The following is a 288,358-nucleotide window of genomic DNA, read 5'->3' on the forward strand; positions in this document are numbered from 1 at the left end:
TATTTTTACAGTGACTTAATAATCATGTAAGAGATTTAGAATTTTGAAGTCTCTGCACCAGACGGAGACTCAGCACAGATTGTTTTAATGCACTGCTCTACATTAAAAGAATTCTGTATCTCACATTACAGAGACTTCAATACCAATATTCCTAGCATGGATTCAACCCCATTTGCATACTTGTGAGGCCTGTGTCAACAAGAGGCTCTTTTTGCGGTGGTAGGGAACAGGTTATAGGACACAGGCCCCCTAAGGGTCCAACGCTTATGTACATGAGACCCTAAAATACACAGTAACAGGATTATCGTGTTTCAAGTGGTTTTAAAAAATGCAGGCAGGTGAACTACAGCCCTTTTTTTTTTTAAATAAAGTGCATTCATACTAAAGAAATTAGAAGTAAAAGCTGTGCTCTTCGTAAGAAGTGTGACACAGACACGATCGCAGAGCAGTAATTGAAATCTTCCCCTGACTGTGAATTTATCTCAGTGTTTTTATACAGAACCAAGCTGAAAGCAACAGAGACAGACAGTAGATTGGGCAGATGGGGTAAGTGGAGATATAGATGAGAGCTGTGAAAGATAATCATAACCCCCCCCCCCTCCACCTCCCCTGCATCTCCCAGCTCACTGTGCCCCTGTGATTGACACCGTGTTTGGAGCTTCTCCCTCTCCGTCTCTCAAGAGAAAAAAGCTTAACGGTGCAATCTTTGATAACACTGTCACACACTATCACAAACCTTCATTATGATTTACGCTAAAGAATTGACAAGAACTCCTGAGGGAAGAAATGCAGGGGCCTCTCGCTGCTCCCGCTGTGTTGTAATCTCCACTCTGGCATTTGCACAGAAACAAGGCCACATGTAAGTTGCAAAGGAATCAGCAGGCTTTATCTAAATTGTAATGTTAATCGTATGGAAAAACATGTATGTAAGCGTTGTCTATCGGAGCATGGGAAGCAACAGCTGAAGGAAGGATGGGGGGGGGGGGGATAAAAAGGGAACGAGTGAAAGGCAGTGATCTGACTTGCACAGCATAGGCAGTGACATCCGTGGGTGTATGAGTGAGAGACAGCCTAAGAAGTGTATAAAACAACACATCAGTCATCCACAGGTGGAGACAGGCAGGTGGGGTTCACAGTGGCGAGGCAGCATGGTGCCAGCTCATTTGGCGAGATGCCGCTGCTGCTGTACGAGAGGAGCTGCAGATACACACTGCTGACCTGGAGGCAATTTGAAATTCAACAATGAGGAGTGAAATAGAAAGTCTATGGAAAAAAAAAAAAAAAGAGAACAATGGCGGTCCATTTTTTTCTGAGGCCTGTCGTTCTATTTCATAGCAAGTTCCCATCGGTGCAGAATGTGTGTTTCATATACAAATAAGTCGTGTGCACCTTGTTATAAAATACTTTAAAAGGCTACATGACTATTGTGGAAACGAGTACACAAAAGCATGTGTCTGCTTTGTTGTTGCTGCTTTTAGACTGCATATAAGAAGTTGATGGTTAACATGATGTCATTTGTTTGTGATCTACTTTTTCAACACTACTGATGTCTGGTGCTGTGCCTATATGTGTGCCAAAACAAGCCCATGATGTCCTCATATCTTAGCACATCGTGATCTAGATCTTTATTAAATCATAATAAAGCCTGAATTCAACCGGATGCGTGTGTTCGGTCCCGCTCAGTCACGGCAGCTGATATGGTTCCGCTGCGTCTCAGCTCTGTCTAAGTTCGACAGCAGCAGAGACGCAGGGCATCTATTTCTGCCGGAGCACGGTGCATCAGTTTGCCACAGAAAAAGATCGAGCGGGGCGGGAAGTCAGACACCGATACATGACAACATCCGGTTTATTTTCAGAATAAAACACTCCGTTTTGATGGTTCAGAACAACGACACAGTGAGTGGATCTGTAAAATTACCACGGGAATGCCTTTGCTCTTTTGCACTGAGGACGCAGCCGGTGGGTGTAGGCAGACGAGGGGTGCACAGAGTTGTAACGTGACATGCAATGCACACATATCTGGTGGAAGTTCTGGGTTATGCTTCTTTTTTTTTGACTTATGGCAAGCAAATGATTAGATATGATACACTGTAGCAGAAAAGCTTCTAGATCCTAATCTTGCCCCGGGCCCTAAAGTAGCTCGAGCAGGCCCTGACCATCTGAGTGCAGAACCAGCTTAATCAGAGCCTTCTTTTCCCACTTATCCCCACCATATGTTAAATGGCGGGTCAATTCAGGTTTGAAACAGTCGGTGCATAAAAACACATGGAGATGGGAGTAGCATTTGCTTTCCAAGTTGGCCTTAGGAGGGCAAAAATAGAAAAACTGGTATAGGAGCATCTCATTTGGCTATTTGAGCTGTAAGGTGACGTCACCAATTAGTTTAACATTCTTCATGAAGTGCACCCTGAAGTCATACTCATTACAGCAGTCTGATGGCAACGGGCGGTTTTCCAAATGACCTGGGCAATAACAATAACAGCTGCTGCTGACAAGCCAGAAACACCGAGGCAAACACGTATTACTTGGTGCAGTCGTATTGTTGGTTACTAAAGAATTTAAATAAGATAAACCAGGTGAAAGTCCTGATTCTTTTTATGTAATATTTATTTGGATAGGACAGTGGATAGAGTAGGAAAACAGGGAGAGAGAGAGAGAGAGAGAGTGGGGAATGACATGTGGGGAAGGAGCCACAGGTTGGACTTGAACCAGGGCTGCCCGCTTGGAGGACTACATGACATAATCGCTAGACCATCTGCAAGCCGAAAGTCCTGGTATTAGACAGGATTTGTATGAACCCATAATATGCTCATCAAATTTTGTGCTGAAACTGCTACACGGCCTCCTGCCACTAGTTGGGGCTGTAGCTGTAGACTGGCTGTAGCTCTAAAAGGTAAGGGAAATTGTATAGCTTGTAGCTTATATAGCGCTTTTTTAGTCTGGTCTCTCAAAGCGCTTTTACACCGCAGGTCACACCTACACATTCACACATTGATGTGTGAAGTGTCCATCAGAAGTATCCCGTTCATACACATTCATACACCGCACACATTTGAATAGAAAGTGACTACATAACCTCGTTTTAAAAAGAACATTATGCAGTTTAATGATTTTTAATCCTGTGGTGTTAAAATGGTGATAATTTAGATTGAAGAAACTGTTTGAGCAGAAGCAGCTTAATCTGAGTTGTGGGAACTTAAAACGCCCTTCCTTTTTACATTATTTTTATGAAAACCTTTCCTACCCTGCGTTTCCCCTCTTTCACAAAGACTAGTAGCATTAACCAGAAAGTTTTTGATCTTTTTTTTTACGTCTGTTACATATATTGTGAAATGTTCCATGGCTGTGAGTCCTTAATTCATATATTTTCTTTCTTTTTTTTAAAGTGCAGATGCTTGAATAATTCTTTACATCTTTGAATAATAGATTTACAGGAAAGAGAACCAAAGGGATGACACTGATGTCATGTCCCCTGGGATTTTTATTTTTTTTTCAACATATTTTTATTAAAGCAAGTTCAAAACATATAGTGCAATTGGAATGCAGTCAACATTTTTCTTTTTTCCTCAGAAACATTCAAAAACCCAGTATCCCTTCGCCCTGTAAACAACCCTCCCAGACCCATGGCTGTGAGTCCTGATCTAGGTTTTGCCCTGCATGTCTTCATTTCCTTGTTTTGTTTTGTCTTGATTCTTGTTGTTGTTTACTTTTGTGTTTTTCGTTGTTGTTGATGTGCACTGTGAAAATGAATACAACATTTTATTGTTAAACTATTTTTTAGGTTATGCTGATAGAAGAAAATGCTTAAAGGCACAGTATATAGATTCTGCCACCAGGGGGCTCTCAATCAAGACAATAACAAAAAATGACGTTAAGGCTGGTGGGGAAATGCGAGTTCTCTCTGCTATCCCCCCCCCCCCGCCAATGAAATCGAACTCTGTGTTGACTGTAGTGAAGACGAACGGGCGAAACAGATCGGAGTATACGATTACTGACGATGTATCCAAGTATCATTCACATGACGATAAACATGTGTCTGTCATGGCGGCCTCCGCGACAAGAAACAACCCGTTACAACTTAAAAATCATGGATTTCTATGGCTTTGATAACTGTTTGTCAAATTTGAGGTAATTTAAGTTTTAACATATTGTACAGATTGTACGTTTAAAGTCCCGTTATGTTCTTACCTCTTTTCAGTGAGACCTGTTTTTATTTGGATTTGATCGTGACTTTGCAAAACAACTTTACTGGTGGGACATTGCGTGAACATTTCAGACGAGGGAGATTCAAGCCTTGATTTGAAGAAAATAAAAAAGCTTGTATATTTTCACTGGAGCCTTGACTTAATCACTTCCCTCCATCCATCTGTCTTCTGGCTTCCTCTCTAACTCGATTTCTGTGTTGGAGCTCGATGAACAAATGTACCAGTTTGCTGCTGTAGACGTTTAAAGATGGTGGCTGAGCGGAAAACGCTGCTCGGCCAATCAGAAAAAAGTTTAGCTCTGCAAGCTAAAACCTCCGCAGAATTCCTGTACGTTTGAATGCATCACCCCTGAGCAATACAAAATAATATCCCCGGATATTAGCGTTGACCCTGGTGCCTTTGATGGAAATGCTCCGAGTTCCCTCGAAGGTTAAGTCCCTGGGGCGAGTTCCTGTGGTGGAAACGTGGTTTTACATTAAGAAAGATGCTTTTTCTCCCCCCCCACCCAAAAAAAACAAACTAAGCATACAGTATGAGCTTCTGCTGCAGAAATGTTTGTCTTTCTGCAACAGGAGCCAAAGCACTTTGCTGCCAAATCTGATTTGATCTTCAGCTGCCCAAAAAGCACGACATATGTAAAACAATATACGCTATGTTCATATCCAGATCGTACAGCAGAACCAGATGTGAGTATTGAATCTAGCGAGCAGTCAGGACTGACCCTGTCACAGCTTCAGTTTTAGATGATTATAATGAACACAGGGCTGCAGAGTTAATCAGCATCACAGCGACCAACTCTGAGTGTTCTCCCATCTCCTGTCTCGCATTGTTTTTTTTGTTTTTTTTTTAAGTCCACGTGGGAGATGAAAGTCACAATACGCCTCCGCAGATGCCGTACAATAAGACTCTTGGTAAGTCTGTAATATACACAAAGGCAGTGACTGACTCACCATGAGAAACACATTGACTATTCACTATCACCGTGTCAAAAATATGTTCCAGTCCCCAACAAAGACGGGCACTTTTCACAGTTGTCATAAGCATACGACAATCCCTGTCAGAACTCAAAAGGGGGATTTATAAAGCTGTGTAACTGATAAAGGAGGAAGCAGCGTGGTGCGAGGAACAGCCCGGACCTGTGACTGCGGCAGCTGACCCGTGAACATTGCTACCAACACCGGGGTCAAAAGCTTTTTTAAGAACTGTAGTTATTAGTGCGGCTGCACAACAAGGTCTCCTGGGGGATTAGTCTGCATTCCTGTGAGGCAGGAGATGAGGTTAAAGAAACTGGTTCTTCTTACCCTGCTCACTCACTCGTTCTTGCCACATTTCTTTTCCCTTTTTCTTGATTCAATCAAAAAAAAATTTTTAAATAACCTTTTGTTATTGTTTATCCCAGTGTCAGATGTGAAGCTAAATAAATATTTATCTTGCCACATATGCAGCGCAAAGATGTTTCATCTCTTGGATGTAGTGAGTAAAGAGGATCTAAGCACAAAAACAGAAGGGGGAAGAGGACACTGACATCATTATTAAGTGACTTAGCACTCTGCTTAAAGGAAGAATGTGTGACTTTTAACACATAAATACAGCAGAAGTCAAGTATCTCCTCTGTAAATGTCTCTCTGAGTCATGACTGTCTACAATGAGTGAGAAGTGTGAGTCCCGCCATCTGTATTGTTGTTAGAGCTGTGTTTACAACATGTTCAAATGGACGGGGCGACCTTGTGCATAAAGCTGTTTTAGTCAAAGACTAGAGAAAAGAAGAATAACAGACTACTTGCTGCTTATTAGGAAGAGCTAACCAAAGTGTGCTAACGTTAGCCTGCTAAGAAAACAATGCAGACCACAGGCAATTGCAGCTCGAGCAAAGGACAATTTTTTTCAGCTGCTTGCGCTTAATTATGGTGCGTTCAAATTGATAACGCCTTCGTGTGAACGCGAGGGGTTTGAGGTGTGCCGCTGGGGGAGAGCGGAGGCTTCAGAATAGCGGAGGTGTCCTCAGAGGAAAAGTTGGTCCCTGTAACACAGTTTGAAGATAAAATTATACACGAGAAGTTACTGTATGGTGGGGGGGGGGAGGAGGTTCGGCAACTGTGAAATAGTAACCTGGTAGCTTTTTTTTAGCTCCAAACAGTATCTAGGAACCCACTTTTTCTTCGAGTAAAGTTTGTGTATTCAGTTCAGATAATATAGCATATCATTGTTTCACTTCTCCAACTTTCAAATTTCACTACCAAATCTACAATGTGCACCTTTAAGAAAAAAATCTGATTTGTGCTCCTTTTTTCTCTTTTCTGGATTTCAACTTTTGTTGCCTTGGTAATAAAACAGTTATCTGTATTGTTTATTTTTTTATTAGCGTTGTATCAAAGTTCATAATTGTGGTTTTGTGACCACGTTAGAGTGATCTCTATCAGTGAGAGCCGCCCCCCTGTCTGTATATCTATATACTCTTTATGAAGCTCATCAGTTTCATGCTCTGTATTGAAACGATGTTAAATAGCATTGTCTCTATTAAATAAATACATTCACATTCAGACACTGTCGTGGTTTTTATGTAACACTAACTGTTGATGAGGCACCTGTAGCATATCTGTGAATCCATCCTGTGGCATGTAGTCCCCCCCCCCGCTCTCTCTGTCCCTCTATAGACTGTTCCATCTTTACAAGAAAAAGACAAAAATAAATCAGCCACTAACTGTACAATAAAGTGGCTGGCAGTCATCACCTCATCTGAATGCTGAAGGTCATATTCTACATACCTTTGTGCTGCTTTCTGAAGATTCACAGCAGAAGTTCTTTTTCAGTCTGTTCAGAGTAATTAGTCGAGAACGAGACGCAGCTCTGCATCAAACGCTGAATGAAGAATGAATGCCTTCCACTGATTGGTCACATGAAGTGACAATACTGTGGGTAGTTTGGATGTCACTCTCTGCTCGTTAAGATGAACCTCACGTCTCCATGGTGACACCAAACAATGATGCAACTTCAGATACACACCGACTCAAAACCTTTCTGTTTTGCATGTGGCATTTGAGTAAACCAGCATGTCGGTTATCAGAGACATTTACATGCTTTGCTTTGCTTTACTCACAGATATGTATAAGTGTGTATTTACAAGAAGTTTTCATTGTTTTCTTTGGATCAATTACCTATTATCTTAATCATATTTTTTTACAACTTTTTTTCCTTCTTAGATTTTGTTCATTGTTTTATTTTTATCTTGTGAAATGTTTGAAATGCTTTCCGTGCCTGCGTGAAGCACTTTGAACTACCTGGTGCTTGAAAGGTGCTTCATAAATAAACTTGCCTTGCCCAGCTGCAACCGAGACTTTTAACACAAGACAGACACGTCGACACAGGCGGAGAAAAATTCAGTAAAAAAAGCCTTTTACCTTTTTTTTTTCTGAAGTGACACTCTCCTTAAAACACGAAAAAGTTGTCAATTCATGACAGGAACTTCTTGATTTGAGTTAATCACACAGCTGAAGACTTATGTTACCTTCCACTCAATGCATTTTCACACAGAATAAAAACTGACTTCTTCAGATGAAGTCAAACTTTCAAGGCAGGGTTTTTGTACATTTTGGTTTTTGTCTCAGAGTAAAAATCTAAACCTGCCTCTGACTTTTTTCTAAAATGATGCACAGCACCAACACCGAAAGTTAGACTTATTTCCCCCACATTTTAGATTTACCTCAAAATGATTTTAAAAAAAAACAAATCCCTCCTCCTTTAATCCACATGCCTGCTTCTGATACTCTCCTGTGGATTTTCTGTTTCCTTCCCATTTTAAAAAGACAAAAGAAGACATGGTGCACAGGGCTGACAGTTGCAGTGGTGAGATTGTTTTTATTCTCATAAAGCAATCAATGTAGTGTATATATAAGATTCTTTTCTATAAATATAAAGGTTCTCTTCATAGCAAATGCAACAACAACAAAAAAAAAGAAAAAGGAAATTACTTCAAAGCTGTGACTATTGTAGAGCCGTCAACACAATAAAAAGGATTATTATGAACCGGAAGCACCGTGTGAAGGAGCGTTTGACAAGAACACAAGTCATAATGTGTGTGTGTGTGTGTGTGTGTGAGCCACGCTGCGCTGCACTGACAGCAGCCGCTCTGCATTTCAACACAAGGCTTCCTTTCTCCTGCAGACATGCAAGCTGCTGGCTGCGTTTTCAGTCTCTCAGTGCAGACACGCAGCTATATTCACAAGGATCGAATTACTCCGCAGATCAAGCCCAGAGTCTCCTCTCCTACCTCAACACACACATTCAACATCCACGTCAGGAAAGTATGTTGTTGGGGGGGGGGGGGGGTTGGGTGTGTGTGTGTGTGTGTGTGTGTGTGTGTGTGGGGGAAATGAATCAGAAAACATGTTTTGTTACACACATTCAAATGAAAAACTGCTCCCATAGATATAACCGTAAAGACAGTGCCACGTTGACGTTTGGACACCCCTCAAAGCTGCAGTTCTCTGGAAAAGGAAAACAAAATATGCCAGGAATTGTTAAATACATCCCTCTTCCTGCAGCCCCCCCCCCCCCCGCCCCTGTTTTTTAAGACTGTCCAACCAGACGAGCACACGGCATAATGCAAGAGCCTCAAACGCACATACTGATGATTACATATACCGCTTTCATGGTCCTAACCCAAACCATTTAACACATTTAGATATCACAGGATCCGTGACATTTCAGAGCTAACCTGTCCAGGACAACAACGAAAAAAAAAAAGAGGGAGCGGCACGCTTGGAATCCGCATCTCGGGGAATGCTATGCGGATGTTGTCATGGGTTTTGTCGCGTTTATCCGCCGTAGAATCGAGCTGTCAAGGGACGTGCACGCTCATCCGCAGTAGACAAAAACAGCCAATAACGTACGCTCTCTCTCTCGCTCTCTGGGACGAGCTGTGATTGGCCCGAAGTCTGACGTCAGAAGCTCTGAGAAACAGAAGCAGGAGGAGAGGCGGAAGTGTAGCTTCCTCTCACACAGCTTGAATAACGATACGTTTAAAAGGTTATTGAGGAGCATAGAATATAAAATAAAAAGACAAATTTGCGCTTTTTAACTTTATCTTTCTACTCGGTGTATTTTAATGACTTGACAGGGATTTAAAGTTTTTCCATTTGTTTGCATGAAAACCTTTTTTTTTTTTCTCCCTGTAGGAATTTAGAGTGAATAAAAAAATGCTCTCTGAGAACGCCACGTCCTCTTCTTCTTCTCTCAAAGATAAAGTAAAGGGAGTTATGATGATTCATTTTAGAAAACTGGACTACACCTCGACCCCACAGCTGTCCATTTCACAACATGCTCATGTTTTTCCCGAAACTGAATCAATGATACACCCTAAAACGCTCTCCCACTTATTCTTTTTTTTTTACCGGCAGTAAAAGTCAAAATGATTACAGTTACTGAATCATGTTGAAACCAGCGCTTACAGCTCCAACATCGGGTCTGAAGAAGAAGACGACGTGATGGGGCCCAGTGATCATTTCTCATCAGCACAAACGACCTCTGATCTACACGTTCTTGTCCTTATTATTAATTCATCAGCAGATTATTACTAGTTGTCAGTTTATCGATTGTACTTTGAAAATTAAATCAAATGTCCACAGCCTGAGGTCACTTTTAAAAAAATAAGATTAACAATCAAAAAGTCCCAAAAAAGATTTGCATCCATCAATGACCTTACATTTAAAAGGTTGGCACATAAAGATGTCTGACCTTTTTTAATGCTTCTAAATAATCGAAATAGTAAATCAATTATTATAATTATTATTATGACTATTTTAGTAGTTGGATCTTAAAAAAAATAATGAATTCTCCGTCTGGTGAACTGATCTGTGCAAACACTTTGTCCTTAAGTTGAAATAGAGGCATGAAAAGGAAATTCTTCTGACTTTGGAGGCAGATTATTGGGGAGCAAAATGAACTGTAACAGCTCAGAGGGGTGTCCGATGGTTTAACACAGCAGCACTGTACACAGAAGGAAAAAGAAGCTGGAAACACACTCAGGCTTCTTTTTCATTCATTTCCTCTGTTCACTTAAAACATAGAAAAATTAAATAAAAAGCCTGTTTTAAATGACAGTTGAAAAGGAGCACACGAGTATTTCTGCATGTTTCAGACCTTTGCGTTGCATATTACTTAACAGAGTGACCTTTTCTCTTTTTAGTGTATTCCTTCTTCTAGCAGGCAGCTTCATTTGATCTGAATGGAGATGAAAATAAAACGTGCAGACTCGGGAGTGTGAGGGAAATATTACGACAATTAAGAATTGTGAAAAATCCCTTCCCTATAAAACATTTACACGTACATCTGATACAGACGTGTGTTCATTTCTTTTGCTGAGACTGCATTAAAAGAAATAAAAGGAGAGTTATGATAACAGAGACTGTGACTGATGCTCATCTCACTTTTCTGATTACAAAAAAAAACAACTCTGATTTTATGCAGCTGATTTTTTTTCTATGATGATGCTACTTCCCCCCCTTAAAAAAAAAAATAAACAGAAAAAATGTCAATCCATAGACTGGATTACATTATCACAAAATGTAACCATGTGTTAAACTGAAGCCCCGGTGTTGTGATAAAAAAAAGGAATGAAAACTTAGCTTACGTTTTGGATGGATATTTAAGACACTAAATACTGAATCTTTGAGTTAAATCAGCAAAGTCATGATGGTGAGAGTTTAAGAGTCTGCTGATTTTTTACTCGTAAATTGAAAAAAGGGAAACTGTTGTTAGCTATCAACAGATTTCATGTGTAAAGATCATTTCAGAACAACAAAAAAAAAGCAAAAACCCTGGGGTGCTCCTTTTGTCCTGATATCATTCTGTGTGCTTTATTTGGAGAGGAATGTTTAAAGTGTCGGGCCCGAGCTACAGGCCGCAACCATCTGTCACAATGACTCACATTCACAACCTGTGCAGCGCTTCTTGTCCAACACTGCTGACATTTCCCCTTCAGACAACTGCTGCTCGACTGTATAACAGACACAAACTACAGCTGGTTAATCAAGGATGGGGGGGTGGGGGGGGGGAGCCACGAGGAAGCACTTGGATTTCACGGGACTCTGCTTAGAATAGACCCCGGCGCTCACAAGCGGCTCGCTGATCAAAGACGCCAACACTCCATGAGAAATACTCCCCAGTGGTGTCCACAGTTAAGTCAGGTCATAAGACCTTCCGGATCCTCGACGGTCAGCTGGGCTCTTTGTGATCATTTTAAGTACAATTCCATTATGTCCAAAAAAAAAAAGTATGAAAAAGTGTTGTTTAAAAAAAAAAAAAAAAAAAGTATTTTTTTAAATCTTTAAATACAAATATATACTTACAAAAATCTCACAAATGTATATGTACATTAAAAAAAAACAGACCAAGTGTCTCCTGGAAGTCCGATAAAAAAAAAGAAAAATAATAAAAAGAGGATTATCATTCAGTTTGTCACTCAGCAGTCTGTGTGAGGGGTAAAAAAAACCCACATCACACCGTGGTCTCACCCTGTTTACTGTTGGCCAGTCTCGTGTAAAACCTCCTCCAGGAGTTCAGGGTCTTCCCGGACCAGATCCAGAAGCCGGAGGTGATGCCCACGATGAGCGTCATGAGATACTTGATCATGAAGACGGTGAAGTCGGGACTCATGTTGGGGTGGTTCTGGACGGGGCACGGCACCGCGTACGTCTTGCACGTCTGGCTGATCCACGTCCGCTCCCACTGCTCCCTGAAGGCCTGCTCGTAGAAGTAGCAGGCGATGACGATGGTCGCCGGCACCGTGTACAGCACGCTGAAGATCCCTATCCGCACCATCAGCTTCTCCAGCTTCTCCGTCTTGGTGCCGTCGTGCTTCATGATGGTGCGGATGCGGAACAGGGAGACGAAGCCCGCCAACAGGAACGAGGTCCCGATGAAGAGGTAAACAAACAACGGGGCCAGGACGAAGCCTCGGAGGGCGTCCACGCTGTTGATGCCGACGAAGCAGACCCCGCTCAGCACGTCGCCGTCCACCTGCCCCACGGCCAGGATGGTGATGGTCTTGATGGCCGGGACCGCCCATGCCGCCAGGTGGAAATACTGGGAGTTCGCCTCGATGGCCTCGTGGCCCCATTTCATGCCCGCCGCGAGGAACCAGGTGAGCGCCAGGATGACCCACCAGATGGAGCTGGCCATGCTGAAGAAGTAGAGCATCATGAAGAGGATGGTGCAGCCCTCCTTCTTGGTGCCCTGCACCACAGTCCTGATGTCGTTGTCAAACCGGTCGTTGCAGACCACCTTGTCCTCCAGTAGAAACCCAGCGATGTAGGCGATGGACACCATGGTGTAGCAGCCGGAGAGGAAGACAATGGGCCGCTCCGGGTAGCTAAAGCGCTTCATGTCCACCAAGTAGGTCAGCACAGTGAATAAGGTGGAAGCACAACACAGCACGGACCAGATCCCAATCCATATCCGGGCGAATTTGAGCTCCTCCTCGCTGAAGTACATCATCCCGTGAGATCTCTTCGGCTCGCAGGGGGCTCCGCAGTTCTCCTGCCCGAGGAAGCGGTAGTTCAGGTAAGGGGGCACCCTGAGCGAGGAGGGGCACCTGAACTGCCCGCTCGCAAAGTCCGGCAGTGGGCGCTCGGTGGGGTACGCGCTGGGGGTGTCGGAGTCAGCGCGGTCCGACATGTTCTGCCCGACGCACAGCTCCCCGGCGCCGTGCACCGGGAAGGACTCGCAGGCGAGGCTGTCGGGCCACTGGAACCCGAACTTGTTCATGAGCGCCTCGCACCCCTGCCGCGCCCGCTCGCACAGAGAGCGGCACGGCGGCAGCGCCTGCTCCAGCACCGTGCACACCGGCGCGTACATGGAGCACAGGAAGAACTTTAGATCCGGGGAGCACTGCACTTTGACCAGCGGGTAGAACTGGTGCACCTCCAGCCCGGCGTCCTCCTGGTTGGTGTGGCCGAGCAGGTTCGGCATGATGGTCTCGTTGTACGCGATGTCCGTGCACAGCGGGATGGAAATGGGCTGGCAGAATCCGTGCTCCGGTATAGACATTCCTCGGTCACCGCCGCCGCCGTACTGCCCGTTCACTCGGAAAATCCCCACGTTTAGGAAGAGGACACAAAAAAATAAAGACAAAAGCGCACGGAAGAGTCTGTTGTGCGCCATGGCGAGGTCTCTATCCGCCGCTTTACTTTGGATTTGTTGCTAAACTAACTTACGTTTCCTCGCCAGGCAAGCAGCCTACTTCCTTGAACGCTCTTTGTTGGCGTTTCTTTGAGAGGAAAAAAAAGCAGCTTCTTCCACCGGGATTTCACCGATTCTTTTTTTTTTCTCACAGTGCCGAGCTGATACACCTAATGTGGGGAAAACCCCCAAAATGTTTTATTTTTATTTTTTAAATTTACTCCACTCCGTTCTCCAGTTTGGTTGCAGAAAAACACACAGCGTCCTCCTTCAGGGAGAAGCTGCTCCAGTCTCTTCAGTCTGCCAGTAACAGCGTCAGTCTGCCGTTCAAACCTGTTCTGCTCTCTCTCTCTCTCTGACGCGCTCACACAACAAGGTCAAGTAAAACACCAGGCATGAGCGCTTCCGGCCAAACCTTCCAGAATAAAAGTCCTCCAAGCAGCAATTTAAAAACAGGTGGTAACACGAACACACTGAATGTTATTTTAAACACATACATTCATGCTCATTCATCTTTATGAGCATCAAAAGCAAACAAGACCATCTGTGGACACACTGACATATTATTCATTCATTTATATTCAATGTTTGAAAGGTGTCATAGTTAGTTATTTAATATTTTAATGGAAAATAACAGTAACTTATGTGTTTGACAGTTACAAGGGAGAAAGGTTGAGCTTCTTCATCTGAAACCCACAAACATGAGTAGGACAAGATTAACAAAGATAGTTACCCTTTGTCCACAGGGGGCACCAAAATGAATGCTTTATAGAATACAATAGAATAGAATACAATAGAATTACTTTATTGATCCCAAACTGGGAAATTGTGGCGTTACAGCAGCAGGTTATCCAAACACACAATATGAGCAAATAAACACAATATAATATTAAATACAAAGTAAATAAGCACTAAAAATACCAAAACTAAGAATGGGAATATATACAACCAGGATTTAACTTAGCATTACTAGTCTTAAATATGAAAAGATTAAATGTAAATGTTCAAAAAACAGAGTTGTAAATGGACAGTATTGACATAGGGAGCTGTGGAATCAGTGAAACTATAAGTTAAAGTGCATGAGTGTAGACATCAGCTAATCGTCATTTATCATGACGTGGGACATTATGCAATCTCTCTCTCTCTCTCTGTCTGTCTTGTTTTCATTATTTTTAAATATATTTTATTGTTTCCATGCCGCCCTTTTGACAACTGAGTCCTGTAAGAAAAGAGAAGTTTGCTGTCAGTCGTGAAAAGCAATTAAAAACAGTGTAAAGTTATCAAGACGTTATTTGTGGTGCGTTCAGTTTGTCTGTATTTGTAAAAGTTCTGTGAAGAAAAAGATCAACATTTTTGCTACATACAATCCTTCAGTGAAAAATGAACATCAACAATTAAACTCACATTTTTATATATTTAATACAAGTTAAATAAACACACTCAAATTAAAGAAAGTATTTCAGGCGCATAATACGATGAAAAATACTGGGATTTCTTTGACAAAAACTAAAAATGATCCAAAAATAGAAATGTTTTCAAGCTAAATGAATAAAAAGAACCAACAACGAACAAATATAGATTCAGAAAAATATAGAATAAATTATTTTTTAAATAAGTTAATAATAGTCCTGCCCTAATGTGGCAATAAACATGGAGATAGAACTACTCCAGCTTTGTTTCAAATAGTGCTAACTTGACATGTTGAGAAAAGCTAAAATGCAGCTGCACGGACCTACTTCCTGTTTCATATGCCTCACTGTGACTAGCTTTACATCTCTTTCCCCTCCCTCTCCCTCCCTCTCCCTCTCTCTCTCTCCCTCTCTCTCTCTCTCTCTCTCTGTGTCTCAGATGTAGTTTGGGGGTATGGAGGACCTGGGTTCTCCCTAATGTTTGCCTGTATTGCAGCGGTTCATTTCAGTTCACATCAGCACTGATAGTGTTCTGAATGTAAGAGACTTTTGCTCACATTCTTCTTCTGCAGTTCTCTGTGTTATTGGTGTCCACTAATTTTAGAAAGTGGGTGAATGTCTGGCTGAGATCTAAAGGGTCTGTGATTATGGAGGTGAATCATAGAGTGATTCTACATTTCTTAATTATATTTAAGAAAGGACAGAAGGCGTTTCATTGATTTATAGGTATACCGTAAAACTTCAAATAAAAGCCCATCCCATTTTAAGTCCCAGTCCCTTTTACTAGCCCGGTGTTGCCACACACACGTTTATGCTGACAGTCCCAAAAAATGATCTAAATCCATGGTTCTCAACTGGTGGGTCAGGACTCAAAAGTGGATCGGGACGTGGTTTTCTTGTATGCTGAGGGGGGGGGGAAGTGTATTCCGCACTTTTATTTTAAAGAACATATGTAACAGGGTTTATTCACACTCAGTGGGTGATGGTAGGTGGTGGGGAGGCACTTGAACACAGGTCATCTGCCATTAAACGACAAGAGAAGAAGACCAGGTATAAAGTTTGCTCAGGTGGTCTTACATTGAGGACAAAAAGGAACAACAAAAACCTGAATGTGTGGTGTGCAGTGAAATGCTGCCACATTAAAGCATGGTGCCATCAAACTGAATCAGCACTATAAATGAAACTCTCTGCTCATAAAGACAAACCTGTTGGCTCTTTTCAATGTAGGTGTTTTCTGATGTCGGTAATCTCTGATGTTTTGTTACAGCTCTCCAAACTGATGAAATGTTTCATTAAATACATTTTAATGGTTGCAAATGTTCAGAAATGTTGGTTGCCATTTGTCATTTAGCAGGTGTTGGAAGGTCCTGAGGCTAGAACAGCTGAGAACCACTGATTTAAAACACAACAGTAAAAAAAAATGTTTCATAAAGGGCAGGAATTTGAAAATCACTCCTAAAAAAAATAACAATATATAATAGTGTGTAAGGCTGTAGGTACAAACTATGTTCTTAAAGGAAGAATGTGCAATATTTCACACATAAATAAATCAGAAATCAAGTATATCCTGAGTCATGACTGTCTACAATGAGTGAGAAGTGTGAGTCCTGCCAGCTGTATTGTTGTCAGTGCTGTGTTTACATCATGTTTACATCATGTTTACATCATGTTTACATGGAGGGACGGCCTTGTGTATGAAGCTGTTTCAGTCAAAGACTAGAGAAAAGAAGAATAACATACTCACTGATTATTTGGATGTCTCATAAGTCTTTTTAGATTAAGGATCATTCTGTGTAAATTCATGTTCAATATGAAGGTAAGAGTTAACTAAAGTGTGCTAACATTAGCATGCTAACACAACAATGCAGAACACAGGCAACTGCAGCTCGAGCAGCGGACAATTTTGTCCACTTTGCGCTTAATTGTGCGTTCTTATTCATAACTCCTTTGTGCAAAGGCGAGGGGAGAGGGGTTGGAGGTGTGCCGCTGGAGGAGAGAGGAGGCTTCAGAATAGCGGAGGTGTCACCTAACAGCAGTTTGTTTTGGTTTAGTGCTGATGCTCAAGTGCGACATCTACTGGATCAAAAAGTTGGATATTCTTCCTTTAAAGTTTTACAGCACAGCCTGCGTTTTAGGCAGCTGGTGATCCAGGAAGTCAGCCCTCCCCTCCCCTCCCCTTGCCTCCATGACATCCCAAATAAGAGCAGGAACAGGTGGATAAAAGGACAGCGTAAGATGATACACATTCAGTCACAGAGCAGTCTGAAGCATTAATAAATTTTATTTCAGGTAAAACAACATTAAACAACATTTACAGAAGGACATTACATCTTCCATAATAACATTACATACAGGTTGTAACAAATAATGCAACAGCTATTCTACTGTATAATATATTGTTTCACTTAATGAAGTGGCTGATGACACTTCTGTTTTCCAAACTACTTGTGAGAATGATATATTTTCAGTGCAGCATACAAAAAACGAAAAATAAAAACGTAAGAGAAGCTTTGTTGGAAAAAAAACAACAACACAGATTTGTTATTCAGTACAGAGAGGATGCACCTCGGATCCAACCTATACGTCCTTCTACTGATACCACATCATACAGAATGACAAAAATAGATGCCTTATATTTAATATCATCACATATGTATATTCATATATGATTTCTCTTTGTAGCATTAAGGGGACATCTGCAACCCTGTATACACACATAGTGGAAGCATCACTATTTCACTTCATTGGAGGCGTGTCTCCGCCTCACCACCTTCTCCTCTTTTGATATTCTTCTTTTCTTTACTGTCACAGTGCTACGTGAGCAACTCCACATACCGTAAAACTTCAAATACAAGCCCATCCCAATTTGAGGTCCAGTCCCTTTTACTAGCCTGGTGTTGCCACACAAATAAAGGCCGCTCTCAGTAAGAGGGCTCCTGTGCATTTAGTCTTTATATAACATGCAGGTTGGGTTGGGTGGGCTGTCTTAAGGCCCTGAGACACCAAGCAGACGGCAAAGAACTAGTGACAATGAAGGCCGACTGTGGCGTTCATCTTGGCCAAAGAGTTGCACTTGAACACACCGCAAAGACTAGAGCCGACGGAAAAACCATCATGTACGTTATGCAAATGCGGTAGTCCGTTGTTGTGATACGAGAAGACCATTTTCACACTGCTGTCGCGCACCACTTTGTATCATAAATAGTCTACTAATGGAGAATAATGTCTGATAAAAAGTTGAAAATGGCGCTGGCGTTGTCAGCTCTTGGTCTTTTAGTGGAAAAAGAAAAGAAGAGGCGGAGGCGACAAATAAGGAGAAACCGCACTAATGGGTGAAAGCATGGATACTACAGCGGCATGCTGTAGGGGTTAAATGAACCCTCCGAACAGCCAATCAGAGTGATTCCTCTCACCAACCATGCCAATGCCGACTGACGCCGATTCATTATGTCGAATCCAGGCCAACTGGAGCTGGACACACCGCAAAAACTAAGGTGACGATTGCTCACTGTCGGTCCAACTCGGACTGACAGCCGATGATTTCCTTAGTGTGTCAGGGCCTTTACAAAGCAAGAAATCCTAATTCTTTGCACAGTCAAATCTTATTTTGAAGTTAATTTACAAGTCTTTCCTATTTTTGTTTGAAGATGACTAGAGGTCCGGCTCGTAGTGACGCCCATCCCAACTACAAGGTCATTTTATAGACTGAAGTGAATTAAAGCCTGGGCTGTGACTTAAAGTTTTACGGTAGTTTTCCATCTCTGGACTCTATCCGAAAGATATGAAGAACATTCAAGTTTGAACAGAGTGCCTTCAGGAGCTCTGCCCACACAGAACTCAAAAAAATATATGTTTTCTTTTTTTTTTTGTTTTTTTTGTTTACAAGACTGCAGGCTGCCAAAGCTCCAAAAAAAGTCACAAGTGTTGAGGGGGGGGGGACGGAGCGATGTGTGCCACACCACAAAAAGTGTGCAAAAGAAGAAACATCCCAAAAATAATTATTCAGCTGCTAATACTGCCTGCAATCCCTTAAAGCCACACGAGGCTGGGCAATCTTAGCACAGCTCCATGGTATTAACCCTCTTCTGTCACGCCGCTTTACTGGCATTACCCACCCCCTCTCCTCCCCTTTTCTCCGTCGCACAATCACAGCCTGGGGATGACACTGAAAAGCTGCGAGATAACTTCAAGTACAGCTTCTTTTTTTTTGAAAGCACTCCTCAATCTGCGGTAACGATTGAAAATAAGGGACCATATTTACATTTGTCAGGAGGGCCAGTTTGCTTTTTTGGTTTGTTGGGCAAAGCAAGGTTACGTATAAATATTTATTTATTTGTCATTAAGGGGGAAAGCAAGTGCATAAAAGTGGCCACACAGACTGGAATGTAGGGCAAACTGATTTTCTCTTTAAAGTGCAGTTTTAAAAAAAAAAACGCTATCGGGGAGAGTCGAGCCCGTCATTATTTATTTTGGCTCAGAGCCACGGCTGTCCTTAGTTAAAGAAGCTGGAGCGGTACACAGTCATGGTGAAACGTCAAAGCCTTCTATTTATCACTTTCCCTCTTTGAAGGATAGGTTTAGATGTGTTTGTTTTTCACATTTGTCTGTAAGAGTTAACGGGTGCAACAATCATCTCTCTGTACATGAAGTGACTACACAGTAAAGATGAGTCCTGGGAGGTTAAAGGTCACACACAACCAGAGAGTTAGAAGACTAATCTCTGTTTATCAGTTCATTTAGCCTTGTCAAGCCAACATGCTAACACCTGGTCACCATGACCTGGTGAGCTGCTAAATGCTCGGCCATGAGCGCCATGCAGCCAACATGTTTGTTTGAAATGGAAAGAGATGAAACAAAGAAGTCAACTTTCTCTGAAGTATTGACTGTGTGCTACCTAGAACCTTTTGGTTATTCACTTCAGAGTTGTTTTATTAGAAATGATGCCACCGCTTCCTCAAGGAACTTACTTTTTCTGAGCTGAGTTTGAGGAATACTCAGGTCACTTATTGAACTTCAAAATGAACTAAGCCTCCATTAACTGCTTTTTGAGTTTTCACTAATCAGTAACAAGTGTTTTTACAGTCTTATAAGATGAGCCTTGATAGACTCGTTTTTAGGTTGAAATCAACAACATGTCAAACAACGGCTAAATGAAATCAACATGGACATCCCATTCAAGCTGCCTTAGAAATGCAAGTCCTTTTTTTTTTTTATCTCTCCCTCCTTTTTTTTTTTACCAGTGGTCCTACACTCAGAAATATGCATCTGCCCCTGTAGAGTCAGATCTGCAAATACAGGTCAAGTTATTCATAAGAATTACCGTAAAATCTGTAATACAGGTCACCCCAGTAGATTAGACAAAGTCTATTTTTGTCTCCCAGAGGAAACAGAGATTTAAAGGGTTGTTCTTCAGGGAGTGGACTTTGCATTCAGCAAACTTGTATGGCGTCCATTCTTAAATTGTCAATGTCTTCCAATGTTACAATTGGCCTCACAGAGGAATCAAAACCAGAATCTTTCAGAAATCTCCCGTGTTTTAATGATCCCTCCATGACCATCACATAAATCATCTCTCCACTTTCCTACTACGTCAACTCGTACCTAGCTCCTCATTGGACGAGTTGGGAGTCAGAAGGGGTAGAAAACAAGATGATTTAAGTTCTGGTCATGTGGCTCTTGATGAAATATTTGTCAGCATATCGCTTATCAACGCCCAGATAAAGACAATCAGTGTATGAACCTTCATACTATCCCATGTTGACCTTCAGAAGCGTTGTGGCTCAGAGACATTTCTTACAGTGCAGTCACTTTATGCATCCCTTCATTTCCAGAATTGAGAAGAAGAATTTTTTTTTTCATTTTGTGAGGGTTGTATTAAGTTGAGTCATGAAAAAAAAAAAAAAATCTATCCTTGAATGTGACAGACTACAAGGAATATAGCAGCTGAAGGGGAGCATGGAGGGGCTGCAGGTTTATACTGCACTCTGGCTGACAGGATTTGATACGTGCAAGTTTATCCTTGCAGGCGAGACATCTATATCCTATATGTGAGTGTGTGTATGAGTGAGTATGTTTCAGTATCCACTCAATAACCCCATGGCGTTATTTCTTCAGCTAAATCAACCATACAGGGCCAATAACTTTTCTTTTTTTTTGTTTTGTCGATTTCAAACCGAGATCGAAAAAAAGGAGTAAAATTTGATAGTACTTCACAATTATCACCATACTTCTAAGCTGTAATATTCAAAGATTTCCACACAAAACACCAAAAGAAAGACCCCAAAAAATCTGTATAAACATCTTTGCAGATGACACGTTTTACAGCTGATTTTGATCGTTGTGTTATAAAAAAGTTCTGAAATATTTCTGAACTTGTGGGACGTTGAGGGGCACACGTGTTGGTGGTGATGGGACTGAGCGCAGTTAATTACCACCGACAGTACACATACTGCATGCACACTACACACACTGCAATGCACTCACCCCAAAACTTTATTCGTCAGGCAAGACAACGCTCTGAATCACTTTGAAAACTAAGATTATTGACACAGATCATCTCTTTCTGAAAGAATATTGCAATTGTTTTGATCAAGATGAACTGAAAGGGAGGATTGTCGTGGGCCGGATCCAACAATAGGCCCCACAGCCTATTGCCTATCTGTTTGACTTTTTATACATTAGCTCGTTTGCATGGATGGAAGCACCAATGCTTAGCTATTGCCAATATTTACACTCACACACTATCACTCATACACACACACACACACGCGCGCACACTTCATTTACATCTGTTGTTTTTCGTATTGCGTCTGAAGTGTTTCCTGACACTGCTTGATGGTTTACAAGTTGTCTTATGTGTGCACGGTCAACATCTTCAGCTGAGATCGTCTACGTGTTGGAGAGGATTTGTGACAGCTGCAACAGAAATCTCATATCAAGCAGGATTGGTCGGTTGGAAAAATTAAAGTAGAATCCTTATAACGAGTACTTTTCTTCAACCGCAGTCTTCATTTGTGCAGTTTGGCCATCATTCTTATTTGTTTATTCTCTGAAAACGTTTGGTTTGAACACACCTTTCAGGCAACACATAAAGTGATTGGTGACATTTGTTGGTTTAGTCCATTTTTATATGCCGCCTGTGACAACAACTTCCTTAAAGACATTGCTATGTAACTGTAGGTTGCAGAATCTTAACCCCCAGGGGCAGATTCAGGGGGTGCAGAGGCCCTGAAATCTCATTTGCCATCTCCCATTTCTTAACTTGGGATTGGCTTTGTAGCTTCTTAAGAGGCGAGACTTGTTTTGAAATCAAACATTTGAGCTGTGTTGCAAAAGTCAATTAGTAGTTTTGTGTTTTACTGTAACACATTTCTTTTTGTTAGGACTTTAAACTGAGACTGTGGACATTTTTTTTAGCTTCGAAAACTAAGCTAAGAAGATTGAATTGTTGCCAATTTGTTGTGTTACTTTTTTAGAGTTTAACTTTTAACTAAGATATTTACAATAATGTTATTAGAGTAGATATGATTAGTGCAAAAGGAAGAAATACAAATGCTGTACATTTGTTTTTTGTGTGTATGTGTGCACACAAATACTTCAGCCCCCCCTAGGCCTAAGTTAGTTCCTAAATTTGGCCAGCCCATTTCAAAAAGTTGGGCTTTGCAACTGTTTGACTGAACTGTTGCAGCTCAGGATAGTATGTTTTAACTTTTGAGGCTGATATGTCAATCAGTTGACCGAACAGTCCACAGTAAGATATTCACTGGCTCTACTTTACCAGCCTGGGTCGTTTTCAATAGTCTGATAACTGATGGGAATGATGGTCAAAACTACAAAAACAAAGCCTTGGAAAACAGATTTTCCTTTGATAATATCTGAATGTGCAACCTTAACCCACACAGGCGGCAAAGAAAGGATTATTATGACGTAGCAGTGGTAACCTCTTGATGAAGTTATGTGTCTTGGCGAGAGCAGTATAGTGGTTAGAAGATGAAGCGATATTAAAAGTGTCCATTATATAGTTTCTAGATGAGTATATCATACATACAAATATACATTCTTAAATAGGAGGCTAGTTACAAACACAAAACACAATATGTACCAATAGTAAAGTCCTTTTGCCTACACTGTGACAATGATATATGAGTTATTGGAACCTTATAAAAAGTAAACAAACTCCGCAAATGATAGCCTGAAATCTTAGGTACCGTTCATAATGCACACATGCATTCATGACTATGTTCAATGCTCGCACTCGTCCTCATGCACACGGCACACACTCGCGCACGTATCCACACTCACGCCTATCGTGAAGGTAATAAATTAAGAGAACTGGGGCTCTTTCATTCACATGGATCCTCCGTCTCAGCGTCTTTGTCTTCATTTTTTTTGTTTTTAACAACAGCCACCTGAAAGACAGAGAAAGAGACAGAACACACCTTCAGTTATGACTGTCCAGAAGTCAACACTGTGTGATACAACAGTTATTCAATTATAAGGAAAAAAAAAAACAATGTACACTCTCAAAAGAATGAGAATATCTGAAAAAAAAAATCTAGTAGCTTGTTGAAATGTTTCATATATTTTGTTCATGTTTGTGCACTCAGGAATAGTTTGGATCAATATGTTGAGTGCGTTCATTTTGCAAGGTACATTTGAAATGTGTTGACGGATAGCCACTTGAGATGAATCATCTCGTTTTCGAGGGGGTCCAACACAAAACATACAACACAAGTGACACTTTCAACACATAGAAAGGCTCTTATATACCGACCCACCAGCACATTATTCCCATAATGCCTCTACTCCCACACAATGGAAACAGACATGAGATTTCACATCACATCTTACACCCATAACACTTATAGTATTGACCAAAGTGGAACTAAATGGTAAATGGGCTGGAGCTTGTCTAGCCTTTCTAGTCTTCTGACTACTGAATGAAGATCAACTTCATTAACAAATTAGATTTTGGTCTAATTTGTTAATGAAGTTGACCTTCATACTACTAGAGTTGCTGGAGCTTTTTCACCCTCTAGTCTTTCACTCTTCATGCACCTTGGTAGTTGGTGTAGTTGTGCAAATGCAACTCTGCTTCTACAGGGTGATTAAAGACATGAAACAAGCTAATCTTTTGTTATAGGTTAAGGTGGATGAAAATTCTTGAGATGTTACAAGGAAAAGTAAGTTCTGGCTCATTAAAAAGTGTAGATTTCTTTTTCTATTCAACCTGCTACTTCAGACTGCAGCTGACAGCATATAGAGGAATATCAATGTTATTTATAGAGCATATTTCTTTACATGGAAGTTCAATGGGCTTTACATTGACGGTAAAAACTGGATTACAAGTATTCAAAGTCAAGATATATAAATGTGCTTATGTTGAGTACCTCTTCATTTAGACATGCTTTGTCTGTTTAAAAAATGTTTCGCTTTACGACTGTTTTCTGACCCAGGACCAGCAGAAACTCAGACTGCTTTACAGACTGGTACACATTGTGTGCTGTCTCTTCAGTCGATTTGATGTTCTTCTTATCCATCCACAGACCACTTTGTTGGATGCAAATGTGGGACTTGTAGTTTTTAATAAAAAAAAACTAGAGAAATCAAATCATTGAAGCGTCTAAGTTTTTTTTTTTATCAGTTCAAGTGTATGTGTGTGAAATAGATATACATAAGCATAATAATATTTATCATATAACCAGTGCACCACCCTGATATATGCAGCCTCTGGCAGGCCACAGACAAATGAACAAGGGCTTCATCCGGCCTGCCGTATGCCACGTCATGAACTTCACATGAGGATAGAATACTATTAGAAATACGTTGCCTCTTGGACTACACAGCGTTTTGTGTTACAGTTCTATTACTTGATCGGTGTCTTTCCACATTTGACAGAACCAGGCTAGCTGTTCCCCCTGCTGATAGTCTTCATGCTAACAAGTCTGAGACTGCAGCTCAGCGCTGCACACACTGATAACCTCTCTACTCGACTGGAAGAAATACATTCCCCCCCCGAAGATTCAACTTCTCTGTTAGAAGGCTGGTTCATCTAAAGTGTAAAAAATAATCTTTCATATTCAGCTGACCTTCATTGCGTATTGAGGCAGAGATCTGAAATATACTGAACCCCCCCCCCCCCCCCCCCCCCCACCTCCACACATTATCAGTATGGATGACTCCTCTCTACAAAATTCTACAAAATGAATTTTCATTTAATCTGATCCATCATGTCAACCTTTGGCAGTTCAGTGTCAAACTGAAATCACAGTTACAGTAGAGTAAGGCTGACTGCACCATGCAGCGTCAAAAGAACCATTTGGAAACTTTGGGAAACATTTTAAGGGTCAACCATGAGGGGGGGGGGGGGACACTGAGGAGATGAAAACAAAGACAGAATGGAGGACTGAAGGATGAGGGTGGGGGGGGGATGAAGAGGAGGAAGCGGAAGATGACCAAGAGGGAGTAGAGGATGAAGAGGAGGAGAAGGAGGGAGTAGAAGATGAAAGGAAAGGACTGGAGGATGCTGAGCAAGAGGGAGCATAGGATTGGGGAGGTGGAGAGAGTACAAGACAAGTAGGAGGAGAGGATGAAGAGGAAGAGGGAACAGGGGAGCATGAGGAGGAGAGAGCAGAGAAAGAGGAGGAGGAGTAAAGGATGAAGAAGAGGAGGAGGAGAAGGGGGGGCTGTGGACTGATAAATAATTTATAGCCTCTTTTAGGTCCCTTTCTACCCCGACTTTCCTCCACTGTCTCTCATATTCTCTCAATAATGTTCCCTCTCTCTCTCTCTCTCTCTCACTCACTTTCTGTCGTTCGCCCAGCCTTTGCTAGTCAGCTCCCCGTGGGAACAGCTTCTATACACCAGGAATCTTAAACACTGGATGAGTCTCGTTTATCTGCTGCTGCTGCTGCTGCTGTAGCTTCCTCATACCGCTCGTATACGTGTCCGTGTTTATGCATCTACATGGGATCTGTGGCAGGAAGTGTATGCATGCATATACATGTTAATGACTCTTTTTTATCCCCCTGCAGGTGTGATGAGAAACCTGCACAAGGCCTTTTACTGAGCAGCCTTATGAAACACAGATTTATTTCGAAAAGATGCATCACAATGGTATGATCCATTTTCTGGGTGGTCTTATTTTAGGCCTTTATTTTAGAGACAGGACAGTGGAGAGAGTCGGAAATCCAGGAAAGAGAGAGAGACTATTTAAGACAATCTTCCTCTCCTCTTTTCTTCCTCATGATTGATTTTTTTCTCATCAAACAAACGATGGGTTATTTATAGAATATCGTTCTTTAGTGTTATCACAGAGTTTGTACTGAAGCCCTTAGTGGACATATTTCAGTGCATATTATTACACTCAGTTTCCTCTTGATAATGAGTACAATTCTGACATCTCCACATACTCATCTCGGGGTTAACTAACGCTGGTGTTTACGTAATAACTAGTTCATTTCTCCAGATCTCGAGAAAATGGCTGAAATCATCGTCAGCACGGGAAAGACAGAGTTGAGATCGAGAGAAAACAACAGAAATGTTCTCGTTATAAAGAAAGATAATTAAAAGATATTGATGCATGTGTCCGCTTAGGGCTTCCGTAGATATGGCTCTATAATGTTATATATACATATGAACAGTAATTAAAATGATTCCTTTTGCAGTCGAGTGATACATAATCAAGTGTCAACACTTTCTTAATTGGTACCAGTTTCTATGTGTGGTTGCACATGCAGCAGGCTTCTGGCTTCAGTAGACTGTTGTTTGTGTAATCCCGGTTAATTTATGTTAAAACATACGCCCAAGCATCATTTACAAAGCTTACGTAGAATGTATGTTGTATGGATCTTATTTATAGAACTCATTTGAAGATACTTACATACATTAAACCACGATCAGATTAAACACACGCAGAGCCGACAGCTGAACATTTATCTGACAAGCTCGAGGGTTTGTCCAAGAAGGTCGTCGTTAGAGTGCAGTTTCTTCAAACGTGTGTTTCAGCTATATTTGTTCAAGATGACATAAAAGAAGGTAAATGTTACAGTTTATTTGGAATAGTTTAATTAATACATGAATAAAGATCACCCTTTTCTGCTCTCTTTGTGTCTCTGCCCATTAGTAGTGTCAGTCCCCTCAGACTCTTTGTCTAACTTCAGTATGGTTCAGAAATGCATCCAAAAAAAGCTGTCATACATTTGCATTAAAAGCTTTAAATTGTCAGTGTCTCAGTCAAAGTGTCATCTATAATGTAAGACTTGTCACAAGTAAAAATAAGACTTACGACCTGCGACGACCTTGACTAAAAACTAAAACATATTTAAGACTTTTTTAGGCTCTGCAGGAAATCTGGAATGATTAAGATTTAATTTCTACCACCCCATAGATTCATCAGAGCACAAAGGACAAAGATGAAAACTGCTTCCTCCACTCAGACAAATGCATGGCCGTTGCATGTGCGGGTGAGCACAGCCTTTAAACACAGTTCACATTTGTCTGAAAGCTGCACATCCAGTCCAAAAATCAAGCTGAAGTATGTATTAGTTTGTCCATAACCATAACCACAGAGTGAGACGTGTGTTGGAAATGAGCAGCAAACGGCTCTGTGCAGATGGACAGACTGACTGCAGACTTGTTGTGGAAACAGTTTGCACCAAAGGCTCATCTGTCAAGGTCAGGTGTGTGTGTGTGTGTGTGTGTGTGTGTGTGTGTGTGTGTGTGTGTGTGTGTGTGTGTGTGTGTGTGTTCTTGAAGAGATACACTAACTGAGCAATGAATGAACGTCATCATTTGCCTCTTCACTGTCACACACTCTGTAATCCAACAAGGCATTCATTGTTTTAAAGAGATCTGTTGTACTAAGAACAGATGTAGGCTTCCGGCTTGGGATCAAAGAGCACCAAGTAGGTGTGCGTGTGTGTGCGTGTGTGTGCGTGTGTGTCTGTGTGTGTGTGTGTGTGTTATGGGGTTCCACTTTGGAAGCAGATGGAGCTGGTGGGTGGGTTTTGTAGGGAGGATTTAGCAGGCGTGGCCAGCTGCTGGCTGTCCTTTAATAGCGACTGTTTCACCCTCCCCCCAGAAATGAAATCCTTAAAATACTCTGTTTGGACCAAACAGACACCTAACAATAGCAAGAGGGAGAAATGGAGAGGAGGAGGGAGGAGGGGGACAGAGAGAAACAAGAAGACAAAAAGGTACACCCATTCGCATATTTGAAGCCGACATTAGATGGCGATAGTTTGGATTCACTGAAAATCTTTTTATATATCTGATATTCTCCTGAATATTTGTTTCATGGCATGCTCTCAAAACTAAATGTATACAATCAATGTATTGCCCAGCTGTCGTATTTATGCAACAGTTTTACGGTGTTTTCACACATGCACAAAAGTCCTGAAAATGTGCAGACATTTTTGGAAGCAGCTGTTTTTTTTCTCTCTTCGACATTAAAGGGGATTTTCATCGCCAGCCTTTTACTAATATGTCCCCCATGAGGTTCGGCCTTAGCTGCAACAGGAGAAATTCAAAGTGAACAGCGGGATGACATTTAGGCGATCAGTGTGACTGTCTTAACACGTAATGAAGCAGCTTCGTTTCTGTTCCCCTGTGTTTCCTTCTCCACCGCTTCATTGACACTTTAAATTGAACAAAGCATTGATGTAACAGTAAAAACTGCTTTCATAGCAACAGATAAATTAGCATTTCCCGCCATTTCTGCAGCGTCCTGATCTATATCACGTCCTGCAAAGCTTTAGACACAAATCACTAATTGTATCAACCATGCAACACATCGATCTGGTAATCGGCAGTAAGACGAGAGGGAATGTGATAAAGTAAAGCTCTGAATGTTGATCTGTTGACATAGCATGTTAAGGCGTATAACATGATCCTAAATGGGTCTTGATTAGATAACTGGTTCAAGTGAAATCCTGCTGCATGAATTGGTCCCATCCCAAACGAATGAACTTTGCTTAATGTTCTGACTCTGTTTCTCATCATTCTCCCCCTTCATCTCCTCTGCACTCATGTCTTCTTTCAAACCTCCATTCCCAAGTTTCCAACCAAGCATTCATCCCCCCAAACACATGCCTGACTCCCGATCGATCAAAGCACCCTCACTGTTCGGCGACAGGACTTGTGGAAACACTAATAAGTGCAGCAGACATTTACTTACGTCAGTAATCTGGATACTGTCGGCTCTCTGTAACATTTTAAACAATACGTGACAGTTCAGCCCTTAGCTGTGGGCTCTACATCATTTTTCAACACACTTGGCTGAATTAGACTGACATGCTCACACCCCCTCCCCCCTTCCCCCAAAACACCCCTGCCCCCCTCAGAACCCAGAGGTCACAACATCTGACCCCTCGCGCTGCAGGGAGGTCCTACTACGTCTGATCCTGTTTAATGAACTGAGTCAGCCTGCCCTTAAATGTCGCTGAGTGAACACCCTGAGCTGGGAAGGTGCTGATGGTTTAATGAGCTGCTTTATTATGGCTCAGTATGTGGATGTATATCTGCATATGTGTTTAAGTTTAAGGGTAGGACATGCTTCAGTTGGTATACGCACACAAGGGAGTAAGTACATTTGGATGGATTTTAAACAGATATGTATTTTTTCTGTATTTTTTCCTCACTGTACTCTAAGTTTCCAGTGAATTTCGGAGGAATGCAGTGTTGAGGCCAAGTCTGTGCTGATCTGCCACATTTACAACAAACACTGCACTGTCTCCAGTTGCTCCAGTTGAACATCTCGAATGACTCCGCAGTCTGCTCCACACGCAGTAACACATAAACACATACACAGGACTTTCCGCAGGCTTGTTGGCTGTTTGGTCGCCTCACATGAATCAAAACCAGGCTCAAAGTGTTTGTTCAGTGGAACCTGTTAAAGCCAAGGCTACTTCAGGTTTATTTAACAAGCAGAGGGCCGTGTTTGCTCTGGTTTAACAGGTAATTCGGGCTGTATTAACGTTTTAAAAGCAACATAATGGGATACAGAAAAACCTGAGTCTTAGAGGGATATCCCAGTATTTAAAAAATATATATATTTTGACATGTTTACGTGTGTAAGGGACTTGAAGGTTGCCACTTCTTCAACACAGCTGTAGTGGAGGCAATGTGCAGGCATATGTGCACAATAAAGAACGTCCAATCAGAGTGCTTGTTTCTCCCACTGACACGCTCAAACTGTTCATCCAATGACATTACAGGAAGGATGCCAACAGAGAGTAGCAGAGTTACGGCATACCTTGATTAGGCCGTTTAATTGGACTTCTGTCTTTGTCCCAGTATACAAGCACCTGGGGAGAATTGCTTATTTGACAGAAGCATGTCTGACTCCACTACTGTAGGTGGCTAAGCACCATTTTTACTAGTTACTAATGAAGCTTCTTCGGGTTGAAATATGACATCAAACAATTGACAAAGCAGGTAGCAAACTGGTTCTATGTCGAGCTGTGAAATCATGGACAACTTTAACGCTCTGTTCATATCGTATGCTCTCGCGCTCACACTCACTATGTTGATACCTTCATCTTGTGTTTTTTTTTTTTGCTGGCTTTCTTTTTCACATTTATGATGTTCCTCTTCCGGGTCAAAGCCTGCAAGAGAACTGTGGAGGATGCACAGAAAGCCTCGGAAAGTTTGCAGCCAATTAAAGTGTATGCATGCAAGTATTAAATCGACCCCCTACAGCGGTATCTAGGTGTGTTAGTCCAACTGTGAGAAATAGAAATAGCCTTCAGATTTCAGCAGGTCTAACATGTTTACATGTATGTTAAAAGTCCAGTTTTGTTGGACTAACACAATAAATGAGCTTTATTTTTTACTTTATGTAAAAATACTGAATGTCTCATTGCTCTCTATAGAACAAACAGAGCCCACAGACAAGAACTGGGATTTTACCTCACAGAACACAGGAGTTGCTGGTGTTTTGATGTCTTGATAGGTAACATTGTTTCCAGAATTGTTTGGCTTTTTTTAATTGAAGTGGTCAGTTTTATTGATTTAACATATTGTGTAACAACACACCTAAACAACAGACGTGAAAGGACAAAGAAGAAGAAGAAGAAGAAGAAGAAGAAACTCTTTCTATATAAAGAGAATTTCTATATAAAAGGTCTCTCCATGTAGTGATCCCTACTCTAATGTTATAGGACACATTTAGAATAGCTACCTGAGCCTGTCAGTGGCCAAAATTTTCAACTTGAACAAATGTATTTATTACATTACAGTGTGATAAATCTGCCTCATTACTGTACCAGTGCAGTGGGAATACAAACAGCTCGTAAAGTTTAAGTCCCCAGGAAGGTTGGAGGAGATGATGGTAAACATGAGCACTGCTAATATTATAATGCAACCTTGTGTTGACCTTTCACTCTAATATAACCCTGAGCTAATTTATGCTATTTGGATAACGTTGGGACTACAGCATTATTATTGCAACAAGTTTCATCAGACAACTAGATGGATTTTTTGGGCCCCTTCTCCTGAGATCAGATTTATTCTATTATCTCCTGATAAGAAATGTTAAACATATAATCATTCATTGAATGATTATCATGGGCTATCAACTGTTTTCTTGTAATCATGACTTAATTATGTTGTTTTTTTTTAGATAAGAACATTTTGTATTTCTGCATACACCAATGACAGTATTCAAAGTTCTGCTCCGTTTTCATTTTAATTCTGTGGTGAGCCATTTTCACATCTTCACTTCTGGAAAGTCCAAGACAATTTCAGGCAGGCAGGCTGCCTCTGAAATCTTCCTGAGTTGCTTGTTGACACATGCACCTAACATCGGGAGACCATGCCTGTCTAATAGGAGGCGGGGACAAAAGAACAATGTGTGGCGGGCGAAGCACTAAACTCAACGCTACAATGACAACCTTTTTCCCTTCATGTATATGCTTTGTGTAGGTCGACACATTCACTGTATTAACCAAGGAAACAAGAAGAACATACAAGAGAACAGAGAAAATAAAGATGCGGATTCATTACTTGCATTGAGATCACATCGGTTGCGCACACAGTCTAATGTTGTGTGCTGGTTTCAGGATAAAATCGTCATCACCTCGCTCACAGTGCATTTCTTTAAAAAGCAGGCTGAAGGGAAAATTCCCGGGAAAGATGGATTAACAAATTTGGCTGCTTGCGTTCACATGTGCAGCTCACCACACAAAATGTCAGTTTCCAGGACCGTCTGTGCATGAGTGAAAACAAAGTTTAAAGACATGCAACAATAATTAGCATGCGGTCAAAACAGCTGCAGTTTGATTAAGCTCAGGGACCGGACCCATTCTGCAACGTTAATGACACAGATTCTGTTTTCAGTTTGGATAAATATTACTAATGTATTTAAGATAGTGACTTCTAATGTACATTATGTAAATCAATGGAAGTATATGATAAAACTAAAGAATGTGGTTAGCTATGTTATTTGCATCATGGATATACTGTTTGTTTCAGATGGGCTGCGTTAGTTTGACCTGTTAACGCCCAGACCCAGACCCAGACACAAACCCAGACCCAGACCACGACTCCTGGCTGACTTTTGAGATTGACGCTCGAGGGGTGCATGCAGCGTCTTCGTGTGAAGCTTTGGACTACTGCACTACAAAACAGGATTGTCTGACAAGTAAAAATGTGTGAACAAGTAATCAAACAAACAGATACCATCAATTTATTTGTGAAAACGACAGATAAATGGCAGATTCATGAAGAGTTGTTTTTTTTCTGTTGGGGAGCAGCCGGTGCACCTTGGGGGCCTCTCCCTACATGAACAGCAGATTCCAACAGAGGCTCTGCCCATTGACCTCCACTTTGCTGCCCTAGCTGGGAAAGTTGTTTTAGCTTGATGCTCACGGCTTACATCCCTGACATGCCATCTGTAAATGGCAGCTTTTCTTTAGAAGATGACAGGCTAACATGGGCTGCATCGCTGCATTCAACTCGCCTTTGCGGTATTAATTGAATGAATGGAAGATCTCACCGAGTCCACACTCTACATTTCAAGAGTTAAGCAAACTATGCTACTGCTATGTATTCTTGTCTGTGTGTGTTGCTACTCAGAAATGTTGCCTTGAAATAATAGTGGTCCAGATCCTCTCGGTTGGAAAATGAACACTCATCTCCACAGCCTGCAGACCTGCCAGCTCCCTCTGCTCTAATACAAACACGCTCTTCTTTGTTTTTCTTTCTTTAGTTGTCTGCGCCAGACCCAGTGAGTATGAGTCTTTAGAACATGCATATACACAATCCTAGCCACATACACACACACACACACACACACACACACATTTTGTACCACAGACAGCCCACACTAGGCTGCACATTCATGTGTTTCCTATTAGCCCATGTCCTGGCAGAACACACTTTCTGTTTAGTTTCCCCGGGATCAGCCACTGAACAAAATCAGCACATGCGTAGAAAAAAAAAACATGAACTCCCACTTTCTCAACTAAACACTCAACATACAAACTCTAACTCAGCAGAATTTGTAACTGTAAAACTTACAAACACACTCCTGCTCTCACTCGCCTTCACACATTCTCAACCAACTGAGACCTGGCTCTTCTAGTGCAGGTGCAAGTTATTATGCACACATTCCTGCATGCACGGAGGTCACTGGGTTTATAAAACAGCTCATCTGCAATGATGTATGCCATTCTCTGCATCAGTGACCCCGATAGTTCTCATCAACACAATCATGATCCAACTCCAGCAGCACGCAAAACAAGGTTAGGCTAGGATTAAAGCCATGCAGCTGGAGTTTGGTGGGGTAGAAAGATGCACATTGTAAATAAGAACTTTGATGTTTTTTTTCTTCTTATTGACCATGGTAGGATTGTGTGCCATAAAGACTGATTTCTTGGATATTAATTATAAATCATGATGTGTAATTTGAAAATGCTGGCAGTTTGAGAAAAATCATACTGACAACATGGACCTGCATAAAACAGTCTGTTCTTAAGTTAAACTTAGAATATAGGCTATATATACATGTTCTTATGTTCTTTTTTTTTTTAAATAATTGAAACTCATAGAAAAAACAAAATAAAGCAGTTTAAGGTTCATTTACCACGTCTCTCCAATATCCTTAGTGTGACAAAATGAAGCTTGGAGGGGGGCTGCTAGCTGAGCTGCCATTCACTTCCATTTATATGAACATCTAACCATTAGAGCAATTTTGTCATCTTTGATGGATAAAACAGAATCCTTGGTGTAGCTTTGGTCTAGTGCCCGTTGTTTTCACTGTGAGCTCTACAGTGCTCTGCAGTGGGTAGAGGGTTTTTTTGTAATCTATGTTCAAGAAAAAACAGAAGACTAACTAGTTGTTGTCACAACTTCTACTATGATTAGGTTGTTTGATCCCTCTACATCAAGTTAAAGTGTCCTGTTGATCATCATTATTGACGTAATTTTATTGCAATCCCTAACAAAAACATTTTTATTGCTCAGGTCAAGCCCATAAGAATAAAAAAAGACTGTGCCTGTGGTTTAAAATGACTGACCTGTGTGGACTGTTGACTGAGTACAACCAATAAGTAAGTATAAATATATGTGTTCAACAGATTGGTAGTAGCATTGTATATTTTTTTTGCAAATCTTTCCCTCACTGAAGTCGAAGTATGAAGTGATTTCCACTGCACTGTGTGTTTTTTGTTGCACGAGGAACAAGCTCCAGAAGGGGAAGTGAAGCCTAAACAGGAAATAAAAACTTTTCTTCTTTCCTGCAAACCTGAAACCTTGATCTGGACTGACACTATGACCCATTTTAACAGCTTGGCAAGTGACAATCTCACTTAAAGAGCAGTAAAAGCTAATTCCCCACCATTCCTCAGCCCTGCTCAGCCTCAGTCCTGCTCTTTGGAGCCGTGGTGAGGAGTTATGAGTGTAAACCGAGGGTCAGAGAACGCCCTGGCTTTGGAAACGCCTTCATCCACAAACTCCCAAACACACCCACTCGCTGGAGTACGCCAGGTTCCCATTCCATAAATCCTTGTTTTGGGGGGTATGTTTTTCTTGTCTGGGGCCTGGCTGACTTCCCCCACACTGGGGTTTATGTAAGGTGATGGAAAAACTGAGAGAAGGTTGGAGGACGCAGCGGGGTGCAGGAGAGCATTAGAATCTGACATGGAAAGGAAAGCACAGAAAAAAAAAGCTTGGTAAGTACACTTGCCAAGGAAAAACGTTGGTCCAGGAGAGATTTAGAGAGAGAGGATGAAAAGAAAAGGAGATCAGATACCACTCTGTGTTTAAATGAGGAGCAATGAAGAGGTACAGAAGAGGTTTCACTGTGATTGTGACTCCTGCTGGATCCCACTACAGACACCACCATCAGCCTCCACTAGTGCACTCTGACACTCTTATAAATCCATCAATTGATTAAAGCTGTAACTTGATCCAATGTTTCAATCCCAACTCCCTAGAGCAGTTTACGTTTTTGTCCTAAAGTATTTAAACTTAATGTTAGGTTTGTTTTTTTACTCATTTCGTAAAAGCGAGCTAGCCCAGCTTACCAATGTTGATGCTGGTTTTAATGTCAGTATTGGAGGTACTTTATATCTACACCTGCTTTGTCTACATCAGCTTCTGCAGAGTTTTACTGTAGGTAGGAGTTCAGTGTGCCATGAAGGACTCATCCAAAGAACAAGCTTTGGCATTAACCTACTGGCAGTTAAAGTCAAGTTCATGTTTAATGAACCCTGTTCCAAGATTGGGTGTGTGGCAAATCAACATTTTCAAGTCCCCATGAAACGGGGACACACATTTTCCCGCTTTTAATCCAACGTTTGTGTGTGAAATCTTCATTTATCTGTCAAACACATTTTAATAAAGCATAATGTGAGTATTTCTACCTCTACCAATAAAACATTTCAAATGTCTGATGACTCATTCTGCACTCAGGGGCGATAACTAGTTCTTGGACCGATTACAAAGCTTTGTCAAAGCTAACAATCGAATCAAATTCATCCCAAAGTTATGTCCCGCCTTCTTTCTTGTGATTGGTTCTGTCCGGTTACAGATGTCACGACGCTTCAAGGGTACTTTAACACTTTGTATTCTTTCTAACTCAAAAGATCTCATACATTTCTATTTCACCTCAAAGTCTTAAAGTCTGTATTAAGAGAATTATATTTGGGGCACTGGTATAGTATAGTTGGTAGACCAGGCGGACCATTGCACTGGTTTGAAAGATCGACTCCTGGTCCTGACACTATTTGGTTCATGTCGTTCCCCACTCTCTCTCTCTCTCTCTCACTCTCTCTCTCTCTCTCTCCCAATACTTCCTGCCTCTCTTAACTGTCCAATAAAAGGTATAAGCCCAACACCATAAAAACTTTTAAAAGAGAATGAATCTTGCTTCGAATAAAGCTTAATTAATGAAACACTTTTTTAACAAGTGTGCTAGTACATCTCAATAATTTGTAATCATTAGATGCACATGTAGGTCACATTAGTTATCAAGACACCTCTGTAAGTGACTGGTGTAAAACCCTTAAAGTTATGAGATAAATATGCACAGGATCAGCAGTGTATGGAACTACATAAAAAGTAATCTAAAAGACTCTATACATAATTAACATGAGTCTCTGCAGGAGGCCAGCTTTAATTGTAACTCATGGGATGAATCCATGTAACATGAATCACAATATTCTTCTGCATTATTCTTAAGTCCTGCTGGTTTGAAACATATTCACGACTACACCAGTCCCACATTTCCTTTACTTTGATTTTTTTTCCGACACAAGACTATATAGAATACACAATAGTTTCAGTTTATGGTAAATAATGATAGCACTATGCGTTCCCCCGTGTTACAAGCTATGTTTAATTGCATGCCTTTGGAGTATAAAAAAGCAGTTTGGAAACTTGGCCTGGTTACAAGCGAGGGTGTTTCATTTGAGGGCAGTCAGCTTTGTTGATCCAGCTGAGCATTTGCCAAACGTATGGTGAAAGGCTCTTTTAATTTCCTGATTATATCCACAAAAGCTTCTGTAAATGTTTTAATCTGTTTGCAATCATAGAAGGTAGGTGTGTGTTTCATATAAGAAAGTAAAAAAAAACAATAAGGCCCCGTGACCACCCAGCGGTTTTTCCGGGCTAAAAAGTGTTGGCTATGCGCTCGGAACGTGCTCGCATGAAGCGCTTGTGCATTGAGGCAAAAAGTACTGCACGTCCGTCCTGTCTCTATGACAACCTTCTGTATGGTCGCTGTATGACCCACACTGCTCTATTACTTTTTACTGCATGTTTTACATTTTAGATTCTTTATTTCCAGATCAGCTGCTTTAAGGCCTCACGCTTCAACCCTAAGGTCCAGTTCGTTTGGCCAGTGTGACCGCGCCCTAACACTGTTCAGTTCAACTGGGCCTAGTGTGAGTGCGCCTTAAGATCTAAAAGGGGCTTTTGCCTTTATTTAGATAGGACGGGGGGGGGGGGGGGGGGGGACCTTTTGTTGACAATGTGGAGGTTTGACTTGGTGGTGGTGTCAAATGACAACAAAAGTGATCATGAAGTCTTTTACAGGCAGATAAGGATAATAATTACAGATAAAATAACAGATAAGGAAAGGAAGTGTCTTGGCAACATTGTGCTTTTCAGTTTCACTTACTGTATAGCGCTTTTCAAATCTTCTGACAACACAGAGCACTTAAACAACATATCAGTATTCATCTTTTTACTCATGCATTCATACAGGGATGGAGGAGGTTGCGATATAAGGAGAAAGCTGCCCATCAGGGACTAATGTAATCAATTTCACACGCCAACAGCTGCGTTCATAGGAGCAATTGGGGTTCAGTGCCTTGCCCAAGGACACTTGTATCATGGACTGCAAGAGCGTCCACTGCTACCCCTATCAAGTGATGATTACAATGCTATTTTATCCTCTAAATGACTCCAAACACACTGTTGCATGTAGGTTTGCGCAGAGATCTATCACCAACCTGTACCTATCTCCATCTATCACTACGCACTGATACTGAATATAACTGATGGTTTATTCATCAGCTGAGCAGGGTGGAGGGGGTTTCAGCTATGCCCTACAACCCTGAAACCACATCCCATCTTCATATCCATCACGGGCCTCTGATGAAGCAGTGGGGGGAAGGGCTGATCAATGCCTCTGCTGGCATAGATTTATCTACTCCCACCTCTACATCCATATGGCTTAACATGCAACTCGCTCCCCTCCTCCCTTTAACCTATATCAATCAATCACCAGTCAGTGTACACGGTGTCAGGAGGTTTCACAAAGTCAAAGCTAAGACCTTTTCAAGCTGCAAAGAAGTGGAATTGTGATGAATAACTTGAGAATAAAGGAAGAAAACAGTTAAAAGCTGCTGTTTGTTGACTGGTAACAAGATAACCCACATTGTTAAGATGACTTGCACCAGATGACATTTTTAGTTGGACAGACCGTCAAACAAACATTTTCTACTCTAAGGCAAAGAAAGAAAGTGAGTAGCACGACTTGCATCAGGATTTTTAAATAGACTGTGCCCTGCTCTCCATAAAATATTCTGGGGTAGAATTCAGCGCCTCTCCATGACCAGTTAAAACATTAAAGCCTGAACATTGAAGAAACACTGCACAGTTTGATCTCTTTGACAGGCTATTTATATAGCAAGGCTTAAACCCTCACCCAACTGAGGCTGACTATGAAGACATCAACACACCGCGGCTCGCCTAATCTCTCCCAAGATAAATCTGTCATGAAAATGATAGTACAAAAAAAAAAGGATTTGTATGACTTTAAAAGTCTATTTCCATCCCGCTTTATCTTTTTCAGTGTCACCAACCAGTTCCTGCATATATAGAGATTAAATTATCAGAAGCTCAGTGACAACTGGTCTTAAAACCAACGCACAGGACTCATTGTCATTTATTGAGTTTGGTGAAAATTATATTAGCAGTAATAACACAGACAATCCATAATTGGCGTAAGTGTAATGATCTACATTTCAAGGAAGCATTCATTGATTCCATTTGTTCAGTTGTTGGCATTGGACCTCCTGAAGCCATTGCAAAAACTACAAATGGCGGACGTAACCAAATTGTTTATACGGCATCACATCTGCTGAGCCAAACACAACTGAACCAAATTTAGTTCAATACTTAACGGGGAAGTCTGCAACATTGTGTGTTTACTACAGTGAAGTAAATAAGTGATCTTACAAACTTCAGAAAGTTTAAAGAGAAAGTTTCATACAAAAAGATGGCAGCCATTTATTATGCTGCAAAATAAAATCAATATTTTAAAATATATAAAAAATATATTTAAAACGTGAGTATACATATTTACCTGTAGTATGCAGTTTTATCAAGTCTGATAATGACTGTCATGTGAATTTTTTTTTTAATGTAATTGGTTTCTATTATAATCTTATCCATTGAATGTGTGTGTGTTAGTTACATTGACTTTTCAACCTTATACATACTTTTTTGGTGCTTTTTTTTACAGTAAAAATATAAAAACTTGTATGATTTATTATTAAAGGACAGTACGGCAGCATGTTTATTTATTTCTTCACTTAAGTTCAATACATTTCTGTACTGAATTCCTTATTTCCATTGCTATTTATTTACTTCACAAGTGACCTTATGTTAAGAGGTTATATATCATTATTTAAATGTTTTTAATTGAATCCTTATGTATGTAAAATGTTTCTCAGTCTTTTGGATATTCTGTCTTATTTTTTCTCAATGTCAGATCTCTTTACCTTAAATATTCTTATATTTAATATTTTTTAACTCTTTAAAGCTCTCATACATTCTCTATGTTTATGTCTAAATTAATTTGCCTTGCCCTGCCTGAAGGGAATATTGTTAAAAAGACAAGGCCTTTACTGAACAGGTGTCAGGTCTGAGTGCAAAGAAGAAGTACGTACAGCTGAGCATAGAGGTCTATGTGGGATCAGCTCATTGTTTCAGGAAACCCCAAAGCTTGTGTTCCACTCAAGAAGAGAAAAACTCATTCTGACAAGAGGAAAAACAAACATCATCAAATATTTATATTGAACTGAAGAGTTTACAAATTCAAATTAAGCCTTGTTAATATTTCATGAACCCTGATGAATCTGAATTCAAGAGATTTATGGCTTTTTCACGGATTTGCAGAAGAACCAAGTGGCAAGGAAAACACTGCATATTAAAATAATCATTTCTTCTTGTATACACCAAATACCTGAGTAAAGCAAGTCTTTTGTTTTATAAACATATATTAAATGGAGTTTATTTTACCCAATATGAGGTACAACTAGGTAAACAAACTGGCATGAGTCCATGAACACATTGTTTCTGTTTGCTCAACGGGCCTGTATGGAGCATTGACTGTATAAAACATGGACGTCGTCTCAGTGACGTCACCCATTGGTTTCTGACGCAGACTTTTGAAGTCCAACACTAGTGGTCACACAATTGGAAATTCTGTCTCAAACTACCTATCAGAGAACCTAGCAACAGGCAAAGAGGTGGATGCGAGGCGGGCCTTCAGCCTCCTGGCAAACAGCTACAATGAGCCTGCCTGTCAGTCAGATCAGCCATGCCACTAAGTATGCAAATGAGTAACTCTCAGCCTTAATTTATTCAAACCTGATGAGTTATTGGAACATTCACCCCCCATAGAGTGTAAACTAATAGAGGCATTAGCTATTCAGACCAAATTAATTTTTTTGTACCGGGTTGTAAACATGTTTATTTCTGCTGTCAAAATTAAATAAGTGGGCACTTGAGGAACAGCATGTACCGTATTGGCTTCATTTTTCAACACCAGAGGTAGCTGCTTGGTATGTTCTGTTCTGATTGTGCAGTTTCCGAAACCAAAACACGGTATCTACACTTACATCGATATAGATCAATGGATAAACAAAGAATCTATTTTTGGACAATTTAATGCAATGTAACATGGAAGGGAATATATAAAAACGCCCACTGGAGAATGAAAAAGATAACCACCAACTAAATTAGTCATAGAGTAACAGCATATTCACAGCCCTTGCCACATTGCTAAATGTTGGCAAGGGCTGTGCTAATGGTGGATTGACATTAGGTCTTTGTGAATAACATAAAGATTATGTTCAAGACCTGCAGTGTTATGAATTAGCACTATACTAATAAAGATGTATGTATTCATGTATCTCAAATGAGAAACTGAAATGAAATGTTGAAGACTGAAAAAGTTTGGAAGCATGTGATCGGAAATTTTGAAAAACACAAAATGGCCAATTATTGGAATGGGTGCTCTGTTAACTACTGTAATGAAGAACAATGAACACTGAAGATCTACAAAAAAATCTAACAGTGTGTCATCAGATTAGCAGAGCATAGACATGGACTTCAAATCAGCATTCTTAATGCTCAAGAAGAAAGTCCACCTGGCTATCTCCACCTCCATGATGAAGAAAGGGTATGGGTTCTAAACTAGGGCCCTCGCTCTTCAAGGCAACATGTCCTTATGTTTACACATCTGCACAGGACAAACCCATGACTTCAACATGAAGTCAATGTTTGGATGCGTTTGCACTTTGGTTGGGGTTAGGCAAAGCAACTGTGGTTATGTTTGAGTTCCAAAACTACTTGGTTACTTAGAACAAAATATTGGCTTTCCTTTTTGAATACCCATGCAATATTTACAAAACATGAGTTAAAAATCAGGGTCTGCGAACATAAGTGAGGTTTTTGTAATTATCATGATAACCTGATAAAAAAGAAAGAATTATTGAGTGACACAACTAGGCATAAGTAAATAAAAAAGTGCCTTTCACAGATGGCTGCTACAAATGGATCTCCGTAATATTTTACGATCACCTCTGTGGAGGAGAAGATTTAAGTTTAAGACGATTGCGTTGCTTGGTTTTTGGGTCAAGAAAAGATTAAGGAGACATTATGCACATGTCAGTAGCTAGTGTCAAGTTAAACACATGCTGTAATTATCTCCTCTCTTCGAGGTTTTGTGGCTTTTTTTTAACAGCATCATGCTTGCTGTTCTGGTTGTCAAAACAAAGCTAACATTTCCCTTTAGGTGTCTGAACTAACAAGCAAGGCTGCCATCTTTTTAGGGGAGCTGTTTCAGTTCCATGGTTCAAAAACAAAGCACTATGCACGAGGTGAAAGTAAATACTGGGAGGTTGCACTAAGAGCTCCATAAACCTTTGAAATGACTGTGTGGAGAGCAAACTCCCACTGCAGCCAACTGTTGGGGTTGTAGGGGCCAGGGAAGAGCCAAGAGGCCAGTAGGTTAAATTTAGAGCTCTGTGGTGTCACTGGGAGTCTACTGCAGGCCCTCTGTTTGGGTCTTGCAAGCCTGCTTTGAGCTCCATAATCCGTATACATTTCATACATTGCTTTCGTCTCTTATCCAGGAAAACCTGTAATGAATGGTTGTTTTTTGAGAGCACAACTGTAAGATCAGATAGTTCTGGGGATGTCTGGCAGCTGTGGTGTCGCTTACGGCTTTTGTTGAAAAGACTGGGTGTTGCCCACACTGAAAAAAAGGAAAACAGTATCCTATTGCAGCGATGCATATACATGGAAAGCCACCCTGACTTCCTGAATTGTTTGGCTGGAGATAGTATCGACGAGGCGTGCTCTGCTCAAATGCATTGAGAAAATATAACACCGATGTTTATGTTCTCAGAGTATAGTATTTATGTCAGAGAATATAACATAAACCCCTGCAGCACATATTGTGCTCAACATTCAATCAAGCTTTAAACCAATAAACACTGTGCGACAATGAGAGAGCTACATTTCCCATTATTTTCATTCATGGGACTGTGAGCATGTACCCCATACTAAATGGGCCATCTAAGCATGTTAGTCTTCCTCCATCACAGTGAAGGGGGCTGCTGTTGGTGGCTGTGAAAGCTGCTTTATTGAGGCCTAAACGGCTGCATTTAGTGAGGAAATCAGCTTGAACATACCATTCTATTTCTGTACGTTCTCCTCTCTCTCCCTAATGGGATTATAGGCAAATAGAGACAGAGAGGGCATGGCACACAGCAAATTTAGGTATTTAGGATGGGGGAGAGAATGTGAGTAAGAGCCTACATCTGCAAAAACTCACGTCTATTTCTATTTCTATTTCCCTGTCTATTGCAGCACATATGTTTGTAGTTTAAGATCAAGATACTTGTTACTATGTTAAGACACATTTTGATATTGTATAAAGGTCTATTTAGGCCTACAAGCTTGTTAATTGAACTTATTTATTAGTCATGTTAAATTGGTTTTATAACGTCAACACTTTGTTCCAGAGAAGAATATTTCTGAAAGTACAGACCAGATAACCATCGTTGTTTGGTATGACCTTTTATGGTCATAAGGGGATGGGTTTCTCTCCACTATTGACTTTTTTAGTTTCCCTGTATTCTTCAAATGTGTTTAGTGATAAAATTAGAAGACTTTTCCTTTAAGGTACTTGTTAAAATGTGATAGTTTGGGTTTTACTGTTTTGGTGAATAACACAAGCAGTGTGTATTTGCCCTTCCACATATCACCAAATACTGTCATGTCCATGTAGTTTATTTCACCACCCCAACCAAGAACTGTGACTGGATACACTGCAACTCACAGAGACCTGAAGTTTTATAACATTTTAGCTAGATCAGGCTAGGCTGTGCTAATTCAATGGCAGTGTTTCCCACCATTCAAAGCTTTGATGCATTTCGCTGTCCTGAGCGATCGACCCCTAAACCCACGCCGCTGAAACAGAATGACTCTGTCTTTTTCACACAAAGGGTGAAACACACCCCTAAATGGGGTGCAGAGAAAACAGCTTCTCTGTGAGTTACTGCTTCTTTCACGTTTCCTAATGAGTCATTTCTTAAATCATTTGGGGCAAAATTGGCCTGAACTAATGCAAATGAGCCGCAGTGCGAAATACGTTTTAGTCTCAAACAAACAAAGGTGCTAACAGCAACACAGAGGGAAAAAATGAACTCTGCTAAGAGTTGGCGGTACCTGCACCACAGTATCTATAAGAGACGTCCCGCATTAGCTTTTTAGTTCTCATGGCAACAACTCAAATTGCAACTGACCCTTAAATTGGTTTAGACTATCTGTAAATACAGTCTGAAAACATTACTTTGACATTACTATTACTAATTAGGTGTTAAATTAGTCTGGGGCTGTCAGAGGCTCACTCTGGAATAGACTTTGTCTAAATGTGTGGAGATGATTTTGGGAGTAACGCAGGAAAGAATTGAACTGTTTCTTTTTTTTTAATTAATTCCGGACAAGCTGTAAAACTTGTATCACATCTGGTAAGAGTTGACTACACAATAAACTGGAAAAAGGGTCCCCTCCTCCCCTGGGGCATTGGAAAGGAGCCCGAGGGGCAAAATAGGAGCAAACAGCACAGAGCAGACAACTTTATTAGCACGTTGGTGCTTGAATATTATAATAGTGATACGCTTTGTGATTTGGACTTTGAGATGGAGCAGGTAGTGGGCACAACTGATGTGCAATTTATAGATCTATCAGCAACCGCAATCCACTCTGAGTGAATCCCCCCCAGAGACTGTAGACGGAGAAAATGTAGCACTGAAGACGTTCTGGAGGCTCATGGTTAAACATAACCTTAATAAGGCTTTTTTTTTTCTGCTTACATTTGTCAGTCATATGTAATGTATATTGCATTTCTTATTTAACGGTACATGCTGTACAAACAGTGTGGTTATGAAACTGTATGCTGGAGTGTGTCAAACAGAGCTGGTCTCTTCCAAAGAGCAGCACTCAGTATGGAGACACTGCGGTCTGGTAGCAGACTAAACAATTACAAAAGCAAGCAACAGCTGTTGTTAGGGGGCAGACAAACATGCCCAATTATATAAACACAGAGGGCCAAATGGCCTGTAAGGTAGTATTAACCAATACATATGTGGTCTGGCAATTTAACACCTTTCTCCCAAAGGTGTGTGTAAACATGTCAAAGTGAAAGAGAGTGTCGAAAAAGCCAAAACACACTCAATGAAATCAAACCATTCAGTCATACGTAACCCTTAAGGTTTTCCCTATAGGACAAAAAAGAGCAACATAGGTGGAGGATTTACATTACATTCATACTCAGTCTTCATTAGATCTCCTCGAGCAGAGCTGAGAGTGAGATAGGATAGGGGTAGTCATTATAACTTGCTACGTAATTAGGCAGTTCCAGCCCCTCCTCCCAACCAGCTGTATATCCTATAATCCATATTCAAATGCAGTGCTGACACAGAAACAGCAATGTGAAGACCAAAGAGCACCACTGGCACTGTGCTGCGCTCGGCGGAGGCCTTTGGGATGTGTTGTAGGGCCTTTTTTTTTTTTTTTTGAGGATTCTGGATGGGAAGGATCTGTAATGTGAAGGACTAGTAGTTTTGGATAACGAGCTCTGTGCCCCTCTGTATTGCAGATAGAAATATGAAAACAAGCAAACAAGAGGCTGCAGAGCAGGTCCTGCTCTAAATCTACATTACTACCTCTAACTGTACAAGAAAGGCCATATTGTGACTAAAAAGGAAAGCATTAAGGCATGCGAGTCTTTTATAAGTCCTCCATCTTTTTTTGTCCTTACACAGCTTCTGCAAGAGCGCCTCCGGTTTACAATTCTGTGTGATGAAGATTTAGTTCAGCATCACCCCCTCTGGAGAACACTATTGTCAAGTGTATTAATTAGCCTATTTTGTGTAAGTATAACGATCTGCATAGTTTAGTTAATTTACGGGGCATGCATAAGAATGATGGAGGAGGATTGCAGAGGAGGAAATCTGCTTGGGAAATTTGTTTCATATTTACATAATTATTTAGAAGCTCCTGCTGATGCTGAAACTGAAATTTGGGGCTTTAATTTATTCCAAAAGGCTTGTGTTTGCTCAGGGATTGTGCACAGGGACTCAGCTGGTTAATCAAGCATATGTATAATTCATTTTGCAGGCATGGGGTCTGGCACTGAGGCTGTTAAGATGAGCTTTTCTAAATGTAATATTTTCACTTTCTCCCTCTGAAGTTCAGGCCATATACTCTGAAGACTTGGACTATATCAATAGTGCCCGTCCTAAACATCATGTAATAGGAGGATTTTCTGGGGAGAACAATATGAAGCTGCCTCTACCTCTCCCCCTTCCCCCCTCCTCCTCCTCTCTCCTGCCTCCATCTATACACCCCTGCTGAGACCCCTGAAAGTCAGTCTGAGGCTGCTTACTCTAAAAATTAAAAGATATTTTTGGCTTGCCAGGAAAAAATAAATCATTAAGAAATGGTGCCTTCTGTTGGATGAACCACTTTGTTTCAAGTGTGCTGCACTGACACACACACACACACACACACACACACACACACACACACACACACACACACACACACACACACACAATGAGAGCAGATATTGAAAAGCAGAGAATTCTCTATGAACCTTGCAGTCCACGACAAACCACCAGAGATCCAATTTACACTTGAAAAGACTCATTACCAGGCCGCATTGCAGTGAGCAGGCAGACGTACTGTACTGTACACTGGGCTTTAGCTGATAACGCTTTGCAAAGGCCAACGCTGCCACTGATATTCTGCACCAAAGGTGCTCCTGAACATCTGCTGATCCTTAACCATGTGAACAACAAATGCATAAGCAACAGTAGATTTACTGAGGGTGCATGAAGGCGCACAAAGGAAAGAGAAAAAAACAAATAAAGGAATTTTTCTTTTTTTGCAGTCCATGTTATTTTGTGCATAACAGTTACATCCTAAGGGTTTTGAATTCTGGATTTTGTGCTGCACATGGCTTTTTGTTTAGTGACACATTCATGTCTCCTATAGGTTAATATTTGTATGTTTTGCATTGAAAAGTCTTGACTTTGAAAGTTAATTCTTGATCTGATTATCACAAAATCAAAGTTTCCTACTTCGGTCTGTGCATAGTTTCCTATTGCAACTGAGTTAATTCCATAAGATGCTCTAAAAAGCATTTGAGAAAACCTTTATTGCCAAAACAAATAATAAATCATGCTTTTTTTTTCTCCAAATAAATAAGTTCTGTAATACTGGCTTGATATATTCTGTATAAAAAAACGTCAGCAGGTTATGTGCTGTTAACTCCCGATTGAAAATCTTAAATATCCAACATGGCTGCAAAAACATAAGTACCATATATCACTAACTTGTAAGTTATAATCAGCCTTGTTTGTATCTGTGAACAGTTCAGTTTTTTTTTTTGCAAATATTCAGCAGTCTAGATTCACACAGAAGCTGATGAAGCAGCGTTAACACACAAAGAAAAACATGTTGGTCATGAGATGAAAACCCACGTCACAAACACCTGTGGCCTGTTGCACCAGCTATATGTTAAAGCTCTGTCTGAAGTTTTGATCCAAAGTTAATACTGAAAGTTCAAACTAGTTAGTCTGTAGTTTCAGTTATGTCATTGTTTGGTTGCACTGCCGGGATGCAAGGTGCACCTGAACTCAGGGAGTGTTATCTCCAGACTCCATCAATGACTCGTTTTAAAGAGTCTTATTCGACTGCCAATCTCACACTCCAATACCCACTTATAACACAAGGGTCACTCCATTCCAGCTAAATGGGACAATTCTGAAAATAAGTCGTTCTTCTAATAAACCGCAGGTGGGCCAGTCAGTGTGTGCAGATGTTTGACAAGTTTAGTTGGACTATCCCATTTTCTCTGCATCTCGGCTTAGCCTTTAAATCGTTTTAGTTTCTCTGGCCTCATTTCAGATTTTCTAATTTGATCATCAAGTTGTTTCTGTGTTCAATACAGAATCATTTTAAAATTGTAAATGGGCATTTTTTAAATCGTTATAGGTGGTCACCATGATGCAAACTTAAGGAGTGAGAAAATAACAGAGAATAAATTGTTATTCCAAGTCTAGAAGACAAATATTTTAACTAGGTGCTAAATCTCTTATGTTGCAAATGACAATATGGATCAATTAGTGCTAAAAAAAAGACATTCAACAATCAGTCGAATCAGATTTGACTATGTTTATGTATAGTCGGGGACACCCTCAGTCCAGACAATCCAAAATATTCCCACAGAAATGACGTCTCAACTACATGGGAAAAGCATTCATCTTATTGCAGATGCGCCAAATTGTGTCTGAAAATAACCGCCATAGACTGATGTGAATCGATGAACAACAATGAAAAGGTATGTAAAATATGACAAAGCATGTGATAAATAAAGTCTACGCCCTTAATCTACAGTTATAACAACATTGATCGTCAAAAAAACAACATGAGGTAACCAAACGCTATCTGGATTTTGGGCAGATGTAATTATCGCTGTTTATTGAAAAAACAAAAGCAAGATTACATAAAGAGATATAATCTTTCTTTATGGAGGACTTTCTACTTTCTATAAGCTACAGCAGGTGTTAGATTTCAGTTGTTATGCGTGCCTTAGTTGGAACTATCTGAGCTGGTGCAGCACCTTCATTGTAAGAAGTGCAGAATCTACATCCTAAATGAGAAATGATATTGAAACTTTGCGATGTTGTAACGCATATATGGTTCAACCCTGTGCTCTGCTTTTCATGCCACATCATCCACCTGACTGTGTACACAATGAACACGATCCAGGCTTGTATTACTGTAGCTTCTCTGTTAACAAAGATAATAAGTGATGTCATGTAGCTGTTATTACAGACTGGACCCAAACGCTGCTTTGCACAATCAATCAAACAGTTTCAATCCGGCAGAACAGAAGTAGGTCACACCGACTGGCTCATATGACAAGATTATAAATAATAGTTAAGTATCTCGCATCATGATGAGACGATTTTGTGGTTTTAGAAACGAGAAGCGGGAATATTTTACAGCCTTTAGTTATTCATGTCAGCCAACACGAAGCGTCCTTACATTAGCCGCCGCTGCTGCTGCTGCTTAATGTGGCTGCAGCAAAGCAGCGCAGAGCTGCTAAGCTCTAATCTTTCATTAAAAGAAGCTGAGCTGCTTGGAGGCATAGCATGTGAAATATGCTAACAATTCTCACTTCGGATCAGAAAGTCAGCTAAGCAAATAAACAGAGTAATAACATAACAACATAATCAGATTACCCTAGATGGCAGAAAAAAAAGAGAAGAAGAAAAAAAAAAAAAGAAGTGTGGTTTGTGGGGATAATCAGCTGCTGCTTTTTCCTGAACAGGAGAGAGATGTGATGTCCTGCTGAGAACAGACGTATAGCTGCAACTGGGTAAACACTGCAAAGGGTTAATAAGCTGCCAAACACCCCCTGAGCTGGGCTTCACAGGATTCTGGGCTATGTTGGGACCGGGAGCTGGAGGAGGGGGGGGAGGAGAAGGCTGGACCTCCATGAGTCCCGCTGAGACAAAGTGGGCTCTACCCCACCTTCATCCCCCTCACTACTACTCCTCTCAGACCCAGGGTGTTGGGGCTTTAAGTCCCACAGACCCAGCTGCTGACAGACAGACTCTCACACACACACACACACACACACACACACACACACACACACACACACACACACACACTCTCTCTCTCTTATAATAACAGGCCCTGCAGTGCAGAAAGCGTAGAGCCTTGTTAGCCAACAACCAGGCGTGAAATCACTGCACCGTACTCCCACCACGATGAGTCAATCTATACCTCCTGCTTCTCTTTGTTCATGCCTGTGTGTGTGTGTGTGTGTGTGTGTGTGTGTGTGTGTGTGCAGGGGATGAGTGTGTGTGCTGGTTTTCCTCCAGGCCACGCAGAGTTCTATCTTTGACTGGGATGGCTTGTCTTTTGTTTAGACTCCTCTGCAGCTCGGCTCGAACACACACCTCACGCTGTGCATCCTAAACACAATATCAGAGGATTAAGTTAACTTTCCCGACTTGAAATGAGAAGGTCTTTATTGAGTACATTTCCATGCACCTGTTACTGTGCACATTTTGAATCTGCACATAAATACAGATGAGGGGAAAACGTCTGGAACGTGACAGAAATTCTCCAGCATGCAGAGGAGACTTGAACCAATTGGAACTCCTGAATTTTTACCCCCTGTGCTTTGCAGTTATCCCTGCCTCTCTGCGAAAGACAAACAGATATCTTAAACCTGTGAAAGGCTGTATTTCTCCGCCAGTGGACTGGCCTCTGCAACCTTTATTAATCCTTAAGGGACATGTGCAACGTCATCTTGTAAAGTGTGTGAGGGCATGAGGAGGCGGCACAGCCTTACAAGAAACTGACCTACAGACTACCAAAATAAAATGCTTTTTTACAGCCAATCCTTTTTAAATACTTGTAATCAAACTGTGGTTGAATATCATTCCCAGGCAACAATAATCAAGGTACAATTTGCTTTGTTGTTTTACACATTCACTATTAGTCCTTTTTCTTTTTCCAGTTGAAATTAAGAAAAACTATAACGTCATGACCATATTGCAATGAATTGTGGGTAATTCAATCAGTTCAGCCCAAGCAGAAACCTTTGCTTTTGCAAATGCAGACGTGGAAAATAAAAACAGCAGTTCCTTGAGTGTCCACTTGAGGCTGGCAGCAAAAGCCACAAAGTACCATTCACACCCAAGAACAGATGCTAATTTATAACAGAAATCAACAAGTTAACAGCCTGGTAAAAACATTTTTTGAGAGGAAGCTTAAGGCCCACCTCAGATCTACATCTCCGCTTATTTCTAGGTAAACCGAAAGGGAGTTTGAAACATCATTTCAACACAGTGACCACCATCGTTGGGCTTCAAAAGTCAGCTACAGAACCAATGAGTGACGTCACTCAGACTAAATCCATGTTTTATGCAGTTTTAAGCCTGTGAAGTTCTGCATCTGATTTGCAGGTTTCCTTCTATTAGAGTCGATTAATTTTAGTCAGTCTAGTTTGATGACCGTTTTGCTGCCTACATTTAAGTCATTGCTCTGTCAAATTTCAATTTATAGCCAGATGAAAGACTTTGTTGTTTAGTCAAAAAAACATGTTTTTTCTCCTTGAACCAATAGAACCGTTTTGCATTCTGTTCCTCTCTTATTGATTTCTCTGTTGGGTTGTTGTGATTGTCATTAACAGCCATGTTGTAGAGTAGGTAGTATCAGCCCTGCCTCCACCAGGATAGATTGGATAGACAAAGCCTGTACCTGATGAAAGGGGGCCATTCTGTTTGTGTTACAGCAGCCACTAAGTTGTAAATGGTAAATGAACTTGAGCTTGTTTAGCACTTTTCTAGTCTTCTGACAACTCAAAGTACATTTAACACTGCAGGTCACACCTACACATTCACACACTGATGGCAGAGGCTGCTGTGTAAAGTGTCCATCAGAAGTAACTAATCCCTTTATCTATTCCCACACGCTGGTGATGATCTAGCAAGAACAATTTGGGGTTCAGTGTCTTGCCCATGGACACTTTGGCATCTAACAGGGACTCCAAACCCTGCCCTTGCCTTGGGTATGTGACTTATCAGTAGAGCATATGGGCATAATTGGAATGAGAGGTTACCTATCTGATCCTTTTATTAGAGCAAGAATATTGTACTTCCTAAATTTCCAGTGGTTTAGTGTTTTCCCTTTCAGCCTTGAACGCCTTCTATTAAGAGCCAAATGTTCTCATGCTCTCGTAATCTTCATTGTATAAGAAGCAGAACTGACTAACTTCAAAAACTCATGTTTTCAGTTTGTATCAGAAATTTCCAAACATGTTTTATCTTTAAAAATCTTAGCGAAACATCTTAAATTACACCAATCAGAAAACATTAAATAATGACCCTGATATTATTCAGTGAACATGAAACCTGAATGATGCACCAGCCTTATGCTCTAGGACTTTTTTCAGAACAGAAACCACAAGTTCAGTTCAGCTCTTTGGTCCTTACAAAATATATCTATGTATGTAAAAAAACATCTTCCTGAAAGTAGCATCAATTCTAAATAAAGTAGGAAGCAGCTTTGCAGAATTTTAAGCACTATTTTAAGTCGTCTTTGCAGTGTTCTGACAGACTTCTTTGGAAACAAACATTTTAACACCGTCCATATGAAATCCCTAAAACTTTCATCGCTGGCTTCTCAGCGTCAAGACAGAAACTCTGCATCAACACGGGAACATTTCCCTGCCTTCTTCTCTCTGTTTTGTGCCACTGGAATTCTTTGCAGAGCCTTGTGAGCGCCAGCAGTTGCTGCATTGAAGCACTGTGCCGCTCGTTCTCTCCCACTAATCACAAGGTTTTTTCGGCTGCGGCATTATGCTAACTTACACCGGCAAAGGAGGAGGGGCCAACGGGGCCGCTTTGATAAGTCGAGCATGGCGAACATGAATGAGGCAGCGACAGGCGAGGCAAAACACACATTCATTCCCCTCACAATGCAGAGCAGCACTTTTAATTAAACCTTATCCAACATGATGAATAATGCAACAGCCTTCCTTGCAATCCATCGTCTCTTTTCTGTTGCTCACCACGCTGAGTTAAACCATCTTACCCAGTCACATGCATACATTACGCAAAGGAATGGCAGAGAAGAAAGGGTGCTGCACAACATTATAAATATACAAAATGTTTTATAGTTTTGCCCACAGGGGGAAAAAAAAAACAAGTGGTTGGTGTGTAAATAAGCAGCGGTGGTTTTGGTTTGTCTGATTGAGCGGGGTGCATCAAATGTCTGATAGCTGCTGTGTTGCTGCTTTGTTTCAAATTTGTCAGAACTGACATATCCAGAAGTATGCGGCACAAAGTTTACACATGTTGCCGTTTCAAATGCACTCACACTTGGAACAGAACAAGCAGGTATAACTTTGGATCTGGATTCAGCCTCTATTACGAGGGCAAAGGGCTCAGTGTGAAACTCGGGGGAGACAAAGTCCAACATAAAATGCTCCCCGTGGGAGAGAAATGGCCTCTCTGCATCAGACAAGAGCAGCCGCTGAGAAAAACATCAGCCCCCTTCTTTCAAAACTCATGGACACACTCCTAAAGGGATAGAGAGAGGGGTGGAGGGAAGGGTGAGGGGGGGTTAGAGGGAGGAGGAGGAGGAGGAGGAGGAGGAGGGGGGCTGCCGGTCAGAGAGAAAGGCAGCAAAAGGGATATTCAGAGCATTGAGGAGTGAAAGGATTGTATGGGAGAGTGAACCCATTACAGGGCAGACGGGCTGGGGCATGGGAAGACCCGGAGAGAGAGGCTGCAGGGAGGTACTGGGTTGTATTTAGACTACAGAGGATCAGTGGAGGGAGGCTCTGCCAGGAAACCTCTGGCCCCTACAGACTCCACTGAACCCAGACGGGACGCAGTTTACCAAAGAGGACTGCTGAAGTGAAAGCTGCAATCCAAATACTTTAAAAATCCCAAATCAGGAACTCAAACTTGCACTGACAAGCTTAAATATTTTGGTATTTCTGATATGTGCTCTATTAAACAAATGTCCGAAACATGGAAATCAGTAAATTCAAAGCCCATACTTCCCATAGGAACATGGAAAATGTTCAGTAACACCTCAGCAGCTACAAAGGGCTGAAGCTAAGCGAGTCGCAGTCTCATCCACATATTGGATGTTCCTAATTTTGCATGATACTGTACTCTTTTCCTCTTTTCCTGCTCCACGGCCATTTTTCACAACTTTCCGGACAAGCCAGTAACTGATCCTGCTGTCTGTCCTGATTAGTTAATTGATTTTCTTTCCTGTCAGTTACATTTATGCCCCGCCCCCAAACCAAAGAGACGCACAAAATAGGACACTTGTGAAAATTTGCTTTGATAAAGCAAATGCAGGGATGAAACGTTGACACCAGAAGAAAGGAAAGCCATGATTGAAAACAAGTTTGGACTGGACGTTTTTTAAAGATAGCACTGGTGTTCTTTGTACAGTCCAATCTTTAACTGACAAGAATATTTTGGGGCTTTATTTCATTTTTATAATTCAAGTCCTTTGTGGGAAATAATGAAGACAGTTGCAAGAAATTGTTTTTAATAATGTCAATGCTTGTCTGCAAGAGTGCGCATGTGTTCTTCAATGTTAGGGTCAATGAAAACAAATGAAATCTAGACAACATTCAGCAGTTGGAGCAGTATGGTGCATCATTTTCCAACAATACTCTGAGTTCATGTTTATGGAAGACTCCAGAAAATAGCTCCTGGAAGGATTTTTTGGGAGAACAGAGAGATGTAGGAGGGTGGCGGAGGGATGGAGGGGAGGGAGAGCTCAGGGTGATTTTGGAGAGAAATGAGTTGCTGCAGTGGAGCCAGCCAGCCCCAGACGTGTGTTGTACCAGCCAGTGCCTCAGCCCTGCACGGCTACGATAAAGCTGTGCACTGCCAGTCTGCTTCTGGATCAGATAGTTAGGCGCCATGCTGGGGGTGGCAGGGTGGGGGCAAGTGGGGGGTGGGGGGGGGGGTCTATGGTTCGGTGTGTAAGGACAGGATGTTCTGAAAGGACAAGTGAAGGTCAGTGCTTAATGTTGTAGTATTTCAGATTTTGTTATTTTTGACACCATTTCTGTGGGAACATGAATTAAAAAATTATGAATTCCACAGTTTGAGATGAGCCAATGTACATCCACTAAAAGTGTTTATTAGTCGCCTGAATATGATTTAAAAAAGAAGACAACATCTGGATTCATAGAACAGACTGAGCCATGGAGGCTTTCTGAAATGTGTCAAATTATTTTTGGGGTAAAATTTGAAACACACATAAAGCCGATGGGACGGTTGGCTGACAGGTGCTGTTACAGGTGTTAAAAAAATAGATTTTAATATATTTAGTGGGGGTATGAGTTGCTAAATCGAAGCTCTGCGTTAATATTCCAATGAGGAAAAGATGACTTTGCTAAGTTGTAACTGCAACCAACCATCGACCATCATCCTTCTTGTTCTGTGAGGAACATCTGTTTATGTGACTGCACATGATATGCATACAGTGTAGATGTAAAATGTAAATATGTACAGATTGCAGACGCTGCAGTATGCCAGGCACATTTCTACTAAATATATATTCCTGCTATCAGCAGCACCTCACTTGGAGCTGGTTTAGGCTGCAGCCACACACACGGACCAATAACAGGACAGACGTTAAGGGTCTGTTTGTGGAGCTTAACACATAGCGGGTATAACGCTGTGTTACAAGTTATGAAGAACCTCATCATTACCTGTTAACTGTGTTTGCGTGAAGATTATGTAAAATGTAAAAAAAAAAAAAAAAAAGCCCAAATTTAAAATCAAGCTTGTGAAATGTTGGATATTTGCCGTTAATCTGAGCACATTTTAAAACAGCACTGCTGAGAGTCTGAGGTGAGCTAAGCACATGGCCCCGATGGGAAAAAAATAAACGGTTTTAGTATTAATAAAAAGTGAGAGAGTGAAGGCGGACGTCTCCTGCCAGCAGGGTATGAACACTTATCTCTCTGCGGGGGCAGGTCAACCCAACACGTCTTCAAAAAGGGTTCTTAATAATCATAATATTTCTTTGCACTTTCTCTAAACAGTTGGAATGGCGGGGAAGCTTTCCCCCCTTGCTTCTCTTTTTAACACTCCAGCCTTTCATGCACTGACATTCATTTCTCTCAGCGCTCTTCCCTGCAGTGTGGGCTCATGTATACTGGGCCCAGTGTTTCCAGGCCTCTTCCGTACAGGGCTGCAGTGTGCTGTTAACATGCAGACTCCCCGGCGAGTGTATAATTTGTGAGTCATGTCCAATTCTGATCGAGTCAGTCTCCTGCTGACTTCCTGCCTCGGCATGCTGATGAACGCTGAGAAAACAGATCTGGTGTGGTATACAGTCACGAGACCCCTCATGCTGCAGCCAACAAGCCGAGGGAGACGCTCAAGAATGACTCGGCGCTTTTTCGACTAAAGCTGTGTCATGTCCTACCAAACTGTTCGTCACTTTCTGTGTTTAAGAAATGTGGAAAAAGAACATTTAGACCATTGTTTGAAGGTCTAAAGTCCAAGCTCTGATATAATTTAGTTATACATACATCAGCTCTTTGGAGAAATCTAAGATTGTTATTAAAGTTACAATAAATATATGAACTGAAAACAACTTGAGGACAGAATCTGAGGCTACATCCACAATACTACATATACATCGTTATTACTTCCTGACATCCCAAAATATCGACCCTTAAAGCCCCTTAGAGTTAGACTTCAGGTAACAGCTGACCTTAGTTTGAAACTGTTCTCAGAGGTCAGTTTTGATTTCTTAATGTAGCCTCAATAATAACAACTCATAACTCACTTACTCACATTAAGATGAGGTTGAGAACTAATAATGGAGGGACATCTTGAGCTGTAGTTGTGCAATACCATTTTTCCCCAAAGTCAATAATGAATTGTGAAATCCTCCAGTAAAATAACATGTTATCAGTGACAGTGTAGCTAACAGAAAAACTGACTTTCAGATGCAAAATAGTGATAAGAAATAACTGAAGCTGTGTTCTAGGCGGCATGTTGCTTCAGTTTCTCATGAGAGGATTATTATGATCTGAAAGGGCCGTCTGAGGTTACAATTCCATCAGGTTCAAAGCTTCCTTAAAGTCAAATACTGCACACTGGTTTTGAATATCAGACTTCTTATACAACTTTTTAAAAAACGAGACAAACAGTTGAATCGCTGTTCATTTTTTTTTTTTTTGACCAAAAGAGAGTCTGAGGGGAAATCAGAAAATGAGATGTGGAACTAGTTTGTTCTACAGTAGCTAGTAGCTGCTGCTGCTGCAGAAATCATGTTAGCAGAGACCTGAGTCTGCACTGTCCCCTGCTCCCTCGTCCTTTCCCCATACTTTGCAAAATGACAGATACACTTGGGAACAATGATTTTCTACACAGTGTTGTTTCTGACCTTTTTCACACCAACACAAAGACAAACTTCAGATTTCTGATTCTGTGCAACTTGAGGTCGCCCAACTGCTTTTGAAGTGGGGTCTCATTACACCTCCATCGCTCAGAGTTGCAGTGAGGGTCGATTACGGCCAGATCAGCTGCTTCTGACAAGTCAGATCAGTTTCTGGCATGTTCAAAATTTGAGTTGGCTAACTGCACACAGTGGAAGCAGAGCCACAAGATGATTCCCCAACATCAGGGCGTTTTTGCAACATGAGTCTTTTCCCTCTTACTTTGAAAAATATGAAAAGAGAAAACGTTCCAGCTGCCAGAGAGAGAGAGTATCTGTTATGGTTTAGCTCGCTAGCTTAACCATATCATGCCTGATGGCTGCCTCGATAAATGTGACTGTTAAAAGAAAGCAGGATGAGCTACTTCATCAGGAAACACTACTTTAACATGTATAGGTCAGAATCAGCAAAGAGATATGAAGTACTTTGTCCACATGGGTCACCTCACAGCAGAAGTGGAAAACGAGATTGCTTATACTTAGATTAGCTTCTGTAACAGCTACTGTTCAGTCATTATTTCAACGTCTCTGGGAAGTTTCCAAACAGTTCAGGAGTTCTCCAAAGACAATATGAAGTTTGGTATCAGAGCCTTACAGGGGAAATTCCTTCATACACTGTACCGGGTTTTATATTTTCCTCATGTTAATCTGCTTTTTTTCAAAACCCTGAATCCTAGGCAACAACTTCCTGTGTCGATATTTCTGAGTTAGTTAAGAGCGGTGGAATAGGCTGGAAACACAACACTGACGTATGATGTTCCTCTTGTGCGCGTGTCAGCAAATATCGACGAATCAAAGTTCTGTGAGGTTTTATAACCAGAACAACTTCTTTCCTTGAAGTCTTGGAAGGCTATCTATTGGCAGGAACACTAATTTGAGATCATTTGGCTCAAGCAAAGCTGCCAAGAAAAAAAACAAAAAAAAACACACAAAGTGGGTCACACATATTGGTAAAGCTTTCTCCAGTTCCCAAGATTTTCCCCTTGCAGGTATATACTCCGTGTAAAGTAAAGTTCTGTTCTGACTTCCTCCCTTCTGATTATCATTGCAAATATTTTGGAAAAAAGTAGCCACAGCGCACGTCATGCCGGGGGGGGGTGCGGGGGGGGAGAAGCAACATACAAACAGTACATGCATATCAATTTACAGCGTCTCCGCTCATATTTATCTAAGCTCAACTCATTATCCCGGCAGACTGACAAAGTTAAACTCATTAGCATACTTATTTGACACTAATTCACTCAGCTGAGGCGAGCAAGCTCCAGATCTGCTGCTGGAGAGGAGCTGTTGGCTGCACCACATAAGAAGGAACCGGGTTTTTCTTTTCTTTTTTGGAGGAGCAAAAAAGGAAGGAGGTACATGTGCAATGCTCATTAGGGAGAGCCATATGGTGGAGGGAAAGAGGAGGAGAGAAGAAAGAGAAAGAAAAAGGGAGTCTGATAGATGGGAGTGAAATGAACGTGCAGGACTTTGTCTAGAAAACATCCTCCATTGTTTTAGAGTGGATTATAGCGGTTGAAAATGTGCTTTCTTAACTGCTATGAAGTGATTTTGTTTTGTATCATTTGATCTGATTTTGTTTAAGTGACGTCAGAAGGGTAAATGTTTGTGGAAACCGACAAGATTTTTTATTTCAACCAAGAGCAAAGAGCACAGAGAGGGAATTTTCTAACTGTGTATCAGCCTGTGTATTAATGAATCAAGAAACACCAGCAGGTATATCAGAAATATATCAATAATCTGCTTAATAGTAGCGTGACAAACTTGTTGTGAAGGCGGGAGGATGGAGGGATGAGTGACTCATTGTGAGTCGAGGAGAGCTTATGATAATGGAGTCAGATCCCCTCCTACATGTCAGCCTGATGGCATCTGCTGCCTCCACTGATCAACAAATTATACATGAAATCAATTTGAGCACCTCCTGGAGGATTCCATCCTCCTCCGTGGTTGTGTGCTCCTCCTTTTTTTTTTTAATCTGCGTCTACTTTCTGTTTTGTCTTCATTCCTCCTCCTTTGTCTGGCTTCTCATCCTTTCTCACCACCTCGGGTTTTTTTGTCCTCACAGCTTCCCCCTCTTCGCTTCTTATCCTGGTACTTTAGAACAAGTTGAGAAAAAAAAGTTTGTATACCCGGGGGGGGGGGGGGGGGGGGGGGGGGGGACAGACCATCTGATGGATAACGCTTCATCACATCCAATCCCCTGACCTTTCAATCATCTCGGCGCAGAAGTTAAGTAATACTCTTTATGTAAGACAAATTATTAGCGCTACTTTAAAGATCAATACGATCCAAAAATACCAACGTTATCTCATCTCAGATATCACTTCACCAGATTCACCATCAGTACAGCTTATTGCTTCCTGCTTTGATCTTGCCAACGCCATTAGACGACAGCCTTTACACACAGAACAAGAAGAGGTTGCCATACAAGTTATATCACCATCAAAGCTACCAGGAACTTAAAATCAAAGGAGATACTTTTAAATGAGATCTCTTGCATTCTGCCAGTAAAAAATAAAAGGTGAAGATTTTAAACTGATGCATGAAAAAGAAACGGGTGTTTTTACACAATGTGTCTGAGAGCTTCTACACACACAGCTAATGCATCATTAGCCATATAGTGTATGTAGTGAGGGAAGAGCAATGTTATGACCAAAACACACCACATACTAACTTATTCCATTCACCAACAGGAGAATCCGAACTCTTAAATCTGGAAATCTCACAACATCTTGCGCTGCATAATGAGATTTAAGAGTAAATAAAAATAGTGGAGGGCGGGTCGGAAGTATTGGATAAGAGACTTTTTGGACTTCCTTCTTCCTGACAATTCACTAACAAAAACTAGGGATAAAGCAACAGAGACAGCATGAACATTGCCTGTACATGTAGCGCAGCTTTAGGTGAGTAAGAATTGATTTACTTTTGGTGACAATCCACAGAGTGCATGTCCGACCTCCTACAGGGTTCCACACACTCAACAGGATGTAAATACTGAACACTTCCATGTTTATGATTCTACCAGGTTGATCGGATCGCTTTTAACACACCGTATTTGTTTTTCTTTGGTTCAAGTATGACTGAACATCTGAAGTTTTTTTAAAGCTTGGCTTATTTTAGACACAATTGATTATTAACCAAAACACATGCTTTTAAAAAGTACCCAAGGACTGAACATTTTGACAGCCTGTCATTGGTCAAAAGGCACTCGACATCTGGAGGGTGATAATGCTTGTTGTAATCCATATAGCACTCTGATGTAGAAAAAAATGTCTACTTTAATACAATGAAACCTCAATTATAAATGTTATTTCACTGGTGAATAAATCTAGTCATATCGGTGCTTATCTGCGATAAAATAAGCCGATAGTCACTGGATATGCTGATATTGGTGGATAGTATTGGCTGACAGATAAATCGGTCGGACTCTAGGGTAAGCATAACCAAAACTGGCAGCAGTTCTTTTTGTAAAGGCATATTTTAAATAAATAAAGGCATGAGAAATGGATTACATGTAATGGAAACCCCAGCTGATTGATGTAAATAAAGGAAAATGTTCACAAATCTAAATCCAACGAAATGCTGTAAGATTTATTTGCATGTCGTTCTCAAATAACCCCAGGATCCACAAGACTGCAAGAGTAAAGTTGGTTTTGGCAAATGACAGAGATGGTGAATGATGATTTCAGAAAAGGAGAGAGGAGCAAATGATGAGCTGTGAAGATGAAAAGCAGATCGCTGAAACACGTTTGAATCTAAACTTTGTGCAGTTAAAGAAGAGAATATATATGAAAAGAGGCAGAAGCTGCACAAATATCTCTCCGTATGAAAAATATGACACTGAACTGCTGCTCCTCGTGTATGTACACATTCACATTTAATCACAAGAGGCGGCGGTGCAAACATCATGTCCAAAAAAAAAAAAGCCTGGTGTAAATGTCTGCATGTATTCTAACACGTTCTGTAGTGCCTTCACTCTGCTTCTCCAGGAGGATAAGATGAAATGAAAGCCCACATAACTGGCAGCCACTGAAGCCGTTAAGTTATAAGAGGCAGTGGGAGAGTAAAACTGGCTGATTTGACTGAAGGCTCTCCATTTCTCAAGGCTACGCCTCCGGTTATCCTTCCTTCCCCCCCACCTCCTCCCCCCCCCCTCTGGCTCACAGCGGGGATACACTTTAAATCACTTTGTCCTCTACCTAGAAAAAAACTTTCTGACAGGTCGCTTTTATGGACTGCACAAATCTATTTCTTCCTGCTACAGAGCCCAAAAATATTCTTTTCTGTTGCTGCTGACTTTGTACGTTTTGGACACTGATGGCTTTAGTAGAAAGACATCATGGTGGAAACACACCAGGGGACAAATAGTGCTTTTACTTTCAAGAGAAATGCCTGCACAGCCATGAAGGTTCCCTGCATTTTTATCCCTCCAAAAGTACAGCACGGCCACTAGAATGGTACCGTAGGCGAGTGTGAGTTTGTGTGTGTGTGTGTGTGTGTGTGTGTGTGTGTGTGTGTGTCGGTAGATAAATAGCTGGCATGGCTACATCGCGCATACTACAGTGTAGCTTTGCCTGCAGCTGTTATCTTCAAAGTGACACAGTGATGCTTCAGGGCCAGAGTGTCCCGTCACCGACCTGTGATGGCTGACTGCACAGACACACTGTAGAGAGGCTGCAGCTTTGTGAGAAGCCCGGCCATGAGACCAGCAGCAGCAGCAGCAGCACGGAGAACAGCACCAGAGCACATGACACCAGCTGAGAAGGGCTCTGACTGCACTGTCTCTTCACAAAAAATACATCTGGACTGGTTTGTAAAATAAGGCATAAAGGAAATGTACCGATCGGTGCATTGACTGACTACACAGCTAGTAAACAGAGTGTTTTGGTCACAGACTTTATAATCATACAAGGTTTGAATATGTTGATGAGTCACTATTATTACAAGGCTATAACTGGATTACTGTTGAGTTTATTGTCCGTTGTTTTTTTGTAATGTATTTTGCACATTTTCTTACTTTTTCATCAATATTAATTAAATTACCAGTAAACTTTTTCTTGAGTGTAATGTTACATCAATTTAAACTTGAAATGCAGAAGAAAAAGATGTAGCTTTTGAGGGTTAGCTGCATTTCTGGACACAAAAAGTAGCATTTTTCATTTGTGTTGTTTTTACTCTCTGATAGTTTTGGATAAAAGTGTCTGACAAATGAATTTCAGAATTGTGGTATTTTAAAATTCAATACAAATTGTAGCTTTGGGAGATCGTTGTTTGAATAATCCTTTTTAATCAGTCTTGAAAAACCAATTAGCCAGAGCTTTTACTATTCATGCAGCGGAGAGCAAGGACTTCAATGTTTGTCGTTATCACGTTATGTTTGGGTGAAGACGTCATTGAGTTATATAAGAAGAATAAAACAAAGGTAGCGGGGCAACGCTGAGATCTGCTCATTGTGAGTGTTATCCTGATTAAATTAATCTTAAATAAAAAGAGTAATAGTTTGAGGAAAAGTTCATAAGTTCTTAATTTAGCTTGCAGCATTTGAAGATATTCCAAGAAATGGAATTACATGAAACAAGAAAACCAATGCGAAGACTTGCAGATGATTTTAATTGCAGAATGAGTTGAAACAGTGGCGCACGAGGGAGGACTGAATTATATCTCAGTATAGATCTGTAACACTACTTTAAATGCCTCCAAAGATTTGCTCTCAAAATCAAAACCAACTAAATTCTTGTTTGGATTGAGGCACAGAGCTGTTGATTTATCTCTTTCATGTTGCTTTTTTGCTCCCTGATTGAATCAATGTTTTATGCTTTCTTATGTATTCTGACTGTGAGCATGCTGCGTCCAGTCCTCCACTCGCTCTTGCCTGGAGTACCAGTGAAGTGTGTTGAAAGCTCAGAGACAGGGCAGCTGTCTCCCACTTGTTGTTGGGACTCACAGTTGAACTGTGTGGTCACTGAGTGGATTGATGGGGGGGGGGGGGCATTGCCTCCCCTCTGCACAAGGTTGCATCAGCTAATCTTGTGAATAATGCAGAATCATGAATAAACATAGATCAATGTGGTGCAGTACTGTAAAGGAGACCTGCCTTTTCTCCCTCTCCCCCCCTTTCTTCTCCTTTCCACCCCGACTTCCATTTTTTTTTTCAATCCATCTCTTTCTGGCTCTCTTTTCTCACCACAAAAAAACAATCTTTTTTTTTTTTTCTTCCTTCCCTCCCTACCAAAATCAAACACTCCCACTATCCCCCCCCCCCCCACCCATCCTCTGTCACTCTCTCTCTATCCTTTTCTTTTCCTCTCTGGCCGCAGCAGTGACAGACATTGTAGTGCTGTAGTGTTGCTGTGTCTCAGTGCAGTCGAGTCAGTCCCGGCCTTCACTCTCAGCTCAATAGCTGCCCGGGTTTCCTCAAAGGCAGCCATCCAGCCAGCACAAAGCCTGCCCACTGGGAATAGACCCACAAAAGAGAAAGGGGGCTGCTCGCCTTCTTTGCTGAGCTCCGTCTGAAGCGGCCTGCCTCCACCACCTCCTATAAATAATACAACACTGCCTTGACAAAAAGAAACCCGGCCCCGCTCCCGCAAGCCTCCGCTTCCATCTCTTCTTTACTCCCCCCCCTCCCTCCCTTCTTTCCTCTGCCCTTCTCCTGTTTCCCTCCTCGTCACCTCACCTCCGATTCTACTAAACCACAAAACCAGTGCTTTAGATAAAAATTCATTTGGATACATTTTTAAATGTTAGGCCAGAGATATTCACAGTATGGCTGCCTTTGCGTCTCCTGCGACTGTTTAGACTGTCGGCTCTGCATGTCTAAAAAACCCCAAACACAAGATGCAGTATGCACGTGAACAGGAGGGAAGTGAAGAGGCTGAGGGGATGTGACATCAACAAAGTAGCAGGGACAACGATGGAAGAAAGTTTTGAAGCCAATAGACCAAATCAATTCTGCAATTATTAACATCTGTATGTGTGCTCCCACTGTGTCCTCCCACTGCACAGTGACAGACATGCCTGTCAAAATAGCAAGTTGTGGATAAGTTCCATTTTAGAAGTTAAAGTGAAAACCTGCAAAACTAAATAGAAACAAGTTCAGGACTGAACGAGGAAGCTGTAGGAGAAACAGAGCGGTGTGTGTTCTGTCCTGCAGTCATCAGTGGCCTGAGCTGTTCTGATGTGACTGTTGATTAATATTGTTATAACATAAGTATCCTGCTTGAGTGTTGCCATGTCTGCAGTTTAAATCCCACACATCAGGTTGTTTACAGTGGAGGTGGGGAAAGAAAGATTTTTTTTTTTTGGCTTATCAGTCACTCCTTCCAAGTGCTAATGCTAGCTCTTTAAATCAGAAGAATGCCAAATGGAGCAGCAAGAAATCCAGCCAGTCTCACAGATGACTGGAGTAGATCCTGAAGTAAGGACTCATTCAAAAATAGACTTTGAATCATGAATACAGAATCGTTTTGAATCGAAAATAGATTCTCAATCCCCAAGAATCAAAAAGCTCTCTGGGCTCCTCTCTTGAGGTAACATAGGAGGTGCAAGTATATGAACGATTGTGCCTCCATTTGCAGCTGCTTGTGTACACTGATGTAATGTTAAAAAGCATGTAGTGTATATCCCAGGCCTTATAGGAAACCTGGAGGAAACTTATCTCTGTGTATGCTTGATGGTTTTAGAATAAGGCTTAATAAGTTTCAGGTATGCATGGCATCATTAATAATGGCTGATGTTATTTTTCTAGTTTTGTTTTTCTTGGAAAAGTCATTTGAGTTCTGAAAAATCAAAAAAAAAATTCAGAGAGCCATGGTGACAAAGTTAATTCTGACACTCTAGAGGACCCCTGTAAGAAGGTCCCCAAAAGCACCTGGTGCTGAAGGACGTGGTCCACGGTCTCTGATATCAAGATTCTGCACCGAGGGGAAGGTTCTTACCAACAGTGTTTAAAATACAAAAGCATCGGTTCAACTTCTTTAAAAGGATGTGATACACATGAGGCTGCTATGTAGAAATTCACTGCTATTCATTTTATACTTTCCTCTCTGTTACTACCACACATGATTTCTATTATGTAACTTTAATGAGTTCAAACAAATGCAGCAGGGCATTGCATATACTTTACACTTAGTCGATTTACATTTCCCAACTCATTGAGACTTTAAATACTTGTTTGGAAAACCCCATTCAAATATGTGCACGAGTTATGTTTGTAGGAATGTACGAGTGTCTGTGTGCAAGTGTTGAGTGTAATTTGTCAGTGTATTAATGTGAATGTGTGCACGGGGATTAGGCTGCTATCAGTGCAGCTCTCACAGCCTGTCAGGCTTTAGGACGACGCCGGACAAAGAGGCTAATTTCAATGTAAATGCAGCAGCTGAGAGGACACAGCTCTCTCAGTGGGGTGACTTCCACCCTCCACACACACACACACACTCTCTCTCTCTCTCTCTCTCTCTCACACACACTCACAAAGAAACAAGTCTCCAGGATCAGGATACACACACTTCAACATATTCACTGGCATAGCAAATACACAGTATTCAGCCTTCGTTTAGAGGCATACACATTTTACTTTTTTTTAATTTTCTGCTTAAGATTCTCTCAGAAAGTTGGAGAGTTGATGCGTCTGGTGTCTCTTTGCACCTGTCAGTAATTATAGATCTAATCTGGTCCCCAGCGCTGTTTCGTGGCCCCTGTTTGGGCCCTCACAATCCAGAGTCCATCATTAGTCGGACCATTATCCCCATGCCTGGCCTCTGCACCTCTTATTGCATGCAAATAGAGCAGCTTTATCTGAGGAGTGAATGAGACCCCTCCCCGTCTCAAAAGAATGGAACACCCTCCTCGGGCCACTCAAAGCCATTCCTCCATCTATTACGGCATTCTCTGCTTCAATGCAGACAGAACAGATCTCATGGCGTCAGTGTCAAAAGAAAGACTTTGCTGGTTGGCGGGATGCAGATCAGTGTTAGGCAGAGTCGTCCGGGTGACTGCTTGATCAACTGATCTGACTACGTTGGCTTGTTTTTACAAAATAAAAACTTTCTTCAGAATCACTTTTTATCATATTTCCACTTTTCAATACGTACTCTGCTGATGTTTTTTTTTTTTGGTACATTGAAAGAGACGAAAGCAAACAGCTTTAGGAAGCTTGACTATGAAAAAGAAAGTCAAAGCACTGTTGACTTTAACAAATCATTTAATGAATGACCCATAGGACTGTTTATTGAGATGGACAGAGCAACAGCCTCCTGGGAGTAAAGCCAAAAGACTGAGAGCTCCCCCTGCTGACTGGCTGCAGTATATGTCATAAACCCCGCCTCCTGCATGTCAAAAGATTGGACATTTGTCAAACAGCAAAGTTAAAATACTTGGGATGAACTGATGCATCGGTTCAACATCAGTATTGGCCGATATTGGCGGGGTTGACGGACATCTGGACAACTTTCTATAACTGTAAGTGTTCGATCTGAGGGCTCTCAGTTTAAGTTCAGGGGAAAGGGCATGGCCTAAATTCAGTTGTTCAATGTCAGTGGTCATAGCAGCTGAATGCAGGCTGATCAATAACCTTAAACATCATTTAAGCATGCTGTTAGCCCGCCAAGAATGGGAAACTAGTTTTACTTTTCTTTTGAGGTGACATTATGGATCACTTCAACACAATGCACACATCAGATCTGAAATTTCAAATAAACAAAAGTATTTATAAAACTGTAGATAATGTAGCTACACATTAAAAAAATCAAATTAGACTGAAAAACACTCTTGACTCTATTGAGAGTAAGACATTCATTTTCAAAAAGAAAGCAAAAAAGCATCCTTGTTTTGAGATCTGCGGTAATCATGTTTGAACTTCCAACTGAGATCATTAAACTTCCACCTCACGTTAGCGTCTATATACTTGATTCTATGCTCGTGAGAGCTTCCAGTGTATCCTGCCTCTGCTGATGCTGCAGCAGCAGCGGCAGACTGTTTGTATCTGCTCCCTGCATGGTAATGAGAAACGTACCTGTCAGGCAATCATGTGCAGGATGCTGCCTCAGGTCAGTGTTTGCTGCCAGAGGATGCCTTCCCATGACTGTTCCTTCGTGCACACACCTGTATGCTGTCCCCGCTCTCCGTCTGCAGCTTGACATTTGGTACGGTGAAGATAGAAGACACTGCAGGGGGAGAAGACGCAAGCGGATTAGGAGAACGTAGGCTGACAGGCAGGAGAACATTTCCAAGTAAGTTGTCAAAGATAGAGACGGTTATTTAAACAAGAATATTTGAATATTTATTTGCAGTGCTTTTGGGGTTTACATATTTTTGCTGTTAGGGAAAAATATGTAAAAAAAAAAAAAAAAACATTTAAATTGCTACATTTGACGTGCAAACATTCCTTATGTTTTTCTTTGCATGGAAGTTTTACATTTCAATAAACTAACAAGAAGTTCAGAAGAAAGTACGAATAGTTGATGCAACTTTCAAACCTAATCTTTGTAACGCAATTTCTCAGGTGCCTTAAATTAGGATGTCTAGTACATTCAAATATGTTGATTCACATTTGACCTCATGCATCTGTGTGGTGAGATTTGACCCGATCACTTTGATGCTGATGTACACTATGGATTTGTCCCTCTATGAAGTGAATCGATGTATTGGTTTACATGTCAAACTAAAAGAACTAACGCTCCTCTAAGAAAAACCAGTTAGCAAATGTATGATTCATCTAAAAGAGGAGCAGCTGGTCCCCAACAAGGTGGTGTGGTATTAGAGGGCCACAGACATGGAGATAACACTTGGTGTCTCTGGGGACAGTTGCTAGATTATCCTGGTCAGAGGCCCAAGCCATCGACATATGAAGCTGTAGGTCCCCCCTCATTGTCTCTGGAAATGGACTTCTTGCTTATTGTTTATATGCAATGTTAAAAAAACAGGTGACATTGTATGAAGTCTTGGGACTTTTTATGAAAGTCCACTTGCGGTGGGGGTTTAGGGTTAGGAATTGGTCAGAATGCAGGCCTGCTTGTGGTACCTAAGGTCTCTAAAAGTAGTATTGAGCCTTCAGTCATGAGGTCTCTCTCCTTTAGAGTCATATACAAGTCAGGATAGGGGAGGTGGACACTCAATACTTATAAAGGTAGGCTTAAAACTTTCCTTTTTGATAAATATTATAGTTAGGGCTGGCTCAGGCTTGGACCAGCTCCTAGCTCTGCTGCTATACATTAGATAGACTGTTAGGGGAACTAGCACACTTCATTAAGTGTCAAATATTTCCCAGCAGGTTCATTTTTAACATATCTGAGATGTTGGTGGGCATTAGTTATTATTCCTGATGTAACCGCATAATTATGGAGATCTAGCACGATGTCGCATACTTATAACACCAACTTCACTGTGGAGCCCTGGATGTAAAAAAAAACCCACAAAGGATGCATAGTTTTTCAAATGTTCAGAAAAATAGTTCTGCTGACCAAGCTGATGTATTTTACAAGCTAGGAACGAGAACATGTTGGAAACAGTGTGAATAAAACCAATGGCTCATTATACACAAGAACTTAATTGGCTAAATGTTTCAAATATTCTTGGCAACTAAATCATAATTCAATATCACTCACTAAACAATAATTAGGGAAATTGCATCAACATACTGGCTGGTCCGAACATGAGAAAACGTGAGCGATAGAGGCAGTGAGGTTTGCCAAGAGAGCTGTGGAAATCGAGACAACAAAACCCTCCATGGAAACATTTGCTTTTGTTTCACTTTTCAGAATATTGTAAATCTACTGGAGTCTTTTCCCCCTAAGGTCGCCGCTCCTTTCACTTCTTTCACATCCCACGCCCACACAAATGTTCCCTGAAATCAAATTAGAAAGGTCACAATCCGATCCACACTGTAAGAGCAACCTCAGGAGCTCTATTGTCTCGCTAATTCTGCCATTGTCCCTGCTAATCTGTCTGCGTATTGTCTGGATTAATCCATAATACACATGACAATAGAGAGCACAGCTGGCCATAGAAAACACACTGTTCATCCCTACAGGGATCAAAGAGAGACAATTACTCGAAAAGGTTCATCAGTTTCACAGCCGTCTTGGACAGTTCATCTTGTGTATGATGACGAGTGGCATGCTACAGAGCAGTACAGTATGTTTTTACTGGGCTGTTTCCACTGGCTCCAGTCTTTCTTTAGGGGGAAAACAGGACTGTAGTTGTAGCCTAATACTCAAAACTGAAGTAATTAGGCTGCGTTTTTAATCTGGCATTTATTTCCAATTTGCATAATTTTGACAGATCTCCCCGCTCTTTTTCTTCCACATACACTCATGGCAGATACTTTGTGTTTATCCATTCCTGTCCTCGTTTCAGGACGCTGTTTTAATTCGGTGCCATTCTTCCCTCAGTGGCTCCGCAGCTCTGCCTGTGTGTCACATGTTCATGCAGAAAGACAGAATCAGAGAGAGATAAAGGAGGAATAGAGGGAGAGGGAGAGAGAGAGAGAGAGAGAGAGAGAGAGCATGACAAAAATCTAAATGAGCCATCTCTCTTTTCTCTCTCTTTCTCACTGACCGCCGCTTTCAGTCATGACAACCTGCTGGGTGCTGATAACAGGATTAATAATGCTGAAAAATCTTAATCTGGGGGAATTAAAAAAAAAAAAAAAAGAATTCTCCCATTAATATCAGCACAATGTCAGTGGCGGCACACTCAGGGCTGCTGAGAGCGCTTTTACACATCATTAATGAATAACAGCTTAAGGGATTGTTGATGTATTTATATGTAGCCTGTCACATAATATGGATATGAAGTCGTATCTGACACGGGCCACTTGCATCCAAAAACCAAATTCTGCAGGAATAATTGAAATATAGCCTGTGAAGCTTTGGCTAAAGCCTCTGACTCTTAGAAGGTGTTGGACCAAACTGTCGCCTTCATGTAACTCCTGCATGATTAACATCGGGGCTGGTGAACTGAACTCATCTTCGTGTAACACAGCATGTGAGTATCCAAGTTTGAATAACAAAACGCTGTCTGTTTTCATGAAATCATCTGGATGCGCACACTGGTCTGGTTTCTGGTTCTTCTAGCTCCTTGAGTCTGACTTATGCCCAGGTTCTTTACTAGGAATCGCTGCACTGATTTCTCAGACACCAACTATTGCATTGCTGCAAAACTTGGATATAAAGACTCACAACACTGTGCCTCCCAAAAATATCCCTAATGTTTCTTCACTTGAAAACACACCATTTGGAGCCGTGCCGGGCTCTTCATCAGGTGTTCTCTGGACTTCTTTATGGGTCCATACCCGTCTATTTGACCACGGTGAGTGGCAGGTAACTTTCTGAAGCAAATCAAAAGCTGGCTGAAATATTTCTTACTAGAAGTGCTCACAGATAAAGACGGATTGGAGGGTCAAAAGAACACTGAAAAGAATGTCTGAAGTGTAAACATTTCTTCTATGGTTATGTTTGTCTTGCAGATAAACATAACCATAGAAGCTTTTGGAACCCAGCCCATGCAAATGTCTTACTCAAGCTGTAAATGTGCTTATTTTACGAGATCTGTGTCATCTTCACAGTCACGCATATTTCCATTTGCATGTTGTGGTTGATTTAGTATATAATGGCCCCTGATGTAAAATTCACTTTCGCTTTTGGTATTAAAACATACTGTTGGGTTTCCTGGTGAAAAATGTGTAAAAAGAAAACTGCCTTTACATTGCACGTATTGTGTTGTCAGAGCCGAGTCTCTTATTAAAAGAGTGTCTCAGTCAGCAGAAAACACGTCAGGAAGCAGGAAAATCAAAACTGAGGGTGTTTCTGCGGCCAGCGGAGGTCCGGCTGGGCTTACTGTCCCAAACGGCATCCACATAATAAGAAAGCCTTTTTCTGCATGAACAAAAACAACCCTATAGGTCCCTGCTAGCTCCCATCTATACAGAGGCAGAGAGAGAGAGAAGGGGGGGGGGCTAATGCAAAGACCATTGTAGCTGAGGGAGCTCAAAGAAAATAAGAAAACAAGGAGGGGGGGGGGGTGGTCTTTGCAGCAGAGAGAGTGAGACAAAAGAGATAAAAGAGAAAGAAAGAGGCCATATTTCTGACTATCAAGGTAACTATAATTGTAGAAAAGCAAAAATGCCTAGTGCAAATTTAGAGATATTTTTAACTTGCTGCGATGACATGTTGTGATCACGGTTTTCCCCAAAAATATAATAATAACAATAATCACGACAATTCAACCAGTTAATTCATGTAGTGAAATACAAAGCTACACCACATGCTGTCTTGAGCTGAACTCATTTCCACTAAAGATGTAAGTTAATAAACTAACATGTACAGCTTCATAAAGTATGCCAGTGATGCAGTGGAGAGGACATTGTTTGACTGACCCTGCTTCTCCTCCTACCAACCACACCCACCGCTAAAGACACTGAAGTGAATCCTCCCAACGCATTATCATAACAACATACATATGATAATTAATGATGTAACTATGGATGACATGAGGTACATGAGGTAGATTAGAGTTTTCATGATCTACAGGACATTATTTATATATTGTCTGTGAGGGCCCTACTTTACATTTAGTTTAAAAAGCAAACAAGCTAATCAGGTCTGAATCAAAGAACCAATCAGGGGTGGCTTGCACGCATTGAGCCAATAACAGGGACTCTGTGGAGAGAATGAAGGTTAGCTGTTTGTCACTGTAATGTTCTTGTTGCTCTCTGACTGACACTTTGAAATGACTGTTTAGTCAATGAAGTTTGTTGGCGAAGAAGAAAGTCATGTTTTAAAAATACACCTACCTAAACAAATACGTTTAATTATCAACACGGTTATGTGCAGACAGTTTTTTCGTCGTTCTTAAAGGACATTCTCACTGAAACATTACGGTTGTCATGGCTGCATGGTCAAATCAAGGCAAGTTTATTTAGACAGCATATTTCATACGACAGGCGCAGACTCAATGTGCTTTAAAAAGGTGACAGTGTTGGGCATTTTCATAACTCGTTTTATACTAAGGGCCCATAATTAAAGTTTTTTTTTTTTTTTTAACAGCACCTCTACTGTTTGAGACCGGTAGTGTCAGAGCTACACATCGCTGGTTAAGTTGTGTTACGTACTGTCCTGCAGCTCCCAGAGCCGTGGAGGAAGGTTGCTGAAGTATTCGTGGTTCAGCGCTGCCTGAGCCGACAGCCGGTTCTTTGGGAAGCACTGGAGGAACCTGGAGGCCAACTCCTCGGCATGGTCCACATAGCCCAACCTGACACACACATAAACACACATTACAAGAGTGACCACAGAAACACAGAGGATATACAGGGACAACTTAAACAGGCAGTCAACCACCTCTCTGTTTTCATCCAAATTAATTATGAAGTTTCACATCACACCTTTCATTCATCCCACTGAGAAAGCAACTCAGTTTTTTTTTCTCCAATACACAGAGCTGCTGACAACAAAAAAAAACAAGCCTTTTAATTATGCTGAAGGTTTGCTGACTCCAGAGGAAAAACACTTCTTAGACACACACACACACACACACACACACACACACACACACACACAGATGCAAAGGAGCACACACTCCTGCTCACACCTTTCTCTTTTGAGCTTAGCGCGCACATTGCGAGTGGGTCACTGTGAGAAACAAAAAGAGTTGATTAAAGCAGGAGCTAGGACGGAAGCAGCCTCTATCTGAATCTGTGTGTGTGTGTGTGTGTGTGTGTGTGTGTGTGTGGGGAGTGTTAAAGCATAGCTAAGTGTTCGATAAGGGAGTCACTGAACTCCTGAACTAGTTCTACCTTGCAGAGCTCAGAGGCAGAAGAGATGGAGAATGAACGAACAGTAACACATTCGGCGAGTAATTAGGATCCAGTGCATTAAATAAACATGATGTTATTCATCGCAGCTCGTCCCTCCAACTCAGACTCCCTCTCATGTTCTGCAGACTTTCTCATGGTTGGCTCCCCAGTCAAGCACTCTGACAGCCACTCCCATGGCTCTCGACGGGGCTCTCAACTCGACTTATCGGCGGAGAGACAGAGGGAGGATAAATCTCTGTTCAACTCATCAGCAGCACTCAGAGAGAGGCAGAGAGATAACGATAATGAAGTCCATCAGGAGCTCTTCTTCTGCCTCTACTCGTTCAGCTCTACGGAAAAGTTTAAAGACAAACAAGACTTTTTACTCATTTCATGTTCTGGGGTTTTTAAGGTCACTGCTGACACTGCATGTTTAGCAGTGAGAAGAATGGAGACGCCCTTTTTGGAGGACTATTCACATCACTTACTTAGCTGAGTTAACTTTTATTAAAAGCCATTTTTAGAAACAAAATGCTGATACAACCACATTAGAAAAAAAAGGTGTTGAACCTTTAAACTGTGCAGAAGAAATGGACCAAGAGTGTGACTCCACCAGTGGCAAGATCTATGCCCAGTGTATAAGAGAACTATCTTATTGCTTGACATATTAAAGCCGACCATGGTCATAACTCTTAAAGGGATAGTAACAGTTTTTCCATACATTTTTCTCATAAAAAAGTACCACATTCTTCCTTTAATGTTAATTTAATGAAATCTGTGCAGCCTGTGTTGAAACAAGATAATACAAGTGATGTTTTCCAGTCCAGTGTAGAGAGACACACGCTGCTCATTGCTGTGTGAACTAGCACTACATGTATTTGTTTTTCTAAAACAGTTCTGCTGCTTAAATTCTGATCTGTCATTTAAAAGTCCCTCAACTCAACTTAACAAAATACTAAATCAGCCCTTAAACTTTTGCCACAGTCGAGATGAAATAAGTCCTCCATCACATTATTCCCGTAAAACCCTAAAGCATTATTTTTTTCACTGACAGGATGTGTCCGTACGTGCATTTGGCTTTCCTCAGGCTCGCTTTGTAATTGCTCTTCAGGCGTAGAAACAAGCAGGTAGATATGAAGAGATCACCCGGATATGAGAGCGTTAGCCTTTGAGAAGTGTTGATGTGCAGCGGGCACACATTCCTTCCTGCCATTGCTGTCATCCAGGCAGAGTGAGTGAGTGCACATCTGCAGGAAGATGGATAGTATCTTCCAGCACCATCAAACAGCTGCAGGTGATGACACATTTACAGCAGAGAGAAGCATTCCTGCCTTAGTGGTGCGTGGTGTTTTCTTTGTCACGGCTATCAGAGGACTATATACCAAGGAAGAGGGAGAAGCGTGACGGAGGAAAACACCTGTCAGTGTTCTCCTCCTACCGCAGCACAGAGAGGCAGATGAGTCTATTTGTTTAAGCGGAGCAGCACGAGGAGCTGTTTGGGTAGAATACCTTTGTGTTTTTCATGTCTGAAGACTTCCTGTGAAGAGCTTTCATTGTGTTTGGCTCACCTGAGGAGGAGGGTTACGTGAGGGCAAACAGGCTTTAGCACGCAGCTATCAAAGTTGTTGAGTTCTGTAAAATAGTGACCTTCAACAGACACGAGTAAAATAAAGCTAAAAGCAAACTTGATTTATGTTTACCAAAAAAACATGTTTTCATTGGGCTAGACTCCACGACCTCCAGAGGAACAGATTGTGTCTTACACACAGGACAGCAGCTTAGTCAGTGCCTCTACGCTACATTATATGACACATCAATTAATTAAACAAGTTTAACCTTGAATAAATGTTGAAGTTTGATCATTTTGAGGCTCTAAGTTTACTTTACCTTTTGATATAAGATCCTTATTTGTGTTTTTAATCAATTCTAATGAACACACACCCTGCAAAATATTATATCTTACCAATTGTATTTGTCTCATTTCTTGACAAAAATGTCTCATTACACTAAATACAAGTCCAGATAAACATCTTACAAGCAAAAGAATGAGCAGGAGCCCCGTGTCCACATAGCTTTTTTCCGGGGCAGAAAAGCGCTGACTGTGCACTCGGAAGTGTTTGCATGAAGCGTTTTGTGCGCCGAGAAGAAAAGCACTGCCCGACCGTCCTGTCTCTATGACAACAGTCTGTTGACAACGGACGCTGTATGACCGACACGGCTCTGTTTCTTTTTACTGCATGTTCTATGTTTGAGTTCGTTTATTCCCCCGATCACGACAAAGGAGCAAAGAGGATGTGAGTACAAGACACGATCGGTAGGAGGCTAAAATACAAGGAATATCTTACATTTTTAAAAGAGCGCCCGTGACGTCAACAGCGCCTTTCTGAAAAGTTGAAAGATGTTCAACTTGAGCGCTCGGAGCGGCCGCACAAAAAACGTCAGAGAGCTTGGAAAAAAAGATAGTGGGCTCTGCTCTTTTAATCCAGGTGGTTGCTTTCTGCTGCGAACGCTCTCTACAACAACTAAAACTAAAACATGTGAAAAAAACGCTAGGCGGACACGGGGCTTAAAAATAGCTTCCAGTGCAGCTAGTGAAATAAAGTTCCTTTAAATAAGAAGTACTATCACTCAAATCTCACTAACTACACTTGGTAAGAGTCTAGGTTTTACTAGCATACTCTTAAAAACTCCTCAGCATGTGAATACGAGCTGAGGTATGTAATCTAACCACCATTACCAAGGTTACCTGACTTAAAAAAATTAGCTTTTTGAAAGTCCCAGTTCTTTGTGACCCATCAATCACCCCAGACCTCTTTATACCCCGTGATGTGATGATAATCACACATCAACACAAGAAGCCAGAGAACAGAAGACAGAAATGTACTAGTTGGGTAACTTCAGCTCCTCCTCTGCTGCTGTGTTTGGCATCTTGCATGTGAAAAGCAGACTGCCTATACCGGCTGCCCAGACAGCCAGGAAACAGGACGTTGATGTCTGACAGCTCTGAGGTGTGAATGAATGTAAACTGAATGTTTTGATTAATGACGGTTTGATAAGTGCCAGAGTTGTCATTGAAACTTAATACACTTAAATCAAAAGCTGGAAGGCAAAAAAGTGAACCATCCCGCCCATCCAGTCTGGAGGAAATGATGGACGTCTTTTCAGATCTGACACAACTATCAACAGAATCATAATTTGTCTGTCAAGTTTAAACGGTTTAAGGGCGTTTTCCCCAAGACACGATTGTTTTGTACCATGCTCGAGCACAATTCCCCCCCCCCCTTCTCCCCCGCTGGTCTGCGCTCACTTTAGTAACTTTGTTCAGAGAAGGAGTACAATTGTGTATGTTCATAGTCCGATACAGCAGGGGGCAGTATGCATATAGTTGGTTTGAAAAACCAGCATAAAGCAGAAAAAAGAAGAGGCAACCATGGCAACCAACCCCAGGCTGAGTCCATCCTGCTAACTGTGGATGTTTTAGTTATTTCTGAGACGCCAACAGTGACCCTCTTCCTACTTCCACATCTACTGTGCAGCTCAGAGGATGAAACACGCCCGTGCGACGTGGATACAATGTTTTTAGAAACGACAGGAGCCGTTTAGAAATATGTCACATAGAGATCCACTTCTTTGTCTGAGCATGGTTACGTTCACACCTCCCGCAGACTGTGCTTGAGAACACATGAAACGTGCTCGAGTACGGTACGTTTGTGCTCACACTGATCAAATGAACCAGACTTTGGGGTCAAGCGTATTCGGATCCTGGCCCAGGTCCCTAGAGTGACACTGACCTCAGTCCCTCATGTTTAAGAATCATTCTTTAGTATGATGCACTCGCACTATAGTAATTGCAAAGTTTGATTTCGATACAAAAAAACCTGCGCCGGGGTTTTCGTCCAATATTTGATGTTGGTACATTTCTGACCAACAGTCAACAACGATAATCATTATTTTAATCACCCAAAAACATAGAAAAGCAGCCTCAGTGTGACATGCTGAACAAGAGATGTGACATTTCTCCAGGATGCAACGACCTCCAGCTTCATCTACTCAAGATAAAAGTAGCTGATTAATCTTTCCAATTTATTTCCATTTTAGAATCATTATATTAGTAATGGAAAGCTGAGTCGACCTCATTATTTACTCTGCACACCCGAGCTGAAGGCATGATGTGAACTTAAGCATATTTATTATCTACTTGAAAGCTATGGTGGAAAGCAAACTTGCACTCTACACAGAATTCAAGTAATTAAACTTTTTTATTGCCATTAAAAGAAGTCAATGACAAGGAGTCGATCTGCTCAGTCCTCATTTGTGGAACACTTTTCAGAAATGTTTGGATCATTTGGATTTACTCAAAGTGCAATGAGCTAAACTTTTCAACATGCGACATCTTGCAAAGTAAAAAAAAAAAAAAAGACATTTAATCTTTGCTTCCTGGTCCACGTTTGATCCCAATCATTAAACTTATTGAACATGCTGCTGTTCTTAATCACTCTGTCAGAAACAGAAAAGCAGGAGTGTAAATGTCACCTCCCTACAGAAGTCATAAAGGAGCCTGACGCCGCAGTAAAAGCTGCGTGACTTCACTGTGCATGAGTCTGTCTTTTCTATTGAGTGAACATAAATACAGTGATATTACTATGCATATCAAAGCACATAAAAACTATCGTCCCTGACCGACTTACTGCACATCAATCGTTCATCATTTTTACAGCTGCAGGAAGAAAAACAGAGCGGGGGGGGAAATGTCTGAGTGAGCGCAGAAACAAGAGAGCACAAGAGGGTGAGCCAGCTCTCCGAGCAGAGACAAAGTGAGTGTATAAGTTCATATCAAATTCATCGCTCCCTGGACTACGATAAAAGGCCGCAGAGAGGAAGTGACGGTCATTAACATTCCTCCTCACTTTCTTTCTTCACATTTTGATTTCCTCCTGGACTGGAGCGAGGACAGGGGACTGGGAGGGGACACAAAGAGTCCGCCTCGACTCATATGACTTCGGATTCTCATTTCTCATCAAAATGTAATTCTCTATGTGCGATATTGAATCTTCTCCAAACTTCAAAAATGTTTTGGGTTAGGTTAAATTCATTTAACAGCTGCTTATATAGCAACAGAACAAACCTCACATTTGAGCCGGACAGTGGTTATATTTTTAAAAAAGGAACGAAAAGTGAACCTGGTATTCCTGATGTAGCTGTGTACAAATTATATTCATACCTGTGTTGATATATGTAAAAAAAAAAAAAAAAAAAAGTCCAAGACACCCACTATGAGGTCATTTCTTGTTTTTAGTTACAATGAATTGCACAGGTCCTCTCTCTTTAGTGAAAAATATGACAGAACAGATTTATGTTTTAAGTACTTTTTGAAACTATTAATCATTAGAATTATGGAGATTATATCGTTTTGTTTCAAGAATCATTATCAGGTTTTTTATAAAGTAGGTTAACAAATACAGATCATTTATGAGGGCTGGCACCTTTAACTAGTTAATCCTGATTGAAAGTAGTTCTTTAATTTTTCTGGGTTTTTTTGTCCCTTTAGGTGCACGATGGAGAAACCTCCTCAGTGTCTCCCTGTAGTCACAGTGATGGAAAAGAACGACACTGCTGCGTCTTTGAATGTCTCATTTCATTAAACTTAGACGGCTCAGATGACGAGTCAAAAGTAATATCCTAATGACATCGAGACTTCACTCTTTTAACCTTCACTTTGAGCTGTTTTACGTCACTTAATGTCGGTACCTTCAATCCACCACAAGGTCCTTACTTTATTTCAAAATAAAAGCAGGGCTGAAGTAAAGTACTCTCAGCTTAAAACAGTAAAAGCCTGACCACTTTTATTTTGAAGTGCAAAATAATGGAATTTCAAACATTTGTAAAAAAAATGAACCATCTGAATTCAGTGATTAAACTTTGTCTTCATTGTCTTCAATAAACTCATTATTTATTTAGACAAACGCACCTTTTAAAGCATTACTTGAGTGCTGAGCCAAGAATGATTCCTAGTTTGTGAAACTAAGTGTACCTTAGTTAATGTAACTTAAGAAATCTTTCATTTAAACTGGATCCTTATGTGTTCATTCAAACATCGTCAAACACTTCAGCTCCACCCTCTTCACCCTCCCTGACCTGTGGACGGAATAACTTTCTATCATGAAGAGATGTGGTACATTACGGAGTGGGCATTGCTCACCTTACTGTCAGTAATCTGCAGTGTGACTCAAACTTTTGAGATTAGAGGCACATTTCAGGAACATCCTCCTGAGACACAGACTGTAATCACTCAGCTTCCTGTATGTAATGACTATAGATCACAGTGGGAGCATATATTAGAGGTCCGGTGTGTAGAGGGCTTTAGTAAGCAGGATGCATCTCCGCAGAAGCTGCTCTACTTTGTGATTCCAGCTGATCAGACAGCTGGAGTTTGACATAAATCACTTGCCTGACGCTGCTTTAAAAAATTCCCCTGTGGAAAAGAGACAAAGTCCCCCGTGCCCTCTGTGGTCTCCCCTGCAGATGTGTGCCTGGGGCAAACAGTGGCACACATCTGTGGGGAACCCCGTCGCTGCCACCGTGCCCTTTTCCTGCCATATGTGCTAAATGTCTCAAAGCAGAGTCACACACACACACACACACACACACACACACACACACACACACACACACACGCACACTCATACTGCAGAAAGGGGGAGTCTACACGCTGAGCCACAGCCGCACAAACAGTGACATACACACACATGAAAAACTCTTCATTCAACAGTTTACTTACTTATTCCACGCTTGTCTGAGCTTCTTGGCGCTGTAAACCGTAAAGCGGTCTGTAATGACACAAAAACACAAGTAGATTAGTAGACTGAATAACAGGTCTGTCTGCTTCTTATCATATTTCACAGTTTCAGCATAAACACTTCCTTATAAGCATGTGTTAGCATCATATTAGCTCTTTATTAGCTATTATTATTAATGCCTAATTCTGCATGACGATATTCTACATAATAATCACATTCTGAATTTAAAAGGCTGAGCAAATCATCAAGATTAAAATGAATACACAACTTAATGCTTATATGATCAATAATCAGTAATAAGACGGTTAATGAAGGGAAATCTTATATGGAATATAGCCGTGCAGAGTAAGGCGTAAATATGAGCTTTATAGTTTCTAATAAGGAGCCAACATGCTCCTTATATTTATACAAATAAGCAACATGTTAATGGTCAATCAGTGTCACTTCATATTTTGTAAACTCTTTTGCTGTTGATTGTTTGCTGAACATGCTAACTCAACCTTTCAGATGATTTCAGAATAAAACATTTGCAACTTCTGCTTCCATTTTAGCAAACTCAATTCTAGCTTGACAAGTGTTGCTGCAAAATAAATGTCTGAGAAAAACACAAATGCATTCACACTAAATATATGTAGAGTGCCACCGTAGCCTCCACACGTGGGACGCGCCCACTAACCATTGCGCCTCCAGCGGCCCCAATTCTAGGTTTTAAGACTCGTTCACGACGGCAGTGTGACGAATCAGGGTGTAGCTCTCGAGTATTACCGTGTGAGGTGTGTACATGTGCTTCATTATTTTCAAAAGGGGTTTGGTGAGGGAGCCCTCTCCATATTTCCACTGCTCGGTTTATTATGCTGGGAGTGTGTGAAGCTCTGCGGTGTTGTCTTAATCTCAGCCAAAACTGCCATGTGGACACACAGTCGGGCTGAGCTGCCAACAGACCAGCCACCACACAAGCTAGCCAACCACCCAGAGAGCTAGTCCACCTCCCACACTGCCAGCCTAATCCGACCAGCCAACCACCCAACAGCCTTTCAGTTAAAGCCTTCCAGCCTGCCAGCTTGCCAGCAGAGGGTCCAGTTGCCCAGTTCAGTGCCGGAGCTGGTCTGAACTGGAAAAACAGAGGTCAGGGCTGCCAGCTGACGAACCCAGAAATATATAGAGTGGAGGTGAGAGGAGAAGGACATTATAGGACAGCTGGTCTATTTTGGTCCTTTCTATGATGTCATTATTGAGTAATAGTGAGGATGGGTTGGGGAACACATTGACGTGTGTGTGTGTGTGTAAAAACAATAACTCTGAGCTGGAAAATTTACTGGGAGGGAGAATGTTTAAATCACCTAACCAGCGTGCAACCAGCAGATCTCTGTGCACACACTGAAACAGCTTCATTATGTTTTATGTTCACCAGTATGTACCTCTCCGCTCTTTCAGTGATATCATGAAAACCTTACATTGATATTCAGGCAAAAACTGTCATCATAGCTTTGTACTCTTCATTTTCCCTCCATTTTTGCGTCATTCTTGTTACTTTCCTGCCTTCCCCTCTGCCCCTCCCGTCCAATAGGGATAGGCGGTGAGGTGCACGTGTGAAGGAGTAACTCAGAAAGTGTTTTTTCCTAAATTTTCAAGACATTTTGAGGAGCATATGTGAAAATGCATAAAGATTACTTTTATTTTTCTGCCAATCAAACTATGTGCTTTACAGGTGTCGAATAAGTGGATCGTATACAACATGGTATACCAATCTGTAAGCACTAACTTTATCTCTAAACAGGCTTTTAAAGAGGTAAACAGTCATTATTAAAAACTTGAATGCATTTGAGGGTTTATAGTCCTCAACACCCCTCCAAGCTGACTTTATATGTCGTTCTACAAAAAGTCATATCTGCCTTCACACTTTGTAGACTGCTGGAGAAACGTCTCTGATAGTCCAGTACAGGGAAAGGGCAACTTTGGTCAGTGCAAGGGCCACATTCATTTAATTCTCACCGCCAGGGGGGCAAATTGTAGGATAAAAAAATGATTACAGTCGATTATGTCTCAAATTTAACTCAACATATACCAGTGATCATAAATTCTTATGGACATTTTTCTGGTTTTCATGATTCCATGGCAGATTTTGTCATGCTTTCTTCATGTTTCCAATTAATTGATGCGTGAAAATTGCACTGAGGGCCACGTTGAGGGTTGATGGGGGCCGCATGTGGCCCCCGGGATGCCAGTTGCCCACCCCTGGTCTAGTATCACCAACTAAGGTGATTCTAATACCCAGAATCAGAATCAGAATCAGCTTTATTGGCCAGGTATTCTTAAACACACAAGGAATTTTACTTTGGTGAACTGTGCTCTCTTTGTACAAAGGTATAATATTAAACATCAACAATAAACACAAAAAAGTGTGCACATATGATAATACGGTAATTTAACGGTATTTTACGATAATTTAATATGGTTCACAATGAGGATAGTTTTACACCGTATACTGAGCATTAGAAATATGTGTGCATAAACTCAGAGCTGGCTGAATCACATGAAGTCCTGCAGAATGTGGAAAGTAAAGCACATTGGATTAAACCACTTTTCAAAAAGTCGTATCCAGTAAGCAAAAAAATAAAAAATAAACAAAGAAAACCAAAGTTTGCCGTATGTAGTGTGTGAGTCTACCTTCTGTAAAAGTAATGAAAACAGTAGAGTAAAAAGAGAGAGCTAAATGTCTCAATGTGAGGAAGTATCTCTGGAAGCTTTTCATAGCCACAAAAATGTTTTTAAAAAAATAAAGAAAATGTGCCGTCTCCACTCTGAGGGCAAGCCACACAATCATGTCTTAAATCCAATCTTCATAAAATGTGTGGCCGAAAGATTGGGAAGAAAAAAAATAATAATATGGAAAGTATTCTGCATTCAGAGGATGTAGTGAATGTGAGGAAACATAAGCTGATGAGTGACACAGGCTGTGTTTAGTTGTGTGTGTGTGTGTGACAGTTAGCTCAGGGGAGCTCAGCGATGCTGTGGAAACGTATCTGCCGTCAAAGGAGGTTTTCTACACTGATGCAACACTGCCCTCTGCTGTTAGCTGCAGACTCTGGAATACAGTGATTTGGGGAAGAGATGGTTATTTAAGGAGAGAATTTTTAAACATAAAGAAAGAGATTTCCATCCAGTGAATTCCTCTGAAATATTCTGTTATCCAAAGAGAGTCTGTCTTATTTATAACACTGTTAATGAACCGGGTGAAGAGCCTTTCTTTCCCTGAGCTCACTCATCCATGAGATATAAATGAAAATGTGAGTAAAAACATGTATCACAAATGCATCATGACGTGTGCTGTCAGTCAGGGAACCAACTTTTAAATGTTGTTTTGTTGTAAACCCAGAAGAAGTTATGAAATCTGAGCTTTGCAAAATCCACATTTGAATACTTTAAATGAACATGAAATTAAATGTTGCCATCGTCTGCCCAGGGTCAACAGATGGAAATTAGCTAGTTAGCTAAGTCTGGTAGCATCTTTTCTCTCCTGACATTAACCCTTTTCTGTTCACTGTCCCTGATTTAAATAAACTAATAAACTAAACCAACCTAATGCCTTTGAAGACACTGGGGGCAAAGAAATATGCTGCAGAATGATTTGTAACTTGAGCTTGAATGTATTATGCTGTCCACAAAGGCCCTGTGTTTCATACATCACTCAGTAAATACTAATATTTATTGCATACTTAAGATTGTGCTTGACTTTATTGTGATACTCTTAAGAGAAACACTCTCTAGTTTAGTTGAACCGTAACCTCTCTGGTGACATCTCACTCTTCCAGTGAAGGTGCAGCTATAATAACATCAGATCTGTGAACAGATGCAGCGCTCCGAGGCTGGACTCAGGCAAATCTACCCTGAGTGTGTGTGTGTGTGTGTGTGTGGCTCAGACAGCAGCACAGATGTTCAACACAGTGTGTGTGTGTGTGTGTGTGTGTGTGTGTGTGTGTGAGGCAGACAAGAGCCAACTGTAGCCATGGTCACAGGATGAGAGATTACATTGGTATGAGTTGTGTGTGCATGTGACCATGACAGTCAACCCCAGTAGGTCTCTAATTGGCCACTGGAGATAGGAGGCTGGATCTCGTAGCTTTATGATGCCTCATTGCCCCCCCGCACCATCACTCTAACCCTCTTTATGTCCATCTTCGCCTGTCCCCTCCACTCCACTCCAGCTCCTCTTCCCTCCATAAGCTAACACTAATCTGCAGTCCCTCTATTCATGTTCTCTCTAAAAAGCCCTAATGAGCTCCCAGAGGGCACGGCTGCCCCGGCAGAGCCGCCACCCCCACGCCTGCTGCTACTGCTACTGCTGCTGCTGCATGAATGAAAGTAAATTGAGATCTGCCTCATTTTGGCAATCGTGTTGATTGTTGGATGTTTGAATCAAGCCATTAAGACAACTATCAAAATGCTAGCATGGTAGTCTGTACTGTCCTCATGCATCATCAGTTACTGTGATGGTAGTAACTTTGTGGTGGCTGGAAGCTTAGTGGTCAGTGCACGAGGCCAAAGTATGGAGGCTAAAGTTCTCCAAGTGGGCAGCCTGGGTTTGAATCTGACCTTTGTCTCCTTTCCTCATGTCATTGCCCACCCTGATTTCTGACCCAATCCACTGTCCTATATGTAATAAGGCGTAGAAAAGCCCCCCAAAAAATAAATGATTTATTTTAGAATATATTCTGGAAATAAAAAGGTTCCATCCTTACAGTGGATCATTTAAATGAATGACTTAATGTGCTATTAGGACCTTGATACCATGCTAACTATTTTATGCAATGTGTATTTAAAGTTGGCTCAAACTTCTGTCATCATGAAGAAACTTTGAGTGACAGTGGACACCATGTTCACCATTTAAATTAGGTTGCAATGTTTGTTGGTCATAAAAATAGGCCCCATGCTAACACTTGCTAACACATTTACTATGGTATTGACTTCATGCTTATATTTCATAGATCACATTGCTGAGAGGTAGAGCTCCTCAGTCCACGCCCCCTCTTCATTAACTCGATGAAGTTGAGTGTAGGGTGAAGTTTATACTTTATCAAACACAATTCTGGAAACAATCGTTTCAGTTTCTTAAAGAAATGGCCGTTTAGCCGACACTATGTGACTTATTATGGTCTAAAGATGTTAGTGAGGACTTTGTGTTGCAGTCACAGAGTGATCAATACTTTACAACATGCAGGGTCTCACCTGGTTTGAAGTGAGGCAGAGAGTTAACACTAGGCCAGGTTTCCTCAGACGGTGTACCAATGACCTGAAAGAGAGAACAAGAACACAAAGGAGAAAGTTAAAAAGCCAAGCAATAGAAAATAACACTTTGTTTTGTTGGATAGATATTTTAGTTTTTTCATAGTTACATTTTTGGACTTTGCATGTCTTTATTTTAGAGATAGGACGATGGAGAGAGTCAGAAACTGGAGACAACACTCGCAACATGCAGGAAGGGAGCCACAGATCAGATTTGAACCCGGGTCGCCTGCTTGAAGAACTACAGCGTCCGTACATGGGGTGCACGCACTAACCACTAGGCTACTGGAGCCAAGACTCTCTGGGTTTAGATAACAATCCAAAAAATATCCATCAATGAAAATATGCTGGATTTAGCACAAAAGCTAGATTTCATCCATAGTCCCAAAACAAATATACAATTACAAGAGGCCTCACAGGACAGACACAGGAAAGCACACAAAAGAACACCGACAGATTTACACACAACATGGACAAAGTTTGTGACATAAGAAATATCAGACCCACATACAATGATCTGGTTAAAGAGCAGGATGAACCAGAAGCTTCTGGGAACAGAAACCAGAGGAAGAGACAGATGTTATATGTTGAATAGAGGACTGGTTTGTTTATAACTCATGTTTGAGTTGTCTTTTAAAGGTGAGGTAGTTGTCAGTCTCTGATATGTGCAGGCAATCTGTTCCATGGGTGGGTGTTTCTCTAACAGGCATCATAGATTCAGTTTTACGCCTCGGTGCATTACAGTCTCTGGTTTTCATCCTGGTGTTGGCCTCTTTCTCCATATAATCATTTGATGGTGGGGGGCAAGCCCATTTTAAAACTTTCAAAAACAAGACGAAAAACGATGGAAGTTTGGTAACTCCCACTGCTCTAAATGTTGTTCTTACAATGATTTCTACAGAGCCAATGATGAGGTTCCCTGTCTATAATTTAGCCTAACCTTCATGAAGAGAGACCTGATGGGTTTTAACATGCTCGCAGGTTAAATAATCACATAATCACAAGCAATTCTTTGAACGACTTGAAGGTAACAAAAGGACTTGTAATATCCTTTGTTCTCAAATGTATACCTCTTAGTCTGTAATGAATTATGTCAACACTCACAAAAAACTTGAATCTGAACTGCTCTTATCGGTCATATTCCATAATGATCATAACGGTTTGTCGGATAAGGAACATTAAACACGAGGTATGCTTGATAATATACAGTCGTTTAAATGATTCTTGTGTTGTTGGAGAGAAAGAGAAAGTGTGGAGTCAGAAACTTCCTGAACAAAGGCGTCTCAGTACTTGTGCAATCGTCATGATAAGTGAATCTTTTTATGGAAATACTCGCTGAGTTCGCACGCACGCACGCACGCACGCACGCACGCACGCACGCACGCACGCACGCACGCACGCACGCACGCACGCACGCACGCAGCCTGGGTTTATGATGACAAAACCCAGAGCAAGCGGACATGCCTTCCACATGATCCATCACAGCTAAGCAGCATAATAGTTTCCAGATTGCTCGCTTGTCTCTGGACTGCAGCAGTCTCCTACAGTAGAGCTGCTGCCCAGGGGAACTGTAAGATTTCTACTGTGTGTAAGACTGAAGTGCATTCAAGTGTGTCATGTTATCATTGAGATACATTAGTTTCAGATGGGACTTGATGGCATGGCAGAGAGACAAAGAACAGGGATAAGAGAAGCAAAAGTTAAAGGAGTCCAGGAGTGTGTTTCCATGACAGAGTATCTAGGCTAAACAAATCTCAGATGATGTGCTCAAACTTACAGGATCGAATTAATATTTACAGGAAACCAGTGAAAGGTCAGAAGCTTGTTTGTCTTACGTTGGTCAGACTCAAATGTCAGTCATAGTTGAAGTAATACCAAAGCACAACCACTAGAGGGCAGTAAAGCACCACGAGGCCAAACACTGAAAGACTTCAATAAAACAGAACAAAGAAAGTTGACTTTGCAGACTCAGCTCGATCTTTTTCATTTCAAGTATCCACGTTTTCAGTTTAACTCGTGTTCTGATACAACGTTGACATTTTACTGAATGCTGCTGTGAGGAGTTTTGAGCTGGTCATGAAACATATTGACTCTGAAGCTTAGTACAGGCGCTGGATTTTTGTTTCAAACATGAGGACCTGAGAGAAGATTGATTATGGTACTTCTTTCTTTATATATTTTAATACCAATCACCCCGTCACAGGGTCATTGTCAGACAAGGAAGATTTACAGCATGCTGCAAAAACAGCCTTTTTCAAAAAAGGCAAAAATCCCTTGTATATGCCCTTGTACTGTATATATCCCTTATATTTGGGGGCGGCTGTGGCTCAGTTGGTAGCGTCAGCAGCGTATGAATGCTTTTGAACAGGATTAGTTACTTCTGTTGACTAACTAACAACCTCTGCCATCAGTGTGTGAATGCGTAGGTGTAACCTGCGGCGATGTAAAAGCCCTCGAGACGAGAAAATAGCCATACAAGCTGAAGGCCGTTTACATTTAAATTAAAGAAGTCTTAAATTCTTAGCTAAAATCAGGACTAAAACATGTACAGGACAAGATCAGGCACCAAAATCAACACAACCTTAAAGTTCCACACAGAAGCTTTAATAGCAGGTAAAAGACAAACACACCGGTGTTAAGTGTTTTAGTAATGAAGGTCTTTAAATAATGCATTTTTAATACACCATCTCTGGTTTGGAGTTTACTGGAGCATTGACAAAATTGGTATTATACTTTTCTTTTTTTTCAAATTATAAGTATGAAGGAGGCTGATAAAAAGTTTCCTTTTAAAGTGTCTTCATTTAACTGCAAAAAGTGACATTATTTCCAGCTACACTTAAGACTTGTGCTCCAGAGACTTAATGGTTAATGTTGCTTTGTGCTCATGATGGATTAATGTCAGATCTTAAAAAGAGCAAGGTGTTTTACCTGCTCTTTGTAAAGTGTCTCCAGATAACATTTGTTATGAATTAGCGCTGTACAAATAAAGATTGATTGATTGACCACACATTACAGTATGTAAGATGCAGAGATAACTGGACTTGACATTTGTGAGTAGATTGTGTGCATATGGAACATTTTGAAAAGTAAAACAAGTTGCTTACTGCCTTTGATAAATAGCATAATGGTGCTCGTTTATTTTGGAGAATATAATACCCCCTTGAAAACGAGGCGATACACCTCAAGGGGTTAATCCTGATATAATAAAAAGTCCTATAAAAAATACTTTTGACAATCAAAAATATTGCACACCTTTTTTATTTCTTTAAAACAAAGGCTGCTTCTGCAATTCCCTTCATCTGACGCCTACCCTTCAGCAGAAGTTTCAGACATTACAAATGGTACATAAAAATAATCAATGTTGTCGCCGATGGTCTGATTTTCTTTAGTGGCTCATAAAGAGAAAATGATATCAACCAGATAGAAAAAACTCCTCACAAGGAGGACAGCAACAGCCTGAGTCATTTAAAAAGCTGCAGCCTCACCTAAAGAGAACCAAAGAAGTATCAAGAAAATGTCTGAGTGCATTCTGAATTGCTTCTCTGTGTGGCACCGTGGCTCAGAGGTCATTACTGTCACCTCATGAGGGCCGGCTGCAGCCTCTCTCTCTCTCTCTCTCTCTGTTTGCACACGTTCCCTTTCTTTCTCAGAATACCTGCCTGCACTACCATCAACATGTCCAGACTGTAAAAAAAGGCTCCCTGGATGATTGTCAAGAGCAAATCTGCTTTCACATTGGAAATAACGTAGAAGTGAACCCAGGCAAGTTGGAGAAAGGGAGACTTTGTCACTGATAAGAAGAGTTTGTCCGCCGGTCTGCTGCACTCTTCCAGCACTGAACGAGCAGGATCATGACAGGACAAAGTGAGCCCTCTGCAGACGGATGAGTTATGAATGAGGAGGAAAGGTTTTTGGGAGTGTTACAGGGGTGACATGGGGGGAATGAGGGGAGGGGGCATGCAAGTGGATCTCAATCTGCTCCGAGGAGCTGAAATCTGCCTGCATTATTGATGGGAATGTTCAGCAGCCTTTGAAGTAGAAAGAGGGGGGTGGAGGGGGGTGGAGGGAGGGGTTTGGGGCTGGGTGTGAATGTCAAAGTCTTTATGAGGACATCAGCGGGGGGAAGGCGTACAGCTGGGGGTACAGGAAAAAGAGCTGAGACATCACTGCCTCACTGACAGGAGTCATCAGAGAGGCTCACTACAAGATATTCTTCTGAGGCTCTTGTCGTTGGCCGTTCATACTTACACTTCAGAGAACTCATTATCCATAAAACAAAAGTCATCTCCTCGTCCTCTGTGTTCTCAGACGGAAGCACAAGGATAAGTTGCACAAGGCGTTCTACTATATCTTCAATGTGTCGATCATTTTCATGACATAACCACCAAAGTTGTTTTTTTTTTTACAATGTCTGATGTGAAGATGCAGAAAAAAGTTCCTCGGAGTAACGATTCAAAGAAATGCTTGAAGTCATAGAACGGTTATATGTGGACAAAGGTCACTGACTTGACCTAGTGACTTTAATACTGTTTCTTTTTCTCCTCCCTCTCTGAATCCTACATGGGGAAAACCCCTGAGCTGGCCCTGTGAAACCCAAACTCACAGAGTAATGAACATGTGCAACAGTGTGTTGAAAGGGAGGACTTGGCCATCCATCAGGGAGGGGGGTCTGTCTTCATCTCAACATATGTGAGTGTATGGACTGTGTGTGTGAGTAGAGAGAGAGAGAGAGAGTTGTGTCACGGAGGAATTTGTGCGAGGTTAGCGGTCATGACCCTGAGCTCTGCGTGCATAGTGCTGACCCCACCAGCTCACTTACAGACCACCGGGCCAGCCAGACGCAAACACAACGTCTGACCTTTACACACAATCCCCCCAATTATACACATGTTGTCAGAGAGAATGGAGAGATTAGAGAGATCTGAACTGAGAGCAGGTCAGACAGACTCATCACACAGTGAAGAAGACAGCTGACATCACAGCTAGCTTCACAATATGAGAAAAATATACAATGTGTGATGATTAACAACATACTTCAATGCATAATAATGTATTTAACACTATATCACAGATTCAGAGCACACAACGTACTAAGGCAGTAGCTTAGTGTGAAAGGACTTGGGTTTGGGACCCGCAGGGTTGCTGGTTCTAGATCTGGTATCGACCAAAGTAAAAGAATTGTTATGTTGCTGCAGTAGTGCCAGTTCACCTGATCATTGCCGAGGACCTGTGCGTGTGAATAGCACATCTCCTCTGAGTTATTTAGAGATTAATAAAGAAAATAGTTTTAAAAAACTGAATTAGAATTAATGAATTCTAATCTAATCATTTATTTGGAAAGGCAGTTTTCCAATTGTATCTTTACTGACAACATAATACAAATCTTGCATCAGCCCTTGTTATTGGGAAAGTACCAAAATGTGTGTATTGTCCGTTCCCATAATGCATCTTCCTATAAAGCACCTTCGCCGAGTAAATACAGAAATCTCTCAAACTTCACATTTCAAGTTTGTAACACACATTCAGAGCTGTCGCACAAACAGTCAACTTTTCAAATCATTAGTCGGGGATTTTCCTGAATACAAAAATTGGAGTGGAGTCGTCAATGCCTCATTTAGTACCGCCAATGGCCCTCAGCAAAGTCTGACCAGTGTTTTCACGGATAACACAGAGTCCCATCACCTGGTTAAATACTAATTTGCTCCAAACGCCCTCCAGCAAACTCTAAGGATCAGAGTTCTTCCCTCTCTTCCAGAGTTTAGGAATTTGATCTCTAGCCACCAACTGTTTATAATGGATCAGAGGGGTCACTGATTCTGAGTGTTTGTTGTGTTTTTCTTGTTTTTCTGTTCTTGTAATCTTGACGGCATTGGTAATGAGGGACACCCTCAGTGTTATTTTGAGAATAAAAATAAAAGTTTGAATTGAATTGAATTCCTAACTGCAAGTACGTCTGTACGACAATATGGCCACACAGCGCTTTGGGATGTAATGAGCTGTTTTTCATTTTGTTTGTATGCTCTCCGTCTCTCTTTCTCTCTCACCTCCTCTTTGTCCTTTTTTCAGTCACACATTATTAGAAGTGCTAATGTTGTTTGTTAAAGTGTAAGTATGCACAGTACATGTACATATACAAGGTACTGCAGGAAATGTACGTCCATCGCATCATTTTGAGACAGGACAAAACCTGATTAGCAAAGAATTCATTGAGAAGATGTACTGTACTTTTTTAACTTGCCTAACTAGTACCTGTGCGTTACCTTTTTGTCTGTCAGTGAAAAAAGAGCAATGCAGAAGCAACTGCATGGCATGCTGTTAACTTTGCAAACTGACTCACATAATAAGCCTCCAGAAAACATCGTTCAGATGTTTTTTACAGAGAGCTACAAAAGCACCGAGGTTTTGTGACTCAAAGAAAAACATCAGTGAGTAGGGCAGTTCCTGTTAAACGTCAGTGTTTCCTTGATGCTCTTCTAGAGAGGACGCAGGACGTCAGGCGGGGCTGTAAAATGAGCAGCTGCCACCTTGTTTGTAGAAGCTCATCATATTTTTAACTCGTGTTTTTTCATGGTTCTTTTTTTGGGAGATTTTTACAGAGACGCAAATAATCCTCAGGAGTCAAATCACCAAAACAAACAAATCTTATTTTCCTCGGGACGAGTTTTAGTGAGTCTTCAGAAGGGGGGGACGTGAGCTGCTAAAGCTGCCTCACACGGTTACATGTCATAGTTCTATATAACAGTCAGGAGACTTGAAGTAGAAGGGATTTTTGGGGAGTTAAAATGTGTCTTAAAGAAACATTAGACTCATGTGATGACTGTATATTACAATGTTAAGCACTTCTTAACAGGATTGGACATCACGCCCCTTCCACTGACTGCAGCAGACATTATTTAACTTACCGCTTAAACATCAGCGATCTCTCAGGTCGGTACCGTCCACAGCAGGACAGATTCTTATGTCTGACTGAAGCTAATGACTCTCAGTAATGGAACGCTCATTGACTGTATTTTTAGTTTTCGTCTTTCTCCTTTCTTCATGTAACATGTTCAAAGAATGCAAGATGACATCATTGATGATACAGCCAGCTCTTTTTTTTATACCAAACACCTAATTAAAACGAAAATACGAACAAGATGAACACTTAAGCATAAATCATCATGATAATAACTAACCATCACAACAGAATCTGGATTTGAGAATTCATTATTTGATGTATATTTTAACTTTATGGTTTGATCTGCTGTTGTGTTATTATGGTGGAGGCGGGGTTTATGACCTATACTGCAGCCAGTCAGCAGAGGACGCTCTAAATATCTTGGCTTCACTTCCATCCAGCTCTTACTCTGTCCATCTTTGTATACGGTCTATGAATCTGATTCAGGAGTTTGGTTGCGGCGCGGAAGTAAAAAAAAGAAAATTGTAGAAATTGTGTTTTGAAAAGCAAAATCTGATGCGACAGACAAGCATGCTGAGTAAGGTACAGCCCTACACATATTATTATTAAAAAGGTTTTGATTGTAATTCCTAAATTGGATTACTCTGATGACATCATCTGGGTCATTTTATCAGAGAGAACACATCCTCCTCAGAACACAAAAAAATCATGTTCCCACAGGCTGAATGGAGATATTTAAAATCAGTTATGTCTTTTATGATTGCAGTCAGGATGGTAATGAACGTATGAATGATTGCAAACATTCCTATACCTTTGACAAAGACTTGTTTTAATAGCTTGAAGCTGTTATTAACTGCTTCCAAATGAACCAGAGCACCTTTGTGGAGGCTGAGGTTTGGAAGTGAAATTGTTCCCTCAGAGATCAATCCTTTAATCCAATCTTAAGTACTGATCCAGACCTCGGCCACAGCTTTATCCGACCCCTGCCTCATCCACATTCCTACCTCTACTCTGTGTCTTTGTCCAAACACTGACCCCAGCCCTCAGCTCCTTCTCTGCTTTGGGAATCCCAGTCCCACCCCTTCGCTGTTCTGTCCAAACCCCGCTCACGGCCAAAGCAGATTGGGGTCACCTCCAGGCAGGGGGGGGGGGGGGGGGGGGTCAAACAGATCAGAACCAGAGCCAAGTGGATCAGCTGTCCCCCACTACGACGGAGTGGAATGCGTTCGGTAAGCCCCGTCTATCCTGTCTGCGCTTCGGCAGATGGATGCTCATGTCACTGACACAGCGGCTGTCACTGAAATGGCGTTATTTATCTCCCAGCAGCCTCTCGCTCTCTCCTGAGGGAAGATCGGCTCGCATGTGCGCCGGCTTACTCTTCATGGCAGGAATACACTCTGAATAAACGGGGTCTCTGGAGAGAGAAAATGGGTACTTGTACCATACTGTAGGATCCTGCTGCTGCTGTTATGAACCCTGTCAGAGATGTTCTCTTCAGAGACATGTCCCAATGGATCTACAAAAATGACCTTCTTTTACAAAAACTCCTCAAATCCTTATATTCTTTTAAGAATCACAAGGAGGATACTTCTTTGGTTTTCAATTTCTTCTAAGGAAGCTTCAGCCCTGACATTTTAATGTGGAGGCAGCATCCCATGAATCAGAGTCTCTGCAGCCCGGCAATGAGAATATAAATTAAACGGCCATTTAAGCCGCACTAAAAAAATTTAATACCCTGGCCTAAATAATAACCATAATCAGATTATTAGGAGCACATGTGTCGGTGTGTATATTAAATCTCGTGTTTCAGAAACATAAGCTTTCATATTATTTGCGCCTGGCAGACTTCATCGTATTAAAAAGTTATTTTAGTCACACTAATACAATGAGGCAGCTTGTTGTCTTTCAGAAAACACAAAGACACCCACCTCTGCCTGACAGGCCCATTTCCTGCAGATAGACCTGTCCATATTCATACACGTCTTCCAGTGGACGTAATCTTCTGTGTGGTGACAGCTAGTTAACCAGCGCAGCGCCTGAGCCTGCCCTCACCCACCACTACTTTAATTCACACAGACAGTGCAGAGAGTGTGTGTGTGTGTGTGTGTGTGTGTGTAGGAGAGCGAGTCAGAGATACACACAAAAGCTCTGCTAACACCTACATACAGATAAACATGGGCTAGACTCGCTGCCTGTGGATTAATGCAGCTATCTCGCCGCTTAAGACACCGGCATGCATCTGAGAAAGACACTTTGAATAAATAAAAGCGTGAAAAAAAGAAGTTCATTTTTTTACGCCTTGGTGTGCCAAACAGATCGGAGGGAAGGGGTGATAAGCCCAGGAAGCAGCACAGCCTCTGCACTGTCAGGGAAAGTGACACTGTCGAGGTAGGATATTAGGAGGAAATTGCCACCTTAAAAAATATTTAGTTAACAATCAAGCAGAGAACAGAAAATCCATTTGATGATTTATTTACAATCTATTTGCCACAGGAGCCTGATTCTGTGTTTAATTGTTGATGTCTTCATTAGTGAGGACTAAAGGTTGGGGTAGATTGAGTTTTTTTTTTCCTGATGTATTGTCCTTTTGCACTTTGAAGAAAGGGTGTTGTAAGTTGGGGAAAATGGGTTTGTATCCATCAGGATATTGATTCTCTGACTCTCCTCTTTCTGGGCCCTGACAGATTTCTTTCCTGTATTGTCACCACACTCAGATGTTCAGTCAGCTTTACTGTGCAGCTAACACGCTGAGTCAGCAGTTCTGTCATAAGTAACACATATTGCAACGCTTGTAACTATCTGCTACTACCTAAGATCCAACACATTCTCCCTCCCAACACAAGAGTCCTGCACCGAAACAGCAGCTCATACAAGAGCTCTTCTCTTTCTAGAATCATTTAAATGCTTCCAAACACTGAAAGGTCTGATTCACTAATAATGGATTGCGCATAATTTGCCCCTTCGATCTGCTTGGTCTCAACTCACAAAGCAAACAGCGGTGATGACATTCAGATGCAAACCCAAGGAACTGTCCCGCTCTGTGCAGTTTGCTGTAGTTTTGTGTCTGATATTGGAGAGCTGCTATCTGCACCTATACTCAGCTCGGGGCTGCTGTTAGAGAACTATTTTGTCCACATAAAGATAAGTTAGGAAGGGAGGGGAAACTTATGCAGCGTGATTGTGAGGCCAGTCTCTTAAAAAATGCGATACAAGTTTCACTGATAAAAACAAAGCTTCCGTCCTTGAGGGAGCAAAGACGGGAAAGTCAAAGAAAAATAAAACCTCAGTTCCTCATTATGCATAACGGCTCCATGAAGCCACTGAGCTGCAGACTGTTTAACACATGGTTATAATAATAATAGTAATGTCAGAGTGGCGGTCATTTTTTCCCAACTATGTGTGAGGATTAGTGCCGGTGTTTGGGAATGCCTTTTGCAGTGAAGCTGATTTGCATGGAAAGGGATTCTTTTTTCCCCCGAATGGCTCCATGACGGCTCATTTAAACACGCACAAACAGCACCAGCACACAGAGGCACTTTTGTTCCGCAGCACATAGGGGGTGCATTTAACCCTCTGAGTGTGTTTTGTGAATTAGATGGGTGTCTTTTTGACTCGTTTGCAAAAGGTTTAGCCGGCGCAAAAGCGGTGCAATCCCTTTTGTGAACCCGGCCCTGCATGTTTAGCCAAGCGGAGAAAAACTCCATGCCACCTTGTGACACTCCAGCTCTGCAGATATTGTGTTCAATGTGACGGCTCAAATCCTGCAGGATGCCTCTCAAACAGTGACGGCAGCCGACCTTTCTCTTCCTCTCTTCAAACATCGTGCCCTTTAAGATGCTTCTGACTCCGCATAATTCATTGATGGTGCCCTTCACATGAGCCTCAGACGCTGTGAATCCAAACTCTGACCCGTCTGACAGCCCAACCAGCAGACGCGCAGAGCAAGCAGGATGGATGGAAATGTCAACATCCAGCTCTCTATGACAGGTGGGCAAGTATTGTGATTACACACTGCCTCCGTAAAAGCAGAGAACTTCCATATTTCCATATTCATGTCTCTTCTGCCTCTCGCTGACAGCTGGATACAGACTACCACGAAACAGAGAATGTGGTTTGGATGAAAAATAGCAAAAGCTAAGTTTTGCATGTCAGTATTTCCTTGGCAATGGAATAGATTTAAAGTGTTGTGTTGTAAACAAAGGCACATTTGAATGAAATAACATTGAAGAATAGGAAGGATATCAAAGAAAGTTAATGTTTGTGAAAGTTAACTTCCAGTTCACTTTAGGCCACCGCCTGCAGGGATAGGCAAGCAGGTTGGGCATCATAAGCCAGGTGGCAGGCAAATGCTGGGATCAGGCTATGTTAACCCCTGGCATCGCAGACTGGTCCTAAAGGAACTGGAGCTGGTGCAGGAGTTGGTGCATTACCATTTAGATATGGCACACCTCTGTGCAGAGAACCACTCTCAGGCCAGAATCCTGGAGAGGGGTTGGATTGCCCCCCCCCAATAAATGAATGTGAGATGAATCTAGCAGATTTCATATCATTTAAGGTAAAAGTAGAATTTAGTACACCTGTACACCATGTTCGTGAAGCTCAGGTTGCCTATGCACTTTCCATTTGTCAGCCCAGTGGGCACAAGTTTGACAAATCTACTTCCTCAGACCTGTCACTTTGAATTATTACACACTGCCTCTGAATGGATCTACAGCTGCATTTGTAATCAAGTACTGTCTTCCAGGTCTTCCAGGTTTGTCCACACCGACTGACATGTATGTTGACACTTGCTTTTAATCGGTTCTTCAGTAAACCGCCTTGAAAGCGCCAGAGAGAAACACAAATCCAAACCATTTCTGACCAAACTGGAAAGCGTCTGGTAGGGGATCAGTGTGCAGCTGAGCCTCATTGTCAGTCTGGCCCGTGGCCATCTCACTGTTTGGCCCCTCCATCCTATCCTGGTGTGTCTTTGTGTCTGAGAGGGGGAGATGGGATCACAGGAAGTCCCACTTTCCCCTTCTGGCATAAAAGACAATCAATAAGAAGCATTTTTCTTCATCTACCTCTGCTCCTGGTAGGTTTCACGCTTTGTTTGAGACCCAGTGCCTGCAGGGCTTCTTACACCCATCCTCATCCCTTCATCCCAAATCCATCCATTCTCAGATGTGAATCTTTAGCCTTCAGCCCAGAGGAACGTGCTTTGTCTCTGTACTTGACTTTTCCCTGGCCAAACCCTCTCGCACTCTCATCTCTGCAAATTTCTACATTAATTATTCAAGGCCTTCCAGCCTATGAATATAAATCCATTATGTCTGCCCTGCTACACTCTGCCTCAATTAAGAGATTGGGGATGGAATTATCTGGGGGGGGTGGGGGCCAGATCAGGTGATTAAAGGATTCATGAGATCTCACTCTAAAATACTGATGCCATCCTACATCCAATGCGGCGATACATACATATATGAAATAACTTATAGCTACTTGGCTGTTGTTCAACTGTCAAGTACCAGGTAGAGCTTCCACTAGTGTTTTTACATATTTTCAGCTTTGCATTTATGCAGAACACCTCGTGTTCTATCTCATTTTAAAGCACTCTGCTGATGTGACTGTACTGTTCCTGGAAGCATTGGGAGCTGAAAGGTGCTTAGTGTGATATCCTGGCCACAGAAAGATACACCTGGTCAGCAGTAGTGCTTCACTGATATTACTGGGCTAATACACAGTACTGCTGAGGGTTTATTGTGAACTCCGAAAATCTGCTTTAGGACAATTCAAGGCAACGGAGGGACGGGCCTGATCAAGCTGTAATTTACACATAAGACATGTTGCAGCTTCCAATGACTGCTCTTCACAAGTCTGATTTACTGCCTTGTGGTTCTGTTTTTACCACACATTGACAGTGGCTGGGAGTTACGACAATTGTATACATTAATATATTCATTTTTATTATTATAAAGAATATATTAACCTAAAAATAAAACAATAGCAAAAGTAGTTTTACACTAAACAGGAGATTAGAATAACACCAGAAAACATGTCTGTCTTTTGATGCATATGATTCTTAGCAGGTCAGGAGACCCTCCTCATAATAGGGGAACCAAAAGAAACCAGGGGATACATCTACAGGAGACTGTCCATTAGCTGATGGAAACTAACCAGATATAATCAAGTTACTTCCAAGCGTTGCTAAGATACCAAATTCACAAGAATGGGATGCATGTGCAGTCAGAATGATGTTAACCTTTAACCACCGAATTCTAATCAGGTAATCCTTGAGATTCAGAGGACATCTGTGTTACATTTGAAGATTATCTATTGAGGCTTTCCTTAAATATACGTGACATGAAAGGGGGTGGGAGGAAACCCTGAATACTTGTGCTACCGTGACTCACAATGACCACATAGTTATGGTGTAAATGATCAAATATACACCAATCAGCCATAACAATATAACTACCTGCCTCATATCATGTAGGCGCTAAAACAGCCCTTGATTGACAACACATGGACTCCACTAGACCGCTGAAGGTGTGCTGCAGTTTATGGCACAAAGATGTTAGCAGCAGATCCTTTAAATCCCTTAAGTTGCAAGGTTAGGCCTCTATAGATTGGACTTGGTTGCCCAGCGCATCCCACAGCTGCTCTATTAGATTGAGGTCTGGGAAATATGGAGGCCAATTCAACACCCTCAACTAGTTGTTGTGTTCCACCAGGCCACCTTTTTCAGTGTTCTATGGTCTAGTTTTTTATTCTCTTGCCATCGTTGGCCCGCTTTGCATTGGATAGGGGTTAACATGACCAGCTGCAGCTACGCAGCCTATATGCGACAAACTGCAATGGACTGTGTGTCCTGACACTTTCCTAACAGAACCAGTATTCACTTCTTTTTTTTAGCAACTTGAGGCTGACCAGCGACCTGTTAGATTTCTGAAATGAACACTAAGTACCCGGGGTTCCTTTCTACAGCGACTGTCCATCAATCTCTGATGAGTGGCAGTTTCACTGTATCTAGTGTAATGGAAGTTTCCATTGTAATCTTAACCTGTCCATTTGATCCTTTGTGCTCTTTTAAGTGTCAGACATCAAGTGTCAGATTTACCGTCTGGTTTCACACAATGTGTTTATATAAGAGATGGAACCTTCAAGAAAAGGAACGTAACCTTTAGCACTTTCTTTGTGATGGACATTGGAGTCTAACAATCAAGTGAAACTCGTTCCTTTTTTTGTTCGTCTGTTCTAAAGCTTGGTACACCAGCTTCAAATATTCTCAGTTTTGTTGTTGTGTTTTATTTGAGAGAATGTCGTCACACTAGCAAAATTGTCTGCTGCCGACTTCCTGCAGTAGTATATACCCAAATGAAACCGTTTCGCTGTGATTTCCCTATTGTAACTGTATCAAAGGGGCGCTGAAATATCTATCAAGATGCATTTGTTAAAAGTAAAAGCTAATTATTGGTCCTGAATACACGACCTCTAAGAAACTCATTAAATGATAATATGTTTTTTGAAAACAGTTTGAAGTGATCATTTATCACAGAAAGTTGGGATGTTAGAATCTCATTACTGAAAGGTTTTTGCAGCACAGTGTAATGAAATCAGTCTCGATTGGCTTAAATAAAAACAACTTTTACACTATGCACATTTTCATATTTGCATCATTGGTGTTGAAACACCATCGTAGGCCTTTTTGAATCATTTGCACTTCCCAACACAAATTTGCAATTGTTCGGTTGTTGTCTTTGACTCTGTTTGTTGTGGTACCACACAATCAATTTGCTTTGCTCTGGGTGTAAGCACGCCTGAACAAAACTCAGTCCAATCTCCCCGGTTGAGTCAAGTAGAGAAGCTCCAGCAGCCCCAGTGAAGACCTCGGGCAGAAGGTTAAACCAAACACCGACTCATGCATAAACAGGGACTCTGCAGCATCAGCAACTCACCAGGAATATCCTCTCCAGCTGGTCCTGGATGTCCTTCATCCCAGGAAAGGCAGCCACTCCTTGAATCATCTCAATAAAGATGCAGCCCACTCCCCTAGAAGAGAGAACGACACGAGACAAGGTGTTCACATCATCCCCGATCATAGAAAACAAAGTCATGTGTTCATTTCAAGTTCAAGTGATTCCTTTCATTGGTTAAAATCTAATTAGCAGAATACCCAAAGTATTAGTATCATCATCACAGAATCTGAAAAATGAAATTGAGATTTGAAAATGTGTGACGGTATTTTTTCTACAGACATCAAAGTAATACACTTATTCAAGCATTAACAACCACTTCTCCTATTGAATCTTAATGTAGGTTAAAATCAGTAAACACTGTTAACTAGTGAGATATCAAGTACAGAAAAGGAGTGTGTGTGTGTGTGTGTGTGTGTGTGTGTGTGTGTGTGTGTGTGTGTGTGTGTTGGTTGGTGTGTGTTGCCAGCGCTCATTTGTCAAAGGGTTCTTGTTTCCTGACAGATTCACTTTCTGCCTCGGTGCTCCGAGTCAAAACTGTCTCAATGGAAGGAGAGAGAGTGTGCGGGGAGAAGAGCCTTCCTCAGGATTTCTACATGCCATCCATTTTAACATTCCTGAAGTCTGCTGTGAATGAAATCCTGAATCATCCATCCCCGTGACCCAGCTCTAACCTCAGCACACATATTACTATAGCTCTGTTAGCCGAGGAGTGTGTGAGAGTGTGGAGGAAGGCCAACCTCAAATGACAAACATTTGTCCTCTAAAGGGTTATATCTAGAGATTCAGATTCCTGAGCTTTTCAGAATCTGACCTGACATATGCTCATTTTGACTATCCCGATTTCCTTCTTTAAATAACTATGATTGACTAAATAAAAAAAAATAGTTGAAACCTTTCTTTAACAGAAATGAAATGTTATATTTATAATAAAACATCAACTGTTTAATAGGCTAACTGTTAAAAAAAACTGCACTCATTCAAAAAGTAAAACCTGCTTGGCTCCCCGACTCATTCATGATTTTTCATCAGGCTGTTGCTTGGAGTGTCATACCTGTCTGCCTCTGTCTTTGTTTTTTGTTATCATTTCAGTCACTACATTACTATCACTACAGACATTAAAACACAGCTTATGCCCTGTTAAACAAGATCGATAAGGTTAAAGGAAGACTGCAACTTTTTGATCCAGTAGATGTCGCCCTTGAGCACCAGCATTAAACAAAAACAAACTGCTGTTCGGTGACACCTCCGCTATCCCGAAGCCTCCGCTCTCCTCCAGCGGCACACCTCCAATCCAACCTCTCCAATTGCATTCACATGATGGGGTTATCAATTAGAACGCACCATAATTAAGCTCAAGCGGCAGATAACATTGTCCTCGGCTCGAGCTGCATTTGCCTGTGTCCTGCATTGTTGTGTTAGCAGGCTAATGTTAGCGCTCTTTAGTTAGCGTGTAGCTTCACATTGGATGTAAATTTACACAGAATAACCGTGATCTAAACATGCTTACATGACATCCAAAAAGGCAGTGAGTATGTTCTTCTTCTTTTCTCTAGTCCTTGACTTAAACAGCTTTATACACAAGGCCGTCCCGTCCATGTAAACATGATGTAAACATGATGTAAACATGATGTAAACACAGCACTGACAACAGTACAGCATGCGGGACTCACACTTCTCACTCATTGTAGACAGTCATGACTCAGAGACATTTACAGAGGATATACGATTATATGATTTCTGCTTTATTTATGTGTAAAATGTCTCACACTCTTCCTTGAAGGTATTTTTCAAACTCCAGAAAAAGATTTGCGGTCACATCAATATATTTTAACTCAGAATTTGAGATTTTAATCCATAATGGTTCAGTCATTCATTTATTAAGTAATTATGTTAATTTAATGTGCTGCTCTCTTGTTCTTTTTCTGTTGCTCATTTCCAGGCTCAGACCAAACATCAGGAGGCGTCTGAAGCTATGTGTTCTTTAACACTTGCTGTTGTTCTAATTAGACGGTGTGAGAGCTGCTGGGACTGTAAAGATCTCAGTAAATCAGTCAGTGCCTGGGCAAGCTGCACTCCTGACGGTTTAGCACACAGTAAATTAGCGGCAGTAAATACAGGCTGGTTGGCTCACAGACAGTTATTGAACCCTTATTATGGCTGAGCCGGCTGCCGTCACACAACTTGTGCATTGGTGGAATTAAAATTGCAAAACAAATCAGTCTGAAGCAGAGATGCTGAGCCACATTGATCCTTCAAGACTTCTACTTTATGACTCTGATACCTGTGTGTATCCCTCTGTGATGCACACAGGGGGTTTAAACTGATCCAGAATATTTGGGGCTTTTATTACAGTAAAGAATCCCCCTTTTTCTTTTTAGATATTCAGCTCTCCTCGTGTGCTCTTTTCAAATCTATCCTAAAACTGATGCAGCCAAGTTAAGATGATGATGGTGAAGGACGTGAAGAGACATATAACTTTTGGGTGAGCAGATGTGTCCCTCTGTCTGCAGGTAAAGGCCAACAGTGTACACATGTCTGTAATAACCTGAATGAATACTCTGCAGGTATTAGAGAAAGGAAGAGGGAAAGTGGCTGTGTATGTAGAAGTGACAAGATGACACAACGACACTGTGTGGAGCAGTGAAGGAATCAGTTCCTCAAACTGATCCAGCACAAGAGTTCATACAAAATATCTCCTTTTTTTTAACAACACACCTATAATTCAGACAACCCATGAGGGGGTTGTGAGCCAACTGTTGACAAAATTATATATTTGATATTTAAATGTACTGCAGCATGCACATTCAACATGTTTTAAAGACGGTGTTCAGCTTAAATGTTGAGTGAGTATTTCCTTTAAGTGAAGCAGGTAATATGTGATTTGACACAGTCGAGTAAAACCTTGTGAGAATTGTAGCTGGTGAAGTAATAGCTTCTCAACAAGATATGATCAATGCAGTTTTGGGTACTGTTAAATGTGCTTAAATTACACTCATGGCAGTGATTCCCCAACCGTTCATTAACGAGGGGTGGCCCATCCCATCTTGAACGTGACCTCCCGTCCCTCCAAAAGAAAAGCACAAAATACATTATTCATGGAATATATCATTTCTGTGCACTCCTTTTATTGCAGCAGAGCATAAATGTCTTGTGTCTTGTGGTGTGTCTGGAAATGGGGCATAAATACTCAGGAAAAGACCAGCACATTTGACTTTCATCCTTGTATTTATTTATTTTTTTTAAAGATTTTTTGTTGGTGCTTTCTGTGCCTTCAATGGAGAGATAGGACAGTGGACAGAGCTGGAAACCAGGGAGAGAGATAGTGGAGAATGACATGCGGGAAAGGAGCCACAGGAGGGATTTGAACCTGGGGCCGCCCGCCTGGAAGACCATAGCCTCCATACATGGGGCGTGCACACCAACCAATGCGACACCGGCGCCCCTTCATCTTTGCATTTTGACAATAAGAATAAAGCTGCAGGTATCCGTTGCGGTGCAGCCTATTGTAACTGAACCTGTAGATTTTTTTGAGGTGGATCACACTTGAGTGATTCCTGTGTCGACTGACTGACAGACGTGTGTGAAGGGCTGCAGCTAGGTGACGCGCTAAGGAGAGTAAAAATAGAGCAGTTCCTCGCCTGTCTTCCATCACATCCTCCCTCCTCACAGATGGCAGCCTGTAACCTGTAGGCTGCTCTGATGGATGCTTCTCTTAGCAGGAAGACAGATCTGTTAGACCTTTTGGTCCTGCAAGAGATGCTTTTTCATGGAAGACTGCTCCCTTAGTGACCAGGGGTGAGTGTGTGTGTGTGTGTATCTGCAACTGTGTGTGTGTGTGTGTGTCAGAGAATGATAGTGGTTCTTGGAGGAATGGAGAACCACCCTGTGGATTTGCCCACCTGAAAATACCCTTGAAACAGACACAATATCCCCCTGCCTCACAGACCCCAAAGCCCCCCCCCCCCCCCCCCCCAGCTGCTCTTTAATTGGATTTTGGAGATTGCAGCTGGGGTCCATGGTCCTGGTCTCTGCTGACCGCCTGTCCAGACAGAAGGGTCACCAAGGCTTGACTAAGAGCCCAAAACCAGTTTTGCTGGTAAAAGGTTTGAGAAAAAAAAAGACAGAGAATGTCGAGCCCAGAGAGGGGAACAGATTCATCTTCACTAGGAAACCCTCACTGCTTCATGTCCGTTTCAAGGATTTGCTGCAATTTTGGTGAACTTAATTTGTAATCTATAACATCTAAGTGACGTAAAGACCCTTAGATTAATCTGATACAACTTCCCATATATCAGCATTCCTCAAACAGAGTTAATAGCATAAGAAAACTGCTCAGTAATATTTGTGTTCAGTGCTGTTTCTCTGTCTTCTTGTTGTTTGATTCTCATGTTTTTATTACTATTTTTTGTTGGTCTCAATCTTTGCCAGTTCCATGTGTGCAGGCTTAAAATTGAGTTCACTTTCAACATGATCAGTAAATTAATCATCTTAAATTCATAAAGCAGAAAATACCAATGTGGAAGCAACATCACAAAAAGCTGGTATCAGACCAAACATTACTCACTAGAGAGATCTACTGTCTGTTGGCTAGTACATAAACTCTTCATGCTAAGATCTTTACATTTTCAATAATACAGAGGAAGCAACAATTGACCGTTTTGATAGTGGTAGCGGTAGATAATTGACAGAGAGTGAAGCAGGACTAAAGAAACACTCTGTTTTAACTTGTAAAAGCAAGAATATTTCCATTCGATTATCATGCTGGTTAGCAGTTAGCTTGACCACACCTACAGTATATAATTGAAAGGATTGTCAGTCAGATAAAAAACTACCAATCCACCCCTTGCTCCCTATCTCTCTTCCTGCATCGTTTCCCCCGTTTCCCCCGTTTCCCCCTATCCCATTTTCAAGCCCTGCACAGTTTTAGTCAATGGCTGGCTCATCATGAGCCTGGATTTGTTTTTTCTTGCCACTGTAACTTTTACTAAATGTTGCTAAGCTGCTCATGATGGATTGAACCGGGTCTTTGTGACATAACAATGAGTATGGTATTTTACCTGCTTTTTGTAAAGTGTCTCGAGATAACACTTGTTATGAATTGGCTGATATAATACGATCTATGATGAATGGTCTAAAATGCAAAGCACAATATGTCCAACCGCTTTTTCTTTTCAGGTAATCTGCACATCATTTGGGTGTTAAGAAAAATCTTTGTATTATGTTATTTTTTTTTAGGTATATGACATAATTGTTTGGTTCTCCCCAAAATACAATGCATATGTTGTCATCTCATAGCCAGACCATCATAACATGTCTAGGGTGACAGGTCGTACAGATAAGCTCAAGTAAGTTAAAAACGACTTTCTGATGTGTGCAGGTAAAGGAGAATTCTCCATTTTGGTTTTTATTAGACCTATCAGCTGCCTTTGATCATCGCTCTGATTACTGTAATCGCTTCATTGGCACCACTCACACCTTCATAGCATTCTGAAAATGGTCTGAAATGCAGCAGCTAGATAATACTGGTCGTCAGTCTCATATCACTTTGGTTCCTGCCTCCTTTCATTGGCTTCCAGTAAAGTACAGAATACAGTTTTAAATTATTTTTTTTTATTCACAAGGCCCTGCAAGCCCTGGGACCGGCGTACATAACAGACTTACTGAGCCAATTCCATCAGATCTGGGCTTTTTATCTCTTCCTCACTCACAGTTCAAATCAAGAGGTGATTGTGCTTTTGAAGTGGCAGCTCGTAAACTCTGGAACATCAGGTCTGCTAAAGCTGTAATCGTTTTTAAATGGATGCTAAAAACTCATTGATATTGATCAGTACTCTCCTGCTGACACCATGATGTGATATGTGTAATGCATGTATCTTTTTATAATTATATGTATTTGTGTTTGTGAATTTGAAAGTTTGTCTTTCTGTCTGTACTTTGTGATTTTATTTGTGCACTCTCTCCTGTAAGTAAAGCACTTTGTTATATACAAATGCAGCTGTTCAGTTTCACACAGCCCTGCAAAAGTTCACTTAATTGTTTTTCACACATTTAATTGTGTGCATGTTGTTTCATCTTTAAATGTAGAGGCTCCGTCTGTATCTATAAGAAGTGTGCATGTGTGATATTTGAACCTGTCCAGGCCCACACTGTGAGTGGGAGGAATAATCCAGGAGTTACAGGGTGAGACCAAGGAGAGAAAAGTATATGGAAGAAACTAAGATCCACAGCAGAGATTCAAAGACACAATCTAACACACTGCAGAGAACACACCCTCAGGTCAGGATTTGCTACGGATAAGTGGGTTTTAATGGGTTTTTGTCTTCCTTCTGATTTATTTACCGTTTTCCGCCCCGAAGGAAGAAAAAAAAAAACTGATTCCGATCTTAACTGGACTACCTGAATAAATCAAGCAGAAACTACACCAGGTGTGTGATGTGAATGAGGGGGATCTCAGGGTCAGGGGTGAGGAGTACCCACCACATGTCCAGGCAGGTAGAGTAGTCTGTGGATCCCAGCAGGACATCAGGAGGCCGGTACCACAGGGTCACCACCTCATTGGAGTAGGTATGGCTGGGGACTGACTTGGCCCTGGCCAGGCCTGAGGGAAACAACACAACAACACAGTGTTAGAAATGATTATCATTGACTGACCTTCACCAGGCGTGCAAACAAAGCTGAAGAGTGGAGAGGAGCAGCAACAGTCCCTGTAGGAGGCACTCTGACATCTGGTTAGACACAGAACAACACAAAGAATACAAAACACGTATTAATGAAATGCAGTCATTAAAGCATATAGCTCAGTGTTTCCCCTAGGTTTACAGCGTTGGGGGGGTGGGGACACGCCGACATGCTGACACGGCGACACAAACACTTGAAGGAATCTTGGTGTTCATGTGTTACTTTTAATGACAGCTGTAGTTTTCTATCGGAAAGGTATCCTTAAATGACTTCTTTCCCTGATTTCCGACTCTATCCACTATCCTATCTCTACAATAAAGGCACAAAAAGCCCAAAAATAAATCTTTAAAATACCAATATAATGGTAGGGGAAACACTGTAGCTGGAACAAGACAACAAGAAAATGCTTCTTAATGCAAACAGTAAAACAGCCCAGAATGATCAAATTCAAGTACAACAGGAAAAAGTGAAACACACCTAAATAAAGCAGAAAAACATGTACTATCAACGTTTGGGGTAAACAAAAACATGCACATTAAAACTCGCTTGAAATAATCAATTGATTTTCAAAATAAATCATTGTCATTATTGGATCATTAATTGCACAAATTGAGGATATTTTACCACATTTTTCTATATCTTTTATTTCGCTCAATGTCATATTTCTCTTTTTCTTTCCAACATTATAATTTAGTTTATTTTGTATGTCTTTTTTTTTTGTTTTGCTCAGCATCACATCTTTTACTGGTGTTGATGTTATGAATGTTTTTGTTTCTGACTCTGTAAACACTTTGAATTGCTTCATGCATGAATGGTACTCTATCTATAAATAAATGAATGCCTTGCCGAGCCTAGACAATGTAGTCCAGTCATTGACAAAAATTGGAAAATAAATTCTTATTTTAAAAAGATAACTTCACCTCTCAATGCTCGATTTACCTTAGGACAAAAACTTCCATTTGCGCCCGTAGACTGTAACAAACATGGACGTAGTCTCGGTGACGTAACCTATTGGATTTTGAATAGTCGCCTTGAAGCAAACGATGACAGATGTCATGTTGGAAATGCAATCTCAACCAGACTTCAATTTAACACCAGGCAAAGAGGTAGAGGTAAGGCAGGCCTTCAGCCTCCTGGAAAACCGCTACAAGGTGTCAACATGTCAGTCAACTCAGCCACGCCCCAAAGTATGCATAAAACTCAATGACTTCAAGAATTTAAAATGGTTGAGTTATAAAATAAATCCACCGCTATGCAGTGTGTGCCAACAAAGAACTGATCTATTGGTAGCCAATGTGTGAAACAGGCAGAAACATGTTTTGTTTTTGGTAAAAATTGGAATTTGAATATAGCACCTACGGGGGATTCTTTGAATTTTGGAGCCAGCCTCAAGTGGACATTTGATGAACTGCAGTTTTTTTTGCATTTCAGCACTGGATTCCTTTTTGAACACCAGGGGTTGCTGTCTGTATGTGAAGAAGGATTTTGTTGGTTTTGTCTTTATTTAGTCAAACTGCAACAATCAGCCGTATGTTTTGGCTGTCTTTGTCAATAAAAAGTCCTAAAATAGGCTTGTTGTTGCCAAAACTGATTCTAAATCAGCTTATTATCATGCAAGAAAAACACACAGCACTTAAGTTCAATTGTCTTCTTGGATCCATTCAGGGACATTACATAGGCCTAACGATAAAGAGACCCAGGTCTCCATGTGGTAATGGAATGGGAAGTAATCTGGAGCCAAGTGTTCATAATAAGTTGCTTATAATAAACATGTCTGGCTCCTGGAGTTCTTTAGGGGGGCTTACCCTTCTTAATCACTGCAGTGAAGGTGTAAATTTAACCACTGGAGGGGTTTAAAAGATTTGTTTTTCCCTTGACTATTCAAGTGTGCAGGAAAAAGATTGTGATGCTTTAAACATTTCCTCTCAAAAAAATCTAGGAAGCTTGCAATACTGACGCAACAGTCAGTGCAAACTCCACTTGGCAGAGCCGTCATTGGACTGACTTATGTACATTCAACCGCGACAAGCCTGAGATTGCCTTTTCAAATGGAAATTATGATGGAAGACCTTTGAGGTTTTCGTTGACCTGAATGACGTAAATATCAGACACACAAACCCAGACGACCCCAAAAAAAACAAAAAAAACAAAAAATCAAGTTTCTATCACGTAAATGTGACATCATTGAAGTATGGTTCATCAATACTGACACTACAGCCGGCTACTTTTTAAGCCTTTCATTTTAAACTATTACAAGGCTGAACAAGAACCACAAAAAAAATCTGTAGGATGACAAGAAATCAGATGAGTTGGGTGGCCAGTAACAGTGCTCCCATGCTAATGGTAGAGCAGAGTGCATATGCAACGAGCTTTAATGAGGCTGTTGGCATTATCTCTTGTCTCTTCCCAAGTGGTCTGAGGGCTTAATTAAAGCATTTAGCTTGGTAAAAAAAGGACTTCCTGCCCTGCTGCTAGTCCCCGGAGAGTGGGAGGGAGAAGGGCAAAGAGGAGGATAAATGAGAGGGGGGAGGGGGGTTTTTACCATTTCCTCGCGCTAGAACAGCCACAGGAGAAAGGAGTTTTCAGCTGGCGCTCATCACAGCCGATCACTGTAATTTCCACACAGTGATCTAACATGGAATACAAGGCATCATCACTGAGAGGCTATCATTTTCACGACAGGCGTCCTTATGTGTGTGGTGTGGAGCTGAAGAGAACAAAGCATGTCAGGAGACTCTGGAGGAAGTAAAACTGTTTGTGTGAACACCACTTAGCCTCCTACATTTCCCAGCATGCCTGTTGACATTGCAGGAAAAATAAAACCCTATTGAAACGTACACGAAGACACACAGAAACTAGCAAATATTGTAGATCGAAATATGTTGTTGCATATTATCTTATCTGGCTTTATGACTCTCCTCCTGACCTGCACAATACCAGAAAATATAGCCCTCCTTTTAACACCATTGAATACTGAACCATATCCATGATTTAAAATATGTTAAAATATGCATTTGTACTACAGGGTGCTCCAGATGTAGGATCAATGTACAGTAATGATGTGAAGCGTGTCAGTCACAGTAAGCAAAACACACAAAGCACCATCTTAGTGTAGTGAAGCTTCATCTCATGTAGAGTAACTCATATCTTGGCTCGCTTCATTTTATAAGAAGCTTTCCCAACACTGGAAGTGATGTCATGATTAGTTTATGGATAGGACAGTGTGGACACACAACAGTGTGGTTCCTTAAGTAAGAATCTCATTCATTTTCTCCACAGTGGATTTGATTATTAAATGGTAAATGGACTTGAGCTTATATAGCGCTTTTCTAGTCTTCCAACTACTCAAAGCGCTTTTACACCACATGTCGCACGCTCCTGTAGGAGACACACATTTGTATGATATCAACTTCATTTGAAGAAAAACAAGATTCATTCAAGACATAAGGGCTAAGAACTACACTACCCATGATCAAAGAGTGTCACAGCTACGTCTCTGATCGGTTGAGTTTGCTGTTACCATGGCAATATTTCCCGCCCCTCTGCAAAGTATGCGAAGAGATACTTTCGCTAGCAGGCTAGCTGGTAAATTAGCGAACAAGAAATCAACTAATAACCGTGTCATGTAGCAGTGAATGTAGTTTATATATTCATACAACACAAACTACAAGAGAGTACAACACTTGTATTAACAGTATAAATACTATGACAACAACTAAAGTTACATTTAAGAAGAAACTATATAATTCACAATGGATTGTGGGATGGGTAGTTCCTTGACTCCATACAAAAATTATGTAGTCCTGTCCCTTTTCCTCAGTTTTTCCATGTTGTTTTGTTGCTAAATTAAATGTACTACAGCCATGAGTATTGGGGCATCTGGTCGTCTCGGTTCCAGGCTTGAATCTCTTGATATGAGGATTTTAAGAAATGTCACCGCGGTCACCGTGGAGCTCCATTTGGTTTTTCATGGGATCGAAGTGATTTTTCTTCAATCACTTCATCCTGTAGTCAAAGACATGTTCACCAAGATTTCAGATTTTCACAAAAGATGACAAAACAAACGGTTCTTGGCTAAGTCATTTCAACATCAATCATAAAGGAATAAGCAGAATGAACATTACAACTCTAATTTGGTTCAAACAACAAGCTTGTGCACAGCATGTCCTCCATCATCTGTTTGTCCTCCATCCTCCTCCGGCTTTTACAAACTAAATGAAGTAAAGCCCAGTTCTCCACCCACAGACAGCTTGGAGGCGACTGAAGTGTCTCAGCTCACTGTGTTCGTGGGAAACTTTCAGCTGTTTGCTCATGCTGGCGCGCGTAAGGAAACCGGGTGACGCGATGAGAGCGAGGTGCAAATCAAACGTCGGTAGTTAGACACGGATTGAGATTGTTTTTGTTGGTGGTTTCCGTGTGCTCTGACATTTGGATCACCTTGTGCCGGTTATGAAGGAGCTACGTGATGATGACACGAGGAAGAGACCCAGCCCTGACCTTCACCCTCAAAGCCCCACGAGTCCGTCTGCAGAGAAGGGTACTACTTCAAAGCACTGACCTATGGCACCACACACACACACACACACACACACACACACACACACACACACACACACACACCTGCAGTCACCTTCATCCGCAGACCTGCTATCCGGTGCAGCTAGCAGTGGGAGGAAGGTCACAGGTGAATAATACATCATACACTCACATAGGGACAAGGTGGGATGGAAACAGAGAGAGGGAAAAGTGAAAAAGACTAAAACAGACTCTGCTCCCGAGGGGAAACAACCCACTGCTCATTCTGATTAAAAGCGGTTTGTAGCCTAACTGCTTCTCCTCCTCCTCCTCCTCCTCTCTAACGTGCAGCGAGAGATGAGACGATAGAGAGATGTACACTTTTCTGCCAGAATGATTCAAAAAGCGGCAGGAACTATCACTCCTTTAGGAGAAGCAAAAACTTCCTCTAAACAAGTTGTGAGTGACCAGTTTTTGTTGTATTTCATCAAACCAGGCTCTCTCACAATGAGTAGATTGTGATTCAAAAAAACATGTTTCACTTTGCACCAATGGGGTTGACATCACTTTTCTAGATTAAAGATTGTAAAGTTTGAATTTAATACAATTTAGAGATATACAGATGTGTGCCGTATTTAACCAGGAATAAAAACGTCTCTTCACAGTCGTAGATTTGACAGTTTTACGTGTTTCCTTTTTTTGTCCTCACTAGCACAGCCAGTGAGCTGCACCTGGAGCTCAAATAAAAGTGTTTGGGAACTCCAGTGCCAGCATCCAATGGGAGAGAGGATTTAGGAGTGAGGACTGCACCTTTGCCTTATCAAAGTCTCGTTTTATTTCATCAGATTTTTGATAATACAGATATCTGAAATGGGTACAATGGGTAAATATATAAATATACATGTAAATTAAATGTTGTTTATCATTTTTAAGACAAATTACATCTTAAATCATTTCACTTTTCCTGCTTCATACACCACAATTAAGATAATCAGTGAAATATAACAACAGCACTGCAGACTCGAGTCTCTTTTTACTGTGAAAAAATAAAGACAATAGTCAGCGTCATTAACAGACAGAGCTCTAATATAACACATCTGTCTCACAATGAACCCGCAGGTCACACATCTCCTGATCGAGTCATCCACAGCTTGTGGAGACTTCGTTTTTACGTTATGACTCTTGAAACTTCCACCCCTGAAGACAGAGAACATCGACGCCAGCTGGAAAAAAGAGGCTCCTTCTGTTGCACTAGGTTAGCCGTTCATTGTCTTTAATTCTCAGGGCAGTAAACGTTGGCTAATCGTTGGTACACCTTATTGCTCCAGTTGGGCGTTGAAACAGCTCGGCTTAAATTGTTGCAAAGGGAAATAGAACGGCCTTGACATGAATGTAAGAGGTTATGGGCTGCTCAGCTTATCAGCCTGGCTGGAGCTTTAAAGCTGGGATTACATGCATCATATTTCTTTCCTACCTTCATACATAATGTTTGATTAGGGCTCCTATAATCCAAGATAAGAAATGAAAGTTTAATTCCTATCAGAGGTAAAACATGTTGTAAAGACTTGATTGAGTGGAGTTGAAGCTCTGAACTCCCAGAACATAAAGAACTGGAGGAAGAGTGTCACCATGCACCATGTTTTTAATTTTAACATCTGTCAAGCCGTTAATGTCACCCTACTGAATTCACAGACCAGCAGAATCAATGTCTTTCCATTAAAATGACGATACAGCTTGTAACAGCTTTACAGCAATGGAATTATGTAAAATGAAAACTAATAATGTGTAAAATATCTTAAGTAAGAAAAACATAAAAGTCTGGCCTTAGTTTATGCAACCAAAAGGACTTTTTTTCTCTCTCTTGTATCTGAGGAGAAATCCCAGAGGTGCACAGAAAGCTGAGGCACATCTGACTATGTGAGGCGTCCTCTGAGTGTTTCTGCTGCCGTCGCTCAGCTGAAAATACACACATCTAATATGGATGAGGAAGTGGTGCAGGTAAATATCGTTCTGCTTGGCTGTTCAGTGGATGAAGAACATCCATGTTTTGGAAGACGTTCAAAGCGAAATGTCTGACGGAGCCTGTTAGAGAATCGGCTAAGGTTACGTGGAAAGTGAAGGCACACCACGGCTAGATTGTCACTTATGAGTATCTCTTGGATAAAACCTCCAACACGGGCACGTTCAATACAACCATTTTCATTTTTGTTTTCCCAATTAAACAAATCGTTCAACAGCAGGGCTTGGCATCATGTTGGCTTAATTTGTAAGACGGGGAAAAAAAAGGTTCTTTTATGCATTTTTTTTTTCTAATTCAGCATTTTTCTAATGTCTGTGTGTGTGTGTGTGTGTGTGTGTGTGTGTGTGTGTTCAATACACCACCTGCCATCGTCTCAGCTCATTTCCCAACACAAAGTGGACTGTAATGAGCTCTGCATTATAGTATTCTACATTGAACCAGCGATGTCATCAAGAACACACACACCAGCCCATTATTTCTGCTGCTGGTGTGTGTTTATTTCAGCTTTATCTCAGGTCTGGACTGTTAAACACAAACACACACACACACACACACACACACACACACACACACACACACACACACACACACACTTTGATGCATCAGGCCTCCTGTCCCGGAGCTGTGGCGAGGCGCTGGGTGGAAACGGCACACTGGGGAGAGACAAACAGTGTGCTGCGGGTGCTGCTACATTCCTCCAGCTACATTGTCACATTGCTTCTCTCCTCACACATCATTATATCAAGCAGCTGTTTCTTCACAGCACAGCCACACACACTTCCCAGAAAGGCAAACACACACATCAGCACACATTAGCTAGTTAAAGCTGTGCTCGCTGAAAAACTGTCGCTCCATTTAGTTCAGTCTACTTCTTTGTGCTTCCTGAGCTGCCTAAAAACTCCGACAGCTTAAGAGACATGTTAAATAGACTCCTTCCCTAAACAGACACAAGTATGCTGCTGGTCAAAAACTTTTAACGAGGTATCATAGTGCTGAAAATAGGGTCCTCACAATCAGTGTTTCCCATACACAGATGACACCTGGGCGGGCCGCCCATGTATATTTCTGACCTGTTTCATTTATTAATTATTTATCCATAAAATTGCCGTGCACCCTAGAGAGAGCTCGCACGATGACCTCACAAAGCGCACAGAATTTTAAACTGTGCCTGAGCCCTCTGCGGCTCCGTGCAACACGACAAAACTCCCATTTTGAAATAAATTCCCTCTCGACTACTGCGGAGGGATGAGATGCAGAAAACCAAGACAGCAGAATCACATCAGCAGAGAGAGAGAGAGAGAGAGAGAGAGAGAGAGAGAGAGAGAGAGAGAGAGAGAGAGAGAGAGAGAGAGAGAGAGAGAGAGAGAAGGTCAACTGTCCGTACATCCCTCTCGTAAATGCACAGATTGAGGTGCCGTGCTCATATCAAAAGTGAAGCTTGTCGTGGATTTGGTTTAATAATGTTAATATACAGCTGCTTGCCGCTGATGCTGAACTCCTATAAATAAGGGAATATCGAGTGAAACTTTTCACAAAGCGAGGCGTACTCCTGGTGTTTGTGTCTGTGCTCGTGCACGGATAAGTTGAACAGGTTCAAGTTGTTTGCTGCAAAAACTTTAGTTTCGAGGGGGAAGAACCCCCCGTCTCGAACTCCACCGCACAGGTGCCGTGTCATTCTGTGGGAAACACTGCTAATGCTAATCTTTGCAACACATACATGATGCATTTTGACTTGTGTGTGATCACCTCTGTGATGCTAGTAGGATCATTTTCATTCTTCCAGGCACACAGATTGGAAACAATTAATGGTAATAAATCATGAATTCATTAATTGTTGCGGTGGATTAATTGAATTTAAATTGCTAACTTCATACAGAAATAGGAGAGCATCATTAGTTAATACATTAACTTGGGCTTTGAAGAATTATAACAAGGGTTTGTCAACGATATTTAATATAGCTCGGATAAAATATAGTTTGTATTATTAATGAAAGAAGCCCTAACACACTGAACAAGAAAGCTTGTGTTCTGATTTTGATGTTAAATCTGAATTCCTGTTTGCTTTATGCCTGCAGAGGATTTCATTTTTCCCATTACTTGGCCATCAATCCAATAACTGCCAAGACATCTCAATAGATTAACCTCATGGCGCTACAGGGGGAAATCAGCAGATCACTGAAGTCACTAAGGTACTGTAAATAAGAGCTGAACCAAACATTGCTGCTCCAGTGAATGACTTTTATAGCATGCACGTGTTCTAAAGGAGTACAGGCTTGTTGGGCCTGACATTTGGCATTACGGCGTCTCCTCTTGGGCGACATAAAATGTATGTTCAAGGCTGTGATGTTGCTTTCCAAAGCAAAAGAATGGTCCTGTATTTGTTATATGGCAGTTGATCTTGTCCTTGGTTGGTAGTTTATTTGCAGACACCACTTTGGCTTTCCCATTCAGAATCAGAATCACGATCACAAATACTTGATTTATCCACAGGGGAAATTTGGTTTGCTCTGCTGCCAGGCTATAAATGGAACAATATCGTCCCTCTATTTTGTGTTTCTAACTTTCATACGGAACATCAATGCAGAATGAAGCTTCAACAATCTTGCATTGAGCAAGTCTGCACAATATTTATCACAATCTCTCTCACGGTTAATACATTTGTTCCGTCTGGCCTGAGCAATAATAGACCTCATTGCTATCCCTTGAGCCGTGTTGCTAAGTCCATTTGATCTGTGAGTGAGTACAACTGGCTCCAAATGCCCCTGAAGACGACCTGGAGCTCTGCTACTGCTGCAGAAGTCCCCAACTCTTCAATGAGCCAGGAACATGTCCTCTTTTTACAAACTGTCTGGGACATGTTGGCACAAGGATTGAGTCCAAAACAGCCACACACACACAAACAGATACGGCTTTATCGGGGGGGGGGGGGGGTCATGCTGTTTGTGAATAGAGCTCAGATAAGGTTTCAGGCCCCTGACCGCAGCCTGCGCTCCAGGTTGGCGATGGACACTGACAGCATATGGCAACGCTTCAGTGTTTGAGTGCAAACACAAGCAGCCTTTCAGCACGTTCATCCAAACTACGGACACATTTCCTCTCTCATGGGGCTCAGAAGTATTTGGGCTTTGAGAGATGCTCATCTGCTGTTTCATCCGCTTCTATAATAAGGTATGGTAGCCCTGAAAGACTGATTTAATTCACTCTCTCTCTCTCTTTATGATAAAACAAATAAAAAATCCAGTATATCTTTGTGGCTCCCTTTATTTTAAAAGAGGTGGAAATGTTCAGTTTCTTGACTATCAGGGTGACGGGACCGACTGCATGTGATTGGTTGGCTGAAAACAAAGAACTGTGATAAACCAGCACGGTTCTGAAAAGTTTAAGGATTTTAAATGGGATATTTAAACGATGAAATTTAAAAAGTCAGCTGACTGAGAAAAGAACAACAGTGTGCTGTGCTCCTAAACATGCTTGCTGTTCATTTGGAGTAAATTAAAATAAATGTATTGTTGTTTTCACACATGCACAAAACTCCTTCCTGACATTTTCAGGTAAATATTATTCTGTGAACTAAAACAGCCTAATTTTTCATCCTGACCTCACCCAGAGGTTTACCTGCCAGCCCCCTAATGAAAATGTCTGTGTGAGGTCAGAGTGAGCTGATGAGTAAAGGCAGCAGGAAATATTAGAGATGTGACCAATCCGATCTAATAACGGTACGAGGTCCGATCTTGATGTAATTTACGTATCGGATATCGGACTGATGGCGCTGATCCATGTGACAGATCAAGAAACATCACTGGGCACTTTAAACATTCTCAGCTCGCGCAGTCTCACTCTGAAGACATTCAGACAGAACTGAAAGTGCCCACAAATCGTCTCCATGACGACGCTCAGACGAAATGGAGCAGTGATTATAAAGTACAATTCTTACACTTCAGTTTAAAAGATTTAATTTGACAACCTGTCAGTTGTTGCTGCTAACTGTTTGTATGCGAAGTTAACACAATGCACCAAACAACAATAAAACTATTTATTATCATAAATAAAGTTATCGGAATCAGCAACAGTATGATACGTATGTATCGGGATCTGATCGGAAGTGAAAAAAAGTGGATCTGTGCATCTCTAGAAAATATACTGAAAAAATTACAGCAAGCTAATTTGAGTGGGAGGAGTAATGGAGGGTCAAACACACGGGTTTCACCCTTTTTGTTTGAGACTGCTATGACACGAAAGAGTCAGTGTAGGCTTTAAGTCTTACTGTAAAATCACACATTACATGTATTGTAACACGATAACATAATCAAACTGCTATTGTTTGCCATTGTGAACCATGTGTGAACCATGTGTTCTTCGTTTTAAACAATAAGCTTTAAGGACGTGTGGCTCGGCATCTGTACGGCCGATAATTAAGGAAACGCTGCTGTGAGTCACATGAGAGGGAAGGAACAAATGTTTGGGTTGGAGGACTTGTTCTTTTTTTTTCAATTTGCTAGAACAGCTTGACCTTAGAAAGGCCTGGTAGACTCTATGGATGGTTTACTACTTGTAGGTGTTGAATGTGTTCACACAGGGATTCAGTGATTACAGCTCTACCACACAAACATCAATAATCACCCCCCACACACTGCTTAAGTTGGCCCCAATTAGCTGTGTCCTTGATATGAAACATGTGATAATCAAAGACTCATTTGTGTGTTGGTTGTTTGTGCGGCTCATTAAAAAAGGGAGTAAAACCCACAGAGGAGCAAAGGGGAGCCTGTGGACTGACTCCACAACCAGCAGCAGGAGAACAGACAAGAGAGATCCGTCTTCCACATTAAGTCGGCGTTGCTTTCGTCTAGGATGGATGCAGGCTTCACCAATAAACAACATTTTAAAGCAAGGCCAGCCTCAAGTGGACAGTCACAGCAGAGACTGTCATTTGTCTGCAACAGAAAGTGGACGGTCAAATTGGTTGATCCCAAATTCCACAAGCTGTGTTAAATTTGTTCTATGAGAAAACATTTTATTTATTAACTGCAACATGTTTTTTTTTTTTCCATTAAAGCCGCCTCTTATCTTTTCCTTCTCATGTCCTCCATCCTATCAGCAGACAGCTTCATGCCCTCTCAGTGTTCTGGCTGCACTCATCGTACCTCTCAGCCCCTTCCTTGTTGACACTCCGCCTTCTCCGTCTCCCTCTTAATACCCCACCCAGCACCACAGGCCTCAGCTGTCGGCCGTTAGTATTCCTGCTGCCAACGCCCGGGACTACAGGGAGCCCTGGCGGTCACACAATCACACACACATACACACACACACCCTCGAAACAGCCTTCACCTTCCTCATCTGGCATCCCTCAGGCAAAGACTGATTCTGTGTTTTTTTTTTTTTTTGTGTGCATGTTTGTCGATGAGCATTCAGCTCCAGTGACAGACTAATAGGCCAGGGATTTTTCATTCCTGCTCATTTGGTATTTTTGTCCATTATTTTCCCCCCTTCTCTTCATTTCCCTTGCAGTAATTTGTCTGCACTATTACGAGGTTTGCATTATTGATAAAGCTGCCACATTGCGCCTACCCCCATCTGTCTGGGCAGAGGGATGGAGGGACTAAAAAGATAGATGGTCAAGAGGGAGAAAGGCTGGAAAGATCCAGGGAATGGGTTGGGAAGAGAGAGAGAGAGAGAGAGAGAGAGAGAGAGAGAGAGAGGGGTGTGAGACTAAAGTAACTGGTTTGATAGAAGGATGGATGGATGAAGGGATGGAAGGATGGGTTGTACAGAAGGCTGGATTGTCAGTTTGTGGGCACCCCCCTGAGAGATGCCAGACAGACCATGTAGGCAGTGTTTACAGAGCATGGATCCAAGCCATATGGTGCCACTTCAGGAGGGGTTTTGAACACACACACACACACACACACACACACACACACACACACTCACACAGCCACACTTTTACTACACTTTGCTCACAATAGATTAGGGCTGGGCAATGTATTGACTTTTTAAGATATATCGATATATTTTCAAGCAGTATATAAGGCAATATTGTTAAAGTCCATACAGTTTATGTTGCATTAAAATAACATACACACATTTTATGTTGAGCCGCCAGTTCAACTATTTCTCTTCTCACTGTCTGCCCCTCTTCACCCTGAACAAAACACACAACTGTGTATATTTCGTTTTGCAGAAATGGACCATTTCTGCGATGGAGGCTTGCATAAATACCAGTTTTCACACACAAACTCACGTCTCAAAGTTACTAAAAAAGGAGCGTCAGCGTCGCGTCTACTCACCAAAGTCAGCGAGTTTGAGCTCTCCGGTGTCACTGATGAGCAGGTTTTGCGGTTTCAGATCGCGGTGAAGGATGTACCTCTGGTGGATGTATGACAGGCCTCTCAGCAACTGGAACAGGAAGAGCTGCAAATATAAAGGAATAAATAAATCACTTTGTTTCAGAAGTTAATATGTCATTATGACATCTCTGCTACAAACAATAAGGTAAAGACACATTGGATTGTGAGAACATGAATACCAATCTCAGTTTTCTCTGCCTTAAGAAACAACTTTCTGTTCAAACACATCACGGGACTGATGGCTGTATATACAGTATGTGTGTAAGAGACAAAGACTGTACATAAGACACATCCTCAAGTCAACAAAATGAATTCAATTGCCTGTATAGGCTTCACCTAGTTGCAGTATAAAGTAATTCAGACTGTTGAGAAGTTATACAGAATAGAATAGAATTACTTTATTGATCCCAAACTGGGAAATTGTGGTGTTACAGCAGCAGGTTATCCAAACACACAATATGAGCAAATCTAAACACAATATAATATTAAATACAAAGTACATAAGCACTAAAATTTCAAAACTAAGAATGGGAATATATACAACCAGGATTTAACTTAGCATTACTAGTCTTAAATATGAACGATTAAATGTAAATGTGCAAAAACAAAGTTGTAAATGAACAGTATTGACATGTAGACATATGGAGTGTGGAGTGTAGACATATTATCAGTAGAAAAATATTCAATATAACGGCGAGTAGACAGACAAATGAAGTGAACTTATTGTGAAAAAGACACTAATTCACAGTTTAGTGTTGGTTTATTCCCTCAGTAAACATCGTCTTTATGAGTTCACCGTATCAATCCCTAGTTTAATGTCTTCTTCCACACAGCATGATGTTCATTTAGTAAAGGATGGTCTCATTAAGAGTAAAACAGACGGTAAAGCCCAGTATGATTTAGGATAATGGCTAAACTGAAACTGTTTTGTTCAGCATCAGTTGTACTCTGAGATTTTCTTAGGAGTTGGAAGTTCAATAAGTACATTTAGTTGAAGACTATCTTTTAGTAGCCAAAATTAATATCACAATTAATATAAATGTGTTTTTTTAAAACCGTTGCACCTTGTTTACAATAGTGAGCAGTGAAGCTGGTAATCAGTTTTTGCTATTTAATAGGGTCACGTATGGCTCCAAAAAGACAAAAGAAATTGTTAGTGAAAGCTGAAGAGAGGAAATGTGGGGTTAGAGAGCACAGGATGCAAATGATCCCGGCTGAGACCATCGGGTAGAGGACTGTAGCCTCCATACATGGGGCGCCTGCTCCCTTTACTGAGCTAAAGCAGCGCCATCACTTGAGCTTTTAAAACAGAAGTCAGGTGACCTTTACTGACATCATGGTGACTGCTTTCATCTCCCTGATAAAGTCTATGGTTAGTGACCTATTCAGTAAGGGAGGGCTGTGACTTCATCACAGTAAATCATGAACACAGACAGGAAGCATTCATTTAAAATGAAACACTGTCTCTGATATAAAAGGCACAAACACCAAAAATCAATACAGAGCCACCGGTCACGATCACAGCCATCATTTCTTCTTCTCTTATGATTGAATACATCAGCCAGTACAATTCACATCCGATGAAAAAACAGATAATTTTACTTTAGATATTGTGGCTAGTGTTGTGATATCTTGGCATAGAAAGATGAAAGAAAAGTCACAGGTACGTGGGTTTGACCGTCTTGGAGCTGGGCGTGACTGATGCCTCCTTTTCATTTTCTGTGAAGGGCGGTGAATCGATTGCACAGAGCATGACAGGACTGCTGGCAGCGGGGAGGAGGGAAGGCAGTGTGACAAGACGAGTTTAAATCAGCTAACTTTGACCCAGAGGAGTTGAAGAACGCACAAAATCATCCCTCAAACCAAAAGTCTTTGTTTTCTAGCTGCGGTCAAAGATATCACCACGCATTGAAAGTTGTTTCCCTGAAAAACTTTTACTGGAGGTTGAAAAATCGATGATCTGAGATCAATAGAGATTACACAGCTCCCCAGAGAGAGAGAAAGATGTTTGTTGATATCACAGCTGCTGTAAGCAATACTTTTATACAATTAAACATACGGGGAAATATCTCTGTGGTTTCTATTTCAAAGAATGCTATTCCCTAAAACAGAACAAAAGCACAAGTACGTCTACATTAAACAGGAGTTCCTTTTGTATCACCTTCGCAAAACGGGATGGAGAAATAAAAAGACTGAAAAAGCAAAAACATCTTAAAAACATTGTAAGCCTTGGCCTCTGCAAACAGGCAAGAAAAGAAAGCTCCATTCTTTGAAACAACGGTAGCATTGTTTAGAAAGCTTTGCTTAAGACTGCAGGATTCCACCGACAAATACACTAAGAGCTAATGCATTCATAAAAAACACTCATGAAAATGCATGAATGCACTTTTGCTGACACATCGTATGAATAAAGATGAAATTTCATTTGCAATTTTACAGCCTGTTTTCTTTCTGCTGAAATTAAACACGGCTCGTTCACCTGCCTGCGGAGTTCATAAACCCAGGAAGCATCCACAAAACTAATCTAGCTTTAATGATATGCATACTGCATGAGATGTAGCTAGTGCTAACAGTTAGAGCTTCAAAAAAAAGAATCTCAACAATCTCCTAAAATGTAGACAAAGTCAGAGCCCCATTAAACTTGTTTTGTTTCCCTTTGTTTTCCTTTTATTTCCCAGCCCTTCCTTGCAGACGTGTCAATCAACAAATAATGAGGCTGGCGCATTCTAGCGTTCAATTTTATTCCAATTCCAGTGTTCCTCTTTCATTTCATTTCTCTCACTGATACCATAGTCTCGGCCAATTAAGCTGATTGAAGCACCGTGGAGTCCAATCAGGGGACGGGGGCCCTGTCTGGCATCTGGAGTTACCGGGTCAACCGTTTACTATGCCTTCCACTCGGCGGGTGAGAGATGAACTGCGGTGCACAGAATTAGCATGGGAAATGTGTGTTTACTCATGTATATCAAAACACACTTCTGGAAAGCCCTCGCCGCAAAGTGCAACTGCACGGTAATAAAAAGGAGGGGAAAAAAAACGACTCTTTTATTCTCTTCAGTCAGCTCTTCAATTCAAACATCAAAACCTTCTTAGAAGAAGATTTTTTTTTTTCTTTTTTCTGTAACAGCTCACTTTCATTTGCAATTCCAATATTTGAGGGAAAGTGAAGTGCTGGTAGCAGTTTGTGAAGGCTATTCAGGCAGACTGTTGACAACATCATCAACAACAACAACAACATTGTTTTCTGTATTCAGGATTTCAAGGATTTTAAAGAACTTATGTACAGTAGGTTTGATTAATCCATATACGTCACCACTTCATATTCAAACAGGGTCAGTAGGAAACACTTAGACATCTGCTACAGCTGAACTACTGAAATAAGCAGACAGGAAATGTGAATGTATTAAAATGAGGGTGTGATTTCAACAATAACAACAAGAGGGAGCAGGAAAATAAATGCAAAAAATCGAGATTAATTAATAAATAGAGGTGTGCAATATCCCGACACATGATAACACCGTTTATATTTTGTATATGATTAAAAAAAAAAGAATATCGTGATATTTTTAACGTCCCTACTTCTTGACGTCACATCATCACGCAGCGCACGGCAACAACAAGCATGGCCGAGAGTGAAAGTACCAGAGTGGATGAATTAGTTTGAAAAAGGAGTGACTTCAGTCGTGTGGAATTGGTTTGATTACATCAGATCAGATGTACAACAAACCACGGTAATATAATAAAGAGTGCTGAAGACCGTCACAACAAAGGGGGGGGGGGGCAACACATCAAACCTATTTTTACCACCTCAGACCTGAGCACTGTGCCTCCGATTTATGCTGATGACATTAATAAAACAAAAATTCACATTTTCTATTTATTTTTCAATATTTTGTAATATCCTCAAGAATATCGTTATCGCAAAAATACACAGAAATATCATGATATTTCTTTTAGGGCCATATTGCCCACCCGTATGCAATAATGCAGAATACATCTTTAATTAACTGGTTTTGTAATGTATGTTAATATGAAAGTGATTAAAAAAAGGAAAACTCTGGTTAGACTTTCAAGAAGTTATTTCAATGCCTATAGAAAAAAAACAAACATACTTTTACTTAATTAACATTTGTGTTGTCTGTCCACACGTTTTTTTTTTAAATGTGAAGTCTGATTAAAAGTTGCTAATGAGTTATCACAAATGTGAATTTGCTGATCTATTGTTACTGACTTGAGGGCAAATACCTGCAAGTGCTCAAAAGAAACTACAAGTAATTTATTTTGAAGAGTTTAGTTTGAGCATTCAACAAGTGATGGAATTTCTAGAGTCAGAGCAGAAAACAAAAGAAGTCTGGTGACATCCTCCACAAGCTCATCCCTAACCCCTACCTGCTTTTTACTTTTCTTTTGAAACAGGCTCACTAGCTAAATCCAGGCAGTACCCAAATAAGGTTTAATCACACCGTCATTAAAAGTTCCCCCCTGCTACTTTTTTTCCCACCCAAAGTTTAAGAAACAGTCTTGTGCTTTTGCCTTTTTGTACTCTTTCTTAACAGTGTCTCTGTGCTCTGCAGGGGACATTAACTCCCATCAAATTGTTGGATATACTCCAATAACCTTTTCTCATCTTACATTCTCTGTAGGAGAAAAGAACCTTTCTTATCTGAAGATAAAAACACACATAGCGGTTGTGTTTTTACACCATAATACTGCGGTAAAATGAGCTCATAAAACAGCTCATAAATCAGAATGTAAAGTCATTTCATTAAAGAGAAAAGGTCCTATAGTAGCTCTTGTGCATGTATGTGTGTGTGTAAGAGAGTCTTGGCTTAATCATGCTGCATTATTAGTTCATAACTGCAGGAGAAACAAACCGTGTGATCATAGTTAAATCAGCCATTAACATAATCTATCACCAGAGGAGTGACCCGACTGCAGGAACAAACATCAATCATCAGCACACCAATAAACACACTGCCATTTCTCTAATGATGAAATACTTGTTGCTATAATACCAACGGCAAGCAGAACTCTCCATCAAGATAAGCATTATGAGAAATGTGTGGATTGTATCGCCTCTGTGTTATCTATCAGAAGAATGGGGTGTAATTTGGCTCTTTTGTCTGATATTCAATGTGCGGCAAAGCGTGAGGCGATGTATCAAAGTGACAGCAGGACACTGGGGTTCACACTGCTTCAGTGGCACAGACACAAAGTTAAACAGCAAAGAACACAGGACAAGAGGAAATATACTGTGTTTTAATCTGATGGTAATAAAAAAATCACACTAGACGGCGCTTACAAGTTTCAAGATCATGGGGGCTGGAGAGTGACTGATTGGGGACAAAAGCTAGTCTCAAGTCCCACTGGTGGCAAAACAACAACACTGACAGACAGAACATGCACTCGTCTGCTGTTAGGTTGTTTGCCTTCATCACAGACGTATCCATTACACTACTGTTCCCAAAGTGCATCTTGAAATGGGGAAATGGAGTTTCAAGTACGCTGCTCCAGCAGCCTGGAATCTCCTGCAGGATGATCTGTGATCTGTGTCTGGTTTCTTTAAATCATTTTAAAAGTAGATTGAAGGTGTTGGAGTAAGATGCTTCAGGTTGTAGATGTTTTGATGGATGACTTTCTGCTCTGTGACTCAGGACATGTTAAACTGTGTTTGTAATTACTCGGTGTTTTATGTCTGTAGCTTTTTGTTGTGCTGCTGCCCCTCTTGGCCAGGACGCTCTTGTGAATGAGATTCTTAATCTCAATGAGGTTCTCCTGGTTAAATACATTTTCAATAACAATGAAAGGCGTCTGATCCAACCTTCAGAACAGGGTCCTAAGACGCTGAATAGACTCTTCTCCTCTGTCGCCCCCCGGTGGTGGAATGAACTTCCAAACTCCATTCGATCTGCAGAGTCCCTCTGCACCTTTAAGAAAAAGCTAAAGACCCAGCTCTTTCATGAATACCTACTAACTTAATGATGATGGTCTCCATATTATTGATGATGATGATGGTAATGACGATGGTTTTTGTTTGATAACGACGACTTATAAGATGGTTTCTATACTGATTAGAGCTCTCAAGAACTGCCCTCAATGTTGTGCTTTGCCTCTGGTCACTTCCTGTCAGCACCTGTGTGTCCAATCAGACTCAAAGCTGATCGTTTGCTCTTACTGACATTGTTCCCTTTTTTCTAGATCCTTGCTTGTGTTGTTCTTACTCTCTGATGTACGTCGCTTTGGATAAAAGCGTCTGCTAAGTGAATTGTAGAATTGTAGAATAAAACGACTTTACTACTACATCTTGTGTATAAAAAGTTTCCATTGGGCGGCTGTGGCTCAGTTGGTAGAGTCGGTCTTCTCCTAACTGGAAGGTCAGGGGTTCAATCCCCGTGTCCTTGGGCAAGACACTTAACCCAAATTTACTCCCGCTGCTTCGTCGGCGGCGTGTGAATGTTTATGAATTGGATTAGTTACTTCTTATGGTCACAGCAGCCTCTACCATCAGAGTGTGTATGTGTAGGTGTGAACTGCGATGTAAAAGCTCTTTGAGTAGTCAGAAGACTAGAAAAGTGATTTACCAATCACCATTGTCCTGATGGTGATGTGAAGATCAGGTTTGACTCAGTAATGATAAAAAAAACAAAAAAACAGAAAATGTCTTTATTTGCTCTTGATTAGAACACTAATTTTCTTATGCCTCTTATATAATAGTAAGAAGATAATATGATAAGGCAAGTTCTGCCGTTCAAGTGAAATTTAAAGAGTATTCAAGAGGGCCTTTTTGGTCTCGCCATCTTCAGACATATCACTCTGGAACACCATACGTCTGCACTGCTTGACAGATGTTCAATGACTTGTCTGCAACAATGAGCCGTTACATAAAAATCGACTAAAAAAAGACGATCACAGTGTCTGATGTCCTTCATCAACCCCGGCACAGTAGTTGTGAGTGACTGCTGGCATTAGTGATGAGCGGTATACTCACTTTGATAAATGGCGCACTGCACATATGACCAATACAGTTAAATAATTAGTGAGGACAATAAGTCAAACATTCCCTGCCACACTCCATTGTATGTCCCAATAATTACATAATATGTATTACTTATATACGTATAAGAAGCACAGTTTGAAGTTAATGAAGAAATGTGTCGCTCCACTTGTTCTCTCTTTTGATGCTTCTTAAATCTTAAATTACATCCATGTTTCCTTCACTTGCATCCCTCACTTGGGTCATAGTCCATCCCACCAGAGATGCATGAGATGGAAGAACACAAAGCAGAGGAGAGAGGGAATGAGGAAATATGTCTTAGAGACACATCAGTTTGTAATAATGTCATCAGCTGATCACGGCTGAGCTGTCAGTCACTTTAACGGCTGTTTCTGTTTTCAGCCACGTGCACTTAATGAATTCTAACCAAATACAGACAGAATGCCAATCAGTGTTTAGTCTATGTTAACTGGTAACAGCACATGAAGAAAACGACCTGCAGTCTGTTTATTCTGTGAACAATAACCATATGGAACATTTCTACTGCACTGTACATACAGCATCCAATCAATGAGTGGTATCCAATAAGTGGATGTGTCTTTCAGTAAAAAGACGTCGGTGAAGTCTGCTCTCATGGTTCCTCGCTCATAGCTCCTCACATCTCCCTCCTCTCTCCTCGGTGCCCAAATAAGAGACTTGAGACGTCCTTCAAGATTTTGGGTAAAGACTCACCAACAGACCGGCTGCTATCGTTTTTGGCGAGGTAAGATCTAAATGACATTTTAATTCACATTGCAACTAAAAAACACAAACCTTCAGATCGTTGGCAGATCTGTAAAGCAGTGTTTCGCTGAGAGCAGTGAGGGAGAGCTAAAATGAAGAAGTGTTAAATGGAGTGAAAAGGGTCCACCATCTGCTAGCAGGCATGGAAAGAGCCCTAATCTTTTCCACTAAGCATCTGTACAGCGTTCTCCTTAATGGCCTGAACCAAGAGACAGCATCAAACCTGCACTGTGTGGCAGGGGCCACAGAGGACTGTGAAGTTCCAGAAATGCCTCAAATTGTCTTTGGCTTATGTTTTAATGAGCAGCTGTGTCGCACTGCAGGGCCCCTGTGTGTAAATATAGGAACACTGAAACACCACGACACACACTATAAAACAACACGGACAAACCGTCTCTGATGCCACCCAACCGTCTCTGTAGACATATTCTGAACATGGAATTTGTTTCCTGGCTTGTTGGCACAACGTTCCTCTCTGATGCCCACAAAACTACATGTAGTCAAAGACTTGGCTCGATGAGGCAAGAGTGACAAAGAGTAACCATTAAGACTGACTTTGATAGAACCCAAACCACGGCTAAAAACATTTTACCACTCAGCTCTTTCACTCAAAACATCTTTGGTGCTTCTTTCTTAGGCTGTGTTGGGATTTTCTTTTTTTCCACAGGTTCACTTCAGCTTTAATGATAGTCAGCGCAGGAACACAACTGCATGGACAACTCAACTCAAAAGTCTGGAATTTCTGAGTTAAAAACAAATATTTTGCTCCATCCAACAAACTTCTGAATGACCCTGGTAACCTCAACCATGTTCCATTATAAAAAAGTTGCTGTTGAATGAAGCTTCAAAAATCAATCAGGTCCCACCTGTCTTACAGTCTATGGTCTTAACATGCAGGTTTTTATTTTATTTCTATTGATCTAGATTATTGCAAAGTCTTACTGTCAGGTTGCTTATTACCAAACTTTGAAAAGCAGGACAAGACAGCCAGATTCTTCAAAAAATTACACTTTTTATACTTTTAGGGTGCCTACATGGCATGCATGCCGGCGCTGGTAACGTATTGTTACAGTCCATATGCCAGTTAAATTTGAAAAAGCCTACATAAAACTCAAACTCCATTTTTCTAGATCAAAGAACTGCCAAAAAGCTCAGCACTACAAGATGCCATCTGTCCCCCACTGTGCTGCTTTCCATCCAAGTAGTTAGATCATTATGGCAGAATGGGTATACTCTGAGCATAAGCCCTGGCTAGTGGCGAGCGACTAAGTTACAGTTGAGAGACTACATTTGATCGGCATTGCTGGTCAGAATTAATATCATAATAACTTTAATTATACGTTTAACTGACTTATTATAATGGAGCAAACTTGCATGGGAGCTAATCCCCTTCTTAAAGCTAGGTCATTGTGTTTATTACCATCTGCACCTTAGTATAGATCTATCCATTATAATCTTTCAATTGCTTAAAAATATAACTCCATTGACACAAATTCTTTTGACAGCAAGTAAAAAAAGTGTCACAAAAAAATGGCTAAAACCTAACCCACCAACTATTGATGAGTGGACAGACATAGTATATGAAATATATGTTATGGAAAGGCTGTCATTTTCCCTCAAAATCCAGAAGGATAGATTCTACAGGATATGGACCAAATGGACTAAACATGTCAAACCTATAAGACCTGATTTTATTTGACTTATTGGAGTACATGTGTGTTATGTCCTCATTTTTGTCACTTTCTTTCATCCGTTAACCTGCTCTGTATTTAATTTTCTTTCTCCACCCCTCCAGAGTGAACGCTTCCTGTGTTCTTTTGTAAATAATTTCTATTTAATTAATGTCATGTTACTTGAAAAATCTTTGGAAGAGCTAAATTGTTAAATATACTGCAAGCATCATACCCACCTCTTTCTGCAAAGAAAGTGCTCCAATGTTTGAAAGTTTGAGGGAGGACTCTTGCGTTTATTCTGCTATTATGTGTAATTACTAAGGTGTGAAGAATGCTTTTCCTAAATAAATAAAACATAAATAACTCCATCATATATTATACAATATGAAAATACTGTGGTTACTTTTCAAATGTTGGTTAGTGTTGTTTCTTGTAGTGTACACGTGTTGGATGCTTGCTGTGATGACCTGCTCTTGATATTTACATGACACTGATGACTAATGCAATCAGCAGCTTCCCTCATAATGTAATTGTAAGAGCAAATGTTGGCTGTACTCTGGCTTGTCGACATGCTTTGTTGGTGTCGGTTTCCAATTGATCTGTAGAGATGTCGCTGAGACACAGCCCTTCAGCTGACTGCATATAATCTAATAAGAGGGGCACTTCAGCAGCGGCTGGATGAGGTCATCGTGTGCTCAATTACTGCAGCGCCGCTAACAAACTGCAGTCAAGTACAGTGCAAGGGCCGAGAAAAGTTAATGGTGATGCATAACAGAAGTTTCCAATAGATTTTTACCATCGATCAGCTAGTTCAAGCAGAAACTTCCAACATTTCTAACTTTAGACTGATGAAACACACACACAGATAGACCCCCCCCACACACACACATATGGCTCTTTGGTTCATGACCAATAACTACATTAGCAGAGAGCGTCTGAGTGCATCTCTCTAGATGTTAATTTGATCTAGCACCAGTGGAGTCACTAATAGCTTTTATGTAGCTGATTAGTAAATAGGAGGCTGGTTGAGTGACTGCACTTCCTCATCATCAGTCATAAAAAAAAACACTAATAACAGACATTAACTCCCTTTATGGTACTTGTGTTTGGATCTTAATTGAATCATCGCTAACTTCACATGACCGACACTTGATCATATCCTTAAAATGCTGATCCGAAATCTTGAAATTTAAAAAGCACGGATCAACACCGCCAGTGTTTTGAGCACCTTCTTACATTTTCATATATTACCGGTAATTGGAAAACCACAAAATCTGAAAGGGAATCTGTCGTCAAAGTAAAAATATCAGCTCACTATTTTTCTGTTAATGCAAAACGACAACCTGTAGTCCCACCTTATCAGAAATATACTATGTCAGCTGTTGATGAGGGAAACTGAGCTAGAAAAACAAACTGACAATCATTTATCGTTCTTTAATGCTTCAATGTCACAATATCACTTCAGTCTAGAAGGCAAAATACAAGATGACTCGTTCACCGGAGAAGCAGAGAGCTGCAGGGGGAGGAACACATGTGTCACCGAGTAGTGTTAAATCAAAGTGGCTGGCTGACAGCAAAGTAAAGCGCTGAAGATTTTCAGCGTACTCATACATCGTCATTGGTACAAATGGCCACATCTGCAGCCACGTATAGCCTACAGTAGCTTCAGCGCCAGCACTCAATACTCTCTATTGTTAAGTACCTCATACAACTATCCATTTAAAAACTCACCAACAGTAAAGAAACTAAAACTGTCCATGCATTAAAGGTTTAGAGTCATGCATTTACAGTGGCTTCTTGAAATAATGTATCAGACAGCTGCAGCTTCTGCAAAAACTCATCATCAACACAAAGGAAGTGGAGCACATTATCACCTGTCTTTAAAATAATGGCACCAGCGTCCTATGAGTCGAAGAATAGAAAGGGTTGTAACCCGCAGATAAAACATGTAGTTGACTCGGGATCGAATACATATCCTACTTACTCATATTCTGGGATGGATTAACTCCAGGTGGGAAAAAAACTACCAAAGGGAAGCAGCCTCGAGTGTCTTTGCTTCCTACATGTGACAGACTTCTGCTCTGTAATTCACTCTTATATCAAATCCTCTTTTCAAATAACTTCCTTTTTTTGTTTTTGTTTGTCTTTGTTATTAAAATTCTATATATTTGATTTGCATACATTTTCTGTGCCTCAATAAGGCACTGTGAACCCCTGTGTGTCGTGAAAGGTGCGATAAAAATAAACTTCTTTTTATGAAATCAGAGCACTGAGCTGCTTTTGTGATGAGGTTTCCAGGTGTGAACTGCATGTAGAGCACGTCCGCGCTCTGAGCTGCTGCATGTACTCGTTTTCTCACACACTCCACTCCAACAGATAATTGGCCTCGTCAAGATGACATTACTCTCCGCTGCTCTTCAGTAGACTCAGCATTAATTGATATCCGAGCATATGGGTTGTCTTTTACATTACACGGTACAGTTAACTTCAGTTAAGACGATACAAGCGCTGATAATTAAAAGCTCCGATGTTTAAGGTAACAATATCATTTTCTAAACAACGCCAAAATACTTCATCTGCCTGTCTGCCCACTTTGATGGATTCTTACAACCACTGCACTGGTGCTGGATCATTCCAGCGGGGACTTCATTACATGACCGCACAGGAGCAAAGCCTCATCCAGAGATAAGGAAATCACAACTCGTCTCACCAGTAGGTAAAAAAGTCAGCGTGAGCCAAGCAACACCTCGCTCCGCTTCCCTCAGAATAATCCTAAATTATTCATGTGGATTTCAGCGCGGCTGCTGTCAGCAGGAGAAACACATATTACTTATGTAAATCCTCAGTGGCAAAAGGTACGAGCTGTTACATAACAGATGTAGCCTGAACTGTCACCTTGCTGCATGATGGAACATCCAGACACCCCCATCAACAGCAACAACACACGGCCTCATTCCCTCCATCATCGTTTGTTTATACCTGTTTATTCATATTACCAACACCTTCTAACAGGCGGGAAAAAAAACACCACAGACAAGTCATGTTCCAGCAGAGAGAGAGAGACAGTCGAATATCAACCGGCTTCTCCAGCACAGACTCACACAGCTTTGTGTCCCCGTTAATGTCAGGGACGGACACAACATAAGATTAAACCTGATTATTTATTGTTTCAGCTGTAGATGATATCAATATTATGTACCTAAAACCTTCAAATTAAGGTTTCAGTCAGGCTAAAATAAATTCATATCAGATATTGATAAGTCTTCATGCCTAATCTTATGTCCTACCTGCCAACAAACACAGTTTTCATTCATGGTCTTTTTGCCATTCCAACACATGGTCAGCTTAATTTTCTGTTTGTTTTCCGTACCTCTTTCTAGCATGTCCTTAACCTGAGATGTTCTGTTTGGTTGAAGAGGTACCCTCCCGTGTCGAAAAATGCAGAAGTGCCAAAAACTGCCGTTCCTTTAAGTGCCATGTTAAAAAGTTTACGGCCTCGTACAAAAAAAAAAGGTTTTGGTACCAATAGCTCATTATCTTTATCACACTTGTATGGAGGATGAATCCTTCAATATCTCAGTTTGGATTTCAATAAGCCTCAGAGTTATTCACACATTTGCATAATTGTGGGAGTGGCAGAGTTGACTGACATGTTGAAGATGCAAACGCTGCCTCAGCCCCGTCTCTTCACCTGTTTCTAGATGATTCAAAGTTTAGTTAAGAAAGCATCTCCAATAATACCACTGCCTTTGCAAGTTTAGTAAACTCATAAGAGTAATCATTACGTTTTCAGGACTTCATCCAGGAGACAATAATGTTTGTTTAGTCCTGAGTTTGAACCATTTACGATCTTCATCAGCCACCCAAAACAGACCATTACACTTTCTCTACTATCTGACCTTCTACACTTAGGACAGCAAGAGGCTCAGAGCTTCTTATATTTTGTCTTGGATGGGTCTGAATTTGCTCATAATAAGCTTTATGCATATAAAGGTGCATCACGTTTCACAGGTGTGAAATCATGCTTGGATCGAGAACAGACTGAAATATTATTTAAAAACATGATTGCTTCTATCTTCTATGACCCTGCTTATGTTTTTTCTTTTCTTGTTTTGCTGTCTACTTGACAGCAGCAACATATCCTGTTGTTTTTTATGCAATGCTAAACTTCTGAGAAGACGATGTTCTTAATAAACAAGATGTTTTAGTTTCATAAAGCATACCTTCACATTGTCTGGATGGAGCCCCCCGGGGTGTTTGTCCATGTACTGACACAGGTCTGTGTGCTGAAAAACAAAAGAAAAAGAAACATGAGAATGTTTTTAAAAACTCACTACAAGTTATGGGACAGCCTGAAAATCTAAAAACAGAATAATGATTGTGGTTCAAGGTCATTCATATTAAATGTGACTGAGTGAAGTCCAGAATGGCACATCCTTTAGACCAGACAGTGGAAATTAGATACGTCTGAATGGAAAAAATAGACGTCTTTTTGTTATCGATGTCACATATTTCTGTCATAATAAAGCTTCCCCATCCTGACATCGAGAGAAATCTGTTTTGGGTGCAACATGTGAGATTTGTACAAAAGCTCTCTATCACAAAACCATCACTGACTCATGTGACATGCACGCAGTGTATCGCTGACCCGCCCTTCACCTTTGTTAGCAGATTGAGGGCGGAGGAGGCCGTACGTCTGAAATCACACTGATATTTACAATCTCAACAATCTCCCACTGCGGCCTGAACCAGCAGAACCTCGTCTGCTGAATTATTCAGACGAGTGCTTCAACACGGACATGCCTGTCCGTCTTACTCTCTCTTTGGTAATATATTCGGGGGGGGGGTCCCTGCTTGATTCATGGTCCCCTCTCCCTGTGGTTGTCACCCTGTCCCTGTCAATCATCATTAGCTGTGTGAGGAAATCTATGAACTGATTTTCTGGTTGAAAACCCTTCTGTATGTTAAACAGCTCAGGCTGAAGATGATGGATCAACATGAAGCCAGCTCTCTGACACATTTGCACAGCTTAGATTTTTTAAAAGGAGGGGGGTTCTGATATTTTAATCATGGACACTTCTTTTTCAAACCTAGGGGTGTAAATGAACAACAGGAACAAAGAGTTGTTTTTACTGATCTGTTGGATGTCCTCAGCGTGTGGCAGCACGATAACCTTTGGGTCAAATGATCAGATCTAAGTACGTCGTTGTTTTTACAAAATGACAGGCTGAGAGTGCCCAACAACAAAACACAAATGCCTACAGAAATAGACCTTTTTGTTCAAGAATAAGATCTTTTTTTTTTTTTAACTACAAACTGTTATATTAATATCTTCAAAGGCACCAGACGCTGCTCACAACAGCAGCCACTTCAACCCACAGAACCCTGTACCAAACAGTGAATATCAACTATTACCATCCTACCTGAGATACAGGGTCCCACACTCTAATAGGGTCAGACTGAACAACTTGTAACAACATTTAATATAGATCTTAATCCCAGAACAAAAGTATGTTGAAGGCCTCTGATGAGTTTGTTAGAAATGTGTCTATCTCTGCAGCTTCTCTTTTGTTTTGTAAGCGGAGCTGCAACGATCCAATTCAATTTTCAGGCTTTGTCTGAGAAAGTCTCATCGATCAATCATTCATTTTGATGTACCATGATCTTAACAGGTCAGTCTCTCCAATAAAATACATTAAAAGCCCAAATATAGATTTTGTCAGTGTAGTTATTTGGCCTTGAAGAACATGTTTAGCAACTTTAGCAACTTAAAACAACAAAGTGAGCCGGTCAGAATCAAAATCAAAAACTTTTAGTTAGAGCCGATTTGTGACAGCAGACTGAATCAATACTGTAAAGTTAGTCACCTTTACCTTAGCCACATCTGTGCCTAAATTCCTTATTTATTCTGACCTTTTGAGCTCCACTCGTGTCTCATCGAGTCACTTTTCAAACCTGAACTAGTGTCATATGTAGCGTCTACCAAAAGGGGGCACTGTACTGTTCTCCCTCTCATTAAATGCAGAAGCGACGGAAAGCTGAGTTAGCTTTTCCTGGTTCAGAGATTTGGCCTCGCTCAGCATTTTGAGATTAACATTGAGCTGAATATCAATGAGACTGACAGAAGTGTTAACTGAGGATCTGGACTTTTCTGAACATTTCGGTTCCTGAGTTATAACTTCCACTCATGAGAGCTGAGCGTGAAACTTTCTGTTCATCATTAACCGTGATGAAGATGACGTCAAAGTGAGTATTCAGTCATGATTCAAAGAAATGGCAGCGAGTGGTTTGGAAAGGATTTAAAACCATTAACCATTTTCATTTTTATCACAACAGTGTTTTTTTTAAAGGGGCTATAACTTTTGAGGAAAAGTTCATTATTATTATTTGATTCATGAAATCGGCTTCATCTGCAGCATGTCCCTCCATGCTGAAGTTACATTTGGGTAAGGTAACAGTGCAGTTCCCTTTCTGTCCGTCTGAACATGAGGTGGGGTTGAGGTGACTTCACATGCGGTTATGGCGGTTGCCTGCGTTCACCGTGGTTGGCTTGTTTATACCGCAGAGATTCATTTTTGTGACAGTTATCGAGACAGCCCTATCCAGCATTTATTACTCGTTCACACTGCCTACAGGTGAAGTAATCTACAGGAGCAATAAAAAAAACAACTATTTGAAACTCCTAAATCTCAATCTCTTTTTTTTAAATAAAAGCGTTTTATTAATAACACCATGTCGAATTTCCATTTTTAAAAGTTTTATATTTTAGTTGTTTTTTTTTTATGTCAATGATAGTTCTTAAAGAAAGGACATTTTGAAATCAGCTGAAACTGGCATTTGTTAGTTCAGACCTTGAAGATGGGAATCGGCCAAAGACTCAATCAGTGCATCTTAAACCTTTATTGAAAAAAACTACTAAGATTTAATACCTTGATTATCCCCAGAACTGATTTTAAAGAATGTCAAAATTAAATCTCTACCCTCAGGTTTAATTTAGTTGTTTACTTTTGTAAATTGCAGCCTTTTCCAGCAGGAAGCTTTTTCTATTATTAAAAAGTTGCCTTCTAATAAAACGGCCCGCTCGGCTTCCTGTTCTGGGCACAGAAAGAGCAGCCTCTGGTGCCTCTGGCTGACTGGCACCGAGCATGGAGTGGAAACAGCCAGGGCTGCATTTAAAATTCTCCAAGTGCCCCCCTATAAACCAGAGTATGCCAATCAAAATATCCACAGCTCATGTTTCTGTGGGCTGAGTATTAAAAACTGAAACCCCAGTCAGCAAGGAGACTCTGAGGTCAAATCAATCAGAGCAAAACACACACAGTCGAGAGCTGACCTCTGTGACCCTTTCAAACTGTGGCTTCTCTTCCTTTTGAACACCAAAAACAGAATCCTCAGACTAATTTCAGACCTCCGCCCCTAAAAAAAAGCCTGGCCGTGTGCACACTCACCACATATTCAAAGACCAGAGTCAGGGTTTCCTTGGTGTGGATGATGTCATGGAGCAGCACGATGTTGGAGTGCTTCAGGCCTTTCAGAAGAGATGCTGCAGAGACAGATCAGGACAGAGAGTTAATGGAAAGCACATATTCAGATACCAGAGGAATTGCTGTGATCTATGCCTTCATTAGCAGCATCATTAGAATGTAACACAGAGCCTCTGGAAGCCTCACCACATACATACAGGGGATTAAGAAAAGATTACAGCAGGAGAAGAAAACACAGGGTGGATTTACTGCAGTGAGCTCTCACACTCATTAATCAACACATTTATGATGTAATGGACATGCTTAAGAAGTGTAGCAATGCGATGATGCGTTGGGGAGATGGACAAATTGCCCATTACTCTGCTGCCAAAGCTTCTCTCTCAAAGAGTCTTACTGGTGGAGCTGGGTGTGATCGGCACATTGTGGGACAGACTTGTTAAGACTTTCACAAGCCATCCGCTTCAAACCTTTAGTCCAATCACGGAGGATTATTCAAATATTAATAAGAGATTTGAAAAAAAGCGACGCATTGTGTAAGCTGTAAATAGCAGGGCTTAATTTTCTGTGGGAAAATTCTGCACCCATAAAAAAACGAGGTGCAAATTCAAACGGTAGATCAGGGTCTAATGAGCCTTTTTCTTTTTTTTTTTTTGTTGCTTACTGGATTTTAAAAACGTGCCTCCAATCTTCAGAATCTACTCGCAGAGAAGGTGCCTCTCCAAATGAATGGTAGGGGGGAAACACTGGATAACCTATGACTCTATGAGACCACCCTGAAGTTTTCAGAGGTAAATAAAGCCCATCGCCCTCTGGTAGACGTTTTCACAGGCAAACAAACAGCTGACAGAAAAACTCGTCCACGGCTGTCCTAATGAAAATGTCACCTGTGATTGCTTCAGAGCGTGAGAGGAGCATAATAAGTGCTGTTTTTATTACAATACGTAAATGGGATTTTCACACTGTTGCCAATTTTAAATTTGCAAACCAAAAGTTTCCAAGGGCACGGGGGAGGGGGGGGGGGGGGGGGCTCTGATAGACGGATTCTCAGAGAAGTGCTGAGTGGTGGAGCCTCATGAATACATGCAACTCGTAGTAGAAGGTTGTTAAATAAATAAATTAAAAAATCAGTCGAAGCAGGACTCCTCCAGTGAGCACAAGGTTAGAGCTACAGATACCTCAAAGATCCTGTCACCGTTTGAAGATCCATCTCCCTCCCTTATATACATACACCCCATCTCCGGTAATGGGCAGGAGTGTGTGCAGTTTTAATAATCGCAGATACACACACACACACACACACACACACACACAAACACACACACACACACACTCAACTCTCCTCCTCTCTGAATATATTACTTTATTCAGCAGCAGTCTGTAATGCTGCTCACATATCAGCGCTGGGAGCTTCCTGCGCTGTAATTGCTGAATTAGTTCAATTTCAAAGTGCTTTTCTGATCCGCTCACAGGGAGAGGTGTGACCGTGTGTGACCGTGTGTGTGTGTGTGTGACCGTGGGGGTGTGTGTGTGTGTGTGTGTGCATGGTTCATACCTCTCACTTTCTTAAGGTCTGGATCATTTACAGATCAGACAGAATCATTTTCTAATCTAAATTCAAATGCACATTGTGTGTAGATGAGATAGTTTTCACCGCTCACACACACACACACACACACACACACACACACACACACACACACACACACATACCTGACATGACAAACAGAGCCAGGACAGCCTCTGTGCGGCTTTTATTTCTATGAAAGGACAACAGGGATTTCAGATAGGGGACTGTAATCTCATCAGAACTTTTATTGATCTTTCATCTGTCATGACCTTGACGTGCACTTGTTATTTTTACTTGAGTGTTTAAGTCAAATGTACATTCTTGTTACTTGATGTTTCATATTTACATTTTGAATTACCACATTATTATCAGAATCTGATCTATTTTCCATCTTACATAGATAACACACAACATCTATTAAAACAATAAAACAGCTACTTTAAAATTCGGTATATGAAGAACTTTTCATTTCTACTTTTACGTCTAAAAAAGTCCTGTATACCCGAGCATCCAAATACACCAGTATAAAATAATGAGACGTGTAACGACCGCATGTGCTACCGCCACCATCTCCCACTGCACACAACCTGACACTGGTGAAATTTCACTCCCATTCACTGTGTACTGCAAGCGGTTTTGACTTGCTTTTTTTGCCTGTCAGGTCATAACCATGGATTTAAAGCTCCGGTGGGGCGTTTTTATCAGGTTATGAAACAAACTGAAATGTATATAGATGTGTCTTTAAGAGCTACAAAAAGAGTGCTGGTTTGATTGAAAAGACTCCTAAAACCCAGAAATAATTATTACCTGAGTCATTACCTATGAGTACCTCAAAGCTTTGTCAACACAGGCACAATGAGGCCTACTGAGAAACCAATCTGTGGCATGTCTGAGGAACAACAGAGTCCTACAGTCTGTTCAGTCTGCAGCCGGAGGGACTCTGGATCTGTGTTTGAAAGAAAAACTATGGAAGCCCTACGGGGAAGTTAAAAGAAAAATCTGCAGATAAGTTTTCAGAGTCTGATCTAAATCGTTTTCTTCTCATGTTTACGACTTCAGAACAGCTGAGAAAAGTTTTTCCCGGAGTCATCATCTCTCTTTGTTCCTTATTCTGTTTCGTCCTCACAAATGGAAGAGGAGAAAAAGCTCTTTCTGTTTAAGACATGGGATACTGCTTAGCATCCCATGCTATAGGGTGAATGTCTAGGCCAGCTTCTTTACCAGTTAGTCAGTAGAGAATTCTCTGTAAAATACAAATACTGCAGTCAGAAGAAGACATTTCCTTGAAATTAGGCTGTTACTTATAATATTTCATCACAAGAACACAGCTTCGTATCGACCAATTAAATTCGTTCTGCTTTTGCTAAGAGGAACCATTGGTCTAAAAAGTTACAAGAAGTGAGAAAGCAGCTCCTGACCCACTAATTGGTCCTGCTCACTCAGGGTTACAGTAAAGACCACAAAATGCTAAACTGTGTGATAGCAGTAGATACAGTTGGATGAGTGGGCATGATTTGTGTTTTCTCATTCCCTACATTTTATTTCCCTTTTTTAGTCTGTATACATTTGGGCTCCGTCAGATTTGAAAGCTTTCCAGTTCAACCGAGGTAAGAATGTAAATCACTGATCAGATCGTCTGTCAGTGTGTTATTTGTATCTTCTGCTTTTGTGCGGCCTCTCGAACATCTTCTGTTCGTTTGGCTGTTCTCTGAGTGACTTTGCACCAACTTCACCCTAAATCCTTTTTATGGATCGTGGTTCACGGGGGCGACCGTTTGAAGAGAACATTAAAGAGAGGAACGGATGCTCCTTGCACATTCTTTTTTTTTAACCCATATCTGACCTCTGTTTGATTTCAAAGGATTGCTTTATCCACGTCTGATCTCTGTCTGCACTGGGAACAAGATAAATGTCATGTTATTTTTAGGGATTATTGCTTTTGGCCTTTTCGTCTTCATTTATAGGGTGAGTGGGAGTAAACATTCATGAAAAGGCCGAGGCCAGGGAACAAACCGGTAGCCTCTGTATATTAGACACCTGCTGAACTGACTCAGCCCATCTCTATAAATGTACTTTTACTACTACTACTATATAAAAAACATCTGCAGAGGTGTGACAAAAACCCTCACAGACATGGGACTGGAGTCAAACACGCTGGTCACCGAAACGATAGTCTGGAAAGTAGCTACTTTTCAGATGCATACTGTATCTTTCCACTATTTAGAAGAAAGCCCTGGCCTTTATTCTGCTGCTGCTGAGGAGGTAAGCAGCAAAGAGTAAGAGGGTGTGCGTTCATTAAATCCTCAGGGCATGGCAGGATTTGGGGGATTTTAGGATCGTCCAGGAGCTGCAGCTCTATGACGAGCGCTTCCAAGGTGTACTTCAGGCTGAGTAGTAGGGAACAATTTGACAGCCTGTATGGGGCGAGCTGCACCAAGACTCAAGAGAATTAGGGCAAACTACAGGCAGCCGATCACTCTGACAGAACAGCTGTGATCCGATCTTCATCTTGGTTTGCGTGGAGGTGTCATCACAGAGCATTTCACCTGATTAAAACATTTTTTACCTTCCGCGCAAGCGTGCACAGCGTGCACAGCGAGCCCGACCTTAAGCTCAGTTTAACAGATAAGACAATGAATGCTTTGGACAGCGGCACGCAGCACCCACTGCGTCCTGTCTGATTATCAGGTTTTATCTTTATTTAGCACTTTTATATTGTTAAACATGCACAAGTTCATGATGTCAAGATGGTCAACCTTTACTGAATCAGGTGATGTGATTGTAACCCAAAATGCTGATTTAAGCATACAAACTTCAATTAAACTCAGAGCCTCTTAAATTCCATAAAATAATCTAAAGTGAGTTTTAGGATGTTTTGCTCTTTAATTATCTTTAAAAAAAGAATTTCTTCAATTACTAATTTCAACGAGGATTACACTTTCTTCCTCCATCTCTATCTAACGGGAGTAGAAGTCTTGGCTCGGCATACCTTCTCTTATTGCAGTGAAAGGTGTTCCTTCCTCCTCCTGCAGACGGATCACCTTCAGAGCCACCAGTTTCCCGTTCACCCTGAACACAACACAGAGGACAGACACATTGTTGTAATCACTGGATTTCGTCATGCCTTTTGTGACATGAAAAAAAGAAATCTATTAAAAATGTGTGAAGTTGGAGAACAGCGAGGTTTGTTAAGTGGGTGAAATGTAATTTAGCGGCAGCGGAGTGAGACTCGGGTACAAGGCCACAGGATTACAATTGAACGAAGCTCACCAATCAAGGCTGTTTGTTGTGCAGGATCGACACACACACTGACATCATTACTGAGAAGATTAGACTCTGTACTTTCTATACTGTTACAGTGTGGGAACTTTCCATTTTCTAGAATTTAATTAGCAAAACCAGGAAGCAAATCCCCACACTATAAATACAGGGACAGAACTATTGAGCAGATGAAAAAAAAAAAGTAATGTACAGTCATTAGAAATTACAATGCATGTGTTCAATTTGCAGCTCCACAGAGAGGATAAAAAATATTCAAAGAAACTGTTATTGCTGTTCCATGTAATGAAAACACTCAACAACAACACGGCTCTGGTGTAATTAAATGTAATACTCGAATGGCTCGCACTAACTCAAGACAAGAGGTCTGGTTTTGACATGCATGCACGACTTACTTGCTCTTTCCTTTGTAAACTGTGGCATAGGAACCTTCTCCCAGCTTCTCCAGCTTTTCATAGGAATCTGCCTTTCCAAACTTGGGGCTTGTGGGCTGAAGAAAAAAGACAGAGATATGAAAAGGTATTATTAAAAGGAAGAAATCAGTAACCCAGAAAAGTAAAACTCTCAAGAGGATTTCCAAGAAGACATCGCAAGACAGTGTGAGATATTAAAAAAAAAAAACTCCCTGCTGCATCATCTGGGAGGGTGCAGTGTCAATGAGGAGTAGGAGGAGAGAGGATTTCCAGAAGTCTTCATGTGAGAGCTCTGATTTAATCGCCAGCTCATAACTTTTTTTAATGCTTTTCATCGTCAGCAGTTCGCTCAAAGAGGAGGTACAATTAAAGCTGCGAGACAATGAGGGCCATCGCTGTTTGTAAAAGAAAAGAGGAAACTAGATCGTCTTCAAGACTTCAGCTCATTTGATGCTGTAGAGAAAAGTGACTGCACTGATGTGGTTTGGATTTTTGTTAATGTTTTCGGTATCTGCCATGCCCTATAAAGTCACTTTAAAGGAGCTATAGGGTTTGTTAATGACTGGTGAAAGTAGAAAATCAAACTCCAGGGCAGTCAGATATTTTGGGTGTGAAGGGAAGTAGACAGATAAATCAATGTCCTGATTTTGAACTGTATGGGAACAGATCTTCAGCTGTTTGCATATTCACAAACACTGCATTATCAATCAGTTATATTCTAAAAAAAAAAAACATATTACAATCTAAACCCTACTCTTTGTAAAAGTGGCTGAAAGCTAAATTCAGGTCATTTAACCTGAACGTTCTTTGGCATATATCTAGTAAATGTTAAATGGACTTGAGCTTGTATAGCACTTTTCTGACTACTCAAAGTGCTTTTTCAACACAGGTCACACCTACACATTCACACACACTGATGGCAGAGGCTGCTGGGTAAAGTGACCATCAGTGTTAACTCATCCCATTCATACACGTTCTCATTCAGCCAATGAAGCAACAGGAGCAACTTGAGGATCAGTGTCTTGCCCAAGGACACATCTGACATGTGACCGCAGGAGCTTGGGGATCGAACCCCTGACCATCCAGTGGAGGGATGACCAACTCTACCGCTGAGCCACAGCTGCCCCGCACTCTCACAATGACCCAGAGGTGCAAAAAACTTTTTGGAAGTGCTGCAACGGATCTCTTTTTTAGCTGGCATGCTAAATGGTGATTTGGCATGTTCTTAATGAAAAATCAAGATCTTCCTGAAAAATAAGTTGTCTATTTAGCATTATATGTTGCTCTAAAACGTACACATGCCATGAGCACTAATGCAGCCCCCTTACTGTAACCTTGGCTGCAAACAAACCACAAACACAGAGTTGGGTTTAGCTGCGTATACTTAAACTTTAGTGAGAATGACTTGTGTCATTGCTAACCAGTTCTTCTGCTCAGTATGACTTGAATAATCCAGCCTGCACATGACTTTTTTTACAATTAGAGGATTTGAAATCAGTTAAATAACTTTTCTCTGACATTCAAAATAGAGTCATAAAGGGATTGAAAACACAACGGGTAAAGTAAACACATTTTTTCATAAATTTGCAGCAGCTAAAATACAGTTGTTGTGACAAACCTCATTTGGGACTGCACAGTGCAACCAACTAGCATTGCTAATTTATCCCTAAGCAATTCCCAAGCTCTAATGTTTATAAAAAACCCAAGACAACCTTTAAGAAACCTGGTTTTCTAACATCACACACACACCCCAAGAGAGCCTCAAAAACATGGTTCAGTCTTCTCAGCATCTGCACTGTCCTTGCCTGCATTATTGTTTATCCTGCCATCCTGTGCAGCTGAAATAAGCTCATAGTTTCTGAGAGCTTCTCTAAACAAATTAGACGTCCTCCTGGGATCAAGCAGGAAGTGTAACTCTATCTGTGAAACTACTCAGTTGGACAGTAAGATATTCCCCTCCTGGCGGCCTGTGGAGCCTCTCACACAGAGACTCATGTTCCCTCGCTCTACGTGACGCCGAGATTAGAATACAAAGATTCCTTCTCATACATTTTTCATCCACATGCTCACTACTTGTTCTGTCTAAAACATTCTGCAGGAAACATTTTAAACGCTGGCTTCTATAAAACTATATAATGTGTGCTTGATTCAAAACAAAAACACCTTTATTTATGATGTCCATGGCCTTTCTTTTGATGCCAAGTATGTTAAGAGTTTGAGGTGAAATGACACCATGCAGTTTAAGAAATTATTTACAGCATAGGCCATTTTAGAACATTTCAGGAGTGCCTCAGAACCTCTTCATTTCGTCTCAGCACCTTTAAAATAATTGCAGGGATATGAGCCCGAGCAGATTCTGGAAATTTGCAAATATCTAAATTTTTTGTTTAAAGACACAATACGTAGATTCCGCAGCCAGGGGGCTCTCAATCAAAACTACAATGACAAAAGATGACATCGAGGCAAGCGGAAAATCATGGGAGTTCTCTCTGCTACCAAACATATCCTTTGCCACTATCCTTTTTGCCCCCCCACCTGCTCTCTATCAATGGTTTAATCCAAAGGTCATGATTGAGCCAGCAGGTCTGCACAGACACAGACAGGGAAGCGACAGTGAACATGGCGATTGAACAGGAACTCTACATGTCAAAATTTTGTTCAGGAGCTGAGCACGCTAAAGGTCTGATCGTAAAAATCGTCACCGTTTTTTCTTTTTGTTAAGTTGCCTCTTTGTCTGGTCCTGTTGAACTACATAAAACAAAAGATCTTACCCAGGGAAACTTATGCTGAATGTACATATAGTTAGAGTTTATATTGATCAGTATCAATATGATGACAAATGAATTAAATAACAAAGCTGGTTGGAGGACTATTGTGACAATGACAGAGGTCTGAAGATACCAGATGGTTCATTTATTAACCTGTAGGGATTCTTCAAATGTGCCAACATTGTCACCCAAACACCCAAACTCAGGCTTCGTCCATTAATATTTACAGTGTATAATTGTAACACAATAACAATTAAACCCTGAATTATTGCATTTCTCTTATCAAATATTATATCCATTCTTTAAACCAATCATGAATCAAGTTTTTAACCCATGAGTTAAAGAATATCTAAAGCCTCTGTATACTCACACAGGTGTTTTTAATTACTATAGCTTATTAAAGCAGGGCAGGTAGTAAATATGTGGAGCTATAGTGAGAGTTTATTCTAACCACCAACAAGTATGATAATAGCTCATCAAGTCCTCCTTTCTTCTCTTTTTTTCCCCTAAATGAACAGAGTAGTGGAGCTGTGAGTCAAACCCACACCACACCCACATATTCCTGAGAAGAGGGCCCTTTCCAAATATCCACAGTTCAGTATACAGTACGTACTATTCAGTAGGAGTTTCAGTATACGGAACTTTCGTGGTCATTCAGTATGCATTTTTTGGGTCCACCTCAGTATACTGAACATTTCAGTGTGGATACTAACTTCCTGGTTTTATGCAGTATGGATCAGATGCGTGCTTTCAGGAAATGAATTGTATTTTACCACCCACAAACGAGCTGAAATCACTACTTTCAATTAACAACAGAAAATATAACAAATATCTGCATTATTATAAAACTGTTCTCCCTCTATTTAAATAATGAGTTCACTATTTAAATGTGTCTTTATTGGTTTATTTTATATTCTGTATTTTACTGTCTTTCATTTGTACTTTTCTTTATGTACTGTATGTTATTTAGTTATTTAATCTTTTACTTGATTTACATTGTGATATTGTTTTTTGTTTACCTGACTGTATATGCGCATTACTCTTCTTGAATAAAGCTAAACAAAAAAAAAAAAAAAAAAACGGGTGGATGCGGCCGGTTCGGGTAACGTAAATGACGTCACTTCCTTACTGAATGAATCAGAAGAAGTAGGCACAAATATCTGCCTGAATAGTAGGTACTAACAGTATACAGCACGGATAGTACGTACTGCATACTGCCTACTGCATACTGAAAGATTGAGTATGTACTTGGCAATTCGGATACGGCCGAGGTCTAATCATGGTCTCAATCATCATGGGGCTTAACATCCCATAACCAATCAGGAGTCAGCATTTTACCGATTTAGCCAATTGGAGCAGAATCGGAGGCACAGTAGTCTGATTGACAGTTTTTCTGGTTAAATGCTTGTAAATATAGTAAATAGTGACTTTTAGATTTTAATAAAGGTGTCTCCAATGCCAATCAATGTCTGATGAGGAGGCTGAAGGAAAGCTGCTTTGACATCCTCATAATTGTTGTAATTTAACCATTTTGTCCACTCTCTGCTTATCTTTTTCGAGGACAACCAGATTTGACGTTCACTGCCTTTTTTCAAAACCTTGGGCCAACTTTTTCCTTTTGATTAGAGACATCCAGTTTATACCGTAGCTTACAGTCATGAGCAAAACATTTACATAAAGTGTTGATGCTACCTTGAAACCTTCAGCTCAAATTAAAGGCTATGTCCCTTTGCCAAATAATAACCTTTCCCATTTCTGTAAGAAAGATGTAAGAGTAAGAAACCTGAAAGAGTTGGGCTGCCTAGACAAAAGGACCATGAAATGGGCAATTTACACATTTTGATAATCATTCCTGACACAACTCATTAGCGTCTCGCAGCGATGCTGGCAGGCAATCAGTCAGGCCTCATATCACACTTATTAAATCTTTTTTTTTTGTGTGCACATTCATTAGCCGTTTCAAATTTGGAGCCAAATTAAAAAGGAAGCCAAATATGTATAAAACCTGAAAATCTCATTTACATGATGAAGAAAACCATGTTGTTTGTAAACAGCCTTCAATTAATTGCTGAAAACAGGACGGAAAATGTGTTTCAGACGGAGAACACAATGAAAGAGCTCGTCGGGCCAAAACAAAAACACCTGAGAAATAAAGATGTAATTTGGGACTTTGACAGCGTTTGGAAAAAAAAAATGACCACGTCAAAGCAATGCAAATGCAATCAACAATAACAATAATTGATTTAACCCTTTCTTATACTTACAGTACTGCAAATAGCTTGAATATTAAATACACAATTCCATTAAACATCTGAATTAATTAATGATGGAAACCCACCGACTGGCTTTCTACACCCAGCTCTTAGTTGTAATTATTTGTTAATCACACTTATTATTTTGGGCCTCGGTTAAATGATTCTGATTGGTCAACTAAGCTTTCTAAGGTCTCCTATATCGAAACAGACTGTTTCAGCTCTGATCATAGACTCCAGACAACAACATCCATTTCAACACAATACACTGAAAGAAGCGCCATTCATTAATTCATTAAATAATAAAAGAAGAAAGATGGAATAATAAGATGTCAACAGACTTTACATTTCAAAGGCAGAGAAGCTAACTGAGGTGTGACAGTGATACATGTGGTCTGTTTAACCTTCCTCTTCTTCATCCCCATTGGAAAAGTTCAGTTTAATGTGTAAACTAAAAAGTCTGATTCTAAGGACACTGAATCTACCATGGCTAATGTGAAGCTTAATAAACCACCAATTATTTTAAAGACTTAGAATGTGTTTTTTATTATTGTAATTACATCCCAGTCAATCAATTTTGTCAAATTATTATTTTCTTAGGGAATGTAAGCTGTGTAAAAACCAAGATAACAAATATCCAGCAGGTCATTATTAGGGCCCGACCGATTAATCAGCCACCTAATAAAATCGTCCGATATTAGCTGATCCAGTGAATATCGTAATCAGCTAATTTTATCTCTGATATGCACCGATATTACGAGATTTAATCACCAGTCAAACAGCATTTCATTTAACTTTCATTGTGGTACACTAGCAGTTCTCAGTCACCAGCAAAGTGAGCTAGTGTCCACTTGAGCCAGCCTCAAGTGGACACTCAAGGAACGGCAGCTTTTTTTACTTCCACATTGGCTTCATTTTTCAAAACTGGAGGTTGCCGCTTGCTCTCAAAAGGGACTTTTGCATAGATGGCACCTCATCAGCTACCAGCACACCTCCATGTAAACTGATCCATGATGGACTTGAACTACTTGAGCCCCTACACTGCCCATCAACCAGCACTGTTCTTCAATTCAAAACCTGTCTAATGTGGGATTAAGAGAGTCACCAAATATGACAACCGTCTCATTATTAGCAAAAGAAAACTGCATAACATAACACATCTCTTCTTCCATCTTATCTCAGAAATTCAAGTCTGTGTTTCCATGGCAACACAGGCACGATTGTTAGCTGCTTTCTTACCCACTGTTTATCAACTCAAGCAGAGGTGACTTCCTACCAAGCCTTGTATCACCAGCTCTGTTGATGTAGCGGCCTTTCCCAGCTGTCTCTCTGCTGATCATTATAACTCTCTGTGATTTTAGGAGGTACATACTGAGATTACTTCTTGGAGAAACAACAGCCGGGCACTGCGAGCGTGTGCAGCTTCTAGGAGCCGCAGTGATGCTGTGTCTCAAATAACATACTTTTGTTGTGTCCAAATTCCTGCACTGCACTGCACAGAGTAGTCCTGTCTCAGATTTTATGCAGCAGTTGTGCACTCACTGGAGATGTCAATGTCTTGACCATATCTTGTTCATTCACAGATCGTGGAGCTGGGAATGATGTCACACCCGTGTTCAGTTGCGAGTTGGCAAAAAGTTGTGAAAGCGGCATGGACGCCTCCAGGAGTACCTTTGTATCGTTAGCTAATACCAGGCGATAACAACACACTACGGGATAGTTTGCGCATGAAAATGACTTTAAACATGTCCACTGATAGAACTTGCACAATACTATTTGTGTGATTGATTTAACTGCACAAAAAGAGGACTAAGTTGCTAATAAACGCTATAGTTACAGCTTAAACATTACTGTTAATGTACATAGCAGCAATGTTGGATTCTAACTCGGGCGACTGAAATTCCTCAGTGTCAAAGTCGGAATTCCGACATCAGACAGGCGTTCCCAATGACGTATCAGATTAGCAACTTGGAATTTCCGACTTCATAGAACAAATGGAACGCACCATAAGAAGAGCATGACTGCAAAACTTTTTGTTTGATTGTCCCTAACCAAAATAGCTACAGTCTTCTTTGCTCTATTGGCTTAAATTAAGTTTCATTAAAGTGAATGAAAATTAATCTGCTGTAGTTTTGACTTATTTATTTATCCAAAATTTTTTCACATAACTGAATCACTGCTACCTTCAGTGCTTACATTAAGCACCGCCATTCCACTATGTAACCAAGACGCCAACCAGTGAGAGGGAGAGGTGTTAAGGATTCTGCACCTTTTTTGATATTGTTAATATTCCATCCATTTCTTTTTGGCATATTTGGAAGTTTGAGCGTGCATAAGCACCAAAATAGCGAGTGAAATAAGTCAGAACTTGATTTGAGGCACAGTGAGTGCGTGCCCCGTGTACGGAGCACGAAGGCTATGGTTCCCACTCTTCAATCTTCAAATGTCACTCAGGAAAAAGAAATCTCATAAGATTGAATGATTCCTTCAAAGTCTTCACAGCCAACTTTTTCCAAGTCCGATTTAATCTTACCAAAATTACACTACACCCACTTCAGTTTTCCTCCAGATAAATGAATGATAGCTAACCCCAAGAGGAGAAGAACCCGCTGCATATGCAGACTGCAGACTCCCAATAAATCAGAACCTAACTCAAAGTTGTGCAGAAAGTCCTTCCATTTCAGTAACATGACATTTAACTATTGTCTTTCTGGTACTTTGCTATCCCAGAACCCATCATTGACAATGATTCAGCCTCTTGGGCCAAAAGCTAAAATGACAATTTGGTTGCTTGCGGGGCTTGCCAGCAGATTTCGTGATAACTGATATTGGATATCCTTTTTCTGTCTGATGGTCATTTTTAACAGTCCAACGAGCAACGTCAGCAGCCAGACTGTGGTGGAAAAGCATTATAACCGATGGGTTAAAGGATATCATTTCAGCCAGTGTGCTGAAATGCTGTTTCTCCAATGAAAAATCTTGTTCCTCAAAGAGAGGCTCTTTTTCTGCCTTGGCCATAAAACTGTATAAACCCTCCACTTTCAACAGCAAGGAAAATAACTTTCTTATCATGTGGGGTTCTTTTTGCTGAGGCTATATTATGTTCATCATCATGTGCAATGATTACTTTCCTATTTTTTGAAATACTATCTTACTATACGTGCAGTATTACATTTTTACAATTGGGGTAAACCATGTTTTGAGAGTGCTTGACTTTGTGTAATATTAACTTTCCATATTGGGCTTTACCATGTTCATTACCATATCCAATGTTCCTTTATTATTACTACCATGTGCAATATCACTGTTTTTTATTATCATGTGTGTGGTCAGTACCTGGAGAGATTGCATAAACCAAGACTGGATCTGTGTCTGAACTGTCAATAAGGTCATCACTGTCTTACTCATCTTTACTGATCTTATGGTTATTTGTAACCAGGAAGTTTTCTTTCTACTGTGACACATGACTTTCTCCTCAGTTGATTTAAGATGCCAATAGCAAATGTTTTTTCTTGGGGTCACAAACATGAAGATAAGTATGACAAATTTGAAGGGATAAAGATAAATTCCTCAATGAGTGTATGTGTTGTACTTACAGAACTTGGGCTGGAGTGACGACGCAGTTTCGGGGACTCCTTGCCGGTGGACGAGCTCTTGGCGTTGATGCAGGCATTGTTCTCAGAGTGGACCCTCTTCACCTGGCTGGCGGGCTTCTCAAACGGGTCGAAGCCGCTCTGCGTGCGCTGCACTCTCACCTTCTTGTCTTCAGGGATGGTGTCCAGGGGCTTGATGACCGAGTCTGATCCCTGGCAGCTGCGTGTGGACATCTTTGTGACACATATCTGTCACAAAAAAAGGAAGAAGAGAAGAAGAGAGGGGAGATGAAAGTGAGCATTAAAGAGGAAAATCCATCTGCGATTACCAGTGTTCAGCCAAAAAAACTGACTGTGCCCGCGCCTCGAAGAGCCAGCCTGTATTTCATCTCTCTGTCAGCCTGGGTCTCTTCCCTTCCCGCAGAGCCTTGCCGCTACCTCTCTGCTCGGATGAGAGCCTTTATTTTTTTTATCTCCATCTCTCTTTTCTCTGATCAAAACAGCTCCAGCCTCTGTCTGCTGCACGCACACACACCGTCGGCTGCTGTTTCTGTTCCCATACTGAACATTCACACAATTCTACCTTATCTCTGACACACATCTACACTTCCATACTACAGTGCAGACATGCTCCAGATTGTCTCCTGAAAGCCCGTCGGGCATACACAATGCCCTCCACGCTCCTTCATCCTTTTTCCAACACAAATCGTTCTTACCAGCTGCTCCTTCACTGTAGACTGTGTGTACCGGACACAAAAGACGCAGGCGGCATGACATGTTTTGCCACAGCTCCTTGCAGATTAAATATTTAGGCTTGGGCTCCCCTGCAGGAAGAACTTCTAATTACTCTAATACACAAGGAGGAGTCTTGTTTCAGCTCTCTGTTTGTTCTTCAACGTGGGCCAGGTTTCACTGGACACAGCAGAGCATTTCCCACAACACACTCCCTCCTCTCTGACGCTAATGTGGAAACTTCTTCAATAAAAAAAAAAAATATTATTGATTGTGTGGTTGATGCTTCCATTTTTCTTGTTGAGTAAGACTAAATGGATTTAAGTATCCCAATCATATGCGTTTTTGAAGTACTCTGTGTTTTGGTTTGTTTGGAGTGTAAACATCATATTACCATTTAAACCCTGAAAGCCCACACCTCGATTAAAGACAATATAATAACATTTCCATGAGCACTAGTTCGGTCATGACCTCACAGAAACCAGAACTATGATAACAAAGACCGTTTCACTTCTGGACAACTCTGAACAAAACTAGAACATCTGATACAGCAATGTAGAAACTTTAGAAAAACGTTATATTACTTTGACTGGAACAATCTACCTATAAACATCAGAACAATAAATTCACTACACATTTTTAAGAAATCACTGCTACCTTTTCTCACAAAACTATGTTGCTGCTTCTAATGGTAATGTCTTCATGCCCCTTTAAGATCATATCTTTTTGTTTTCTTGATCGCATATGTCATCATGTGTTTCTACCTCTGATGATTTTGTGTTGGGTGCTGTGGCTTTGCGGGAGGAATACGTGGGCGGATGGGTGTTTGAGAGCCTTTTTTGTTTATGTGTGTATTTTGTGCTTGACTGTCTGTATCACACTGTACTGTTGTGTTTTTGTTTTTGTGTTGGACCCCCCCCCCCCCCCCCCTCGAAAACGAGATGGTTCATCTCAAGGGGCAATCCATCAAATAAACAGAATTTCTCACATTTTTCTATTGTTCATGGCCAGGGCAGATCAATCAAGGTTCAGAGTTTGAGGAATTTCAGACTTACTGTCTGGACATTGTAGCTTTTTCTTGATGCACCAGATATCTGCACATACAGTATAATCAGCAGTAGTAGTAAAGTATCTATTTTGAATTCTTTGTTATGTGGCTTCCGTGTAAATGTATTTTCTCAAAACTATGATAAGCCTCAAATCCGGGCTGCAAGAGTCCATGTAAGCAGACTCGTGTCATTTATAAAAAACATGCATATCCAGCAACATCATCCTATATTCCTACAAACAAGGGATGTTCCTTTCAACTAATATCTTAGCAAGTTAAACAGATATGACTAACCAACTACTCTAAAGGTAAGAAAACACTCAGGAAACAGTTCAAATGGTATCAATTGAACACAATTTAGTTAAAATTGACTGCTGGTTAGCAATGTACATTGGTTTGCCAAGAGTGGCTAAAGTTGTGTCTTAACGTCCACATGCCTGTGCTTAATGTAGATATGCATCGCTCTGGTCGATGCCATTTCAACACATCCTACATACAGTTGTATCTCAACTTTCTCAATCAAAATACTGCTCTTTACAAGCAGTAAGGAGCTACCCATTATGAGCTTGTTTACATCTGGGCAGTGGAGTCAGAAGAGAAGGACCATTAGCTTGAGCTACAGCCGGTCTATGGCAACAGCCCAGCAATAGTGGCAGCTAGCTGGGTTACAGATTATCACAACGTTTGACCAAAACTAAGGGCCAGCATGTGAAAATGTGATCATTTTGTTTAACCGACTAGTTATTCTGGTGTCGCCTTGAGAGAGATAGTCGGCTAGTCTTGCACGTCCCTACCATCCAGAATGCAACATGGGGATTAAAATAAAGTCTCCATTTTAAACTGTAAATGCTACATGCTCAGAGCCGTTTTAGTGATTTGAAAGTCCAAATCAGATTCTAAAAGGCTTAAAATAAAACCACTCCAAACATATTCATTGACATAACATAAAAATGAAACAAAAATGTCCATTTCCTCGAGATTGTAATACAAGCATGCTCAGGTCTGCTATGTTGACAACGATGAGACTGTAAGGCATTTGTGCATCCAAACATTTCATGCAATACAGAAAATCAGAGTATTCTGGCAGAAGGGGAAGCAGAAGAAGCGAATAGGCACATATATTAAGCCAAGAGATACGAGAGAGAAGGATGCAGGAGCCACACAAAAATGTGAGGACTGGCAAACGAGCAGCCAAGCTGTCACCAACACGAGGCTGGTGCTTATCCAGCACGTCCTCAGTGACAGCGTCAGACATCTGGAACAGCACATACACGTACAAAAAAACACATACCAGCATTTAGGACCTATCATACTACAGGGCATCAATACTTGATGAGGGAGTCCGGGAACGATGTGTTCAACAAGGCTTATGTTCCAAGTACTCCACATCAGAGAATCAACCGAGGATAAAGAGAAATGACGGGCGGATGAAAAGGTCACCAAACAACGTGGAGCCGAGAAACTGGCCTTATTTCTTATCTGAGAAGAGTATCACTTAATACTGCTTACTGTGCTGTGAATGGGTCATAATCTTGTGCTGTGATTGGCTCACACTTGTTGCCTTAAAGTCTGACTTTTGGGCTTTCTGTCAGGGGGCTTTTATTACGGGAGAGTTCAGGAGACTGACGTTATTGTAAAAGTCTACTTAACTTTGTGTTCGACCCAAAGGCTAAAGGCTTTCCTACATGTGAAAAATTGAGTATATAATTATAATCTTTGAGTATTTAACTGAGAATACTTTTTTTTTCTTTTTTTTTTAAATGGAAAGATTATACTATACAATGTGGCCTTGTTACATTGTCTTATAAAAATCATTTGAATACTTTTTTCCATCACAGCATGTTAGTCGCATTTCATCACCTTCCTTCACAGATCGACGTGCATGGACTACATTTTGAACCAACAGGAAGCACTCTTCCTGCATTCAGTTTCAATGAAGATTTCCTCATTGAAGTGTTTTCTGTGAATGACGGCGCCAGCTGGCTTTGGTGGTGTGTTGTGAGGTGCGTCTTCATTAGCAGCGTGTTGTGTATTATGTTCAGAATATGATCCCCCTGTTAGCTCCATTCCTGTCTGGAGTTATGAAACTCACCAGTGCACAGGTACAATAAGCAGTTTGCACACCTTTTGAGGACATCTCCCCTACCTACCCTCACTGCATTGCCAAAATGAACCATTTAGACTTTTCTCACTCCCATCTCTACAATGTCAAGTTGCCAAATTTCCAATACTTTGATACTTTTCGACACCATGTGTTATAAAGGATACGATCTCTGTTATTAATATACAATTTATAGTTTTGAAAAGTACCGACATTTAGAATAAACATTTTGGTCTTGAGTCATGTTTTTAACAAAAGATTGTTGCTAGAGAACAAAAACAAATGAGCAATACTTACGTTTTGAAACATAACACATCTGTGCTATTTAGACAGTGTTCAAGGGTTTGCCTCGATTTTTGGGTAAAATTCAAAACAAGAAATTTCCCAATGCAGACGTCAATCCTGTGCAATAATGATATGAGAATCGGCTATACTCTTTGGTTGTTGGCAGCATGTGGATTCCGGCTACATCTGGCTTTCCGGTGTCACCAGGATTAGAACCCCGTCATGACAGGAAAACCCCGCCGAGGATGCAATTACACCAAATCGATTCTGGTTGAGGGACAGCCTCTTTAATCACTTCCACCCCCCTTCAACATCACCAACAGCAGCCTGATACACTAACACACATGCACGCACCAAGACAAACGGTGATAAACCGCATTGTTTTTCTATCTATAATTAATTCTGTACTGCCGCTGTGACCCCATTGCCCCACAGGGATCATTTAAGATTTATCTTATCTCAGAGATGTCATACAGTAATGGAAAAAGGTAGGCAGTGACACAGTGGGCGGGCCAAGGCTAATGCAATATCTCCAGAGGAGTAGTTACTGATGACATTAGTTTGAAGTATGACAAGAACCACACAGGCCATAAAAGACCAATCAGCCATAAAGCCTACTTATGTGCTCTGCTAACTCACGGCTATGAGCCCTGTTAACTTGACCACAGTCCGGGCTCACCCACTGTGTTAACGCATTTCTATTTTACTGAGACAAAGCAGAGCTATCAGCTTGCCTGGCCTCATCATCCCGGGCTCAAGACAACAGTGAGAGATGATACACCAGAGGAGAGACTGGAAAAAAACACCTCATCCTCCTCCCATGCTCGCAAGTCTGGAGCGCGCGAGCCTTTGTTTCTTTGAATGGCATGATGTGTGCATGTGTCTTTGTGTGTGGAGGCGCTAAATATAGCATGAATCCTCCTCAAAAGCAGCAGATTTGGTGTGATGCCTTTGGTCACTGTCTGCTGACAGGGAGAGTTGAGCAGCAGAAATGTGAACAATGAAGGAAGGCTGGACTAATACAATAATAACTCAGAGTAAATCAGGATCTGATTGAGGGGTAAGAGGACATGTCTTAATGGGGGCATTTCAGTAACAGTCATATTCGGTCCATCCCTTGACAGACGGCTAAGGAAAAGGATAAGGGCTGCTAAAGGAATAGTTCATCGTTTTTATGTCCTTATTTATTTTTGACGTCTGGACATGCATAGACGTGATGTGGTGCGTTGAAGTAGTGCTAAAACAAAGTGGCTTCCTGACGGCAAAGTCACGCGAGGAAAAATGTCTCAAAATACAGCGTACTGTCATCTGCAAAGATTTCAATGTCATTTTTTTCCCCTGTCTGTAGCGTATACATTAATGGAACATACTGACAGGGATCTCCTGCAGCTAATACACTTACTATTGGAAAGTAGCCTACCTCTTCAAAAAAATCTGAATAAGCCCTTGAAGTGAGCAGAGTATAGGCTGCCTTTACCTGCCTTCAGAAAACAAGAAATGACTCAATACTGGGAGCCTGAGACGTCAATACTGTGCAATAATGATCAACTATACTCTCTGGTTGTTGGCAGCGTGTGGATTCCTGCTACATCTGGCTTTCCGGTGTCAACAGTATGAAATGGTAAATGGTAAATGCACTTGAGCTTGTACAGCGCTTCTCTAGTCTTCTGACTACTCAAAGCGCTTTTACACTCGCAGGTCACATTTACTACACGTACACACACTGATGACAGAGAGCATTTCAGGGTTAAGTGTTTTAACCCTAACCTTTTGGTTTGAGAGACGACCGACTCCACCAACTGAGCCAAAGCCGCCCCTATCGGAACACCATCATGACATTTTTGAGCCTCTGATTACTCTCCCAACTGTTACCACAGCATCATCTGTGTTTATTTAAGGAGGCATTAAACAAACCAGGAATATTCCCTGAATGGAATTGAACATAACTCTGAGGTGCAGAGTTTAGAACATTTCTTCAGAGCCGTGTCCAGATTTTTTACCACCAGCTACAGTCCATGTGTCGGACTGTGCAGTGCTCAGCTTGTTGACCTGTTTACTTGGATCCTTATCAGAATTTGTCAGATGAAAACAGATTACTACTGTTCTTGTTTCAGTTCTGTAAAAGCCTATCCATCTGCTTCAAGTAACAGTTTCACAGAGAACGCAACGTGCCAGACATCACTTGCTATCTTCTATGAATAAGCAGGTTTTCTCGTGATATAATTGCAAATAATACATTCAAAAGACGCTGAATAATACCTACCGGTACATTGAAATGCAAATCTGTAAACAGTCTGACTTAATGTTTTGTCGGAGTTCTCTGCATGACTGGACACACAAGTAGAGCTCTGCACGATCACTTCTGATGCAACATCAGGACGTCGGAAGAATCTCAACCCTGGCAGCCTTTTTCGTCACTCACTATTTTAAACTCAACGTTTAAATGAACTCAATTTGCATCACAGCGCAAATTTGCATCTAACTGTGTCTTTGTGTGTTGGCTTTAAGATAGTTATCTCGATATTCCTCTCATTGAAAACTATTTCAAATAACATGTAGTGATTGGATCATTTCTTGCTCTTTTAAAACTTTTTTTATTTAATTTGTGGGCTTTTTATGCCTCTTATTTAGGCGGGATAGTGGACAGCGTCAGCACAGGGGAGAGAGAGAGTGATGGGCGGTAAAAAGGAGCCACAGGTCGTCCTCTGGGAGGACTTAAGCCTCTGTAAACGAACAAACCACTAGGATACTGGCGTCCCCTTTTTTTTGTTCTTTAAGCTTCATTTCTGACCCTGAAGTACATAAAACGAACACTAATAGTTTTAAATTATTCCATATGAAAACATATGGAAGGCCTCTTGTCCACACACAGACACAGGGTTAAGTCAGTAAAAATAAACTCTTCAAAGAAGATGTTTAAGGTTTAATTTTTCAAAACTCAGATTTCTCTGAAATGAAAAATAATTAGTGTTTCCTTCAATCATAGAATTCAACTACTGTCAAGTGCTGACAAAAATGAATAAAGTCTAAAGCCTGGCTCACACTGCAGGATAATAAGGCCGATTTGAGCTCCGATTCCTCCTTCCAAACAATCGTGGGGTCGCTCCTGAGTCAAGGCTGCTCGGAACCGATTATCTGCTCAGATTATCTTAGTGTGTGAGGGGTACAAAGATCAAATATTAACCTCCCCGATCTGCTCAGCGATCGTCGTTGACGCATCGATTTATTTCAATTCAAACATGTTTTGATATTTAAAATTTTAAATCTTAACGATTACGTCATGAAAGGGTCTGGCAGAAGTCGTGTGTGTGACTAATGACCTCAAGAGAGACAAGGGAGGACGGTAATAAGTGGACAGTAGTGCCAGGACGGGTGCGCCGGACACATGTATGAATATGACAGTTACAATATGACCTCCAGCTCTCACTGAAGAATATACAACCCATGATGTCCGCGTCTCCCCAGACATTTCTTCACTAAAAACTTGCTTAGTTTTCTTTAAAATTTAAATTAAAATCACATTTAACTGCCAGCTCAGTTGTTTACGTGAGGTCACATGAGGTGGTGCGTTCCTCCGTCGGGCACGATAATCTTTGAGAAATTCTGTAGTACAGTATGTGACATGCCAAGATTTTCATATCTTGTAGTGAGAGCATGTTTGAGATTATGGAGAAGAATATCTGTTAGGATTCTCCTCGTGTGTGTGACGCTGCCTGAATTCAAAATCGGGAAGGATTTTAAAACTCCTGCAGTGTGAGCCAGGATTAAGTTATTCAAAAACAGCCAACAATACTCCTTTAAGAAGAAAATGCAGTCGGAGTGATAGATCCCACAACCAACTGGATTCTGTTGCAGTAAGCACTGTGGAGCTGAGCAGGCAGGCCGTGCCTCACACGCTGTAAAAGTCCATTGATCAGTAAGAAGTGAATGTGTTTTAAATCGACTTCTTGTTGCATTAACAGCTTCACAAACCTACTCCTCTCACACCTTTCCTAATCTGCGAACCAGCATCAAAACTCTCACTTTTTTCTGAACTTCCACTCGAGCTCTCTTTGTCATTTTTCACACACCCACACTCGTCACATTCACCCCTGTGTCAAAGCACGACCGTCTACAAGGAAAGTCTGTCTCAAAGTACATTTGAAATATGACATGCTTTTCAATTCAAGCCATTCTGGACAGATTTAAAACCCTTTCACTTACCGCATGGTCAAGTTTGTGTGTGTACGTTACATTATCTTGTCTTTGCGGGTTGAAAGACAACCATAACCACGACGGATTGTGATGAGAACGACACAGTTATATGAATGTGATTTATTCATCTGTGAGTTTTATATACTTTTAGGGGAAATTCTGCAGTGAAATATTATTTCCCTTTTGGCAGATCCCAACGTAATGTTCCGTATCATTGAGTTGCGTTGGCTTTCTTTCAAAACCAATGTGACTTCCTGCAAGTCACTTTCATTAAGTGCTCCGGCAGAATAAAATATGGAAATGTATTTTTGTTGCTCTGTCGCCGTGGCTATTTATCGTTTCCTGCACCAGCCTTAAGTTATTATGGATGAGAGTTTTTTAATTAACATATGTGGTGGAATAAAATATCCCAAAAATAAAAGCCAGCGGATGGCCCAGATAGTGTGTCTTTGCTCTTCATTACAGAATTGATTTCACACTGTAGAAAACAGAACATGTGCCTGAAAATATGGGTCTGAAATATATTCCTGAATCATTGAAAAAGCTGAGAAAGGGAAGTTTATGTACTGGCTTTTTAAAGAGTCCAATCCCCATAAATGAGAAACAGCAACTGTGTGTAAATGGGATGAATAAATGAGAATATACAGTCCAGTATTTTACTGTAATGGCAGAGGAGATACTGTATCTATCTTTAGAGTAATGTTTTTCTCTTCAATTTCTTTGTTTGTCCAAGGGCTAATAAATCTGATGTGTGCCTCAATGTATCAATGTACAAGTTGCAATCGTTTAAATAAGATTATGAAACTATAACGTGCTATTGCAGAATCTTCAGGCATTTGTTTTTCACAGAAACCAAACACATTTTATCTCAAACGTCACATGTTTCACCCATTGGACTGCTTATTATACACACACAAAACTAACAAATGGTTCCCATGTGTATCTGTGGGAATCCATCCCCAAAAAGGTTTCCCATTATACACTCAGTGCCCAGTGCAGCGGGCCAGCCTCTCCCCCCCCCCCCCCAAGAGTGAAGGAGGATTGTGAAGTCCAGCAGACTTCTCGGAGAAGGAAATGTTCCGGCCACTTAGTGACTCAGCCAGGCCCCTCTCTACATCCTGATTAGTACAGCCGGCCATTGCCTTTGATTGGGATTCTGGAGAATAGAAAGGGCCGACATATAAATGACTAAATTGGCCCGCTTCCCAGCACTTATGACTGCAGGAGAGCACACAGTCACTCAGGAGAATGGCTGTGACGTAGCCAGCTCCTTCCCTCATCCTCCACCCCAATGACTTCTCTCCTCGGAGAGATCTGGCAGCGTCCAACCTCTCCCTTCTTCAGACTTTGTCATAAAGTAGTGAAACCTGAGCCAGGGGTGCAGTATTTTAACACAAAAAGTTCATCACACTTTCCAAGGCCAAACTTTCCACTTTGTTACAATGAAGAAAGGGCCGCAGAAATATAAAAGCTTCAAATTACACCATCCAGTTTAGAAGATAAAAATGAATTCTTATCACTTAGGTATGATTTGATGTTGTGTTTTGTCAGTGTTTTCATTTAAAACATCTCTACTCACAGGACATCATTCCAACATCAATGCTTTATGCTGAAATAAATCACTTTTCGGGTGGTCCATATAATGGAAACCAGTTAACTCGCCATTGGCCATACCATTTATCACCCTTGACATGTTAGTCATTCTTAAGAACACCTGCAACTGTACTATACATTTAACATGTAAACATATTCTAACACTGAACAGCTGTTAAAACAAATGAATGCTGAAAATGTCCAGAGAATCAGGTTGGGAAATGTCCGAGGTCGTCCTTTAACTCGTGATTTTCTGAACACAATTTGGAAGAAGTGTATTAAAAGGAGAGATGCACCGAAAAAAAATCAAGGCCAAGACCAATACTGATGCTCCTTTCATTACTTGTTAGGTGAAATACTTGCACGATGCCAAAATGTTAACATTTTCTCTCATGTTTGGGCATGAAAACAGACCAGAGTTTGTCCTGTACTGTACAGTAATGGCCACATTATTTTCCGATGTGCTGATGTCTGTCAACAGGGCAGATATCAGTCGATATCGATGTCAGACCGATGCATCGGTGCATCCCCAATCAAAAGGTTGTTAGGATATATTTGAGTTTGGACCAAAGTGGTTGACCGACCCAACAGTGTCCGCCACAAAACAATGTCATTTAAAACATATTTCAACTACCTTTAGTCCAAATCACTGCAATTTCACACAACAGTGTTCGGGTGAAATGCATGTAACAATATAGCCTTAACTAGATGTAGATTGCTTAAGTGGCTCTTGTCCTCATGAGTCAACAGTCAATGCCTAATTAGGCCTGAAAACACCTTCATTGTGCAGGTACTTGACATGAATCAACCTGCGGAACCATCGACTATCTCAGGGAAAATGCAGCTGAATGAAACCATTGTGTCCGCTGTCAAAGGGCTGCAGGTCTGCACTCTGTGCTCTCTATCCTGATTGGTTCTTTGAGGAACCAGCACACCAAGCTCTGAAGCTCTGGATTCTTTCAATGCTCAAGTATTTCTGTTAGCACAATGTCAGGGAAAATAGGCTTCACCTCTTTTTATCTAAATAGATCTCCCTTATTTTTGCTATAATTGTATTAATATGATATGGTGTTTGATTTAAAATCATTAGTGTAGGGGCGTAGGTATCCTAGTGGTTAGTGTGTGCGCCCCATGTATGGTGGCTATAGACCCACAAGTGGGGAATTCCGGGTTTGAATCCGACCCATGGCCCCTTCCTGCGTTGTCATTCCTTAATCTGTCCTAGATTTCCAACTCTTTGCCCCCCAAAGTCTAGAAAATCATGATGGTATCATCTTATGAACCCAGACAATATTACGTGGTTCATCGGTGTATCGTTACATTCAGTCAAAACATTATGTAATCATCCTTTTGAAAAGACCTGAGCTGATCCTCCGTACTCCATGAACAAGTATTAAAACTGGCTGTTCTTGAAATGTAAATAACGTGATACTTCAATTCAATAACCCATTTGGTGTATTGAGAAAGACATTGTTGTGAGTTTTTCACAAGAAATTCAATAAGAAATGTCAGAATGTGCCATAACAGTCAAAACAGAGGTATACAGTAATTCTTTGAGATCATCTGGACAGATCAGGGAGGCAGTAGAAGCAGTTTGGAGGAGGCCATGACGTCCAGTGTTTTGGACATGGCGTCCAGTGTTGCCATTCAGGATAAGTTTATGACACTTGTTGTCAGATGTGGTCAGTCAACACTTTGTAGGATCTAGTTAGTTTGGAGCTTACTAAACCCCTGAGGACAGAAACTGTTGCTTATATAATGTAAAGCCTTTACATGAAATGACATCCTGCACAAAGTTAACCTGAGCCTGTCCAGGCCACACACCGACACATATATGGGCAGGCATAGCAGGGCAGATTTGATAGCAATCTGAAGACAATATAACACCAAATTAAACAAGATAAGAGTTCAAACAAAGAGGTAGACAGGCTTTGATTATTGATAACTCGTTTCTTGCAATAACAGAAACCAGCTTTGTTATATAAAGCTCTGCCAAGAAGAGTCTTTGTTGCTTCTTAGTTGAGAAGACACTTTGTCACTGTATCTTGACAGCACTAATCCCCTCTCAAACATGACACCCTGATACTCAACAGCTCCTGTTTCCTTCCTTATTCTATTTATTCAGACTAACAAGTCTGGCCTGCTGTCTTCACGAGGAGGTGCATATGGCCCCGCAGAAAGCCTCGCTGCACGTCTTTGAGACTCTGCCACAGATGGTAAATGGCCCGTCCCTGTTTCTCCTCCTCGTCCTCCCCACAGTGCCCACAGTCCATCCCCCCTTGGGCCGGGGAAGAAAAACACAAGCTTGTAGCAAATTTCCCCCCCGAAGTAGGACGACATGTTGTAGAGTGAGCAGAAAAAATGCTGCAGCAGAGCATCCCGTCCATTAGAGCAGTAAACATCAGCACCCATTTCAACCACCACAACGGAAATGCTACTTATTAGCACTGGGAGGGGGGGGGGGGGGACTGATGGTGGAGGTGGTGGTCGTGGTGGCAGGAGAGGCAGGAGTCTTCTGTCTGTGCAGACGTTGTTCCAGACAGAAGGCTACACTGACACTTTGTTGCAAAAACTGCAGATGAAGCTGAAAAGAACACACACACACACACACACACACACACACACACACACACACACACACACACACACACACACACACACACACACACACACACACACACACACACACACACACTTGCATCTCCCTTTTTCCCGCTACTTCCTTCCTCTCCCCAGAGTCTCTCGTCACATCCTCAGCACTGAGCGGCACAGAGAAGCAGGTGGGCCGTCCACTTTTTCAAGCTGCCGAGCTAGCGCGAGGGGCTCACCATCACCCAACGACACCCTCCAAACAAAATCACAACACACACCTTTCGTACGAACACCATGCATGCAGAAATCGACAATCCATTATCTGCTTTGTGGATGCATGAATGCCAACATGCCTGCACATCTGCACATCGCCTGGTACAGTATTGCGCGCGAGAGTGTGGCATGTCTGGGGAATACTATTCACGGTAAACCCCGCACACACACACACACACACACACACACACACACACACACACACACTGAGAGAAACGACGAATCCAAAACAAGGGGAGAAGGCAGAGGGGATGTAATGACAAGGGATGCAGGACAAAATAAGCACCAATCTCAGTCTCCCTCTTACCTTCCAGCAGGAAACAGCTCACCTGGATGCCTCTGAGGAGCAGACAGAACGCATTCAGGCCAATCTCTCCCTGCAAACCAGCTCAAAACATCTCCCTCCCTCCCTCTCTCGCTCTCTCTCTCTCTCTCTCTCTTTCCTCTCTTCCGCTCCCTCGCAAGCTGGAAATGATGAGATTGTACTATGAGCAGAGGGGGGGAGTGAAATCTGAGGCGGCGCAGGGTATTAGGAGGATGCGTTGTGTGTGGCAGACGGCCCAGAGAGACTGCGATCTCTTGGATCATGAGGGACCGGTTGGAGAAGGAGGGATTTGGGAATGGGTGCGATGCAGCAGATGGGTGAGAAGCAAGTCTGCCTGCGAGGACATCCGGAAACCCTAAAGGACCCCTGCTCAGCTAAGATGGTACGGCCCAGAGGAGTTTAAGGAAGCTAACAGTGTCTGCAGCAGCAGCAGCAGCTAGCAGACGAGGGCTACAGTGATGCAGCTGCAGCATGAATCTGAGCGGAGCTAAGCTAACAAGAGGATGAGCTACTTTTAACCTCGACTTGTTTTCATCAGCCTCTCTGTAGCATCACTGAAGCACCTCAGATGAAATGTGAAACCTACATGTAGCTGTCTGCTCGAGCAAAATAGGATACCATCATCAAAAATTCAGACTGATAACCTCACTTTGTCACACTGCCATGCTTTTTTTTCCAGTAAAAAATCGTTTTTTTCCCCAAAATGTGTTGAGAAACAGGAGTAGGTTCCCTGCAGCACCTCTACAGCAGATTGATTATAACCTAGCAGGATGCACAAGAGAAAAAATACATTATACTGCAAAATCGATTTACAGCACTAACATTCAGGCTTTAAAGGCTTAATATGTGATTTTTCACACCTAAATGTAACAGAAATCAAGAATATCCTCTGAAAATAACTCTGTGAGTCATGACTGTCTACAATGGGTGTAACACCCGAGTTCCACTGTCTGTGATGTTTTCAGAGTTTTCAGAGTCCAAATTTTCAGGTAAATTTACATGCAGTGTGAAGATACGAGCATAATAAAGATCGCTAGCATTAGCATGCTAACACAACAATGCAGCGCGAGTTGTTTTTGTTTCAAGCTGGTGCTCAAGGGCGACATCTGCTGGATCAAAAAATCACATACAAAGCCTTTAAAGACGAGGTTAATACCACAGCGTAGGTTTCACAGTGTCCTTTATCCAAATAGTTGAATCATAAAATTCATTTTTTTCTTTAAAAAATAAGATTCATGATACATTTTCCCGTGAAAGTGTTTAAAGGCTTTATATGCAATTTTTTTATCCAGCAGATGTCGCCCTTGAGCAACAGCATGAAACCAAAACAACTTGCGCTGCATTGTTGTGTTAGCATGCTAATGCTAGTGATCTTTATTATGCTGGTATCTTCACACTGCATGTAAATTTACCTGAAATGAGCGTGATCTAGAAACACAGTTAAGCAGTGAGTACAGTATGTTATTCTTCTTTTCTCTAGTCCCTCAATTAAACAACTTTTATACACGAGGGGAGGAGTCAGCCAGCTGTCCTGGCGATGTAAACAAAGTGAAGATAGGACTCTGAAAACTCTGAAAACATCAGAGACAGTGGGACTCGGGTGTTACACCCATTGTAGACAGAGTTATTTTCAGAGGATATACTTGATTTCTACATTTAAGTGTGAAAAATCACATATAAAGCCTTTAAACTGAAATTATGATTATATATCAAACAAACTAAACGTTTATGCTAACAATGCATTTGAATTAATAATGATATAAATTATATTATCTGTTGGACAACCATTCAAAAACTCTATCACATGTTCTGAAAATCAACTATGATGAGATCAGATTACCAGGATGGAGAAAAGGGGAAGTAAGAGGAACAAACTGTCATAAAGAAATGGATGTAGCCTCTTTGAAAATTGAATCTAGTTCAGAAGTGCTTTAGACCTGTTTTCTTTCTAATGTCAAACAGGCGCAATCCCACTAGATGTGTAGAAGTTGGATTGTATAGAAGTCTTTCAGAGAGTGACCCCACTTGTCATCAGATGTTTTTCTTTATGTGCCTCAGTTGACATTTGAAGTATGTTTGAATAATGTTCATTTTATACGTTTTTCGACTGAAGTAGGTGATAAATCAAGTAGGATTTCAGGACAGTAGTGAAACAGAGCTAACTTCCCTCTTAATTGTGTGAAAAGGTAGGTTGAAGCAATCTTTAAGGCAGACCTCAATTATGGTGATATTATCTATGGACTAGAACCCGACCGATATGAAATTTCTGGGGCCGATACCTATTTATCAGCCGATATATTTCTCATAGATCTTTGAGAGCTGTAGTAATAGATATAAATGTACATGTATTGGGTTGATCCCTCAAATACAGTTATAAAACACTTTGTGAAAAAGATATATAATGAAGACAAGATGGAAAGTAACTGCCCATGTACGTGAATCACCGCTTCACACTCTGTGGAGTAATAAACCATATAGCGCCCTCTGCTGGTGAAAGAGAACTGCTAGCGTAATACAACAATACTAATATGAATTGAATGCTATTTGACTGGTTAAAAAAACTAGTAATATTGGTGAATATCTGCTTTCAAATAGCCGTTACAGATACTCACTGGAAAAGCTAATGTCGGACGATATTATTGGCTAGCCGATAATCAGTCGGGCTCTACTATAGACATGCGTATGCTTCCACTCTTAAAACCCTAGACTCAGTTTAACGCTCTGCTCTTAGATTCATAACCGGAGATATGAAGTTACATCATAGGACCAATGAGACTAGAAAGCAGTTTGATAACTTTGTTTCTGTAGAGGCTTAAATTCAAAACTACTTTCAAAGCACATTTTTTGCCAGGTATATTCAAAAAAAGATGTAACTGAAATAAATATTAGCACATGAGAATATATGCATAAAAATATGTGAATACTGAATCGATGTAGCAAACACACATTGTGCACGTAACATCTCCTTTAAACCCTTTTTTAAACTGAAGCCAGGTTTCTGTTAGCAGGATATCAGCCTGTTTGTGAGCAGTGATGACGTCATTAATAATTAATGTGTTTATGTTAGCGATACACAAATTAAAAACAGAAAGTTACAGAGCGCAGGAAGTAATAAAAACAGGGTCCGACAAAGAAGGCTTGATAAAAATCAGACAGATTTTTCTTAGGGTCCTTTGAGTGCTTACTAGGGATGTAACTCACTCAACTCACAATTCACGATATGATTCTCTCACAATTTATTTTACAAAATTAGACAAATTATGACGGAAAAGATTCCTTAAGGGGCTTGCAAACCCACTTGTTTGGCCTTTTCCATGTTTTATTTCTCTCAACAAGGAGGTGATTGGAGCGTCTCATCGTGGTGTCGATTAAATGCTGCATCATGTTGGTTGTGCTATTTTTGTAGTTCCCCATCTTCTTGTAATATTTGCACACAGTTTTTGTCTCGTCTGTTATCTTTAATTTTCTGTCTTGGGGAAGCCAAAATGCGTCCACACCTTCAATTTATAAGACGGTGGTGCGTCCTCAATGTCTAAATCTTGCTGTGCAATGTTATTGCGATTCATTTTTCAGATTGCCGATGTGAATATTGACTCCTTTGAATCGATTTATCAAGATTTTCTTTACATCCCTAGCGCTACACCAATGATGGAGAACAAAAAAAAAGATGAAATTACTTAAATTATTACAAGAAACGGTAGTTCAGTAGTCGTGGGTGCATCACGACGTGTCTTTCCTAAATGTATCAATATTGTTGTTGAAAACAGAGAAGAAGCTGCCTCCTAAATCATGTCGCGCTCCGTCACACTAAAATACTAATCATCAGAAAGGGAAGAGTTTTCCTTTGTTCACATTCTCACTTAGTGCCCCCCCCCGCCCCCCTCGTATTTCCCTGCACCCTCTTTCTCTGGGCCATGTATGACCTTGACTGACAGGCTTGTTGCTACAGGAACCGCTCCATGTCTATTGTGTTGTAGAGAATCAGGAAGGTGTGAAATTCACAATATGACGGCTCAGATTGGATCTTAACCAGTCGATTTCCAGAGAGACGGGAATCGTTTCAAACCGTAACAAACTGCACCCGAGATTATTTGCATTTTAACAGGATTTAACCCCTTTAACTATCACCTATGCACACACATATGTACACACTGACACACACACACACACACACACACACTGGGTTTAAATGTGTGCAGAACAGAGAGGTGGAAAAAGGCCTGCAGGTCATTCATTATTCAGAGTTGCACACTAAACAACCTCACAACTCTGGTCCAGAAGCACATAAAACATTCACATAAACATTTATAAATACACATACTGTACAGCACCACTGGGGTGACTTGAGGGTCTTTCATGGGGCAAAGGTGAGTCAGAGGAGAGACACAATGAACGGTGGGCCTGGACGTGTGATGAGAATGAGAATAGAAGCCAGACAGAAGGTACAATACAAACAAAGAGGCTCGCACTTACAGAGGAATAAATCTGAAACTAAAAATGTCTTCCTGGTAGAGTTGCAGTAACTTGAAACTGGTCTCGGTCACATTCCCCACTCTCTCTCTCTCTCTCTCTCTCTCTCCCTCATTGCTGACTCTATCCGCTGTCCTATCTCTGTAAAATAAGCATAATACGTCAAAAGAAAATCTTAAAAAAGAGAGAAATGATTTCTGCAATATAAGTAACATACTTAATTGTGTATGTTTATGTAGAAATGTGTTGCTCCCCCTGTTCTCTCTCTCTCCACCTTTCCTCCTCCTACTCGGTGTGTCAGAGGGTTGGACGGTGTGTGATGAAAGGAGGAGCGGGTTTAGATTTGTAATCAGAAAATGACAGGTAGACCCAGATAAGAAAAAAGTATTGAAGTTTAAATTGTTGTACATAAAACGACGCTGCATTTATCTGTTAGAATTGTATTTTTTTCAATAAATTAAACATAATATATAATGCACAAATACAAATTTAGCAATGTCAGTTTCTTTCCCAATTTCGTTCTGCTCTACTAATGACATCTAAGACAACAGTATGTTCACGTTTTTTTTTTTTTTTTATACGTGCATGCCGAAAAGCACTGAAGGCAAAAGTGTATTCTTCTACAGAACATACACTGTAGACTGAAATAGTTGTGTAGTTTGTTTGAGGCGACAGAAGGTGCTCAAGTCTGAAGGCGTGATTGAAGAGGAGGTGTGCAAACAGTTGAAGGTCACAGAGCTTCTCATTATCTAACCGCAGACGTGTTGTTTCATTAAACAGTGGTCAGCAAGGCAGCAGACTCCGAAAGGATTTAATCATCTGAGCTTGATTTCAGGGGGATTTGGGATTTCTGAAGACGATTAGAGGTATGATTGAACAGAGCAGCATGTTCTCAGAATGAGGCTGATTGGCCATGATTCCTACCGAACCAGTATGAAAAAGACAGTTGTCTAAAATTAGTAATAAATAAGTAACTGTTTAACGACTGCAGCAAAGATGTAGTGAATAAACACCTTAAACATTTCAGTTTCATTGTGCAACACTTGCTGTGCTGGTTTCATTTTGCACAAAAAAAAGTCTTTGGGTGGTTTGGTAAAAAATGTGAGCATATTAAATTAAAGTAAACCAGTAACCCTACTCACGTTACTTCAAATCACAGCTACAGTATGTCAGTGAAGTGATTAAGATTGACATCATTAAAAAGAGAGTTTTGGTTTTAAACAGATAAAACGTAGTCTCAGTGAAATCACCAATTGGTTTTCTGAAGTGGACTTTTGAAGACTAATGGTGGCCATAAAGGAAATGCAGTCTCACACTAACTTTTGCTCTACACATAACAGTAAAGAGCTGGAGCTGAGGCGGGTCTTAAGCCTCATGACCAAACAGCAACCCGCCCGCTTGTCACTCACACCCCTTATCCACAAAATCAAAAAGCTCTGGGTTCTAAAGACAGTTCACCCCCCGCACGGTGAGGGCTGATATAGAAACGAGCTGTTCAGACCACAATGTGTTGTTCTTTCTTTTATTTTTCAACTTATTTGGGGGGGGAGTTTGGTGCCTTTACTGGATAGGACAGCTGACGAGAGAGAGGAAATGTTAGGAGGAGAGAGTGAGGGATAACATGCAGCAAGGGGCCGAGGTCTGATCCAAACCCATGGCCGCTGTGATGAGCACCTCCATACACGGGCTATCCAGACCACCTCTGTTTTTCAACATGTTTAATTCTGTTGTTAAATGACCCATTTCTAAAGGGGTGTCAATGGGACTTCTTGGGCTTTATTTGGAGTCAGCCTCAAGTGGACAATTGAGAAACTGCAGTTTTTTGCATTTTTGCACTGTCTTCATTTTTTTACATCAGAGGTTGCCGCTTGGTTTTAAACTGGTGGTGGGTCAATAAGAGCTTTTTGAAGACGTCACTTTGGGCTCTTAGAATAATCATTGTGTTGACTTTTCTCTTCTGATGATTCATTTAAAGTTCAACAGTTTTTGCAGCTTTACTTTAGTTAATCTTAAAATGTGATAGATTATATATATGATATGCAAGTACTGACACTGAGTGATCATATTCTTGTATTTCCCCGACTATTCTGACGGACTGAAATGCATCTGCTTATAGATATCTGTGACTGTTTGAACTCTGATACTGTTCATAGTCATTGTCTATGTTCAACAACAAGAAGATGGATCACTGTGAGTGACAGCCGGTATGCAACAGTACAGTGACCTTTGACTGTCTGGTAAAAACTATTTTCATGTGTAGTCAGAGAAAACCGACCATAATCTTCAAAATCAAATGAATTGACGTCACGCCCCTTCTGCTAACCGAAGCACACATTTAATTTACTCATAAGACATTCAAAACCAGACAGACACTTCTGACAGTTTGGAGCAGACTCTCTCTGTTATGCAAAGTTCAGTGACTGTTTTATCTTGCCGTTCTTCCTCTTCTCTGCTTATCCGGTTAAGAACGCTGCAAGGAGCCAAATTTATCAACAGAGCTGTCAATCAGGATTTCAAATCTGCTCTTTTTTTTTAACATCAAATGACTTAAAATTAACGCTTGAAGACAAATCAGCAAGATAATAATAACTTTCAGGACAGAAACTTTATATGACGTGTATTGTCACTTTCTAATTTGACCCATGTCCCGTCTGTTAACATGGAGGGTTTATGAGCTGTACCGCAGCCAGCCAGCAGGGGGAGCCGTCACGCGGCTGATTCTCCGTCCATCTTAATAGGCTATACAGTTTACGGTTTATAACAAATCACACAGTGTGAGACATAAAGACAAAAAGTCTGGGTGAAATCTGTCTCAGTGTTCATTATCAGATTGTTAATGTATCAGAGTGGACATAAAAATTCAGACTTTTAGGATTTTCATGCACTTGTACGTTTTGCAAGCTTTCTAGGAGAGCCGATTTCAGGAAAAAAAACACGTCTGAATTGTTATCTTTTGCCTGCGATGGTACACAATATCCCACAGAGTAAAGGATCATTTTTTTCTCATTGCTTTTCAAACATGAGTGAAAGCTTTATGTAAAACATGCAGAACAGAGATAATTGGATGCAGTTTTATTACTTGTAAATAAATGATATATTCAAATGATCTGTTAGAAATATTTTTGGAGCACGAGAAGAATAAAATGCTGCTTCGATTTCCCTTTGTTTTTTTTTTAATCATAAACATGCATCTCAGTGTTTTTAACCTCAAAATAAAATTACCATACTAATCTCATTTGCATCTCAGTTTTCTGCAGCAATTTGTATTGAATAAATATCACGCTGACGGCCTCCTGCAGACATCAGCAGCAAACTCTCCTCTGGCTGTAGTGGCCTCCCGTCTGACTCTCATTAAGGCTGCCGCTGTGAATGATGGGGAGCCGCTGAAGTTCACAAACCAGCGACGAGAAACTCTGACGTTTTTCTAAAAGTCATATGAACAGCAGAGATGTGTAGTGCGACGTTTGGCTCCTCCTCCGTCAACTGCTTTGTGCAGCTGCAGCCAGACCTCTATCCGTGTTGTAATAGGATTCACCCTGCTGAGTCACGTAATCACTTGATGACCTCAAATAAATGACGAATTTCTCTGACCTGGATATCCTGATACTGTTCAAGTTTATGACGTCCACCTGTAGGTGCTGCACACACATAGCTTTTAAACAGCATGCCATGAATTTGTTTCTCATTTATCCTACTGTATAACTCTCTGGGGAAAACCAGCAATTACACCCATCAGGTCATTTTATAAACAGGAACTGAAAATAATGGATCACTCAGGTCTGATCGACAGATACCGATACTGATTCCGACATTTTTTAAATCATAATGAATTGTTTCATTGTGGTTTTTTGCATTGTGCTGGCTTCACATACAAACAGGAAGCAGCAGCAACAACTGTCAGCTTTTCAAATTAAATCTTTCAAACTGAAGTGTACATCACATAGAAGAAACTGTTCCATCTCGTCTGAACGTCGTCATGGAGACCATTTGCTGGGCACTTCTTATAGTGCAGTCTGATTGTCTTCAGAGTGAGTGAGAATGTTTAAAGCGTCCAACGATCTTTCTTGATTCGGTGACGTGGATCTGCTCCGTCAGTCCGATATGTAAATTAATCCAATATCAGACCTGATACCGATATTAGATCGGACCTGTCCCATCTCTAGGTGGCACCTAGCCTCTTTCTAAAAAAACACAATAGAGTTTTGACAGTTTTGTAAACTAGTATTTTTTTAAATCTGAAACGTTACATGTGATATTCTACTTAATTGGAGCAGCTTCTGGTGTGCAGACTCAGTACTTTTTTTTCTCTTTGGATGTTTCTTGTCCAGCACCCACTTTAACTTTCTCAGATGTGTGTGCCTTTTCGACATTTCTGTACTTGTATAGTGTCACTGTTTCTGTATTTTTTCTTTTAAGTCTAACAATTCTGTTTTAATCCTAAAAGCCACTTTGTGTTTCACATATGAAGCAATGTTCACTCCACATGTCCCTGTCAAATAAAAAAACCCTAAAAAAAACACAAAAAAGTAACACAGAAATCAGACTGTTTTCTCCAGCTCCTCAAAGCCTCACACTGTGCCCTCAATCCTCCTGTAATTTAAAGTTAGAATCCAGAAGATTTAAAAATGTCATTTACCAAACCTCATGTTTGAAACCGCAATATTTTAGGCTCAAAAATAATGATTGTGATTTAATCTCACAGATAGAAGCGTGCAGTCAAATCGCTTTCTCACGGCATTATGGGACTTTGTGATGTTTTTATATTTATTTTAAACAATGGGACACTAAGCTTATAAAGCATGTTTGGCTGTTCTGTAACCAGATGCATGAGAGATAACCTCTCCTATCCGTACTTTAAATGATCATCAATGTAAAGTGCATTGAGCTTACCTGTAATGAAATGGGCTTCTTCATTAAACTTTCTGTTTCATTCAAATGGCTCACGGTGCTTTGAAAGTCCTCCAGGGTGAGGTAGACATGAGTTTAACAAAAACACACCACCTGTGACTCATTCACGACTTCCAATATAAAAAAGCTTCACTCTTTAGCAAGTAGCAAATTCAGATTTTTGTCTCTAATAAAATCGACATTGATTCTGTTTTTTCTGACATGTGCAGTTTGAGCACTTTGTTAAATATATAATCTTTGTATCTGTAAGAGGTTTAAAGTAAAGCTGTCAAACGATTACATTTTTAAATTGTCATTAATCGCTAAATTTCTATCATTAATCACGTTTTTAAATGCATAAAAATTATTATGCTTTTATTTTGAATTTGTCTACTGTCTTGAGCTGAGGGTACTTTACTTGCTGAATGAATTTAACCCTGCTTTTATTTTGAAATTAAGTAAGGCCCGTCTGGTAGACTGAACGTTACAACAAAAACGTAACCACAGAAAAAGGACCTTATTATGGATGAAAAACTAAATGAAAACAGCTCAAAGAAAGTGTACAAAGGTAAATGTTTGATGTCATAAAGTGGATATTACTTTGGACTTGACAGCTCAGATCTCTGAGAGATTTTTTTAAGTGAAATGAGACATTTAAAGATGCAGCAGTGTCGTTCTTTTCCATCACTGTGACTACAGGGAGACACTGAGGAGACGTATCCACGATGCGCCTAAAGGGATAAAATAGCATGCCAATAATTGCGATCCAAAAAATGTATTGCATTAATTACAGCTCTTACATTAAGCGTGAGTGACAAGTTAATGATGACAGCCTGATTTTAAAGCAGCAGTCATTTGCTGAAGCCAAGGTCCTTTCATTGTTTGTGTTCTGGAGATCTCTGAGGGCTGTGTAGTTTATTTATTTTATTATATGTACCGGTAAGTACTTTTTTTTAAACGCTTCAGTACTTTTCGATAATAAAATGGAGATTTAATCATTTTAAAAACATGTGGAATCGAAAAGTATCGAAGTTTTGATAAAATGCTGACAATCTCAGTGCAGTGCATAACAAGGATGACAGGACGCTCCTCCATTAGTTAGCAGCAACCTTATCACTAGTAAACAAGGTCAGTCAAACAACTGCCAGAGAAGCTGGATATCCTCACACGAGTTGGAAAAGACCAGAGTGAGATCAGAGAGGCGGGGTCCCCCTCAGGTGTCTATTAAAATGAGCCTCGCATGTTCACACACAGCGCTGAGTCCGCCTCCCCGCTGCCTGCCTCGGTATAATTGGCCGAACCCCCAACATGGGCACAGACACACTAAAGTAGTGAAACACAAACACAGAGAAACATGTAGGAGGGACTTTTGGGCTGCTGCTTCACCTTGACTCCTCCTTGACAATAAAACAGACGAACAAACATAACAAAGTGGCACCTACCTCTCGCAGAAAAGAGCTAATCGATTGACAAGGACAAAAGCGAATAATGCCGCAGAAGCACAAGATCCAGTTAACGCCGGCCATGGCGGAGAATGGAATGAATGACCTAGAGAGGATGAAGCGCCCAGCTGCTGCTCTTAGTGCTCCAGCTGTTTATGGGTTTTTCCTGTCTGTGTGTGTTTTTCTGTGCGCATGTGGACAACAGTGATATTCACACCCGGTCCTGGCCTAAATCCCCCCCCCCCCCCCCCTTTAAAACTCAGATTGCACATCTGTGCAGCGTCCTTCCCCTCTCCACTGTCTGTATTAGGATTTAGGATTGTGCTGATGCCTCTGGCCGCTCTCCAGAAGAAAAGAGAGCCACCATGTTTCCCCTCCATCACTCTGTCATTGTTATTCTGCAGTGCGCTTCTCATTGCCTGCCACCTCTGGGCCGCTGTAGATCAATACAAGAGCAAACCAAATCACACACACTCAAACACACACACACACTAAAACTGCTTATTGGAAAACATTTCATCCCCCCCCCCCCCCCCCCCCCGGCTCGGCATTCCAATTAATTTGGGTCTAATTCATAAAACAATAGGTCTGCCTGCGGAGACGAGACGGAGACGTCACACAATTACTTTTTTCATAGTGGTGGTCAATCAGCTCATCAGTCTGCTGTTTACTCGCCGTCGGGGATAAAGTGCAGCTTTGTGCGGCTGATGAGCTTCAGAATGCAAATCAGCAGGATGACACTACACGCGCACATAAAACATACAGAGCTGCTGCAGAATTTTAAAGAAGCGCTCTAATCCCTATTCATGGCTGAGCACACTGCTCCAGGCCCCTCAGATTAGGGCTTACATTTTACTGAAGCGAACCTGCACAAAGTGGCAAAGTCTCAGAGGCGTTCGGTGCTGTAAAAAAAAAGTGTGACTTCTAAAGCTGGATTGACCTTGGCTTGACTCTTTACTTCATGAAGCTTTTAAGACGTAAAGTAAAGAAGACGGGGTTGGCTGCAGGGGCACTAAGACAAAAAAAAAAAAATGTCTCAAACTACCTTGATTGTGAGAATCAGTCAAGCAGATTGTTGTCTGAAGGCGTCACTGTCAGGCTTGTGGATGTGCTGGGATAATGGTGAGAGCCGCTCTCTGGATGAGACGACTGTGAAGCGGTTGGTGTGTGTTTCCTGGCTGCTTGTCAATGCTGTAAATGTGACACATTGACAGAAAGTGCAGACGGGATTAAGGCTCAGCTCGGCCAGCAGATGGCAATGACTCTCCTGCAGGACGGTGAAATGAGCTCCAGAGACTTTGGAAATAATGATGTATTAAGTTCAAGACTGAAATTAAAATTGTGTTTAGTGGAAATCTTTGTGAAACTAATCCCTCGCCCCCAAGACAATCAGTCAGTGACATTAAAACCATTCAGTAGCACTTGTATGCTCAGTCTTCAGAACACACACTGTACTTTGAAAATCACATAGCTCAATTCAAGGTACTTATCTCTAGTCTCAAGTCTGTCGTCTCTCATCCAATAGGTCAGGGGGGTTTGTCCCCAGCTCCTTGCAGGCACATGGCAGAGTGTCCTTGGACAAAACACTGAACCCCAAGTTGCTCCGACTGCTGTAGCGTAAATGTGTATGAATGGGATTAGTTAATACTTTTGAAGCTTTCCCCATTTCACCATTTTTGTGATGAATAAATGTATGATGTATAAATGAATATTATGTTAAATACGTTTTTTTAATTACACCGGAAGATTTTTTCAGCTTGTTTGAAACAGGCTGTGACATAGCCAGGGCGGCTGGGGCTCAGATGGTAGAGTCGGAGGCATCTCAACCGGAAGGTCAAGGGTTCGATCTCCAGCTCCTGCAGCAACATGCTCAATGTGTCCTTGTGCAAGACACTTAACCCCGAATTGTTCCTGCTGCTTTGTTTGCGGAGTATACATGTGTATAAATGGGATTAGTTACTTCTGATGGTCACTTTATATAGCAGCCTCTACCATCAGTGTGTCAATGTGTAGAAGCTCAAGTCCATTCACCATTTACATAATCTATCGACAACCGATCAAACACAACACATCCAACAATGTCCACTCAAAGTTTATGTTTTGGTGCTATCTCCATGCACGTAATGAAACATCATTATCTTTTCTGTTCACCAGTTTTTATTGATACTGGGAATGTGACGAACAACGAGCTCAGGATGATTTCAGGGACAGTCTGCCTGAAATGTTCGAGACATTTTCTGGAGAGCTATATGTGAAAAAAGTTTAACAATCAGTTCAGTAAAGTGCAGCCCGGGACAGATCTGAAGTGCTTGATGTCTCTTCAAGAGGAACAGTGATAACTGATGTAGCAGAAGCAGTGCTAAAGTAGTTGTGGTCACAAGGACCGATAGTACTATTAAAAAGATTACAAAGTAACAGTAGTAGAAGCATTAGTCCTAATAGTGTTAGTAATAGTGCCAGTTAGAAAAGGATGTAAGTCACAATGCAGTACAGTGTTGAGGACACACAGAGCCATTCAGTCCGATATGAGCCTGAATGATAATGTGACTAAGTAGAGTCTCATGATCCTCTAGTATTTTTACAGAACATTTTTGTTCTCTGAGCGTCCGTATTTGGGGGGAGGAGGGGGAAATACATATGAGATGATATCACTCCTGACCCACCCAGAAGCAACAGCTCAGAAACATGTTTCACAAGGACTTTTGATATATTTACAATTTTCCCCATAAAGAACAACTAACTGGAACTCGGACATCATCGTTGGAATAGTTGTTCCCTGGTTCCCCCTCCCCTTGTATTTGAGCAGCATATTTGGTAAAAGTCAGCCCTTCCTGAAGTAAAGTAAATAAGAGATTGTAGCAACTGTTTTGCAATTTCAGTTCCTCACAAATGGCCATTCATTGGTAGATAAAGAAATACATCTCTAAAGCTGCAGATAGAGTAAATTATCTGTCTTGTTCCAAAGCTGAGAAAGTGGGAGTGGGAGGGGGCTTTAATATAAATCTGAGTAGTCCTGGTGTCATCATAAAGACTTTACAAACTGTGACTGCAACTTTTACACTAAAAACACCAGAGTGCATCGTCCTATTATAAACACTGGCATCCTTAACAAGATAGTTTCTTATATTTTTTAGCTTAGATTATTAAGATGGACGTAGAAACAGTCGCCTGGAAGTGAAGCCAGAATTTTTTCGAGCTACAAATGCTTTTTTGCTGCAGTATTAGTCATGAAACCTGCCTCCTCCATGTTAACAGATGGGACGTGGCTCAAACTATGAAACTGTAAAATAGAACTTTGCAGACTGGGATTCTGTAGCGGTAGATATTATCTTGTTGATTTATGACCATGTGTTCATTTTTTGGACTAGTTTTGTTTGCAGCGTTCTTAACCAGATCATTAAAGCAGAGAAGGAAAGGCTGGAGAAATCACAACAAAAACTAACAATACAGTCATTGAACTCGCCATCACTGTGAGTGTGTGCTCCAAACTGAATCAAGAATCTGTTCTGCTGTGAACTTCATCGACCTGATTGATCTTTGACATTATATCAATAAACTGAATGTGTGCTTTGGTAAGAAGAATGGGTGTGGTGACTCCGCAATCACCAGCCTTGTGTATTTCTTGGTTAAAAATTACCTCACCATGAAATAAGTCAATTCCCTTCGCTAGGGTTTTTTGGCTTCAGTTTTGTACAATGGAAGTAAACAGAGACTCCCCGTCCATATAAATTCAAGGTCAATGTTTTAAAGCAAAAACTATGTGATAAAAGTTAACATTTTGAATCAATAATCCTGAAGATCCCTCTGTGACTAACATTTTGTCTGTCAAATATCCTGCACTTTTATTTTATAGTAAGATCTATGATTTTACACAAAGTAATGAAGGAGCAGATTTATAGCAGGTTGTAAACTTTACACACCCAGTCTCCAAAAGAGCCTATAGGGTTTCATCTTTCACAAGGTCTTTATCAGGAACTTATTTCTTCTAGAGTTATCGCCTTCTGTCCATTAACAGACCTGATGAATAAATCCAGTGAAATATGTACATGGAAGAAAGCAGTGTCGCTTTAAATGAAGTGTACTTGTCCTGCGCTTATCTAGTCTTCTGCCTGCTCAAATCATTTTACAGCACTTGTCATATTGACCCATTCACACAGCATTTATTTACTGATGATGCTATGCAAAGTGGCCATCAGTATAAATCAATCCCATGCATAAACATTCACACTCAGAGTCTTGCTTAAAGACTCTTCGATATGTGGACAGCAGGAGATGGGATCAAACCTCCAACCTCCAATCACCGAGCCACAGACACCCCTTTAAAAAGGTTCCTCAGATGTTCTACTATGGGCACAGGAGGGGCTGAGAGCTGAGCTGCTGCTAGCTTGTTCTGAAGTGCTAATGTTGCTTTCAGGTTAAAGTTCCTTTAGAGATATCCTTTGACAAGGTCGTCATAGGTGGCAATAAAACACTAACTGGAGCACTGTCACTTTTAATCTTTTTGATGCTACTTGTAGATAATTTAGAGGGCTGTGAGCTGAGCTGTAACTGACATAAGCGTGTTTCTCTGTTTCCAGATGTTTGATGACTAACAGTATCAGTAACATGACTTTTTTTTTTTAAAGCTTAAAAAGGTGCACAACCAGTAAATTGTTCAGACAGAGATGGTGGGAACACCTTATAAACCACTTGGGACAAACACACGATCCCCTCTCGTATTCAACTGACAGGAGGAGAATCTAAAAATGGCTCAGGTTAAAATTACATTAAATAGGATTGTGCACGGCTAGGCGTTGCTATAAATGTGAAGCGCTGAATCTTAAACAGGTCTTCTTTTGAGAGGAAAGAAGCCTGGATCCTCTGAGGTTGGTGGTGCTAAACTGTTGAATGACAAAGTGCTTTATCTGGAGCTAGATAAGGGAAGGTTGCAGCCTCCTGCAGATAGCGACGCAACCACTGAGGATGAAAGACATCCTTTGTTGCCAGCCCAGATTCAGCAAGGGAGCCTGTCAACAAAGCAGCTTTTGCTGGCTTTCTGTGGCAGGAGGAAGAAAAAAAAAGATTGTCATATGGCCGCCTCACTCTTCTGTGGGCTTATTGTGCTGTTCTGTGACATGAAGAAGTTGATTTCATTGGGCATATGACAAGTATTTACCAGGCAGTGTGAGTTAAGTGTAGTGATACACGCCTGCTCACTGGCTAGACACCAGTGCATCAGTTAATGGGTATTCTCTTTTATTGCTATTACCATGTATGAAACCATAGTAGATATATTTATTAATCTTCTCTTTGTGCTAGCGTTTTAACCGTAATAAAAAGGTTTCTCTAACTTACAGTGATTTTCAATTTAAGTAAAACCTATTCACATTATTTGGCTCATTTTCTACATCTTGCTTTACTTCTAAAACACATATGTTTAAGCTTAATTTATTATATATAAATAGAGGTTTATTACGTCAGTGCAAAAACCAAATTGTTAAGCTCTGTTTGGATCAAAAGTCAAGAGAAATAACCCCCTTCCATCATTTCATTTGATCACATACATTGGTTAACCGACCTTGTTCTTCAATCAACAACACCATAAACCAACAACACTGTTGTTTCTGGATCACCTGGAGTTGCATGTTCAAGGTAAAGGATCATTTTGGCTGATCAACGCTAAGTTTGATGACCTGTTTATTCTGATGCAAACAAACAAATGCCATTCCATTTGAGCCGTAGACGTCTGTCTTTCTGTTTTAACTGTTTCTAGCAAGTACCATGTTTTCTGATTTCAGGTTTACCATCACTAAAGAATTAAAACAAAAAGTTCTGAAATTGAATTGTGCTTAGCTGGTAGAAAGGATGCCAAAATAACCACATCAAGAACAGTGGCAGGGCCAGACTTTTTCACTGGGGTGGCCCAACTGGGGAGCTGACTAATGCAGGGTTGGCCACAAACAAGTGAATGAATAGCATTTCCCTTTATATCTCCACTCAACTTCACTCTCCACTCCATCTTATAACTCCACATCAATTACCTATATACTGACATTTTGGTGTCTTAAAAAATGTTGTATTCCTGAGTTTATCTTTTTACTTTCAAAAGTAACACAAGAGTGACAAAATTAAAAACTTCATAGCTTCATTCATTAATGACTAAAAACAGATGTGTCCAAAGTCAAAGTTTTGAGTCCAAACAAAAAGAAATGTGCCACACCGAAGTCCAAGGAAGACGCCTAGCAACATGCTACACCATTGCCTAAATGGTTGATTTTAACATAAGTCCCGCCCCTATCAACACGATTAGCCTATCATATGTAAAAATGTTGGGGTGGCCAATCAGACTTCAACACCCCAACCCCTGGATATGTGATCAAGTTGCTGTTAGAATTAAAAATAAAAGTATTCTGTGATTTGGGTCACCCAGTGGAAATTTGTGATTTATTGTAATTATTTGCTTGTCTGTATGATCTACCATTTATGGTTAGAATATAGAATAAAACCCCAAGTTACCATTCTTCTCAAGGTTTTTTTGTTGGGCTATTTTTTGGCTGAAAGCAGTTACATCCTTCTCACCTGCCTGATAACTGCATATGGCTAAGAAATAGTCCATAACATCCATAAAAACAAGTTTAATTAGAGTCACTGAAATCTGAAGTGAAACAGTGTGACTTGGTGACACTTGATGGATGAGGCTATTTCTCTCAGTTATGGTCTTCCTATAGTTGTTACAACTGTGTTTAAACTTAATGTGGCAATGATTTATTTAGCTCAACATGATAATGACTGCACCTTTATAATCCACACTGGTATGTCTTCATGCAATCTAAAACACATACATCATGTTGGATGTAACCAACTGCTTAATTAGCCGACCATTCATTCAACGCTCTGCAGTCATGTCGGCATGTGTTGCATTGCTGATTAAATATTCAGACTCTGACATTTTTCTGTTGCATGTCTGGCACATTTCTGGAGTGCAGCGGTCCGGGGCCACCAACACATATCATCCATGTTCATGCTTGTTGCTTTGATTTAAATTAGGTTTGAACGAGGAGTTGGAGTGTGCCATAGCCATCATTCAAGGGTGATTAGAAGCTTTAATATAGGCACCAGCTGCTGCGCACCATTTAATCATCGCTATCAACGTGAGAGAGCTGAGTGCCTCCAGCGCTGTTCAGCTGCCTGCCACCTACAGGAGTCTCCCCGATTTCACCGTTCGCTATTCACACAGGAACATGTGAATAGCGAGCGGTGAAATCGGGGATTTCTGAGCACTGCAGTGTCATTCATGAGCAAAAATCACAAATTCATAGGGTGTGAATGAGTTTGAGAACGTTTTTTTTATAAATATCCTACCAAACCGTGCAGACTTTTCCTTCCAAAAATTCCCTTTTGGGATATACATTAGAGACTTAGAAAAGGTTTGTGTGTGTTTAGAAACTGATCACAAATAAATAAGTAGTACTATAATGACGAACTGGAAAGTAGAACCATTGCATGCCGGCAATGTGTGGAAGGAACATGAACAATTTATTAAGTACTGGCCTTGAGCTAACAAGAATATCTTAACTGTGTAATTTTACAAATTAATATATTTCTAGAGATGACGTTATTTATAACATTTTTTCTTCTGCAACCATTTTATATTTTATATTGAGGAAAATGGAGCCTTGTGTTCATGAGAGAAGTTAACATGTCCTGATTATCATGTCAGGGTTAGTGTTTGGTATTTCTCATTCATTAACCTCAAGGGTCAGTTTGCATTTTGCAACTTTTGCAGCTTTGTTCAACAAAAACATGTCCCTGTTATTTGAAAGGAAATAAAAAGAAACAAATCTAACTCTGAATAACTTTAAAAGATAAGCACACATTTTTTACATTATTTTATGAAATTCCAAAACATTCAATTCCTGGCCATGGAGTCCTCCTTAGACAGATAACATGGCGGTATCTGTTTAGTTACATGTTGATTCAAGTGAAACAGTTTGGTTACTTTCGAGAATCCGATGTGATGAACGTTGTAAATGTGGGATTTTCCTCATTGTTTGAAACACCAATGCCCCCCAAATGACACCACCAGCAAATTTCATTCCCCACTTTACTACTTCACCGGTCAACCCCAAGCAGCAACTTCCATGTTTAAAAAATGAAGTCAGTGTGGATGTTCCAAAAACTGCAGTTCCTCAAGTATCCATTCAAGGCTGGCTGCAAAAGTCCAAGAAGTCCAAATTAAATCTCAAAAGAGCCCGTTTCTACAGTACAAATGATCATGTTTACAGCATCATTTTGATTATAGGAAGGCTAAGAGTTGGGTATAATTAGGAGTGTGGCTGAGACAGCATTTCCAATATGGCAACCACATAATTGGACTTCAAACCTCCACTCATGAAACCAATAGGTGACATCACCAACACTACGCCATATTGGAAAGTAACTTTCGGTCAACCTGGAAACAGTCAGATAGGTGGAGCTGAGGCAGGCCTTGAGCCTCCTGGCAAACAACTACAATGTGCACAACTGCCAGTCAAATCAGCCATGCCCCTAATTATGCATAACTATGAGCCTTAATATAGTCAAAATAAATAAGCAATAAAACAATTCACCCCCCGTGCAGTGAACCAATAAAGACATGTGATTTTCTGAGTTTTTTTCTGCTGTAAAAATGGGCATTTTATTACGGGTGTTAATGGGACTTGGGCTTTAGGAGCCAGCCTCAAGTGGACACTCCAGGAGCTGTGTTTTTTTGTACTTCTTCAATGGCTTCATCTTTCAACACCTGAGGTATCCGCTTGGTCTCACCTTCACCCACAGACTGTAATACACCAACCACCATATATCGCTCCCACGTCCCTTTTTCCATTCCTGGCCTCCTAAAAATGTCAAGCTCTCTCGAAGGACTCCTATATGGATGGGTGTGAAATGCTGGAGCATAAACACATTCACACACACAAGGAAGCTTTCACAAAAACACACACACACACAGGTACACAGACTCTCACAAAACTAGCCTTTATACAAAACCGTGACCAAACCATGACCCCTTTCTCTAATGGATGTGGTGCAAACAGCCGCCAAATTTAGAGGAGAAAAGAACAATATTCTGTCAAAGAGAAGAGCTGGTATTTATTTTTACTCCAAAGGTCAGAAAGCGTGATTTTATTTCTCCTCTCTCCTCCCACACGAAGGCCATTCATTAGAGGAAATATTTACCTTGACATTTGAGGCGGACATCAATTCTTTAGCCTGAATGCAAGAGACAAGCAGTGATGGAAAAACTCAGACAAAGACGATTTCTGCCTCATGTGAAGGTTTATGGAGAGTGATTTATGTCGGTTTATATAGCTATGTTATTCGTTGTACCTTGGGCAGAATAGTGTGTTATAGTATGGTCAATCAGTCAGTCCCATTCTACTAAACCAGGTTATTGTTGGCACTATGTGGACAACATTACAAACATGACCAACCCTTTGAATAGAAGGAAAGCATTTTCAATACCTATTTCAGAGGTGGGGAAGAAACTGGATATAGCATGCTGTCATATGTGGCAATTACAGGGGTTTTGACCAGAATACGCAGATTTTAAGCCATTTTGGCCCCTCCAGTCCTCTCATATGTTTCTAAAATAACTCTACCAGTTTTATTATTTCGATTCATACATTAGCATGTGAGCTGCCCCCTCTCTCTCTTTCTCTGTCTTTCACATTAAGTTCTAATTAATTAATTATCACTAAATAAGCTATTTGAGCCATTTCAGTCTGCTTTTCGGGTAAATCATTCGACAGAAACAGCACTTACAAAAGTGGTGAATGATTTGCTACTATCTTTAGATTCAGACTCAACCAGTGTTTTATTGTTATTGGATCTTAGCGCTGCTTTCGATACGGTGGACCACTGTATTCTACTGGATAGGCTTGAGAACTATTTTGGCATCTCAGGACAAGTTCTGGAGTGGTTAAGATCCTACCTGTCAGAAAACCCAATGTGTTTTATTTAACAACATACTCTCTGAGCCCTGTGCTGTTAGGCACAGGGTTCCACAGGGGTCTGTACTGAGTCCATTGCTGTTCTCACTTCACCTATCCCCACTGGGTCAGATATTGCGTTCTTTGGGATTGCTTTTCATCGTTATGCTGACGATTTGCAGCTGTACATGCTATTAGGTGCAGGAAGTAAGTACGATATAGCTAAACTTGAGGCCTGTCTTGCAGCTGTTAAGAGCTGGTTATCAAAAAAATTCTTGTTGCTTAATTCTGCTAAGACAGAAATTATGTTTATCGGACCAGCGAAACTGGGTCATCTTTTTGATCCTATTACTTTGTCTCTCGATGATTGTATAATCAATCGCAGAGAATCTTGGTGTGCTTTTCGATCAGACACTATTGTTTGAATTACACATAAAGGAGGTGACCAGAGTTGCTTTTTTCCACTTGAGAAACATCTCCAAGATCAGATCAATCTTGTCATTTCAGGATGCTGAGGTCCTCATCCATGCCTTTGTGTCATCTAGGCTAGATTATTGTAATTTCCTTCTGTCAGGTCTGCCAAAGAAAAGTCTGCGAAGTCTGCAGATGGCTCAGAATGCTGCAGCTCGTGTTCTAACCGGAGCCTGCAGATATGAACACATTACCTCGGTGTTGGCCTCTCTTCATTGGCTCTCTATTCATGCCAGAGCAGACTTTAAGGTGCTGCTGCTACCTTTTAAAATATTAAATGGTAGCGCACCATTGTATCTTACTGACCTGGTGAACCCCTATGTGCCTGCCCGAGCCCTGCGTTCTCAGGGGACGGGTCTTCTGAGTGTCTTCTTAGTGGCTTTTTCTTTCCGTGCACCGACACTTTGGAATAGTTTACCTCTGGCCATTAGGCAGGCTTGTTCTGTTGAGGTTTTTAAAGCAAAGTTAAAGACCCATCTGTTTACTGTTGAGTATGAGTCATGATTTATTTTCTTTTTTTCCTGTATTTTAACTGTATTGCTTTGTACAGCACTTTGATTTAAAGCGCTTTATAAATAAATGTATTATTATTATTATTATTATTATTATTGTTAAAGGCAGGGTTGGTCATTTTCTAAGCATGATTTTGAAAGTAGCATTCCCTCAGTGCTCCGTCTGCACCCACCACCTCCCCTCTGCGCTCCCTTAATGATGCCCCTTAATTACATGCACAAGCGCCACTGGTCCAGAAGCAGACCTCAGCTCATGCTTTGAGTGTGGGCTTGTGCATGCAGCGGGTAGAGGATGAGCTGGGAGACAGGGAGGTGTGATTGGTTCATCAGATTGGTACCTCGTGGCAGACATTGGTAGAAATTTCTATAGGCTTAAAACTGCTGCACATGACTGATTTTTTTTGTTCCTTTTTCACAGCACATGAATTATTCATTTCGGTCAGGACCCAAAGACAATTAAACCAAAATCTTAAAAAGTGTATCTGTAGAAAATTACCACACCTGCCTTTAATGTTTCCGTACTTTGCTTTGGTTACATATGGACACTTAAAAGGGAAATATTACAGGCCGATAAGGCATATTGATTTTGAGCCACAAACACATTTCATGGAGGCAGTGAGAAGGACAGAGGCAGACAGGTAAAAGACTGCAAGCAATAGCCTAATAAAACATTCAGCAACTGTAGTTATTTGAAGGGTAACTTGTAATTCCTTCAGGGGTCAGGGAGAGTGCAGCTGAAGACTGAAACAGGCTTTACTGTACATGAGAATGAGCCATGGTCAATGTAACCTGGTGCAGTTTGGTAGTTTTTCTTTATTAGAGTTCATTAACAGTCGATGTTTTATTATGAACACAAAATTGAATTTCGGTCATGTCAAAGTCATGTCATTGTTTACCCGCTGGTATCCCATGTTTAGCTGTGTTGAAGGAAATGTGCTTGATTATAACTGGCTCTAAGTGTTCTTTAACTTTGGACTAGTCGACTAGTCTGAAATTTAGATTTCCATTTAATCAGCAGGGAAATTAGTCGCTAGGAACATCCCTAATTGAAATGCTTGGCAACTTGCAAGTCTCAGGGAAGATAATCATACAATCAAAACTTGAGAAAATTCTAAAGAGTTTATTGGGGATGGGCTCAGGGTTTTGGCCTTGGCACCAAAAGCTGTACAATAACAATACCTGCCACACAATCATCTCTGTTGTCTGTAAGGGACATTACACCTTATTAAGCCCAGCAGGGGTGCAGACTTTCAGGACTACTTTAACAAAAATCTGCAAGGTTATTAAAAAACTCCACATGACTGAATGCCTAACTCACTAAACCCACAACATTACCGTCAGGCTGATTCACAGTTATAACCCATTCCATTGCCCTTCTTATGTCTCATATCCTGGAATCACCTTCCTTTATCACTTCTTCTGGTGCACAGTCAGGACCCATTTCCTGCCCGCACACACCTACAACACAGGATCTGTGAGCATATGGGGGAGCTCTCCAGCCGTCAGCATGATGGATGTGACATCACAATCGACACCATCATCACGGCAGGCTTCACGACGGAGGCCCACCAGGCCAGCTCCTCTTCCAAATTTGCATTTTAATGCCTCAGCAATATTTAATCCATTAGGTTCCTTCAGGGCCGATTAGCAGAGGGTTAATTAAAGATGCGATTAGACCCTTCAAAAATTATAATGAGATGCTATCTGTGCCCCTTCGCTAACACTTGGGGCCTCCTGTTGACCATGATGGCTGATGGAACTCATTTATAAATAAACTTGGTACTACATCTCCCAGAATTACCTCTTCTGTACCCTGAGGCCGGTGTGAATGATGGCGGGAGAAGCCTTGCTAATTTACACAGATAGCGCTAATCCTGGGATGCTGGGGAAGGGGAAAGTTATATGAGTAAAATTAAATTACTCTCCTGTATAGACTTATCCAGAGGGAAGTGAGAGCTGAGTAAGCAAACGGAGGGTTAACAGTCTTTGAGTTCGCTTTCAGCTCAGCCATCATCCTCAATATGGGAGAATTTCTGACCTGAGTGCTCACTAATGCTAACGCTCGCAGATTAGCCAGCAGCTGTCCCAGCGCCCGACTGACAGAGCCAAATAAACATGGCCGGTGGCAACAACTTGAACTGCGACAATCAGTCAGTCAGGATTAGCTGCTACAGTGGGAGTCATATGGAGGCTAACGCATTTCCCAGCACTCCCGAGTTGATGAATTCAATACAGCTAAAGGCTAAAATTGGACTCATGGAACTGGGCAGTAGATCATCACATATGTATACGTTTTAACTTCCATTTAATATGATCACTTACTCATTTATAATCGTACTCTGCTACCACTATGGTATAATTCACCAATGTATGTAACTGGCCTTAACTGTAGGTGTTTTGGAGTAATTTTTCACCACTTCTTACCATTTCTGTTGACTTCTCGACCATTGAAATATAAATAGGGTCAAAGGGAAGTTTGAGTTGAGTTTGGACCAAGTGTCAGCAACCACTACCATTAAATGGAATAATTTCAGTCATGTTAGCATGCCGTTCTAAGTCTGAGGCCATGGAGCTCTGCCAGAAAACGGTGAATTGAGTCTCTGCCTCAAGTGACAGGGTTTAAGCATTTTGTGGTCTTGTGGGCAGTAAGGGGTAAAATGGATTTTAAGACTGACAGATGGGTTGGTGCAGCATCTGCAGAAATGCAAGTGGAGGCTAGGTCTGAAGGCAAAGCTTTTGAACCCTCACCTTAGGTATGAGCTTTGGGTGGTGACCGAAAGAATGAGATTGCAGATACAAGCAGCTGAAAAAAAGTTTCCTCCAAAGGGTTGCTGGGCTTTAGAGATACGGTGAAGAGCTCAGACTTACAGTACAGGGGAGCTTTCAGTCGAGCCACAACTCTGTCACATTGAAAGGAGCCTGTTGAGGTGGTATGGGCATCTGATTAGGATGCCTCCTGGACATCCCTTAGGAGGTTTTCTGGGCACGTCCAACTGAGAGGACACCCTGGGGTAGGCTCAGATCCCGCTCACTGGAGGGATTGTTTTGTCCATCTGGCCTGGGAGTGCCTCAGAGTCCCCCCAGGAAGAGATAGAAAAATGTGCCGGGGAGAAAGATGTCTGGGCTGATTTTCTTAGCCTTCTGCCTATTCACCCGTGGATAAGTAGAAGATGAATGGATGGATGGATGGATGGATGGATCGATGGATGGTTGGATAGCCTATAAGTCCCATGCAGTATTGCCTTTGATCCAACATGTCAAAAAAAAAATCTAATATTTCTTTGTCATGAGATCCAATAATATGGTTTGTCAATGTGTCTGTTTTGATTCTACCACCGAGTACGCCATCTAATTTTAAAAATTGCCCCCAAATAAATTAAAAAGTCCAGACCTACCATGGAATGAACAACTAGTACCACTGTGCTGTGAGTTAGGGTTAGGTTAGGTTAGGTTTAGACACCAACACTACTTATGGTTTTTAACACCAAGTCAACCTTAACTTTAAAATAGAATATAAAAAATCAAGTTCACTTAAAAATACTTTTTAACAGGAACTTCAACAGTTAGTTTCAGCTTCTGACTTTATGTAACGAATAATTCCCCAAACATAACCCAATTTCTATAGCTTATCATAAAGCTAAATAGTTTTTTTATTATGCATATGTTAAGTTAACTCCACATAGATTGGGTGGAAATTCAAGTGCGCAAACACCCGTCAACACACATTCACAAATGCACAAGAATAAATGGGTAATCTTGGCTCTATATTCTTCTCCACCCATGTTTGCTCAGCCACAAAGAGGGATGTGGAGTCATGTACCTTTGGCTGGAAAAAAGATGTGGAGTGCCCTCAAACACACATGCACACGCAAACACGCGCACACACACACACAGCTAGAGGAAGAGAGGGAGAGTCCAAGGGCATCCATCAATATCATCCTCAAGCTCAGGAAAAGGAGAGAAAATGAGAAAAGAAGAGCTCAGAGGTCAAACAGGAAAGGGCAACAAGACAGAGGAGAGGACATCTTAGAGTGAAGATACAAAGATAAAACCAGTGATCTTTACCTGTTGTGGGATTTGTTTAATCTGGTTTCACAGTGTGGTCCTTCTCTGAACCATGTGCACATTTTTCTTCAACATATTGAATCAATACTGCTCTTATAAACTAGATTAAGTATCAGCTATTGGGTCACTGATTCACATCAGAGTTTTCTTATTCTCTTTTGACTTTAAAGTCTCATATCCCTTGCATTAAAGAATTGATACATACGAGCAGAGGTATGTGGTGAAGAATTGGATTCATCCCGTATTTTAACATAATAATATTTAAGATAATCAAAATTGGTATTGTGGTTCAGATTAGCAGCAGACAAAAATATTGATTGCATTGATTTATGCCAATTTTAGAAGTTTTCCTAAAGTCAAAATTATAATGCAATGAAAGCTACTAGCATTTGGTTGTGGGACCTCCCAAAGCGTTGCTTTTAATATAAGTCCCGCCTCTGCTTAGGCACAATAATAGTTGAGGTTTTTGGGGAGGCCACAGGGGTGGCCAGTCAGATTTGAAAGGGGGCCCAGGCCACCCCTGGATCTGCCCCTGTTTCAGATCTTGCCAGGGAAATTCAATAAATGTATTTTCCTCATCTCTCTCTTGTTTCCTGTCATCTCTTTCGGTCAATCAAAAGGCGAAAATCGTCCAAAAAATAACAAAAATCAAGCAAGCAAAAACCTAGAATACCTGAATGTATCTGAGAATGTAACAGCATGGAAACCCCATCAGTCAATGTCAAGCAGCTGTTGCCATATTAAGTAAAGGTTCACATTGTTTTTGATGTTGAGTTGCTTTTAAAATCACATTTGCTGCCACTTCAAACCACTAAGGTTTTTTTGCAGTTTTGATGTTGGACCAGGGTTAAGATGATTGGGGATGCCTTTAACCATCGCTGAGTCATCTAAGAAGTCCTCTCTCATTGTTTCAAAACCCCCCTGTCTGTATGTGCTACTTTTATTCCCGTTTTAAACCATCCAGCAATGCACAAAACTCCTATTTTGTCCCTAACTCACATTATGTTCTGACCATGACTTGAATTTGTACATGTTTCTCCATCAAATGCAATGTGGAAAACACACATTTCCACAACATAAGAGGCAGATTAGATAAACATCCTGGAAATATGATGCGATACTGCATAAAAACAACAAACAACAATTCTACATGTAGCACACACCAAAGAAAACCACATACATTTATTACACAGTTTCTGTTGTCAGGCTTTCTATAATAGGCTGTGTTCTAGGGCCACTGTAGTTGTAAAAGCACACATGTGGTTGCACTGCTAAAGGAGTACTACTAAATAAAAGCACAAAAACGATCCTGGAGAAACAGGAATCAAAATGGCCACATTGAAAATTCTGAAAATAAAGCTGCAGTCTGCAGATGTATAACAAAAACACCACAGCGCATTTGAGACTAACCCTGCTAACACATAGTAACATATGGACGGGCACATAAACAGAGCATGCAACCCACACAGTGACGCTCGCCTGCCTGCTTCAGATACCAGAACCCGTGGGAGCCCCTGCACAGTTTAGTGCAACAACAACATAACAGCGTGTTATAATAAGAACATGTATGTTTGTGCACGTTCACTGCTGCTGCCTCCCACAAGACATGCACAGAAATACTTGGAATTCATTTCAGAGGTGTGAATGTGATGCGTGATCACATATCCTACACATCCTGACTCAAACTCCTCACACACTCAGCACGGAGCTATATTCAGGTGATCACTACCTCTGAACAAGTGAAGGAGTCAGGGGGTGATTGCTGACAGCACAGAGCTCCCCCAGGCCTGCAGGATGATAAATTCTGCTGAACAATAATGCTGCTATACGATCAATCTAACGCTGATTGTCTCTCCATAGGTCTGATGGATCCGAGCCAGGCACCATCTGAGCGCTATAGATGCTGGCTCGGGATCAAGCACGCATCCTAAGCAGTAGTAAACCAACAACAGAGGCGAGCTGGAAAAATCCCTCGTTAAGTGTAACACGCTTCAAAATTAAACACAACATAAAAATGTCCTTCTCTCAACACTCTTCTGACCAAGACAGCACCAATCTCAATCCGACTCAACACTTAAGAATGTCTTTTCTACTACAACCGTCGTTTTTAAAATAAAAGTGACTGATAGCGTGTAAAGAGGCTTATACCAGAAGCACGGTGTGAGGGAATGTGTGAATTCCCGGCTGTGATTACTGCCAGACAATTCAGAGAGCAGTACTCAATATGCTCGTCAGAGTGTGACCTCGCACAATCACACTACCCAGGAGGGAAAAAAAGAAGCAATTGAACAATATCCAACGAATAAGACATCAAGGGCTTTCATCTGAGGCTCGTTCCTTACAGCATATAATGTATGTGCCGTATCTTCTTTAAGTCCTGTGCTAGTTAGCATGCCGACGTCGTGCACACAGGCTGGAAATGTTGTGTCTGAGATATGACAGTGACAATGATTGTTAGACAAAAGCCTTTTTTTGGTATGTATTGTGCCCACAGTCACAGACTGTGCAGAGGCTGCCTGTCCCTCAGAAGATACAAAGTGTGATATTTCTTTTGCCGGTGATGATGGAGGAGGAACACTGCAGTAATGAGTCGCCCCCCCACAAAGTAATCACATCCAACTATACTTTCAAAAAGTGAGCCTGACCCCTTTGCTTTGAGCCATTTAGAGAACAGCCTGTATCTTTTCGCTTTCACTGAAACCATGGACTCAAACGCTTTTCCTTCTTACTGTAATGGGTCTGTTTTCATGGTGTGTAATTAGTGCAGTTTAGGTTGCTGTTTCATTGTGCACAATTATGTGTTCCTTAAAAGCACAAAGAGAGAAACTGTAACAATTACTGAGTGGCATTAGCAGTAACCAGCAAGTCGAAGCATCCAAACACATTCCATTCATTGGATACAAAATAAGTTTACACAGTCCAAGTTTAGATTTAGCCATCAGTTATTTTTATATCATTTCCAGACAATCTTAGGGATGGGATGGGATATCGATACTGCAATATATTGTATATTGTAAACTCCATTCGATCTGCAGAGTCCCTCTGCACCTTTAACCTAAAGACCCAGCTCTTTCATGAATACCTACTAACTTAATGATGATGGTCTCCATATTATTGATGATGATGATGATGGTAATGACGATGGTTTTTGTTTGATAACGACGACTTATAAGATGGTTTCTATACTGATTAGAGCTCTCAAGAACTGCCCTCAATGTTGTGCTTTGCCTCTGGTCACTTCCTGTCAGCACCTGTGTGTCCAATCAGACTCAAAGCTGATCGTTTGCTCTTACTGACATTGTTCCCTTTTTTTCTAGATCCTTGTTTGTGTTGTGCTCACTCTCTGATGTACGTCGCTTTGGATAAAATCGTCTGCTAAGTGAATTGTAGAATTGTAGAATATTGTTGTTCTGAGTGTGTGATACAAATATTGTATCTCTGGGGCCAAATATGGATTTTTTTTTTAAATACGCTGCTCTAAAAAGATTTCCCTGCCATTTTTCTCACCGTCGTGCTCATGACACAAAGGAGCGTAGCGTGAAGGGTAGTTCATTTGCCCAAGAAGAAGATGACAGCGGGATGATTTCAGCAGCGAAAAGTTCAGGGATGAGGCATGATAAGAGGTAAAACTGACACCAAATAGCAGTAAATAAATACATACATTTTTCACTTTTGACTTTTGAGGGACTTTTATATATATTCAGTTACTCAGATGTTGTGATACGGCATTAAGTCAGGAACAGTCTCAGCATAGATTTAACCATTTATTGCAAAATGGAAATACAATTAAACTTAGTTCTGATGGCTTTGCTGTAAAGATGCTCCCTGGGTTAGCTGAGCAGCACGCCACAGCTTCCCAGGGAAGGCAATTCTAAAACCCCAAAAGCTTGATGCTAGATATGGAGGAGGTTGGGGTGAACGAGGCACAGCTTTTCCAGCAGCAGCACAGTGTGAGCAGCACTTGTTTTTACAGGGATCAGTGAGAAGGAAGTCCTTTATAATGGACTGCCTAGTTATGAGTATGGGCTGTGATTGGTTTGAGCCTGATAAGAAACATAATATTATTATAATATTGTTTGGTATGATATGGTATTGTTAGTTGCACTGAGGTTCCTACCCCTATTGTGCAATAATTTTATTGTTAACCATATCAAAACGGCCTTCACTGCCCCTCCAGATGACTGGATAAAGAAAGCTTGCACAAAAATGACAAAGAAAACCACTTTTTTCAGCTTTAATCAGTGCATGATGCCGAGAAAAAAGGTTTCTGAAAGAAACAATACTGACAAGCCAATACAAACCTAAGAACGACCTTAAGTCTGAAGGTCATTCTTAATCCCTCGCCTTGGATTTCTTATCATGATGCTGTTACTGCATCTAAAGTCTTATCATGATTCTGTATAACCTTTGACTCTTAAGTCTTTTCTGAAGGATGTGGCAAAGTGACAAAAAACTGATGGTCTGATAATGTATGGAGTGAAAAACACCACCAACACAAGTGTTAGACGGTATAACCAACACCACCATGGGCTGTTGCTGGTGTAATCGCCCCAAATCCACCTCGACCCATCTCCCTCTTTCATCAGGGGTATTTTATCTCTGTTGATGTACAGGTTGATAGGTTCTAATGTTTTTCGTCCTCCTGCCCGGTCACCTCTCATGTCCTCTGGCCCAACACTTTATAGAGTTCATGTCAAGGTTTACATCAACAACCATGTGAGGACTTAAAAGCCAACAGTTTTTTGTCACAGCGCTAACCAGAGAGTGCTTGAATCAAAAGCCTCTCTTTGTCATTTCAGGGAACGTTATCAACCAGAGCCACATTGATTGGAATTTCAAAGCTGTCAGAATAAGCATTGGTAATTGAACTTCAACCAGAAAAAATCAATTGAGAGAGAGTCCACCTTTGCTGTTTTGCCCTCTATGCATGCTAATTCTCCATTGGGAGCTGCTTCAGTCAACAGGCCGACATGTTTCTGACCTTGTTCTTAGAGGAGCAGTGATGGTGTAAACCAAAAGCACATCACTGACAATATACAAGACGGGAAAAAAAATCCACATAAGCATCCCCCTCGACAGTAAACAGACAGCACAGCCGATGAACCAAGACAGAGCAGACATTGACAGCGTTTCGAAACTCATCGGGGCTTAGCGGTCTGGATGAGATGTTTGCTAATTGGGATCAAAATTGTCAGTCGACCTACGAGGCAGTTTCAGAAGGGATACACATCAACAAGCCTGTCAGCCATTTTGTCTACTCTGATCATCCTTCAGCTGCAATCTCCAGATAAGCTCAGGACAAGAGGGGGAGGTTAGAGATAATTCAATCATCTGTTTGCTTCTACATCCATACAAGTATAACCAACCCCAACCACAGGACCTTTAAAGAGAGACTCATCAAAGTTCTCACACCCAAATTGTCCCATGAATGTTAAAATCCGATTGGTACATGTATGTGAGTTAGCTGGCAGGTAAAGCTGAACTATAGGGCTTAGTCATTAGATCAACAAAAAGATACTTATTGGACGATATCTATTTTTTGAAAAGCCAAAAAAATGACAACCACTAGTACTCCCATTAGGCATTTCTGTAAATGAGTGAATTTAGATTTAAAACAAGCAGCCTGGTAGTTTGATACAGATGACTTGTACAAAGCTGAATTTTGTAAAGGTGTCATTTTTATCACTAACCGTCTTCATGCCAATCCCAAAAATCGCTGAACTTTTAACTTGGTAGATTGGACAGGAATCACAGGGTAACTCACTAGCGATGAGATAAGAATATCACTGCTGATTCTGCTTTGACAGAAATATTGCCAACCAATCATACATTTAACAGACCAGGATATCTTAAGAATTTAAAATGCCCCTGACAAGGTCAAGTGCAAGATTCATGTATTTTATTCTCTACCATTCAGTGTCAGGTTCACCTCTCATCACGCTTCGTTTCATTGCTGTCGAAAATGATCCTACTTTCATCTTTATCTTTCGTCCGGCTGTCCACAATTAATTTCCAACATTCATGTGGTAAGTGCCACTGTGATGAGTCATGAAGTGGTGACACACTGAGTCAAAATGGCAGGGAAATCTGTTGAGCACACCCAAATCATTTGAAAAATTATTATAATATATACACACATATTTACACTAACAAGAAGGAGGAGGAACTTTTCGGATATTTTTAACAACTAATATCAGATAGAAATTTACTGTGCGAAAAATACTTCAATAAATACTTGTTTGTCTAGAAGCAGCTAGGCCTACCTGATAGAGGATAGAATATTAGTCCCAGGCTAACACCAACTCTGTTCCCCTTTTTAAAACTAACGTTCAGTGTTACAATGCTGGATGCCCAAACAAAACGTGGGTAAAGTTTCAGATCATGAGGTATTTTGGAGTAATCCCAGGATTGGTCTGCAGAGGGCGCTAAACGGCCTGATCGGGAAATCACATGATGGTTCCCCAATATGAAACGAAGAGTTTCACTAGGTGATTCAAGCATCTACATAAGCTGTTTGAACCTCTTTCATAGGCTCTCTTCTCTCAGCACCGGAGAGCAGCCCTCCCCTGGCAGCCCTGCAGCGTTCTGCCTGCTGGTCAGCTTCCAGAGAGCAGGCCAATTGAATGTATTCTTTAGAACAGACACTGACAATCTCTACTTCTTTCTTGATGAATCAACCCTTTGGTTTATGACGAGCAAGTCTTTCACATGTGTTAGCTGCATTATTGAAGCTTTGGTCATGTGTTGAACCAACATCAAAAATGTTATTTGTGACAGAAAATAAGCAGACCATTCAGCGGACAGGGCAGAGTAGATGATATTATCTGAAGGGGTGTGAGTTTTTCTGGGATGACAAGACTTTATATGATGTCTCAGTAATACATAAGGCATGTGATACTGTTTAATTAATGGAGCGTTGAGTTCTGTTTGTCTGTCTTGGCAATGCTAATTCATGGTGGCAAAACACACAAAATGGACACGGTTGAATTCAATTGGATCTAACTTAATCTCTCTATGCATGCTGTACTGTAACATTACAATTCCAGGCTCATACGATCAGAAACAGATGAGAGCAGCAAGAATCATGACGCAGAAGAAACATGATGCAAAATTCACAATAATTTACCTTCACTGCAAACCAGTGCCAGTGTTTTGCTTGAATGGATTCTCCAGGGCTTCCAGTAATTAAGCACACATTTGCTGCATTAATTTTTGATCCTCATACCAAACACAAGAAATTATTTCAGCTCCAGTTGGACTGCGAAAAGATAATGACGTTTGGGCGTGACAAAAGACAAAACAAAGACGGAGACAAAGAGAACAAAGATTCAAAGGAGGCTCATGTGAGAATCATTACCACTGTGGCAATCAGCACTTCTGTCCACTAATCAAAAAAAACCTAAAACAAAGCCTGGCAGTCAGCTTTAGGTACACTTTATGGATAAATTCTGTGACAAATTGCTTCACGGCAATAAAATCCCACTCAGAATGCAAATATGCAAAGAGAATCAAATCAGTCATCAAAGCCTACCATGGACTCTTTCTGCTGAGTTCAGCACTTTAAACACAGATTCGAAGAAGCCAGTCTGGTTTCAGTACCTGTTTCCATGAGAGACAGATAGGCAGACGGACAGAAAGAGAGAGAATGTTTTTGCTAAACTTTCATTTAACAAGCTTGCATCGGATTCTTAATTTTCCTTCCTTGGTCAGAGGTTTCGGGGGAAAATGGCACTTTCTCCTGGAAAATAATTCATAAACACTGAAGGCATTTATTGTCCAGATTTTATTCTCTCAAGTTTCCTCTTGTGGCTGTGTGGAAATTATCCACTTCCTGTTAACCAACAGCATATTTTATGTCATAATAATCAAGGTTTATATTATTCAAGTTATAGGCTAATTGTGTAAAGGCAAATAATTCAACTATACTACAGAAAATACAGACATGCTTTTAAATTCTTTTTACTTTTATTTTTGATATTTTGGTTTATTATTTTGAGGCTGGTAAGAGTTTCCATGGCAGCTATGTCTTCATGTCTGCGCTATTTGTTAAATTGCGAAAGCTGAAAACAACCCTGTTTCTCGATGTGGCTGTTTCACAATAAAAGCACTTCAGCAAAATATAAACCGGGAACTTTTACGGTGAGGATTTGTTGGAAATGGAATGTGTTTATCATTGAATTAACAGCGTTTTAGCAGAGCTTATTTCCAATAACGCTGTATTTATAGTCGCTCAATTGACCACGAGTCACCGCCAAATCACGCTTCTTTTAATCATCTTGGACGTAAGGCAGCGAGGCTTTGTTTTAAACACATCTTCAGCAAATAGACCCGTTGTAATGGATATACGAATTCATGCTGCGCTGGGCTCAAGTGACAGAGTCAAGCCAGTTTCAAAACAAAGCCTATCACTGTAAACACCGACACCTGCTCTGACACAAGGAGGCGGAGCGCTGTGGTCAGTGAGCGTGTAGGACCACCTAGCTCTGCTCTAAAAGTTGGACTGGAACAAGCAGACAACTGGGATTCAATTTAAGTTGTATTCTGTCTCTAATCACTCTGCACAAAAACACACGCATTTGGCAGGTGGTGGGTGCTCGTTTCTAACCCTGCTGCAAACTATGTCATGTGAAGATGTCCAACTTCAGATTGACAGGGAACAAGAAGCAAATCTTAGCTGAGGTTGAATCTTTAGGCGTTCCTCTGACCAACCATTCAAATGTCTATACTTTAAATATACATATTCTCACATTGACAAATGTTATATCAGTCAAAACAAACAAGTGGCAAAGAAGCTCTCAATGCTGTCTACATAAGGTACATAATGCCTGCTCGTGTACAATGGATGCAACTCTAGTGTTTGAAGCCAAACTCCCAAACATTCACATACTGTAGCTGCCACTAATCAATCTTCATGTTGTTGTACAGGAAGGACTATTTTTTCCTTCTTAAATTCTTTACATTCTTCCTCAGCAGCAAGGCCCATTTATAGCAAATGGCCCACACTGATTCTCATGGCACCAACTTCTAGATATGGTCCGTTTCAAAACAAAACATGGGCTATATCTTCTTATCCAAATAATCCCAGGAAAATGACAAGCAGTCCTGTTGCCAGATATGTGTGCTGTCTGTGTTATCGGAACACTCATGTATCATTACCCTCAAAAAATAAAGTCTTCTCCCAAAAACAAAAAAGGCCCAGTGGGAAAATCTTACAGTGGAGCATTCCTCAATGCCCCTTCAAACACCACAACACAGCTGAGGCTGCAGAATGAACGCTAATGGTTTCCCCTTGTGTTGGCAAAAAATAGAAAATTATTGGGGGGAAAAAAGAAACTAAAACAATGTTGGACATTATGACTGAAATGAAATATTTGTAATACTAATGACAAAAACAGAAAAATGCAAAACAGAAGTGCATCTGTCAGGTTTCTTGAGGATTACTCATGAAATGACAGCCACTCATTTCAGCCACATTGTGGTCTTCAAATAAACATTTCTTCTTCGTCATTTGTTTTCCAAACTTTTCATGGGTTTATTCACAGGTACCTGCCTTCCTTTTTTATTCCGTCTTAAAACTAGACTTTGCATTTCTTTGTTATCTTTATGAAAAAAAAAAGATGGCTTCTGGTTTATATCCCTGCCATCTTTAACTTTTTTCAGCATCCACATAGATGTTTTTGTGTGCTCACACTTACTCTGGTAGAAAAACACAACTAAAAAGATTAACGGTTTGCAGGTGTATAACTAAAGCCCTATTCAGGTTGTCGTTTCAAGCCCTGATATTTACGTTGACCTCAATCTGAATGTCATAATGGGGGGGACGAAGTGATCCCACTTCGGTACCGTCTTCAGAGGCAGTAACAGGAGGCGTTACAGAGTCGAGACGGTTTCAGCTGAGCCAGCGTGGGAGCGCAGCGCTGTGTGTGTGTGTATGTGGATCTGCTGCTGCACCATGCTTATGCAATGCTGAAACACAATGTGAATTTACAGACTGGGACACCAATATTACTCTGTTGCGGGATCAAAAAGAGTGTAAAAAGATGTGATGACGGCTGAGCTTAGCTATGCCACCTTTGCTCTTTTTCTGCTGATGAAAGAGAACTGCTAGTGTAATACAACCTAAACTTGACTGGAATGCTGTTTGACTGCTGAATAGATCTAGTTATATTGCTGATATCTGCAATAAAATTAGCTGATACCGATAGTATATCGGCCGATATTATCGGTTGGCCAATTAATCGGTCGGGCTCTATTTGACATCACCATTAAAAGGATGGAGAAATGACTTTGAAATGATTTTTTAAACAACATGTATTATGTTTCTGCTGTTCTTGCCCTTAGATCTCTCTTGAACAAAGCATGTCCAGCAACACGTCGTCCACCTCAACACAAAGGATTCTGTTGTCTTATCACTTATTTATTAAGTACCGCCCTGCCTCCTGCAGACAATGCAAAGAAGAATGAAAAGAGAAAATGTTGATTCTTTAAATCGCAGCCTGCTGCAGTACGTGCAGGTTGACCACTGCTGAACGAACACTGTTACTTCAACTCAAAAGAGCAACCGAGCAGGATTTCCCCTCCTGTCAATACAAACATAACATCCCAGTTTCTTTAGACCTATCGACTGCATCATCAACCCCTCCACCTACAACAGCAAAAAAGAAGAGAAAATGTATGCGAGAGGAATCAATATGCTATACGGGGCACTGAGGGCAGGGGGGAAAAAAGTCATGGAGCAATACATTTTATCTACAGGATGTATTCAGCAGAGGATTATGATACGTTAAGTGTGTGAGCTGGACTATTTAATGTTGATAGGGTTTGATTTTTTGCATCGGTGTTGGCTGGGCAGGTCAATCATTTCTGATGTGTTTCAGTTTGTCAGGAAATCTAAGCACCGATTGTCTTTACAGATACAGTGTCAAGCAGATGTGTTGCTCAATTTGAAATGTTCGATATATAATGGATCATTAGCTGCACTTTTATGCAGATTATCTGTTTATCGAGACGAATGGAACATTGACATTACTGCCGATGAGAGCCCGTATGCCATTGGCACGGATTGTGTTCTGCCTTGATTTTTGTGTCTATACAGACTGTTTTTCATGCAAATACTAAAGCCTGCTGATGCATAGATGGTCATTACAGCTCGGACTAAAAAAGGAAACATAAACACTTCCCATGCTGATAATCCCCATGCTGATTCTACATTTGTGTACTGTACACACACACATTCATGGAAATGTTGCCTTTTGTCTTTTAGAGGTTTAACTGGGAACAATTAAAAAAGCCACTTTAGCGTCTGTGGTTCAGTGGTAAAGTCGGTCGTCTCTCAACTAGAAGGTTGGGGGTTCAATCTCCAATTCAGCTGCAGCTACATGTCCAATGTGTGCTTGGGCAAGACACCTAACCCCAAGATGCTCCGGCTGCTTCAGCGGCGTATAAATGTGTATGAATGGATGAGTTCATACTGATGGACACTCCACATAGCCGCCTCTGCCATCAGTGTTTGAATGGGTATGAATGGGCAGGTGTGACCTGCAGTGTCAGAAGTCTAAACAAGCTCAAGTCCACTTACCATTGACGAAACAAACATTGGAGACAAAGGAATCACAGCAGCTTTCAGTTACCTCCAGTTACGTTCTTGCATTGGTGACGTGTTACTACCACAATATGGCAGCTTGTTCTGTAGACCAGCATGCTTTCTAATATGACAATGTAGATATCACTCCATCGGCATGTTTTGAACGTGCAGGGCTCCAGAGTCAAGCTAGCAATGTCCCATTAGACTTGCAAAACAAAGCGATATAAAGTTACTGATAAAGATGATGATGTATCCTGTCATACGTCTCATCAGCATACAGTGGATCCTCTTCCTGGAGAGAGATTGTATCCCATTGGAAACGCATTCATGCAGTGGTTTTTAAATGCTAATTTGCTTTTAATATGCTGTCCACCTGGCACCTTTACACACAAGCATTCATCTTTTTAATTTAAATTTCACACTGAGACAGAGGCAGGAGAGTGGGGATGCGTTTTAGTAATTGTAGGCACATTCCTGCACTTTGTAGTGTAGGAGAGAAACAGGAGGTATCACAACACCAGAACACTTTATCTACTCAAATCCAAACTATCATTTCATTTTTCATGTCATTTCCTGCTGTCTTTGGACGGAAGCTGACCGTGTGCAAAGAGTAAAAACTGTCAACTGAGCTGTGCTCTGACCACATATTTTTAACAGAGCATGTCCAATAAGACAGAGAATCATAACAATGAAGAATTGGGATTTCACACTAGTTGTGAACAGGTCTGCAGCCCTGGCTACACAGGAGTCAGGGACTGGATCTGGTTGGTGCAATTGGTTGCGTAGTGTCTCATTTGGTAGGCCAGTGAGTGACCCTGAGGGATGTCTCTCAGATGAGAGGGAAAACCACCACGCTCCACACATGAATATATTACACACCATATGCACAGAGTTACAGCAGGAATCACACCCTCACCCCATCCCCCCCCAAAAAAAAAAAATCAACTGCAATGCAGTCCCGACAACATCTGGCCAGCGAGACCTTGTTGAATAATTTTTTTAGAGAGGAATACAGCCAACATAGAACAGTGTGGTACAGCCATGAAGCTGCAGGAAAACTGGGCCAGTGATGCCACGAGTTCCCGGAAAATTCACTTTTTTTTTTTCGTTCCTACCTCATCAAAGCCGCTGTCCTCTTTCTTGAAAGCTGCAGAGAGAAGAAAGGAAGAGAGAGTCAGACAGTGGCATCTTTTTCCAAGAATGAACACAATAAAAAAAATAAAAACCTTTCTAATGGTGGAGATGCAGCACAGAACCGAGTCAGTGTGCTGACATTTTTTCAGGAATTCATTTTGAGCTCATTAAAACAGTGCAGGTCTAACGTTGGCTTGAACTGAGCTCACTGATTCTGGTGATGAATCGGTTTGCTTCTCTATATTATGGACTTTTATTAAAGAAGGCAGAACGCAGAATTAGATGGGATGAAAAAAAAGAAAAGAAGGAACACAGTAATCTTTTTATTTTTGCAGATTAGGGTAAAAAAAAAAAATCAACATCTGCTGTTCAGTGTTCCATGACCTGGCTACCAGCATTGATGAAAATGATGCAGGTATTTCAAACTCTGAAAAGAAGCTCTTTGCATCGTTGCAACAATGAAAACATCCAAGCTTTTATATTATGTGGTGCTGTTCACCCTTCCCTTCCCTCATTATCTGCATTCAGAGTTTGGGCAACTTTACAACAGGCATTCAACACTCCCCTGTCTACTGCTGCTTTTATACAGTAAAGGAAGCATGCTTTATACCCAAGAGACACATAAACACAGATATTTTAGACAAAGAGGCTTTATGAGATGCAGCATGAGCTGAACTTCTCTAAAAGGCTAGGTCTTAGAGAAATACTACTGATATAAGAATTAGCGCCACTCTAATGCACAGATAATGACATACTATAACTAATAATATGATCATAATCATAATTTAGGCATAAAATTTTCTCAGATAAGTGAACAGTGATTTACACAAACAAATAAAAGCAACCTATGATTGGACGAAAAAGAGAAGACTTCAGGCTCATTTATACTCCACATCCAATATGCACATGGATGCAGCCTTCTGCCCGTACTCTGTGTTCATTTTGTCCGTGTTCCTGATCGTTTTCTGGAAGCTTACGGGTACAAACCAAACGTTGCAATACCAGCGGAAATCTTGGGGGCAGCGTTGAGCAAGTGTAGCCAACATTTTAAACCAGACCAGAAAAACACACCGAAGAAGAAGACTTTGGAAAATGACTGAAATAATGAGGAAAGGTAGTGCGAGCTGGTTAGGAACCACACACATATATGATGTTACCACGCCCAGGCAAAAAAAAGAAGTGAAGGTCTGTGGGAGACTGCGCCCTCTAGTGGATGCATTCTATAATGTCCATCACAACGTGAAGAATGCGAGGCAGTGCTTGGGTAGTGACTGTAATATCATATAAAATGATGTATCTATTTTCACGTGTAATAGAGGCATAAGAGGAAGAATGTGCGACTTTTCGATCCAGCAGATGTCGCCCTTGAGCACCAGCAAGAAACCAAAACAACTCGCGCTGCATTGTTGTGTTAGCATGCTAATGCTAGCGATCTTTATTATGCTCGTATCTTCACACTGCATGTAAATTTACCTGAAATGAGCGTGATCTAGAAACACAGTTAAGCAGTGAGTACAGTATGTTATTCTTCTTTTCTCTAGTCCCTCAATTAAACAACTTTTATACACGAGGGGAGGAGTCAGCCGGCTGTCCGGGCGATGTAAACAAACTGAAGATAGGACTCTGAAAACTCTGAAAACATCACAGACAGTGGGACTCGGGTGTTACACCCATTGTAGACAGTCATGACTCACAGAGTTATTTTCAGAGGAGATACTTGATTTCTATTACATTTAAGTGTGAAAAATCGCATATTCTTCCTTTAATGAGGCTTAACTCTGCAGGTTATTCTGATTGTTTAATAAATGCACCTGGTCTTGGAACCACGTTTTAAAACTTCACTGCTGATATTAGAAAATAGCGGCTTCTGGGGTGCCGGTAGCTTAGTGGTTAGAAGCTACAGCCCTCCAAGTTGGTGGCCCGGTTTCGAATACGACCTGTGACTTCTTTCCTACTTGCTCTCTCTCTCTCTCTCTCTCTCTCTCTCTCTCTATCTGATTTCTGACTCTATCCACTGATCTAACTAAAGAAAGGCATTCAAAGTCCAAAAATAAGCTTCCTAAGAGGAGACTGCTGTCTTAGTCTGGTGTTATTATTTAGTTCGTAGTTAGTCTCGACTTAATGATAGTGTTTTAGTATAGCGATTAAATATCATCGCCACAGATTCAAGGTGTTTTTTTCTTAATAATTTGAATCAGTTTGTTGGTAGTTTCTCTCCTAATATGGCTGTTTAATGGTGGGCCCTAAAAAACAGCACCAAATTTAAGCTCCTACAAATTGAACCATTTTCAGATTCAACTGGCACAAGAAATATTCAACAACAACATTTTGTTCATACTTTATGCTTTACTTTCGGTTCACATATGATGCACGCTATCCTTCATGCTCTTGGTGATATCTAAAGGCAGGCAACTTGTGACCTCTGCAACACTCCACTTTTATGCTGACTGTGAGAAATTTGTACGATTTCAGTCGCACCATCATGTTTGCGTGCATTTTCAAAGTCCGGTTTTAGTCAGACTTACACAATAAATTGACTTTTTCAAACTGCATGTAAACACACTGATCGACCATGTTCCTCCAGGGGCGATGTAGAGTCACAGATTGCAGTTGATGTCAATATCCTGCAAACTTATAGGATGAAATTAACTGTTTGTGTCTACAGCTGTGACTTCTGAATGATCCTCGATGTTCCAGAAGACCATTATTAATAGACAAATGATGATTTTACAGTTATTAACTCCTCATGATAATGATGTTGTCTGCAGAGAAAGGCGGTGCAGATGGCTCGCAGACAGAGTGCTCCTTGGGGCTGCTCTGTGGTGAAATTACCTTTTTATGTCAGAGCGAGTGTTTGGAAGTGTTGTCAGTGAAGCCACTGAGCCGTTAAACTGCTGCCTCTCTCTCCTCCGAGGGTACACACACACACACACACACACACACACACACACACACACACACACACACACACACACACACACACACACACACACACACACACACACACACACACACACACACACACACACACACACACACACACACACACACACACACACACACACACACACACACACACACATTCCCCAAAGACTTCCCAGACACTCCAGACAGCAGCATCCCAGCCACAAATCCACACTCAATACAATGGATTAGACTGCAGGTAGACAATACAGCTCGTGCACTGCATGGCTGACGTGGAAGATTTAGTGCTCTGTGGGTGGGAGGGGCTTTTTACACGGTCAAGTTCAAGAAGTGTTGGAAAAATAATCTGTACATTGCTAAATATCCACTAAAATAAATATCGAAAAGGGTTTTTGGGAATCAAATTTGTATTAAGATTAATGCCATGTAGTCGCAGCTGAAATTTTCAAGAACTACATTTTATTGCAATTTCTCTGACCATTATTGTAATTATTGTTAATATTTTGTATATCCTCAAGCTTAGATTGTGATCTTTATAGTTCCATGTAGCGTGTTTTCACAAATTGATCTGGTTTCTAACGTGGTGTTGCTGGATCCTAATCTCCAAACGCACAGATTCACAGCCTTTGAGGCACTTTCCCTGTACGTCTCTTAAGTGCTTAGTGCTGTCCCACAGTGAAAAGGCATCAAGTGTGTGAAGACTCTGATGTGGACTAGATCACACGCGTTCCGTGAGTCTGCATTTCTGCAGACTGTCCTCTTAGATTTACCCAGAATTCATAGCACACACACTGGGTGACATGGGGGACTTGATCTTCCAGTGCCCTGCTGAAGGTGAAAAAAAAAAAAAGCAAGCGTGGACGTGATGGGAAAACCTGCAAATCATTTTAAGAGACAATCTCTGGCCTCGTGAATTATTTTTGTGGGGCGACTGTGGCTCAGTGGTAGAGTCGGTCTCCTCTCAACCGGACGGTTTGGGGGTTCGATCCCCAGCTCCTGCAGCAACATGTCCGATGTGTCCTTGGGCAAGACACTCAACCCTGAATTGCTCCTGCTGCATCAAAAGTTATTTTCTGTCTTTTTCTTCCAAATTGATAGTTTGCTAAAATATTTAAAGAAATACAAAATCATCCAAAGATGGGCTTAAATCTTAATTTTATGGGACATCTCGTTTCCAGGCAACATGTGATGTCATGATAGTATGTCCCACTGCAACATATCTGAATCTGAAACTATAAATATGAATATCCCATTCAGGACCATAAAGCTTTCCATCCATCTACAGTATCTATCCTTCTACCATCACAAGCCCTCACTGACTCACACACTGCAGCCCTGACGCCATTCAAGTCCATGCGGGTTCAGTGCTTAGCTTTTAGGCCGGACGTTGGGATTGGGCCAAGATACTTCACAACTATTCTCACTCATAACTCGGACGATGATACAAAATTGCAGGTTTCCTTCAAAGTGCACTATTGGGAGTAGTGGGTGATTTCAGATACAGTCACAATCAGGAATATTTTGAATGTATTTAAAGGATGAGAGGCATGACACCGACTTCATTTCTGTCTTTAAGTATGAATATATGCAATATGCATTTAGCTTAGCTTTGCATACAGAATGGACGCAAGGTTAACTGAGCATTGCTCAAAGTAAGAAAAAAAGAATCCACCATCTGACAATGTTTCACTTTTATTATTTCACATAAATGTTTTAAAACCAAACTGACCTTTACTGGGCTTTCTTATTCGTTTTTAACCCTCTGGTTATAATATATTGCACCTGATTTTATATGCGATTTGAATAAAATAATGTTTTTTAAAACTTGTAATAAGGATCCGATGAAGCCTCCTCATCTGTGCTGAAGGATAGACTCTGAAGGATAGAGCACACAGTATGTGTTTCTGTCAGAACAATCAGATCCTGATGCTGCTGAGATGCTGTCAGAGATTCTTGAAAACAGTTTTCATGCTATATTTATTTTCAGAACACACATAGAAAATAACAGAATCCCCCCCTTTAAAACAGGACAAATTAAATATTGAAGAGTGAAGAGCAGAATCTTTTGTCCAAACTCAGTGCTGAAAAAATCTTTTTCAAAAAAAGACTTCTGCCTTAAACCCATAACACCTCATTACTGCGTCTACAGCTTTTCACGCTGAGTCTCTCACTTGAAGGAATTTGCCTTTTGATCAAAGTTGTGTGGAAACATTAAGAAGCCAAACCTGTCTTTCAAAGTGAGGAGGGGTTTTTCAGAGACGGTGAATTATCAGCAGGGAAGTGTTGTTAAACCCACATAATGTAACTTAACCCACTTTTTATCTACAGAACACAGACTATCTGGATTAAGGTTTATTTATAGCCAATATGGAAGACATGTATTCATCCCATTGGTGAGTTTAATTTACATTTGCATATGAAGGGGAAACATTTCAAGAGCTTTATATTTCTTCTTGTTTATGGGAAGGAGACATCAAAAGGTTTGGAAAACAGTTTGTGTTGGAAGCAACCTATAGCCGTTTTCACATATGCACTCCACAAAATATCTAGATAAATTCAAGAGGACTACTCTGGATATTCCCCATGGCCTGGCTCTTCACATTATGCTCTATCACAGCTGGAGACTTTCACTGTCAGATGGGGGGGGGGGGGGGGTCTCCTGAGGTAAGACGTGGCGGTGCGGAAGGATGGGACGAAGCAACAGAGTCCGCTATACGATGCTATAAAGGGAATATTTGCCTTTATATCAATGTGTTGTTCAACAGAATCACAATGTCAAGACAACATGCAGACACTCTATGCACAGTGCAGCAGTCGCAGTTTATAAAAGTCACTCCCCCTCTCATTTTCTGCAAGTGTGAAAGACCTACATGACTATGCTGTCCTGAGTTTAGTGGAGAACTGTCTTTCTACCACTCTGGCAGGTGCAAAGCCAGGGGGTGGGCGGGTGTGGCCATGGCCCCCCAAGTAATCTGATTGGCCACCCCTAAATCCTTAACAATGATTGGCTATTTGCCTTTTCAGATATGACATGGGTCAAACTACAAAATCAAAATACACTTCACATTTATGTTGAAGTCATCCATTTTTTCTGAGAAGTTTATTTTTTTATTAGCTTTTTTATGCTGTTACAAGGTACACAATGCCATGAGTGACAGCTCAGCACATGTGAAGGTCATATTATCCTTGTTCTGTCATGTTGGTATGGATAAAGATTAGTCCTGACACAGTGCTAAAATGCCCTTTATGGGAACACCGGTTCTGTTTTAAAATGAAAACGTAAAGGTGTGGACTTGATGTGCGTGTGTAGCCTTGAACACACCTTGAAGCCACAGCCACAGAAGGCCACACTCCACACCTCCTCCAGAGTTAATTAACATGCTCAAGTGCACCTCAATGGCAGAAATGCTCGGTTTATTTACTGCATGCCATAACATATCCTGCAGGTTGAGAAATTGAAGCGATCTACAGCTAACACTTGAGGTAAACACGCCGACATGTTTGAATTGGAGGATAATTAACACAAAGCATCAGATGAAAATAAATGTTTGATCTTTATTTCTAATAGAATTATCTGAAAACAGCACTGATATGAAAATTCCCAAAATCAAGATGCACCCTAATCTTTTTTTTCAAGGTTTATTTTTTTAGGCTTTTTGGGACTTTCTTTAAAGATAGGACGAAGGAGAGCGTCAGAAATCAGAGAGACAAAGATTGTGGAATGACATGCACACGGGAAAGGAGCAACAAGACGGATTTGAACCTCGGCCGCACACTTGGTGAACTATATAGCCTCTGTTCCCAACCCTAACCTTTTTAATTATCAGTTTTCCAGTTTCAGGGAGATGCCAAAAACATTTCATTCATATTTGGTAACGTTTTTATACAAATTGCTAAAAGGGGGTTTGACATGTTCTATCATTTCCAAATAGGGACGTACAATACACACAACTAACAATAGGATGCCTACGAACATACAGCGTTCTCCAAACCAATTTAATTATGACTTTCTTAAATTTTCTCAATTTAAAAAAAAAGAAAAAATATAGAATTCAAATTATAAATAAATCTGATTCTTTTATAACCAATTTTTTCATTTTTTTTCATTTTTTTCATTTTGAGGTTGTAATGTTACTTAAAAACAACGATGTATATCTTTTCTTTGCAGAAAGTGACACTGACAATTTCCCTTTACAAACACTTTATGAATTTGCTTGTATATCACTTTTCTAGTCTTCTGAGTACTCAAAGTGCTTTTACACCACATGTCACACCCACACATTCACACACTGATGGTAGAGACTGCTCTGTTAAGTGACTATCAGAAGTAACTAATCCCATTCATACACATTCATATGCAGCCATGCAGCAGTAATTTGGGGTTCAGTGTCTTGCTCAAGGACACATTGGACATGTGGCTGCAGGAGCTGGGGATCGAACCCTCGACTTTCCAGATTTAGAGACGACGACTCTACCAACTGAGCCACTGCCGTCCCAATTTCATTTAAAATACTTTTTTTTTTTTTTTTAAATGAACGCAAAGTAAAAAAAAACAGTTGTAGCACAAATAAGTCAAAATCTCCCTAAACAAACATGTCCATCCTGTGTTCCTGGTGCATTTAAATTTTACTCAACACCTGACTTTGTGTCAATTTAAATTTGTATTCACGTCTTTGAGAAATTTGGCCTTTACAGTTGGCTCTATCATGTAATTCATCACCATAAATCATTAGGAATGCCTGTAGGTACCCTGTGGCTCTTGCACTCCTTTTGATGAGGGCGGTTTTTAATCTCCCCAGCATATGTCATTAATATGTTTTAGGTGTCTTGAGCATCTCAACGTAGCGCTGTGTTCTGCTCTGCATCGTGTTGGTTGTGCTGTTTGTGTGGATAGTCAGTCTCTGATTTTGTCTCATCAGTTATGTGTTAACCTTGCGTCTTCACCCTCGCCTTAAAACAAGACGGTTCTTTCTCCACCGCAAAATCTGCACTCGCTTCCACGATGTCTGTACGCTTCTCTTCTTAAGCTATGACACCTCATAAGAGAAGCCAAAAGCAGATAGCGCCCTCTAGTTGTTAAAAAAAGAGTATAGCAATATATTTTTTTGTCTCATCGATTGAAATTGTCCATAGCTGTTTTGATGTTTAAAGGCTTAATATTTTTCACTCTTAAATATAATATAAATCAAGTATATCCTCTGAAAATAACTCTGTGAGTCATGACTGTCTACAATGGGTGTAACACCCGAGTCCCACTGTCTGTGATGTTTTCAGAGTTTTCAGAGTCCTATCTTCAGTTTGTTTACATCGCCGGGACTGCCAGCTGACTCCTCCCCTTGTGTATAAAAGTTGTTTAATTGAGGGACTAGAGAAAAGAAGAATAACATACTGTACTCACTGCTTAACTGTGTTTCTAGATCACGCTCATTTCAGGTAAATTTACATGCAGTGTGAAGATACGAGCATAATAAAGATCGCTAGCATTAGCATGCTAACACAACAATGCAGCGCGAGTTGTTTTGGTTTCATGCTGGTGTATGGTGGTGCGCATATAAAGCCTTTAATTGCATTGCAAAGCATTTACTATCCTCATAATCCATTCAGGGTTTCTTCATGTTCCTGAAAACACAACCTGCCAGCCTCACGTTCACAATCTGACAGCTCTCTAATGACCCGGCTCTGCAGCAGACCTGAGCTCACAGTTCACAAAGGGTTGACAAAAACCGCCGCATCGGTCCATTAACCACGTTTGAAGCTATTAAAATGAAAACATCCACAATGCATCACGTTACCCGGGACCATAAATTGACGTGCGATACAGCTCCTGCCCACTGGGACCCGTTGGACCAACACTGTTTGAAGGACATAAACAATAAGCCGGCTCTTGACTGTGCTTTGTTAAAGCATCCACAGTGCAGAGAGAGAGAGGCCGATCGATGCTCAGATGTGTTGATTTGGAGGGGAGGAAAGATGGCCAATAGGAGATCAGAGTCAGCACAGCGGAAAAAGTCAATGCCAATCTTTCTTCTCCCGCAACATCGACCCAAACTCACTTCTGCTCATTTCTCATCTTTTCTTACAGGCTGCATCCACCTATTCATTCTGCACGCACGCTGCTTCAAAGGCCACTGAACCCTGTGAAGATGCTGAGGTCCTCTGCATGTGTGCATGTGTGTGTGTGTGTGTGTGTGAATATCTGCTGCAGGATGTGCGTGCGTGCGTGAGTATAAGAGAGAGAAAAAGAGGAAGAGAGACGGACAGAAAAGTTTGCAGGTTGCACCTTGACAACCTGTGATGGGAGTCGATGTTAGTGATGATTTTTGTTCACATATGAGGATACTCCATCAGCAGAGCGATCGATACTGGATTAGAACGTTTTGAAGAAAGGATGATGATGATGAAGATGATGAAGATGAGGCAGGGGTAAACTTCTTACTCTGCACATTTCCTGCACAAACTCATAGCACAGAGTTCCCCGACCTCTCCTGTCTTTTTTACTAATTAGAACAATATTTGATCGAGCTGGACGAATTTACAACTCATGAGACTGGAAGACAAATAAGAGCAGCAAAATCGACAAGAAGATCTATATCGAGGCTCGATATTTTCTTTGCAACTATTCCATGGGTTCCTGCACAATTTCAAAAATCAAATTGAAGACTTTTTAAAATATAATTTTAAGACCCAACTCAAGGGAAATCAATCAGATTTTTGCACCACTTTTAAAAACGTTATGTTGGACGTATGGCTTTGATTCCCATCCTCTTAAGTTTAAAAGCTTTTTTTGTATATTGCAAGTTGCCTCTTAATCGTTTTTTTTTTTTTGCCCCTGCCAACTATTTTCTCCTTCACTCTTCTGTTAGGAGTTTGACGATGCATATATAATTTTTGAATAAGCAGTTCCTCCCCAAAATTACAATTTAACGCTAACTAGACATTTGATGAAGTATTTCGACGTGTCTTGATCAAAGTGCCGTTACAATTTTTACGTAACAACAAGACATTTTTGGAACTTAAATTGTAATAATCTACTCTGAGACTTTTTAAGGAACCCGCAGGAACTCTGGATTTTAAAGAGCCTGTTCAACAAACCACTTTAAGGAAGCACATTTATTAATATCATACTTCTGTAATCTGTTCTAGTGTAGCCTCCTGTCGGCTGTGAAGCCCTGCTACTGGAGACTCTAAATAAAAGACTGTCGCTTTATTGAGAGTCTCTTTTTGTTTTTCTTTTATCTGTTGGTTTCACAAGCTCTCTGTTAAAGACAGAAACAGCCTTACAGGAATTGTTGAAATCTGTTCGGAGATAATCAGCGTGAAACAGAGAGATTTCAACTCTTTTTGTAACCAGCAGATCCTCAGAAAGGCTGAGAGTTATTTTAGCCTCTTCTGGTCACGCACTCTTTAGATAATTTTATCTGCTGCCATCACGTCGACGTTATGTTTTACCCGCCTGTAAAAATAACCGCTACTCAAGATCGTTCATCCCCTCTGCGATCGGTTACTGAATGCTCCTTAACGATTTTATCTTTTATCTTCTCATGTGTTTTCATTTCGTCTTCAGTCTGGCTGACTTTTAATCAGTATGTCCAATATCAGTGTCTCCTTTAGGTCTTATCTATGTTTTAACTCCTTGTGTAGGCTAATCTGTTGCTTGTACGTCAACTTGTCTTTGTTCGTGCTTCTTTCTCATGTGTACGAGCTTCTCCGCACCAATTGCCCCAAGTGGGTTTAATAAAGTTGTTTGAACTGAATCAAATTGAATGTGCTGCAGAAAGTGCTGACAGGATTGTAACCTATGGAGCTGGAGGAGTCTAGAGGACAAACTACATGATGACGCCGTTTCCAAACCAACTCAAACATTGCATTCTGTGTTAAATGTTCAGCAGAAAAAGTTTTCATAATTACATTGGAGACAGGCCCTGGGGTCATCCTATTGACAATATATAAAGATGGACAACATACCAACTCATCCCAAAGTAAAAAAGATGAAGCCAAAATAACTCTGTGACAGTTGCTATGTTGCGATTGGAGCCAGAGTCTGGGTAGTAGTGATCAGCTGGAGGAGCCACATTATGGACGCCATGCCTCTTCTGCTGACTGAAGCACATATTTGACCTGCTGATAAAATGTCAAAGAGCCCTCAGGTCGGTATGAGTCCACCGCAGAACAGATTCTTGTGCCTGTTTGAATCAGACACTCACTGTTATTGAAATTTCACTGACTCCTGTCTTGGTGTTTGTTACGTTTCCTCTCACTGTTTCTCCTCTACTTTGCTAATCCGGTACGCACGGCGCCGCAGGAGACGCATTTATCAACAGAGCTCTCAATCACGGCATCTAATGCTTTTATAGCATCAAATATCTTATTATTGAAACTTGTTAGAAAAATAATCAAATTGAACTGAAATCAAATCTCAAAGTGAGAATGTTATATTTAATGTGTAATTTGATTTTACATTTTAACCTAAGTCCCATCTGTTTTACATGAAGGACGCTGGGTTTATGAGCAGCACAGCCATCAGTCAGTAGGGGGAGCGCTAAATATTTTGGCTTCACTTGAGGTAAGATGTTTCACTGTCCATTCTTTATACAGTTGGATGATTAATGAAGATAAGCTGACATCAAACATAGATGAGGGATGAAACCAAAAGTAAAGGGTCCTTCTGTGGTGGGCCTAAATTAAACACCCCACAAAAATAAGAGCTTAAACCGTTTTTTATTATTCATAAATAATGAATTAACTATTTTTTTCAAGCGGGGATATTTATTTTTTATTCATTTCTGTGTGAAAGCAAAGTGAATTCCTGGGACCATTTGTGAGAGAAACACAGAAACTGACAGATATCTTCATGAGATCTATTTAGTGTGAAGTCCAAATGATTCATCGATTACAACAACCAGCAGAACAATCCATGATAAAAAAAAACAAACATAAAAATAAAGATTTCTTGTAATTATCATTCAGGTTAAATATATACAATTGAGGTTTTAGTCCTCATCGTTTTGAGGTTTTTTTTTTTACATTCTTCCAAAATGAAGTCTATTTTTTCCTAGAAAGTGGTCAGACGCAGCCTGCAGGCAAGGTTGAGAATGAATAAAACAAATACATGTATAGATAATTAATGATTATGATGAAGGTGATGAGTCTGTAATGCTGTTATGATGAGGGTATTTATGAAATAATAAAAAAACACTCTTGCTTCTAGGAATCAGAATAAAGCCATCCTCAAATATGACAGCACATTTCCAGGAAAACATTCCTGCTTGTTCAAAGCCTATTTCATCAGAACTGTAGTTAACTTCACAACAGTTCAGAACTGAGAGTGTCGAAAGACTGAATCAGCAGTCACCGTCATTAAATTGAAGACATAATAGATTTTGTTTAAAGAAATGCGGTCTGACCAAACTGTTACTGTGACCAGCGGCAGCTCGGTAGGAAATCAGCAGCCTGTGGGTTTTCTGCTGCTGGAGACATTTTTGTGTTCACATTTTTTTTTTTTTTTTTGCACAAAGAGCTGGAAAAAAAAGGCTGGAAAAATGGAAAAACTCGTCTTTTGAGTTACTCACCAATGCTCCTGAAACTCTCTGACAAAGTTCTCCTCAACTTTTTCATTTTGCCGATTTTCTCCACGGGCTGGGAGGCTGGCATCAGGTCGCACATTTCTTTCTTTATTCTCCACCGAGTTTGGCAGCGGGACTGGCTGGCAGCGGGACTGGCAGCGGTTTGAAGCGGAGAAGGAGGTCCGGTGTTTCAGGCAGCCCTGCGGGGCTTCTTGAGCCCAGCTGCAGCGCTCTGGCAAAACAGGAAACGGAGCCTCAACGGCTCTTACTCCTCTCATCAACTAGTAAAAACAAATGCCTTCTTGAGATTTTTTTTTTTTTGTTCAAGAATGCAACTACATTTCCAAAGAGGCAGTAAAAAGTCCGCGCAGAAGCAGGAGCATCCACACTGGAGACTGTGCGTAAAATTCGCTGCGCCTTTCTGGTGCGTCTTTTTGGGTTTAGATCCTGAAATGCTGTGACTTCTTTCTTTCTTCTCTCTGCGTCCCAGTCGCTCCCCTGCTCCACCGCAATCGAGATGTCATTTTTGGGATTTCTCTCTCTGGTTTCGACCCGCAGACCCCGCCCTGGATGCGAGGATTGGAGGGATCCCGGGGAGCTCCGTGTTCCTATTTGTCCACGCGTCTGTCCGTCAAAAGAGCCACAGCTCCGCCCTGTAATGTGTTGCAGGAGGAGGAATATTTTTCATGGACCAGATTGTTGTCAGAGCTCCTGCTTGAGACTGCTGCCCTCTGCAAGACCCGGTCATTGTGTGCAGGTCGAGGTACTCCCCCCAAATATCAGCCTCATAAGCAGGACTCTGATTTGGGCTGGAAAAAATAACAGATGATATTTTACATTTAAACGAATTACACGATTAAACCAGGCTCTGTTGTGAACTGTGTTTCATTCATTAATCCCATTTTTACTATGATAAATTACTACGCCTAATTCAAATCCTCCAAAAACATGCATACAGTTTGGTTATGCATACTTACAAGCTGATTAGTAGATTGCTCTTACACTTTCAGCTCAGCATTAGAGCCATGAAATAAAATCATTACTATGACACCTCAGCCAGGGGTGCTGCCAGGATTTCTGCGCCCCATGAAAAGGTATCACATCGGGCCCCCCAACAAAACCTCAGTCCATCATGCGATATTAAAAAAACCACACCTCCATGACACAATAGATCCATTAAAAGCTTTAAATTAAGGTTGTTAACTACAAAAAGTGCCCAGAGCTTATATTTCTGTTGCTGTGGTATCTGAACAGGTATCTATATTGTTAGATTTGTACTTGTATCGTATTGAAACTCAGAATTCTGGTTTATTAAGACTATAACTTCATGTTACACCCTAACAATCGTGATTTCAGTTTTAATTAAACGAAAACGATGACTTGAGTGATTTAATATTTGCATCTATTTGGCATTTCAATCATTTTCAAGCATATAAAAGATTTTTTTCTTTTTTACAGTTAAGAAATAATCAACTTAATTTATTCGGCCAATGACAGTTCTGACTTATAGTTTAGTTTAGTTTAGTTTATTTGCAAATTTTTTGAAAGAAGAGTCAAATAGAAAATTAAAACAAATAAAAATAAAACCCATGAGCGCTTATCTCAAAACCTCACCTTAAGAGATTAAACACAGTTAAAATAAAATACAGTAAAAAATAACAAATTAAGAATATTTACTATCACAAATCAAATTTAACCAATTTGAAAATGACATACAAACATTGAAAACATAAAAATAGAGCAAAACAGGACATACAGTATGTAGGCAATATAACAAAATCAGTGCTTTCACACTTTGCATGAAGTTTTCACGTTGAGCCTCAAATGTGAAAGCAAACAGCCACATTTTTCACTCTGTAGCTGTTTTCACAATCCTCCTGCTCTGGTTGTTCACACATGCATGGCAATGGTTGCGTGCATACAGTCGATGGATGTCCCCCCCCCCCCCCACGTGATTCATCTGAGCTCACATCAAAAAACTTCAGAAGTTTCCAGCGGTTTTGTGCATGTGTGAACAAGGCTTCTGACTTTACCCTGCCAGTGTTGCCTGTGCACAACCATACACTGAATTCTGCTGCTTTATTATGTTTCTTCTACATTCCTTTTGTTAATATTGTGACCATGTCGAACTTTAGGTCCTGTAGCATTGATATAAAGTCAAAAATGTCACTATAATATAAATATACAGTATATATATCAATTTCAGGCCAAATAAGGGCCCCTCCCTCCATCCGGACTCAGTCCCTCTTTCCCCCCCGTGATGATGCCCATGAGCTCAGCTACAGTTATGCTTAAGTCATGATTTTGCAGAAAAAGTCACTTGATGATGATATTCATCAGCCTATTTCTGCCACTAAAAAAAGAATCATTCTTTGACAGTTAACTTTCTTTGGTATATATTAGAGATTAAAGCTAGCTCTGGGATTAAAGCTATCACACTTCTGAAAAGCCAGCATCAATAATCTAAATCCTGCAGCAGTGTGCTCGTGAGCTCTGTTCTGTTTCTGTCATGTGTCTTTATGTTCCGACTGGCATCTCTGATCTGATCATGGCTGTGCTGCAGTCACCACAGCAGCTGCATGAGTAATTCAGAGGCATGAACAGAGAGGCATGGTGTGGGAGAGCGTATACCTTTACATGTGTCTGTGTTGGATCTCGAGAGCGCGGCTCTGGAAACATCTCTGGAATGCAGAGGGCTGAATGTTTTCATACCGCTTGCCTAATTACTTTGACTGGAGCGCGGTCATAATTGAGACAAATGCACAGCGTGATTAGTTTGAATTGGTCCTTCATTACAGAGCACTTCATAACGATGCATGCTCACGTTTTACCTAACCCACCTCTACAATGTGTTAAACAGTGCATCTGTAGGAGGACACATAAAACATAATCTAATGTATGAAAGAGAATTTGACTCTCTTTTTAAAATACTCATGAGAGGTATTTGAAAAAAGCGAGAAGCATTGAAGTCATAAGGGCTCAAAGGCAGGGGTGGAGCAGCGATTTTAAAAGTGCGGGTGTTCTAATGCTGGTATAGTACCACCCTCTAGCAAATCAACACATTCTGTTTCATTTAATGTCCAATAGCTGATGTTAGCTGACACATCATACAAGAAGACAAAGTTACAAAAGATAATTAGACACTAACTTTATGAACATCCATTGTGAGAAACCCAGTTAGCTCTAAAAACGAGATTCAAAACTGCTCTTTGTGATGCTTTTATTTAGCTTTTCTTATTGCCATATGCCTCAGTCTCTTTATTTCCGGTTTGCTTTTATTTTGAAAAACCGCAAAGGGGACTTCCGCTACATGGTAAAGTTACGGGAGTAAATAAATACAGCTAAAACAACAACCAAGAGGAAACAATTTAAAGATCTGTGTGTAAAGTAAATAAAAAGTGTGGGGGATGAAAATACGTTTCAGTGAAAGTGTGGGTGCTGCAACACCCACCAACACCCACGGGTGAGACGCCCCTGCTCAAAGGTGAAAGACCCTGCTTTGGTTAACCCTTTAATTGGACCAAGCGCATCATTTTAATACTTGACTCTCTTATTACTTTCAATATTTAAGGGCTGTCAACATGACTGCGTTACAGCATGTGGATAATTTAGAGACCTTAACGAGTCACTCACCTCAATCATACTCTAAAAACATTACATGCTGACGAGGAACAGTGATGAAGTGAGAAAGATAGACTCTGGTGATAACATACCAAAGTGATGACGTGCTTTAAACTGTGTCTTGATCATGAAGCCTGATGTCCTTCCATAGTTATATGGGTTATATATTAAATATAAGAAATACACCTAAGACTCAAGTCTCTGTACTGTAAAATAAATAGGCAAATTATCAGCGTTGGATACATACATGTAGCTCACTGTTGAGTCATTCACAGCATGGGGACTTGTAGTTTCTTCTTTATTATGGGGCGATTTAACCACAAAATTGTCACTTCTGAAGACAGTGTACATCAGAGGCACCTTCTGTTGTGCTGTCTTTAATTGTCATCCAGTAAGGTAGCTACGCATATGTGCTCAAGTTAGAGTGTTTGGAAACATCTGGCTAAAACTGTGCAAACATAGTTTTTTGACTGGCCCTGAGTTTGCGTTCACAGTGTTGTGTAATTGTCCCCTCTGTGTGTGTGTGTGTGTGTGTGTGTGTGTGTGTGTGTGTGTAGTGTACAGGATGAGCTGGAATGACTCAGGTTATTTTGGCAGTGAGGCAGGAGTGGATCAAGGTGGTGGAGAGGGTAGTCTAGGCCCCGACATGAAATCTGATTAGCAAACAACAAAAAAAAAAACTGTCTTGGCAGTGTTGTAAGTGGCTGCTTGTCGCTTTTCTTTGTTGCCTTTCAATATGGCACAATTTGAGAACTAAAGAATTTTTAAAAGTAAATACTAGTAGCCTATAATAAAATTGTGATTTATCATAATCAATCTAAGCCTTTACTGTGATTCATAAAAAAGTTGAACCAATCACGCCTCCCTGTCTCCTTAGTGTGAGGTTGTCGTTGGTCCTTGTGAGTAGTAAAATTGTCATTTTTTTTTGTATGTATGTATTATGATAATACAGTAGTTTAAAGTTTACTTACCGCTGAATGAGACATGAGACGACGCAGTTTCTACACAATGCAAGCGATGAGCTGGAGCAACAACGCTCGTGCATGTAAGTGAGGGGCGTGGCTTGTGAGGGAGCAAAGAGGGGAGGGGTTTGGTGTAGACACAGCACTGAGGGAATGCCACTTTCAAAATCATGCTAGTTTTCAAAAATGACCAACCGTGCCTTTAATAGGCAGCATTACTATAAATATTAACATAATCTAAATAACAGTTATCCTCATTTGATTGCTGCCAGTAATCTGTAGCAGAGAGACAATATTTGGTCTTAATGTTTAATCATATTTTGACATGCCATGGTTAACTGCAGGTACAAAGTCTGTGCTGCGAGCAGGAAAGGAAGAACCTACTTGCTGTTATTTGATGATTTCACAGTAATTCAGACTCTAAAAACAGACATCTGCATATCATTTCAGCTCACAGAAACACATCTCACACACACTTGTAATCTCATACTCCGACCCTCGCTGCAGTTGCTGAGACGGTGGGTTTGAAACACATTACCAGTCAGAAACGCAGAAGACGAGAGCTGCTACTGTGATGCAAGCTGACAGGCCAAGGCAATACGCCTCAAAACACAACAGGGACTCAAAAAAAAAGAAAAAAGGAAAGCCAGAGTACAGAAGGAGGGAGAAAATGAGAGGAGCAGAGTGGGAGCAAATTCCATGCCAATGAAAAGTGCACAGAAGCTCCCGGCAGGTATGACAGGTGAAGCTGAACGGGGCAGAGGTGAAGAGCTCGGTGGGTTTAGAAAACTTTCATCTCGCTACACCTCTAATCGGTAGATGGTCCGCTTGATCCCTTACGACTGAAGTCCAAGCGTCAAAGTGTCCCTGGGGGAGACACTGAAGCCAAAACTGCTCCAAAAGCCCAGCGATCACATTGTGAGTATGTGAATTACTTACATTAGACTTGATGAGAGGAGAGGCCCTTTGCAGAGCATCCTCTTCCAGTTTATTTATGTATGTATGTAGGGTGAACGCTGCCATGTTAAAGTAACACAGTGTGAGTGGTTAAAGGGCGGAAATGGGCTCCGTAAGTGCAGTCCATTTATCATTTATCATTAGCCCATTCACTGGATTAAAAAGCCTTATATACAATGCCAATATGCTGCGAGGGGAAAGGTGCCCAGTTTGGACGTTTCTGCCCCCTTGTCTATAATAGCTAATGTCTGGCCTGCTGGTGGGCACCAGATGGCTGCAGGGTAACAACATCTGAAGGATTTCCCGGCCAAAGATGTCTTTCAGGTAATGTGAGTGGAGAAAGCTGCTCTTGTTTTTTAAACGCCCCCCCTTGGAGACTGTTCATTCATGTCGGTGAAATCAATGAGCAGAGTGTCTTCATTGGTCAGACATAAAGGCGAGGGGACGTTCTGTTTTTTTAGGAGTTTTTATGCATTTTGTATGCATTGCAACAAGTAAATTCTAGCCAATGCATACCATATTTACTTTTTTTTATTTTATTTTACATACTTTTTTAATCCCTGAGGAAAATTCTGGTTTTACTGTTATTGGGAGACATACTTCTCACACCCATAAACCCAAAATTCATGCGTGCAAAAACAGGACCTGTGGACATGCATTAAGACGTCAGATAGGGGCTGCTACACGCTGCTTTCTGGGGGGTTTGGTGTCTTATTCAAGGGTCTCTGGCACCTCTCCAGCAACCAGACCAACATCCATATTTTTGGTCCACACCGGGACTTGAATCAATCCCAACCCAAAGTCCCTACAGACTGAGCTACTCCCCCTAATTGGTTCTTCTCTCCAGACCACAGGACTCAACTCCCAAACAGGCTGTCACATGGTTCATCAGGGTCCAGGTTTGTTTTTTCCCCCCCATGTCTCAGGGTCTCAGGTATTCTTCAGATTCAGGTTAGGCTGCTCAAGAAAGTATCAAAAGTAGAAGGGGATGTTTTTATCTAACCTCATGTTCTTTACATTGCTGGCAGCCCTTTTGGAGCACTTCAAATCTGCTTTTTGTAAAGTTGAAAAGCTTGTACCGGGATCTACAGCAGCTGATCTAATCCAATCAGCACACATCCCTCGACAGTAAAATATTAGAATTCAATATTTTTTTAAAAATCTGATTCAGAATAGGTATTTGAAAGAGCTTTGCCTCAATGTGCAGAACATAGTCAACACTAGGTTTAAAGGCTTTAATCAGACCCCTTATGTTTGGTGTCATTACCTTTTTAAACCTATTAGATATCCTAACAGTTTGCAGAAACTAAACATTTCTATGTATAATAAAAACTCAGAAGCTCATTGTTAAAAGAGAATATTTAATTCATGTGTCAGAACACATCCGCAGTACAATCATTCTGTTTCATTTGATGTCAGTACAGTATGTGCAAAGTGCAAAGATATGAAACTATGATATTTAAAAAGAACCTACTCGTATAAAGAACGAAGAAAGTTTGCAGGACGTTTAAAAAAAAAAAAAAAGATTGGACATTCATTCAATATACTACACTGCATCCTTATCAGGAATCACGAGGCACGAACAGAACAAAGACAGACTTTCTATCATCAGGTTTGTTAATGTCTGGAAAAGGGTGAAATTGTGATTTTTGTGGATTAATGTGAACAACAGCACTCTGTGTTATGTAGCTCATTGTTTATCTGAGAGACAGGCAGCACTCCAAGCTAAAAGTAAAGAGCAGCTACACATGAAGCCCGTGGATCTCTTCCAGTGCAGCTGCTTTACTCGTTCTCAAACTTGCTGTATGGGTGGTCCGAGTCACCGACCAGACCTGCACGGAGGAGAGAGAGGAGGGCACAGACGGTGGAGACAAAGAGAAAACACAGACGCTCAGGGTTAGGAAGGGGGGGAATGATGTGCTGCTTTCTTCTGCTTAGGTTACTTAACATGTCCATACATTATTCAAGACGGGGTTCTCCAATGACACAGTCCAACAGAAATATTCTAAAATGTTAAAAATCCAAAGAACGTGTCTGAGATGTTTGTGTGTGTGTGTGTGTGTGTGTGTGTGTGTGTGTGTGTGTGTGTGTGTGTGTATTATATTTTTTCCACAATGGCCGAAGATCAAAGCAGGATTTTAATGGATGATTTGGTTTTGCACATGTAATATTTACAATCCCAGTTTTGTTCTCTTTGGTGCCACCTGTGGTGATGAGCCATAATTGCAGGTGTGGTTTTGGACCTAAGACCTAAAGGTTACACCCATCGAGCAAGGTCACAGTGAGTCATGAACATGCGTTTAATTTTTTTTTCTGAAAATGACTAAAGACAAAAGGGATTTTTTTTGTTCTTTTCTGGAAAGACATTGAACTGTACAGGGGGAAAAACTTCCAAATGTAAAAAAAAGACTTAACCAGTTATTACTTCACGACAACTTAAACACATTTGTGAACAGAAAAGCAAACTGAAAATCACATGAGACAGATTTCAAACAAGTTTAAGCAAATTATTCATTCAGCATTGACTTGGAACATTACAGGTTTCATATTTGCATTTTTACTTGAAGAAGATTTATGATACCTTCTTCTACACTTTACCCAAAATGCGACTTGTAAAAATCCACATCTTTAAAATGCTTAATTTTAAAGTTCATAGCCACGTTTGGTTCAAAATGTGTATTTTCCAGCCTAAGCAGGACTTTATCTCACTGAACAAACTTCTCAAGAGAGACCAGAACCATTTTACACCGGCAGACTAACGCTGTGTCTGAAACCACATACTACATAATATAAATACTGCATACTGAGTACCAACCAGACAATCAGTCTGCTGTTAATAACATACTAAATACAGGTCACACAATGTCCTTAGGTCCGAGCGATCTTGGTTTCCTAAATCTAATTCAACAACACGCAAACGTTCATTACTAATACAACTAAGTAGTCATTTTTATATTATTTGGAAATGTGTAACAGCACAGAATTTTTATTATAAGCTGCTAGTTGGCTGACTGGCGAGCTACGTGATTGGACAGTCTGAGAGCCGCAGTGCATTGTGGGGCAGTTTATCATGGGTCAGTATGCTCCTGTGTCATATTTCTGGGTATTTCTCTCTCACACAAAAAGTTTCATACTATGATATTAGATCATACTACACACGCAGATTCGGACACAATCTAAGTGCTTCTCTGCATTAAGACAACTTAATCCTACGTCACCTTCCACCCTTTCGGTAACCATGGCTACCACATCAGGCTGGAGCTCTGTCAACTCCCCCCCCCCCACCATCTGAAGAAAGGAAGTTGCTGTTGGGGGTCCAGTGTTGGAGATATCGACTGAATGTAATCATGACTGACTAACATTAAGAAAACGAATCCTGTTTTGTAGAATCAGTCGATTTCTTTTGACAACTTTCACAAAGCTCCAACTGGAAAACACGTGTGATTACCCCGAGACAATTATAGCCACTTTATTCAATATTTTAGCAACCCACCCACCCCCCCCCCCCCCCCCCCCCCCCCCACCCCACCCTTCCCACATGGACTAAACGTGGAAGATACAGTAGGAAGATATCAATAATTTAAGTACTAAAACATGAATATTTACTCTTTGTTTGCTTCACTGAACAGTAAAAGAAAATGTTTTTTTTGAATGCTTTTCTTGATGTGCAGCATGTGAACAAAAGAAGTACAGGTCAGCATTTGAGCAGCGTGTGTGTGTTTGTGTGTACGAGCTCTGGTTGTGTGTTATTTGTGTTTTCAGCTCATGTCAGTATGGTTGCATGATGATTAAAGAGGTTACTGTAACCCAGGGAAACCTGAAATCATGCTGACAAAACAACAGCTGGGCTGAAGGGCAACCAAAGGCAGCTGAGGGAATTTGAAGATTTCAGAAGGAGAAAACTGCTCATTAGAAACAGGCTTCCTGCAACAGGCCGAACAAATGAGGTCAAGGCCGTGACCAGGAGCTGTTAGAGAAGACATTTTAAACTTATTGAGACTAACTTCTTTTGTGCCTCCAGGTCATTGTTTAGGTTGGTCATATGGGAACATTTTAATCAATATTGTTTAAGGCCACACAGTTGCCCTTGACGTATGAGAGTCTCGAGTGTTTTCAACAAAGTCACTATTACGGATAGTTGTGGTTATATCGTACCATAGTTTTAAGAATGACAAAGTCTGAGCTGTCAATATTTCCAGATGAATAAAAAGTGTTTCTCACATTTCCTCAACGTTTGAGTCTGTCCTGCAGGTTTTAAGAAAAATAGGAAAACATTGTTTCAGATTTTAATGAAGATATGATTTGTAATGGATCAAAAGATTATACTGACATGTGCATATGAACTAAAATGTTACAGCTTCTCTGTCTTTCTGTTGTTGGGATGGTTTAGACACATCACCTTTTGCAATATGTAGTTTCATTTTCCTAACTTGGAAAAAGTGGCAACATGCAAGCACCAACATTTTTCACACTTTCATCCCCCTTCCTTCGTGCCACTTTATCTCACCGTCACCACCAAATTTGCACCATTTGTTTTAAGAGAGTACAGCTGAAAGTTAGCTACGAGTTAATGGTATCAGCCAAATGGTAAAGATGTTTGGTTCTAGTATTGAGGGCTAAATCTGAACATCGTGATGCTGGATAGCCAAGCCGTTACGTCGGACGCCCCACATACAAGGAGGCCTTAAGCCTCCTGGCAAACAGCAACAATGCACTCACCTGTTACTCAACTTAACCATGTCCAAATGTATGCAGGACTCTTAGCCTCATATCAAAAACAGATGAGTTATTTAAAAACAAAAAAACAATCCCGTTCAGTTTTGATGGATAAAAAATGAGCTACTGAGACAAAAGCTGTTTTTGTGCGAGGCTGTGAACGTGTTTCTTCATCCTATACAAATTAGCATTTTATCTTTCTTTCTTTCAAGCAGCCAGCCTCAAGTGGACATTTGATGAACTGCAGTATTATTCATTGTCTTCATTTTATAACAGTGGAGGCGGCTGCTTGGTTTAAATTAGGGACGTGTGGGATTAGCCGACTAAACAGTTAAACTGGTCATCCTCTCTAGTCAGCACCAGAATTTCTTGTAGGTCAATTTATTATTAACACACATAAGCCCTCAATGTTGGTCAAATTTTAAACTCAACCTGTAATGCAGTCACCCACCACTAGCTGGGGATGTAGGAATAAGACTGGCTGTAACCCCGGCTAATGCTTCTTCTCTCCTCACTCTACTGCCAGGATGTAAACAAACACAGTGAACGGCTAGCATCTATTAGGAGCTGATGGATTTGCTTTTTTTTATTTTTTTTATCTTGAAAATGGAGATTCAGAAGTATGTAGACTGTGTGAGGCTCAAATCGCATATCGACCAGAGCAATGCGTAACCACATTATCACAGGCATGGGGACGTTCACGTGCAAAGGAGGAACGGAAGCCGGCAGAGCTAGCACTGCTAACTGTAGCCACACTCGGAAAACTAGATTTACCAACAGACACTGCGAACCTGCTCAATCTGACACGTTCATCTATAACTTCACAAGACAAGCTTTCCTTCACCTTCATTAATCTATGCTCAGTCTGCCTGCTTTCAGAGTGTTTTCTTACCCGTAGACTGATCGGAGACTGACTAGAAAATCCGTAGCTATAGCAACATCTCTAGTTTGAATGAGTGTGTATATTACTAAAGTAGAAAAAAAAAATCTGATCCATTGCACGTAAGGCAGTCTTCATGTATTGATGTAGAATAAATACAGTTTGAAGTGCACCCCCAGTGTAGGTCTTTATGACTTTAGGGAAACCAACTGGTGGGACTGACAGTAAAAGACAGACCCTCATCCAGACTATTGTTAAAGAGGGAGTCATTCACTTTCTACCTCTTATGCAGGAAGAATTCAATAATGTGGGAGGAATTCCATCCTATTGATTGACTCCTGCTGATGTGTGTGTGTGTGTGTGTGTGTGGCTGCATCAGTGCTGTAGGCTGTCAGTGTTCTGTGGGTTTCCTGTACGGACAACATGACAGGGTGATGGATGGCGGTGTGTTCCTCCGGCCTCCTGCTCTCATTTGTTTACCTCCGCTGGGACTGCAGACGAGGCTGCACTCCCTTAATGCTCATTCTGGTTCCTTCTGTAAGAAACACAATCCAGGGGAGCTGCAGTACATCGTCTGGCGGGGCTAAACTCTGAGACGTGTTACTTCCTTAAAGCGCCGGCACTCGTATGAGGATGCAGATCATCGGAGGTGGCTGAGGATTCCCCGAGGGTTTTGCCGGGAGGTTCTTCGGCAATCTCAGAGAACAGCTCTGTTCTGCTGCCACTTGAAATGATCCCAGCGAGGGAATATGAATTATAATTACAGGTATCACTCAAGGCACTTGTATTCCCAGCACGGTGTCATGGCAAGTATAAAGCCAGATATAGGGAGGTAGCTGTAGAGTCAGGAGTGAATCAGATCCCTCAGACTAAAAGGAAGTATTATATAAGGCTGAGACTTCATACAGGAGTGCTCGTTGTTCAGAGACAAACCTGTGCCTGTATCCTCAGTGACCTGTAAAGTCCTGCACACAGCCAGGAGGGCGACTTATGTCCAACACGGCTGCATGTTAAATGATGTTTAAATTGATTTAGGTGTACAGGAGGTAGAGTCACCCTATACATGACCTGAATTACTTTGCTTTAGGAAAGAGTACACACACTGATGAATAATGCATAGCTGGCACAGGTTATGGAAATAACAGTCGATGACATTGTCCTGCAGATTCTAAAAAGCAATTCAACATGTACCTGAGACACAGCTGACATGAGCAGAACAAAGAAGAGAGGGGGGGGGGGGGGGGGGGGGTCTACAGACAGCACTGTGGTAGACTTACTGATGAACTCATGTACAGCAGGTGTATACATTACAGGGAGAGGTGAATCTGTCCGTCTGTCATTACAGATGTTTTACTGATAGAAAGAGGATAAGAGCTCATACATACCATACTTCTTGCGGATCTCATCGTGTCTGGCTCTTCTCTCCCCTTTCCTGTGAAAAAAAAAAAGAAGAAAAGAAGAGGAAGATCAATGTTAAGGTCTTCATACCTGTCGTTGTGTGGGTAACGTCCAAGGACAAGAATTATTGACATGTTTTCAGTTCTTGGGGGCGGCAGAAGCTCAGTCTGTAGGGACTTGGGTTGGGAACCAGAGGGTCGTCGGTTCAAATATTCAAACATATGACCTGATGAAATGTTGGACTTGACTGCTTTTGCTTTTTAAAGATAAACACTATAAAGTATTCTACCTACCTACCTACCACCGCTTCATATTTTTACAAAGGAGGAACTCCATCCAGACAATTATGTTGCAGTAAGTGACTAAAGAAAATAACATAAACACAAAAACTTTAATGATTAATAGTCTCCTAATTTAGCCATTAATAATGTATTGATAAACTGTACAATCCAGCTCTACACAGTCCATTTATCTGCTGCTTTAACATCAACACGATGAACGACAATATGGGGGTTGAAAAACGCAATAAACAGACTTTTTTTTTTTTTTTACCAGCCTTTCTGTGCATCACAGCTGAACATTTATGTAAAAGCATGTAACAGATGAGTTTGAGTTATGTTCTTCTACTTCTACGGGGACATTCTCATTGGAAGCGAAACGCAAACAGAGCAACAGGCCTGCCCGTCAGCCCCTCACTCTGAAGACTCACAAAAGCCTGGGAGGAGGTTTAGTGCTCCGGACCTCCAGGGGCGTCACTTCACTTCATGTCTGCACAAAGAGCTGGTGTAAATCCGTCAGTGTTTTATTGCCAGGTTGTGATCTGTGAGCAATCGGGGTGGCTGAGCGCTGCCTGCCATCTGTCTCCCGCCCTGCTGTCGGCTTGTACGCAACTAATTGATTGACATGTTCACACTCCCTCCACATAAATATGGCTGCTTTCAACAAGTGTGGCCGAAAGCCCGACAGGCAGCAACACAGAATATGAAGTAAAAACTTGTTTAACATCTCTGAGTAAGTGGTGAGGGTGTCTTCAGTGGAGAATACGTGCGTCGATCTATTCTGTGTCATGACTCTTTGAGTCTGGATTTCTGTTCTTGGTTATACAGACTGATAAATCTGCACAATACTGCCAATGCTCAGATTTTTAATCAAACCCTCTTTCCTAAAAAGTTGGGGCGATGTGATGATTTGCAAAACGTTGAAAACCTATATTTGATTCAAAATGTCAAGACGACGACATTGAGCAATGTAATCGTTTAAGTGGAAATTATATGAACGTTTTGAATTTGATACGAGCAACATGTCTCAAAAGAAGTCGGGTCACTTTTTCTTTTTAAAGTTGTAAGCATATAGGAACTAAGTCGACCAGTTTCTGTCATTTTGAGAGTGTGATATATTTCCATTCTTGCTTAATGTACAATGTCAGCTTTTTACAACTATCCAGGGTTTACTTTGTCTCATTTCAAACTTCAAGCTTCAAACATTTTCAATGGATGACAAGTCAGGACTGCAGGAAGGCCGGAGTTTATCACCCAGCAAAATGTGGTATCATCTTCCTGAAATTAGAGCGGCCTTCCCCTGGACAGAGTCTATAGTCCTCCAACAGAGCGGCCCAGGTTCCAATCAGACCTGTGGCTAACTTTACAACACGTCATTCCCCACTCTCTCTCTCTCTCTCTGATTTCCAACTCTATCCACTGTCCTGTCTCTCTGATAAAGGCAGAAAAAGCCTAAAAACAAATCTTTTTTTTTTTTTTTTTAAAGAAAGGCCGTCCCTGGAATATTTGTTGTCTATTTGGCATCAAACTGTATGTTCCTCCAAAACCTGTGTATAAATGGTTCAGCATTAATGGTGCCTTCACAAAGAGATGAGATGTTCCATCAGGTGTTTTCTTTTAGTAATTCACAACATTTCCAGTCTTAGGTTGGCACTGTAGCCAACTTTTTTTGAAAGATGAGGTCGAAATCAAACTCAAAATGGACATCTCATTTTCAAAAAACAACGACATTTCTCAGTTTCAACATGTCTTTGTGTTAAATATGAGGTTCATATGTTATACAAATCATCCCATTAGTTTTTCTTTACAGTTCACAGAAGGTCAAAACTTGGAAACGCTGTTGTATATATGGATCAGATGTGGATCTTCTTCTTATGAGTTCCATTGGAGCATGCAATGAGCTATTTTTGAAGTGTTATTGACAGTAAACATGACACCCACTCGTTGCTTGAGGCACTGCAGGGGTCATGCTAATGATCAATAGATGTAAAAAAAAAAATGGGATCTATAAACAAGCATATGATCTCTGCTCTGACGCCAACAAGATGTAGGTTAGCAAGATTTATACTGGCAGGAGAGTGACAGATGGAGAACAAGTAGGCCGGGTTTTTTTTTTTTTTTTTTTTTAAGTACCGGGAGCAAAAACAGGTAGTGCTCATTACACCATGTCAATCAAACAACACAAGAAAGCCTCCCATGCTCTCAAGTTCACCACCAATATGAAAAGCAGAAGTCTGTGTTAGGCTAAATTTAACATCCAATATTTATTTGTACTGAACAAGCAAAGAATTGTTTCCTTTTCAGCAAACAAACAGACTTGAACTAGTCGATACAGAACCTGTATGACGCTCGTTCAATGACGTACTTTCTTACTTACAGAAGCTAAAAACTGAACTTTGTTATTGTATTGGTTATGCTGGCCACTGAGGGTAAAATCTGTGGGTGACGTTGTAAAGATCTTGGAACAGATCGTTGCAATAATTGAGCACGAGAAAGAAGGATTTAATCTACCATTTGCAGGATGCATAGCAACGTCGTAATGTATTTATTGGTGGCTAAAAAAAAAAAAAAATCGGATAACCTACTGTGATAAAATGATGGTGAAACTTTGTTTTAGCAACACTCGTTGATGCAGTTTGTTTAGATCACAGCCAACATATTCAATTGCTCTTTTGCTTTTTAAGATTCATTTCTGGGATTTTTTTTGGTGTGTTTTTTTTTTTTAGATAGGACAGTGGATAGAGAGAGAGAGAGAGAGAGAGACAGAGAGAGAATGTGTGGAATCACATGCAGGAAAAGAGCCACAGGTCAGACTTGAACCCGGGCCGCACACTAGGAGGACAATAGCCTCCCGCTAAGTTGTTGCTTAGGAGCAAGGCAACCAAAAGGATGGAAGCAGTTGTTTTATAGTTCATCAATGGCCTAAAATCTCAATCTATTTCACTCCAAAAAAAAAAGAAAAAAGCACCACCATCTAGGAGGAAGAGGAACAACTGAGGGTCGGTGTCTGACAGAGGTTGACAATCTGCCCTTCTCTATTAATGTCCACTGAAGCATCTTTTTGCTCTTCAGTCATTCCTTTTCTCCTCATCTCTTTGCAAATCCTGCTGCGTGCATTTATGTGTAGTACTCGACAGAAAAATCTCTGCCTCCCTTTAACTGGTGCATCATGAACTACTCACTCAGTCTCTATGCTGTTTGATGCTTTGTCAGAATCTGACCACTTAAACCACTACATAGAAATACTAAATGTTCTTGGTGATGTCTTGCTTGTCTTTTGCAGACCATGAAGAGGCATCAGGATGAAGCTGACACTGTTTCATAACCAGTTAAGAAACTCCTCAGTAGTAGATTTGAAAAGCCCAACAGGGAACAATGTAATGAGCAATGAAAGTAAAATGTTTTCATTATTTTGGCATCAGTGGTGTCCCAACACTTTAAAACCTTTAAAAGGGCTAAATAAGAATACAGCGTTCTGCCTTTTTTAAAGGAAATGTCATCTTAAAAAGCTGTAAAATCACTCAGCACTCAAAGGGAAGTCTGGGTCAGTCCCTTGTGGGCTGTTAATGATTTCCTCAGACTGCTCTCCAGGCTCTGATGGTGACGCAGACTCTGTGCCGACTCTCTCCAGGGGCCTGGCTGCAGTGTCTAGAGTCTTCTCCATGATGGGTCCGATCTAGTCTGAATGTCCTGTGCACAACATGAACTTCCTCTATGTAGGTCACTGCACTAACTCTGACTTCGGAGATGTGATCATGCTCTCTGCGGGAAATCCCGACTGGATTCTGTGGCACGTGAGAGAAAAGCTCCTAGAGGTTTCTGATAATTCAGCTCACAGAGGCAGGGGCTCCGATGCAGCCAGCTCTGCAAGCGATGATGATAAACCACAGTTACTGATTATCTTTCTGCACGACTGCCCCGCTTACCAACACATCAACCCCGGCCATCCTAAGAGCATGAATGCAGTGGGAGCTCGGGCGCCGAATAGAAAGACGAGGCTGCAACATTTCTGGAGTGAAGGAAGAGGAGGACTTCCACTCACTGCTTCATGACTCTATGACTAACACAGTGTTTCTTTGACAGACGATGGTTGCTCCACAGGATGTAGCTCACTCTATTTATGACCGCATTACCAAAGAGCAGCTGCTCAGCCTTGACAATCCAATTGGTGTTTTGGGATGCGACAGAGAAACACTGAGCTCCTCCTCTGGGACAGACTTGTCGGGGATGCACACACACACACACACAAACACACACACACCAGTTGCTTGAAGCCCGAGCACACAACAGGCCCTTTTGTTGTTCTGTTGAAGGGAATCACATGAAGGTCCTGCTGGCATATCGAGAAGAAGCTCCCCAAATGTTTTTATGGAATGAGATCAGATCTTTAATTTTTTTTGTGCTCTTTAATAGATATGATAATAGAGATGGTTTGAAGTTTCACTATGGAAACCAATGTGTTTTAGTATGAATTTGCTAGTTTTAGTCAACAGTCATTATTTAAAACTCAGCAATTCCTAAGTATCTATTGTTCTAAAACAGGAGCTTATGTATTTGATCTATTTTCCATCCACTAAACACTTAACATGATATCTAAAATAAATATAAGATTGAATGAAATCCATTTAAAGCCAATGGCAAAATGGGCTTTTGAAGCATTTATGCCTTACATAGACCGCAACAGAGGAGACTTGACAGGAAAAGGAGGGACTGAAACATGCATGTGACCAAGATGGAGGAAAACCAGGGACGTAACAGGTCATAGGTCATGTACTGAGTAAACCATGGGGAGGCTTCAGAGGAAAAATGTATTTGTTCAACATCCAACATTTTGTTGAGGATTCACGCTTCACTTCAGAACTTCAGTTTGAGATGTGAAAGGATTCTTGACTGCTTGTCCCAACTTGTTTTACTAGTCTGTTATAGAAACTGCCCATCAGTGATGCATTAAAGTGTCTCAATTTGCAGCATGGGAAGTGTTCTTGTTTCTGTTTGTAGTCCTGTATTGGCTTAGCTCATAGCAGAAGGCGTTGGTGTATGCAGGAAAAAAAGTCTTTACCAAAAGTACGGAATCCAAAAGCAGGCGAACGCAATCCAGCACACTGGCTGCAATCGGTGGCACTCTGATGACGATGTATTTGTCTCTATCGACAGACATCTGGATGAAATTGCAGCTAACAATCTGATCAAACATTTCAACTTGAGCGACAAACATGCTTGGTAATTTCCTGTCGTAAACATCAGGGTTTAGATTCCCCGCCTTCCAGGAATGCATCAGAAATGATCGATCCGACCGACACTCAACAAACATCTCAAGTTGTTTTTGTCTCCTCATAGCGACAGACCTGACAAAGCTTACTTTTTTACTTTTTACAAATCTACATCATGATGTTATTTTTTTTTTGGCAAACTTAAGACCCGTTCATTTCAAGACAAACAAGTTTCTTTTTTTTGGGCTCATACAGCCGGAGTAAACCGGAGTGAAGTCTCTGTGTAACTACAACACACTGTTGAACTGAAACTGATGAATGGGTATTTGAAAGGACCAAGAAATCATTAAATCAAAAGAAGAAATCAAGAAGTGAAACCAAGACATCAAATCAGATTCACTTAGTAACATCGTCTGCGGGGCTAAAAAAACTCAAATGAAATGCTATTTGACTGGTGAAGAAATCTCGTAATATCTGCAATGATGTTAGTCGATACAGATAGTCTCTGGATAAGCAAATATCGGTCTATATCAGATTCATCGGTTGGGCTCTAATAACAACCTATGAGAGTTTTAAAATTGTGTTATATTTTATAAAAATAGAAAACAATTGTGGGTAACAATAATATAAAGATTTTCCAGACTAAAATGCTCAAAACAGGCACTTCATAGTAAATCATCCCTTCTTTTTTTACAGGGTCTTAAATCTTTAAGTCGATTTTAGGTTTCATCAGCATTTAGCTGGAGCTCATTTCACACCCGGAGAGAGAAACTTGATAGTCTGTGCCATTAGGTCGAGAGAAACGTGTGCTTATAATGGAATAAGCAGTTAACCAAAGAAGTAAATGATTGGCATGTCAGACATCGTCATCCCTTAAAAATCTCAGTTTAAAAGCTTTGTCATATTTACAGTCAAATTACCCAATCATACATGTCTTTCAATGCTCAGCTTGTAGTTTCTGTTTCAGCCAGTAGGGGGCTACAAAGCATTAGTCATGAAAACCCAAGCACAGAAAAATGTCTACCCTGAGCATCATCAAGAGTTCATGAATGCAAAGCTGTAATTTAAATGAACACGGTAAGAGTTTTTTTTTTTTTTTTTCTGGAGACATCTTCAAACACACTTCTTCTTAAGCCTGGAGTGAACTTCTTACCTTTCCTCAGCGCGCTGTTTGATCTCCTCTCTCCTCCTGGCAAATCTCTCGTCATCTCTGTCGGGCCTTTAGACATAAGAAGGCAGGAGTTACAGTATAACAAAAACTCACTTTAACATGCACTCGGTGAAATGACATTCAGAGTCACGCTCGCTTGAGGCTTATTCTTTTTCACAAAGTATTACTACTAACAAAGTTAGAGTGATTTAATTTCTCCAGAGCTTGATTTCATATTTGATTCATGAATTGTCTCTGCAGCTCCAGAAACAAAAAGGAAATTGATTTGATAGTAAAGTGAAAGCGTGCGTCACCTTTGATAATGGAATTACCGGATTTAAAAGGAAGCTGAGCAATCAGGAGGTGAGGAAATAAAATTGCCCGTAGGTAAATGTAACCGCAGAGCCTGTTTAATAAACACTTGGTGTGAGTGTTGAGCATGCACTTCATGCTGCTTTTCTTCTGTCAGATGATAGACACGAACGAGACTCCTGCACCCACGGGCCTGTCAGTGTGAGACAGACCGGCCTGCAGATGATTGACTGACATGACATTTTCATTTCAGTGCAGCACAATGAGAATACTCTACACACATAGATGTCGAGTAAAGGAAGCGAAAGTGACGAAGAGGGGATGTAGCCATAATTCATGGGTTGCTAAACTCAACTCCCAGAACAAAACAAATAAGAACTCCTCTTATTTAAATGTAACAGAGATTAAATTATGATGCACCGACGTGTCTGACGTAATGGATTCAGGATCTATTTTTAGTAACAAGCTGAATGTTAGTTTGACTGCTGGGGTTGCAAAAGGCTCACACAGCTTTGCTTTTGAATCCATTTTACAGCTGGTTGATATCTAACCTGTGAGTTTTGGTTAAATTCCAATCTATAGCTTTGCTTTAAAGATAATTCCAGATTTATTTCAACCTTGAACCTAGTATAACAAAATTTGGTTGAGAACTAATGGGTACAAAAAGTTTTGGAATTGATTCAGTAGATTGTCCAGCCACAGATCACAGAAGCCGCAGTGCTTTCATGCAGAGGATCGAACAAAAGCTTGTGTTCACCTCTGACAGGCTCGGATCGCTAGCTTGAAAGACGGATATATTATAATATGTTTAGCCAAGGTTTTTGTTCAATTAAGATGCTTTAATTGTCTCCTCAAACAGCCGAGTTCTCACTCTCTTCTTATTCCCAGACTTCATTGCCAAAAACCAGATGATTCAACTTCCCAAAAAACATGCTCATTGCTGTTCTACCGCCGCCTCAACCGGTTCGTTTGTTTATATTTTTCTGTGACTTGGGTGTTGTAACTTGGATGGAACAAAACACAAAAACAAAAACAGGTTCAGCTTTTTCATGTTAAAAAAGCATCTTACCTGAATATATTAAAAAAAAGCCTATCTCTGCGCGGGGACTCTTTTAATAATGTTGTCTGACGCTAAGAAAAACAAATCGGAGTCTGTCAGCGTCAAAGCTTTTTGGAAGTTTTGATCGACATACCTTGAATTTCGCTTCTTGCAGCAACAGCAGCAGCAGCAACACACGACGATGCTGATGAGGATGGTTCCACCCAGGACGGCCATGGCGATGATCAGGGCTTCAAAGTTCACTGAAGCACAAAGAAAAAAATATTAAGTTGTGAATAAAACTTAAAACTCTGAATTCCCCCCTTTCTCCTACCTCACCACATTATCTCAACTTGTTTGGCAATGGCGCCACCTGCTGACTCAGCGACACAACTACAAGTCTTTAGAACGAGAAACTGCACTGCTATTTTCAGAGAAACAAAACTTAAGGGTTATCAGACGGAGATTTTGGGTCAAGGCCAGAAACCACTCCAGAAAGACGTAGTTATCAGTGTTGGCAGGTCAAACCTTCAATCAATAGCAACAGGCCGGTGATAAAACACCTGAAGAAGCAGTAGTGATCATGTGGAGGGTGGTGGTCAGCTTTTCTCTTAAGAACTTCTGATTTTAAGCCACTGGAAGGTGGCTACGGATATCTTACAGAAAATCTAACATTTATAGCTTTTAAAGCGAGGGATGGGACGACCCTGATGAAGGCAACAAGACGAAGTTGTGCCAGAAAATCCCGCTCATAGCTTTTAAAATGATCAATGAGATCAACTCTGCTCACCATTTCATGATTATTATTTACAAAGTGAACTTGCTAGGGAAGCTTGTAAGGGGGTTTGTGGTCATGTTTAGGAAGTTTCCATAACTTTCCATGGCTATGTCAATGTTTACATCAGTCAGTGTTGTTTTTGTGTGTTCATTTCCAGTAAAACAAAAAAAAAACCCCAGACTTCCCTATAAGACTACTTTAGATTGCCTGACTTAAACTTTCTGCAGTGAACGCCTATTCAAACCCAAACAAGTATATTATTTAATAAAAAGTTAAGTTGCGTAAAGGTATCTGACTTAATGCCCTGCAACCCAAAGCATAATCAGGAAGTAATTCGGCATTTGAATGAATTAAAATGAGAGAATCTTTGAGTTGTTTTTAAGGTGTGGTCACAACTTTTCACACTAGACAAGACAAGACAACGCTCACCGACATTTTCTGAATGTCCTCATGTTTTTGTAATCTTCTTTCCACGCATGAAAGTTGAGGGTAAACCTAATATTTGATTCCATCATTTGTATCCGTTCACACGAGTCGATGTATTGTTGGAAAACTCTGACGTGATGATCGAAGACACAAGGTTCAAAATGTAGGTTGGAATATATTTTTTTCAAAAACATACGCCACCTCGTCAAATTAAATCAGTAACAATGTTGTTGTAACACTTCATGCAAACGCTGCATGAACAGTGAGCCATCTGATTTGCACTGAACTGTTTATTAAACATTCTTGTGATGTAATAATCAGACTGAGACCGTGATTCTGATATTCAGACGGACAATGTAGGACTTATCTTAACACAATCATTTTGTCTCTAGTATCAATCCTCTCTCACTTGCCAGCAGGTGTTGAAATAGCGGCAGATGTTCACAACATCTGGTTCATGTTTTATATGAAAGGAATGGCTCCTTGTGAGTTTTTATTGATATATATATCCTAAAATGTGAGCCTCTGATGTTAAACATGCTCATTCTTTATGAATATGGCTCCAGCATAAACGACCGTAGTCACAACAATCCCTTAAATGTCCGCTCTCCCCTTCTGGAGGTCTACTCCGATATTATTGTAACTTTTTGCCTCCCTCCTCTAATTTCACTTTCCAATCAGAGAAGGGAAGGATTACCCCGACACAGCTGTACATTTACTATAATCTAGAACACAAAAGAGGAAGCAGGTGTAGTGCTTCAGAAGTGTAGGGTTGCCCTCCAAGGCTGCTATATTCAGTGTTACTTACATTTGACCTCATTAGCTTTTTAACGTTTATTGTTTTTTGTCTTTTTAAATGCCTTTCTGATAAACCAATCGCCTTTCAGGGACAAATAAAGTTCAAGTTAAATTAACATCCCCCCCTTTTTGAGACACTGACGCAACATAAAGTGAGAGAAAAAAAAGGGAGCAATGACTGACTGAAAAAAGAAAGTATATTTTCTAATTGCTCACCTCACCTATGTGATCCACTGTTTGTCTAAGAGAACCTCGCAATACTGCACACATCCTGCAGTTATTTGCCACCTTAGCTCACATTTTAATAGAGCTGGAGCATTTAAGGACTTAATGATGGCTGGTTTTTTAAAGTTACAGAAGAGTATGAGAAAGAAAAAAAGAGGAGCATTTAGCATTTTACATTTACAGAGAAAAGAGTCAAAGTTGACAACACTAGTGAAAGAATCTCTTGCAGTCATGTTGAGTCAGAATAAAAGATAAAGCATGTTTAGTCACCAACGCTCAAAACTTACTCCAACACACTCCCCATCGGGCCTGGGACAGCTGGCACACCGACGCCGGGGGAAGCAACCAGCTCACCGGGTATTCTGTGCAGTTGTTGTTGGTGAAGCACCACAGACACTGAGCAGAAGAAACACACAGAGGTTAACAAAGGGACAGTCTGAAATCGATTTATTTCCTAGACAGTTACAAACATTTGAAATTCAGACTTTTCCAACTTGTAAACATGTAAGAAACCCGCTCAGAAGAACAGTCAAAGTTGAGCAGAATGTATTGAACTCTGTCTGCTGGTAAACGATGTACTTTGTTTTGCTAAGCGTGGCTAACGTTAGCCGTGCCAACCATCTTTTGTCCTTGCAGGTTGACGTCCACGTGTCTGCGTTGGCATGTGGTTACGCATCATTCCAATCATTGACAGTTTAACCAAAGAACTGTCAGACTGGCTGGCAGCGATAACAACGTGACAAGGTTGAATTTTGCGCTGAGCGATAAGGCCTAAAAATAGAATCTGTGCTTTTTTTATACAATAACTTGATTTATGATTTTTGGTAGATTTATTCTTCTGAAATTACTAAAAACGTGTTTTTCTTTAATTTATCTTTAACATTCAACGAAAGCAAACAGAATTTCCTGCCATGGACTGATAATAAAGGAACCTGAATTTATCTTTAAGTGTTAAAATGTAAGCTTTAAACATGTTTCTAAAAGTGCACTAAGCAGTTTCAGGGTGCAGCAAAAGTACAGATGAGGCAGAGCAACTTCAGCAAAACACTGAAAGCTGGGTGCACATACCTGGTGTCACACAAACAATCTGTAGAAAGTTTCAAAAAAAAAAAAAAAAAAAAAAAAAAGGGGGGGGGAGAGATGTGAAGCACGGGAGCCCCAAAGGCAGCAGCAGGTAAATTAAAGAGAAAATCTTGATTTTTCAAAAAACCCGATTTATCTACAAAAATGTAAATATCGCCCAGCCCTACTTTACTTGTTTAGTGGGCTAGTCGTGCATATTCATATTCATATTTAACACTCTGGATGGTGTTATCCTACAAGTATAATATTAAACTGAAATGTCAAATATTTTCAGATTCTCATTCTTCAGGATTTGCTGCTTTCTGAACTAATCTAAACACGTTTCAATGTTGGACTGTTGCTCCGGCCCGGATTAATAATCAGAAAGTAAGTCACCAGATAAGTAAGCCATAATGAAATAATCTTTAGTCACAGTGCTATTAGATCAATAGACAGAGGCAAGGCAAGGAACAGCAGCTCCACTTTCATAGCACAGAAAAGCATGGGACGTTAAATCTGTATTCTGGCTTTATTTTACATTCACACCTATTGTTTTTACAACATCCAACAAAGAGTGTGGGGGGGGGGGATTGGCTCTGTTACTGCAAGGTATAGGGAGGGTGGTTCACTTTCACTTTTTCAAGATCCCCCCCCCCCCAAAAAAAAGCTGCTTTAGTATCATCACATGGACCTCTTATTAACATTAACATTTATTTTTAACACTGACCGGAATGATTTCATGGTGATCGGAGTTGGCTGTTAGGTTTGGAAAAAAATAGGTAAATTCAACATCTGTTTTCAGTTCATAAATTGGCAACCACTTAAGTTTCACTCAAACGGAAACAGATCGTTAGGTATGCACCGATTCAAAAACAGGAAGTGGAACTACAGAGGTGACGCTTGAAGTCATTTAAATGATGTCATCACTTAGATTTGGCCACAACACCAGCAGCATGTTATGATACAACTGTCTAAATTGTAAATCAGTACAAAACTCACAATTACAACACCAAATATAAGGCATAAACTATAAAGAAATGTATAAATTAACAGCCAATATATGTATATTAAATTAGTTTTATTGCCATTTGGGCTGTAATACTTAAGTAAAAAGCAAAAGTACATTTTATTGGTTTTGTGACTCACTCTTTTGTGCATTTAGGACTTAAGGTAGCAAGAAAACCTTCACTAAAAGTTGACATCTTGTTGCAGCACCTGGGGGGTCCAGACTGGCTTTGAAGGGAAACCAGATTATTATTTTGTGTGGGAGGTAAAGTAGGCCGCTGAGATTACCAGACAAGCCAGATAGACTATGATAAATTGTAAGGTTTTTTTATGACAGCTTGTTGGAGCAAAAGGTCTGGTGTTATCTATTAGAAAGCACACCCACGTCAGTCCTGACAAACCCACCTTTGCATGTGGTACACAGGTGTCACAGCTCCTGTAGGCAGAGCAGGCTGCAAGAGAAAACACAAATCACGTGACTCCCTCAAAGTAAAACGCACTTTTCAAGCATACCATTTCACGTTTTTGAAGGTGTTTAAACAACTGCTCCAAAAAAAAAAAAAAAACACGACTGTAAATTTCAGGAAAACAACTTTTAAAGTAAAAACTTACGAGTTGGCGGTGGCGGTGTGGTTGTTTGACTCGCCCCGTGGCTAACAAAGCTAACACACAGCACAGCGACGCACACAAACACCCGAGTGGTCAGTGTTCGTCTCTCCATTGTAAAAAGCAGAAGTCGTTAACACTTTACAAGAGCTGGTTGGTCCAAATGGCCTCTTAAAATGCCGTATATGTTACTCGTCGAGAGTGACTCCGCTCCCCACGGTAAACAACACCACTGTTGTGTCTGCTCTGCCTCTCTGATCTGGTGCCTGACACTTCCTGGTCGTCTGGGGTGAGCGCGTTTGGCGTTACCCTGACAGCCCGGGCGGGAGGAGTTAGACTTTTACCGACACGTTTTAAGCTTAATATTAATTTTTTTTTTCCTCACCATATTTAATTTGGTAAAATATAGAAGGCAGTTTATGCTAATGTCATTTATAATAATTGTATTTATCATTTATAATAAATAACAAAAAAAGTATCACGACGTGGGCTCGTTTTTTTTTTTAAAACAATCTTTATTTTTAATTTCGTACGACGGAGGATTAGGGCCACGTTTAATTTTTTTATTTTTTATTTCGAGATTAAAGTCATACATTTACGAGAATAAAGTCGGAAATTTACGAAATTAAAAAAATAAAAAATCGAAAAAATAAAAATAAAATTTAACATGGCCCTAATCCTCCGTCGTAGGTTTCGTATTGAATTGTGTTTGAAAATATATGGTATTATTTTTGAGCTACTTGTGAATTATATTGACATGAAAACTCATTAATCACATAACTTGACGATAATTCTCATTATTCTAAAAAAAATATATATTCCCAATATTTCAAATGTTTTTCGTCATTTTAGGTTAGACACACTTATTCCTTGTTTAGCTACTCATAATTTCAAGAAAGCTACTTTATTATTTTGAGAAACTTTCTCATTATGTTAAGAAAGTTTCCATTATTTTTAGCTACTAACAAATGAATTGGAGATATATATTAGTTTGACTTCTAGGATCTTTATTGTCATCCTATTTGGGGATGGAAACCTTTATGGGATTATTAGGCTACATTAGACAGACCATAACAATTGATTAAATTTAGTAAAATGGTTTCATGTCACAGGATATTTTAAAGGACATCAAGTAGCTAAAATGCAAAAGGCTCCATGAAAGAAAAAATGTTCCCTAGACTGCTACTGCTAATTTCAGGTTGGATAAGATGTTTGTTTGAATTAACAGGAATAAGATGAAGGGCTTTCAATACAGTTAAAATGGTAAATGGACTTGAGCTTGTATAGCACTCTTGATGAATTTGTGATATTATTTTATGTTCCTTAATTGAGAAACAAAAACACAGGACACGCTTGATATTGAATGCTGTGGTCCATGAGGCCACATGTGTGCACGAGCTGATTAAACTCCAGGCAAAAATACATCTGTCTTCTGCTGTGTGCTCACTGAGCTCAACATGTGGCTGCGACCCTGTTAGAGAGAGAGAGTGATCTTACTTTGTGTCATGAGTTTGGTATTTCTTCCCCTGCCACTGGCTGCTTATCTGTTATCACTATATACCACTTTTTTTTTTTCTGCGTCATGCTGAACTGAATCACTCCCAAGGAATTTTAATGAAGACCTTCAAACACCCAGAGTGATCAGAGGGGGGCAGTAAAGTCACACAAGCTCTGTCTTCTCAGCGACGACTACACAGTCTTTTGATGAGCTGTTTGACATGTTTTGCATCCTCAAAGTTCATGTTTATGATGAATAGATTGATTTTAAAAGCACAAGGGTAATATGGTCTGTGTTTCACATCAGCTGATTACTTAATGAAGTCACTCATGGGCCAGTTAATCTGAGCCTAAAGATGGAAATGCTTAATTTGAGCTACTGCAGGTGACTGAGGATGATGTCAAAAATAGGGCTTGCTGTGTTTGTGAAGAGAATATAGCTTCTCACTTGGAAAGTACCTGCAGAAAGATAAAAGCAGGAGACAGTTGCTTGCTTAAATCATCATGAAGAACAAAGGAAACATTCATATCACAAACTGCAGTTCAAAAGTTCAACAAACATGCATGTCTCACAGGAGAGTTTTTCAGTGAAGACCACATCCAAATAACATAGTCAATAATCAATGAAGTAATTTAGGTTAAATATTTGTTCTTGTATTGTCTAGTGACCATTAACTGGCCTGCCAAGTCCAACAAAGGAAATCTCAGTGGCTGTTTAGAAAGCCAACAAAGGTGCAATTTCCTGCACGGACAGATTTAGTGTTGGGTGTTTTTTGGCACTGTGAGGCTGCAGTTATCTCTCTGCTACTCATGTATTTGGACTCATTTGTTAATGGCTCACATCCAGTTAGAGTCCCCAAAAACAACTGCAGCACTTAAAGTGAAAACACCTCACTGTTTACAGAATCAATTTGAGTCAACAATGAGGAGGCAAGAAGTATGTTTACAGCCGCTGTTAAAGCAAGGCATTAAGGAAGGCATGTCGGTTTAGTTTGGTCACGGTAATAAGTTATTGATGTAGTTGTGTTGATCCAGTGCATGGATTGACTGCGAAACAACTGAAGTTAATGTTTAATTCATTGGATACTATAGGTCATAAACCCTGGCGTGGCTGAAACGACAATGCTAAACTTCAACTAACGGCTTCATCCTTCAGAGGGCGCGTTTGATAACCTTCACAGCAGGGGGTTGAAGTCCCATTTCGAAGGCTCCTTTCAGTGCGGCAAGCAAATACGTCATTCTTTCCTCAGCCAACAAAGGATCCATTGGTCACACCCTGGCTCTTTGGGCATGACACACCATTTTAAGGAGTAACAAAAGTAATTTATTGAACAGATGTCAAATGACATCATCAACTAAATACTGTAAGTATAGAGTGTGAATGTCAGAATAATCAGAAGTGTTCAGTTCAGTTCTTTATTGTCCCAGGAAGGGAAATTTGATTTGCAGCAGTGGACACAAAAACACAACAGATAAAACAGACATAGGACAGTGCAACACAACCTGATGAAATACAACCAAGACATATAAAAGATGTCACTGTTCGTTTAGAAGTTTCAAAATGGTATAAATAAATAAATATAAAAGTGCAATAGCTCTGCTTGAAAGTGCAGTCAAGGATTTAAAGAAGATTAAGAGCATTAATTGCACAAGGAACATATGAAAATTTAAATCTGTTTGCCTTAGCCCTGGGCAGCCTGACTTTGCTTTCCTGAACAACTTGTCTGTTCCAGATATCTGACAATGAAAGCTGCTGAGCGCCGATTCTTTTACTGGCTGTATTGACGAATTGCATCGGGTCAAGCAGGCCATGTACCTGACTGGTCAGAACTCTTTTGACCAATTGTTTAAAAGTCTTCATTACTACTGAAGTCAGAGCCACAGACCTCAGGTCATTTAGCTCTTTGGGAGATTTATTCTTAGCCACAGGTACAACAATAGAATCTTTCCACATCTTGGGGACCTTGTGCACAGTAAATGACAAGTTGAAAAGATCTGTAAAAAAAACATCACATAACTGATCTGCACATACTTTAAGAAATTTGCCAGTGATCATATCTGGTCCGGTGCTCTTCCTAATGTTACATCTTTCAAACATGGAGCTGACAGAATGGACACTTGCAGGGTGTGCATGAGGGATAATGTAGCGCGTATGTTGTTAAGTGTACAAAAGCAGGAGCACTGGGCCCAGGTGTTCCCAGTAGACACCAATTACCACCAATTAACACCCTAATGTGTGATCTGGCCTAAACAGACAATACTCAGTGACACCAGGGGTCACCACACCATCCGATGCGTCTTTCTTGGCCCAACATGTCATGCCATTCATTGCCAGCTCTCAAGAGGTCAAGTTGAACACTTTTAAATAATACATTTGATGCATTTCAACTCAATTGAATGGCTGCTACCTATAGGCATGTTAAAAAAGCAGGGGCCGTGATATTTTAAATGATCTATAAAGTAATGAGTTAAGTTGTTACGTTAGTTATGATAGCTAGTTCGGGTGCAGCAGCTGCTATAGGACTCTGAGTCTGCACTGAGGAACAAAAGAGAAAGGGTATCCTGAGCCGTCTACACAGGATACGAAAGCTGGGTCTGCATTCGTCAACAGATCTGTCAATCATTCCTGACCGACTACACACAGTGGACAAACTCAAGACATCACAGTTATACCCTCTTTCGACAGTACCTGTCAAACTTTTCTAACTTCAGAGACACTGGATTGTCAGAGGCTCTGCTCCTATACTCACTTAATACTGTTCTGACCTAAATCATTCTCTGAAATGGGAGGAACAAAATCCCCTCTGCTTTTTGAAGTTTGTGTCGGGAAAGATGACAGGTTGGCCTCAAAGACACATTGTCCTATGTGTTTGTCCCTTAATGGATGTCTGATCTTCGCCTGTTTTCTAATAATATCCTGCTTGTAAGTTGTCTCTTCACACAACGTTTGGCATTCTTTAATTATGAGACAAAGCAGTTTTTTTTTAATCCATAGCAGGAGCAGCAGGATGGTTTAATAGCTGAAAAGCTCCCCATTGATCGTCCCTTCGCTGCTCTCTTGGCTCACTGCGGTATAGTTCCCATGGAAGTGGACATTTGCAGTAAATGATAACAGAAGGAAATTAGCTGCACAGGCCAGGAAAGCATCCTTTACTTTGTTGTGTTTTCCTTAAGTGCGAACTGCTCCTCCCTCACCTGTCAGCTCGGTGATGTTACATTAATGTCACATTGTTTAGCAGATGCATTAGTCCAAAGTGATGACAATCTGACAGTAATAGGTTCATCTTAAGCAACAGTAAGACTGGGCACTGGTGCACTGAGACAACGCAGAGGGTGTATAGACGTAGATTTGTTGTAATTGCCATGCTGTTCAAAGTTAAATGACAGTTCTGGTTGCTGTGAAGAGAGCGATGTAAAAGCTGATCCTGGAATTTAATAAAGTGTCTTGCATGAACAAAAAGGTCTATCTCTGTTTGCTAAATCAGCATCAGTCAGCTTTATTAGGCGATAACAGATCCGCTTCCACAAATTCACTGTGACAGCTTGAGCTTTTTTCCAACAGCTGAGTCATGTTTTAATAGTCCTAATCACCCTGCTTGTCATCTACGCTGCTGGTCCTTTTTCTTTCTATTGCTCATTGGAGAGCTTGACCGGTCGGAGATAATGGGGCCTAATGGTCTGTCTGAATGACTGAGGGAATGGGGGGAACATACAACATAGACACGTCTGCCTGAGTGGATGGTATCAGTTTTCCATAGGGATGAAAATCTGTTGTCTCCTTAAGGATCACTATCGTTTTCGACTATAGATATTATACAAAAACCTTTATCCATAGAAAAGAGGGTAGTATATTTGAGTTTGAAAATAGAAAGTTTGCTCGGGTTACAAAATAATGTGACTGTCCCCTAGTAAGTCTGAAGACAGATATCTATAGTTATACAATATATTTTTCTACCTATTAGGTAGTGGTGGTGGATATGAAGCAACATGTTTCTTATAAGATTGGCAGCCTTTTAAGATTTATTTTTGGGATTGTGTGCCTTACTGGAGAGATAGGACAGTGGATAGAGTAGAAAATCATGGTGAGAGAGAATGGGGAATGACATGCAGGAAAGGACCCACTGGTCAGATCTGAACCTGGGCTGACGGCTTGGAGGACTACAGCCTCTATACATGGGGCGTGCGCACACTAACCACAGAGTCACAAGCGCCCCAGATTGGTGGTCTTAAGCCACAAAAATACTGTATTATAATGTTCAGTTTTAGAGCAGCTTGCTGTTGAGGTGTTTATGTGACGATTCTGTTTGTTGTAGGCTTTATTTGTGTTTGTTCTCTCCCCTTTCTCCTTCTCCCCCTTCCCTTTCTGTATTTTTCTCCTGCAGGTATATGAGGGGGGGGTGGCTGGCTTTTACTCTGAGCAGCAGATGAGGCTCACCTGTCTCCACTCAGCTCATCATTTTGACTATAAAAGCCAGAGGTGGATTCAGATCGTCCCCCTTATCCCCTTTCACTATCCTCCTGAACCTAATCCCGGGGGAAAACGTCATGAGGTTAAGGAGAATTCATAAAGGACTTGGGGAAAGGTGGCCGTGTTGTTTTGACAATCCGACTACATTTCTACTAGGTTACATAAATATGCAACGGCAGAGGTTAATGACTTCCTGTCCACTCACAGATCACCATTAATCCAAAGTAAGTGTGATTGCATGAAATGAATTGTTACATTTCTGCAAGATATAGGCTACGTCATGTTTTTGGCATTCTAATGTACAGCTGCACAAAACATTCTCAAGTGAATTAAGTTGTTGGTTTTCTTGAACAGTCGGATGCGCGACTCGCTTTAAATGTTGCGGCCGCAAGGAATTGTGGGACGGCATATCTCATCTCCTTTGGTCCAGTGTATCCTACGCTAAAGGAGGTTATAAAGGAAGCATTGACGCACCTTTCCTTAGCTTTTAGAGAACTCGAACAGCTCTCATCATGGCCGCCACTTAGATGCTTCCGGGTCATTTCACTCGGTTAGGAACCTTCTTAAGAAAAAAAGACTTATTTGAACGCACCCCTGGTCTTCACTCCACTATACTCTGCCAGATAATTCTGTCTCGTTCGGTTGTGCTCTGCGTTCTGTGTTTTTTTTTTTTTGTGTGTCGTTGAGATGCTTATGTTTGCTGCTCTTGATATTTTTGTACTTATACCTGTGTGTTTTTGGGGCTCATGTATTCCGGTGTGCCTCGCTGTTCACCAGTCTCAGTGTCTGAGTTTTCCTATCGTCTCAAGGAGAACTTTTCTGGCCAGCCAACTTCCTGCCTCCACTGCCTGCTCTTTTTGTTAATATTGTTTTTTTTTTTTTACCTGTGCCAGGCTCTGCTCAGGGGTTTGAATGAAACCAAAACCTAACAATTGAATTCTTAAAGGAGTCTGTTTTTACTGTGTTCATGAAAAAAGGACATTGAAAAAGGATACTGTACAGCAATTACTTTCAATCTAATGAAAGTTCACCAATGTAACACTACTGTCTGTGTTAGAGGAAAAGTGCCTTTAGACCAACCAGCAGCCAACCTGATGTTATCATTAACTCCACTCATCATGGCTTTGTAGACATATTTGGACAGTTATACAGGAAACAGTTTTTTTTCATGTCAGGCTGGTGAAACGCACGCGCCTGTGGGTAAATATGATAAAACTGTTCAGGCTTCTGTAATGCTCTGTCACAGTTGTTGCTCCAGGTGCTGTGAGAAAAACAGCGATGTGATGTTTGTGGGGCTGCTCAGAGCACAAACAGACAGCAGCTGACAGTATGGTTATATTCACTTGATAAGATAAGAATGATGATGTGATATAAATACTGAAGTCCCTTCAGTCCACAAATCTCTCATCAATGTACCAGGTAGACATTTTGTTAAAGGTTTAGGGTCCCTACAGAACCCCTTTCTAATTTTGTTGATGCCCTAGGACCATTGTTGTGAAATGACCTTAAATTGGATGGTTTTCTTGATCAATTAGCACATGTTATTCCTGATGATCAACACTAGATGTTACCAGTCTGTACACCAACATTCCTCATTCCAATGGACTTAAGTCCCTTCAGTTATTCAAATCCTCCTCCAAAAAAAAAAAATTGGAAACGTTATTTCAGTCAAATATTTCACCCCTTTTATAATATTAATTGGTGCTGTATTATATAACGTTGGAAAGCCTGATTTGTCACCTTTAACAAGGTATAACATGTAAGGATCGTGCATTCGTGAAATGAGCAACACAGCTAATTGGTGGGTAGCGCCCCCAGAAAATGTTAGTATACCAATTAGTATTATTAAAGGGGCAAAATAATTGACTGAAATAACGTTTTCAAACTTCTTTTGAGGAGTTTAGATAGCAGAGATGACCTGATACCTCCCGTACAACTCTTAATTGACATGTTAAATCTGATTTTGTCAAATAATGATTTTCCTTTTGAAACTGACGTTTTCTACAAATGCAGGGTGTTGCGATGGGTGCCAAGCCTGCGCCAGATTACACTCATCTATTCATGGGTTGTCTCGAGAACCAACTGTTCGCAGGCTCGCATAGCCTCGCTTTGTGCGCGCACCTGAGGTTTATAAGAAGCCCAAATGAATGGATGAATGACAAAACGATCAAATGAGTCAACGTGAGGGGAACTGGAACCTGTAGGGGTTTAAACAGGGAAAGATTTGCTGCATGGCCTGAAAGGTTACCCTGCAAGAAATGTGTAAAAGTGAACCATCTCAATTTAAAACCTGGATTTCAGTAGTCCATATGTCATCTTTATCTTTGCCCTTGTTTTTGTGTGGGCATTGTTAAAGGCCCCCTCTGCCTCTTTGTGGATCAGGGTAAGGTGTTAACAGGAACGACATGCAGGCCCCCCCCCCCCCCCCCCCCCCCCCCCGCACAATAAGAAAGTTTTAGATTTACTGGGCATGATATTCTATATTAAAGTACATGAGAAATTCCCTACATGTATTAATACTTAAATTGAAACAGTGTGTGCCTAATGAGTTATCTTAGTTAGACCACTTTGAATTAAGATGACATCAACGCCTTTCCCTTTATTAGATTCCATGCAATATACATGTAACTTCAGTGAAAACCCTTTGGTTGAAATCAAATTATCTTGTCTTCTGCAGACCTCCGTGCCAGTGAGGATACTCGGAAGATTCTGGAGTCATACTGGAATCAAACTCAATGTTTGTAATAAGACACCCTCCATCACAGATCATCTGTAAGCACAAAGGATTGAGTCAACTATACATCACACTTTGTTTGGCAGAGCATCCATTTATGATTGCTCAGCATAAGAGTGGCTGATGCGTAATGTAAATTCCAATTCAGAGTTTAAGCCCCTCTGTCTGACAATGTATGGACAGCTTCTCCCAGTACATACCTGGCTATGAAAATATTTCCTGTTGATTTCCATCCTCTCACTCTTTTGCCTGCTCCACTTTCCTGAAAATGTGTGCTCATACACAAACACAGCTCATTTACATATTTAAAGGTACAGACACAGAAACAGCCTGTTCTGAGCTGGGCTAAAATAGAGGGGTTTATAGGCATGATCAAATACAGGATCAGAGTGGATTTAGAACAAGAAACTTCACACACATGTTATAGAGAGCTCTGAGACTTATTTCAACTTGTTGAAAGGGAGGATTATAAAAGAGATTAAGATAAAGCGTAAGTAAGAGGTTGGGTAATTTGTAGAATAGTGAAGTGAATTCTTTTTTTTTTTTAAGAATAATTTCTGAATTTTCCCTTTACAGGCGTAATCATTCTTAAGTAACTTTAATGTTTATGAATGCGGCCAGATATAAATCATTCAGAAAACCTTATCCATATCTTCAGTACTCATTTTATTCTTCATCATTGTGCAGAACTGATTTAAGTCGTCAAACCATCAAATCAACCACTGTGATTGTTGTGGAAGCAAATTCAGAGTAACATTTTCTTTGACATTGCAATACCAACTGTTTATCACAAGGTGGTAGTAGAGACCTGCAGAAGTCAGCCGGTCCTCAGCAGAAATCACACTGAGACATGATTTAATGGGAGGGAAGGAGAGATGTGCAGATCAATGGAAGCATATGTGTTGGGAAAACCTGAGTCTCAGCATGCTCCTGGCTTTGACCAATGCTTTTTACTTTCATTTTGTTAGATCATGGACTAAACCATGTTTGCTTCTCTTCATAACTCCCCATGATGCATCTGTAATTGTATTCCCAGACTGCATGCTGACTAGAGAATATGCAAAGCTGCATTTCATAACCTTTAAAATATGCAATTATCACAGTGCTAATATAACTGTTCATTCTTCTCAGTTTTCCATATTTAACTGTAAATTATCTGTCTCATTGTAGTCGGTTTTGGTGTTTCTGTGGTTGTTTTGTACATTTTTGTTCTCATTCTGCGTCTCCCTGGAGTTTTTCTGTCTTTATACTTGTTTTTTTGGACATGTGGAGTGAAACATTGCTTGATATGTAAAACACAAAGTAGATACAATACATTCAGGTTTCCAGCCGTGGCTATTTGCAACACCTGCTTCTGACTCGGCTTTGAGGATTAAAACAAAAACAAAGAAATACAGACACAGTGATGCTACACAAATAGAGACATTATAAACTCAACAGAAAGAAGAGACTAACTAAGACCAAACAGTGAAGTGAGGAGTCTAAGAGGAAACAGTCAGTGCTCACACACTTGTGCTTCAGTTTCAGCCTCTGTTTCACTTCTTCTGTCTTAAAAACCTTGAACTCTTTCAGTTTGTTAAATTTCAGATGGTAATGTGTTCCAGAGGTGTGTTCCTCTCAGTGAGAAAGATGACTGACCAAATCTAAGTCTGTATTTTGGTGCTCTGAAGTTTCCACCTGATGTAGCCCTTCTGATAACGCTGTTCAGTTTTCTCATGAGCTGACAGATTGTTTCTGGAGCGAGGTCGTTCACACATTTAAAAATCAGATTTGAAAAAGAAAAGTTTACAAAACTGTCAAAACTCAGTATGTTGTGTTTCTTTCGAATGAGCCAAAGGTGCCATTTGACTGATTTCTGATCCATTATGTTCAGTGCCTGTTTATGTAATGACCTGATGGGTGTTAACTGTCGTTTGGTTGGCCTGGCCCCAGAGAGTTATACAGTATGAAAAGTGACTATTGCAGCTCCCTCATCTCTGACCTTTCAAGCTTCTGCATAAACTCCAACTGGTCCAGCTGCCCGGATCATCACCAGAACCTCCTCCATCGAACACATCACTCCAGTCCTTCAACAACTCCACCGGCTCCCTGTCAAATATCACATGGACTTTCAAATTCTCCTTCTCACATTCAAGGCTCTCCATAACCTCTCACCTCCGTACCTTTCTGATCTCCTTCACACCTACACACCCTCTCGGACCCTCCGTTCTGCCTCCTCCATGCTCCTCACCACACCTCCTGCCCGCCTATCATCGATGGGGTCTCAAGCTTTTAGACGTGCAGCCCCCACGTCTCTGGAACTCTCTTTCACAAACCATAGGCATCAACTACCTGCCTTCAAATCACAGCTCAAAACACACCTTTTTAGATTATCTTATTCTGTCTGACCACGCCCTTCTCACTATTGTTGTTTTTGTTTTTTCTGTTTCCATGTAGTTGATTGTGTTCTTGTTTTTCCTGCTGTGTCTAAGGTGACCTTTAGTGACGGGAAAAGCCCCTAAATAAAATGCATTATTTTTATTATTTTATGTTGTCGTGATAAATTACAGAATTATTAAGAAACACATTGAGACAGTTTTATCATAGTTTCCGTTAACTGATGTTTAAAAAATCAAGTCACAGGCTGTGGTTTGAGGGCCCCCTGATACCTTGGGCCCCTCGGACCCTGCCCTGCTTTCATAATCTAGCCACAGTCTTTTCTTCCCAAGTAACTCAAGTATTAGAGATTGGCTACCAGAATTGTTTAAGCAATACAGCTTTTATTTAGCATGTGTCAAACTAAAGGTTAAAACTTTGCTTGCTTTTGTTCCGGCTCCCATCTGGATTTTTTTGCTTCCCACATCACTCCCATGTGTCTCTTTAATGATTCCTCCCTGTTATTTCCCTCAGTAGGGTGTCTATTTTCTTTTAAAAGTTTCTGTTTAACCAATTTCAATAGTGGAGCAGGCTGTGGTTAAAATCCGTAGCACTCAGGAAACAGCAGGCGCTCAGCACAGCAGGGGGGGGAAACACACTGCAGAGACACCACTCTCAGATGCAAAACAAACATCTTCAGAGTACGTGTGGTAGAAGACAAAAAAGTGGATGGGGAAAAAAGTGGGGATTATTCTGGCTCCTGAGCTCTCATGCAGGTGGAGGTGCACAGAATAACTCCTGACTCACAAATCTGTGAGGTTGTGACCCAAACAACATGAGCACACAATCACACAGTTTGCAGATGTCAGCTTCTTCTTACCGTGTCAAGGAAACTACAGGAGATCTTAGGAGAGTTCTGTGATCCCACACCAAACTAAGCCGTCTCTCTGACCTGCAGATATATATATAATTATATGCAGAACGTGGGCAAAGTTTCAGATCATGAGCTGAATTGATGTTGGAGTAATCCCAGGGTTTTTAAGCACTGAGGCCAGGTGCACATTGATGAGTAATTATAGTTTTACATGGGCCAGCTGAACACAGCAGAAGGGAAGAAGGGACAAACAGCACAGGGAAACATGCAGCTGTAACACCCATAAACATGGGACAAGTTTCAGATCATGAGGTAAAAGTGATCCCAGGATAAATCTTCAGAGCAGCCCTGCAGCGTTCTGCCCCACAGAAGGCTTTCAGAGAGCTGGCCCATCAGAAGAAAGTGGGCACACTGGGAGGGGGGCCTTAAAGAGATGGTAGCTAATACAAATTGAATCATGAGGTTAAAATTGGATTTCTACTGACGCCAGTATGAAATAAATAAGATTTTTTTTGAACCTTCATTCAGCAACTGAGGATGGAAAAAAAAGGCCTGTTGAAAAGTTCATATAAATGTAGCCAAGAACAATTCTACACCTGATTTAGAAGGTGATAACTGATGCAGTCAATTACCCGTCCAAACAACAACCTGTCCTGAAAAAACAGAACTTTATATAACGTGGTTCGTTTAACACATCCAGGAGCCAATCTGTTTTTTTAATCTATTTACTGTATTTGAAGTTGTGGTTCCAAACACCCGATGAATGTACGTTATATATTTCGAAAAAGAACAAAAGCAGATCCAAAAAAAAATAATTTACAGTATATGCTGACACTCTTATGGTTTTTACCACTTTTGATCTCTGTCAGCTCCTCAGGGCAGGAGCGAGGGGTCAGGGCCACCCTAGAAATCTAATTGGACACCCCAAGGTCCTAGACTTTGTTTGGCTCTGTACCTTGTCAGAGGCAGGAACAAGGAACAATATTTAATATATCTACTGAATTAAATGATATAATGTCCCCACTTTATCATCAGACATGATGGAAACATGCTTATGCTAAAGTCCTGGCTTCTCTGACAACACTGCAGCAGCCAGTATGTCCTCCGCCTAAACTAACTCTCAATTCCTGTGACTGTATTTGTTTTGAAGAGGTCAAATTGCTCCAGCAACACTTGTAGTGAGAAGATCAACTTTATTAACAATTTAGACTGACGCGTTTTGGCTCGTGGCCTTCATCAGGGTCATCAAGAAGCAGATTAAAAAACATAATTTAAATAGGGTGGATACACAATTGAAGGAAAGGTAAAAAAAAATTAAAAAAGGTAGGGACAACCAATTAAATGCCTCCACATATGTGTGCATCAGCCAATAGGGCACACGCAAGGTGGGCTGGTTTGTTGGCCAGTAACTGTATTTGTTTTGACCAGAGAAGGTGTGTGTGTTTTTTTTTAGCATCCCACACGGCCGTTTTGGACGCCCCTAGGTTTGCCAGGCAAACGGCAAACCGACAGGTGTTGCAGCGATGGAAGCGGGCAAGCAAACTGGTTTAGACATAACTGATTCTACTCGACATAAAAACCTCTTCATGTTTCTAATGAGATGGAGAGATGTTAGAAAGCAGAAAGGTTACAAGACCAATGCAGATCTGGTTAAACACTGAAGCTTCAGTGTCAGTGACACGACAACCTGCGCGCACATCGACAGATCTCTTTTTGACTGCAGTACCCATTTTAAACGCCAGGTGTCAGAGTTACATATTGCTCCTTTAAGTCCTTAAACAGTTAAGCTGAAATGTTACCCCTGTATTAGAGAAGTAAGAGTAGATATTATGAGTGGAAATAGAAAGGTTACATAAGTTATTTTCTTATGTGTGCGTGTGAGCAAACACTTCAGGCCACCCCTGCATCAGTCTGTAGCTCAGTTGGGCCACCCGGATAACAAAGTCTAGCTCTGCCAGCTCCTGAGAGAAACAGCAGTCTCCTTAGCTGCTACATGCTTCACTTTGTTCACCAACTAGTCTCTTAAGTTGTCAGTGTTCTGTTTGATGCCTAGCAGGTGGTGTGTTTTTAAAGCCAACAATTATTGTCTTCCCCTTTCTCCACCAACACAGAATGTTTTCTATAATGGTTCGTTCAATGTTTTATTTTTGTTAAAGCATTTTGACTAATATCTTCATCTTATCCTTGGATAGTTTTTTTATCAGAAAAAAAACATGTATTTTGAATAACAGAACCACATAAATTAAAAAATATCAACTCAATGGGTTCTGTTCACGATCATCGAGCTATATTTCACAGCTCTCAATGAGGGTTAAATTAGTCGGACCGTCGGTGAGCGGTCGTCGCCCGAGTTATTGCGGTGTGTTCGGCTCTGTTGCGACCTGTCGGCCTTTTTTCATGGTTGGTGAGAAGCATCTTCCTGATTGGTTGTTTGGAGGCTTCATCTATCTCCAGCTCTCGACACAGGTTCAGAAAAAACCCCCTTGAGCATGCTGCTGTAGTATCCATGCTTTCACCCATTAGTGCGGTTTCTCAATATTTGTCGCCTCCGCCTCTTCTTTTCTTTTTCCACTAAAAGACCAAGGGCTGACAACGCCAGCGCCATTTTCAACTTTTCATCAGACATTATTCTCGATTAGTAGGCTACCTATAATACGAGTGGTGAGCGACAGCAGTGTGAAAATGGTCTTCTCGTATCATAACAACGGACTACCGCCGCCTGCTGGCATGGAGAGTTATTTCCTCTCACATACGGGTTGGCAAAACATATGTGGCGGTTGGCCGTCGGCTGTAGTCTTTGTGATGTGTTCAAGTGCAACTTTTTGGCTAAGACAAAAGGCGTCTTGAGGCGTCGCCATAGTCGCCCTTTGTTGCCACTAGTTCTTTGCCGTCTGCTTGGTGTGTCAAGAGAGAAATGTAAGTCTGTATTTGTCTTTTTTTGCACAGATTAAGGATTAGCATGCATATGGAGTTGATCTACTTCACAGTGATGGAAACAGGACACATTTCCCCTGTTTACAGGGATTTTTCTCGTCTGAATAAAGGATTGTGTTTGGTGTAAAAATCTGGCAAGTTTGTGCAACAACAATGCTCTCAGATAAATCTCCCTTAGGCTCCTTTCTCGCTCAGCTGGAGTTTTGCATAACCCACAGTAAGCTTTGACCCTTCAACCTCTTGTGACATTTCTTGTACATGTGTCTGTCTTGAAACCGTCTCTCTAATCAAACTACAGTGTCATATGATAAAAAGGTATGTGTGTGTGTGTGTGTGTGTGTGTGTGTGTGTGTGTGTGTGTGTGTGTGGGGAGCGTGCTGCCAGCTTGCAGAGGTCAGTGAAGGGGTGTAATGGAGGAACAGAAGCTTGATAATAGCTCAGCCCGAGACCTCCAGAGTCTGCAGCAGATTCCAAAAATCCACAGTCATCAGCATGCACACCACGTGACACCTCCCTCTCTCTCTCTCTCTCTCTCTCAATCTATCTCCCCCTCTCCTCCTCCTTTCTCCTCCCTCCTCTCCCACTGTGTGTCTCCCTCTCTCTACTTCTCCTCTGGCTCAGTGGTGTGTTTCCAAGAGATAAGACCCTTGCTCATTTCACACATGAGCAGAGTGGAGTTGGGTAAGGCTGTGTGAGTGAGTGAGTGAGTGAGTGAGTGTGTGTGTGTTCATTGTGTGTGTGTATACCTGTGTTTGCGTCTGCATGTGTGTGTGTGCGTTTGAGTTTGCACGCATATGTACGCGTTGAAGGTTAGAGAAAAAGAGAGCAAGCACAGACTCCGACTCCAAGTTTTCTTCACTTGCTGCTTCTTTACTTCGGCTTTTTTGAGGCGCTGGCTCGTCTATCCTCCAGAGCTGTCTGACGGAGGGAGAAAGTATAACGTTAATTTCACTGTTAAAATCTTCACTGTTAAAAAGTTTTACTTCATCTCTGACCAAATCCCAGAACACCATTTTCTAAAACACATAAACACAACTCACCAATTATGACAAAAATTGCTGTGTTGTGCAGGTCTTTAGGCCAACCTGGCCTCAAAAACAGGAGGACATGCCCAGAATAAGTCATGTTCAGCAATCTTTAAATTACCCAAGGTGAGCGACCGGCTCCCTTTCAAAATCAGTGAACTCTTGTGCAACAAACTGAGATAACAATGAGGGTGAAACCTTGAGTTTCCTCAAGATTGAGTCGAAGGAACAAGCGACTCTTTGGTGTTTATTGTGTACATTTACTAGTCAAAGAGAACCCAGGATTTAAGCATTTTGAGTGCTTGCGCCCCACTAGAATGGGTTTTAAAATGGGCAGCTAACAATCAGATCTTAGATACAGTCTGTCTCCAACTCCATTCTGGCTTCTCAAGTTGTGAGTCAGACTGGAAACAATGGCAATGCCTGGAGACGGAAGTCATGGCTGGATGCCTTTTAGCTCTAACTAACTAAACCAGAAGCCAGAACAATGTGTCTGCTGCTCCAAGAGGCTATACTGACGTCAGGCGTTAGCCAGTGGGTTCCAAGTTTGTAGATAGTGTATTATAATTATTGTAATTATTTATTTTGTAGATAATGTTTTTATAGACTGTATGTCAGGATTTAAGTGTCTAAATATGATAGTGTAAATAATATGGAATTGGCCAGGCTGCCTATCACAGGGTCAGTTTGTTTTCTCACCACACACTTGATTAATCACGACTTTGATATGCAGGAAGATTTACCTGAATATGAGCCAGTATGCCTCTATCGTTCCTACAGCCATGTAATATGTTAATTTGGAAGCAAAAGTAAAATATTTTTTTTAAATAATAATAATAATACATTTAATTTGTAACGCACTTTACATTTTTGCAAAAAAAATCTCAAAGTGCTACAGGAAAAAAAAAATTGAAATCAAAACAAATTTCATCAACTAAGCAACTAACGAAACTAAAAGCACAAGCAGAAGGCTTTGTTAAAGAGGTGGGTTTTTAGGGCCCTTTTAAAAGCGTCAGCAGACTGTGGAGCCCTCAGCTGCTCGGGGAGAGCGTTCCACAGACTGGGAGCAGAGGAGCAGAAGGCTCGGTCACCCATGGTGTGGAGTTTAGTCCTGGGGGGATGGAGGAGGTTGGTGTTTCCAGAGTGGAGGCTTCGTGTGGAGGATTGTGGGGTGAGGAGTTCTTTGAGATAGAGGGGGTCATTTCCATGGGTGCACTGGTAGGTGAGAAGGGTGACTTTGTATTGAATCCTGAATGAAATAGAGAGCCAGTGTACAGGGAACTCCGGGCCCCATGAAAAGATATCACATTAGGCCCCTACCACGGTCCAAACTAACCTGGAAAATTTCTATGACTATCACACAAATGACCCATAAAAACTTTGAACTATGCTTTGTTTTACACCCTGAAAATGGAAGATAAATAATCACTGTAATATTTCCTCATAGATTAAAAATTATTTAAACTTTAAGCAGCATTATTTTTTACTTATTTACTTGCTATAGTTAATGTTGTAAAGGCTTTTATTGTCTAAAGTGATCTTATTGGTTAGCTTATTGATTTAAAAATTCTACTGGCATTAATGATAAAATGTAAACATACAATAAATCTGTATTAGATTCTACCATGACTTTAAAAGTAAGCTGTAATATTTCTTCGTAGTTCTGACTTCACTTTAATTCTTCTTACACTGCATTATCATTTGTCTCACCTGACGTTCAGAATATTGTTTTTTGGGTTAAAGCAACTCAGTTTTGCTGCTAGCGCGACAACATTGGTATCATATGAATTGACAGTTTACAAAGAATCTGTTGATATCAAATATGTTACTGTAGCTGTAGGATGGTGTGATCGATGGTGTCAAATGCTGCTGTCAGGTTGAGGAGAACGAGGAGAGATGGAGAACCAGCGTCAGCTGCCATCAGTCTCCTTTAAAGGTCACATATTATGCAAAATACACTTCACCATGTTTTTCTAACACTAACATGTGTCTCTAATCTGTCTACAAACCCCCCAATGATGACAAAAGTCCATCCTCTCTTTTCCTGCTCCACTTTTCAGAAAATGTGTGTTCAAACAGGCCGTTTGGAGATTTTCCATCATGACATCACAAAGGGCACTAACCCCTCCCCCAGGTGAGTGACACTCCCACAACTAGGTGTTTGTTCTGCCTTCTGAGTCTGCCTTCTGACCGTAAACAATAGGGCATGGAACGAGCAAGCCCGAGCCACCCAAGCCTTTCCGGAGAGGGGCGTGGTCAGACACAGCTCATTTGCATTTAAAGCTACAGACACAGAAGCAGTCTGTTCTGAGCAGGGCTGAAGTTGAGGGGTTTATAGGCATGATCAAATTCAGGATCAGAGCGGATTTTTAGCAAGGAATGTTTAAGACATATCATGAGGAGCTCCTAGACTTATTTAAACTTCTTGAAAAGGAAGACAATATGTCACTTTTAAGGTTTGGACAGATGTGTAGATGTTGACATTGTAGAGAGCACCAAACCAGCAGAAGTTTCTTTCCTATTTACTTGTCTGCGCTGTACAGGAAGTCCTCTCTAGTATTACCTGTCTCATAACTTTCTGAGACCATTCGGAGAAATAGCGAAAAACGACTTACCTCACATTTAACTGGTCTCATTAAGGATGAGGAGAGGACACAGAAAGAAAACACCTGAAGAAAATTATCCGTGCAAATACAAACTAATGATGAGTTTTCTCCATCCTCCGAGGAGAACTCTTTGTCTCTGCTGCTCAGGCTTCTCTGAGAGGAGTTTGGCGGTAGGACAGCGCTCACAGCACTGTTCATTTGCCCAGACAGTCGAGTCCCCGGGGAGTGGAGAGGAGGCGTCGCTGCCGAGGAGCTTTCAGACAGATTTGAGTGCTCTGCTTGGCCTGTGGTACAGTTAGCTGTCTCATTCTTGGCTCGCCTGTATTCGGCTGCATCGACCCTCACTGTCAAAGCTGGCAGAGGTGTTTGGAAAATGCCTGTCTGATGTGCTAGCATGTGTAGCTTAATTTATTTCAATGTATTTGGGTCAGACGTGTGTCTTATGTAATACTGTATGTTTTGCATCTATTCTTTAATGTTTTTTGAAATTACATTGGAGTTAACTTTTAAAACGTTGTCTAAAGCTGTAAACTTGTAATCTCTGTGTTTAATAAAGCACCATACAGATTTACAATCTTATAATCAGGCTGGATTACTGATCAAAGTGAGAAACGGCCAATTTGTTTGTTGATATGCTCCTTAAAAGAAATCAAAAAATGGTAAAGGCTTCAAGGATCCAACTCATCTTTTCTGGAGGCTGTGTTTTTAAAGCATTACAGCCAAAACATGCCATATTAAAAAAAATAATCTATATTGATGTACTATGCTTAAGGTCGCCTGGGATAAAGATTTATGTAGCTTATAAGAGAAAACAAACAGAACAAGATGATTAGTTAATTGTTTTAGTTGTTCTTTAACAACAGTTTAATTCAGGTGCACAAATACTTGGAGGGATGTCAGCCACCATGCATTGCCACTGGCTGACAGTCGTCTATCACTGAACCCTCTCACATCTGAATATCAGTGACAAACAGCCCACCTCTATCACAGTTCATTATGAGCCAGATCCACTAAATCTGCGCAAATGAGAGAGATAGACAGCGTGGAATCCACGGAGCATACGCAGATGGTGAAATGTTTCATTTACACCTGGGGAGAGGTTTTGCTATCTGATGAACCTTAATTGTTTTGGAGCAAAATTGGATCAATATCCAGGAAGAAAAAATATTTTTATTTCATTTCAGCTAAAACACTTACAATATTTGCCACCCCTCCAGCAATCTGAAGATGATACCCCTTAAAATGGGTAAGAGTAGAAGCCTCTAAATTACGATACCTATCCAGCTGTCGTATGAATATAATGGCTTAAATTTCACCCAAAGATAAACGTAAACAAACACATTGTAATGCAAATAAAAATAAATGTAAAATGAAAGAATGGCTGTGGTTCAGTTGGTAGAGTCGGTCATCTCTCAACCGGATAAAGTTGAGGGTTCAATCCCCAGCTCCTGCAGTCACACGTCTGATGTGTCCTCGGGCAAGACACTTAACCTCCAGTTTCTCCTGCTGCTTTGTCAGCGGTGTATGAATGCATATGAATGGGATTAGTTACTTCTGATGGTCACTTTACAAAGCAGCCTGTCATCTGTGTGTGAATGTGTAGGTGTGACCTGCGGTGAAAAACTATATGAGTAGTCATGGTTACAGGCTTTATATGCGATTTTTCATACTTAAATATAACAGAAATCAAGTATATCCTCTGAAAATAACTCTGTGAGTCATGACTGTCTACAATGGATGTAACACCCGAGTCCCACTGTCTGTGATGTTTTCAGAGTTTTCAGAGTCCTATCTTCACTTTGTTTACATCGCCCAGACGACCGGCTGACTCCTCCCCTCGTGTATAAAAGTTGTTTAATTGAGGGACTAGAGAAAAGAAGAATAACATACTGTACTCACTGCTTAACTGTGTTTCTAGATCACGCTCATTTCAGGTAAATTTACATGCAGTGTGAAGATACGAGCATAATAAAGATCGCTAGCATTAGCATGCTAACACAACAATGCAGCGCGAGTTGTTTTGGTTTCATGCTGGTGCCCAAGGGCGACATCTGCTGGATCAAAAAATTGCATATAAAGCCTTTAATCAAGTGTGTCAAAAGTTAAAAACTAGAAAACAGCTTTACAAGCTCAAGTCCATTTACCATGATGGTTCACAATCAGAAAAAAAGTAGAAAACACTTATTTACAGATATTTAATACATTTTCAAATGGATTTTTGTTTTCTTGAAGAAGAGTGATAACTTGAACGTGAATGAGTCAACGCACTGGATCCAGGTTATTTTATATTCAAATAATTTGATCGTCAGGGTCTGGTTGTTTCAAATGTTTAAATCTAGGAAGAATGATCCAGATTTGGTGTTGACCTTTTTGAGATACACAAGCTCTAAATCTGTTTACCATTTTTTTTCTTTGGGGATTATTTTCTTTTCTGCTTAACTTATTAATGACCAGTTTATCAATGAAGAGACTGTGAACCTGGTCAGTCCATAATATAACGCATTGTGTAGATACAGTATGCATATTCCTGTTGCCTCACACTGTGTGGAGACCGACCTGGCCCACTCCCACGGTTATGATAGCCTTTCTTAAGACAAAATTGGATTATTCAGTAGAGCAATAAGATATGTATACAGAAACCATACACTGAACCTGATCATAAACAAGTAAGAAGTGAGTATCAGAAAGTATGCAAAATAAAAGCTAAATTTAGCCCAGGAGATGTAAAACCCCCGGGCAGCCTCCGGTCCCAGCCAAACCATGTTAATGCTTCCCGATAATGCAGCGCTGCCCACAGTGTGAACCCTACGCTTAGGTAACACAGAGGCTAGGCTCCGCAAACCCTATCTTCTCAAGCAGACATCCATTTTAAAGCTTATTTGTGTGCAACACCAGTGTGATCACTGAGTGTGAGCGTCATACTCGAGTCTGCCTCCCTCGTTGAAGCAGGTGGAATCATCAGTGGTGGGTGGACATCACGTCTCGCTGAGCGTTTGACACTTTCCTGACAAACATAAACTTCTCCCGCTTGGGACTGAGGCAGAATATAGCAACACAATCTTAAGTTTTATTAAGACGCTCCAACGTACTTATAACAGGAGTTCCACACTGAGGCCTGTCTCCTCTAAGCTTGAGATGAGGAATGTAGTGCTTATCAGTGCAATTGTACGCCCACAGTGAGTTATTTAAAACCTGTGTATTTAGTGTCAAATAGTACTTTTCAGCAGCTCTGTGCCAACTGTTAAAGCTCCCTCCTCTGCTAAGAGAATCTAATATTAGCCCTCCATTTAATAACTATCTCACATGTATAACAATCCCACACTGACTCTTAATGACTTACCGTTATTCCACATATTTCATTGTCCTTATACTTTAAAGTTCTGGACTGTTTTTAAAATGTCATAAGGTCATTTTGAAAAAATGTTTCATCATCAGGAGGTTAAAGTTATTGTAGAATTCTTGTGTCTTGTGCAATACTGTGTCCTAACAGACACCCCACTGGGGGTTCAGTACATTGCTCAAGTGACCTGGCACTTCTAAAGCAACCAGACCAATTTCCATGCTTTGGTCCTTACTGGGACATGAACTGGCGACCCTCTGGTTTCCGTCTGAAGGAACCAGAGGGTCTACTTCCCTGACTCAACCTTTCAACCTCTACATATGACAATAACACTTTGAAAATAAAGTTTTAAGGTCCAATAAAACTCAAGGAAACTCTTCCAAATTGTGAGAAAATGCAGAGGAAATGTTGAGGTTGAAGTCAGACTTTCAGTAGGCTACATGTGACAGGTAAAAGAACAAAATACAGACAAGGGACTTTTCTTTATTTGAAACAACTTTCAAATGCCTGTGTTTAACCTTCAGCTAAAACAGAAAGCTGAAGTCTAGCTTGCTTCAATCACATTATTCAGAGATGTTGTGGTATCTTTTTTAAGTCTTTCTTTGCTTCTGAGCAGAGTCTGATCAATGTGTCCTTCGGCCGATATTATGTGGAAAATATATCTGTCTGTGTACATGTTTAAGATGTGAAACTTTTTCCAGAACACATAATGCCAAAAAAAAAGTTATGTTGATAATAAAGACATGGTGTGTGTTCAGCAGAGCAAGCTTAGACTCCAAGCACTGTCTGCAGCACATTAAGCGCAGCATCAAAACTGACTGTACAATAACTCCCACTTTTCTTCAGGCAAATAGCTTTGCTTTCTGGGTATTTTATCAAAGTGTTATCCGTGCACAGGCAACAGACAAAAAGGGCTTTGACCATTTCAGCATAAAAGATTCCCTTGCAGGTATTCTGGGAGTTTTTTCCTATCTAAAATTGTTATAAGTCTCAAACAACGGCGTCTTTCTGAAAAGTTTTAAAATGTTCAACAGAGAGCAAACAGGCCGGCCGCTTGCTGCTGCCAACGCTCTCTCCTCATTGAAAACAATGAAAATAGCCTGGTGCTCAGAAGAAAAACGCTAGGTGGACACGGGGCCTAAGACAAGTTCATCTGGTCAGCACCTAAAAAAGTTGACTCAAACTGTTCAGTTAATCTGTCGTAACTTGAGAGAAAGTTCACATCGTCCTACAAAAGCACAGCATCTCCACATCATGATCACAATGTGTTTTTGTTACGAGCAACAGAAGAACAGCTGTGGGAACTTTCTTTTATGCAAATGTGGAGGAGGAAAGACAAAAGTCGTTTTAATTGAGCCCTCCAAAGTGCACTATAAATGCTTCAAATTTGCAATTTTCCAATCTTTGCAAATGGGAGGCCTGAGCTCATTACAGTTTCCTCCCAGAGAAGCCGTGCGCTACTTGTAAAAATGTTATGTCTTGAGTTGGCTCTAATTCCAGGTCAGTGAGTGCATACTTTAGCAAGGGAAGAGCATTTTAACATCCAGTTTGTGACGGCTGATCTTTGGCTGTATGTTGAGATTAGGCAATATAACACGAGAAGGAGTAACCCCGAATCCCCATATACTCTCTGCACACCACGGTTCGTCAGCACCTCGGTTTTGCTTCGCCGTTAGAGGAGCACACCCATGAGCAGCTGTACACACAATCACAGAACCACAAGATCACGCGGGAATTCAGAAAAAAAACGTGCAAACATGTTGGTTTGTCTTTCTGAAGATGATTTGTTTGGCGCCTTTTTTCTTTTAAAGTTGATAAAGTGATGAAAATCATGATCGTGGGTCCGGATACTGTGTTTCATTTTGAAATTGGCTGGATGCGCTGTGTGTTTTCATTGACTTCCTGTCCGGGATGTCACATGCTGTCCAGCTTGACGCGAACCTGCAGCGTACTCCGTCGAAAATAGACTTGCAATTGTTCCCTCGAAAAGACGACTGTTTGATGATGAAGCTGATATCACATTTGATTGGTCAGTGAGGGAGAAGTGACACTGATGAGCTTGGCACTGTTCTCAAATTGAGTTTTTCAGCTGAGAGCGCAGCAACTAAAAACAGCACCGAGGACGTTTTAGCGCTGAAAACAAATTATTAGTAAAGGCATTTTTGCTTTTCTAGGCCGTTTTATCTTAAAAGAAATGAATTCATCATGAAATCAGTAAAGTTAGAGCACCGTGTGATTCTGAGGTATGAAGTTGATGAATAAAGAAAAACACTGTCACCTGTAAATGTCAATTAAAAGTCTTCAGAGCTCCTGACTGAGGCGGAGTGATACATATTGTGAAAAGTCTCAGTGATATTCTCCAATATCATTACTCATCAAATGCCTCACATTGGTCCGAACGGACTGTTGCATAAAACGGAATAACAAGTTAAGTTAATTGATCAGCATTATTTCATGTATTGAGATGTAGTGATCTTCAACATGCATGTAACCTATCAGGAGTCAGACTTGAACTTCCATTCACTTCAGAAAACAGTCCACGGAGGGTGCATGCATTTGACTGAAATCCATTCAGATTTCGCCTTTGTGTTCAGAATTTGGCTCTGTGATTAATTCCCAATATGCTTCACAGAGGCTCCACCACCACACAACAGCAGTAAGGAGAGCTGAGAGGATGTAATTAGAGTGGCAGGATATAAATTATAGACACATAAATCATGTTAGTGGGCAGGCAATAATGCACACCAGTGAAGAGCCAACAAACAGTGGCCTAATTACATGCCAATTACCTGGTTAATAATGCTTTCCAGGGCCAGTCTGTTGACCTGTCGCTGATGACACACACCGTAATAAATCTGTTCACCAACAGTGGATTCTCAATGTGCGGAACGGCAAGAAACCAGAGTGTCTTAAACAATGAAACAAGTCTGCCTGATGGAGCGCTTTGAATTCCTCCATAATGTCCAATCAGACTCAAAGCTGATCGTTTGCTCTTACTGACATTGTTCCCTTTTTTCTAGATCCTTGCTTGTGTTGTTCTTACTCTCTGATGTTCGTTGCTTTGGATAAAAGTGTCTGCTAAGTGAATTGTAGAATGTTGCTTAACTGTAAACGCACACATTTAAATTCCACCACCAGGGGGCTCTCAATCAATATAATAACAAAACGATGACGTCGAGGCTGGCAGGGAATCATGGGAGTTCTCTCTGCTCAGTTTTTTCGGTGCATGCCAAAGTTTGCTCTTTTGACTCCGTTAAAGATGTATAGAATCGTCCATCTATAATATATAAATAAATAAATACATGTCTAAACCTTTGTTATATATTTTTGTGACATGTTTATCGTTGCTATTGAAACAAATGCATGAAGGATTTGTGCGCTGAGAATAAAAGCGCTGCACTTCCGTCCTGTCTCTATGACAACAGTCTGTTGACAATGGACACTGTATGACCAACACTGCTTCGTTGCTGTTTTTTATTTGGGATCATTTTTACTCCTGCAGCCAGGGGAGCAAAGATGATTTTGGGATGTTCAGTTTCATCCATCATCAGTATCATACATTAAGAAAAGAGCGCTGGTGACTTCGACAGTGGCTTTCTGAAAAGTCAAAAGATTTTCAGTACTGTTGCTGTATCTGCTGCTGAAATAAAAACCTCATGTAAATTAAACTTGGATACATTAGCTCGTTGGTCAAACTTATTCTCTTCCACAGGTCAGAGTTGGTTTACATTGTGTATGGGGTGGAGTAGCAGAGAGAATCACTCCCATGATCCCCCACCAGCCTCAACGTCATCTTTTATTATTGTTTTTGATTGAGAGCCCCCTGGTGGCGGAACTTACACACTGTGCACCCAATCACATGTTAGTTGTTGATCCAAATCTCTTACAATATGAAATCTTTCTCAACTAGCATTACTTTGCATCAACATTCAGGTTTTATTTTTTTTACTTCTCTAATTTGACCAGTCTGAAAGCATGTGTGTTTTTTTCATCGCTAAGTTGAGCTAAGAGTGTTTCAGGGTCCCCGATCATTGTCATTTTAAAGCAATGTAGAACACCTGGAGCGCACATGTATTACTCCCTACCTGAGATTAATAATTTGTATGTAATGATAAATGCATTATACTGCAGAAGAACATGTGATCATCTTATTCCCTTTGTGTCCTCAGTTTTAACACCACCAACCCCACCACTGCCACCTTTCTCCTCCCAGTGGCTGAGCGGGACGTGCAGGCCTGATCCCGCCCCTCGGCTGGTTCCCCGCGGCCAGAGGAAAAACTGCCTGCTTATTAATCCGTTTTTTAATTGAATTTCTCCCACCATTTCTCCGCTTAGTTAATCCCTGCACTGGCCTGTGGGCAGATGATTGGCGTGTAATTACCGGCTGCTGGCATGTGTGCTTTCCCCGAGCTTCTCCTCTCGTTCTGCTCACCGCTATAAGGCAGCAAAAGCCTTTTTTGTTGATCTATCTTTTCCTCTCTGCTCTGCACCTCCTCCTCCTCTCCTCCCGTCTCTTTTTCTTTCCTATCTCCTCTCTCCTATCTCTTCCTCGTTCCTTGCGCTCCCATCTCTGTTCTCCCTTCTCACTCTATCTATATATCTAAAGGAAGTATCACTCCCCAGAGGGAATTTAAAAAGTGGGAGTCGTGCAGAGTCAGAAAGAAGGAGCAGCCCTTCTGTTTGAGAATCAAGAGGAAAGGAATGGGCGCCCCTTTTTTCCTTCATGTATTCATTTTCTGTGCTGGTCTATCAAGCGGGGGCATCAGTCAGAGCAGGCGGCCAAGTTAAGCTTCTCCATTCTTTGAGGACACATGTTAATAAAACAGCCAACAGATAACAGTAATTACCTCTCACTGGCTTCTGCTCCTCACTGGGGACGCACTGTGAGAGAGATGGTCCGCCTCTTCTCCAGCCCGTACGTCCAAAAGATTAATTCTGTTTTTAATTAGAGCACACCCTGAGTGATACACCGAACGTATAGCCTCCTCGCTCCTTCCTTCCTCTGCCTCTTTTTTCCTCTCTGTCGTCGCCGTATTTGCATAAGTAATTAGGAATTCCTATTTGCCTGCATGGTCTCTTGGTTTAAAATTGAACGTGTTGATATCTTTTGATTCTTCTGTAGTTTCAGGCTGCCTGTCTTCTACAATTAAGATAACGCGTGCAGGGCGGGAGGTTGACTGTGGGGGGTTTGAAGCCCGCAACCCTCACTCTTACAGCATTATCTCCGTTTCGCTGTAGACTCTCCAGAGCTCCGTGGAGATATATAAGAGGTGAGGAGAGGAGCTTTTTTCGCACTCCGAAGCTTGAGGGCCAGCTGCCTCGCTGCGAGATGAATGTTCAGAAAGACTTGAGTCATTTCATTGATTTTTTTTTACTTCAGACCAAAATTACAACAAGAGACCCCGGCAGGGACTTCTGCTGAAAAATGTCTTTGAATGAAAGCAGATGTGCCGACATCAGCTGTAAAAGAAGTTTGAGATCTCTCAGTCAAACAGCATTATCATCTTTTTGTGTTGAGTGCTCTATTGAATTAGCCCCCTTTAGTCTCATTCGAGCACACCCACTTCTCTTGCGTGTCATAATAGCTTCATCCATTAAAATATGTCGAGGAATGAGGATCACTGAGGCCCCTTACACCTTGTGTAGGAGCCTCTTGTGCATCTTTGACATGCACTAGACTGTAGATCAAAGCAACAGTTTTGCATGTTAGGTCATATGTTGCTCCCTTTAGGATGAGAATGTGATGACAACATCCATAACATGTCTGTAAAATAAGCATGAAATAACAGCCGGTAGCTGGTTAGCATAGCATAAAGCAGGGAAACAGCTTGGGACGCATTCCCACACTTGCGTTCTTTCCATGCGTCCAACCAGAGATGCATGGAAAGATGCAAAAGAAATTAAGCGAAAGAGAGAAGAAACAAGTAAATATGTTTTTAGACAGAAGTGTCACATGAAGAGAGGTTTGTAATGACGTGTCAGCTCATCTCCGTTGAGCCTCATCTGTCAGTCGGCTGTTTGTGTCTGCACGCTTTTGCAATGTATTGATTCTAAAAGAAAAATGCAAACACTTATAGTTTAGTCTCTGTATGTTACCTCATAACAAATACTTGCACATGTAGAACAACCTGCAGTCTGCTAAAAACCATATGGACAGAATGCTAGTGGCACAATGCTTTATTTTGAAATGTTTAATTTATTAGACTATTTGATTGGTTTTTACTGATCATCTCATTGTGATCTCTGTATGTTATAAACACAGACACTTCAGAATGTATCAGGAATACTGGAAATGTTTTTATGAGGTAAAACATTTCATGGAAAAACAGAACACACATAACAATTACCAAACCCAACGCTCATGAATGATCAGCCCGCTGACCTCGTCACAGCTGCTGGTGGGTTTGGAATCCGACCTCGGACCCTTTGTTGCATGTCGTCCCGCACTTTTTCCTCCCAACATATCATCTCTCTCTTCAGCTGTTTTATTCAAAAAAGGCATAAATGGCTCGGGAATATAACTTGAAAAACGAACTACTTCATATCCAAATATTGAATCTAGCATTTCATAGGGAAAAAAAACATAGAGACTAAACTGGCCCTATGCTTTCTGTGCATGCTTCACAGTTTCCTTTCCTTGCTTCGACTCAGAGGTCGAACAGCAAAAATGCTGTCGCATTGTTGTCCGCCTTCAGATATCCCCATAAGCTGGAGGGATGGATGCATCGCATTTGTACCAAAAGTAAAGCAGATGAAATGCACAGAGCTGTAGAGTTGTACATTTTTTCTCCAACTTACAATCTGTCGCTCGATAACTTTTTCGCAAGGTCAACTTGAAGAAGCTCCAACAGTAGCTGAAAGGGGGCATTTGATCACCTATAGCTATAACCATAGCTTCACTTAACTGTGCATGTTAACAAATGACTGTTAACTGTATTTATATCCTTTTCTCTCATTTTTGTGAGTCTAGCCTGCTTGCCTCTGCTTGTATTAGTGTTAGTTAGTTTTTAGCAAAATCTGAGATAATTTAATTGGGCGCATTTCGTTTTTTTTCACACTAAGTACGATTGTTTTGTACCGTGCCCAAGCATCATTGCTCCCCCTTCCCCTCTCTGGGCTGCGTCTACATCAATAACATTGTTCAGTGCCCGAGTAAAGTTGGTATGTACACATTCTGATACAGCAGGTGGAAGTATGCACGTAGATGGTTTGTGAATCTACCAGAAAGCAGAAAGAAGAGGAAGCAAAATTTAATTTCATCATATAGCGGTCCATTTCCTCGTTTAAGGCACAGTTGCGTTCATATCTCCCGTGGACCATACTCGAGTACACATGAATTGTGCCCGAGACCACCTCTTCAATCGGACTCGGGCATGGTACCCGAGTATAGTACATGTTTGTGTTCACACTGATCAAATGAACCAGACTTTGGGGTCAAGCGTATACACTCGGATCCGGGGCCCGGTGGACTCACCCAAGATAAGCTCTCTTATCTAAATTGTGGGAAGAATTAGTATCAGATATGTCATTGTTTTATTGTTGATTTATTAGTAAAGACATTTTTGCTGTTCTAGGCCTTGTATTTTATTTTTTAAACAATCATACGTTGTAGATTCAGACATCAGGAATAGGCTTTAAAAAGCAGACTTGTCTGCAAATTTTCAAAAAGTACGATTGATAATGATATCAAAGGCTTAAATTAGATGATATATCATAACCATATGTGAATAGCTAAGTCTGATGCATCACTTTCTTCACAGCTGAACACAGTTTATAAGCTGCACTTTGTAAATAAATGTGGAATCTGCCAGACAGGCAAACAGATGCCTGTGTACTGGTGTTTTTTTTGTTTTAAGATGACATCTGTTCCAAATGTACTTTTAAGTTCTGCCAAACCAGTGCAGCACTGATCCGCTTTAGAGCAAAAAAACCTCTACTGTCAGAGAGCTTTCCACTACAAACAACAGGTTCTTTAGTGGATGAAGAGGTACGGATTAATTGCTGTGACCCTGTTCTCCACACACTGCCACTCCACAGCAACACGGCCCAGTGTGCTCTTCAACACAGTGTTAGAAGGGCTGCGTCTCCATCTCTCATCTACTACGACTCTACTACTTAACATGAATTACGTTGTCATGGCTAGAACAGCGGGTCCCATCGCTGAGAGATTACTTTGTGTTGCATGCAGATGGGTTTCTTACAGGAGGAGTGTGTGAGGGATGCTTATTAAATCAGGCTCCACAGGCGAGCAGGGAGGCAGAAGAAGAGACTTTTTGAATGACAACATCATTTGCATTCTGTAATTAACTGACTCTGTTAACCCCCACTCCCAACCCGACTGAAAATACATACTACACGCGCGCACACACACACACACGCTCACACACACATCACTGGGGTCACTGGTTAACATTTCTCCTCCTGTGAATAAGCTCTGTGTTGCTGTGGTGACAAGTCTTTATCACAGCCAGCACAGTGAGTGAGGTGGGAGCAAAGCTGACGTCTGACAGAGGGTCTGTGTTCATGTGTGATACAGAGAGAAGAATTTAGAGACTTCAGAAAAATATGTTTCAAACTGTCTTGATTTTTTATCTGACTTAAAGGTCACATATTATCTTCCTATTCAACAAGTTTAAATAACTCTCAGAGCTCCCCAAAACATGTGTGTGAAGTTTCTTGTTGTAAATCCACTCTGATCCTGTATTTGATCATGTCTATAAACCCCTCTATTTCAGCCCTGCTCAGAACAGGCTGTTTCTGTGTCTGTAGCTTTAAATATGTAAATGAGCGGTGCCTGACCACGCCCCCTCTTGGGTGCTTGGGTGGCTTAAGCTTTCTTGAACCATGTTAACGGTGAGACGGCAGACTCAAGAGGGGTTACTGCCCTTTGTGATGTCATGATGGGAAATCTCAGAAAGGCCTGCTTGAGCACATGCTTTCTGAAAAGTGGAGCAGGCTAAAGACAGAGAGGGAGGACTTTGGGTCTTAGTCCCTCCCATCAGAGAGAAGGAAGAACAAGAAGACGAGGATAAACAAGACATGCTTTTATTTTGTATTTTTGTGCTGTCTTCAGCTAAGGGTACTTTACTTCCTGTTTCGGATACAAACCTTTATTTTTTAAGGAAAATACGGAAACTCTGGTAGATGTAAGGTTACAGAATTAACTTAACCATGGAAAAAAAGATTGTAAATTAAATAAATATAGCTGAAGAGATCAGTAAAAAAAAGTGAAATGTTTGATGTCACAAAGCGCGTATTACTTTTGACTCGTCAACTGAGCTGTCTGCGTGTTTTGTAAAGTGAAATGATCCATTTAAAAAGGCGCAGTGGACGTATTAGTCCATCACTGTGGCTGCAGGGAGATGCTGCGGTTGCTTATACGATGTGCCGAAAGGGACATTCTAGCAGGAAATTAATTTGTTGAAAAAAAAGGCATGCTTTAATTTCGGACCTTAATTGATTGCTTCATAATTGCGTAAATGCTGACAGCCTTAGTTCAAAGAAATACATGTGTCATGTGACAACAGGTACATTGTGTGTCTTAATGTTTTACCTGATTAATAGTGAATTCTTGTTTGAGTCACATCTGTAAACTTCACAGCAGTACCTCAGTGTGTTGTATAAATGTGTTCAGCTGATGTGCCTGCAGACTTTCATGTTAGCTTTATAATGCAATTTAAAACCTCTTGAATCCCATTGCATCATCTTCTATGCAGCACTCATCTGTAGTTAAGGCACAGAAAGTCTACATACAGTACATTCTGAATTTTGGTGCCACTGGTGTTCAGTGAGTTTGCAGTCGGATTTTTTATAAGCCGCTGACATCAGTAAAAGCCTCCAGGAAACGGAGTCCACAGCTGTCAGCTCAGATGTGCAGCAACAGCAGAGCCGCCGACTTCCCTCTGGTGTCACTACAGAAACACAGCTCGACAATGTAAACTCTGCCTCTACCGCTGAGCACACACACACACACACACACACACACACACACACACACACACATACACACACACACACACAGTAATGTAAGTACTGTATAGCACTGACCACCATGTTAAGTTAAATAGAAACAGTTGATTATAATATAGTATATTAAAATGTACCCTAAGATAAGAAGAAAAAAAAGGATGTATGTCGTATGGGCTTTTTGTGCCTTTAATGGAGAGATAGGACAGTGGATAGAGTTGGAAATCAGAGAGAGAGAGAGTAGGGAATGACAGAAAGGTGCCACGGCTGGATTCAAACCTTGGTCGCCCGCTTGGAGGACTGCAGCCTCCATACATGGGGCGCGCACTCTAACCACTGCGCCACTAGCGCCCCATCACAGTGTTTTTCTGGGTAAAATAAATCGTCTTAGCGTTGAGATATGAGCAACTTGCAAACCTTATAATTAAATACATATTTATATTATTTACTATTTTTATTTATTTATTTATTAGCACACATAAGAATACATCAAAATAGGATTAACAAAAACATAAAAGGTGTGTCAGGAGAGGTCAAGAAGCCAACAGGCTTATACAAGGGACTTCACCTCTTAAGAGACAATAAAACAGCTAAGCAAATCGAGTTACACAATTTCAAAACTATCAGTTTTTTTTAAAAAAGGGTTCAATAATTATTTATACTTCTACCTTTATTTATATTTAATATTTAGCAGTGTAGTGTGACTTCCCTGGCGTTTGGAGCCGGTTGCAGTGTAAAATATTACGTGAGCAAACTGCAAAAACACAGTCACGTAGGAAGTGTAAGACTAGCATAAAATGAAAATGAATTAGACCCAAAACTATTTAAACTTGGATTAAAATTAGGCATTTCTCTTTTTTTACCATAATGTTAAACTGTTTTAATTTACTTTTCCATCAATAGCACATTCCTTTTTTTCCGAGGATAAATTAATGTATTAATCTTTGGTTTACCACAAGCTCCTTAGCTGTTTTTAAAATAAAAGCAGATTTGTAACCTAACAGGAAGTTGAGTGCCTTTGGCCCAAGACAGTAGAAAAATGAAAACTGAAATCATAACTGAAATGTTTTTGAAAAGCAAAACAAAGGAATCAACTAATCAAAATGAACTATTGACTTTCAGCAATTTATCGTGATTATAAAATGTAATGGTTTGACAGCCCTGTTCAGATTGACTTTGAAGGATCATGTAAATAAGACAAAGAAGCAAACAACACGTTTCACACAGTGGCTTCCTCGGGTCCGCTCTCCACTTGATTAGCATCAGGTGTGGGTGTACAAGACATTTCAGTGTTACCAGGTGATGATAATTACAGATCATGTGACAACTATTCTCTGTTGTATAAAAGTTTTCGTCTGATAAATTCTGTCCTGAAATGCCTTTGATACATTTTTTGGTTGTGGATTCAGCAACCGTCTAAGTTACTGAGGGTCAGCATTATTATTTTTTTAATTTACCATAAGGGATGATAGCATTTATCTATTTAATTTACCATAAGGGATGATAGCATTTATCTATTTAATTTACCATAAGAGATGATAGCAATCATCTTTTTGAACTGTCAAATCACTATTTTCACTGACTGATGTCAACGGGTCTAAAAAATGTGTTTTGTCTTAATCAGACTGCATGGTAAACTTCAGTGAGGGATATTTCATTGTTTCACAGCCCTACTTAGAATATTTATGTATTGCACAAATTTCCAGAAATGGTGCTTTGACTTAAATTTCATGAAGCTTGATATTTAAAATAATATTTTAAACTTCATCACAGGAGAATCTGGGAAACAAAACACAACTTTTCTTTATATTAAGGTTGCACCAGTAGATCAACTGTAACATCCAGAACACCAGTGTGCATCATTTGAACATCGTTTGAACATAGAATTTAGAATGCAGAATTTGATTTGATCATAAAGCCCAATTTAGAATCATGAAAAGTTCTTTCAGATAGGAGTTACAGTCTGCTTATTTCACTCTGAGCAGTTGGACAAACCACAAGCTTTGAGTTAACCAATAAGTTCCCACAAGTATCGTAGAGAAAATCAACTTCTTTGATAAAGGTAAGTTACTCCTCATCTGTCCTTGACGGAGCTCGGTTTCTTTGCTTTTTATTTATTCCACATTGGAGTTGGACAGAGAGAGGAAATGTAAAATATATATTAGAGGTGGGATAAAAAATCGACAATTTGTGTGGCGATAATATATTGTCTCATGGCGGCCAAGTATCGATATTTTTAACATGACATTTTAGATAAGCTCTTTAAATTTTAAACTGCTGAAGGGGTTGCACAATTCATTTTGAACAATGTGCATTGTTAAGAATTCATGTTAAAGTTAAATTAGACTGACATACAAACAAAAAGACTGAAGTGAGATGAACAGACTGATAATTTGATCTTATTGACTAAACAGTTCTTGATTTCAGTGTAGTGGACATAATATGCAGTTAAAAAGCTTTATCGCAATATATTGTATCGCAATTCTCAGCATATCGCAAAATGTTAAAAATCGCAATAGAATGGCATCGTGTCTCGATGATGGGATAATATCGTATCGTGGGGACTCTGGTGATTCCCACCCCAAATGTATATTGTCTTCTTCTGCTTCAGAGGTCAGAAAGAGATCACCTTTGTGTTTCAGACAAACAGGTTTTATTCACATTGATGAAGGAGATGAAACAGGAATGTAAAAAACATTACCTTCGTTCTCTTTTTCTCTCGTTTCTTTCCAGATGTCCACCAAAAGACCATCACACTTCAAGCAGCTGATGCAAAGACTGTTTGCTCGGACTCCCGAAAACCCCTATAATCTTCCAAAAAAATACAAGTTCCTGGAAGTCGTGGGTGAAGGCGGCTTCGGTGAAGTGTTGCGCTGTGTCAATAAGGAAACGGGCAATGTTGTGGCCATTAAAATGCCTAAATTCAAGCAATGCTGCAAAAGGGAGGTGAGATGTTTGGTAGTTTTTATTCAGCTCATAAAATAAATATTTTATTCAATCAAATCATCAAATTATAAGAACAATAACAGTTTCTACATTTCAAATGTTGTCTTTGTGATATTTCCAGTTACATATTGGGTTTCAATGTTTATTAATCCGTCACATTCTGTTTTTATAGGAAATTAGGTTGTATTCATTAATGTAATTGGTTCCCCATTAGCCATTACCAAGGCTCAAACTGCTCTTTGTGGACATTATTTTGAATACATGTTGAAGCACATATAAAGGGAAATGTTTATCCATTAAGGGGTTTATATGTTTAATTTGCAAACTGTTTTGTAAATTGTTGTGTGAGCGAGATGAATGGATATATTGACAATCAACTTCACTGTCATTTGGTATAGAGGATGTTCTGCAAAAAGTTTTCAAATGTATCCCATAGGCCCTTGTTCTTCCTGACTTTTACACTTGTAAATATTACGACCTTGGTGAACATCGTGTCATTTGTCTCCAGGTGGCCACACTGGAGCAGCTAATGTGCCAAAGACTTGACAAGCACAGCATCGTCAAGTTTCATGAATGCTTTGACGTGTTGAGTGGCGAGGCTCTCGTCTTTGAGAATCTAAAGTTGACCCTAGAGGACCACATCATCAAATCCTACCAGCCGATGCTGTTGAGTGACATAAGCACCGTAGTCAAACAGGTAAGAATTCAGCAGCATCAGATATAAAGCACAGGTAACTGTCTTTTTAACCTGGATACAGTCTCTGACATGTTTTGTGCTTGTAGGTGGCCACAGCGCTTAATGCACTGAAGAGCGTCGGGGTGATCCACACTGACATCAAACCAGACAACATCATGTTGGTGGACCATAGACGGCCCTTCAGAGTCAAGCTTATAGACTTTGGCTTGGCCATAGAGACATCTAAAGCCAGGCAGGGCTTGACACTACAAGTAGTTTCCTTTAGGTAAGTTCCAAGATCATGCTGATTTTGAAAAATCAATTCTTTGTTGAATTTCTGTTTCTATTTTCACTCCTTGTAATATGACTGTGTTACTGATTCTATCTAATGCGTTTCTTCAACAATCAGGTCTCCAGAGATTATTTTGGGGCTGCCATTTTCGGAGGCCATCGACATGTGGTCAGTGGGCTGCATAATGTTCACCATGGTCTTCAGGTCGCTCCTGTTTGATAATGAAGTCTATGACACAGTAAGTCATTTACATCGAAAGCTTTATTTTTTATCTAACAAATCAAGTCAGGCTGCTTGCTGAGGTCTTTTTGACCTCAATGTTTGTTGAAGCAGAACTTCACAAATAATTAAAGCACAAATGTAGTTTGGACATCAAATCTGTTAATCTGTTTACTGAAAACAAAGGGAAGTCATCACGATATATTAGTAATTACTTCAACAGATTAATTCTGTTGTCAGCTAGTCAGGGTGAAGATTTTAATGTTTAAGTATGCTAATTGGGTAAATAACTACTTAAAATGACATTTACCAAGTGGTGTTTCCTTCAGTTGTTCAGAAAACATTTTAAATGTTGCAAAAGAAAATACTTTTTGCATTTCCATCAGATGCTTTGCAGTGTATTAAGTCCATTAAATATATCCACATGGTGGCCAATGTATTTGTGCAATGGAGACAGTGCAGGAGTTTGCCTGAAAATGTTGGTTATTAATGGGGAAACATGTATTGAACATTTGTAATAGGTGAAAAACTTTACTGACAATATCAAACTGTTGAAATGTTTCCCTCATGTGTCAGATTGAGATGTTATTAAGATGGGAATAAAACACTGGAAACATGGATACACTCCTAAAGACTGGGTTTAGCTTGTAGCTTACATTAATGACCTCGCACAGCAATTGAACAAATCTATAATTTCGGGATTTAGCTAACATGTAGTCAGGAATTCAAAATAAGCAAAACTATATTTTTTTCCAGTGGACGTTCAGGGTGACAAGGAAATTAGATTTTTAGTGGTGCAGAGAACTGAGTATGGTAGCTATGGCGAGAGTTATAAGCATTAGCATGTAGACCAGAGGAGAAGTGTTCTTGTTGTTGATGTGTCGATATGTTTTATCTCCAGCTGCGGTTTATGATTGACCTCCTGGGTCAGCCGCCGGACGAGATTCTAAACCAGGGAAAATGGACAAAATATTTTTTTATCAGAACAAATTCCAACAGCTGGAGGATCAAGGTACCACAAGTTGTTTCCTTTTTTTTTTTTTTTTTTTTTGCTTTAGACTGTTAATGAAACAAGACAATATCTGTTAAGAAAACATTTGAAATGTTGTCTTTGTATACATTTCCCCTCGGGGGCCATTTTCTACACACAGGATGTGTAGTTCAAATGCTGTTGTAATGATACACTGATTAAGTCCAGGTGTCCACTTTTGTTTCACTGTTTTTTTTCCAGTATGAGAATCTGAAGAGATGATGTATGTTGGGTGATATTTAGTGAAAACTAGGGATGTTCCTTACAAACATATTTCCTTATCGATTTATTCTGTTCAACAGACTCAGAAAACACTAAAAATTAAGCACAATTTATGTCAAATTGTCTGTAGGTAAACAATGTAATTTAGGGCCTGTGCCCACTTGCCGTTTTTTCAATTGTTCACAACGAGTAGAGAGCGTCTGCAGCAGCAGGAGGCCGCTCCGAGAATAGGGAAAGCACCCAGTATCCATTTTCTGAGTCGTAGAAATATTTTTTGCTGTTTCCTTTCAGCTTTCCTTATAGGATACTTTAAGGTGTGAATAGAAAGTGTGTTTATGGACTGATGCTATTTAGTTACATTTGAGAAGAGACACATTCATATGAACAAACTGAACCTTCTTTCAGACGCCAGATGAGTACTGGAGGAAAAACCTTCACGAAAGAAACCGCTGTAAACAATCCTTTGAATGTCTGGATGAACTCAAAAAGGTAAAGTGTGAAGCACATTTCACAGTCACTGTCATTTTTCAGTCTTTATGGATGACGAGGAGGATGACTTGACTGATGGTGGACTTATGCTTGAAAGTATGGGGTAACACATGTAAAACAAACGTAAACCCAATTTTCATACTACAAAAGAAAGCCATCAGAATTGTGAATCATACCAATTACTGTGAATCAACAAATCCTCTATTCATCAAACTACACACTTTAAAACTAGAAGATCTAGCTGACCTCAACACTGCTGTTATAATGTACAAGGCACAGAATAATGCACTTCCATACTGCATCCAGGAACTGTTCAGGGCTAGAGAAAGCACATTTAAACTAAGGGGAACATGTATGTTTAAAAATTCAAGGGCAAGAACTAACACCAAAAGTAGGTGCTTATCTGTTAAAGGGGTTAACCTCTGGAACAACTTAGACAACGAATTAAAAATGTGCAGCTCAATTAAAAAAATTCAAAAAACTGTTCAAATTCAGGGTAATAGAAAAATATAAAACATCATTATGATTATGTTTATAACTATAGTTTGACTATAAGTAATCATTTATGGAAGCTTTTCATTTATTTATTTTTTTCCTTTATTGTTTTGATTTGGTTAACTGACAACTGTTTTGTGAAATGAGGTTACTTTGTTTGTTTCTTTTTTTGCAGCTATTCTTGTTTTGATATACAGATCGTATAAATATATATTGTATAAAATGTTTAAAGGGTAGGCATAATAAGCCTCGGCTTCATCCTACACCTTTTCGGCCATTGTTTTTTTGTTTTTTTTAATTATTGTTCGTGTATGTTCTATGCTTTGTGGTCATGGACCGAAATAAATATTTACTACTACTTTACTACTACTTTCTTGTTTTTCATAACTAGTATGCAGTAAAGAGGAGAGGTGAGGGTGCAGAACTCAAGCAGTGCATCGAGCTGATGCTGGCCATGCTGCAGATGGATCAGAACGAGAGGATCACACCCGCTGAAGTCCTCTGTCACCCCTTCATCTCCAAGTAAATACTTTGACTTTTTTTTAAAGATTTATTTTTGGGCTTTTTGCGCCTCTATTGGAGAGATATGTCAATAGATAGAGTTGGAGATCAGGGAGAAAGAGGGTAGGGAATGACGTTTATAGGAATCTTTTTAGCTCCTGCTTCAGAGTAGGTACTCTTCAAACACCATTGTGGTGAGAATGCAGACAGAAAACAAAGTCCCCATGGCGTGTAGTTCTCAGGGAACATCCTACTGGATAGGAGACCGCCATCGTTTGACTTCATAACTCTTCAGAAACCAATGGTCATTGAGACTGCGTTTATGTTTTTATACAGTCTTTGAATATAAACACAAATAATCCTGTGATCAAGGTAACATGAGGCGAAAAATAACTTTGCTTTGGTCTCAAAAAGTTAAAAAATGACTGAACTAGCTTGCGACCTTTACATCAGTGTTACAGTTAATGTTTGAACACAACAGGAAGGAGAAGACCATCAATCCCGCTCCACCGGTCCCCCCATCGGGTGTGATCCCAGCACACGGCCTCCTGCAGAGTGACAGAGCTGTGAAGAGCCGTGTCAAGACCACCACCCGCACTCACAAAGAACACCACAGCCCACCTCACACCGTCCTTCCATCAGGTCTGATCCTGGTCCGGCCTGCATCATCAGAGAACACTCTGTCGCTCGAGGAAGACGACACATCAGTCAGGTGAGAGGAGTGAGGGGAACCTTTAAACACACAAATATAGCACTTTAAACTCCTCCATATTATCATTCAAGTGAAAACACTTGGCATCTACAGTTATAATACAATCCCACAGCAAAGAAAAATGTAGGATAAGATCTTCGTTTATGTCTTTGCCCTGTGTGAGCCGGAGTAAAGCTCTTATATTTCAGTTTTATACAATTCAAGATCTTTGCAAGAAAATGTGAATTTTTAGCTATGTGATAGTAACAAAGATATTATTCTTTATACACGCTTACTTTTCCTTATTTGGATGCCAATCCTCTTTTAATTTGATGTAAATATTTAAATTAGGGTGTCACATTTTTCTATCAGAAAGTCACACATTGTTCCTTGAAGTTGTGATGACGGTAGCAGGAACAGAACTCTTACTTTGTGTGTTTGTGTGTTTAGACTGCGCACTGAGGACGACGACTGCACGAAGAAGAAGAACTGCTTTCAGCGCTTTAAATCCTGGTACAAGAGGAAGTTCTTCTGCAACCGAGTCGACGTCCTGTAAGTTGAAAGTGGTAAGAAGCAAAGAAGTTTTTGGCAGAGCGTTAAATGTGCTGTAAGGCTGGCTACACACTAGACGATTTTCAAACCTTAATCGATTTTAACATTTTGGAGACCACAGACATAAGGCCAGTTTCGGTTTTTTAACATTACAATCCTCTGAACGCACACACCTGTCGGTCCTGCCAGAGTGCAAGACCACACACCAGCTATTTCTGGCGCTTCCCAGTCCACCTGCTCTCATTGGTTACTACGGGTATTCCGACACAGGCAGCCAGACCTGGAATCATAGATATCAAACATGTTTGATATCTATGATTCCAGGTCTGGGAGGGTCTGGGGTAGGGGGCAAACTGGGTCCAAAAATGGGCCTAAAATCGTCTAGTGTGTAGCCAGCCTAAAAAAACTTCAGAGCTTCACAGGGCAGCACGGCGGCTCGGTGGTTAGCACCGCGGCCTCACAGCAGACACACCACCCTGTCTGTGTGGAGTTTGCATGCCCTCCCCGTGACTGCGTGGGTTTTCTTCGGGTGACTCCGATTTCCTCCCACACCCCAAAAGCATGCCGCTTCTAGGTCAATTGAACACTTTAAATCGTCACTTTATTTGGTCCAATAAAATCAATAAATAAATCAGTGTAAGAATGTAAATTCATCAAACTGTCTCATGAGTTTTTATGACTAAAGCTTTTCAAATTAACGACTCAACATCAGTCATGTCTTAACCCAAAGCTGCAGAGAGAGAGAGAGCGGCTGTGGTCCAATCAAGTTCACAAGTCTGTAAAAACCGATGTCCACTTGATGTTAAGTTATGTTTCTGCCTCTAATAAACAGACAGACAGCAGAGGAGAGGACATTTCAGGAGTTTGTCTGATGGACTTTCATTTTGGTTGCCGTGGTATCATAACAAGTATCGATGTCCTTTGAGTCTTACTAAAGTATTGAAGTTTGTGCAAATGATGAGGAAAATAAATGCACATGAAAAACAGGAAGGTAAAACCCAAAAGATTAGAGTTCATGAAGTTAAACATAAAAAAGAACATGGAAAGCATAGATAAAACACATTTTAATAAAAACATGAAGACATTTCTGACGTAAGGTGAATGAAACTCAACAAATAATAATACAATGAATGGAGTTCATAAACTGTGTAAGATCAAGTGAAATGGTTTTTTGTGCCGAGCAAAGCTTCCAGAAAAATGTGAATCTTATCGATGTCAAAGTGAGCTCAAAGATTTAGTGAAGAGACCGTCTTTGGTTTCTTTCAAATATATGTTTGAAAAGTTATCCTCAATAACTAACAAAATTACACACTGGACGTCCCATGACATCTTAGATCAGTGGTCCCCGACTCCCCAAAGTTGGGGTGGTGACCCTTATGGAGTCGTTAGCCACCAAGATGCAGGTCGTGAGATGCATTGAAAAAAAAAGTTGTTGTATATTTTACCCAGCTTGTAGAGCTGATTACATGTAGTAATCGTTCACTATTATTGACAGACACAGCACCATTCTCTATAACAAATTGTTGTAGTGTTGAACTGTAACCACTGTGGGGGAGATCAGCACCCCTTTGTGGGGTTTCCAGGGAGCCTTGGGGCCGTGCCCGACACAGACGGAGCAAACTGTGAGCCTAAATCATTCTCAGTTAGGAGAGACCAGGAGGTGACTCTGTGTCCAACGGGAACTGGACTGTGGCAGACACTTTCATCCCAGTGGCTTCACAACACTCGCAGACATCACCGTGAGAAGACGGTGAGACGCCAGAGAAGATTCAGAGTGGAGAGACGATCCCCATCCAACTGTTTGACACTCAATCATGACTATCTGGTCATATAAAACAAAATCAATAAATGAATGTATTAAATTGATCAAACTGTGTCATGACCTTTTAGTATCACCTTTAAACTCTGAGCTTATCGGGGTTTTTTTTACCGTTAATGGATTCAATATCAATGTGACACTTTGACTGAAGACATTTACCACCAGGTAATTACTTTAATAAAGTACTTAGAGAGACGACTAGTAGCTGCTCTATACAATATTCTTACCAAGGCTGAAAGCTATCAAGAGTTGATACAAAACCATTGATAACAAATGGAATAAAGATCTTGATGTTGAAGCTGCAAAAACAAAATGGAAGGACTATTTAAACAGCGGCAAGGAAGTGTGGACAACTGCAAAATGCAAAGAACGCTAGTAGCAACCTGTTAAAACTCCACCTGAAATAGTTTTTTTTAACCACAATCCAACCCCTGAAAAAGTTAAACAATCAATAGACTTTGGGGTGGCGCCTTGGGTTGGCCAATCAGATTTTTATCCACTGCTGCAAGAATATGTGAACTAATGCAAATTATTCAAATTTTGAGCCAGAGTTGTGGATTCAGCAACCGTCTAAGTTACTGAGGGTCAGTATTCTTTTTTTTTTAATTTACCATAAGGGATGATAGCATTTATCTATTTAATTTACCATAAGGGATGATAGCATTTATCTATTTAATTTACCATAAGGGATGATAGCATTTATCTATTTAATTTACCATAAGAGAGGATAGCAATCATCTTTTTGAACTGTCAAATCACTATTTTCACTGACTGATGTCAACGGGTCTAAAAAATGTGTTTTGTCTTAATCAGACTGCATGGTAAACTTCAGTGAGGGATATTTCATTGTTTCACAGCCCTACTTAGAATATTTATGTATTGCACAAATTTCCAGAAATGGTGCTTTGACTTAAATTTCATGAAGCTTGATATTTAAAATAATATTTTAAACTTCATCACAGGAGAATCTGGGAAACCAAACACAACTTTTCTTTATATTAAGGTTGCACCAGTAGATCAACTGTAACATCCAGAACACCAGTGTGCATCATTTGAACATCGTTTGAACATAGAATTTAGAATGCAGAATTTGATTTGATCATAAAGCCCAATTTAGAATCATGAAAAGTTCTTTCAGATAGGAGTTACAGTCTGCTTATTTCACTCTGAGCAGTTGGACAAACCACAAGCTTTGAGTTAACCAATAAGTTCCCACAAGTATCGTAGAGAAAATCAACTTCTTTGATAAAGGTAAGTTACTCCTCATCTGTCCTTGACGGAGCTCGGTTTCTTTGCTTTTTATTTATTCCACATTGGAGTTGGACAGAGAGAGGAAATGTAAAATATATATTAGAGGTGGGATAAAAAATCGACAATTTGTGTGGCGATAATATATTGTCTCATGGCGGCCAAGTATCGATATTTTTAACATGACATTATAGATATGCTCTTTAAATTTTAAACTGCTGAAGGGGTTGCACAATTCATTTTGAACAATGTGCATTGTTAAGAATTCATGTTAAAGTTAAATTAGACTGACATACAAACAAAAAGACTGAAGTGAGATGAACAGACTGATAATTTGATCTTATTGACTAAACAGTTCTTGATTTCAGTGTAGTGGACATAATATGCAGTTAAAAAGCTTTATCACAATATATTGTATCGCAATTCTCAGCATATCGCAAAATGTTAAAAAATCGCAATAGAATCGCATCGTGTCTCGATGATGGGATAATATCGTATCGTGGGGACTCTGGTGATTCCCACCCCAAATGTATATTGTCTTCTTCTGCTTCAGGGGTCAGAAAGAGATCACCTTTGTGTTTCAGACAAACAGGTTTTATTCACATTGATGAAGGAGATGAAGCAGGAATGTAAGAAACATTACCTTCGTTCTCATTTTCTCTCGTTTCTTTCCAGATGTCCACCAAAAGACCATCACACTTCAAGCAGCTGATGCAAAGACTGTTTGCTCGGACTCCCGAAAACCCCTATAATCTTCCAAAAAAATACAAGTTCCTGGAAGTCGTGGGTGAAGGCGGCTTCGGTGAAGTGTTGCGCTGTGTCAATAAGGAAACGGGCAATGTTGTGGCCATTAAAATGCCTAAATTCAAGCAATGCTGCAAAAGGGAGGTGAGATGTTTGGTAGTTTTTATTCAGCTCATAAAATAAATATTTTATTCAATCAAATCATCAAATTATAAGAACAATAACAGTTTCTACATTTCAAATGTTGTCTTTGTGATATTTCCAGTTACATATTGGGTTTCAATGTTTATTAATCCGTCACATTCTGTTTTTATAGGAAATTAGGTTGTATTCATTAATTGGTTCCCCATTAGCCATTACCAAGGCTCAAACTGCTCTTTGTGGACATTATTTTGAATACATGTTGAAGCACATATAAAGGGAAATGTTTATCCATTAAGGGGTTTATATGTTTAATTTGCAAACTGTTTTGTAAATTGTTGTGTGAGCGAGATGAATGGATATATTGACAATCAACTTCACTGTCATTTGGTGTAGAGGATGTTCTGCAAAAAGTTTTCAAATGTATCCCATAGGCCCTTGTTCTTCCTGACTTTTACACTTGTAAAGATTACGACCTTGGTGAACATCGTGTCATTTGTCTCCAGGTGGCCACACTGGAGCAGCTAATGTGCCAAAGACTTGACAAGCACAGCATCGTCAAGTTTCATGAATGCTTTGACGTGTTGAGTGGCGAGGCTCTCGTCTTTGAGAATCTAAAGTTGACCCTAGAGGACCACATCATCAAATCCTACCAGCCGATGCTGTTGAGTGACATAAGCACCGTAGTCAAACAGGTAAGAATTCAGCAGCATCAGATATAAAGCACAGGTAACTGTCTTTTTAACCTGGATACAGTCTCTGACATGTTTTGTGCTTGTAGGTGGCCACAGCGCTTAATGCACTGAAGAGCGTCGGGGTGATCCACACTGACATCAAACCAGACAACATCATGTTGGTGGACCATAGACGGCCCTTCAGAGTCAAGCTTATAGACTTTGGCTTGGCCATAGAGACATCTAAAGCCAGGCAGGGCTTGACACTACAAGTAGTTTCCTTTAGGTAAGTTCCAAGATCATGCTGATTTTGAAAAATCAATTCTTTGTTGAATTTCTGTTTCTATTTTCACTCCTTGTAATATGACTGTGTTACTGATTCTATCTAATGCGTTTCTTCAACAATCAGGTCTCCAGAGATTATTTTGGGGCTGCCATTTTCGGAGGCCATCGACATGTGGTCAGTGGGCTGCATAATGTTCACCATGGTCTTCAGGTCGCTCCTGTTTGATGAAGAAGTCTATGACACAGTAAGTCATTTACATCGAAAGCTTTATTTTTTATCTAACAAATCAAGTCAGGCTGCTTGCTGAGGTCTTTTTGACCTCAATGTTTGTTGAAGCGGAACTTCACAAATAATTAAAGCACAAATGTAGTTTGGACATCAAATCTGTTAATCTGTTTTCTGAAAACAAAGGGAAGTCATCACGATATATTAATAATTACTTCAACAGACTAATTCTGTTGTCAGCTAGTCAGGGTGAAGATTTTAATGCTTAAGTATGCTAATTGGGTAAATAACTACTTAAAATGACATTTACCAAGTGGTGTTTCCTTCAGTTGTTCAGAAAACATTTTAAATGTTGCAAAAGAAAATACTTTTTGCATTTCCATCAGATGCTTTGCAGTGTATTAAGTCCATTAAATATATCCACATGGTGGCCAATGTATTTGTGCAATGGAGACAGTGCAGGAGTTTGCCTGAAAATGTTGGTTATTAATGGGCAAACATGTATTGAACATTTGTAATAGGTGAAAAACTTTACTGACAATATCAAACTGTTGAAATGTTTCCCTCATATGTCAGATTGAGATGTTATTAAGATGGGAATAAAACACTGGAAACATGGATACACTCCTAAAGACTGGGTTTAGCTTGTAGCTTACATTAATGACCTCGCACAGCAATTGAACAAATCTATAATTTCGGGATTTAGCTAACATGTAGTCAGGAATTCAAAATAAGCAAAACTATATTTTTTCCAGTGGACGTTCAGGGTGACAAGGAAATTAGATTTTTAGTGGTGCAGAGAACTGAGTATGGTAGCTATGGCGAGAGTTATAAGCATTAGCATGTAGACCAGAGGAGAAGTGTTCTTGTTGTTGATGTGTCGATATGTTTTATCTCCAGCTGCGGTTTATGATTGACCTCCTGGGTCAGCCGCCGGACGAGATTCTAAACCAGGGAAAATGGACAAAATATTTTTTTATCAGAACAAATTCCAACAGCTGGAGGATCAAGGTACCACAAGTTGTTTCCTTTTTTTTTTTGCTTTAGACTGTTAATGAAACAAGACAATATCTGTTAAGAAAACATTTGAAATGTTGTCTTTGTATACATTTCCCCTCGGGGGCCATTTTCTACACACAGGATGTGTAGTTCAAATGCTGTTGTAATGATACACTGATTAAGTCCAGGTGTCCACTTTTGTTTCACTGTTTTTTTTCCAGTATGAGAATCTGAAGAGATGATGTATGTTGGGTGATATTTAGTGAAAACTAGGGATGTTCCTTACAAACATATTTCCTTATCGATTTATTCTGTTCAACAGACTCAGAAAACACTAAAAATTAAGCACAATTTATGTCAAATTGTCTGTAGGTAAACAATGTAATTTAGGGCCTGTGCCCACTTGCCGTTTTTTCAATTGTTCACAACGAGTAGAGAGCGTCTGCAGCAGCAGGAGGCCGCTCCGAGAATAGGGAAAGCACCCAGTATCCATTTTCTGAGTCGTAGAAATATTTTTTGCTGTTTCCTTTCAGCTTTCCTTATAGGATACTTTAAGGTGTGAATAGAAAGTGTGTTTATGGACTGATGCTATTTAGCTACATTTGAGAAGAGACACATTCATATGAACAAACTGAACCTTCTTTCAGACGCCAGATGAGTACTGGAGGAAAAACCTTCCCGAAAGAAACCGCTGTAAACAATCCTTTGAATGTCTGGATGAACTCAAAAAGGTAAAGTGTGAAGCACATTTCACAGTCACTGTCATTTTTCAGTCTTTATGGATGACGAGGAGGATGACTTGACTGATGGTGGACTTATGCTTGAAAGTATGGGGTAACACATGTAAAACAAACGTAAACCCAATTTTCATACTACAAAAGAAAGCCATCAGAATTGTGAATCATACCAATTACTGTGAATCAACAAATCCTCTATTCATCAAACTACACACTTTAAAACTAGAAGATCTAGCTGACCTCAACACTGCTGTTATAATGTACAAGGCACAGAATAATGCACTTCCATACTGCATCCAGGAACTGTTCAGGGCTAGAGAAAGCAAATTTAAACTAAGGGGAACATGTATGTTTAAAAATTCAAGGGCAAGAACTAACACCAAAAGTAGGTGCTTATCTGTTAAAGGGGTTAACCTATGGAACAACTTAGACAACGAATTAAAAATGTGCAGCTCAATTAGAAAATTCAAAAAACTGTTCAAATTCAGGGTAATAGAAAAATATAAAACATCATTATGATTATGTTTATAACTATAGTTTGACTATAAGTAATCATTTATGGAAGCTTTTCATTTATTTATTTTTTTCCTTTATTGTTTTGATTTGGTTAACTGACAACTGTTTAGTGAAATGAAGTTACTTTGTTTGTTTCTTTTTTTGCAGCTATTCTTGTTTTGATATACAGATTGTATAAATATATATTGTATAAAATGTTTAAAGGGTAGGCATAATAAGCCTCGGCTTCATCCTACACCTTTTCGGCCATTGTTTTTTTGTTTTTTTTAATTATTGTTCGTGTATGTTCTATGCTTTGTGGTCATGGACCGAAATAAATATTTACTACTACTTTACTACTACTTTCTTGTTTTTCATAACTAGTATGCAGTAAAGAGGAGAGGTGAGGGTGCAGAACTCAAGCAGTGCATCGAGCTGATGCTGGCCATGCTGCAGATGGATCAGAACGAGAGGATCACACCCGCTGAAGTCCTCTGTCACCCCTTCATCTCCAAGTAAATACTTTGACTTTTTTTTAAAGATTTATTTTTGGGCTTTTTGCGCCTCTATTGGAGAGATATGTCAATGGATAGAGTTGGAGATCAGGGAGAAAGAGGGTAGGGAATGACGTTTATAGGAATCTTTTTAGCTCCTGCTTCAGAGTAGGTACTCTTCAAACACCATTGTGGTGAGAATGCAGACAGAAAACAAAGTCCCCATGGCGTGTAGTTCTCAGGGAACATCCTACTGGATAGGAGACCGCCATCGTTTGACTTCATAACTCTTCAGAAACCAATGGTCATTGAGACTGCGTTTATGTTTTTATACAGTCTTTGAATATAAACACAAATAATCCTGTGATCAAGGTAACATGAGGCGAAAAATAACTTTGCTTTGGTCTCAAAAAGTTAAAAAATGACTGAACTAGCTTGCGACCTTTACATCAGTGTTACAGTTAATGTTTGAACACAACAGGAAGGAGAAGACCATCAATCCCGCTCCCCATCCATCTGTGAAGAGCCGTGTCAAGACCACCACCCGCACTCACAAAGAACACCACAGCCCACCTCACACCGTCCTTCCATCAGGTCTGATCCTGGTCCGGCCTGCATCATCAGAGAACACTCTGTCGCTCGAGGAAGACGACACATCAGTCAGGTGAGAGGAGTGAGGGGAACCTTTAAACACACAAATATAGCACTTTAAACTCCTCCATATTATCATTCAAGTGAAAACACTTGGCATCTACAGTTATAATACAATCCCACAGCAAAGAAAAATGTAGGATAAGATCTTCGTTTATGTCTTTGCCCTGTGTGAGCCGGAGTAAAGCTCTTATATTTCAGTTTTATACACTTCAAGATCTTTGCAAGAAAATGTGACTTTTTAGCTATGTGATAGTAACAAAGATATTATTCTTTATACACGCTTACTTTTCCTTATTTGGATGCCAATCCTCTTTTAATTTGATGTAAATATTTAAATTAGGGTGTCACATTTTTCTATCAGAAAGTCACACATTGTTCCTTGAAGTTGTGATGACGGTAGCAGGAACAGAACTCTTACTTTGTGTGTTTGTGTGTTTAGACTGCGCACTGAGGACGACGACTGCACGAAGAAGAAGAACTGCCTTCAGCGCTTTAAATCCTGGTACAAGAGGAAGTTCTTCTGCAACCGAGTCGACGTCCTGTAAGTTGAAAGTGGTAAGAAGCAAAGAAGTTTTTGGCAGAGCGTTAAATGTGCTGTAAGGCTGGCTACACACTAGACGATTTTCAAATCTTAATCGATTTTAACATTTTGGAGACC

The 288,358-nt window shown here is 40.7% G+C and overlaps 3 protein-coding genes across 7 annotated transcripts; all 3 read right to left on the reverse strand.

Annotated features, from left to right (window-relative positions):
- Nucleotides 1-8,034: 8,034 nt before the first annotated feature.
- Nucleotides 8,035-16,366, reverse strand: fzd1 (frizzled class receptor 1). Its single transcript, XM_020637008.3, has one exon. It carries the CDS (start codon nucleotides 13,362-13,364, stop codon nucleotides 11,700-11,702), a length of 1,665 nt encoding a protein of 554 aa, XP_020492664.1. The 5' UTR covers nucleotides 13,365-16,366; the 3' UTR covers nucleotides 8,035-11,699.
- Nucleotides 16,367-17,054: 688 nt separating this feature from the next.
- cdk14 (cyclin dependent kinase 14) lies at nucleotides 17,055-214,648 on the reverse strand. Of its 5 annotated transcripts, XM_020637009.3 has the most exons (15): nucleotides 213,856-214,648; nucleotides 201,343-201,374; nucleotides 149,710-149,955; nucleotides 141,076-141,170; nucleotides 140,391-140,470; nucleotides 135,799-135,893; nucleotides 132,574-132,636; nucleotides 118,841-118,964; nucleotides 105,821-105,941; nucleotides 99,323-99,416; nucleotides 84,431-84,494; nucleotides 79,186-79,234; nucleotides 71,727-71,866; nucleotides 66,630-66,780; nucleotides 17,055-23,199 (listed from the first exon to the last, which is right to left on the reverse strand). In XM_020637009.3, exons 1-14 carry the CDS (start codon nucleotides 213,947-213,949, stop codon nucleotides 66,665-66,667), a joined length of 1,413 nt encoding a protein of 470 aa, XP_020492665.1. In that variant the 5' UTR covers nucleotides 213,950-214,648; the 3' UTR covers nucleotides 17,055-23,199; nucleotides 66,630-66,664. The 5 variants fall into 5 exon arrangements, with proteins under 5 accessions (XP_020492665.1, XP_065814424.1, XP_020492666.1 ...); XM_065958352.1 differs by lacking the exons at nucleotides 201,343-201,374; nucleotides 213,856-214,648 and adding an exon at nucleotides 162,854-163,608; XM_020637010.3 differs by lacking the exons at nucleotides 201,343-201,374; nucleotides 213,856-214,648 and adding an exon at nucleotides 162,832-163,604.
- A 6,082-nt stretch (nucleotides 214,649-220,730) lies between these two features.
- On the reverse strand, nucleotides 220,731-239,548 carry LOC109986382 (pituitary tumor-transforming gene 1 protein-interacting protein). Its single transcript, XM_020637025.3, has 7 exons — nucleotides 239,279-239,548; nucleotides 239,072-239,118; nucleotides 236,887-236,995; nucleotides 234,527-234,635; nucleotides 233,025-233,090; nucleotides 226,371-226,417; nucleotides 220,731-221,221 (listed from the first exon to the last, which is right to left on the reverse strand). Exons 1-7 carry the CDS (start codon nucleotides 239,385-239,387, stop codon nucleotides 221,172-221,174), a joined length of 537 nt encoding a protein of 178 aa, XP_020492681.2. The 5' UTR covers nucleotides 239,388-239,548; the 3' UTR covers nucleotides 220,731-221,171.
- Between the last annotated feature and the right edge of the window lie 48,810 nt (nucleotides 239,549-288,358).

This window comes from Labrus bergylta, chromosome 8 (genome assembly GCF_963930695.1).
Source record: "Labrus bergylta chromosome 8, fLabBer1.1, whole genome shotgun sequence".
Classification (NCBI taxonomy): Eukaryota; Metazoa; Chordata; class Actinopteri; order Labriformes; family Labridae; genus Labrus; species Labrus bergylta.

Excerpts from the sequence above, each read along its gene's own strand:
- fzd1 (XM_020637008.3), bottom strand. The coding sequence starts at position 13,364 with ATGGCGCACAACAGACTCTTCCGTGCGCTTTTGTCTTTATTTTTTTGT.
- cdk14 (XM_020637009.3), bottom strand. The coding sequence starts at position 213,949 with ATGTGCGACCTGATGCCAGCCTCCCAGCCCGTGGAGAAAATCGGCAAA. Across the intron at positions 141,171-149,709 it reads GTCACTCCAGCCCAAGTTCT|CCCACAAGCCCCAAGTTTGG; the intron begins GTAAGTACAACA and ends TTTTTTCTTCAG. Across the intron at positions 132,637-135,798 it reads CTCTGGTCTTTGAATATGTG|CACACAGACCTGTGTCAGTA; the intron begins GTGAGTGTGCAC and ends TTTGTTTTTCAG.
- LOC109986382 (XM_020637025.3), bottom strand. The coding sequence starts at position 239,387 with ATGGAGAGACGAACACTGACCACTCGGGTGTTTGTGTGCGTCGCTGTG. Across the intron at positions 239,119-239,278 it reads CACACCGCCACCGCCAACTC|CCTGCTCTGCCTACAGGAGC; the intron begins GTAAGTTTTTAC and ends TTTCTCTTGCAG. Across the intron at positions 221,222-226,370 it reads TGAGATCCGCAAGAAGTATG|GTCTGGTCGGTGACTCGGAC; the intron begins GTATGTATGAGC and ends TCCTCCGTGCAG.